The sequence below is a fragment of the Zonotrichia leucophrys genome, chromosome 18, assembly GCF_028769735.1.
Source record: "Zonotrichia leucophrys gambelii isolate GWCS_2022_RI chromosome 18, RI_Zleu_2.0, whole genome shotgun sequence".
NCBI classification, from domain to species: Eukaryota; Metazoa; Chordata; class Aves; order Passeriformes; family Passerellidae; genus Zonotrichia; species Zonotrichia leucophrys.
The window spans coordinates 7,581,630-7,869,934 of NC_088187.1; the positions used below are offsets into that span (position 1 = coordinate 7,581,630).

The 288,305-nt window shown below is 42.1% G+C and overlaps 7 protein-coding genes across 9 annotated transcripts; 4 read left to right on the forward strand and 3 right to left on the reverse strand.

The window, feature by feature from the left end:
• Positions 1 to 30,091: 30,091 nt before the first annotated feature.
• ANKFN1 (ankyrin repeat and fibronectin type III domain containing 1) lies at positions 30,092 to 138,265 on the forward strand. Its single transcript, XM_064728574.1, has 19 exons — positions 30,092 to 30,279; positions 68,177 to 68,311; positions 71,606 to 71,807; positions 78,589 to 78,799; positions 83,572 to 83,766; positions 85,790 to 85,903; positions 99,649 to 99,746; positions 100,343 to 100,433; positions 103,670 to 103,777; positions 109,870 to 109,969; positions 111,113 to 111,245; positions 111,857 to 111,973; positions 115,212 to 115,427; positions 117,482 to 117,648; positions 119,055 to 119,205; positions 120,966 to 121,134; positions 124,511 to 124,677; positions 127,835 to 128,054; positions 130,202 to 138,265. The coding sequence occupies exons 3-19, from the start codon at positions 71,622 to 71,624 to the stop codon at positions 130,993 to 130,995; spliced, it is 3,237 nt and encodes a 1,078-aa protein (XP_064584644.1). The 5' UTR covers positions 30,092 to 30,279; positions 68,177 to 68,311; positions 71,606 to 71,621; the 3' UTR covers positions 130,996 to 138,265.
• An 18,635-nt stretch (positions 138,266 to 156,900) lies between these two features.
• Positions 156,901 to 158,405, forward strand: NOG (noggin). Its single transcript, XM_064728487.1, has one exon. It carries the CDS (start codon positions 157,545 to 157,547, stop codon positions 158,214 to 158,216), a length of 672 nt encoding a protein of 223 aa, XP_064584557.1. The 5' UTR covers positions 156,901 to 157,544; the 3' UTR covers positions 158,217 to 158,405.
• Positions 158,406 to 227,049: 68,644 nt separating this feature from the next.
• Positions 227,050 to 232,320, reverse strand: C18H17orf67 (chromosome 18 C17orf67 homolog). The gene is made up of 4 exons (XM_064728588.1): positions 232,204 to 232,320; positions 231,429 to 231,529; positions 228,519 to 228,658; positions 227,050 to 227,537 (listed from the first exon to the last, which is right to left on the reverse strand). Exons 1-3 carry the CDS (start codon positions 232,256 to 232,258, stop codon positions 228,542 to 228,544), a joined length of 273 nt encoding a protein of 90 aa, XP_064584658.1. The 5' UTR covers positions 232,259 to 232,320; the 3' UTR covers positions 227,050 to 227,537; positions 228,519 to 228,541.
• A 1,720-nt stretch (positions 232,321 to 234,040) lies between these two features.
• On the forward strand, positions 234,041 to 249,748 carry DGKE (diacylglycerol kinase epsilon). The gene is made up of 11 exons (XM_064728304.1): positions 234,041 to 234,871; positions 236,457 to 236,616; positions 237,084 to 237,203; positions 238,193 to 238,336; positions 240,060 to 240,217; positions 240,504 to 240,555; positions 240,705 to 240,818; positions 241,332 to 241,403; positions 241,911 to 242,038; positions 242,938 to 243,049; positions 243,746 to 249,748. The coding sequence occupies exons 1-11, from the start codon at positions 234,426 to 234,428 to the stop codon at positions 243,902 to 243,904; spliced, it is 1,665 nt and encodes a 554-aa protein (XP_064584374.1). The 5' UTR covers positions 234,041 to 234,425; the 3' UTR covers positions 243,905 to 249,748.
• A 4,614-nt stretch (positions 249,749 to 254,362) lies between these two features.
• TRIM25 (tripartite motif containing 25) lies at positions 254,363 to 261,726 on the reverse strand. 2 transcript variants are annotated; one of them, XM_064728908.1, is made up of 9 exons: positions 261,045 to 261,726; positions 259,862 to 259,957; positions 259,209 to 259,442; positions 258,579 to 258,735; positions 258,011 to 258,088; positions 257,581 to 257,649; positions 256,953 to 256,979; positions 256,531 to 256,626; positions 254,363 to 255,894 (listed from the first exon to the last, which is right to left on the reverse strand). In XM_064728908.1, exons 1-9 carry the CDS (start codon positions 261,663 to 261,665, stop codon positions 255,362 to 255,364), a joined length of 1,911 nt encoding a protein of 636 aa, XP_064584978.1. In that variant the 5' UTR covers positions 261,666 to 261,726; the 3' UTR covers positions 254,363 to 255,361. The 2 variants fall into 2 exon arrangements, with proteins under 2 accessions (XP_064584978.1, XP_064584977.1); XM_064728907.1 differs by having other exon boundaries at positions 258,011 to 258,094; positions 261,045 to 261,725.
• A 2,723-nt stretch (positions 261,727 to 264,449) lies between these two features.
• COIL (coilin) lies at positions 264,450 to 270,856 on the reverse strand. The gene is made up of 7 exons (XM_064728909.1): positions 270,578 to 270,856; positions 268,393 to 269,563; positions 267,992 to 268,078; positions 267,449 to 267,496; positions 266,757 to 266,832; positions 265,984 to 266,072; positions 264,450 to 265,491 (listed from the first exon to the last, which is right to left on the reverse strand). Exons 1-7 carry the CDS (start codon positions 270,832 to 270,834, stop codon positions 265,396 to 265,398), a joined length of 1,824 nt encoding a protein of 607 aa, XP_064584979.1. The 5' UTR covers positions 270,835 to 270,856; the 3' UTR covers positions 264,450 to 265,395.
• On the forward strand, positions 270,833 to 281,182 carry SCPEP1 (serine carboxypeptidase 1). Of its 2 annotated transcripts, none has more exons than XM_064728910.1 (13): positions 270,833 to 270,986; positions 271,932 to 272,077; positions 272,954 to 273,043; positions 273,742 to 273,897; positions 274,355 to 274,429; positions 274,626 to 274,698; positions 275,623 to 275,660; positions 275,861 to 275,989; positions 277,423 to 277,510; positions 278,294 to 278,407; positions 279,020 to 279,157; positions 280,479 to 280,642; positions 280,754 to 281,182. In XM_064728910.1, the coding sequence occupies exons 1-13, from the start codon at positions 270,833 to 270,835 to the stop codon at positions 280,817 to 280,819; spliced, it is 1,431 nt and encodes a 476-aa protein (XP_064584980.1). In that variant the 3' UTR covers positions 280,820 to 281,182. The 2 variants fall into 2 exon arrangements, with proteins under 2 accessions (XP_064584980.1, XP_064584982.1); XM_064728912.1 differs by lacking the exon at positions 270,833 to 270,986 and adding an exon at positions 271,158 to 271,273.
• Positions 281,183 to 288,305: the final 7,123 nt, after the last annotated feature.

Consider the following 288,305-nt stretch of genomic DNA (forward strand, 5'->3'; position numbering starts at 1 on the left):
ATGGTGTGCAGGGAGCTGTGTCTGCTGCCAGCCCCTTTCTGTGACAGGGGCCCGTTTCTCTTACCTGCAGCGTGGGCTCGCTGTCACTCGCGCTGCCCCGATCGCACCCGGCTCAGCCGGCGTCTGAAACTCTGCTTTGTTTTCATCACATGTTTTTATTTCATGAAATAGACCTAAGTATCCTGAAACTAAAGGAGTGTTTTTTCATGCTGCTATAATTTGTGAAATAATGAGACATTTTGGTCTGTTAACTCCTCTTAAGTCTCACCACAATGTTATGCTTTGACTTCATTTGTGGTTGCAAAATATTTACTTTTCTCTTTAGCAGATTATATGAAGCTGTGTATTTTGTCTTGGGAGATATATACATATATTTATATATATTTAATCTCAGTAGAAGCTGTTAGTAAAGCTATTTTTGTGCTCTGATCTGGTTTTGCATCCTCTTTGAAAATATTTACCAGGATAATATGGATTTATTTGCTGATGTGATCTTTTCTCAAAAAAACCTAAAAGTTGACATACTAATAATGTGGATTTTTTTCACATTATACAAATAATTCCTTACTTGTATGGGGAACAAATTCCCCAAACAATTATTTAGTACTATTAAACCTTCTCTCACTGGAGATTATAAATGGAAGGTGGTATTTTTTAAATTGCCAGAGGTACTTAGGATCATAAGCCTTCTAAAAAGTCAGAGTGAGTTCTTACTAGGTCAAACTCCAGAATAAAGGAGGCAGTACTGTCTGCTTAGGATTTAAACAGCAAAACACCTGGACTTACTTCTTTTCCTTTTCCATCAACATCCAGTCATCAAAAACCTGATCATCATTCATGTACCAACTGAGCTGCTATCCAAGTAGAATTCAGACAGTGGAGATCCAATGCAAATCTGAAGAGGTCCAGCATTCAGGACACTTCTGATTCCTTATTTGAGCCAGCTGTAGTTACACTGCTGCTTCTGCAACGCAACTATGAAGTAATTAACAATTTAATTAAATGTTTGTAAGAGGTTATGGTCTCCTTTGAGAAAAGCAATTCCGTATATCTAGTCATAATTCTCTGCTCTGACACCTCCAGTGACAATTCCAATCTGACTTCCTCAGTGTCTGGGAATGCCCCTTTAGCCAGGTTTTCCATGGTAATTAGAAACCATCTCAGCCAGTTCCTGTCTCTCTTCATGCCCTATCAGCTCAGTGCCTTGATGTCTCCATCAGTGTCATTATCTTGGGGACTTCTCTGGTTTCCCTACAGAGTCCCTGCATTTTCACAGATAGCTTTTCCCATAGACGGTATTTTCTTGCTTATACTGAAATGCAGTTTTATGTTCTCACCATAGTGAATGTTGCAGACTCCTGGCAGGATCTTAATTTTTCATGGCTTGTCAGTCTGTAGGTGATCTGCAATTCCTGTCACTTAGCTTACATTTTCTTTCTGCCTGACCTGAAACTCTAGACTTAAGAAAAAGCAGATTTTCAGAAGTCTTTAGGCACCTAAAGAAAGGCACCTTTTTACATTAAAAAGGGACTTACAGGTATAAGATATCTAATTCCTGTTGACTACCAATGAAAAAGTACTTAAAATATTTAATAACTTCTAACAGCTTAATTAACTGCTACCAAGTGTTGTAAAATCCCTAAAACCACTCTTGGAGACAACCTTTCCTTTTAACCTGTGCATTTTTCCAATTGTGGAAGCACAGAAAGGACCCAGAAATAAACATGAATTATGTACACTTTAAAGTCTCTCTGTATTGGAGAAGCAGGATAAAGGAAGGGTTTATTGCACTTTCTGTTTGTGGACCTGGGCTGTTTTTGAACCCCAATTCCAGCTATCAACAATCTGCAACTGAGAATCCTTATGTTAAATATATTTATTAAGGAAGAGACTCCAAAAAAAAGATAATAAATTCAAACTGGGCCTAAACTCTACTTTTTTTGGTATTTTGGTTTGGGTTTTTCTTCCCCCAGCACTTAGAGAAAACATGAATGCCTGACCTTTGTTTTCATTCTTATATGGTTTTAAGGCAATTTGGGAAAGGGACGGAGAGGAGGGAGGAGTGAAAGGGAATTTTTAGTTTATCCAGAGACACATCTTGGACAAAGGTAAATTTAGGAAACAACAGATGCATATGCCTTCCAAACATCTTGGAGATTTTAGAGTTTTGTGAGACAAAATGTGTTATTGTTGTCTTTGATACCTACCACTTTCTCCTAGTAGAGTCCCAGGATTTCTGAGACTTATTTCACACAAGAGCCACAAAAGTTGGATTCAGTGGGACAATCTGACACTGCTCTTGCACCTCCAGATGACAAAAGTCAGTTTTGCAGAGAAACCTGAATGGTGATTCTAAAACAAAAACTAAAACCTACACTAAAGAACTTGAATACAAGCACTGAGGTGATGCTACAGCAATCACTTGCATTTTTATCAAAGCTTTGGGGTCTAGCCAGGGATGAAATCCTACATAGCAATACATATCTAGTGAAAACATGCCCAAAAAAGATTGTGAAGTGAAACACTGCATGTTCATCCTGCTTTTCAAAGAGTTTAGCCAAGGCTTCTTTTCCCAGGGATAATTTTCTTGGATGCAAAGAGGAACAGCAGATTCCTCCAAAACTTTTACCGTGCAGTGCTTTGTCAGTGTACTCCAGAGGGCAGCATGGTAATACTGCTGAAATGCTCTACCAACTCATACAAGATTCCTCTGATTTTTTCACATTAAAAATAAACCTTAAATTATTTACTAAGAATTTTACACAGAGAAGCCATTAAATATATGAAAGCTACAACAGAAGAAATGCTGTTCTGGCTTCTTAGGTAACTAAATAAAGGGATTTATAAGGAGATGAAGTTTAAATTAAAAATATTAAAATTGCATTAAATAAAAATGGCTTTCAATGTCTTTAAAAAGTGTTTATTTTTTGATTATTTTCCTGCTCAGCCTCAATTTTGGATGAGAAAAATGTTAATATACTAACTACAAGTATAATAAATTCTGTAATAAGTGCTTTCTTCAAATTCAAAGTTATAAATTAAACCTCTGCTTGATAGTAAATTCCATAATTTTTAATATCTAAGTAAGATAATTTTTTAAAAAAATCAAAATTCTTCAGATGTTTTACTTCACAAAATGTTCACTGTACTCTTGATGCTTCTAGATACTTCAGCCTAAGAAATTATTTGGTTTTGTTATATATACTTCAGATAGATCTTAATGGAAATAATAGTTCTTTACAGGAGGGAAAAAAAGGGTCAATTACAATATTTGACAAGGTCAAAGGGTCAATTACAATATTTGAAAAGGTCATATTATTGGAGTAAAATGTGTCTCCCTTATTATGGTCCTTAGTATGTTAATCTGACAGATAATTAAAAGTGTGCATGTGTATATCTGTAAGAAATATGCAAGTGCCAGAATGAACAACTGAGAATCAATTGCCAACAGCACAATACCATTAGAAAACTATTCCTTGAGAATAATATTGTATAAAATTACAACAAGACCATATTCCAATTGTCTTAAAGGGACTGCAATATGGGGCACTTTTCAGGATTGGCAGGATTGGCCATAAAATGCTGAAATAAAGACCTAATCTATCTGTAGCAGAAGGCCAGCAAGACAAATGGGACATAAATAATGCCAGCAAGACAGTAGGGAATCCCTATATATTCCAACAATATAAAAGGTTATGGTGTGTGATTGTCTTATTATGGATTTTATCAAGGTTTTGTTGGATGAAGTAGCAATTAAACTGAAGATGCTGTTGCAGAAACCATTTATTACCCCAGTGCCTACACAGAGCAGACTCTACTGAAAGAGACCATGACTTGCATTTCCAGACAGGGTTTAGGCTTTCCCTTCAGTGGTTGTAAGGAACCTGCTATGGGTCTCTCACAAGTGATCTAATGAAGCCAAAAAATCTACTTTTAGGTCAAATGCTTAGAATGTTGAGTCTTATGCCTCAGGGGGCCTGACGCAGCAGGGGTCCTTCCCAAGGAATTCTTAGGTCATTTATGATGACTTCAATAATCCAATGAAGTCTTAAAGTCAAAGGGAGTTCTTGGATTTGATGAGCTTTGAAACAAGCCTCAGAGTCCACAGGTATTATTATTATCTGTACGTTTTTTCCAGAGTAGTTTTGACACAAGAAACCTTCCCAAGGAATTTTGGGGACGTTACCTTCTCCTGTGTAAGTTTTAACTAATCAGGATCTTTGGAAGAAGAATATGCAGATCACTTTTGTGCCAAGGCCTTTCCAGTCCTAAGCAATTCCAGGGCTGTACCAACACAGAGCGCCCAAAGATGCTGCAACACTTTTACCCACAGTGTCCCCCAAAAGAAGGATGTATTTAAAGAGGGATTAGTCTGGGGAAATCAGTAATTACCATCTGTATTAAGCTTAGAGAAGGCTGGCTAAAGTGAGTATATTGCAGGGAAAAACACATTTTCTGCAGTCTGAAAAGACATAGAAGCTTCCACGGTATGCTTTCAACAATTTATTAACTTTTTCTGCTAGACCTGACCATAGGCATTGGGATTTTTGGCTGAGTTCTGCTTCAACGTTTATCTGTGTCCTGCAGGTTCAGCAATGCTGCTTTCATTTCCCTTTGTCCACTTGCTTGCTGTGAAAATAGATTTTAATAACCCAGCCAGGAATTGTAATTTATGTCACTCAAACTGCATACAACATTTGCTATCCATGTATAAATATGCATCAACCTGGGCACCTACAGCATCGCTTCTCTCTGTAATAATTCATGTCTTTCCTTTCCATGGGCATCTACAATAATCACAGAGGACATGTAGACATAAAAAACGTGTCAGAGACAAATTGTGAAAAAACAATATGGTAAATATGTGTTTAACTGACCCCTTCAGTTAAACAGCAATAAAAATATTCCATTATACAATAAAAGTAACAGTGTGGGTTGTCACAAAAAGTGTCAAGATAGAAGGCTCCTGAAGGCATAATATTCCGTTCAGACGTGAGATCTGTTTTCACCTCCTCTCATAAATATTTTTTATTTCACAGAGGACTAACCACTTTTTCTATGCTCTATTTCTCCATGTGTAAAACTCATCCTCTGCCTGTTACACTAAATGAAGATTGTTTGGGACAGAGGCTGTGTAATTGCACTCTTTGTAGAACCTTGTAGCAGTGTTGGCTGATAGCAGCTGGGGCTGCTAAGTGCTGTGTGTGAAACAAACATTCTTGGGTTTGGTTTGATTTCACTGCCAGCACTTCAGGTCAGCCCTTAAGCTGCTTTAATTTTTAATTAAAGTGCATCAATAATACCCTTTGAATGCTTGCTTCTCTGTTGTTTCCAGCTACATGCTAATTGGTTTTTGTCCCCGTTCACACAAAATTTAATTTTCTGGTTGTTATCTGGAGAATTTCCATAGTAATTTTAAGAGCTTTTTTTCCTTGCTGCTGTGAGTATGCTGACTTTTTCCAAAAGACACCTGCTCTGAAGTTAAATCAGATTCTTTGCCACCTTCTTATCCACTTCCCCCATGATTTCCATAGAATAAAAGCATTAGTCATTGACCTGTAATTATCTTTAATTCACTGGTACTTTCCTTGCACCAGCTGCAGGAGGGACTGAAAATGGTGCCATGAAAAGACTGAAGCAGGCACAGACAGCATCAGAAGAGTGAGCTACACACACTTATACACAACGGCATGTGCATCACTTAGCCACAACACAATTAACACTCTTGCCCCAAAGAAATTATGATCCAAGGCATTCTGCAAACTTTCAATAAGTGCTGTGTTGTCTCTCAGGTCCTACCAAGAATCCTTCAATGTATGACATCTGCCTAAAATCTCATCTCTGAAAGTCGTAAGTCTGCATGAGAACATCCAGATTCATTTTAGGAGAAAAAAAGGGTTTCTGTCATTGCAAAAAAAAAAAAAAGACTGGAAAACATGACACAAATGTTTCCTTAAGGCTCAGTAAACAGAAAGCGAAGTAAAAAATACCTTTTAAAAAAGTTCTTTCGTTTAAAAATCAATTTTTTAAAACTTAAGGGCCAGCCTGATGATGTTTTAGTACTTCAGGTTGACAGAATGATCAGTGGGACTATTCACAGAGTATAAAGATAAAAATGTGCAAAAGATCTTTGTCAGATCTGGGCCTACAGCCAGCCTCTCACTCCCCAAGAGCATGTCATATGGCACTACTTCTAAATTTGGCTCAACTTTGTTTTGGTGAGTGCAAAATTTGTCTAGATCCAAAGCTAGTTCTGCATCTACCATTTAAAGCTTTTTCATCCCATGTAGAAACTCCAAATAAATAAAATTTACAAAGAAGCTTTTATCTGGCTGTAGATGTGTTTATAAGTAAGAGTGAAAGCAAAACAACACTGGGCAGGGATCCAGAGGCTGATACCTGAGCTATAAACTACCACTGATCACAGTATTTAGTAAATTAAGTAAAAATACCTCAGTTTCACTGCCTGAAGTCAGATAGCATGCTCCCCTTCTTGCCTTGACTACAGTTTGTGCCCATAAAGCCCCAAGGGAATCAAATGCAATGGCAGAAATTGAAAGGGATCATTTCCTTCCTCTCCAACATTTTCCATCTAATGCTGGCGGCTCAATCTGCAAAGTTGCAGTTAGCAAAAGAAATCTTTGACAATGACCCTGTGTCTCATATTGCAGCCCCATCCTTCTCCTTTACAACTGTTTATGCCGAATCACTTTTTATTTGCCACCTGGAAAAAGCCAATGCCCAAGATAAGGATACGCTGTTCATGCAGTACTTCCCTTAAAGCCTTCCAAACTCCAGAAAACTCAGAAAAAAGGGTAGAGTTTGCATATCTCTCAATAAAAGCACAAAATGTAATGACCGAAAGAAAACTACTGCCAGGCAGAAAAGGTTCTTGTCTTGCTAAACCACAGGATATCAATAAACAATGCCCCTTCTCCATCCCTTCCTAAGGGATTCCTCCTTCTGTGAACATATTTTGCTCTGAACAGAGGGGGAATGTCACCTGAGGGAAAACTCTTGTCACCTGAAGGAAATCTGTCACCTAAGGGAAGGCTCCTCTTCTGTCGCCTGAGGGAAAACTGCCGTCACCTGACGGAAAAATCCTGTGCTATCACTTGAGGGAAAGCTCATGTTCTGTCACCTGAGGGAAAACTGCTGTGAGTGAGGCAAAACTGCTGTCACACAAGGGAAAGCTGCTGTCACTGAGGGAAAACTGCTGTCACACAAGGGAAAACTGCTGTCACACAAGGGAAAACTTGTCGCCTGAGGCATGTGGTGGAGGGCAGGGAGAGAAACACTCCTGGCAGGCCACATTCCCCGCAAGTTTCTGAAATATTTGTACGACTTGGTGTCACCTCTCCATGACGGAGTAAAACAGAGGCAGGGAGGATATAGAAAGGGGATGTATTGTCAAAAAGAAAATGGCATTCTGAAGCTCAGAAACCAGAGGTGGAGCTGCAAGGCCTTGGAATGCAGTATGATCTCCTGGACAATAATTAGCAGGGCCTCAGCAGCCCAAGGGACATTTTTGGGATAGCAGCGAGTCTTTTGAGGGGTTAATGGTGATAGAGCCAGATTTCAGACATCTTTCTTCTTTACTGCACAGTCCCCAGGGCTGGAGGGCAGCTGTGGGATGGGATCCAGGGCAGGGCTGGGGCTGTGGATGTTATGGAAGCTGTGTGGGCTCCTGGGTGAGCTGGGGCTGCTGAGGCTGCACAGACACTCCTCCAGCCTCCACAAAAATCTCTGCTTAAATTTTAAGATGCAGTTTTGAACTTCAGCCACGTGATGGCCACATTTAAAAATTCCATTCCTAACAATGCTGGTGGTGTAGTGGCCGAGATAATGAGACCGAAATGGATGTGGTCAGAAAACCCTCTAGGCAGCCCCACACATGAGGATGTTTGTTTGTGTAAATATTTTATACACAATACACAATTTTGATTGTGTAAATACTTACTTCAATACCTCTTTGAAACAATTGTATAATGAAACATGAAGAAGAGGCAAAGGTTTTATAATTGAGGTGGAATTGTGAGTTTAATGCTCTGGTCCCATGGCCTGGGCAGTGGTGGCACCTCTCACATCAGCTGGGCTGTGACCCCTCAGAGGCTTGGAATAAATGTAGCTTTTTCTATGTATACTTGTACACAACATAATAATATAAAAATAGAAATATTATAATGACATTATAGCAATATAAGAATAGAAACATTGTTTTACACAGTTTGTGGAAGAACTAGCCGTGGTGGGGGACAATGATTAGCCAACCCTCCTCCTAATTTCAATATTGAAAGAAAACTCACTAGCATATATTTTGAAGTTTGTAAAGTTTTTAGATTTTATAAAGAAATATGGAAGTCTAATGGTAGTTTCAAATAGAAAAAGGCAAGACACTCCATGTGGAAAGTGGGTGCAAAATCAGCATTCTGAAATTTTTCAGATGTAATTTCTTATTAAATAAAACATTAGATAAATCCAAACTATTTTCTTGGCTCTAGCAAATTTATGCTTTGAGCCTTTGATTGAACCCTAAACTATTCTGGCTGAATGGCTCACAGTCTGAGGCTTTTACCTGCAGACCTGCAGTGCTTTTGACCTTTTATTTATTTTGAAAGTATTAACCTTCAAATGATTCAAGAATATAATCTTAATAGATGCAATTTCCTCTTGCAAATTTCTTCTGACATGGCACATAAAAATGTTGTGGGACTGACTGTCATTGTTTGTACCAAAGTTCTTTTACTCCTACCATAACTTCAGGATTACAAGGGCTCATTAGCAGGATAATGGCAGTGTTACTTCAAACAGCATGGTTCCTTTTAATTGTCTTGAGACAATCTGACCTTCTTTTAAAAGGAAATCAAATAAGTTTATTGTTGCCAAAAGATCTTGGGAAATAAAAGGAAAAGAGCCTGCAATAGTACTGAATTTTAAAAAATTGAACAAAAAACCCCAAATATGTGACTGCTAAAATTTGATAAGATCTGGGAAATTTAAAAAAAAATCATTCCTCTTTGGATTACTTTAAAGTTTCTTGGTGGTATTTTTAGACCATGTAATATTTCTTTTAAACTTAAAACAGAAAGTCTGTTTAATAATTTTTTAATCAGAAAGTTGTTTATCAAAGACTTTGAGACAGTGTCCTGAAAATTCATGAGGATCTAAAAAATTAAAAACTTGGAGGAAAACTACAACTTAATTTGTAGTGTTTCAGAAGTGTGGGGCTGGAATTTGGATTTGTGAAAAGCTGGTTCATTTGGCTAACTTCTTCTGTTCAACTCCATGTGTATGTGAAATGATGGACAAGAAGAGCTATTTATTGTTCATTCCTAAATTTTAATCTCTTTGAATCTTTGATCAATATAATAAAAAATAACCTGTCTTCACTTTGGCCACTTTGAGTTCTAGTAGTTGCTCATACTTAATAATGAAGAAAAAGAAAACGTGCTGCAATTATTACTAACCTTTGCTTTCTTCTTTCACTCCTTTTTTCCCTTTCCTCACCCTCCAGTGTGACTGTGGCATTGAATACAGCTGAGACAGAGCTGGTTCCAAACTCTGGTACTTATTTTTGGTTCATTAATTTTTGGCAAAGAGGGGACTCTTAATAGGTCTGACATTCCCAGCTAGGTGGTGATTGATCAAAAGTCACCACAGTCAATGTTGTTATTTTTTCCAAATTTGTAAGTGTGTTATTCCCTAGGAGCCCACAAAAACAAAGCAATTAGTCTGGCTTGACAGGAATGATGGTGGCTCAACCAGCATCAGAAGTGAAGGCATTCCATGGGATTACCTTTTCCCTATCTAAAGTCTGCTGCAGCCTAATTTAAAAAATGACAAGGTAATGCGTGCTTTATTTAATGTGCATTATCTGCATTCTGCCAGCTGCACCCTTCAGGAATGTGACATTGTTAAATGAGATTTCCACACACCTACAGGAATGTGCCGACACTGTTAGCCTAGTAAACACACAATCTTTTATCAATAACACCCTGTCTCTCTCTCCATTTCTTCCTGTTTGTGCTGTGTGTCTGTGTCAGCCTTGTTCTGAGCCAGTGCTGTCAGGTGAACGCTGCAGGCTCTGCTCAGCTGGAGCTGGGAATACCAGAAATACCAGCCCTGCTCAGATGCCCCTGCAGTCAGTGAGTGCCTGTGGAAGGTGCACACAGCTATTGGCTGCTGGGACTGAGCTTCTCCACTGGAGATGAAGTTGTAACTGCTGTGGGACAGTGGGAGGCTGGCAGCTCTTGAGAGGCTGATTAGTGAGGATCGGGGTGGTAAATTCAAATATTCAGGTGCTAATCCAGCCTTAAGCTGCTGAGCTACTGGGTACCTTTATATAGCCAGTACCTTTCCTGTGACTTGATTTCCCCAACTCTGAAGTGGAATTATGCTGTTCCTGAATTGGAGAGATTAGATATTATAAACAAAAAACATTATTGCTGTTATCGACAGGGAAAACACCCCAGTTGGATTGATTAAGGATTTCATAATGTTGGTAATACACTCCTGAATAAAGTTATGTTGCACCTATTCAGTGGGTGACATTCACCTTGGCACAAACTGGGCTTATGTGGGACTGGTGAAATTGAAAATATAAATTTGCTTCATAGACATTTCAGTAATTCCACTTTGAGTCTGTGGAAGATTCTCTGTGGGTGTTGATTGGGTCCAGAATATTGGACACCTGCCAAAACTCTGGCAGAATTTATTTTCCTTCATTTGGACATGTCCAGCAACTCAGAAAATTGAGAATGTCCATTTTGGTCTTATCTCAGGAGGTTTAGTGTCTCCCTAATTCTGATAAGTGTATTTGGAGAATATGAGGATTTGAATGAGCCCTGAGAAACTGTGCCTCCAGGGTTAATGAAAGGAGTGTGGTCTGCTACCCAGCAAAGCACTTCTGGATTGCTTGCTGCAGCTGGTAGACTTCCAGGAGGTGCAAGAAAAAGGAAAACTCAACTTTGTTTAGGAATACAGTTGGATGTCAAAGGCATGAGAGCCTGGAATTTCTGTCTGAGTTTTCCTGCATAGTGATAACGCAGCAGGACATTGCTTTCTTGGGATGTCAACGTCTGACTCATTCTTGTCTGAGCCTTAGTAAAGCTGAATAATTGGTGCTTCAGAGAAGCAGGGAGCTGAAAGTTGTCTGCTGAGGTTTGATCTTGAAGGGAGTGAAAGACTGTATGTGTATTATTTGAACTTGAGGAAGAAATGAAAAAAATGTTATCTAACAGTAGTGTTGAGTCATCTTAGCCTGGCAAGTGTTAGGTCAGCTGAAAGATTGGGAAGGAAAATACTGACTCAAGAATTTTCCTGTACCAGCAGAGGGTCTCTGCTGCACTATGGGCTGGGATTTGGAAGTGGAGATCTAAAGGAGAACATTATAAACAGCAGCTGCTTTTAAAATAGCTTCATTCCTTTGGTTCTGACAATTGCATGAAGTCATGGGAAATCCTACCATAGCTATCCCTTCGAATTTTTCAACAAACCATATTCACACCTCTGTTATTTTCTAGCCTAGTTACATTATTTAGTGCTTGTTTAAGAAAAGCTTGGTTATATATTCTTTTCTTAAATTGGCTTTGTCTCAAACGCAAATTTCAGATGCATCCTAGTGATTTGTAAGCCTAATCTGACTGAATCACTCCTGAAAGTTAGACCTGACATTTTTACAAGTTTTATCTGTGGGCTATTGCTGAAAGGAATCTGAATATAGTTTTCAATTTCTTTGGCTGAAGGTCTCAAGAACTTTGTGGACTTCTTAACAAATAATTCTATTCTAAGTGTGAAAATATTAATTCACCCTCCCCTCATAGGATGACAGCAGTATGGCTTCCCCTTGGTGATGGGAAAAGTTTGGGAGTGCTTTGATAAAAAATTTGGAAAAGGCTTCAGCTGGGGCTCTCAAGGCTTCACCTGCTGCATGTTCTACTGTAATTCCTGTGAGGTCCACTGACCAACACCTTTACCCTGGGCCTTGAACACAATTTGGAGTGTGCCTGAACACTTTATTGCATTCTAAAAAAGTCTCCAAGTGGCAACTACTTCAGCGTCCTTTTTGCTTTTTGCCTTTCCCCTGAAATAGAAGACACACCATGTTCCATTGCTTCTTCCAGCTCTACATGCTGCATCTCCAGCATGCCAAGATCTGCTCTATTAAGGGTTGTAAATAGCTCAGCTGTGGGAGGCTTTTCTTTACCTATGCTATGAAATGGTTTGTCTTCTATCAGTTCTTTGCATGAAGTGAAAGAAATAAAGATTTACAGCAAAACAGGTTCTCTTTGAGTTGCACCAGAAAATCTTTCTTTCAAACAAGGGATACAATGAAATTTCTACCAGGTTCCTTCCTCCTCCCTTCTTCTTTAGCCTATTATGTATCCAGGGGATGAAAACAGCCTGTCACTGGCAAGACTTGTCCATAGAAGGTCACACTTAAAGCCTTGAGACTGTAATTATTTTGTCTCCTTGCTCTCCAACACTGCCATGTGAATGAGGTCATGGTATTAAGTGATTCTAGCTGCTTAATGTCTTCACTTTATGTCCTAAAGGATTTCTGGCACTTGAGCACTGTGTTTGGGGACTATTAGATAGGAATATTTTTTTGAGAATTTACTGACATTGTTGAATTTATATCCTATGTGTTTCCCATCTTTAAGTTATTGTTTCCTCCCAATAATACAAATGATGCAAATGTCAAGCTTCTGATTCTGTGTATTCTACAATGAGAGTGGGGGGCAGAAATCCCAACCCATTGATTTCAATTCAAAAAGGTAATACTCTCTTATAAAAGCTGTGTTATCTCAGTCAGATTCCATTGCAGAAAAATTAATCTAGGCACTTAAACTTTTCTTCTGCCACTGTGCTTAATATTTCTTTCTTTTTTCTCTAAAGTATCAGGAAGTGGTGCCGAGTTGGCAGCAGTATATACCATCCCAGAGGAGACTGTAAAGTAAGTGTTAGAAATGTTTAGTCCTGTCTATAAAAATGAGTTTTACTGAACTCTAAAAAAGTAGTAACAGAACTGCCTCTTCTAGCAGTTTTTGTGGTTATTAATAGATGTTAGTGCATTAATTATGTTCCAATGGAGATTTAAATTCTAATCCAAACTCTCCATCCAAATTGAATGCTTTCTTAACCTTAGCACTATCTGATAAAATTTCTGTGAACTCCTGTATGTAGAATGAAATTTACCACTGTAGAAATAAGTAGGCTTGTGGGAATGATTATTGATTCATATAACTGAATATTGAGGAAGAGACCTCTTTTTGATGGAGAGCTTGCCTTGAAGATTCAGGTTACAATCTGTTCACTTCTTTCACCACAGAAGTTATTGTAATTGAGGTATCTCATACACTAGAATGAATTTAAGAGACTGTATTAAAATATGGCCTTTGTCAGAATATCATAATTATTTCTTGTTATTCCTTCAAAACAGAAATTTTATTATTTCAATAGTTACACTGCTTCTAATCCTCATGCAACATAATTGTCAATGTGATGGTGCTAATATTAACAGAGGAATTTAACTTATTAAGGGAATATAGTATCTGTCAGGAGTATTTCAGCCTTTGCCACACTCCTGGTAAAGAGGAATTGAGAATTTTTCCTTTTAGGAAGACATAATTTCATTTTAAAGGAACATCTACTTTTTGAATATCATGATATTCATGAGAATGGTTGCTTTAAAATCCTTTTCCAGCATTGTTGTGCCCTCCCAAGCTTATAGTCAGTATTTTACAGCTTTTCTGAGGGTTCAAAATGCCACTGGAGGACAGATGACACATTTCAGTCTACCCTTACCATCTAATGTGTTACTTTGTGGTCTCAGGTTGCTTTTCCTTGAGCAGTTGGGCACTATCAGTTGTCGGTTTCCCCTCTATTGTTTCTTTGCTGCAGAAGCTCAGCAAGTGGGAGATGAGAGAACGACCGTGCTGCCTCTGCTTGGGGAGCAGGAGAACTCTGAGAGGGATATAAATTATTGGAAGAGTGTCCATCTCGGGAATTGCAGACAGACAGAGCAGCTCTGAGGAAACACAAACTGTCAAACACAATTTGCTTCAGTTGAGGCTTGAATAACAGCAGAAGTGAAAAGGGGCAAAGCACACTGGAGTCACTGTATGTAAGTATTCTCAAATAATTTCTTAGCTCACTTACCTGATGAGCAGATTACCACAAGCATTTCTACACACTACTTTTCATCTTTGAAGAATGAAAATTGCTTTTCATTTCATGTGATGCGTGAGCACAGTATTTCTTTGCTGTTCTCTAAATATGTAGAATATTTTATATGAAGAATGGAATTTGAAGTATTTGTTGAGGAGAAAACACTTTTGTTATGACTTCCAAGGAAATGCTACTGTTTTAAACTGAGTATATACTGATACTATGATGAGTGTCCAATACCTTTTAAAGGGACATACTTATTAACCAGTAACCATCATATTTAAGACTGGATGTCCATAATTTCTATTTATGGAACTGTTTATATTTCTACTGTTTTCTTCAAGAGCCAGTTTATGGGAGGGTGTTAATAGCAATAATTTTCCTGCATTTACACATGAGCAGACCCAGTGCAAAAAACTGGCAACCTGGAGTGAGTATGCATAGAGTTTATGACAGTCCAAGACAAACTGGGGTTTATTTCAAAGGAAAAGTTCTTATTTCCTTTGATTCTCTGCAGAAATGTAGGGGTTGGGTGTGTGAGCGTGTGTGTGTGTGTTTGTGATAACAAAAGAAAAGTAATTTTGAGAGTTATCAAAAACTTTAGGGGAGCAGTTTTGAATAGAACCAATCAACTCCAACCAACAGAAGATTAAGAAAGCTAATTAAGATTAGGTTGCACTGTACTGTACACTCAGACTGCTATGACACATGGAATAAAAGAGGATCCTTTGGAATTTCTGAAACCTGGTTATTAACCTGCAATCATTTCTCATTATGTTTTCCACGCACTGTCTATTAGCAGCAGATTCAAAGCTCATGTGCCTTCTATAGCAACAGCACTTCAGGTTTTTAGAACATTTATGTGGCACTGCAACAGGGTAGGTTTTTTCATGTTTTATAAACTGATTAAGAAGCCTTTTGGAAGTGAAAAAGAGGGATATGAGTTTGCATGGATCTGTCTTCTCTGAAACACTTTGATTTGACTGTCTATTGTCAGAGGCTCTAGATAAAGAGTGATTCATGTAACTAAACATTTTCCACAGAACTTACCTAAAACTCTGTCCTGAGCTCTGTATAAGCAATGACAGAAGGGTGGCCAGTAATTTACAGAGGAATCAATACACATTTCCTTTGTTTTCAATGTGATGGCATGTCCAATTACTCTGAGTCTTTACTGCTAATCTCAACAGGTCCTCTCTTGCACCTCTTGCCTTTAGTGTTCCTGCAGCTTTCCTAGTGTACACTTAGTGGATGATGCAATTAGATGTTGTAAATATAGGTTCTTACAACTACTTTCTACATTTATAGAATAAATTGAGGACTTCTTGTTCAGCCAAACTGAATGATGACAGAGAATTTTCCCTATTATTAGGACTGACTAGAAATCCTTTCCCCTAAAATCAAATCAGTTTTGGTATTTTTGCTGTGAAATCCAAAAACTACAGCTCTTTTTAGGTTTTAGGAGAAACCTGGTCACCCCCTAAAATAAGACAGATTTTTGTTTTAGTGACAACAACATTCACCACAGATTTATGACTGAAAAAGTTCCTATATAAAATAATATTAAACTTCACCTGTTAGCTATATTTAGGATACTTTGCAGAGTTTAGTCCATGCAAAATTCATGTCGAACTCTAAACTGTTTTTTAGTGTGTACCTATAGAACAAATCAATGCATTCAGCAAAACTATGGAATACATATAAAAAGCTTTTTAGAACAACTGTGTTAATTTTGTGTTAGTCATAAACTCAATAATGCTTGATGTAGAAAACTAATTACTCTCTAAGGTGAAGGGATTGGGAATTGCTAATGTTTTGATTGCAAGTTCTACTGTTAATTATCATTGCAATAGTGTTCTGGTGGACTCTGCATTTATCAAAACCAGAAAATATCAGTAATGATGGTCAGATAGGGTTAAACTCACAACTGAATAGATTAACCAAGCTCCAAAATTTAAACCAAGCTATCCAAAATTTAAATCCATTCTTCCTCTGTCATTTTCCTCTTTCCCATGTTTGTCAATGCCCTTTCAGTATCTCTGTTAAGGAGGGAAAGTTCTTCTAAAGGTGCCCAGTTTGGGGATGTGTTTACCTCCAATTCCAATGTTCCATGCAGTTGATTGTACCTTGTAGAAACACTTCAGGGACTTTAAAAATTTGTTTGTTACAGAACTGAACTATCCAAACTAGGAAACAATGTTTCATTTAATTTTCCCCTCACAGCTTTGGGGTTTGTTCTTTTTTTTAAGGTTTATTGTAATCTGAAGCTATCATATAATGCAGGACAAAAATCCTAATCCTCCATGAAAGCTAAGATTAGATTAGATTAGATATCTGCAGCAAAAAACCTTTGTGGAATATTTTTATTGGGAGGTCAGGTATTTTGAGCTAATTAATTTCTCCAAATTAATATTAAAATCTATGCACCTGGATTATGATGTCTCTCTAAGAAATAAGGGGGCCCAGGTTTCAATCTCTTTGAGAAGATCTATTTATTATGGAAAGTATTAAATCTCCCAGGCACTATTTATGAAAACAGGATTCAGGTGTGTGAAGTCATTCAAGCTGCCAGGATAATGATATTTCTAAATGTGCTCTAAAAGTGTGTGATTCCAGCATAAATTACAGACTTTCACTAAACTTGGAGAAATTTTCTTCTGTTTTAGCTGCCAGTGCTTGTGAGGCTCAGTACTAGCAAGCACTTGTTTGATATGTGGCAGGACAAAGGTGAGAAGAGGAAAAAGGCAACCAGAAAACACTGATTATAAATTTGTTCTTTTTCAGACAGTTAGAGCTACATTTTAGCTTAGTTTATTTTTAGGCAAAAAACATTTTATCAACTAGAAGCCATTGGTGAATCAGTGTGAAACTTCCCAACAGTTTATCAAAAAAACTAAGCAAAAGTGTTGTTGTACTATGCTCCCCACCCACTTATGCAGAATTTCTGCTTTGCAACCCAAATGTACTGCATAAATGGCCCAGCTGATTATATGATTTGTTGCAAATACTGTTAGACCTCTTTAAGTGGTATTGGAAAAATGCAGGAAATATTGGAAAAAATACAGGCAAGGTAGCTGTGTTGATGTTTAATAGACACAAGAAGGTTTTGTATTTAAAACATAGCTTTCAATACTGTTATGATATCTCTTATAGCAAGTCTCCAGCATTTGGATGTATTCATGAGTCCAGTACTGGATCCTCTGTTTTCAGCTTTGAAAAAACAGTGGAAACTCATCAGAAGGTCAGATGAAATCATTCTGCAGCCTACAGCAGATTCTGAGCTGCATGGCCTTTAAGCTGCCTGAAGAACAATTGGGAAGTGTGGGAATTGCTCTAGAGAAGTCATGAATTGTTTGGGGATTTACTCAACATATTCTCATTTTGGATGAAAGATGTGCTTATGGAAGCACATAATAAGCATTCTCTCCTACACTCACAAAGAGTTTGTTTTCAAATCATTCTCTGTTATACGTGCTCAGATTCTGTGGCATTTTATCAGCCCATGCACGTGCTTCAGCCTGGTTCCAGAATGGATTCCTAAAGATGCAGTGTTTTTTTCCTTCTAAATGAGTAAACAAACAGAATTCCTACCTGTCCTACAGGTAGCACTGTTCTTCACTGCTGTGCAGTGAAGCTGGATGTGTTTCAGGTGCCCTCCACCACTCCTTAGAGCACAGAAGAGGGGTGAAGAGCACAGTTTATTTATCAGGTGGAACTTGTGTCTCATGTTTTATGGAAGAATGAGCAGAGAAAACCTCATGGCAGCAGTAGGTGGGGATGTTTGGCCAACCTCCCACCCAAGCAAAATAACTGAATTAAGACCTTGGCTATGTTGAGTCCCCACTCCATAAAAAGGGAGTTGGTGGTACAACAAGATGGATCTAAATCAAAACATGGCAAAGATAAGAACATGTCTTACAAATCTCTGAGCCATGGTAAAACCCAGAGGCATTTTTTCTTAGCCTAAGGGAGCACTTAAAAAGTTTATTGCATTTGACAATTTTTTTAAGCACTTTTGCAACCATGAGGAAAACGCTTTATTAGTTGTCATTGCTCCTTTGTGTCCTTCATTAAGGGCAAGGAAGTAAAATAAAAGCACAGAATTAAGCTCAGCAATCCAGAGCACTGATTCATGTCCTTTATATGTAACAAATTATGCCTTCAGAAGTTCAAATTTATATTTCCTGAAAGCATAAGTGACTATTCTGCTTCTATCCTTATCCTTGTATTTTTCAGTGGCTATAAAATATGGTTATAAAATCTACAGTGTGTCTTCTGTGGTGGTTTCATTGTCCATATATAGATATCAAGACAGCTACTTAATGACAGCCTTTTGGTCCAATGAATGTGTCAGTAAAGGAAACCAAGCATTTCTCTTAATAAAATGGTTTTCAGCATCCTTGAGGACTCATGAAGTGATCTCTTTAGAAGTCATATTCACTGAGCTAATTAACATGATCAGAATGTGCATTCCTTCCTTATGATTAACTTCATAGCACTGAAAGGAAAACTCGAAGTAAAAGTCTTACAGTGACACTAAATACATAGATCCTTATATTCTGTATTGGAATGCATGACACACTGGCTACAGTTTGAATAACTGTTTAAAGTATTTTGAAAGCAGCAAGGACATAATTCAACTTAAGCTCTCACTTTCCCTCAACAGAAATACACAGGGCATTAAACAGCTTGGGCAAACAGTCTGGAAAGTTACATTGCGGTTCATCTTGTTACACTTGGTGCTTTATATGTAATGGTGGTTTTTACTCTGAGTTCCACTCAGTAAACCTGGGACTTCAGCTTTTTTATGGAGACATAAAAGTTTGCAATGCCTAATCTTCTTTATTGTGATAATTTGCTCACCATGAAGCAAAGATAAAAGAAATGTGAGGGATAAGGATTGCTTTCGTCACTCTTAAAAGCTTGGTATCTCAGAGATTAAGAATATTAAAATATTAACCACAGGAAAAATTGTTACTGATGGCTTTTTAAAATTTTAAAAACTGAAATATGAGTGACATGATTTATTCCTGAGGCACTTGCATTGAAGTTTATTGGCACAGTGACATTTTTATAGCATCCACATGAACACTGTTCTATGATATTGTCCTGTAGGGTTTAAAATCAGTAGTGACACTCAAGGATGCTGTTTTTCATGAACTAGTGTAATCTTGGTTTAGTTCACTGAACTATACTTGAATTATTGGAAGACAACAGCCTTTAGTGATACAATTTGATTGTAATAGGATGGAAAACTAAATGTTATATTCCATAGTCTGTGTCTGGAACAGATGAACAGGATGGAGTTATTTAATACTGCCCACACAATTTGGGCAATGAGTTTTTCAGAGAATTGCACACCTTAAATATTCTATTTTCCTCTGTGTCTGATGTGGTGCACTGACAGCCTGCCCTTCTTACTTTGCTTGAGCAGAGGTCTTGTTCCAGCTAGGATGAGATACATCAGTGTAGCTCCCACTAATACTCTCTGATTTCTATCCTATTGCTGGTTTATGTCAGTCTGTCAGTCTGCCTCCATTTGGAGATCTGTCCATGTTTGGAGAGCTGGCTGTTGAACCACTTCTAGTTGAAGCCATACTAATATATATTTATTTAGATTAAACTTTTTACTAGAATGAGAATGAATGGAATTTGGTAATTGAAAAACTTTAAAGGTATCATCCCTGGGAAATAAGTTTTGAAACAAAAATGTGCAGATTAATGCAATTAATTGTGCCTTATATAAAGATTAGTTTTCTAAAACTAGAAGAAGATGCAGGTCAAGTAACAGACTAACGATGTTAATTTGCAAATAATACTAATTATGAACTATTTTAAAGGACTAGCCTGCATTGTTTTCAGTAAGAAATCATTGGCATTATGGAACCATAATAATAAGGTTTTAATGCAAATACAGATGCCCATTCAGACTGCTGGTTATTGGGCATGTTCTGCCCATGGTCATGAACATCTCTTTAAAGGACTAATATACTTGATTAATGACCATGATTTAGGTGTCAAAGCTGACAATTAAAATAAAAAAGCCCAACCACTAGATCAGTACACCAAGGGTGAGTTTCCTATTAAATTAAATCTGAGATCAGAAGAACTGTCCTGATTGTTTTCAGCACTGAAGTAATTCCATTTCTTATTTAGCATGTTTCAGTCTCAGTGAATTTTATCAGAGAATGCTGCTTTATGGGACACTGTGGTTACAAATTACTGCCTCTAAAGTTTGTCCTACAGAGCAGGAGAAGGGGAGAATTCAGCTATATGTTCCTTCTTTACTACTGCATTCCTTGGAATGTTCCATATGTTTACCTTTATCTGACTTCAGATTTTGTGCCTTTGTGGTTGCTGGCAAGAGCAGTTGAATTCTTTCATGCCTGTTGCTTTAATAAGAAATGTGAAGCCACATACACAGTAACATGAGAACACAACAGCATGAAGCAGAAATAATCCCTGATGAGATGCATATCTTGAGTAGGGATTAGGAATGCTTTGCACCCAATTCTTTATTTGGACTGTTACTCTGAAAAATTCCAAAAGGGGGCAATCTTACCCTCTGCCTGGAGGTCTAAAAATATAATTCAACTGAGAAAATACAGCACACTACTTTCTAAGTTTTCATTTACCTTAGAGAGCTGAAGGTTAGTGCAATGGTAAAAAACATTGAAGGGTTTGACTTTCTTTTTGAAAAGCAAATTTTAAAAGTGACCCTGGATTTTCAAACTTCATTAACTGCAACAGTATGGATACATGTGGTCACTTTCAAATTGTAATGGTTAAAATTATCTAATGACCTTACTTAGAATGAAAAATCATGTTGTTGAGAGGGAGATATATTAAAAAGTAGTATATTTAAATTCCTTGTGAACATAAGGCAAACATGCTTATGCTGGAGATTGAGGGGAAAACAGAATCTCAAATTCATCCTTCTTTACCAGATGATTCACACTAACAAACTTGAGTCGAAATCTCTATACTAGCTTGGAGGAATGAAAATTTTGGTTTATAATTTCTTATCTTTCTGTAGTGAAGCAGAAGAAATAACTTGTAGCCAGCCACGTCCTTGCCATTAATTTGTAGTAACACTTTTACTTCATAGAGTGTTTTCTGTAAGAAGAATGCCTATTTTCATTCTACATGCTGCCTCAGCAATGTGTTCTTGACCCATCTTTTGTAATTTGATTGCAAAAATAGCTTAATTCTACAAATACAAAATATTTCATATATATGATATATCTGGATCTACTAGCCCCCCAAAATAGTTTAAACAGATATTAGAAAGCTAACATCAAGGCAAAATTCTTTGGCTGAACCCAATGGATGTGGAGAAGGAAGGCTGCACGAAGGTGGTGAGGAGCACTCCTGCTGGTGACTGTGTGGCACAGGATGCTGCAGTGGCTTTCACCAGGCAGTGTGAGTATCCCACCATGCTCCCAGCCTGGATGTCTGCTGCATGTTCAGGGCTCTGCTACCTCACTGAGAGCTCCCTGCTCAGAAATCAGGGAGTTCTTCCAGAGCTCTGGTACCTCACTGAGAGCTCCCTGCTCAGAAATCAGGGAGTTCTTCCAGAGCTCTGGTACCTCCCTGAGAGCTCCCTGCTCAGAAACCAGGGAGTTCTTCCAGAGCTCTGGTACCTCAATGAGAGCCCCCTGCTCAGAAATCCCAGAGTTCTTTCAGAGCTCTGGTACCTCACTGAGAGCTCCCTGCTCAGAAACCAGGGAGTTCTTCCAGAGCTCTGGTACCTCAATGAGAGCTCCCTGCTCAGAAACCAGGGAGCTCTTCCAGAGCTCTGGTACCTCACTGAGAGCTCCCTGCTCAGAAATCCTGGAGTTCTTCCAGAGCTCTGCTGAGGAGCCTGGTGTGCTGCAGGGACAGACCTGTGGGGTTTGTTATGGGGCAGGTGAAAGCTGCTTGGGGGAAGGAAATGGACCCAGCCAGCTCAGAGGGACAGCTGAGCTTGGCTTTGTCTTACATTTAAAGAACACTTCTGATGCTTGAAAGATACTCAATGTTTTGAGAGACTTCTGATTGCTGACCTTTATGAACTGTCCAATCAGTTCTCTTTTTTGCCTGCGGCTCATCCCCATGGCACTGGGGCTGGGTATCCAGCCATGATACAGCCAAATCCTATCATGAGTCATTACCACGTGGAGCCTGGCTAAAGCTGATAGATTACCTGTAGTTAAGTGAAATTCAGTTTGTGATGTTTGGAATCTTGGGCTCCAGTCCATACAGTATGAATAAAGAGGCACAGACTGTCAATCTGTGTCTGCTGCAGTGGCTCTGACCTCTGATTCACAGCCAACAGGGAGCTGGTACAGCCACAGCTCCATAAAGCATTATGGCTAAATATGTTTTCATAAGATGTATTTGAAGCTAAAAAAAATTATAGCACCACTTTATTTTTATTGTGTTAAGCAGTATACATAATTCTTTTTTTTTTTTTCTCCTTGCTTCACATTCATATGGTGTAGACTATTTTAAACTCAGCCACATTTTTCTCCCCTCTAGAGAAGATGACCATACCAATTGCCTCACTATCTGTTTACATTCTGGAAAGAGTCACTTGGGATTTTCTCTTTCTGAGATAAACGTTTGCTTATGGATTTTTTTTATTGTCACATCCATGGCATTTTTAAAGTAAATATGAGTACAAGGTTTATATTATTTTAAATGTATATTGTATTTGTCTTCCCAACACTGTGGTTTTTAGTACTGTGAATAACGTAGTATGGAGCCAGCCTATTAAACAGCCTGTTTTTGTAAGGAAACTGTTAGTCCACCTACAATATTCTATTGCTTACTGTGTTCTTCCAATATGCTTAGCATTCCACAACCTAAATGATCATTTGTTGAACAAATTCATGCTTTTATTAGTCAAAATACAGAGAAAACAGAGCCCCCCTGTTTCAAGATATTTGCTAATGCACGGTTAATTATCACATATAGCTTACTATAATTCATTTTACAGGGAGACCTCCTGCAGGTAACATACTAGCAGTTTATGAAGCAAAATAACCTCACTATAGATTAGAACTGTTTCACTACTGGTCAGACAGTTGCTGCTTCTAGGCCTTCTCACTTCACATTGCTAATTTGAACAAGGCTTTATTTTTATATTTGTCAGCAGCAAGACTGTAGCATGGTTGTTAAACCTCTCCCAGGCCTAATTAGAGTAGCAATGCTAGCATTCATAATGAATCTCGTGTCCTGGGCTGGAGGAGGTAGCCATGGTGCTGCAGTAGCTTCCTGGCAGACAGTTGCTGGCAGGTTTAAGGTAGCTTGTGGCTTGCAATATTAAGTGACTGTTGAAATTCATTGACTCCACTGCGGCTTATGTGTCTAGATGACAACAAGTTTACACGGTTCTTTTATAGTTACAGCAAATGGGTCCATTTAAATATTTATTAGGTGATTATGGTGATGTGAAATGGAAAAAAATTGCAAAGTACAGTATTGCATGTATAACTGTTTTAACTGTTTGTACAAAATAGGCCTGTGGTATCATTTGAAATTACAGCATCTTTTTTTCCTCATAAATATTTATAGCATATCAGTAGCTAGGAATGCTAATTTATTTGCATTTTGTTTCTTATTTAATTTGACAGCCTTTTGGGTAGCCATTAAAGGCACTCACTCTGATTTGAATGAAGGATATTTCAATCAGCACTTGAGTGGCATTTTGATTGGAGTGGATGAAGTTCAATTTTAGGAGTTCTTTTTGCTTTATGAGACACAGAAAGGAGTATTACCTGTTTGTGCTCGATGGTGGGAGCACCCCCAGAAGGCCTGCTTCTCTGAAACTCTTACTTCTGAGCAATTTGTCATAGCTGCTGCATTAAATGGAGTCAGTTTGGTTTATTGTGCTCTTTTTTCTGGCTTAATAAAGGTGAAAGTAACACAAGGGCCAGGTATAAATTTCTGCAAAAAATTGAGCAAGAGTCGTAAAATATGAATGTGACTTGGATGATAGAACAAGCAATTTCAGGTCTATAGATAAAAGGATTAAAAGCAGACAGAAGAAGAAATCCAATTCTTTGACAGCTTTGTAGCAACTGTTTATTTTTTCACAGCAACAGAAGAAATGGAAGTGAGTCAATATCACTCAAGGGCATGAGAAAGCATGATGATATCTAGAGGTGTCAGAGCAAATATATACATTGGAAATGCCTTCAGTGATGGCACAGAAAATAGTTACAGTGAAGAGAAATCAAGCATAGTACAGTAAATTTAATGTGAATGTATGTGTGTGTCTACCTCTATGTGTAAGCTTACACATAGTATGAGAGACTTGCTCTTTGTAAAGAGAATAATTATGCTTCAGCAGCTTCTCTCACAGCGCTATCACTGAACTTCACTCTTGTTTAGATATTTAAATTTGCTGCAAGTGGGTGGCAGAACTTTCTGAATCTGTATTTTCTAAAGAACAGAAATAAACAGCAGAGATAAATCTGAAGTCAGCTCTTGTCAGAGGAGGTGGAAAATGTGCATCATTGTCAAGTAGAGGCAGGGAACACCAGCTGGAGTTCTTTGACTGTTTTGAGATATCGAGCAAGATGTATCCCCAGGTCTGACTTTTGCTTTGCTAATTCTGTGCACATACTCTCTTTGATAGTTTCACATCAAATTCAGCAGGCTTGGAATACTTTCTATTTTCTTCTGCTGAAAAATTAATTGATTATTTGGGCCAATTTTGCCAATTTCACTTGAGGAAAGTGGTTACACAGCCTGGAAATATTGACAGCCACTTGAAATGGATATGAAGAATTTTCATACGTTTGAAAGTGAGGTGGATTACTCTTCCAAACAGAAGAAGAAATTCTGAAAAGCAAAATGGAGACATGGAGTTGAATTAACTCTGCCCTATGAAGCCACTGAGCACCCAGAAGCTTCCTTAAGACATGCTGTGCTATGTCTAGGATTGGGATACAGTCTCCTTATAGAGCATCACACTTTGTTACTGAATCCATGCTTATTTCATTACCAGTAGGAAAAAAACAAGGTAGAAGTCCTGTGTTTAATGCTGGGTTGAGCTCAAATTTGGTGCCCATATTCAAAACTGAGAGAGCTAGTGACCAAAGGATACTGTTACAGTACCAGTATTAACAATTATGTATTACAGCTCAGTTGAGAGTGGTTGTTCGGTTTCTTTTTTGCTATGAGAACTCAAAAGAGAGGGGATGAATTATAGTATGATTATTTATGATTATAAAGTTATTTATTCTCAGACTGAAGAATTCTGTGCTTATCTCTGCACCAGTTTTGGGTGAAGTCCTATGATGCCCAACATGGGAAGTTAAACACACATCTCAGAGTGAACATTCATTGATGTGAAATGAGGACAATGGAAATGTGTCCCTGTGTGTCCATGACAGCCCTGGTCCTTAGGGCTGTCTATCCAATTATTTTCACAAGGACTAAATTCATTTAAAAGAGGATGAAGTGACAGGGGGAGAAAGAACATTCCTTAGCTTTTTGAATCTGGAACTTCTGTCCTATGCTTTGCTCAGATTTTCCAGTGAGATCACTTCCTGAATGGGGTGCAATATGAATAAGTGTTCTGAGAGGCAGGTTCAAAAGCTGAGCACATGGAATTGGCCCATCGTATCCCATCGGTGACAAAGCTGAATTTTGGTCAAATTTTCCAAAAGCTCAGGATTGTCACCCATGCAGCTTGAATGAGATGAACTGAATTATATATATTGCATACACTTTTTTGTGTCAAAGAATCTGTGAAATCAAATGTTTGAAGGGTGCATTGCATTCAATATAGAGTTGACTGTTCATCCAGTGCTGTATTCTTCCCTACTTCAGTTTGCTGCCTCAACTTTGTGCCATCTGTACTCAATATACTGTTAAATACTTTACTTTCCTACAGTTTAGTAGTTGAAACTACTGTATTTTATACATTCCTTAGAACTGTTACAGGTTTATTGTTATAATCCATATTTATGAATTTCAACAACACTTCAAGGTCGGGATGTACTGGTTTTCCTACTGAACTAATATAGAAAGTAAGATGGAAATCTTGTTCAAGACATAGTTATTTAAATCTGTCTCTGAGTACAAAGTGGTGCTTTCACAACTGAGTCCCTCGCCTGCTGACATTCCTTCTTGTGATCCATTTAGATGAGATAAAGAGGGGTGGGGAGATGGCAAAAAATCACAGAGTCATGAGACAGCAGCACTCACTGCAGATGGCAAAGTAAAGTATCTTTTTACAGTGTCAGGAGAAATTATTTTAGACAATCAGTAGTACAGTAAACTACATTCTGTCTCTGTGCATGACACCAGGAAATAAAAATCTGTTTTTCAGTAGAATGAAATATACGAGGTCCAAGCATCAAGATCTTAGCACTGGGACAAACTGGAAACTTTCCAGTGGAACATTTTTCTCTCAGCTAATGCCGGTTCACCAAAACCTAACACGTTGCATGAAAATGTCTATTCCAATGAAATTTTTGATGGAAATGTTCTTGGTTTGCTGCCAGCTCACCCGCTTTTCCCAGCTCTCAGCTCCCCGGCATCTCACGTGGAACAGTGCCAGAAAGTCAAGTTTCTTCACGTTCCTGGCCTGTTTGGCAGACTGCCACGAGGGATGGGAGTCTGGGCTCTCGAAAGTGGACAAGAAACCTTATACATGCACATACAACTGTACACATACTCTCACAGGTCATTTAAATCCATGTCAGTTCATTCAAAGTAAAGGGCTTTTTTTATATAGAGGGTCTTTTAAATACGACCCTCCTATGGAAAATTTCTTATGTTGGAATTTTAATTCTAACTCGCGACTGAAAAAAAAAATTGGGGAATATGAAAAATTCTCCTTGTAGGGTGAATACTGGTTCCTGTGCAACTGCATGTTGCATTATTGTCACTGAGGCTATCCACAGCTCCATCTGCCTTCTCTCCTTCACTGCATAACAAGAGGTATATTTGTAACAGCTACAGTGCTTACACACTTAACCTTAACAAAACAAGATAATATTTTTAGAGCTTTGTAAATATTTGTTTTAAAAATTCCTCATAAGCCCTTTTATATAAGGCAGACAATCTTTTCTTGCTCACTAAGTGGACTGAGGGGATAGGATTTCAATGTTTTTGCCTGAATGATAAACAGAAAATACGCACATATACTAAAATTCTGCCTGAGAGGGCCCTGAAGCAGGAGCACTGTGATGTACTTTTCCATAGCCTCACTTTATGCACTGCAAGTTGCTTATTATATGTAAGTAAATAAATAAGCTTCAATCATACTGTGTAGGTAATTTCTGACTGCAGGGATGTGTTCATATTTGGGACAAAAAGCAGTTGATTCAAGTAGCCACTAATGAATTCCTTTTCTGACTATTCTTGATACCTTGAATTAGCATAACAAAGCTGGGCTCTTTAGGACACTAGTACTTACTGCAGTTTATTTTTCAGTTGAGAAGATGGGATTTATAGTAACAGATACAGTTCAAGATTTCACTGAAGAAGAGTTCCTGAGTAGAGTTTCACTTCTTGTAAATTCACATTGTTATCATCAAATCTGAGCCTCACTGCCAGTCTGACAAAAATGGATTGCTTTTGTAATAATGGGAAAATAGTAAATGTCCAGTATAGAATGCAAGAGTCTCTTAAACAGAGTAAATACCTGTCTTTGTTAAAATAAGGGTAAAAATATTGGTATTTTGTTTTATTTTGTTTTCTGGGGGCTAACATTGTGTAGTAATGCAGGAGGCTACATTGGTGCTGTCCCTGACTCTTTCACAAATGTGATCTGAATTTGCTCCCCGTGTCTTTTTGTCATGAACTGACAAAATGGGAATGATCAGCAGAATGCTCTTGTATTAATGATAGTATTATATACCCAAACACTTGCAAAAGGCTTAGATAAAGTGCACTGTTAGACTTGCTATGCATTGGTCTGTGGCATTGAAGAATTTTATTATGGTAGGAATTAACTTTGAATCTCTAAACATGCATGGGTCTGCTTTTGTCATTGTAATTACACTAAAGAAGGTTCCATGGGTTGCAAGCAGCAGAAGAAAGTGGGTAAAGTACTGGCAGAAACTTCAGTTCAGTCATAAAATCCATTGTTTCCCTTGCTGAGGCTGCAGAGAATCCCAGGATCTTTTATTTGCATTTGCCTTGATATCAGTCTATCCATGAGCAGGAGAAAATGGGATGAGTGTATTTGTGTGTACACATACACAGCAGGATTGAGGCATTCCAATTAATCCTCTGAAAGGAAAATAATACATAAAATCACAAACTTTTAAATTGGTTTCCAATTAAATGTTCCTTGATAAAAATGATGCAATAGAAACCCATTAACAGTTGCTTTCTAATGTCCCTAAACTGAAGCCTGGGTTGCACTCTCTAATCTCTTAATCTTTTGAAAGGAAGAGCAGAAAGGCCTCTCTACAAAGCAATTCTGACTGCTTTATTTGACTCACTGGGGTGAGAGGAAGATGGGAGGGTGTTGCAACTCATATGCTGCAAATACAATTCAACATGTGCAATGGAGTGACAACTGAATTCTTCATGTCAGAGTCAGTGCTGGACTGGGGTGTGTGAGCAAAGACATCCTATTACTCTCATCTGACTAGTGTTCACTAAGAGCATCTCTGCTGTTCTCTAAGATTATACTCTAATCTGGCTGAGGGGAAAAATCTCAGCTCCCTGGAAAACAGAACACTGGCACTGATTTTCCTCAGCAGCTACCTTGCATTAAGTGAAGCTCAGCTCTTTACTGCAAGACTGAACTGACCCCCTCCACTGTTGCAGGTACTCACAGCTGCTCTCTGGTGGAAAAAGAAAATTCTGCTTTCCATACAGAAGCCCATCATCTAAGATTTTGAACTAAGATTTTGTAACTCTTTTCTCTGACTGTTCTCTGGATATGTTAAGAACCTTAAAGAAGTCTGCGCTTGAAAATTTGTATCGGGATCTAAGTCTTTGACCATTTCTACCCCGTAATACTACAGTATTAAAACAGGTAAATTCACAGATAAAAAATTGCAATTGTATTTTGGGATGCTGGCTTTGGCATCAGCTGAGAGAGAGCAGGATATGAGTGTGCTGTGCAATGCATTTTGTGCTGTAAATTGTCAGAAAGAGGCTGACATTTTGCAAACAAAATGTTTAGACTCAGGGGATTTCTGATGTTCCCATGTACCAACCTTCCTGACAATTTCTATCAGCTCTTCATGTTTTAGGGCCTCAGACTCACAGTGAAATCACATTTGTACCAAAGTACACATCCTACTGTATGCCTTAATAGCACAGAGGGTAAGGTAAGAAGCAAGGATTCCTAACTCCATGTGCTGAACTGGACTGAGCCCAATGGGCCTGTATAGAAGGCTGATTCTCAAATATTTGGGGGTTCAGAAATATGGCCAGTGCTGGGTCTGGGGACAGAGCAGGGCAGAGCAGCTACAGAAATCAGAGTCAAGGATTTGGGCTTGGATTTTTATAGGAGCCCATGTAAGTAAAGGCACCTCTCTTCTATAGCCCATCATGAATACCTGTTAAATGCTTATATTCATTACTGCTGATCTCTCTCCATTTGTTGTAGTAAACTGGCCCTGATTTCTTGATCAATCTCTCTATAATCAGCTATCCTCATCCACAAAAGCTGATTACAATAACTAAATTAAACTGTGTGCAGCAGGGTATTGTCCCATCAGATGGCACAGAGGAGTTCTACAGTCTCCTTGGAGTCACCCAGATCAACTATTAATAGATGCTTTTAATGTTAGAATTCCTAGGTGGTTCCATTTCTCAGGTTGCAAGACATTCTGGACTTTTTATTTTCTGTCTGAAATTGTTGTGCTGTTTTCAGTACTTAAGAGACAGACTCCAAATGAAGCAGCCATTCCTAACCTATGCAGACAAAGGGAGTGGTTCCCTTAGCAACAGGAACCATGTGGAGGTTCTCAGAGAGCTCTCTTTTCCCCCTACTCGTGTTTTCTTTTAACTCAACATTTTGCACAGCATCTTGCATGGAGACTCCGACAGCTGGGCTGGAGGCAAGCAGCTCTTCCGGCTCCGGCTAACCCGTGCTCGAGGGGCAATTGTTCCACACTCATCAGACAGAAAAAATGATAATCATGGGTAAGTGAACTGGCAGACAATCAGAGTTCACGCTGAGGAGGGGGAAAGTTTACTGGCTGGCAACCAGAAGTGTCCAGCACTTCCCAGTAGGCATGTATGCTTGAAGCAGGGGCACTAGTGTGGTGCTTGCCTGTTTTTCTGGTGGGATTGCATGTCTGCATTTAACATTTCAGGGGTTGGAATAATTAGTACAACTGGGCTCTATCCTTAGCATGCTACTGACTTCCTTTACAGTCCTGAACATCTCATCTCACCGCTCGGTTTTCCTTCCTCATCCATTAAAAAGAGATTATATGCCATGAGGATCTTGAAAGGAGTGTAAAGTACTGGATTCTATTGCTTGTCAAAATTGTATTTGATTTTGAAGTTGATGATAAGGTGTGCAGAACCTGAGATAAAGTATTGATCTTTTATTGTGAATTTAGCTAGATAGATCTAGTTGCTTTTCTTCCCAGTACAGAAGAAGAGATGTGTGCTTGTAGTGCTTTTACATATATGTGCCTGGTAAAAGAATTTTTGTATGCTGTATAAGTGTATAAGTAACAGAAATAGAGATGTTTATTTCCCTCAAAATAGCTACAGCATGGACAAGGTAGTAGCTGTGATTCAGTGAAATTCAGCATACTATAAAATAATGAAATTTAAGCTTTGTATGTATTAAAGTTAACTGCTGTCCCTAAAGTGTTATGCATTACCAGCACTCTAGCCAATCTCTGTAGGAAAAGCCTAATGCATAAACTCCCTAAGTTTGTACTCATTTTACCTAAAAAGAGACATCTGAATTATTCCAATGTTAAACCAGTTTATTTTGTGGGGGACTTGCATAAGGGATGAATTTGTCTCTGTTTTCCTACTTGGATGTAGAAAGTTCCTCTGGTCACAATTTTTCATCACATTTGAATTAAAATTCAAGCATCCAAGTTCATATTTCGACAAATTGTGCAGCACGCTGATCATCTGGATGCAGGCTCCCTTTGATCCCACCCTCGCAGAGTCTCAGTGTCGCAGTGAATGCGTTCCCACTACAGCAACTTAGTTCTTGTGTTTCAGATGTGATTGGATTACTGCAGGCAGAAGCAGTGGCTGTCCCTGTATGCGCAGAGCAGCTGCAGGAGTGTCACGCACCAGCTCCCCACAGTCCTGTCAGCCAGGAGCTGTCATTTCCCTTCCTATTCCTCGCCCAGCACAAACCCACTGATGCCCTGCTCTGCGCTGGTCCAGCAGCCAGCCCCTCTGAGCTCTGCCTGGGGATCACGGGTGACAACAGGCACAACACTCCCCTGTGCCTGGGAACTGATGATTTGTCTCTCAGCTCCAATTTAAATGAAGAAAAATTGCCATGTTTGCACCTTTATGAATAATATTAGGCTATGTGTCTGAATAAAGAGGAAGGCAATAATGAGTCACTGAAATTAATTGTTTCCTTTTTCTGTCTAGGGTTATATTTCTATCCTTTTATACCCTACTTCAAACAGTATTACTGCTTGAATCAGTGATACCAGCTACGGTACAGGATTAAAATACTGCATGTTTGGTGTGAAGTGTTTGAGTTTCTAATAACAATTTGCCTTGTATGTTTTGCAATATGTGAAGAAAATCCTGGGTTTAGGATGTGGGGGTTTTTTCAGCAAAAAATTTAAGTCGTTGCATATTGATCTTCTTAATTACTTTCCCCATCCCCATTTGATATCTAGTTCTGCAGTTTTTCCTTGTTCAGTGTTTTCATTTAGAATTTATTTTCAATTTTCATTCAGATAAACAAAAACATCAGTCCTTTTGCCAGGTCTATGGTTAGAGATTTTGTACGAATAAGCCACTGAGAACGCATTTAGTAACTTTACATTTACTAAGTTTGCCCTGTTATTAGCAATTGTTATGCTGTGGCTTTTATCCCAGCATTTGAAGTGCACTGGATAAATGAAGCCTACCCAGAAATGTGAAGACAAGGAAGTAACACCAAGGGATCACTTTATCCAGAAACTAAGTAAATAATAAGAATTCTAATGTTCTACAGAAGTGCTATATGTCTTAGAAAATGAAGCAAAGATAAAGCAGAACAGATTGATAACAACACCTATTTCAGCTGATGCTTTACATATAGGACTAAGCTGAAACAGGAGAAAAAGTGGATGTTAATCTTAAAGACGTGTATGGTGAGTGACCTATAGGAAGAGGTATGAGAAACTGATTTATGTGGCTGGCAACCAAGGAGTTGGCAAAGTTTCATGGTTTTAGCAAGAGGAATAATCTCACACAGATCAAATATCAGGATCTCACCATTTTTATATACTATATGATTTTTCAACACCAAGTAAAAGCCAAGGTTTATAACATAATTCTTTGTTCAATCTGATTTACTCATTAAAAGATCAGCAGGTTAACTCCTCCAAGATACCTCTGGATACAAAGCAGATAATATATTAGGTTGTGTATGGTTTATGGCTTTTTATGTTGTAGTCCTGGAAAAAGGACTGGTGTGGTGGTCTGGGGTGGTGCTGCCCATTGCAACCTGTTATCACTTGTCTGATCCTCACTGAAATACATCACTTCTGCATCAAGGTGGGCAGGGGGCATCCTCTTCTGTAAAAGCTTTTCAGTATCTTTTGTGGGAAGAGCCAGAAAACCTGGGGATTGTGAATGGTTCCTGTGCAGGTGTTTCCAATCCTGGAACTGATCTGGCTTTCTCAGAGAGCCTCAAAGGATTTCAGAAGCCAGGACCAGTGACCATGTACAGTCTGTGGCTGTAGCTACACTCTGAACACTTGGGTCATGTAAGTCCTGACTCTGGGTATTGTCTAATTTGCAGACTTTGTATTGTGGCTAGAGAGATGCATGTGGATCAAATGCCAGTTAGTCCATGGGACTAATGGCCCAGCTACTTACTCAAACAGATGGAAGGTTTCAAAAAGGACAAGTCACCCCAAATCTTTCACTGCCCCGTTCCCCACCTCCCATTTGGTAATGTTGTATTGCTGAGCCATGCACAGTTCTTGCTGTAGCATTAGGTAAGAGCAGTGTGCTCTTACTGACAGAGGTAACAGCAGCTGGAAAAACACTGCAACAATGGGCTTAGCTTGTTCCAGGCTGATGAGAGGGCAAACTCCTCAAAGACCATGAGAACACTCTTGTTTCTCAGGTATAATAAATCCAGTGTTTTCAGTTCTTCATTCCTAGTGTTGCCATTGTTAACTCATTAATGACAAAATTTGCTATAATCCCGTTACGTTAATTTGATATATAGGCTTATTGGACATTGTATAAACTGTACTGAATAAACAAGTAGAAAATTTTAGAGCCCAAAGATTTATTTCACTGAAACATACATATTCCCCAGCAATTAAGGTGTAAAACTAACAATGTGATGTGCCGAAAATATAATGTCAATGAGTAGCACACATACATTTTCTAAAGTGCAAGAGTAGGTGGGACATCTGAAAGTGTTCAAGCAAGGAGTTTGGATAAACAAAACTCATCTTAAAGTCTTTTCAGATTCATAAACATTATGCATATGAGAAGATTTAGATTAATGTTTGATATCTCCTCTTAAATGTTATCAAGAGGATAACAAATGGACAGCTCTTTGGAGAACCTTATGTCCTGTTACATTTCATTCTTTAGCCATGGGATTTGAGGAGCTGTTTTCTTCTCTTCCTATGTCCTGTCAGTTTTCTCTTTTTGTTTTTTTTTTTTTTCTTTAGTTTTTGTTTGTTTGTTTGTTTTTTTACCAGAAGAAAGCCCATCACTGATTTTGCAGCCTCCTCTTGTGTCAAATTCAAGCCTGTGTTAAGGATCATCTCATGTGTGATTCAGATTGGGTTTGTTCTGTGCTAATAAACCTTGAGAGTTTGGAGTGCATTTTAGAAGAGTTCAAGATGAGCTTGAAGCTGTTGTCTAAACTTGCTTTTTCCAGAAGCATGTCAAGAGTGCACACAGAACAGCTCCAAGGTCAGTGTTTGTGTCCTGCCTTACAGCAGAGGCTGAGCTAGGGAAGATGGAAATCTGCAGAGGGATCCTAAAGCACTCCTTTCTAAGTCTTTTAAGGCTAATGTCTCCTTTTCCTTTTGTATCCTGACTATATTGAAATTAATGATTTACGGATTTAAATTTCACATGGAGTCAAGCTGAGAAGATGTACCTGACTCCAAGTTTCTTCTAAATGCAAAGTTGCTGCAGCTTTTGTTCCAAGCTAATCTTTGTGTGACTCATATGGCAACGCTCAGCAGGCCTGGGCTCCTGAAGATGTTCCTTTGAGGTCAGCAATTGTCTCAAGCAAATATTTGCCACTTCATAAATCTCTGCTTGTATAGGCTGGATTCTACAGCCTCTCTTTTGGCCAGTACAAGATTATACAACAGCCATCGTGCATCACCAGGGGAGGAACAAATTCTTTTAGAAAAGGAGAGTAGATGCTCAGACTGAAACACAATGTTTTTTGTAGCTAAACTAAGTTTTAGATCAGTCAGATTGTCACTTGAAACAGATAGAAATTTCAGGTCCAACATTTTAATGACTAAAGTAACACGTTGTGGAAGGTGAAATATGCAACCAGCACACATTTAAAAACTGAAGGAGAATTTTGAAATATTTCACTGAATGCATGATTAGAGTTGTTGGGGAAGTTTATGTAAGAATATTTAAAATTATGACCATGTTTCAAAAATTGTTATAATGAAGTTCATCAAATTGGTTCAGAAGTCAATGCTGAGTTAGAATTCCCATTTAGCCATTTATACCTCTTAAATATATCTATATATATCTATAAATATATATATATCACTAGGCATTTTGTATATGGAAAATTTGATCTATGATCATTGCAAAAGAATATGGAAAAGAACTGGCCATGTTTATTGGATTCTGTCCAGTGTGACAATTGACAATACTTTTTGGCTCAAAAGTGAAAATAATCATTCAATTTTTATTTCATACATAGCCAGAAAGTCACTATTTAAAAATAATCAACATAGCACTTTACTTTGAGTTGGAATTTCAAGCAGATGATGATTTTTAGGGGCTTTTGGAAACTGAATGGGCTGACATGGTATGAAATATGCCACATCTAGCTAGTTAATGTTGATAATTTTAGAAGTGGCCTCCATTGTCTATTACCTCCTGATTGCTTTTCATTGCTGTACTGTGTATAAAGAAACCCTGCGGCATCACTGGGCAGTTGAATGTCTCAGTGTAGTTTATTTAAAATGTTCTTCAGTTTTCTGGCATAAATTTGTATTGGCTTAGACTGATGCTGCCTAAACTTGACCATGGTGGCCAATTTGGGATTGAAAGTGAATGCCATAATAATGGTATGTTCTTATATAAATTACACTTTGTGTGATTATCTGTATCTATTTTGAGCATTTAGGACAGCAAGTGGCTGTCTGAGTGCTCGCAGGGGTAAGGACTGAGCCTCAGCTGTAACAAGTTTCAGCACTACCAAATTTAATTGAACTACTACAGGTGATATTAGCTAAAGAATGGTTTCTTGCAGCAGTACATGAACAATAACTCGATTTCATTCACATGATAAGAAACTGAGAGTTGCAAGACAAAGTCTTATAGCGAGGCATGTTGTTTTACATCATGACATGCTACAGGCATTTTTAAATTCCGTAAGTTGAGGGGAAGGTGAAGTTTCAGAGAACATACCAGATTCTGAGCAATGGAAGTGAAAAACAGGATGAAAGGAAAGAATGGTGCGAGGAGTTGAAAGAAATTTCTTTTATTTTGTCACTGCTTTTCTGCAGTTTAGGGAGAACTATTGCTCTGGACAGCTCCCATCCCATCTCATTATTGTCCCTATCAAACAACACTAACTCCTTGCTATTTTCTATTTAAGGGAATGGAACAGAATGGTAAAAGCTTTCCTCACTTGATATTTGCTGTCGTGTTCATAGGGCTCTTTCTTTAAACCCCCAGGATGCCACATTTAAGCTGTGAAAGTGGTGTTATTTACACTGAGCATGGTCAGTCCTCACAGCCTGATTACAGTGCCAGTTAGGATCAGATTTAGATTCGTCATTCAAGAGACAAGGAAAACATTGGGGTAGAGACAGGAGAGATGCTATAGGAGGATGGTAATGGGAAAAGTAAAATATTTTAGCCTGCTACCCCCAGCCTCCCTGGCTGTCCAGTCAGCATACAGGATGCCTTTCCAGGTGAGGTGGCCAACTAAGAGATAAATGTATGTGATTTTGTACAAACTTCATAACTTGCAGCTGAACGTTATTTATAGATATTAATTAGTTCTCTGTCTTTGCTGTGTTGTTATGAACCTCTGTTCAGTTTCTGACATGTTTTTCATTAGGTTGATTAATAGTGAATTTTTTAATTATTTAAAAACTAACTGCCCTGCAGGAATATGTAGGGAGCAGAAAGGTGGTAGTAATGCTCAGCTTTAGTGCTGGACAAACTGCACATTGAGAATAACTGTGGCCATTGTTTCAGGGGACTTTCTTTCCTTTGAAAAGTTTTCCTGAGCTTAATATTAATGTTGAAAAAGGTGATGCTTCAGACTTCATATTTCAGCTGTTGACATAAAGTGTGTTTTATTGTAAGCTAAACTGAGCAAACTCTCTGTAAACCGTATGTCTCAGACCTTACTCTTGCAAACACCTTCTCATGGGTCTTACCTCACCAAATTCAGCTCTTTATACATATAAGTGTGTTGATTTGCTTTCTTGCCTTAAATCAATGAGCTAGAAAGACGACTGCCTTCAGGACACTGATAGGTTTGTGCATGTGAGCAATAAAATCTGTAATGTACCAGCGTTCTTTCAAAGTGCCCAGCCAGCTTTATTGGCACTTTTATCCTGCTCACAAAGTTTGCCTTACAGGCCCAGGTTTCAACACTGACAGACTTCCCAAAAAGTGGCTGGATTGTTTATTGCAAGTTAGCAAAACCCCTACATTTCTTAAAGAGGGTATTTAGATTTATCTTGGAATTTCAAATTAATTTTATAAAGGGCTTTTGTTAGGACAGAAAGAGAACATAATGCAAAAGCCTCTGAATTTTATAGAAGTTTTTAGCTGATTTCAATGAGCTTTGAGTTGAACTTGCAAGGGATGTTTTAGAGAATTATTGTACTTAATTACAGACCACATTTATGAAACTGATAATAATTTTTCTGTCATGCTAAAAACTCCATGGTCTTTAGGATCAGAATCCTGAAATTTTTGGTGCCCAGTAACAGAGATTAATTAGTAGCTCATATTAATTTTACATTTGTTGTTGTTGTTGCTCTTAAAGATCAAAATTACATGTAAAACCCAAGACACCCAAGTGGTGAGACAAGGGAATGGAACTAAGCAGGATCAGCTGGTAATCATGTCTCCATATAGATAACCAAACCCACAGATAACCAAACCCACAGATAACTCATCTCTTCCCCTGGCTGATTCCTCTGTGTCTTATTTATACTGAATGCTTGAAAGGCAAAGTATTCTCTCTTGCCAGCTGTTTGTAGAGGGTATAGACCCAGTTTCAGCAGGGTCTCTTGATACTGTAGCAATAAAAAGAAACCATTAAAGCCTAGAATAATTGCTTTAATTAGATGCTTTAGAGCTGACCAACTTCCGATTGCAGTAGAAATGTGCCATGCTGGCTGCTGTACTAAGGACAGAATAACTGGTTTGTGTCCTTGAGCTTGCCAACAATAGTCTTTTCAACTGCAGTTACCTTTATTTTCCCCAAACTGAAATGCAACACCAGTATAGTAACAAACAGAACAAAAATGCAAGCCATGTGTCCATGTATTACTAAATTGTTTTATTTAAAAAAAACCCCTAAAATTACTCTCATTCTCATAGTGAATGGTTTGTGGGGAGGGCTTATACTTGGCCAGACATGTTAGGAAAAAGTGGCAAAAATAAATTATTTGCTAACTATGAAAATGAAATGCAGCCCCTTTTATGAGATAGGTGGAGATTTTTGCATATAATTCTGTTTTAGTGAACTGCAGCCTCACAAAATGCTGATGGTGTAGGAGTAGGACCATCATTTCTGCCTTGATTCAAAAAGATTAGAAATGGCTCACATAAGCCAGGCACCTGAGCATGTCTTCATTTTAACTGTTGCAGTCTGATCTTCTAAATTGTTTTCCAAAGGAATTCCATAGGGACATGACTTTAACTGGAGAAGGGAAACGGTTCACAGGTGGGCTCACTGTCCCTTCCTCATTACATCTCCCAACAGAGCTGTCATCAGCATTTTGATTACAGGATTGATTACATCAGCATTTTGATTACAGGATTTTTCTGCCTCTCAAGTAAGTATTTATTGCACTTTAAACTTTTATGTCACTAACAAGACTGCATCTATTTTTACATAAGTGCATAATTTAGTATTTTACTGCTTGGGAGAAAAAGTATTTTCCCATACTGATTGAAGGAATGCTAGAAAAGAGACTAAAGCAATAGGAGATTCCAGTCTTTTCTTACTGACTGCTCTAGTGATGCTTGCCTAATTGTTCCATGGAATCAGGATCTGAGCCAAATTTTGTCAATGTTTTAAAGCGTAGATTTTCACAGTTTGCAAATGGTAGAAATCTGTTGCTCTGAAACTTCTAAGTTGTTGTCAGGCTGTCAAAGATCAGAGAGAAACTAAAAACTAAAAAGCCAAAAACTAGCTGAGAACCCAAACCTTGAAATATTCACCAAACTGGAAAATGGGTTGAGGTTCACTTGTCACAGTGTAGAACACTGAGACTGACACCTATAGCAGAAAATACTCTTTTCTCCTTTCCTGTTTAGAATTGTAAAGCTTTTAAAGTAAGGTTCTTCAGCTTAATTATGGTGACTTCTGTGAACTTCTTCCAGTTTTCAGTTGCAAAATCATTGGGTCTCTGGAAATAAGCGATACAAGCTTCTAAATAAACCACTTTAGGTTTTCAGAAATGACCATCTTCCCAGCAAAGGTTTCTTCAACTGGCAGAGTAAATTCCCTTTATATTTAGGCTTTCTCTAAACACCAATTTTGTTGACATCAGTGGATTCTGTATATGAAACCAGATGAATGTACAGTGGAGAAATGTCCTGAACAGCAAGAACATCTTTTCAGTAATTGAGTTTGCATACAGAGCAGTGAAGAATTTGCATGGTTACAGATGTTGCAGAAGATTAAATATAAAGGCACTGCTACCTGCAGGAATGAAATCCATCTTGTCAGCTAGTTGGGAGACTCATGAGCAGGAATTTCCTGTTGTGGCCAATTTCATCCCTCCTTCCTCCGCCCCCATTACGTCTTTGCTGTGCCTCCCTCTCCGGCTCTATCCGAATATATTTTCACTACGGCACATTTAGGTATCAATCAACAGGAATCTCAGCTGCTGTTGTGCTTAGGGGACAAACTGTTCTTTCTTCATACTAACAAGGAATGCCTGAAATAGCCAGACACACAGCACTGATTGATGCAGCTACAGTTTATACACCTAGATTCAGACAGTCTGAAACTGCCAGAATTAATGGCTTATTATTAGAAAAATACTTCTGCTAGACTTATAATTTAGAACCATTTAAATGCCTCAGGCATAATCACTGAAGTTAAAGTTTTAGCTAGTAAAGTGCTTGATGGTGCAAATTAGACACATCTGCCTGTCTCAGGTGCATTTGCTCTTAGTGTTTTTGCTGTTTGAATAGGGTTTTTTTGTATTTCTCTGATGTGATATCTGGGATTATGAAGATCGATGCACATCTTTTTATAGATTAAGGTATGTCTCCATATTAATAGTTTAATTCGGGGGAACTTAGAAGAAAGAATATGGGACCCCAAAAGTTTAGGACTCTTATTAAAGTTTCTGCATGAACAGAAAACAACCAAACATTTTCACTTGACTGTCTTGAGCTGTGTGGTTTGCTTAGCTTGTGGGTGCCACTGCTCAGGGAAAACACCAGGAGGATCCTGAAGGAATCCTGCATTTGCTGTAGTGCTGGCAAAAGCAGCAACCGCTGCTTCTCCTGGATTTATTCCATGACATATACCAGAATTAAGGGCTCCAAAGAGAACCTGTTGGCAGTGAAGGGAAAGTACCAAGTGAGGTGTGACAGGAGTAAGATACTGCACAAACAGGCTCTATGGAACAAGCAGCTCAGTTTTGCCACACACACACGCTTTTTGCCTCTGCCTGGGACTCTTAACCTAATGGTGAGCCTTTCTAGTTTATACAGGGGAGTTTAGGTTTGTGGCTGGCTTTCATCACAAAAATGAAGCATGATTTAAAAGCTATGGCAACACAAAACACAGAATATTGAGCTATGGGAAGCCTGCCCAAAGGCTGCATTAGCCTGAGCGCTCAGAAATAGGCCATGGGCTGCCCAGGAGGGGAAATCAGAAAACATGAGGGACTAAAGGGGGTTTGTGACTCCAGCTGAGATTCAAGGCCATGAGCTGCCAAAGCAACAGTCTGCACTCTGAAAAAGCTGTCAAATGTTCAGAGTACCAGGACATTTAAACAAGGACTGTCCCTTCATGTTGAGCTGTGGGTGGCTGCACCTTTGCCACCTGTGCTAATGCAGGGCTCTGAGTTTGTGTTACCGTGCAAAATTGTCAGAGAAAATTATCACTGCAGTTAAGGAAGCTTTTATCTGATGGATTCTATTAACTAAAAGAACTTTTCTGGGAATACAGAACACCTCAAAATAGATTTATGAAGGCTGATGGAAATACTTATTTATTTATCACCTGATGGATATATTATTATCATCCCTATTGTGTTGTGGCCTTGTCAGTGAGAACAACTGCTTGAATCGTGTAGAACTTGTGAATTGATAAACTAGAAAAGGTGCTGTATGCTAAGCAGCAGATTTCTTTCATAAAAAGTTTACGCTTTAAAACCCCCTGGTTCTGTTATTTTAGCAGTCTTCTTTTAAAAGAGGATGTTTTCCATTTTTCCTGGCCCCACTATCCTATTCTCTCTGTCATCATAAAAAAAAAAAAAAACCAAAAAAAGAAAGGTCTCTTCACTATTTCACTATTGTATTCTATTTTTGAACTGTGCTATTCACCAACTTTGAAAGAGAGAGGAAGAACTTAGAGTTGATCCAGGGGAAATCAGAGCCCCCTGTGCAAGCCTGAGGCTGTGTGGGGCTGCCCCCAGGGCTGGCTGTGTACTGGGGGACACAATGGCAGAATTCCAAACCAGATTCTTTTCCTGCTCTGGCAAAGGGCATATTTTTTTCCCTGTTTTTACTCCTGGTAGCTGAGCTCAGTGTGTTGGTCTGTAGAGCCCAACAATCCCCACGGTGGTGGCAGTGGCAGGCCATTGTCCCCTGAGTCACCCTGTAAGCCAACGTTGGGTGTTCAGCACATCCCTGCTCTCTTTCTACAAGAACTGCTTCTGAAAAGGTCCTTTGAACTCAAGCACTGCTAGGAAAAACACAGTACTGATTTCACAGGTTATCTGAGGCAAAATCTTGTTTGCATTCTCTAGATAATTTGAGGTATCCTTTATAACGAAGACTTTCAGACACCCCTCAGAAAAGAAAGCATTTCAGAGCCTTTTTTACAAGTTAATTCTGGTAAAAGTCCTTTATATTTAGCGTGTCTTGGCGAATCTCAATACACGTGCTGTATTTAAATGAAACATAACTTTTTTCTCTATTTATTTACATTTCATTTGTTTCAGAAATAAATTCCTACTATAGTCACAATATACAAGTGTTTGTGGTTTTTTTTTAAATCTGGCTCTGAATAGCTAATATACTTTTATATAAATTAGGGCTAAATTAATGACATGTTTACACTAGGAACATTAGGACTGTTTGCACTCTCAAAGCACTAGGAAGTTCATGCAAGGACATATTTCTTATTTTTATTTAACATCCCAATTTTTTTTGACTCAGAGTCTTAAGGTTAATAGGCATATTTATAAATATAACCACATCAATCTATATTGTGGCTCTCAGTAAGTGCTAGAGAAGAGTTGTTTGCACAGGAAGTTAAGACAAATTAACTAAAGATATGATTTTAAAGTATATTAGTTAAAGTGCATTAAAGCTTGGTGTGAATGTTCTCATTCAGAATAAAGTGACTGTAGTTCACTTTACCTTAATGCACTTTAAATTCACACCTTTCAGCTAATTTAGCTTAACTTCCTGTGTGGACAAGCCTTAAGATTGTTCCCATTAAATGGCTCTGCTGAGCTTTATTTTCTACTTCTTAAATCCAAACATGTAAAATAGCCTTACATTCTAAAGAGACTATGTTTTAAAAAGAGAATTTGTTTTAAGTTTTCCAGTCATGAAATTTGTTTGAATGGAGTTATAAGTGGTAACTTTTAGTGAAAACTATATTTTGTCATTTTTATTTTTAATTTCAGGTACGACATTAGGGAGAGCTAGGATATATTTATCAAGCAAAAACCATAAGACCTTATGGGCAACACACAAAACATTGACAAATCATACTTAACGAGTCTGGATTATTTTTACTTAGGAAACCTATTGGAGTAGAATAAAGAGTGTTTGAACTATTTTTTTCAGGATTTCTGAACTTTTAAAGCTCTGGAGAAAAGATGCTGCCCATGAACAGATTGACTCACACACACACTGTGATTTCAGTGCTGTGAGGATGTGAAACTTGGAGTGAAATCTGCACACAGAGCTCTGCCCATGACCCCTGGTCCCTGACATGGCAGTGCACAGATATTTTCTGTTTAGAAAATCTCCTTCCTTTCACTGTTGCTTAGCAGTAATTTTGGTAGAGGTACTCCATCTTAAAGATAGAGGTTTGATGACTATTTACTGCAGTACCTTTGTGTATTTTAGGGTGCCTAAAGTATAGAAACTACTCATCATATTACTCAGAATAGATTTTTCATTAGTTTAGGTTTAGGTTTGTACCCTTTTGTTCTCATGTTTATTATCAGATAATAAACTGCTTCTGCAGTTCCCTGTAAGTTCTTGTCCCAAGCACTGCACAAGGCTTGGTGATTGAAATGGAACCAAAAACAAGGATGTGAATTAGTGGTTGGATCTACAGGAGTGTTGGTCCCAATCCAGCAGCCTACCTGAGCTTCCACTTAACTTTCAAGTATTTAAGTGGTCTCATTTTCAGTGGAATACTGAGACTTTTGAGGTGTTAAAGAAAATCATGTGCTTAATGGTTTCCAGGGTTAGGGCCAGAATGCTGAACACATTTTAGGGTTTAGCACGTTGCGTTTGACTCTGCTGATGACATGAACTGGAACCAGGGAGTTTTGATCAGAGCTGACACGTGGCTCAGGAGACTGTGTGGCAGCTGATAGCTAAATATGTGTGTAATAAACACTGTCATTCTGGTCTTCAGACAAGGGTGACAGAGCTCCAGTTATCTTTTGCTATTTCTCTTACCCTTCACATTCTTAGGAAGCTGTGTTACAATTCTAAGAGCAGTCTTTATTAGCTTTGAACATAACTTCTGTTCCCTCTTTGCATTGTTGATAAAAGTTAGAAATGTTTGAGACAATGAATCTATGAAATACCAGTAATTCCTGATGGCCTTTTCCATAAAAATCGACCTCTATGTGAAATAGAAGAACAATAGATGAAATTGTGGGTTTAAAATATGGGTAAACAATAGTAAGCAGATATGGTAGTGACCAAAGACCAACTTTTTCACCCACTTCAATAAGATAAAATACATTAATTGGTGCTCAGAAATGGATTGCTATCTGATATGTGGTAGATTTACAGACTATAAAGGAAACAACAACTCTTTAGCATCATTAATGGTTCATGTATTTGTAAGACTATTTTGCCACTGGCAGTTAGGATTATTGTAATATTTTCTGTGAGTCTGACAGTAATGTGCTGCCATTTCTTGAACCAACCATAGAATATCATGGAGGCAACATGTCTTAATAAACACAGGCAAGAAGCCTTGTACAGATATTATTGGTGTAACAGGATCACCTACAGACCCTATCTCACTGGGTGTTGCCTGTGAGAGGGCAGGCTTGCTGTGCAGGCAGATGATGGATGAGGGTGGAAGGGGTCAGAGAAACAGGAAGCAACTTGGTCACAGTCATGTAACAGGAATAGGGATGGAGCCTCCTGGCTCCCAAGCCCAGTGTGTTATCCAGTATCCCACACTGCTGCCCCACCTCTCTGCTCACTTGTTTCTTCAGCACAGCCACTGAAATTGGACCCCCTGTACCCTGCATGTGACAAGGAGCACCACCAAAATTTTCAGAACGTTGAATGGGCTGGTTTGCCATATTAGTTAGTGAGTGTAATATCAGGTTTCTAATTTTGTGTGCAAAGACCATCATTCCAATTGTATTTTAACACCAAAATAGCACATCAGGCAAAATGAATTTGGCACAAACAGTGAGTTTATCATGTCTTTATTTCCTCTGTGCATATGATAGGAACAAAGTTGCATTTCTAGTTGCTTCCAGACAAAAGTGTAGTGTGTGGGAAGGACTGTAAATTTCTTAGGTTTCTGCAGCCAAGTGTTTAGATAAAAGGATGACTGTCAAAGGAAACCTTTTTTCAAGCTATTTTAGCTTCAAGATGAATAATTAACTTGTACCAGCTTTTAAGCTTAAGTCATAAACTCTGTGGACTCTTTTCCCTGGTACAACCTTTTAATCTTACAGTAAGTTATTTTGTTTAAAAAAGGAAGAAAGCTAATTCAATAATTCTGAATCAAACATTCAATATTGCATCAAGCTGTAGTGAGAGGAGGAGCAGTGAGATTTCTTCCTTTGTGCTGCACTGTGAGAGTAGCAAAGGATACAGGGAGAGAAATGAACTGTCCCACAGCTACAGGAAACATTGTCCATGCTGTACACATGGACATCAGCTCACAATTCCAGTATGGGAGGGTTCAGCTGTTGAACTTGGGTCACAACATGCTTTAATATTATCGTCACTACAGTAACTGAAGAATTTCTATTTGGAAACAATTCTTCATGCTGGCGTTTACTGTGAAGAAATGTGGGATACTACAGCTCCAGATTTTCATTTCTAGGTGAAAAGCCTCCAATATTTTGAAAGCTCTCGCTTCAAACTTTTACCTTCCAATATTTTGACACATTCAAACATTTATCCAGGTACCATGAGAGGCCAACTGGAGCATCAGCAGCTGCATCCATTGGCAGCTTCAGGTTAATCCAGGCTCAGGCTTGCACAGGGCAGAGCTCAGGATGAACAGGCTGAACACCAAACAGCCCTGCTCTGCAAACACTGAGTACCTCAGTGTGAGCTGCAGCTTGTGCTTCACTTGCACTGTTATTTAAGGATCGTTTTTCTTCTGAAATACAGAAGAAAATTGTTTCCTGAATCTCCATAGAAAAAGAAAGTTGACCTTTTTAAGTATGGTAGACGATTTAATTGCTGATGGAAATTAATTGCATTGTGTAGCCACTCCTATACATGGTTTATTTACACTGCATGTCCTATAAACATCTCATAACCTCACTAAATTCTCTGTTCACTAAAAGAATGTGGCCAGTATGTTCAGATGTGCTTCGTTTTTACTTTTTACCATCTTCTTTGTCTGCTCTTAAGAAAATTAATTTGCTTTAGAAATTACACTTGCATGCAAATTGTTGTCAGATAATAAATACAGCCTAAGTGTCAGCCAAAATACACCAAGGTTATGGCTCTCATATTTGCATTCTGTATTCCTTCACTGTCCACTAAGGCAAATTAATTACCCTGTGTTTCTTTTGCAAGCCAGCAGGAGGTAAATTGGTATTGTAGAAATGAAAGGGAAGAGTCTAAAAGAAAATTGTCAATCAATTTGTTAAGTTTTAATTTCTCTTTACTGCATTGTTTTGCAACATCAAAGCCTGAAAATTAAATGCCTGTCATTGCTCTGAGCATTGTCCTAGTGCTGCTGGCACAGGAACTGTGAGCAGTGAGAGAAAATGTCAGATGGCTTTTTGAATGGCAGCGAAAGGGCATCATGAGAACTTGAAAAATCTGTTTCCTCTAAGTTCTAAAAAATCCTTCATTATTTGTAGAGCTATTGAATAATTTTTTTGTTTTTTGAGAATTCTGGTATCTTGTTCTTTCCATGTGGAAGAGATTCCATCTCAATTATTTCATGAAGATGATGTTGTGTCTTCTGCCAGTCTAGGTCATCTTCCATTATATTCACTGGCCTTTAAATTGGGTTTATCAATAAAAAAAGTGCAGTGTTTTAAAGTGTGTGCCTTGCTCCTACTCTTTACACCTGAGTTTAAAGAACTGAAGGATGAGGCACAAGCACAATGTGTGTATATAAAAGGGAGAGACATGGGGGTTGAAAGGAGCTGAAAATATTAGTAAAGCCTATTTTTTTTAACTTTGTATTTATATTTACAGGTAAGTCTGGTGAGTTCACAAAAGTCAAGTGGGTTGGTTCCCTCATTGAAAGGGTTGAAGATCTGACTGATCTGAACCTTCAACACTACTGCAAATTGAAAGATGTAAATCTGATCTCACCAGTCTAAACATAACTGTCAGCTACTTTTAGGCATAGTTCTGTATTGATTTTTATGTTCTTATTTTTATTTAATGAACAGGTTATTTTTCTCTTCGTCTGTAATTCTGACCTCATTCAGTAGAATCTCAATCTGCAGCTCCCCTTTAACTTTCAAAAAAATCTCTTCCAAAACAGGTTCAGAAAGCAGTTTCCTGTGAATTTTTATGAGGATGTTATGAAAATTAGGGTTGCATTTTTGACCCCATTTAATCTCCAAGCATCTGGCTTACACTGTTCTGCTTGGTGATGTTTCTTTCCCCCAATATGACTTTGATAAATACTTTTGGTAGGCTGCTTACCCTTTGCAATTCAAAGCATTAGAGTTATTTACTACACTCCTGCAAACTTTCCTATTGTTTCCACTGTCCTTTGTATCAAATAAGTTGGAGACCAGCACCCGCTTTGCAGGAGATTGATTATGTGGCTGTTGATGGCTGCTTCTTTGGTAGTTTTGAATTTCAGTGCAGAGTAAGAAGAACTGTGCAAGTACTATAAAATTATATCTTTCTTGCTTTTATTTTCCCTTTGCACATGATGCTTTTATTAAGATGATATACTATTTTTATTTGCCATGAAATCTTAGTTCTACAAAACTAATTTAGTTCAGATGGAAATACTTGACATATGAATTTTTAAGAACTTTGATGTCCTACAGGACAAAATTCTTTTCCCGCACCTTTGGTCGATGAGCTGTATTTTTACCATCAGTAATATTTGCTTTTTTTTTGTAGCATAGTAGTACCCCACTGTGAGAAGATACCCACTGTAGTAGGCACTAAACCAGCATTGATCAGCAGAATTCTTGCTCAGAAGAAGTTACAGTCTGAAAATGAACATAGAGAGGAGAGGAGAGGAAAGGAAGGATATTTTATCCTCCTTTTACAGAGGAAAAACTTGAATGGCATAAAAACATTTCACTGCTCTTAAAATCAACTAATTGATTCAAAGCCCACAGTCACTCTCTGTATAAGTAACAGCAGTGAAGACACCTAAGTTAAATATACATGTCTAAACAAACACACTGGGAAAAAATTATCATGATATAAGCTACCCCCAAATACATAGGTTTACATAAGGTAAATGAGGATATGACCATCTGCTGGTGGAAAAGACTCTTCCAGTGGGAGTATTGGCAGCAAAAAACCAAATTATATTCATGGACATGTATAGTTCAGTGCCCTGATGATCAAAGAAAATTAAGAGGCATCTCAGGTCTTGTGTTCATCCTTAAAAATTTATTGTAGAGCCTTAAAGTTTGTTGACCCAGACACATAGTTGTGTGGTGGTTCTGTTTGTTCTACAGCAGGGTTATAAATAAATAGTCTATAATGCTTTGGTTTACTGGGAAATAGTCTTTGGAAGCACAGAAAATGTGACATATGCAGTGTTTGCCTGCAACAAAATCTCTGATTTACCTGTGGGAAATCTTGGTCTTTGGATCTGTCCTCTCTGGATATCCCTCACCAGGAGATATCCTCATGAAAATAGAATCCTGATTTTTTTTAGTATAAAAAGCCCTTTCGATTGAATAATCTTAGAAGAAAATGGAGAGAAGACTCACTAAAATTAAGCACTTGAAATGAGAGGAATGTTTGGGAACCTTGTAATGTGTGTGGTTATGTCTGCCAAAGTAAAAGCAATGCTTGAAAACCAAAAATTATATCTAATCTTTGGTTTTTGCTTCACCACTTTTAGCAGCCAAACCAAGGCAAGCCAGTTCATTCTTTGTAAAACAACAAAACTCCAGATGGCATCCTTTCATTGAGCTATCTAAATGAATTTTGTATTTTTGAGAAAATCAAATGTCGCATAATTTGAAGAAGCTTCACCTTGGTTATTCTCTTGGCGCAGATTATGACATAAAATAATAATCATTTGAAGATCTGTGTAAAATCTCAGAAGTTAATTTTCCCTGAAATCACTTCACTTAAGCTGTATCTCTGTATTTAACTCACAGATCACTCTCTTTCAAGCTCAGTGAGGAACTGCTTTTACATTATCTCACTGGATAACAGAGAATCCCCAGTAATTAATGCCAGATCCTCAGCTCTGATACTTTCATGGAAACCATTAGGCCAATGCCAGTTTACATCATTTGAAGATCTGATCCAGCAGGTATAAAAATGAAAATGGCAAGGCAAAAAAATATGAGCAATTTGATATCAATAAAAATGTGCATGAGGTCAGGGAGGAGAGAGCCTTTTCAAGTTTTCCTTTGACTTTTTATCCTAAAGAAGAACGTTGGTTTTTTCCAGTCATTGAGCAAGATAATGCACAGCAAATGATAAATTACAAAAGAAAATAATCTGTTGCAATAAAACCTGGGCAGAGCCCCAAGTATTTGTTCCCAAAGTATTTATTTTTCCCCAGCTGTATTTATGTGTGAATTCAATGATGTTTGTAAAACAAGTATTGAAAATTGTAACATTTGGAGTTATGCGCATTTCCAAAAAAAGTTTCTCCTCTTTCAAAATTCAAACTTTGACCTTTCTGAAATTTCACTATCACAACTAACAAGGTCCAACTGGTTTTTATTTTGCAATGTTTTCAGAAAAAGAAATTTCAATTCAGAAGGTGGGATCAAATTTCTAATACAGAAAGTTACTCAATTGCCCAGAGAAGAAGCTGTAATAGATCAGAGAACAGAGCACGAGTTATTGTCTCACTTTGAGTAGCAAATACATTTTGGCTTGTATTGAAATTATTGTTGCCATAACTTATGCCCAGAAAATATATATTAATAATTATTTACAAAGCAAAAATTGAGTCAGTGACAAATACAGAATTAACTCAATGAGGGGATGATTTCTTTTTGTAGCACTCATAGAAAGCCTCAAATGCAAATTCTTTTGAGGAAAATTGCAGCTTCAATAATGAAGTGAGTGAAAAAAAAGAAAAAGAAAAAAAAGAAGCTCAGATGTGAGACCTTTCAGTGGTTTTGGTTTGTTAATTAAAGATTTTTTTAATTATAAGATTTTTTGGTTTAATGTATTAGAGAGTGTGATAGGTTTTGGCGTTGATTAATTATTAATGTATTTATTTTTTGTTGTGAGATAGGATTAGGAGAAAGGTAAAGTAGGTTTAAAATTTTAAAAGGGTATAAAGAAAATTTATTAATAATAATTTAAAGGAGGAATTAAAATAAACTTTTTTTTAATACTTTTTTTTTTTGTTTTGTAACATTTCTGAATGTAGAAAATGGAAAGTTACAATTGGGTCCACCTGCTGTGGGGACAAAGGTACAAAGGTAACCCTGCCTGGTGGGAGCTGCACAGGGAATGGGAACAGAGGCTAAAACACATTCTCCTTCCCAGTGGATCCCACAGAGGAGCAGTTCCCTGTCTGGAGTGGTTTGGGTGTGTGCTGGGGCCTGGCCTCGTTATAAGGAATGGAATATATGGAATCAAATGAAATTCTATATGGGACAAGAAATGGGGTGGTCTTTATAGCAGGGTGGTCTTAAACTGAGGTTTAATGTATGTACAATATACAAACATTTTTGACAGACCATTAACACCTATAATCTTGTAAATATTTGCAATTTTCTAGATCATAAATATAGCTGCATAAGCAGTTCTTTCAGGACATCATTTATACTCCATTAAAGGTTAATTTACAAGTTAGTACCTTATAGAAAGAAGATATGTGTACTTTTATGTTAACTTTCTGTAAAGGGAGACTGGTGTCTCCAGCAGCAATTTGTAATTCTCCTGTGACACTCCCAGTGGCACTATTCAAAGCACTATTTGAATTCTTTTCATCAGCTCATGTTCACAGCAAACTTAATCTTCTGTTTGGAAGGTGGAGGGAGAAAGAAAAGAGAGGGGAAAAAAAAAAACCAAAAAAAAAGCAAGCTAGATCTTAGCTCTTGTGTCTGTGTTCCCAAGCATCCAAGTGTTTGTTTGCACAGCCTCCCCTGACACACATTCTCATTTGTCACAGTGTGATGATACCTGCTGCTGTCTCTGAGCCCTGCCTGCGCTGGGCTGGCTCGGGGGGGAGGTAAATAGTCGGGGATTGACTCTGTGGGCTATGACTTTATTCACTGTAATGGCATTTGTGCTTTCTAAAGATCAAAGGCCAGGGGAAAAAAAAAAAAAAAAAAGGTGGGGGCAGGGGAAGAGAAAGGGAGAAAGAAAATTGTTCACTGTAGACCCAGTCAGGAGCTTTCAGAAGTGCCTGTGAGAAATTAGGTGCCTCTCTTGCACATTTGATCATCTAACATTGAAATCCTGGTGAGGGAGCTTAGAGAAGGATCTGAAGAGAAAGGAGAATAACCACTCGTAAGTCAGGACTGGTGGGGAAGAATGAACAAGGAAGGTGCCAAATTTAACTGGATTTTGATTTATTTGCTTTTTCTAAATGCCAACTTTGCTTGTTCAGCCTGGTAGTTAAACAAATGAGAGGCTTTAAAACTGCAGTTAGCTACAGATTAAAAGGAAAAAAAAGAAATCTGTTGTAAATGCATATATTTTGTTGCCAGCTATTGGGATAAAAGAAAGCTTTCTCAGATGGTATGGTATGGGTTCCACAATGGTCTCTGTGGGTTTATTTGCCTTCCATAGGATTTCCCACGAAGAAAGATGAAAGCTTTATGCTCATTAGTCACCAGGTACTACATGTTTATGTTCCTTATTCATATCTTAATACTGTAAAGACTTCAGCAGCTTTTTTTTTTCCTGTTTCAAACCACTGAGCACACTGCAGAATGTTCCAAGCTTCTGTATTTCATATATGGAGTTTCTTTCAGCTGGTTTCATGCACAAAACAGAGGGTGGTCATTATGGTGCATTCACATCACACTAAGTAGGAGTTAATGATGTATTCTCACTGTACTGTTTTCACTGAAAGATCTTTATAAAAATTGAGGCTTTTATCAAAACACAATGATATCAACACTTGAGTAATTTTCTTGGGCTTAGGGATGAATTTCTCACTAAGGGATGTGAGAACTGGAAACTTTGACCACTGTATATTGCTTTTGTAATTTTCCAATCCATACTTACATTTCTTCTCTGAAAAAGGCAGATCAAGGAGTAATTAGAAACTCACAGGCTGCAGGCTGGGGTGGAGAGGAAGGACTGGGGTAACACCTGTAACCTCAAACTAGTTGTTCCCAATATTTTTAAAAACACATCCTATAAATCCAGCGGCACCAGCAGTGTTGAATGAAGTGACTGCCTTCTTGAGTCCTGAAGAAATGGGGGTGTATTTTGGTATGAAATTCAGTGAAAAGCTGCAGTGAAAAGCTGCTGCTATGAATGTAGCTGGAGTTGTACAGGACAGCCCTGTGACTCCTGGTGTCACACCCCTGCTTGGAAATCTCAGTATTTTTTCCATGACCAAGGGGGCATCTTTGATTATTTTGACAGGCTCATTGATCTTGATACCAAAGAGCAGCTGTGTGGATGCTTTTGCTTTTTAATGCCACGTGCTGTGTGCCTCAAAAATCACAAAAAAAGGTTGAAGAGGGACACATTAAAATGGCAGAACTGCACTTCTCAGTCACACATCAGGCAGTGCCCTCCTGAGGCACAAAGGTTTGTGCTCTGTTAAGTGCAGCACTGGGTTTGTGTATGCGAATCACAAATGTGGGTTTAATTTATCTTGTAGTAGTTACCATAAATAGCCTCATTATAGCTGATGTTGTAAGTGGGTGGGCAAAACAAGAGTAATCATAAAGGAAAATCTAAAATTATTCATTCACAAGGGAGGTCATCAAAGAACAGTTTCTTCCTGCAGTCACTGCTGCAGCAGCTCTGGGGAAGGAACGTGAGGTTTAATGGCTGTGTAGGTGCTTTAATATAATTTAGAAACCATGAGCCTCCGTGTGTGCAAAGCCTCACACTATTTGGGGGAACTGGGCCTGTAAGTCTCTTTGCTGTTGCAGGCTGAAGACAGCTGAAAGAAATATTAAAACCACAACTTTAATAAAAGCCTGAAAATGCAGATTAAAGCAGGATTCATTCTATTAATTTTTTTCCTTGGATGGAAGTTATTTCAGCTACATTAGAAACTTAGAGTGCCTGTTAACTATTAAAGTTACTGTGTAATAATCTAGCAGAGTTGCTTGGAGTTGCATTAAAAACTGTTTCATGTAAATTGGCTCAAAAATACATTCAGTTGCCTCATTTTTGAAGCAGTTCTGTGTCACACAGTTATTCAAGCTCCACCAAAGGTTATTTGAGGACATCATTTATGTGGGACATCTTTCTGCTGATAATTTTATATATTTTATCATGAATGTGTCTCACATTTATCAAGCAACTGTCTTTTCCCTTTTAATTTACAGAGGAAGGAATATATGTAAGAAAACAGTATTTCTTTGCTGCTGTGAGGGAAGGAAATGTACCAGTGCTTATGAAATTACTGTGTCATGGTTTGTTTAGGACATAATTAAGACATCAATCAGAAAGGGTTGATTCCTTCACTAGCAAAGTTAATGAGATATTAACCAGCACTTTGAAGCTTGATCTAAGCTATCATTCTACTATTTCACAAATCCCCCAAATTCCTACCTTTATGGTCAGTGGTAGTGTGAAAGAGGACTTTTAAATTTTTCCCTATAATTTAAAAAAAAATGCTTTATTTTAAATTCCAAATGCAAGAAAGCAATTTTGATCATTGCAATAAATTTCTGGGTAATAGTTATCGCTAAACTGTTTTGCTTTGACCTGCTTGCAGTGTCTTTCTGGGTGGCAACCAGCTCTGCTGAACAGGAGCTCGCACGTTTTAAAGGCACTGACAACCCTTGCTGGGTGAATGCGCCACACTTGTGATCATTCAATAGAAAGCATAAACAAAAGGAAGAGCTCCCAGAGCAGTTTGTCCCAACCCCTCTCTGAAGGACTGTATTTCACAGGAATATTGTCACCAAGGTGACCATCAAAGCAGGGAGAAAATCAATCCTGATTTTCTGAGAGAATGACACAATCTCTAACAGGTATCTAAGTATTTTCCTTAGGAAACTTGATGCGACTTTTTAAAAGGAATCTTTAATGACCTTGTAACCAGGCAGCACAGAGGTGATAACTGAAGCATCTTCAGACTGTAATGAACAGCTGCTGAATTGCAGCAGAAAACTGCAAGTTGAACACTTGCACAGATTTCTTATCATAAAATACCTTTTTGTTACTTAAAATCTCCTGGACAGCTCTTTATCCATCCCTTCAATAAGTTGGTATCATTTGTATTTCCCTATATAATTGTTCATCCAAATGACTGAGATTGAGGAGGCTTTCCAGAAAGACAAAAAGCTTGAGATAAATACATGTTTACCCATTCTCAAGCAGAGATCCTTGTTTGCTTATATTTTCAAGATACAATAAATTAGTGTTGCTTTCATTGTTACACAGAGTCCATGTAGTTTTGCTTCATTTAGCTTTTGAAAAAGCAGATTCCTATTTCCTCTGGCACAGAATACACTTAACAGAGAGGGTGTCCTATTTTTTCAGCTGTGTATGAACTGCTGCTGTAATTGAAGAATTATGATCAGAAGTTGCTTTTAGAATTTCCCTCCACGTTTTCCTTATCCTGACACAAATCCATTCTAAAGATAAATCTGAACACATCCTGCACCATTTCTTTTAAAGTTTTCTCATTGCATGATCCAGATACACATCTATAGGAACTTACACAATTATTTACTAAAACACCACCTCACTTTCCTCGACTGACTGAAATTGTATCAGTTTGAACTGGTGAGAATTATTTATCTAAGAATATGGCTATTCCTAAGACAAGGAATTATTCCATCTTTGAACTTAAACCTCCATCTCTCTTGGTTTCTCTATAATCTATCCTGTCTGTCTTTTGGTACTGATTCAATTTTCGGCATCTCTTCCTGGCTTGAACTTTATCTTGAAGAAACTGTGGACACAAGAGTGATTTCCCTTATGAAATCACTATTGCTAAGCCTTTGGAATTTTTAAAGAAAATGTGTTCCAAGATTTTTTTTTAAAAAAATCTATCTCCAAACAAGTGATAGATGGATGCTGCACATTTGGATTCGCTGACAGCCGCTGTGATGGTATCAGTGGACGTTAAAGAGACTTTCTGCCTGGCTGTTCAGATTTCATACAAGTTTCCAATAAGGAGCAAAGGCACTTGAGTAGTGGGTATCAGCAAAAAGTCGCAGAATGTTCAGCCTGTGGCTAAGAAAAGTCTTCTGCATCTTCTGTGCTGTCCAGCAAAAGAATCAAACCAATCAAAATGTGCTCCTGGAGCAACTGAGTGGCTCAGGGCCTGTTGGAGTTTACAGTGCTCAATAGCTTTGGATGGGAATTTCTGATCCTTGACTGATGATATTCATTCCTCATTTGTTAAGGGTTTTTGATTATAATTTTTATATCATTTATTCTTGATACAGTGCCATTTTCAGGACAAGACAGATAATGCAAATGTCATTTTCTGACCTTTTTTAATCATGACTCATCAATTGTAAAGAAACACAATTTGCGTTTTTTTATTTCCTTATCCATTTGTTCCTGGATTTTAAAAAAAGTGTAAAATCTGGTGGTATTCCAAAAAGATGATATTGTGTAACAGTTTCCTGCTTGTTTTGTCAGAGACAGAGGTGAAAATGAGTTAATATTGAACTAATATAACATACTCTCTATAGAGAGAAAATGGGGGAAAATCCATTGTAATTACTTTCAGATTTCCATTCCTTTCATACTTCACTCATAAGCTTAATTTTCTCACCCATCTGTGTATGCTAATTGGCTGTATTAATTATTTCATGTTGAAAGAGACTACTTCATAATTAGTTGGTTGTATAATTTGAAGCAAATGCTACAGTGAATTGTACCTTTTTTTATTTAGAAATCATCTGCAAGCAGTTTTCTCAAAAGTGCTGTTTACAGCAAATTATTTACCTGGTAGTTATTCTTCAGGAATTGCTCTCTAATAATATCTGAAAACTGATTTGGGGTATCTAATATTTCATTTTTTAATGTATTCTAACTGTCAGTCACTTTTTTTTAGATAGACACCTATGTATGTATTAATTTTCACTACACTAATTCCTTAATTTTCCTGATTGCTTTTCAAGGGAAGGAAAACTTTTCTGAGAAGACACCTGGTTTTATATAATTGTTTGCTTGGAAATACAGTTCAGATGCTGCTTTGTGTACACAGATAGATGAAGGAAATTAAAAGGAACTGACTGTGCTTTGCAGCATGCACTGGAAAACCATATTTTGCAGGGAGACAGCTTTCACTGCAAATTCAAAGCTTGCCACTGCAATCCTATTGGATTTTCTTGTGTCCTCGTGATCACTCCTTTATTTCCCACCTCACGTTTCAGAAGTATTTCTGGCATGCAAGTGACATTCTATTCTTGCACTGTCATCTCCTGTGAGCACCATGTGCACATTTGGAAATACTCTCTGAATGTAGAAAGAGTTTTCTTTTCCATCTTGACAGCTGATGGACAGCACAGAACAGCAGCAGCTCAGTGCTGCCAAGGTTTGTAGGGCTGGAGTTTGTGCTGTGATTTTCTGTTTTGAATAGCTGAATCTAGGCTTGAAGAAGGAGATGAAAGTAAGTATTTCTCATGCGCAGTGAGGTTTCATATCTGTAACCCACTGGGAGGCTGTCCCTATCCAAACCTACGATCTGAGCCATCAGATCTGTGGGAGATATGCAAAAGGCAGTAATTTAGAGAGGTTGTTATTTTTTGCTAACTAAATAGGAGCCCCCATTATGGAATGAAGATCATATTACATGGCGCTGTGGAATTTCACATAAAATTAGAGAAGATTCATTTCACTTTTAAGCCTGAACTCCTTATTTTTCATGAGGGCTCTATGAATGATTCTGGCTGAAAATACCAGTTGTATTCTCCATATTATTTTCAAAAGCCTACTGAACAAAATGCTGCTTATTAAAATGCCCTTCAATGGTTCATAGATAGGTTTGTGGGGAAAACTCTGACCAAAATTTCTGGTTTCAATGGTGTATAACTATTTCCTTAAACTCATATTAAAATTATTTGTAATTCTTTTCATCAGGTTTTCCTACTACTTATATTTAAAAGTTAAATTCTGGTATAAGTAAAGGGAATTCTATGCAATCTTTGTGGTGGTAGACTGGTACTGTTAAGCTTGAATCTGTGCTTCTTTGAGTGTTAAAAAACCACAACTGCTTCACTTGTCTTTTTGTGTGTCTCACAAAGTCACATTCTCCCAGCACAGCTTGTGTGCTGATATATCAGAGCATTCAATTTTTAGATTGCCTATTTTCAGGAGAGGCTGGTAGTTAGGCTGGGATTTCTCACCCTTCTAAAAAATCATTCTTTAGCTACTGCACCTCTTTGAACAAATTTTTTTGAGTGTCTGGGTATTCTCCAGAAAATCCAAAGAACTACATTATGACAATATGATATCACAGTCTCACAGTTGTATTTTAACTGTGAGACTGTGGCATAATAATGGGCTCAATAATCAAATTTTCATATGATATCAAAATATTAATACTCTAGCTTTTGCTGAAGTGCAAGTTCATTTCTTAGTGTTAAGCTGGTTTTTAACATAGACTCATTGAAAGAAAAATGATGGAATCATCTATTAGCCATCAGATTTATTCTGTTGTAACTTCATGTAATCTAATCTGTGGGCTTTTCAAACACAAGTACCAATGTGGCATGTCAGTAATTTGAAAATTCAGTTCCATGGTAACTTCTTGAAGGGAGGCGGGTGTAAAATAGAAGTTAAATGTAAAATAAAATTCCGACATTTCTGTTAAGCCATATGAGGAAGGGTAAATAGGCACTGGAACAACATAAATGTCCAATTCCAGCTCTCTCACAGGCCCACTGAGTAACCATTTAGATAAACTCTCCCTTCACTCTCCCTGCTTTCATTTTCCTGTTCCATCTGTTTGTGATCCATGAAACTTTTCAGTGTTTGTACTTAGAGCAGTAATTCCAGTGCAAAACACCATTCTCACAGAAGTCAGTGAGAAAATGTATCTCGGTCTTCTGGTAGAATATTGTAAAATAAATTACTCTGTCATTGAAAGCTGCTTTGCTAAAAATTTTAAATGGATTTTAATATTTTTTGTGGCTCCTCTTCATCTACGATTCAAAGTTGTTCATACCAGCTTGGCTTTTTTCCCCCTTCTCTGTAGTTCAATATTTCTCTCAAGAAAGGTCACCTTATTTGCATTGAACATCAGGCAACAGAAATTCTTAGAGCAAACCCAGTGATTCATGTTGAACTCTGTTTCTTCCAAGTACAGCTGGAATAACCAAATCAACCTTCTGGTTTTAATCCAGTTTAGATAAAAGACAAAGCCAGAAAACAAATTCACCCTGCATACTGACAGTGGCTAATTTTCAAATTCCTAATAATTATGGCCTCTAATTAAAACCAAACTACACGGTTTTATTAGACTGTACAGGAAAGAGAACAGATCAGGTGCTTCCAAACTGCTGGAGCACAAGATTGTCTGTATATATTAAATTGTTATTCACTTCATTGCAAATCCATGCCTCTATTTCCAGCTGAGTAGCAACACTGGATGTTGCATGGAATTTTTTGCATTTGGAAAAGTGGATGGAGGACCAGAATGAATTCTCCCAGAATGGTGTCTGCAAAGATGCAAAACATATTCTCAATTGCAATCATTCAAAAGACCTGCATTGAATGAAATGCTGCAAAATGTGACCTAAATAATATTATTTACCAATTTAAAAAATGTCACAAAACAGGTATCAAAATTGGTGTGATAAATGTGGACATTTCTGTGTTTGTGCTTTGTGTGTGTGTGAGGAAGGTTGAAGCTGTAACCAAGAAGAGCATCTGAAGTAAAGCCCTCAGCATTTCTTTCTGTCCCAAGGCTCAGGTGTCACGCTGATCAGGGCTGCTTGCAGGGTAATTCTCTTGCCAGCACTGAATATCTGTAAGATTTCACTTGGGCTCAGTGTTGCCTATAGCTGAGACTGGCTGCATCACCGTGTGAGCATTCAGTGCAGGTTTGTGGGGAGCTCATTACCAGTTTTCAATGACACACATTCACACAGACCATGCCCCTTAAAAAAACAATGCAGAGCAAATGTACCCAGTGAGAGGTTGCACATTGTGTGAATTCAGTTAATTTTTCCTTATAGCACCTCATAATTTTCCAGAACAGAGATCATTAATCATCCCAAAGTGTGTAGAAGTTTGGGCAATAGCTGTAAGACCACCAAATGCTGACCCTGAAGGAAATTAATTACTAAAGGTGAAAAGCAAGTGTTTTCTTAAATAAGCCACCTAAGCTGCCTGGTTTTGCAAATATTTATTAACACAATTCAGATGAAATCAGATCAGCACTTCTGGCTGGAGAGAGTGTTGTTTCATTGGACCAAGAGTCCCCGTTTCCAAATCCATATTCAATCTTTTAACACAGCAGCAAATTATATTCCCCATCTGTCTCCTGTGACAGCCCTAATGAATGTAATAACTGGATGGTGATGTACAAACACTTTTGAAGTACCTCATTTATAAAATATAGGAAGTAGTTATTTATAATAAGCTGTTGGGGAGCTGGGGTTTTATAGTTTTTGAAGTTTTTAATATTTTCAATTTTCTGCATGTAAGTGAAACATAAGTGAGCATGTGATAACCAAACATTTTTGATACACAAAACTCTCAGGACAGGGTGAGCCTGATATCTCAAAGGTTTTCCCAGCCAATGTCTCTGTTCTAGGACTAACAAGTGCTTTACCATGATTTGAAGAACAAAAGGTGCTGAGACTGAACCAGTGACTCTGGGCATTGCCAGAGCCCTGCTGGGTGCTCCAAGCACCTCCTGCCCTGAGGTTCACCAGCATTGTTCTTTCTGATTTGAGGGTGAGTGAGAAGGAGTAAAACACATCCCAGAGGGTCTATGAACAGCATGGAAGTTCATATAGACTTTTGCCAACTCGTCAGGACTTGGCCTATACCACAACCCCTCCTTGAAGAATTGGCCTGATAGCTGTTTTCCAAGGACTTTGCTAAGTCAGAGTTTGAATGTGGAGATAAAGCCCAAATTTTATAGTCTGAATCAGATTCTCTTTGACCTGATGGAAAACAGAGGAAGCCATGCTGCAATGAAGCAGCATGAATGAACATTTCAGCCATGAAAAGCAGGAGTTTATTTCAGATTAATTTCTCGCCTTTGGATTTGGTTGATGCATTAGTTCAATGTAATGAAGAGAGAGAAATGGGAAGAGGGGCTAAATTCATCCAAACTAGTATGTGCTCATTAGGGAGCAATTATCACTTTGTATTCTATCTTGTTTGTGACATGGAGATGGGACTTGTGGCAAGGCCAAGCACTGATGTTTATTGCTCAGTGAGAGGCTGGAATGGTTAATTGAGAGGGAACAGATTCATCAGGTTCAGAGATAAAGAAAAGTGATGGCGAGATATTTTCATGAGCTGCTGTTCTCACTACTAGTTTTTAAAAGCCTTCACTACAGTAAAAAAAGAAATATTTTTGTTAAAGAAGTATATAGACCTGCTATATTCCAAACAGACAAGATTTGATTGCACTTCTTACCTTTTAATTTCACTTTTATTGAAATGTTGCACTTGAGGTAAGAACAATTCCATCTTTTGAATTTTGCCACTGATTTTGCTGTGTGTCATGGTTTGAGCCTGGCACAGAGCCAGTGCCCCCATGAAAATGCCTCACCCTGGTGTCTGCTGTGAGATGTGACCAGGAATAAGCAAAACAGGCTCCAACTTAAACATAAGGAACACTTTATTACCTAAAACTACAGGAAAAATAGGGAAAGACTATAAGGAAAAGAAAAAAAATTGAAAACCTTACAAAAACCACTTTTCCTCCTCCCCACTCCCTGACTTTCCCAATCCAATACATTCTCTCAAAAAACACCAACTGCCCAGCCCGGCACGACACTTTAGTATACTCAAACTGCAGTTTATGAAGAGGAACGGAGTCCTTCTTGTTCCATAGGCTTCTGGAAACACACTGAAACCTCGGATGCTTCCTTGTCACTTCGGCACCGCCCGGGGAAAAAAAGTCCTTTTGCCGCTTGTGACATGTTCCTTCCATGCTCAGTGCTCTCACCACCGAGACATGGCCAGAGCTGCTTTTAGGGTGGTCTTTCAAGGATGCCTTGTCTCACTCCAAAAAGGCACAGTCTCTGCTTTTGGGACAACTGTCCCCCCATATTTTTCCAACCCCCTGGGGCCGGGGGGTCCTCACGAATGAACCCTCCTGGTTTTGAGGCACTGCCTCCCCTAAATGCAGTCTGTGTCACAGGAACAACTGAGTCCATGGCTACAAGAAAAAGTCCAGCCAAAAGGCCACTCCAAATCATCTCTCCCCATCCAATCATCTCCACAATCTCCGGGCCAAAAGTCCTTATCTCATCTCATCTCTCATCTCCCTTCTTATTCAGCTTCGAGGAGGATTAGCATTTTTGCAAGGCCCCAATCATGCAAGAAAGGGTTAAAAGTTTTCAGTCTCTGCTGTCGGTCCCGGAGCGACTCCCACGCACGCTGCCCACACGCTGCCGCTCCGGCCGGGCAGTCTCCCTCCTTCTCCTCCTGGCTGGCTGCTCTCCTGGGGGGAGGGGGGGGGGGCTGGCTGCCCGATGTCTCGATGTCTCTTGGGGCTCCGCCACCCTTCCATCCTTGAAAGCCCCCTCAACCCCCACCTCTGTCCAGGCCCCAGGCCTCCCGCATGGCGGCCCCTCCCCCGCCCAGCAGCAGCGGGCCGGGCGGGGGGAAGAGATCTGACCTCTTCGCCCGACGATGTCCAAAAGAGGAAGTGCCAGGGCAGTGCCTTGCTTTTAACCCCTGTGTATTCTCGGAGGTGTGTCCAAACCCCACTGGCTACACCAGGTGTCAGTATGAAACCCAAAACCTTCATTGGTTTGACCACAGCTTCCCAGAATTCTCACTCTTTCCTGGTCAAACCATGACACTGTGCCCCAGACCTCTTGTAAAGGATAAACAATCATATGTCCTTGTCTCTCTAAAGTATAAAAAGGTTTCAACAAAAACTGTTATGTCCATGTGCATTGCCTCTGCAATAAACCTTGGATCTTCATGATTCAAAGCTATTATAATTTCTCAGAAAAAATGAATGTTTAAATTTGCACATTGTGAAAAAGAATGGCAGTGGCAAATCTATAATTACTTCACAGCAATCTTTTCTATTCTGTTTGGGAATTCTGTTTGGGTTTTTTCACTGCTTCTGTGATGCACTGGTTTGGAATTCCTCAGAGTTATTTTCATTTAAACTCAAACGTACATGAACAGCCACATCAGACCAAATGACAGCAGTATGAATTCCACTTGTGGAAGATTCCCTATTGCAAAGATAACCTACAGAGCTGTTCACAAAAGCTGATCCAGGGAGACAGATCTCCTTGTGGTTCTTCCTCTGATAATGCAGACAAATAGGCTCTTGGTTTGAATTGTTGTCTCCATCAGGATCTGGCCAAATTATTCACCCCAGGTAAATGTTACCCTTTGAAAATAGCCCCTCTTCCTACTCTTTGCCCTCAGTAGCAAAGTTTTCCTGATATGGTACCTTACTCTGGGTTTTTTTGTGGTTTGGTTTGCTGCTGGTTTTGTGTATGTGTTTCTTTCTAAATGTCTGATTTTAATATGTTAAAGTCACTAAATGCCATAAATAGACTTCTGCTTTAATCAGGGCAAACAAGCTGCTCTTTAAGGAGTATCTGCTTAGTGAAATAAACAGTGCTTGGGGTTCACAGAACAGCAGGAAGTTGTTCTTCTGTTATCAAAGTTCTTTCTTTATTCAGTATGAAAAATAATGGCACTTGTGTAGTATTTTATAATGAATGCTCTTATACAAGTATTGAAGAAAAGTTAATCAATCTTCAGAAACAGGCCTTATATTAATAAGTATACTGCTAATTACTACAATCATATAAAAGTTGCAATGACACCTATCTATATATTTGTATGATCTTTTTGGTCTTTTAAAAGACTGTGTCACAAGCCTAAAGATGCCTTCAGTCTAAAAAAAGAAGGTGCTTCTCTGGGATGTTGTGTGTCTGCCTCTGTTCAGCTTTGTTCCATGCTCAATTTTGCTAAATTCTGTTTTTTTCTTTATTCTTTCCTAATCTAGAAATTGCCAGCTATGAAAAGCTTGTTAATTTCTGTTTGTAAAATGTTCTGGTGTAACTTGAATTAAATGTAGTGCAGCTGGGAGCAGTCATGGCTGAACAATACATGGCATAAATGATCTCTATGTGGAGTGTCTGACTAGATAACACAACCAACAGGAGGCTGACAAAACTTCACAGCTGCCTGTTGCTGCTGACAACTTCATTATTTCCATGATGTTCAGATGGGTAATTTGTTTCTGAGGGCCAGCAATATCTTCAGACATGTCCACTGGCCTCATGTACTTTTATAGGCTTCCTGAAACTGCATGTGTTTGCACAGATTTAGGGGGTTTTCCTAATCTGGGGAATAATTGCAAGAACCAGCAAAGAGCTCTGCTCTGCATTGGTTTTGCAATAGAGCAGCACTTCCATGTATCAGGATTGGTGCACACCTCCTGATAGGTAACAGCAGCTGCCCTTTGATTCCTTGGTTCAGACAGGGAGGACTTTGATGCACTGATGGACTTCTTATACTATTTTATTTCTGTTTACCTTAACTTACACTCCAAAAGATCCCAAATGACTCAGTAGTTTTGTAGCTCTGACAGCCCAGGCCTGATTCTATTCCACTGCAGCCAGGAATTATTATTCTCAGGAATTTTCCAAGTAAAAAGACTAGCAGGGTAAACAAGCCACTGGGACTGTATGAAAAATATGCCATCTTTAAAGAATTCTGACCAAACAGTTCTGAGTTTCTGCTAGTTCATTTAAAATCACATTCTGAAGTACAAGCAGCAAATCCACAGCTGCCACCAAGCTGAGAATTCCTCCCATCTGCATCTTTCCTCTGGGAATCTGCAGGCCCCAGGGTGCATCTGCCACATCCAGCCCTGCAGAGCCTGGATGTGCCAGTTCCAGGTGGGGCTGACAGGACCCTGGGCTGGGAGCTGTGGCTACAGAGGAAACCTGGGGGAGCCAGGGCTGCCAAGCCCAGTTCCACTCATCACTGACATCACATTGCCTCACACATTTCAGAATACTTGGGGAAATTATTTCTAAGCTTAGTCCAAACACAATTATTTTTTCTTTACTCACAATTTCAGAATTTTTCAAGTTTGATCATGTCTGTGACTGATCAACTGGGAAATATTTGGCTTTTTCATAAGCATACTGAATACTTCTGTGTCTTTGTGGATAATAGGTTATTTGCTATGGATTTGGATCAAGAACACTGGCTAAAGTAACTAGTGAAACGGTAAGACTCCAATCAATGTCCTTGAAGAAACCCAAGAAACCAGGGAACAGGACAGAGAATAAACAAATTGGCAAAGGAGTGTGTGTGAAAGATGATAGGTAAACAAGGCGCCAGAGGGGCAGGAATTGCCAAAACCAGAGTTGGAATTTACTACAGTATGTTTTATGTATAAAAATGTGCAAGAAAGAATGAGTACGGGGACAAAGAAACATACACTTTTATGTGTTTGGGGATTTGGTTTGCTTTTTATTTTACCTTTCTCACTGAATATTTTTGACTGTATGAAAAAAACTACCCCACTATCTTGTTTCAGGGAGAAGAGTCACTTTAACTACATTTCAAGTAATGGAATTTTAAAATAAGAGTGCCTACAGGTGTCAGAGTTAGCCATGTTGTCTTGTTACTTTGGGAGGGGGTGGAGATCCCAGTCCCAGGTATCCAATCTGCCTGGATCCATTGCTGTGATAGTGGATGGAGATCTGATATTTGAGCAATATTTGTTCCTTTTTTGGGACTGTGAACAGCCTAAAACGCAGCTTTGTCTCTTATGCTGGAACAGCTTTGCCATCGCTGCAAGTAAAGCCAGGCTCCAAGTGGCCATTTCTCCACTCCAAACTTCCCACCAGTTTCTAGTGGGGAAAACCCAAATGTTTTTCACAGCCACGGCAGGCGATGTAAAGCAGGGACAGGCTGGGGTCCAGGGATGGGGGAGATGCCCTGCTGTGGATGGGGGGGATGCCCTGATGGGGATGGGGGGGGTGCCCTATTGGGGATGGGGGATGTCCTCTGGGAATGGGGGATGCCCTGCTGGGGATACCCTGTTGGGGATGGGGATGCCCTGCTGGGGATACCCTGCTGGAGATGTGGGGATGCCCTGCTGGGGATACCCTGGTGGGGATGGGGGATGCCCTGGTGGGGATGCCCTGGTGGGGAAGGGGGTGCCCTGCTGGGGATACCCTGTTGGGGATGAGGATGCCCTGATGGGGATGCCCTGCTGGGGATACCCTGTTGGGGATGGGGATGCCCTGATGGGGATGGGGATGCCCTGATGGAGATGGGGATGCCCTGCTGGGGATGCCCTGTTGGGGATGGGGATGCCCTGCTGGGCACCGCGTCCCGGGGCAGGGATCTCGGCGTGGCCGCCGCTCCGGGTCCTGCCCGGGCTGGGGAGAGCTGGGTGAACGCTGCCACCTATCGATGGATGGAGGAGCGAAACCCCAGCCCAAACACGGAGCTCCTCGTCCCACAAACCTCCCAAGGTCGGGGAGGAACGAGCAGAATTTGCTACGTGGAGTTAATGGCCAGCACAACGCTAAAAACTCCTGCCCGGTGTGTAAAGCTGAGAACAGCACAGGGTGAAGGTCTGGGGGACTGTGGCACTGAATCAGCCAACTTGGGCAGCCTCCTTAAACAAAATGTACCACTAAATGTGCATCTTCACAAAAACATGCAGCTTTAGCAGCAGTGAGAGCAAGAGCAGCTTGTGGGATCAGCGCTCCTTGTGTGCTGCAGGCAGGGAACCTCTGACTCACCAGTCATGGAAGGAAAACCTGTGGCAGGAGGTTAAGGCAGCAGTGTGAGTGCAGCCAGCAAAATGCTCTGTGCAGCTCAGGAGAGAGGAACGCAAGGGCAATGAGAACTGGATGGCTTCTCTGTCCTCTGATGGAAGCATCAAAGGCTGAGGATGGGCAGGTTTCTGCAGGAGATCAGACTAAAGGATCTTCTTCCACGTGTTTCATCATAAACCCAGGGTCTATTTCTTCTGTAGGTCTTTTAGTCTTCTTCATTTCTAGAACTAGATGTAGGTGTCTCTCACAGTTATTTACAAGCATTCAATAATAATGTTTAATAATTGCATTTTTATCATTTGCTAAATGTATGGTTACTTCTTTTACATTACTGGGAATTGCTTTGTTTCTTCTGGATTTTGAACAGGCTAATTATGAATTTATATTCGTAGGTCAAGAAGATTATAAATATATTAACTTGGGACAAAAAACCTAATTGTATTTCACAAGGACTAGGCTTGGGCAAGAAAATATCTTGACTTTTACTATTCTACTAAATACTGTTTGGGTAGAAAAAGAACTAAGCATTTTAAAAAATCAAAATGGCAATGAAAAAGGGCTGCTTTCCACCAAGCTCAAGGGAGAAAGCAGAAGATAGAATTATTGAACCACAATGAGAAGGTGCTAGAAATGTTTAAGAATAGACTGATTTCTAGAAATTCACTCTATGTTTTCCTCCTCAACACAGCTGGAAATGGAGAATTCCTTTACAAGTGAGCTCCATAGGTGAGGTCTATATAGGCAAAAAAAAGTTATTTGGAGACTTTGCCTTAGAAAAATCATCCCTATTTAGCACAGCACTGAAAATGGAGTTCCTAGGCCTACATTTATTTTTAACTGATTTAGACATTTCAGATTTTCAGCATGTTTTTTTCCAGATAGTATCTCAGTGTTAGAGAGGTATTTGGTGGTTTTTGAAAGATTTCCAATTCCCTCCTGTTGGCAAGGAGTAGTGACCTCAGTCAGCTCTCTGACTAATGATCCTTGGAAAGAGCAGAACAAAAGAGGGAATCCTGTAAATGGAGGGCCTGTGATTTTCAAGGTACAGGAGAAGGAATGCTGTGCATAGAATATTGTAACAGCATTTTGCAATTCTCTGCTGCAGCAGAGCAAGTAACTATTTGTATTTGATATTCTCATTATGCCCCATAACTATATGCATTTGATATTCTCATTATTTGCATTTGATATTCTCATATGCCCATGTCTGTGTGCATGTTTGCACACACATGTACATGCAGGCCCGTCTGTTGATAGAAAACCCCCAAAGAATGGTTTGATCCATATCCAGATTGGTTTAAAAAATACAGCTTAGCTTCTATTTCCAAGGCATACAAGCATCAGGCCCAGGACTACATCTGAGCTTCAGCTACTTGGGCGAAAGGATGCCCTTGGGTATGAGGCACAGCACCTTGGCTGAGGTTTGAACTGTGGGAGAATCAGGCTGATCAACAGATTTTGGGAGGTTTCCAACATTTTCCAAAATCATGTCTGAATAAAACCAGGGAAGAAAACTCCGCAGATTCTGAGAGTAGCTCTGGTATCTCCTTAAAAATAATCCAAAATACTTTTCTGTAGATATTAATGGTCACTGGCTAGGACCAGGAATTGCTGTGTTTTGGTTCTTTTCTATTATCTGATGTTGCACTGTAGTTTTCTGATTGCATGAATTTAACCCAGTGGACTGTCTAGAAGGATAACAATTTCCTAGGTTGTTGTTTATCTTTGATAGTCACCTTCATTGTTTTTAGAATTCTGTATATGGGTATTTGAAATACTCCACATTTGACTTTGTAATATTTTTGTGGGTTTCTGTGGGTTCCCGCATTTGCAATTTTTTTGCCCAATAGTAAAAAAATGAGATTTTGAAATATCATTATTTTCCTATATTGGAAGCTCCTAATGCAGACATTACAGGATCTGCTTTCGTGTCCATAGAGTGTGCTTTTGTTATCCGTTTAATAATCTTTTTGAGGCGTAACCTGTTCAGGCTGGGAGCTTTCCAATGATGTTGCAGATGTCCCACAGCTATGGCTATGCCTGCTGCTTTTGTTGCTATGATTGCAGACAGCTGGAGTGGTAGCTTGCTTGGAGAAAGAAGAAACAATACATCACATGCAACAAGCACTACTGCACTGTGATTTTTACCCCTTCCTCTCACTGTTTTAGCATAAAACCAGCTGCTTGAGGATGGCTGCATTAATGTCCTTTTGCTCATACTGCATGTCAAATTAATTACAATCACAGTTTTGTTTACTCTGGCAGTAATTATTTTTTCTACTTGCACGCTGTGCTGCTGATCAGTTTTAAAGGCTACAACAAGCTAAAAGCACACAGAAGTCATGGCATCTCTCACATGGAGGCTTCACATATTGGTCACTTCTACAGCTGCACAGGTAACTGGGACAGAGTTTAGGCACCAAACATTCTACCTGTGATACAACACTACTTGCTTTAAATACTGTTCTGCTCTGAGGTTTTAGCAGCAATCTTGGACTGCAGTAATCACTAGTAACAGGCTTTTTCATATCTGATCATTCATGCAGTGTAAGGAAGAGATTTACTCATTCTGCCCAGAGGCTGAGCCAGCAGAGACAGCAGAGCTAATGTGATTCATTGAAGGAAGAGTGGGGACAATTAACAGCAACTTGTTCACCTTTTGCCTTGGATAGCCTAAGCTGGTAAGTCAAATTTAACTCTTTAATGCACATATGCCTAATTATTAGTTTCAAGTATGATTGATTCATAAACATACAGTGCTGAGGGGTTTCTCAGCTGTTGTGTTTTCCTAAAATCCTAAGAGAATGTTTTTACAGTTATGCTGTGCCCTACCAATGCACCTGTCTTTAGACTGTAGCATGTATGTGCCACATACAACAGTGATCTATAATTTAGGTATTTCTATTTCTTTCTCTGCAACATGTATTTGAGGGACATGAATATTAGGTCAGTATTAGACAATTAAAAAGGAAAAAAATCACACAAATCTTTTGTAAAGGTAAGTATTTTATATTCATTTGAATTTGAATTTGACTTTTAAAGGACCCTGGTGATGGGAAATAATATGGTTCAGTGCTTAGGTGCAATAGAAATCTGATCACAAAGATGAAACTGTAGGATGTGCAGAATGAAATATGAAATATGACCAGGGAGACCTTCGTCCCTGGTTTGGTTCCTAGCTATAGCACAGTGACAGTCACACTGGTTTGATGGGTATTTCCAGGGCAGGGCAGTAACTGTTTCCCCAGAGATCTGCTGCAAGACTTTTATGCTCTGTAATTCTTGGAAATGAAAACTGCTGTTAATTATGTCTGGTTATAAGGGGAGCTGCTGTTGTTATTTTTTCTAGTTCTGCCTTTCCCAGTAAAACCTGGTGCTGTGCTGCCTGTTGCCGTGCTCATCTTGCTGTGGGGGTGCAAATTGGATCACACAGGGCTACCCCAAACCATATGGAGAGGTCCTTATGTCATCCTGACCCATGTCAGATTTGTGCAGAGGCTTCCAGATGTGAAAATCTCAAAAGGGGCTGTTCTGCACATCTTCTTTTTCCAAATTATTAGTCTTCCAGGTGCTGCAAAAATTAGTTCTGACAATGACACATCCTCAGGCTAAGTGCATTTCAACTGGGGTGTTTGTTGTTTCAATCAAGACAATGCATATTTAGGTCTTCACCTGATTGTTGAGGCAAGGATGTGGTTGTAAAAGAAATAAAATTAATGACTTTTAAAGGAGCCTAAAAATACTCTGATGAAATCGTTGATTTCTGTAAAAAAATAACAGCACCAAAAAAACCCTGTGCTTTCCATCACAGAATCGTGTGGATCGAGCTGTCTCTTTTCCTTATTTCTTATTACGCTTTTCACCCACAATTCTGCCCAATCTCATTCCTATTGCTCTACTGTGAGTCATTTCCAGCCTAATAAGATACCACTTCCAGAAAGTTTTACAGAATATTCAACTTGCCTTGATTTTTTTTTCATTTCATACCTTGTATGTGACTAGGAAGAATGCTAAGTATGATAATCTGCAGTAGCATTTTTGTACTTTTTCAGTGTACTGGTGTTTCAGTACACTGATGAAAAAATGCAGCTTGTTCACATCATGTCATTCCAGCTATTGCTTTATTGTTCCACAGTTATCCCCTGCACTTCTTTGGGATATTGATGGTGAGTATTCAGGGAACACATCTATGTTTCAAGTCATTTGTGAATCACCAATTCTGTGTGGATAGCAAGGATGCCATCTGTTTTATTGTTAGCTGCTATTTCAAGGATGTTTACTTAGCTTCTCTATAGATTCACCCGCTCTTGACTTCACAGAAACATTGATGAGCTTATAAAAGATTCTGTTCTCTTCTTCCATCAGTGTCAGACCATGGATCTGCTCTGGGTTTTTACTGACAAAGCTTCAACATGTGGCAAGGGCACGCTGTGGTTACTGTCCTCAGAAGTTGTTTAGGTGGTTACTAACACACTGTTGTTAGTGTGTTACTATAAATCCTGGTTCATTGACCAGATCAAGGTGGGAAGGACTCCAGCTACCCCAAGGAATGGTAATATCTGGAGTCAAATTATGTTTAGCCACAGTCCATAAGAACAGTAACCCATGGCATGGGAAACAGGCTTGGTAGTTAACTGCTCTGAACCTTTTCTGCCTTGGTGACACAGATTAGCACCTCAGTGATGCCTAAGTTTGCTTTGGTTCAAAGCTTACACCAGCATTCTAGAATGCTGTAACAGAGACTCCAGTTTCTTTCTACAGTGTAGACATTGAAAAAGAGAAAACAGCCCTGCCAACTGTCTGGGTCTTGAATGTGTATTGGGACAGGTGTCACTAGAGCACCTCTCCCAAAGACTCTCATTTCCTGGAAAACTCTCCAAGAACTGACAGGTGCTTCTCCTTTACTTGCTCAGGTTAGTATTTTCTCATAAAAGAAAATGCAGCTGTCAAGCTGTTCTCTGTAGAAATTTGAGATTCTGGAAACAACTTCTCCCTTCTCAAGAAAAGCTTGAACTTGATGACTTTCAGGAGATTCTGTGAAAAATATCTGGGCAACTGAGTTGAAGAAGATGGAGACAAATACACTCCCTGCATTAGTGAAGGCTGGAGAAGAGATAGGGCTTTCTTTGGAGTCAGGCTGGCAAAAATCCATTTTTTGGTAATTATTTAAATCCTTGAGAGTATTAAAGTCAGCAAGCAGGTAGTTTGGTCTAGTGAGACAGGGGGAGGACTTCATCAGCCTAGAAAAAACTGACAGAGGTATAAGCCTTGTTAGCTTTAATACCAGGCATTCTTGGTATTAAATTCTAATTTTACCTTTTCAGAAAGGTAAAATTATTTCCATATTACATACTTCCAGAGTTAAATATTAATTCAATTTTTCTTAATACATAAATATTACTGTAATGACAGAGCATAGAGAGTATTGTTTAATTATGAGATAATATGTAAATCCAATTAGGTGAGGGGATCAGAGAGAGGCAGCAGCCCCTCTTGGATGGGTTTGTACTCTAAATGGACAGGGCAAACACAGAGCAGGATAAAGTAAAACAACAAATAGACACAACCAGTGCCTGCCCACTACATGAGGAAAAAGCCACTCGTTATGAAACTGTCTATGGCAACATTTACTTTTGGGTGTCACTTTTTCTGACACCTGTATTACCAGAACTCACTCTGCAAAAACATTGTTTCCTTCATTAATTGAAACTCCTTCTCCCTATATGAATTAGCAAATAATTCTGGGGTGATCTGTTTTCTTTTTCCATCTTTAATTGTCTGTCTCCATAGATATCCATGGGTGTAATTCCATAAAGAGCAATTTGCCATTGAAAAAGCCCCAAACATGTGCAGAAGCTGTGTGTGAAGGTGATTTTAGGCCCAGCAGCCTCGCACTGTGTGTTTCAGTGACACACTTCTGATCAACGACGTTGGTCTAGCAAAACCTCACTAAACAGCTGCTGCTTTCCCTCTAGAAAACCCTGGCTGAGAATGACCCAGCAAATGCACAACTTGAGCCTGCTGCAGAGCAAAAAGCACAGCATGCCCTCGTCGCCCAGCGCGGCCAAGCGGCTCTACCGGAACCTGTCGGAGAAGCTGAAGGGCAGCCACACGTCCTTCGACGAGGCCTACTTCCGATCCCGCTGCGACCGCCTCAGCCTCCGCAAGGCCTCCATGGTAACACCACCCTCTGCCCTCTCCCATCTCCCTCCTCAGCTGCCTTTTCACCTCTGCATCCTCATCATCTCGCTTTGTTCCCTCACGAGAGCGTTACCAGCCTTACCTTCCCAGCCTTACCATTAATGACCCTTTGTCAAAACAGAGTTTGACCTTCTCGAAGTGTAAAGACAGGCTACCTACTCAAGTGGTGATGCTTTGTTTTAGGAGTAAGGTTGTAACTTGGTACTCACATGACAAAACATGAATTAAATCTATAGAGGCAAGTGTTTCTCTTACAAGAAAAGAACAAAACATGTTTTGAGAAAAGTGAAGATGGATTTTAATAGAAGTTCCCATTTTTCCACATGACAGAGCGAAGGGAACTTTCAGGCATAACAGATAAATGTAAGGCTGCTACCAGACTGTGGTGATAGTCTGTAGATAACTGATGCTTTATTTTAGGAGTAAGGTTGGTGATGCTTTATTTAGGAGTAAGATTGTAACTTGTGGTGATGCTTTATTTTAGGAGTAAGGTTGTAACTTGGCACTTACATGACAAAACGTGAATTAAATCTATAGAGGCAAGTGTTTCACTTAAAAGAGAAGAATAAAACATGTTTTGAGAAAAGTGATGATGGCTTTCAATAGAAGTTCCCATTTTTCCAAACAACAGAGCAAATGGAACTTTCAGGCATGACAGATAAATGTAAGGCTACTACCAGACTGTGGTGATGGTCAGTAGATAACTGATGCTTTATTTTAGGAGTAAGGTTGTAACTTGGCACTTACATGATAAAACATGAATTAAATCTATAAATGCAAGTGCTTCTCTTACAAGAAAAGAATAAAACATGTTTTCAGAAAAGTGAAGATGGCTTTTAATAGAAGTTCCCATTTTTCCACATGACAGAGCAAATGGAACTCAGTATGGCTGGGCCAGATAACAAAAATATCACGTTTTGTCACAAGGAGAAAGGACACTCTAGACTCCTTTAATACTTACAAGTTATGTAAGAGACGTATTATATAAATCAGTGCAAGAATTGGAAATTATTTTTAATTCAATTAGCTGATGCTGACCCCTAGGATTGCTTTCCCAAAGTCAGAAGACCCTTGCATGACCTGTGGAGACTGTTGTCTCTCTCTGTGGAGAAAGACCATGACCTGAAGGAAGCAGGGGACCATGGCTGATTCCTCTCAGCTCTTCCAGAGCCAATAGATTCTTGTTTCATAAGAGAAGCTTGAAATTCAAACAAGGCTTGTGAGCTGGAGAACAGCCTTTTCATGGTAGCCAGCTGTCGTGTTGGCTGTAGCGGCTCTGCTTCTGAGGCTTTGGGTTTCCAAATGCTTTTCAGTTTGTACGGATGATTTGAATTGAGGTCTCAAAGCATGAACTGTGGGGAAAGATTCTTTAGATGAATTTTTTTAGCTACTATCTTATCTTGTCTTCTTTTTTTTTTCAACTTCAATTTCAAGCGTGACTGACGGAGTGAAGGAGGAGGATAAACCAGTGCTGGGGACAAGCCAGAGCAGACTGACATGTAGGCTGAATCAATGCCAGCCTGTGAGCGTATCTTCTGACCAGTGTTTATCTAAATACACCTTTCAGATTACATTTTCCTTCAAACATGGGCTCTTCCGTCATACTTTACTAATAAGAGAAATTGGCAGTGAGCTGAGCCAAAGGACTGAGGAGCAGGGCACTGCTGCTGGGGGCCAAGTCCTCTGCTAGCCCTGAGCCAGTAACTCAGAACCTCAGATCTGTCCCTTTTCACTCTGATCTGCCAGCAGTGGGAGTGCCTATTCCACCAGTTATCATCATTGGGAGACCTGATTTTATGTTGTGTGGTTGGGGATTTAATGGGACACAGACATATCTGTGCTAACTTTGTTCCCCCAGCCCACTACACTGTCATGGGAGTGTCACAGCCTTTGTCACTGACAAAAACCCAGCAGAGGAACCTCCAGGTATCACAGTCTGGGGTCTGAGTTGGTGTCCACAACAGGCAGTGAATAGACTCCCACTGAACTTGAGAGGCTTTGGATCCCATTCTATCCATCCTGCTTGTTGTTTTCCCAGTTTTCCCTAGAAATAAACAGCAAGAAAACTATTAGTGAAGGGGTGGAAATATTCCAGGTCAAGTTGCTAGCTCATGTATTTTCAAATCATTGAGTTTCTGTGCTGCTGAGCTAAGTCAAGGAGTAAAATCATGTCTCCAGACAAGTGAACAACATTTGTTAGAATTTGTTTTCTTTCAGCTTTGGCTTGTGAAGAGTTTTCTTTCCACTCTCTCTTGATGTGCAACACTTTCCATTCAGTAAATTGTTGTCTTGCTGCAGACATAGCAATGTCCCAAAATAGCTTTATTCTTGAACTCATGTTTATCAAAACAAGTCTTTGCAGAAACTACTTTACCACTTTTTCCAACTCCAGTAGTACATAGTGGACTTTTTCAGTCAAACTCAGAGCAAATAGCTTGAAAGGGGCACTTCATTTTAATTAAGCTACATAAGATTGCATTTCTAAATACTCTGGCACTGAATCACTTACTGGAACATGGTTATTACTTACTGCAAAGCAATACTGTAGTTCTTTTCAGTATATACATTTGTGCATCACAGCAACACCTAAATAAATTAATCACATAGCACAGCTGTCCAGCTAATGATTAGAGGCTGCAGGACTGAGTCAAGGAAAAAGCAATGTAAAAACTGCTCCTAAACTTCAACCAATCACTTTTAAACGTGATTAAGTTTTCCCTTGAATTTAATGCTTTTGTCCTTTCAGAGCAGAAGAGAGTTTTCTAGTAAAGGTAAATGATTGCTCTTGTTGGTATTTGTGACAATATCAGCTGGACTAAAATAGAGCACTGGGGTTTAAAGATATACTCCTTATACCTGTTTGGATTTCTTATCCCAAGGCTGCAGATGCCTGAGACATGCTGCAATACTAGAAAGTCTTCTACATGGAATGTGATAAGCTTTTTGCAGCAAACTATATTATTTTCAAATATATTTCTGTTTTCTGTGTGAAAGCAAATAGAGAAAAGTTGGTCAGGTGTGTAGAATGTTCTTCTGGACTTGGAGAGCTGGGCTGGATGCAGATTTCCAAATGGAGCAGTTCAGTAGCATGGGTGAAGATGTAATAGATACTTTGCTGCCTCTCCAGGATGATTTTGAGTGTCTAGCAGAGTTTGATGTGCTCTTCTATGGATGAGGGATGCACACGCGACCATTTAGAAAGGCCACATCACAGCTGCCATGATTTTACACTCTGAAATTACAAAACTTGCCAATGTATTTCAGCCTATTGCCTGTGTCTGAATTGCTCATTTGGAAAACCTGATATTTGCAATTTGATCTTGTAATGGTTTGGATTGGATGAAGCAGCTTGTAATAGTCATTCTCTGTTTCTCATTTAAATCAGTGCAGCTTTTTCAATCAGATTTCTAATGAAATGAAAAAATAGAAATTTGCTTTTATTTTTTCCCTTTTGGTGAAACGTCCTTGCCAGCAGGTCAGTTGGCAATAGCGTTTACGACAAATTTAACTTAAACATGTGCTTAGATTCTGTTCAGCAACTTACTTTGGGCCAAAATTTCACAAATACTTCAGGTATTTCATTTGGCAAGCAGAAGTCTGAAGATGCATTTTCAAAGCACACCAGCAGGTCTAAATCATGATAATAAAAAAAAAAAAACAGTTTAAATCAAAATTTTAAAAATAATTCTACAGCAATCTGACAGGTAGGTAAAATCTGCTAAGGGGTGTGTATGTGTGTATATTTTAAAAGGACAAAATGCTTTTGTCAGCCATAATTTGGGTTAATTTCAGCTATAATAGTGAAGTTAGCCATCTCTCTTTTAATATCATGTAATAGTGAATTTTTGGTTTGTACAGTGGAAGAAACTTACAAGATGTAGTACAAGATTTCCTGAGTTTCTCACAAAATTTGAATTAAAGCCAAATAATGATATTGAGCACTTAGAGTAGCACTCTACAAATGCTAGGTCGTTTAACTTTTGTGCACATATGTAAAGCAAATCAAAAGATAATTACTTATTCTGGTTTTTAAAAAAGGGACAACCATGTGTGTGCACAGTGCCACAGAAGGGAGAATGTGAAGAGAGAAATAACCACCTTCCTGTCCTGAGTGAGCACCACATTACAGCGTTTCACTCAGTAATATCATCAGCTTTACCTTTTTGTTCTGCCCCCAAACTGTTTCCAAAAATGAACTTAACTAAAAGAAATGCAGACCAATGCAGTCATTCAGTTTCCTTTATGCCCTTGATTAATTCACTGCTAAATAAGTAGATTTTCATAGCTGTGATCAGTTACAAAAGTAATATGCTTTAAAAGTCTATCTGTTCACAATTCTGCATCATAATAATAAAGTCTCATGGAGTGAAGAGCAAGCTTTCTTTTTCCTCTGTACTTCACACATCAGTGCTCTCTGTATATTAATTTTGAATGCACAATACAGTGACATACAGCTGTTAAATCAATATCACTGCTGAGTGAAGCTGAAGACGTACAGAAGTATCAGAATCATACCAATAATTAAAATGTTTTGTAATTATAATTACTTAAAATTCTTTTGATTTCTAGCAAGAGCACTTCATTCTTTCAGGGTATGGGCAAAACACCAGAATAAACATAATGTTTCTGATATCAAGATTGGAAAGGTGTTACATAAGCAAGACAGGTGTGTGGAACTACTGGAATGATAAGAAGTATTCTTGCATTGCAGTAAAAATTTCTGACATTTTTTAAGTTTTCCCTTATAATACGAGAAATATGTGCCGTCTTCTTTTTTAAAATTTTCTGGACATGTGCTCTACCTAATGACAATGTATATCCTTACAAACTATTTTTATTTTGATCAGAGGGGTTAAAAAAGAATGACAAATAGAGCTGCTTACCATTCCATTGTCCCTTTTTCTGAGATTTTTTCTATCTTATACCAACCCTGGAATGTGGCCTAAGTATCTAATTATAAAATTAAGCCTGAATCTTATCATTTGGAGAAGAGTCTAAACCCAAGAATGTGACAGAACCCCATGAAGAGCACTGATATTTAAGTCATATCTTTTATTCTGCATGGAAACCTACAGAAAAAATATTTCTCCAGCATGAGCTGTTCAGTACTTCAGTGTCTACAAGGTGATTCCCAACTCAGCACTACTGTCCCAGATTTGCATCATTGCTGAATAGCTCATCTCACCCTTAGATTGTCATCTTAACATAAGTATCTCATTTCTTTACATTGCCAGTTTGGGGTACAGGGCACCTTCTGCACTCTCATCCTCCTGTTCTGCTGATCCCCAATACTCAGCACTGATGGGGTCCCTACTAAAACTTTTAGCTAACATCACCTTTGCAATTTCTTAGTGTGGTACCAATAATTCACATGCAAAGAGTAGACCAGAAGACCCCTGTCAGGCCTGAGGATTTCAGAAGACACTTTTAACATCAAGCCCACTGAAAAAGATCTCCTGTAGAATGGATGAAAATCCAAGGTGGAGCTGGGGACTGCAGTTTCCAGAACTGTTTGTAATCCCTTAATTCATGTGTTTTACAAGGAGACACACAGATGTTCCAGCAGGTCAATGTTGTTTCACTGAGAGCAAACTTGGACACGGATATGCCCAATAAAACTATTGATAAACTGATATTTTAAAAAGAAAATGAAGTTTTAGTGTGGTTGAAGTGTTAACTTCCAATCACAGTAGAAGATGGTTTCAGTTCAATGGAATAAAGAGTGCATTCTGTGATGAGGATTTTCTCCGTGGTTTTGGGGTTTACACTGTGTATCTGAATCTGTGCTCTGAGCCCTCCTTGCCTTGCTGGGCCTCTTGCTCCTGCTAATTCATTCCAAAGAGGGAAAAACTCTATCAGGTAATTATGGCAATGGGACACTGGGAGAGAATTTAAAGAATCTTGGCAAATAACTTGTCATTACTGCAGGCTCCAGAAGGATGTTCTCATAAAAGAAACCTGCAGGCCCTGCTACTCTCCTGCACCTGCTTCTCCCCAGCTCAATTAGGAAACAACAGGGGCCTTTGTATTGTGCCATTCCTTTATCTCCTTGACATTGCTAAGGAAAAGGTTCAGTGGTTCTCCCTGCCTGAGAGTTGGTGCTGTGGAAGTTCTCATGTTTGGCTGCTTGTGCTCTCTGCTGCTCAGACATGCACACTGGACAATCCAGTTTTTCAGTCCCATTTCTACATCTGCTTATAAGGCCTACAAATTTCAAAGTTTTCTCTAGTTACAACTTAAAGGCAATAATACAAGCACCTAGAAATAACTAAGGTGGTAGAATGAACACACTGGGTCACACTGGAACTGGGAAGGTTTTTCTGCAGAACTGCTTGTTTGATCTGGATTTTCATCATCTGATTGTAGTTTTCTACTTGAAATTTTTAGTTGGAAAAACTCAGTAGTCCAAGGCTCTGCCAAAATTGTAGTGTGTCATCCAGTTTCACACTGCAAACATAATGTTGCTCATACAGTTTGATTACAGGACAGATGTCTAAATCAAAATGTGTTTGTTTCATATGGGCTTGAATGTCACTTGAATTTTCCCACAGACCTGAAGCAATTTCAAGCACTCCAGGGGTAGACCAAGCTCAGTTCTGCTGCAAACATTTGCCTTGCCTCAAGCTGAGCCTAAGTTGGGGCTGGAGGCGCAATATTTTATTTTCAGGAGCAAACTCACAAAACACAAATTTTCTCTATTTTTAAAGCACTAACATATGAAAAGTTCTACTGAATTTCTGTCTTTATTGAAACACAGAACTTCCAGTGCAATGAAGCTATGTTTGAGGCTGTAGAGCAGCAGGACCTGGATGCTGTTCAGATTCTTCTTTATCAATACACCCTGGAGGAGCTGGACCTGAACACACCAAACAGCGAGGGACTCACTCCTTTGGATATTGCCATCCTGACCAACAACGTGCCCATTGCCAGGACCCTTCTGCACGTTGGGGCAAAGGAAAGCCCACACTGTAAGTAAAGAACACAAACTGACTTAGATAATTGCTTGTATGAGATCAGTTCTGATGTTAGTGAAAATCAATTACACCACACAAAAAAATTGCCTGGTTTTATCATAAAAATGATTATAACAAGAGTGCTGGAGGATATTTGCAGCAATATCTGCTCGTTGAATACGTGCTCAGTAGATTTGTTTTCTCTCTCTCTCAGATACAGCAACTAATCAATCATGTTGAGCTTCTAATGTGATTAACACTGGGGCAGCTGGGTTAATAGCAACCTTGAGAAAAAAATCTTTAAAAATATGGCAACAGGAACTCAGTGATTCAAAGATTGTGGTCTGAAATGCAGAGTTTGTCATCAAAAGTGAAAGGATGATGGGTTGTCTAGACTTTGCTTTATTTTTATTATCCTTTTGATTTTGGCTATGCTGCCTTCAGGAGACTGGTTATATTGAAATCTATCACTTCCATTCTCCACAGACCCCTCACTACTGGTCTTCAAATGGCCTAAAATCCCACTTAAATGAGAATTTCAAAGTTCTACAGAACCAGAGAAGACCTGTACACAAAACAGACCTTCTCACTTTACTGGAATACCAATATTGCTTATAACTACATATTGTAGTTATAAAACTTCTTTGTATTCCTTCATGGGGCTTTTTATGCCCAGTTTGTGGGTTGGAGGGTGACTTACCAACCCAATTAATCAACCATATACCATGACACAAACTCTGACGCCTTATGTGGGTCTAAAAATACCCCGATGTAAGAGAATTTGTTTTAAACTGTCAATGCCTATATTTAGGACATTCCCAGCAAGGCTATAATGAGACTGTGTTTGAGGGGTTCGGTCACTGCAGACTCTGCCATTAATTTGAAGTTAGTTAAATTAACAACATTTAGTGCTGGCATGTCAATCTCAGTGCTCCAGGAAATTGCACCTTGAGGCTACTAACATTGCCAGTTTTTTCACTGGAGAGTGTGTGTGCATGTGCATGTTGAGTTTTTTTGCCAGACCCTCAGTGTTGGTACACCTTTATTGCTTTTCTATATCCACAGCACTTATATTATCATTTATTCTGGCCTCCTTTAACCTTCCCTGGAGATTTTTGCATAGTGTAGCTGCTCAGTGAAAAGAGTTTTTTAGTTTTATATTTATTTGTTTATTTTTCTGTCATGGTTCATGACTGAGGCTTTAAAAAAAAGTGTGACAGCATTTAGAGTACATGATTGACTGCTGAAGCAACATTCATTAACCATGACAAATCTAGAGGAAAACACAGTCTTGAGTGTTCTAAACAGCAGTAAAAAAGACTAAACTAATTTTTCATTGACCTCATCTGTAAATAAATGCAGTCTGATGGCGAGCAGGGGCAATCATAAATTAGTATTCATTTCCTGTAATTAATGCAAACATGCCTATGAACACAGAGAATATGAATATATAACCACCTCATTTCCATTTCAAAATATACCCACCAAATTTCCACTTCACTTATCTTGATTTTTAGTTTTTCTGATTAAAATAATGGATGAAACATTCCCAGTAAAAAGCAAACGATCATTTTGTTTGGATTTCTTACCTGAAGGGTTTGCAGTGGCTGTTTGAGAGTGAAATGCAAAAACTTATTTTCAGCCCTCAGAACAAAGGTTCAGAGCATCTTTGTGCATGGCTTCACTCTTGTGGAACTGATGGCAGTCACCTTCTATTTTGTCCAGATTTTCTGCTTTGTTTTTCGTACTCAACCAACCCTGTTCAAATTAAATCCTGTTTGTATCATCTCAGGGCTGCAGGAACATGATCCAGCACCCAGCAGGAGCATTTTCATTCCTCTGTGGTGGGCAATTGAGCAAGACTTCTGCAGGCTGAATGGGAGGGTAAAATCCTGTCTCATCCAGTTTTGGGACTGGACACAGCATCTCTTAATGTGATTAGAAGTGTACAAGACAGATGCACAGAGCTGGGAAAAGGTGAAATGGAAGAATTCCTCATTCCAAGTGCAAACAAAAAGCTTCCTTCATAGAAAACCTCTGTTCTTTCACTGTATATATTAGCTGTAGTGATTCAGCTGAAATTTCATTATAGCCTCTAACCTAACTCTGTAGAAAAGAGAATCTGGAGGACAGATAGTTTCCATCTGTATCACCTGGATTTCTGCCTGGAACAGCAGCAGATAAAGCAATAGAAAGTAAAACTATGATCTTCATCTCCACATGGAACTCAGATTATATAAATCTCAACAGGAACCCAACATCTTTTATAAACAAAGTAACTAAGATCAGAGAGTAGAGCGTTTAAAATATTTATTTAGTTGGGGAGAAGACAAAGTGTTATCTTTTCAGTTACTATCACTTATCATATACTCAAGGTTTGGCTTGTTCATGTGAACCCAAATAAAAATAAGATTAAAATTCCCACTGGCTGATTGGACATCAGAGGCTCAACAAATGTGGATCTGAGCCTTGATTAAACAGATAGAGCCAGATCCTTAGTGAGAACTTGAACCAATGCCAATGCTCAACCACCTGAAGCTTTGGCACATAAAATCTCCTTCCTCAGTCCTGTTGTGCTATCAGATGTGTTGCATGTTTATTGTGGGCATGGATCCAGGAAACCCTATCACCTCTGGCCTCCCAGTAAACAACAGTTCTGAGGATACCAGCAGGTTCCAGGGAGCCTGGCCATATGTCCCTGATGTCCATATGAAGAATGATCAAACTTAAGAAGGCTGGCTTCAAGCCAGCTTCTGAAAGCAAAGTCTGAGAGACAAACATTCTTCAAAAACAACTCTTTGGATGTCAGAGGTGTTGAGTAATTCTTTGCTCTCCCGTGGCTGTAAAGATCCCAGGCCACTTTTCACATCAGTAGGGTTATTCTTAGACTCTGCTAAACTCTGGCTGTCATCCTGTTATGAGAGACAGAGACAAAAGTTAAAATGAGAGGTTCAGGCTGGATAAAACAAACACCTTTTTCACTATAAGGACAATGAAGCAGTGGAACAATCTCCATCCATCCTGGGAAGTTTTCAAGACCAGACTGGATAATATCTGCAGTAACTCAGCATGACCTCTTGGCTGAGCCTGTTTTGAAGAGAATTGGTCTAGAAAAGTTCCTTTCCAATCTAATTTGTCCCATACAATCCCAGTTTAGAAATAATGCGTTCAGATCCACATACATATTTGCTCCTGTCGTGTTTTGGTGTCAAAAACCTATGAGAGTCTTGGTGCTTTATATGGTACAGTTTGATGTTTTCAGAAATGTCTGCTGCTCCTGACTTGGGCAAGTGAATGATGGGTTCAGTCTGTGTGAGACTCCTGCTGTTCCTGTGAAAGACTTGGGGCAACCAAGAGCCTGCCTGTCTCTACTTAGCAATTCCTCACTATTGCTAAGAGAAGCCACATGTGCCAGGGCACTGATTATAGAAAAAAGAGGCCCTTTAAATTAATGCTATCTCAGAGCTCTTCTGCAAAAACACCAAACACAAAAGTGATTTTCTGTGATTTCAGAATTCCTTCTCCAGTGCAGTCTTTCCTGCATATTAAAAACCAAATCAATACCTGCATTTATTTTCAAAATGAACATCTTTACAAGTCCTGCTTTCTAAACTGCAGATTGAACAATTTTAAGCTGAGAGCAACTCTGAAAATAGGACTTGATTCACCACATTTCGCTGTACAATCAAGGGGCTTGTTTGGGAACTTGGGCTAAAATCAAACCTATTCTAGCTTGTAACCTATGTGATCTTAATTTTCACCTTGATGTAGCCCACAATACTTCACACAGAAAATCTGAACAGCTAAACATCAAATTAATATTATTCTGAGCATGGGAGGAAAAAATCTCCATATGGCAAGCTGCTCACTGCCTATCAAAGGACTAATTAAATTCTCTGGACAAAACTGTGGAAAGAGATCAATTCTCTACCAGCCATGGATCTTAGGCACAAAAAATTCTTAATTTTGCCTATCATTCTTGTTTGGTGAAGTTTATATATTGTTTTTGTAATCAGTACAATCTCCTTTTTTTAAATGTAAGTTTGCAATATTGTACCGAAGCAGAGGTTAGAGAGCAAGGTTATTATTTTAGCTTGGTTTTCATATTTGATTTACAACAGATATGCAATTTCAGTCTAATTAAGACAATTCTAAGCATAGCAGAAATACCTGAGGAAAAAATTTGGCAAATTAATTCATGTTGCTAATGACATTTAAGTGGCCTGATCTTTAAGGAAAATCAAAATAAATACAATAATACAGAAACACTGTCAGAATACAACCTGACATCCTGTTGTTCAGGGTGCAGGTAGCAGTCAGATTAAATGGTGGCTGCAATTCTCCTGGAGCGACAAATGTGGTTCTGTTGAAGTGGTGATCCTGTAGAAGGGCTCAATTTTCCTCTGGAGGTCCAGTGGTGGTTTTGGAGGCCTTGTCCTCTGAGAATCCAGTGGAGAAAAGGCTGCTGGGGTGTTCCAAACCTCAGATCATATCCAGGTAGGAATGCTTGGTTCCTCCCCCTGGGCGGAGCATCTCCCAAGGGGATGATGTAATTTTATCAGCCATGCAGGGACACTCAATGGCCCATGAACAGAAGGGATCCCTCAGAGTTACCAGGGATGAGTCATGAAGGAAATAAGGAACTCTGCCCCGCCTGGTTTTAACAGCTTATGAAGATGGTGATGGAATACACACTTTTGAGTACATCTTACATTGTAACCTAAGATGTGTTCTGAGCACGGCCAACATTTTGCCAAGCACTTCCTATTTCCCTCTTTTCCTGTCAGTTGTGACCGTGGAGAGCAGGTCTGTGCACCTGAGCACGCTGGTGCAGGAGGCCCAGCAGAGAGTGACGGAGCTATCGGCACAGGCAGCGAGCGAAGGGCTGGGCACAGACAGCGCCGAGCGGGAGAAGCAGCTCAAGGGCTGGGAGTGGAGGGCCAGGCTCTACCAGCGCATGAAGGCCGGCTACGAGCATGCCCGTGAGTATGTTGCCTTTTTCTCAACTTGGAAATGAAACTAGAGGTAATTTTAGTAAGGACGTAATAAAAATAAAGGACCTTTATTTGAAGGCCTTCAGGGGCAGTTATAGAAAGATGTCCACAAAAGTCCACCCCTACAGGGATGAGTACATTTTTATAGGTTTTAGGAAATTAGCATAATGGATAAAAAGCACCAATTAGGAGGATGAGTGGTGATGCAATTCCCCCCCCCCCAGGTTAAGCCCCTTCTCTGGAGTTCCCCCCTTGGCACTGGCTGTGCTCTGTCCATGAAATGGATCTCAAGGAGTTGTTCTCAGCCTTGGTTCCCAGGAAGAACCAAGACAGCACTGGGACCCTGCACCTCCCAGGGCTCAGAGCTCTGGAATTTGTTTTTTCTTTCTGCTTGAGGAAAGGCTATGGAAAAGCACTGGGCAAACTAGCTACTAATACAACAGGCTACAGAGCTCCAAATATAGGTGTGGAGAATACAGGGAACATACAAAATGAAAAAAGGCAAAAATGACATCAAGTAAAGGGAAACACCAAAATTCCAGGCAGGAATCTGCAGCTGAGAACCCTCTCCAAAGATGATGATCCTCACAGCACTGCTGTGAGTGGGAGCTGGAGGAGGTTGGGATGGGGAAACTGAGGCACAAAGGTGAAATGGCCTTTCCAAGAGGGAGAAGGAAATCACTGTTAGAACAACAAAAGGACCAAATATCTGAGAGAAACAAGCACATGGCTCCTGATGTTGCATAAAATTAATACAACATCCAACATACCAACTCTTCATTCAGGATGCAATGATTCTGCCCTGCTTATCTCTTTTCATATTTTCTCCTGGATCTCATTTAACATGTTCAGAATTTAAAACAGGATGCTATAAAACAACATATGAATAGGCAGGAAGAGGGATGGAGATGTTGGCCTTTTCTCTGTTGTAATTTGATTATTTTTCAAAAGAACTTACTATTTTGGAATGGGATTGTTCTAAATATTTGATCAAGCAGTGAAATTTCATTTGGCACACAAATATTGTGAAAATTTAACCTTAATTTTGGTAAGCACTAATCTTAATTTTGGTATCCATTTCATCACCACAGTCACAAATTGAGTCACTTTAAACAGTTGTACAAGTGAGTCTGTATCCAAATTGAATGGAATTTGGGCCCAAATGAAGGAGTAAACAGGCCTGAATTGTTTCTAGACATGTGGATCTTTTAGCTGTATCCTGTGATGAAATACAATCATTGTCATTAACATTTTTAAAACCATCTTTATATAAATGTACTCACAAATAATTTTTGCAAATTTATTGTATGTTAAGGTTATTTCTTCAAGACAGATATAGTGCTCCTTTTCTTAATACTAAATACAGGAAATACAGAAATAGTGAAAGTTAATATACTGACATTTTAAAACAATCCCAGCAGTAAGTCATGACATTTTTGTGTTTGATTTATGAATTGAGTCTATTGATATTCTGCAAATTAAGCTTTTTTTTTCCCTTTCCTTTTTTTAAACAAAAATGTTAGACCCCAATTGACAACTGTATTTTGGAACTATTACACCAAAACAGTTGTGGAATTTGCAATTTTTGAATCCCAATAACATTAACATGTTTTCTGGTTTTTGATAAATTTGAGTTTGTTAGTGAAACCATCAAGGTTTCATTAGCTCTTTGTGGTTTTGTCCTTTCCCTCTCCCCTTATCCACCCCAAGAGATTTATAGGGGCTTTTCATTGACATAATTAGCATGGATCTGTTTTATTGGGTTACATATATGCAGGAAGATATTTTTAACCAAAAAGGAGCCAAAAACCATGATAGAAACAAATGGTGTCTGCAGGATATTGTTAGTAGGGTCACTAATTAAAATGCTCAAAAGGCAGAAAACACAAACACCTACAACCCAAAGCTCACAATTGCAGGGTGATTTTCAGTGGGTTCTTTGAAGACTCAGGAACATTGTTTGAATAGGATTTGTTGTGCTGAAGAGCTGATGTTTTCTCTTCTCTCCCAGGAGCCCCCGAGGCGCCAACCAATGTCTGTCTCATGGTAACGAGCAGCACATCACTCACTGTCACCTTCCAAGAACCCCTCAGTGTCAACTCAGCTGTGGTGACCAAGTATAAAGGTACTGGATTTTGACATCTCTCATTCCCCTTAACAATGTACAAAAATTTGAGGGCTAAGTGGCAAAGGTATCTATATGCAAGAGGTTATATTATGATGCAAGTAGTGTTTAAATGGAATTATATTCCCAGTAAACAGACATAGAAGTGGAATTTTCTTGAAAGATTACCCAAGGACAAAATTTTTATTAAAAAAAAAAGAAAAATAAATTAACCAAAAGCTTTCTCCATGAGTGCTTTGAAGAAGTTTGCTTGACTCACTGTGGTTAAGACATCAGCTCAATGACTGGGTTGAGATGAGCAGTTACAAAACACAAACTAACTTTTGGTGCCTGTGGGCTCCTGAAACCATGTGTATCCTTGTAAAAGCCAAACCCACACCACCATTCCTTAAAGGAATGCCTCTGGAAGCTGAAACTTCTGGCACAGGCATCATACAGCCCAATTAATTAGCTATTCCAGGGCTGCCACATCATTCTTGGAAGAGTGATACATTTGGGGTGGCACCAGTTAGTTGCAAAGTGGAATGAATAAGAAAATGCTTCCATCTGAATAGCCCTGTTGAATAGAGATGGTTTTAAAACAGAATTTCCGTTCCACAGGAAATTCCAACATTAAGAAAAAAAGCAAGTTCTATTGAAGATTAGAACAAAAATTAGAACTTTTTAAATTTCCTGTTTAAAGGAACTTTCAGGTTTTCTACAATCTTTGGAACAGTAAGTTCTTCAGTGTTCAGCACCGCAATCCACAGCCTCCAGCTTGCAGTGGGAGCAGGAATCCTCCCACAGGTCAAGGGATCTGCAGCCTCCTTGGCCCTGCCCAGGGGAGTCAGGGAGTGGGAGCCTCAAAGTCCCCTTAGTTATTTCCCCCAGTTTCTCCCTTCACGCTTCCTGCTGTGTTTGTTTCTTTGTGTTAATCATTGAAAACTCCGTTCAGAGGTGCCTAAACCCAAAGTTCCCATTCTCACAGGCAGCACTGTCCTGGCTGTGTGGTGGGGAGTGTTTCGTGTTTCCATGGGGGTGTCCCAGGGATGGTTTCAAGAGGAGAAATTCAGAAAGATCCCATCCCTCAAGGGTCCAGCAGCTCAGGGAGTGTTTCCAAAGGTGGGACAGGCAGCGCACAGGCTCCACTGGCACCAGCACAAGCTCCCAAAGCACTACAGGAGTTTATTTTGGAAAAGGTACATTGTCTCTTTCCTTCCTCCTCCTGCTTCTGGTCACAGATTCCACTCATCACTGGCTAGGCCCAGCAAAATAATTTTTTGCATTCTATGAAAAAAAAAACCACCAAAACCCAGCCTCCCAGACACTACTGAGGGCATCAAAGTGATAATGCCCTGATAGCCTCAGTAGAAGGCAAATTAATGTATTACACCTAGTCAGCTGTGCAGTGCTGCAGGAAGTGTGATTTTCAAAAACATCAAAGCCCTTTAGAAGCCTAAATCTAATTTTCAGCAATGGGTTGTGTTGCCAGGAAACTAAATTTCATTTAAGAGCTTCCCACTGCCTGATTTACTTGTGAAAACAATACCTGGGCTCCTAAAACACCAAAGTTCTCTAGAAAATATCAGACTGTTCTTCATAATAGTTGTATTTTAAATAATCCTGAAACATTGTCCACCCTCTAATTATAATGATTCTTGGTATTTTCCCAGAAAATCACATTCCCAAACAGAGCTAATTTTTAAAAATAATTTTGTGAAGGTTGCAGTACTTTTCTCTTGGGTATATGTTTGGGTTGAGTCTGGTTTGTACCATGTCAGTGGTGTCCTGTTTTTGATAAACACAGCATTCAGAGAAATTTAATCCAACCTGACCTAACTTTCTGATCAGACCAGGTAGCACTGCCCTGTATTTTGAATTACCCTCACTCATTTTATGCTTTATCAAGTTGACAGTTAGTCTTGCCAGAATATTCTTTTTAAATCCTTTGTCCCAGGAGACTTGTATATTTATGGTTAGATAAAAAGAAAGATCATTAATAGCTCCTTTTGGTGACTTTCAGGAATTAATTAAGCACTGGTTGTAGAATTGTTTATTACATTATGGAGTGAGATTCTTTGTGCTACTTTGAGGGGTCATAAAATGAACCTTTCAAATGATCACTTGCAAGAATGATTAGAACCAGCTAACAATTACTAGCCCTGAAAGGAGAGCTTGATAACAAAGTGTGAGGATCTTTTTAGTCAGATATATAAACCTCCCGTCCAGAAAACCACCGAAGCATTTTGCTAATTCAGGAACAAAAAAAACCAAAAAAAAACAACAACAAAAAAGAAGCTATTAATGTGGGGATTTTCACTCAATACTTTACCATTTCTTTTTCTAAGCAAATTAAAATTCAGGAGCATTTGCACCAGTGTTTAGGGAATACCTGCTCATTAACAGAAACTAATAATGTTCTTTTCTCTGGACCCGAACTGTAGGGAATAAAAACTGACATCAATTCTGTTTGGCTTAGTTTAGTTCCCTAAAAACAGTGAAAAACTGCCAATTCAATTTATCCTGTGTCATCTTTCTTTTTCCTTTTCTTCTTTCTTTTTTCTTTTTTTTTTTTTTTCCCCAAAGCTTTATTTGCCCAAATGTTTTTTAGAAACTGGGCTTGGAACATTATCTAACTGTCTGCTGTTTTCCTGTGTGTGATCTTTTCCCTTGTTAGCTGTATAACTTACAAATAATCATAGAGGAGAATAATACTTTGCACTCACTCTCTAACCACTAAAACCATCTCACTTCATTAGGAGATTTAATTTTAACCACACACGGCGAATGGGTATTGACTTTGGTGTCCCAGCTGGATGGCAGCTCAGTGACTGCATTCTGTTCAGCCATTGCTTTAAGGAGCCAGAGTATTCTTTACTTCCTCTCCTGGATTGTTGTTTAATGTTGCAGGCACCATCCTAATGGCTCCCTTCAGTTTCCCTCTGGAGAAGGCTGCAGCGTGGTGGTGGCTGACGTGAAATGATTCCTAAGTATATTGTAACTTAGTAAAGTGTTTTGAGGCTGGAAGCAGACAGCCATGGCATAAATCAATAATAAAAGTAATAATCTACTCCATGCTAAGAAAGACTCCAAGCCAGAGACACCTCACCCCAGCCAGTTTTAGGAAGGATGTGAAGCATCACTGTAATACTGAGGGGAAAAAAATCCGGCCCTTGGCTAATTGTGCCCTAGAGCCAAACTTCACATCCCACCATGGAAGTACTTAGGACCTGCTTTAGTTTTACATCTTTGAAAACACAATCAAAACGTTCCAGTTAACATACAAAACATCTTGCCACAGTTTGAAGCCAGGGAGAGCTTTCTGTTTACACCAGCACACTGGTACTGCAGGATGTTTTGTTATCCCAGAGCTGCAGCACTGCAACCATCTCCTAAAACCACCCCACAGCAGCACCATCAGCGCTCAGACAGCACTCAGCTCCCAGGAACACCCACCAGAGACAGCAGCAAGGGCTTGCTGGGCTTTAAGAAACGTTGTCTTTCACTAACCAGCTTTTTTGGGTTTGCATATTCCACATAGCACATACACATAAAGAAAGAAGGATTTTTCAAAGAAAAAAAAGTAAAAGTAATGTTAAGTAATTTTGTCGCATTTGTTTTCTGTGGATTTTAAACCTGATAATTATTTTACTTTTACAGTGAATAAGTACAGATAAACCTCTTCTTACTGCATGATTTTTTTTTCATCCATTTCCCATGAGAAGTAGTCATAATAATGCTGTGATACCAAAGTATAGGATAAGGAAGGAAAATGGACACAGTGTTGATCACTACCTACTGGAAAGAATCACCATGCAATGAAAAATCTCTGTTTATATTTTATTTACAATTTTTAAACAAACATCTATATTCCCTTTTGAAGAAAAAAAAATGAAACAGCTTGTATAACCCAAGTTGAGCTAATTTATTTTAGAGCCTGGAACTATTTATGTTTGAAGAGAAAGGAAGAAAGACATGTTTGATGTAGCAAACAAAGCTAATCTTCTCTGTTTGGTTGTAGCTGTGAATGCCAAGTTATTTTCCAGATAGTGATACTGAGCTGTCTGGGCCACTTTAGCCCTTGTTACCTTTTTGTTTAGTTTGGTCTTTTAGCAGAGTATTTCATGTTTGTTAGAACTTCCCAGCTGCCTTCCAGGATTTCTTTTGGATGGAGAGAAGATTTTTATTTTCAGTCAGTGTAGCTCTTTAAAACACAAAACAAAACAAAACAGGTTGGCTTAGATCAAGAAAGAAGGAGTCATGTTTTGCTTAAGTTTTGAGAAGAGGTCGTTCCCTGCCTCCTTTCTTCCAAAGCATTTTGTGATCTATTTCAGATTTATTTTTTGAATGAGAATAATTGTCTTTGAGTCAGTGTTTCAGTCCTGGCTTGATATGCAGCAGCCCCAGGATGTTGCTGTCACAGGGCTGCATGAAAAGGGTCAATGCCAGTCCAGAACAGAGCAGTACAATTTACTGTTGTCACTGGGAGTCTCAGCAAGGGATGGGGGAGCTGCCTTTGCACTCAGGGTCAGCGCCTGTGCTCAGGAATGAGGAGCCTGGGCCTGTGTGAGAGCTGCCCTGGAGCTCCTAAGAAACCTGGATCTGGGATTCTCAGCTGGCTTCTCACCAAGTCAATGGAAAATTTACATTAAAGATTTCAGTGTGAAAAACCTCCAAGACTTTACAGGAGTGATCAATAAATTTTGTATGATTCTGCATGTTTTATTCCTGGGGGTCATCCTTTCACAACCAAATAATCTCATCATTTTGTGTGGGCTTCTGCTTGTCCCCATGAACACATACAAACAGCAGATACCACATTTTTTAATTATGTGTTTGATATGTTTATCAAAAGTTGGCCTTCCACATTTGACCAAGTTTGGATTTGTTCCATAGCAGGCTCCCTGCAGTGATCCTCAAAGACCTAAATATACAGATATATTGCTATATCTCTATATCCATAATTACATATATCTTTCTCCACTTTGGTGGCAACTATCTGCTCCCACAGCAGTGTCAGAGTGGAAAGCAGCAAGCCTGTGCTTTCTTTGACTTCTAGAAGAACCCTGGTTATGGAAATGAATGCTTGTGGAAGCGAGTCTTATGAAAACAAAGTGCTTTAATAATAATACCTCTGTCTCGCTAAAGTAGATGCTGTGTCACTGCTTGATTCTGGTCCAGTCCATAGCGGAATTGAGCCGCATTCTGCACTTGGTCTTGAACCCTTTCCACTTATTATTCAAAGTTTCTTTGTGTATTTTGAAATTCATTCTCTCTTTTTTCAAAACAGTTCTTGCTCCATAAAAAGAAAAGAGAATACATTTCTTTGTAAGACATTTGAATTTATCCTGCTGAATAGGTGTGGTCTGATATTTTTTACAGTAGTTCATTTATGGCATTTTATTAGGTCTCCCGGGCACTTTATTTGCACGTTACATTTTGGTAGCTAACAGGACTGTGCAATTTGACTTCTATTTTTATGCCTAGCCAGTACAGAAATGTATAAAAGTTAAAACAAACCTTTCTATTTCTAGCTCCTGTCAATGTCTGTAGTATGTGCTGGACTTTACATAAAATTTAAGACCTTCTATTATTTAAGTTTGTTATGTATTTAAAATCACCTTTGAACATGAATCACATATTAAGCGATGGTGTAATTAACTAATGTAGCTAATCAAACACCATTTACTCAGCTGAATCATTCTTTCCTCCTGCTTTTTGTTTTATAAGGATCTTGAACAGCAGCTCAGGATGAATAGCTATGAGAAAACCCAGACATACAGTCTCTACTTTTGTCTGCCTTCATTTCTGAGGAAAAAGGCTCCTATCATGATGTTGAATTTTAGACAGTGCTTTGCCTTTTACATTTGCTTTGACTTACCAAAACTACTGAGTTTTGGGGTTTTTTTAATTGTTTGTATGTGGCTGTTACAGCTCCCATTTCATAGGTATGGCACAGAAGAGGTGAATTCCTTGTAGTCAGTGGCAGGACTGGGACTCAAGACCTTCAGCTTCTGTCTTGAAGGAGATCAATGATTTAGCAGATATTTTGATTAATGGATTTGGGAATAAAGAATTTCTGAAGACTTAAACAAAAGCAGAATGTCTTCAAAGGATTTATGGCAAAGTTTCCCTGCTCACAGCTTCATCTTAAGTCTTCTCTGGCCCATCATGGACTTTCTTGGACCATTGACAAGCATCAAAGGTCTGGATCTTATTTGCCTTCCCTGATCCTGTTCTAGTAATCAGATCTGACCCCCAGAACTGATGCCTGTCTGTAAATTTGGAACCAGGTCTTGGGATCTGCTGGAAGCTCCTACCTCGTGTATTGAGCATAAACTGCAGGGTTTCCTGCTGCATGAGTGCCCAGTTAGTTCAGGCATGAACACCCCATCGGTTTGTGCACAAGCACCCAGTTAATTTACTAATGAGCACCCAGCTGGCTCCCCCATGAGCTCCTTCTTAACCCAGTTCACACCTGAGCACCCACTGGGCTCACTCCTGAGCACAGTGATGGGCATGGATGGCAGTTTCCAGTAGCCAGGGGCAACTGAAGGAGTGGGAGGAGGTCAGGAGAAGCCATGTGATGCTCACAGCTGGCCTGGCCATGTCTCAGTGTGATGGAAAACCCAGCCATGAGTGAAAGTCACAGCAGAGAGAAGGGAAGCTGACCATAGGAGAGCAGGAGGACAAGCATATTAAATTCAGTCTAGGAAAGATGATGGGAAGGTATTCACTTAGATGTTTTTCTAATTATATTTACTTTCTTCTACTTTGAATGAATTATTAGAAATTTTGGTTAATTTTCAATAAATTAAATTAAGTAAAATCTCCCCAAATCAAGGATGGTTTGCCTGCCACACCTGTCTGCACCGCTAGGGAAGGTGAAAGCTCTTTAAGTTACTGCAGGGCATATTTTATAGAGAAATAAAAGCCTTAAATATGTTTAATCAACATCTATGCAGCAAAGTCCCCCTACATATCACAGAGGAACTAGAGAACAAGGAGTGGAGTATCACAGAGGAACTAGAGAACAAGGAGTGGAGTCCCATTAAACAGATTCCTTGAATTACCCTCTGAGTACTTCCTTTGTTCCCCACACTGTGCAGTGCTCTGCTTTGCCTCCTACCTTGTGATAGATTACTTTTTTGTGTGCATTTTCCCAGCTGCTGATTATTAATTCTATTTCAATGCTGTGTTTTGGGCCGAAGCTGAGCCTGCCCGTGCGCGTTGTGCCGACGCTCAGAGCACAGCAGAGCAACGCTCCCACTGCCAGGGGAAGCTTGCACAATCCCAGCCAAGCTTTTCTAGCATGTGAAGCCTCTGCATAAGAACCCCATTTATTCTTCAATCCCCTCTCACAGTTCTAACACATGTTCTCTCCCACTTTTCCTTCCACGGCCACAGTGGGGTATGTTTGTAATTTCAGGGCTGAGAAACAAATCTTGGCTGTTATTATAATCCATTGTGGCTTTCTAACCACTGGCCCACATTGGAAGGCTGCATGTGCACCCACATGGCACATTTTCTTAGTTATTTATAAAATGTTAGTAAGAAATGTCATTTCACTAAGAGAGGAAAAAATTTCCTTCTTGTACTGGGATAGCTGGCCTTATTGCAAACAGATAGAGAATTGCTGGGATTTAGAAAACGCTAATCAAATACTTGAGAAAAAAGATCAATTTTCTTTTTATATTCTCTTGGTGAGAATTTTATTAAAATTCAGTAAAAATAGTATCTTATAAATCATTTATATAATGCAGATTTGCTTTAAGATGAACTAGTCATGAAACCATGATCAAGCAAAGATGTGTCTTTGGCACCCAGCCTGCTGTCATAATGGTTCCCATAAATGTCAAGACATAAAATAGAGTATTCTGGCCTGGGTCAAAGGAACATCCAGAAACAGGGCCACAAGAAAGGTTATTTAACATCATTGGTTATTATTAGCAGGCGTAAAACGCAAAGGAGCCCAGAGCTGTTGGGAAGAAGATTTACTGCAAATAAAGTATTTGATTATTAAAAGAAAAAATATCTGAAATAAATAATGTGAAGATTTATAGCCGTGGAAGTTCCAAATGAAGATGTGCTCTCTAGGAATAGTCTAGATATGCTTTTTTTGGTACTGTCTTGCACTGCTCTGTCTTGTTCTGCTGAGAGGCCCTTAAATCCCCCTCCAGCTCTTTCCTACCACACCACAGCAGTGCTCTGTTTGCCTCAGGTGGGCACAGAGCTGTTTGTTGCATCTTTTTTCATTCCTCTTCAGCTTTACTGATGCTTCTCTTTGTACTAGCCCAGTACAACAAGCCTTGCTTAAGTTTACAGAAATAACTGAAATGATAGATAAGATCCAAAATAATGAACACCAGTATTTAGAGAAGTTTGGAGCACAGGTTTTAATTTGAGCTGTACCTAGAAATCCAAGTCCCAGGCCATGAATGTGTTTTAACTTCTGTGTTTGCACAAACTGCTCCGTGCCAAACATTTGTTTTTTCCTAATGGAAGCATTATGCTGTCAGTAGTCCCTACAGCTGGTATGGCTTGTCTTTCTCTTATCACTTCTTGGAGGATTTCCAAACATGAGAGAGGCATGAACACAGCCTGAGATAAATCTGAAAAAATGGGGTTCCTTTCCTAAATCAGGCTGGAGACAACAGTTGAAAACAGCAAGGAGGAGCTGACCAAATACTGCAAACAGTGTTCTCTATCAAAGCTGGTCTCTACACCAACAGACTCCTGCTTTTCACTAATGTTCAGGTCTCTTCACTTGTGTGATAAATATTTGTTTAGGGTCTTTCATCCTGATTTTTTTCATATGAATGGCAGAGTTTAATGCCCTTAAATCCATCTGCTAAGACTTTATGAGAGTAAATCATTAAAATTTTTTAAAGATCAGCAAGCAGAAAAAGATGGCGTGGTTTCTGGTGGTGCTTTCTGTTATGTTTTCTATTTCAAAGGAAGCTAATAAATAACACAATTATTTGTTTGGAGGCCCTTGGAAACACAAGATGAGACCACCATCAGCCCAGGCCCTGGACATGGGAGGAGGGGAAGGAGACAGAACCTTTGCTGTTCAAGCCTTTCTTAGAAGCTTGAGGGACAGAATGACTGCCCAAGGTCACTCAGCAAGTCAGTGGCAAAGGCAGGAATAAAATCCAGAATTCCAGCTCCATGCACTACTCTGCAGACCCCAACAAGCAGCAACAGAACTCCTGTCCTTCAATCTAATTAATCTACTCAGCAATTCAATAATATAAGTGCAAGGAAAAACAAATTTCAAGACAAGAAATAAATTCTACTGTGGCTCAGGCTATTTACTTGACTCAGGAGAAGGTGCTTTCCTGAATGAATCTACAATAGGGTCAGGAGGTGTTTTATGTCTTCCCTTTGCCCTTTATCTGCCTCTCTGTCTCTCTGAGAAGCTGTTAAAGGCATGCTCAGTATAACAGAAGGATTGTGAGTGGAAAAGAAACAGGTGAAAATAAACCTCTCCCTTTATTTTAAAGTGCGTGAATTGAGTATTTAAAAAAAAAAAAACAGGAAAAAAAAAACTTGGCCACAAGTAAGTTACATAACTTAAGCCAGTCTAAAATTATGTGCCAGCAATTTACATGAGTTTTATGTAACTGTTTATACTGCTGTTTATTTAAAAATTACTACTTATCTTGGCGACCGCAGCAACACATCGTGCATTTGCTAGCTCTGGAATACAGGGCACCTTCATTAAAACACATAGTCACCAATATATTAAACACACAAAAAAGCCCTGCTCTGACATAACATGAAGTGTCAGATGGAAAGCCGCAACAGCAAAGACATTCAGCGTTCACAACAAAGCAGCCCTTTGGGGTGTTCAGAACAGGACTGGAACATGCTCCATCCTTAATTCACCCAACAGCTTTCAGGTCCTTTACAGCACAGTTGGTGCAGTCTACAAGACCAGCTCCTGTTCCTGGGCTCTTATAAAGGACCCTCTTCATCCTCAGCTTTCTATACTTGAGCATGTTTATAATTCAGCATTTACATGCTGAGGTGAGGCTGCCTTTTGTTCCCTCTTAAAGTCCCAAGGACTTCAGCGTGACACAAATGGTTGGTAATTTCTGTTTGCTCTCTCTTAGCACTCTCCCTCTCACAAAGGAGGCAAAGATTTAGCTAAATCTTCATGATGGGTTGCTCATGCAAAATTAGATAATTTTTAGGTCCAGATGCTTCACCAGGGTAAGACCATGAGTGAGTGGCTTTGTATTGGTACCAGGAACAGCTGCAGACATCCCACAAGGCCAGGCAGTGGGAGCAACACTGGCCTGATACATGGATTTTGCCCTTGTTTTGGGGCCTGTTGACTGAAACAGGTTCTCTACCCCTCTTTACTTCATTTTTACTTCTATAAAATAGGAAAACTGGTATCCATGTCCTCCTGGGAGGTTTCTAGCCCAATGAATCAGTATAGCAGAATATTCTGTATTATTTTTAGATGACCATTACAGTAGAGAGCTAAAAACTGGCAATGCGGAGCAGGAGATATAAACCTAAGTGATAAATTATTTCCATTGATTTGCATTTCTTTAAAGCTGTATCATGTAATCTTCTCACTTGAGTCAGTAAAATCACGGGAGGAAAAAAGATTGTTAAAATTATAAGTAAGCAAGAAAATTCCAAAACTTGTTATGAGTTTCTTTATGACAGATATACTTTGAAATGAGGGGAAAAAGAAGGCACTATTCCAACACAGCTGTTGAAAAAATATTTATTTTTCAGTTATGGAAATTTTTATTGAAACTGGGGAACGGGGTTTTTTTCCAAAAGTGAGGTTTCAAAATAAATATATTTGAAAATTAAGTTTTGAGCAACTTTGGATACACCATCTTGTTAGGTAAATACCTTTTAAAAGGAGGGTTCTCAACCATGATAACCATAACCTGATCCACAGGCAAATATCATATTCCTGTGTTTCAGTTCCATGGGGCTCAGCCACCACTGGCTAAGCTAAAAAGAAAGCAAAATGCTGGCATTGCTGGCTGCATAAGGAGAGGCACAGCTGAGCCTCAGCTGGCAGCCAGTGAAGGATGGGATGGGATGGTGGGGGGACCATGGGGCATCCAGGGTGCAGCTGATGGCAGGACAAGCCCTGGGACTCTGGGACACCCTCCCAAGGCAGCTGCTATCCCTCGAGGGGCTGGGACATCCCAGTGGCACCCAGCATCACTCAGGGCCTCACTGACACCAGCTGGGGCAGCAGCACAGCCCTGTGATTTACTATCACAGAACCTCTCGAACTTCCCTGCTGCTCCTGACATGGCTGTGAGGATCATGTCAGCCCATTCTCTCCTTGGAAACTCAGTGTCTCTCCCTGAACTGAGCAGCCTTTGGTTATTTCTGAAAACAAGCTGCCATGCTGTTGCTAGTCACAACACCAGAACTGTGGTGTTCCTGCTGGTCCCAGGCTTGCAGACAGCTAGGATTGCAATCCTGCTCAGATTAAGGCATTAAATCCTCTTCAGACAGTATGCCAGCATCTCTAAATGTTGGGAGCACTCCTCTAAATGCCAAATGCAAGTAGAAGGGGACCCACATCAAGGACAGGGCTGCAGTTTGTTTGTGTAAGCTACCCAAATTTAAATATGCCTCTCAAAGTACCAGGTTATGACTGGGGAGCCTCCAGTCCATGGAACAGTTAAAAATTTGGGAGGATCAAAAGCTGCTTAGAGCTACTTCTCTCATCCTTGGCTTCTGCTTTGTGCTGCCCAAAGTGTGGCCCAAGCACTGCCCCTCTCTTGGAGCAGGACCCTGGGGCACGCCTGGGGATTCCAATGAAGGCAGGATTTGCAGGCAGGAGCTGTCCTGAGTGACACTGTCTTGCTTGACATGAATCCTTGAAAAGAAAAAGGGAGTCTGAAGTGGCTGCAAGCCTGTTGACAATGCATTCAGCAGCTTGAGCAGGGTTTTTCCTTCTGGTTTCTCCTTCTGGAAAACAGAAAACATGTCTGCAGCATGTGTACAGTGTCTGCAGCAATTTAATACGAGTGGAGTTAGAAACCTTGAAAATCACGGTTTACAATGGAAACTCTGACAGGCCATCAAGTTCAATGTTGCTTTTAAGTATTCCTATAATTAAACTGTCAACAAAACCCTACAATACGGTACTGCAACAGTCTCTACATTTTCCTACTAATGTGCAGAGATAGCTTCCACTAAAGGTGGCAGTAATTAGGTATTTAAAACCCGTGGAAAACTAGAAAAATACACAGTGAAAAAATTCAATGAGAATATAAAAAACCAATCTTCTTTTCATTGCAGCAAACACAAAAATGTTGCAGAGCATGCTGTGCAATCATAGAAACAAAGTGCAATCATAGAAAAGGAGCGATTAGGGGAGAAGGGAAAAATGAGTTGTGCTATTGATACTTGGCTGTTTCAGAAAAATGTGTTGGCAGTTAAATGTTATATATGCTGAACAAGAAATTCTCTGAAGCCATTTTCTTTTAACGTGAAAATACTGGTCTGACCCTGCCAGAAGATGAAAATTCCACATGTTGAAATTAGAATACCTATATCCTCTGATCTATTCTAAATTATCAACTCCAGTACTAATGAATATACAAATAAAATGTCTAAAAACTATTTTGTGAATAGATTTTAGGAAATAAAGAAAAGCTTTATATTGAATTCTTTGGTGTAAATCCAGGAAATTCATGAGATTTCCCAGTTTCTACCGTAGAATATTTCAAGAGATTAATTTCACTATGATTTTGATAGGTTTTCCTGGAAGTTTGAATCTGAAGGTACAGGTCACTAAATCCCAGAGGTATGACTCCAGGAATAACCAGGATGGCACCTCTCATTAATAAGGAATAATTTAAGAAAAAAGGCTGGTTTCCTGCCTGCAGCCATCTGTTCCTCACTTGCACGTATTCTTTTTTCAAAATCATCCAGTAGTATTTCTTGGTCTGCTCAATACTATTTTATGTGCAGAGTAAGTTTTTCAAGTACTGAGGAAGAGTATGGACAGCACTACTGCTGATTGCATAACCCTGAGCTCAGCAGGAACCGGAGTGACAGGAGCACTTTGGTGAAGGTGTCCATGACAATTTGGGCTGAAGGAAAGATGGGAGGGGTCTGTCAGCCCAAATCCCTCTGAAGGTGGATTCAGCTTACCAGGTCCTGGTGGAGCTCTGTAATTGCAGTGCCCAGAGCAGCAGCAGGCCTGGCCAGGAGAGCCAGAACCTCTGAAACCAACCAGGAGGCTCCAGTGAGTGTCTGGTCCAAGGAGAATATTTCTATCCCAATTAGCCAAGGGAAGTCTGTGGGCCTGAGGAGCCAAAAGGACTCTCTGCCCATGCCCACCTGGGAAAATCCAATGCAAGTCATTGCAAATCCAATGGTTTTTGTTGGTTAGGATGTATAAATGCCAAATGGCATTAACAGGTCCAATTCCTTCACCTTCTCTTTTCCACTGCTTCTCTGTCTTTAAAAAGAAACTGCTTAAATGAGCACAATGGTAACTCAAAGTAATTTGTACTGCAGTCTGTTTTTAAGCATTCTTGCCTGAAAAGCTTTTGAACAATATTTTGGGTTTATCTCCCATACACAGAGATATAATTTAATCACTGTGTATTTGCTATACATTACTATTGAACATGACTTTTAGTACCCACATGGACTGGGAAACTGCTAGGAGAAAACTTAACCTGTGAGTGATTTAAGGTCTTTGGCTTCTTTGCTTGGACTGGTACCTGACTTGATTTTCTCCTGCTATTTGTTTCTAGTGGAATGGAGCTCTTCAGAAGACTTTTCTCCTTTGGCTGGTGAGATAATTATGGATAATCTTCACTCTTTGAGGTGCTTCATCACAGGTCTCAGGACGGTGAGTTCCAGACGACTCATTTAGACCTTCATGGTCTGGTCCCCACAGTGATACAAAGAGAATTTGCACCACCACCCTTGGAAATCACTGCAGAGCCTTTCTTGTAGCAACATGTTCCAGTGATTGAGCACAGTATGTCTAGTAGCCATAACCCAAAAGTCACAAAGGAATAGAACCAGTTTTGAGTCATCATTCTCAGGAGAAATTGGGAAAGACTGAAGCAAAAGCTGCTGTTTTCTGGATCATGGGATAATCAGTGCAGAGCAAAGGCTCTTGAGAAATCTAGACCTGACTCTGATCACCAATACCTGAAATAAACACTCTTTCTCTTCCCCTTCTTCCAGAAATGCACATGTTGATGGCAGTCATTCTCATTTTCATTATTTGTCTTTGTATATCTATTTTACACCAAACAGAATTGGGTCTCAAACCTTGTCCTCAAATCTTTGTAGCATGTTTCAATTGATCATGGTGCATTTAAATTATTAAAACTATTTAAGCTGGAAAAAAATCTTTGCGAGGCACTGCTTTGCAGTTGTTACAGCCAAGGTTTTGAATCCAGTGATAGTTTTGACTTCAGTTGTTTCCATTTGCAGGGCCAGAGATATTATGTCCGTGTCTCAGCATACAACATGAGAGGATGGGGACCTCCATGCAAATCTACTCCTGAATATGCTTCTCCTTCAAGTAGGTGGGGTTGGTCTGGCCTGCAGTTTGCTTAGTGATGTTGGAGTACACAATTTAATTGCCATGCCATCTAGGAGTGAAATAAATAATAAAACTCAATTCTTTCCAACCCTCAAAAATTAAGCAAAATAATAATTGATGTATATTTATGTCTCAGCTTTTATTCTTCTCCAGTCCTTTGACAGAAAATTGTTTTCTAGTCATTAACACTTTAAAAAGTTAGAAATATTTTAATCTTCTTTTCTCTTAGTAGAGTTCTGATATATGGAACTTCATTTTTCAGTACATTAATAGATCAAAACCTGATTCTGAGCTGCTAGAAGCAAAACACAAGTATCTCATGTAGTTTTATGCTTTACCTTGTAGCATTACAGATCCCATTCACTGGACCACTCTTACAGCATCCTGTACATAAAATACTCCAGTGTGGACACACATGGTGGTAGGATGTAGCCTGTAAATGTTGCAGAAATGTCAAAAAGAAAATGTTCCTTATCCAACCTCTGGCAGTCTTCTCAAACTTCATTAGGGCTATGAGTTGTCATTTGTAATTTTTAATCTACTGTAATCACATTGTATTGTTAGTTGCTTTTCCAGACTTAGTGTTCCCTGCCAAACTGGCTCAGTGTATTACAGCTCCCCTTGTGTTGATTAATGCAGTAAAGTGGGACTTCTCTTTTCTATTGCATTAACACTAGTTTTTATTAGGCTAATGTAGCAATTTAATAACCTTGCATGCTAATGCGAAAAAATATAACAAGCTGTACCTACTCTCAGCAGTCATAATGGAGAGGGTTGGATAAATAAGGCTTTTGCATTACCATTGTCCCATTTTGCTTTTTTTTTTTCTTGTGTTTTCTCCAGAACAATACCAGAACTAGGCTAAAGAAATATTCTGCTTGAGAACAAAAATGGGCTGCAATAATGGGGAAAAAAATCTACTGAGGATAACTGAATAACTTGGTAATGTGCAATTACCTTGACTATAGCCAGGTGTAACTACACAGGACTTGGCCCCAGAAACCCAAAATTTACATCAGCTGGGGGACAGATTCTTTCACAGTAGCTGCCAGTTATTCAGCCAAATATCCCCAAAGAAAGAGCACTCCTGGCAAGACAGGTGGTATTTAAGACTGCAACTTTGTATGATGTGAATTTTGCTTTCAGCATATTGCATTCTCTTCCCTTTTTATAGTCCCCTGCTATTAACCTTCTGAAATCTGACATTATGTGCCAGCTCCAAAGTCTTGGGGTGTGAAGGAAATCTTCCTGCAGATTTCAGTGGATCAGCACAAAAGCCATGGAGAGAATTCTGTTCATTCCCCTTGTACAGTATCTCAGGGTGCTAAGAGTACAGAAAGGTCTGTAATTGCTGGGTTTAGGGCCACATGCTCAAGCTTTACAGTAAGACCAGCAGAGCCTAAATGCAAATCTTTTCATTAAGTAATACTCACATTAGAGAGACAAGATGTAATTTACCATTGCAGTTACTGGGGGCAGAATTTCCCTATTCACGTGACTGCCTTCACCACTGGTTTTGCAAAGCAGAAGATTTGTGCTTGGCAAGGAGGCAGCAAGCTGACATTACACCAGTGCTGCATAATAAAATATGGCCCTGAGCTAAAATTTCAATGGGAATACATTAATGCTCTACAAAGTTGTCTGTATCAGCAGCCATGAGAATATGCAGGGAAAGGAAAGCTTCAGGGCCTGATGCTGATCCAATCCCAGAGCATCAGGCTGGTGACACTCTTGGACATGTGTCTGTGCCACTTCCCCCACACACAGCAGCAGCCTGGAAAGTGGAGGCCAGCATTGTGCAGCTTCTCTGTGAAATCCCAGTAGACAGAAATATTTCTAAGTTTATTCATGATCAGGTGAGTGATGGACAATGACAGAAGCTGGTCTGGTTTCTGTGTCATTTTTAAGGTAGTCAGCAATCTGGAGGCTCAAAAAGTTTGGAAACCACTGGGACAGAGAAATCACAAGGTTGTTTGAAGCTCTACCAGTCTGATAACACCAAACACTTTGATACTGGTGAGTTCCAGCTGGTCCCTCCGGGCTGCTCACAGGAGCTCTGAGGACATTTTCCCCAGACTGAGCAGTAAATGCAGCTGGCCCTGATGTCTGCAGCAGCACAGAGCACACAGGACAGCCCCTCTGCGGCTGTCACACTGCCCACAGGCTATCAGGATACCAAATGTCTTCTCTTTCCAGCCTTTCATGGGGCTTACTCTGGCTGCTACACTAAATGTAAACAAACAGGTATTTATATCCCTGGCATAGTGAGCCCATTGGAAGGAATGCTTGACTCCAAACTTGCACTAGAAACTGGATCTGTATATTTAGTGAGTGAGCAAACTGCTGGTGGCTATGAGTACGTCCCCGGCCTCTGTGCCAGCAAGATGGGAGCATGTCTCCTGTGCAGACAGATCTCTTAATACCTTGATCCACCATTCCTTTGGGCCAGGAAACTGGTGCAATGAGCTTTTCTCATTATAATCAAAGTATTAAAATAGCCAAGTCAGGAATTAAAGAGCTCCTTTCTGATACACGCAGTTTCTTCCTATTTGTGATGAGTTTGTTTTTTAAAATGAAGACTGAGATTCTCATTAGCAGCAAGTGAGTGAAAACAAAGTCTGTTGGAGGTTGAATGTGTGTGGGACAAATGCATCAGGTTTTTGCCTCAGGAGTGCAGTGCTGAGCAGCCCATGGCTCCAGGGCAGGAGCTGCCAGCGTTTGCTCAGGCCTCTGCTGGGAGCAGATCTCCAGAAGTGATTTTACTCCAAGCATGTTTCTCTGGCTACAGGGCAAGCTCTAGGCGTAGGAAGATGTTCATTCTCTGCTTTGCAGGTGAGCTGTGGAGCCTCCTGGTGTCAGCAGGAGTGGCAGAAGGAGCATTTGTGTGACCTTAGTGAGGGGCTGAGTGCCAGGACAGGCTGAGAGCAGCACCAGAGCCCATTCATGGAGAGAAACACCCATGGTCAAGTCAGACACTACAGGAGCTTCTCAGAGCTGCTTGTGAGCTCTTTGTTAATAATCATTATGATTAATCACCCAGCTGGCACGAGGCAAAGAAACCTCAGTGTACAAGTAACAACAGACTTAGAAACGACTCCTGCCTGCCGAGATGTAAAACTCCTCTGGAGACGAGAAGTACCAGAGGCAACAAAATATTTTTAGAGCCTCTCCTGCACCTTTGTGTTTCATTTCTGTTTATTTCCTTTGTTCACCAGACTGGAAAGACTGCAGTGGGAGAGAGCCTCAGCACAGGAGACACACGGAGGCCCTGGAAGGGCTCCTGCAGCAGGTCCGAGCCGCGCACCAGCACCACAGCTGCCGAGGTGAGCAGGAACGGCTCTGCTGGGCTTGAGCCTCGCTGGTGCCCTCATTTTTAGCAGTTTTCTAACTAGGTCATACCTTCTCATTCATCAGGAAAAGAAAGATATTAATATTGGCCCATCTGGAATCACTTTAGCACACTATCTCGCTCTTAACCCTTGAAATTAGTTGGATGAAAACGTCTGAAGGCTGCAATGTGCGCACACACAGGCACAGGCTTTCTCTCTCCATACCCCACACACCTACTGATTTGTTTTTCCCCACAAATTAGTTTTACACGGGATTCCACCAAAATGTTTCAAGGAAGGCTCTTTTATTTTTTCATATAAAGAAATACTTTAGACAGTTAACAACTGGTTTGGATCAAAAGGGAGGAACTGGCTGCCTCCAAATAGAAGATACTAAGTGGATGGCATGCCAATCCATAATGAAAAATACTTGCACAATGCAATGGGAAGATAAGATTGCTACATTTCAAAACAGAACGGATCAAAACTAGGAGAGAGTTCAAATCTCAGCCAATCTTCATTCATGAGAAACAGACTGTGCCTTTAATAGCTCAAGAGCCAAGGCAACATCTTGGCATTCTTTTTAGAGCCTATATAAAAACTCCTGTTCTATATGGGTTGTTGAAAAGTACTATTTATTTTCTTAAAATAAACTTCTAACTGGAATAAAAATTGCAAAGGGACTTACTTTAAACAGAAAAGTTAAACTATCATGAAGTTTTCATTTTTCTTCACCTAGTATGACTGATATGTCAAGTTGCATCAACTGATTTAAAATCACAGAAATATTTTGAGCTAAAATCATCTGGTTGAAATGAAAAGATGCAGCCTTTGTTCTTTACATGCAAATTTGTAACCATCACACTGATCCACAGTCTGACACAACCCATTGTAACCATAGCAACTTAAACTATTCATCTATGATGCTTGGAAAGGAGATATTGCAAGAAAATGTTGTTTCTCTAATTAAAATTCATGCAAACATTATCACTTGCAGGTGGTCTTGGTACTGAAAATACAGATGATGTATTCTATCCCTTACATGGTTTTTTGTGCTATTAAAGAAGGTATTTTTTGTGGTACAGTTTTTCCTTTTTGGAGTTAGTGCCATTCTCAGCTCTTTCAGGCCACCTTTCAAGTCAACAGGGACTAAGTGATGGAACATCTGAAAATATTCTTAGTATAAATTGTTTTACTGACATAGCAGCCCAGAACAAAAGCAGTTATAAACATCATGCAGAAAATACCTCCTTTTGACATTCTGACACCAGTGCCTGCTTCTTATAAAATTTCACTGCTCCTGAAATTAACCCTAGTGCCAAAACTGAGCAAAGATCACTTCATTGTTGATTTCTTAACACCTTTTCCTTGAATAATGAATTACAATGCAGAAAATGTGTTCAGCTCAGGACATTTTCTTCTGTGCCTGAAAGGCTGTGGGACCCCACATGGGGCAGTACCACACTGGAGTCAGCTTGAGCAACACCCTTGCTTCCTACCAGATAAAAATCTCATAATTTCTTGTAATGCTAGCATTACACAGTAGTATATTTTGGATAAATCAGCATGGTGTCATCATAGGAGAACCTCTGGAACTTTCCTTAAATATATGATGATGAAAATCCCTTTTATTTCACTAATTTGATAAGAAATCAAAACAAAGTTTGCAGGAAAAGTAAGAATTATGACATCACTTTGACTCAGTAATTTTATTCTGATATTTATCAGCCTCAGTGGAATCTGAGGAGTTTGATCAAGGATATGAGATAAGCTTCTCAGAATACCCCAAATAACAGCTTTTACTTAATGTAATACAGAGGCTTGATTTCTATTCTTAATTCATGTATATTAGCATGATTGACAGGGTGGGAGTCAGCCTGGCCCTGCTGTTTACACACAGGCTGAGGAGCTGCCAGGGCATTTTTCTGTTCTTTGCCATGATTCCCTTTACCACATTCCAGTAAATGCCAGCCTTGGGATCTCTGTTTGCCCCATCTGGTGTAGAGCTGTCAGTAAACAGCTGGACATTGTTTGAGGAAGATCCTTGACTCTGCCTCCAGTGCTGATGAGCTGTGAGAGCAGAGCCAGGCTCTGCAGGAACCAGAGCTCAGTGGGAACAGAGCTGGGATCAGTCCTGGTGCCCCACAGTGATTCAGTGGGAACAGAGCTGGATCCATCCTGGTACCCCACAGTGATTCCTGTGGATTCAGTGGAGCAGAGCTGGGATCAGTCCTGGTGCCCCACAGTGATTCCTGTGGATTCGGTGGGAACAGAGCTGGATCCATCCTGGTGCCCCACAGTGATTCCTGTGGATTCAGTGGGAACAGAGCTGGGATCAGTCCTGGTGCCCCACAGTGATTCCTGTGGATTCAGTGGAGCAGAGCTGGGATCAGTCCTGGTGCCCCACAGTGATTCCTGTGGATTCAGTGGGAACAGAGCTGGGATCAGTCCTGGTGCCCAGGCACCTCCAGTGCCCCACAGTGATTCCTGCCCCACTCGTGCTCCAAGGGCAGGACAAGTGACAGGAAGGTGGAAAAACCTGAGAGCCATCAATCTGAATGGTCTGAGATTATCTGAGCAATGCAGGCAAAATCCTCAGAAGCCAGAGGAGCTGGAGGACGAGGCTGTGTGCTGCTGCCCCTGTGGGATCTGGGAGGGGACATTGCCCACATTCCAGGCAGATCTTTGCCCAAGTCTGTTCATTCAGGCTCTGCTTTCTGCCCTGTGCTCTGCATTGCAGGCGCTGGAGAAAACAAGCTTACAAAAATACCAGGAAGAATACACTGGAATGTACAGTGAGTTTAAGAGCTTTTGGAATTAGATCAGCTGTTGCTTTTGAACCTGCTCTGTGATATGATGAAATCTCCTAGGGAATTACTTAGGAAGCTTTGCTTTCATATGTTTAATCTTCTGGAAAACCCTGATGATTACAAACAACAGTCATCCATTTGTCTTCATAATTCCATGTAACAGACTATCATAACTGACTTAGAACAATTGTATGTCCTGGCAACACTTCAAATATATTTTTAAGTATTTTTTTTTCTTTTAGATCTTTCTTTCTAAACAATTCAGAGTGGATTAAGTAATTGTGTGACGCTTCATTAAGAAAGGAACCCAACTCTTCAGTAGAATTTTTACCAGATATTTTCCTTCTGAAATTCAGTTGAAATGTATTTTACTAGACAAGTCAGAGGTGAAATAAAAATGTTCTCATTTTAACTTGATTCACAAGCAAAGTACATAGTTTTAATTGCATTTAGCAAAGAGAAGGATCTCTGATTCCATAAGGCATTTAAGATGTTTAAATTATATTTCTTTGTGAGAATATACAAAAGTAGACTTGAAAACCAAGCTATAGACTGAGAAGTTCAGGTTGAGAATTTAAGAAGAGACCCCAGATGCACACAAGTTTGAAGGGATGGTTCTTATTCTTCCAATAGGTTGCTTGTAAGTATGGGTTGTAGTTACGTAAAAAACTGCAAAGAAATCTTTATACACCCTCTGCCTTCAAAGAGAAAGACTGCCAATGTCATAAATACACTTTCTTATTTAATTATTTAATTTAAATTGTTGCCTATTTCAGACCAGGTTTGAATGCTTCTGATCTAAATCTAATCATTGGAAATTCTCCCATCTTGGCTGCTATGTGCTCACTCCCAGGCTTCTATTAAAAGAGCTCACAGCTCAGTTTCTGCATCATTTGTTAATATAAACTTACTGTGTTGCTACTGGTGCTTTTCTATGAAGGTTACTCTATGTTATTTATTAGTTAATTAAGTAACAGACAAAGTTCCATTTCCTGCAGATCCAAATTATCCTCTAATTTCAGCTCCATGTTTTCTGGCTTCTAGACACACAATACTGTAAAATAAAAGCAAACAGCAATATAGGACAGTTTACCATCGCCATCTAGTTTTACAATAATTCTTTTGCTGTTGGCTTCTGCAAAGCTGTGGACTAAACCCAAACCACTAAATAGACCAATAACATATATTTCACTTGTAATGTGCCCTCTTATTTTAATGCTGCAGTCTCTTGGTGTTTTATACAAAATTATGTTGATTTGCCTTCAGTAATTTCCTCCTTCATTCCCTCTGTATAGATGGAGGGAATACAGAAGAAAATAATTAGAATGAAATTTATATTCCTAAATTGATCTTAACCTTGGAAGAATGAAACAGTAAGAAAGGAGTTTTTATGTAGCATTTGGTTTACATTACTGCAATACAGTGAAAAAAGTTCACAGTAAAACAACCATTATCTGAGGAGATATGGATGGAAATACAAATGAATATTTTTGAAAGAGAAGAAAACAAAGGAGTAGTCATGGATTTGGATGAGTCTGTTTAAGCTGAAGAGTGAATTGGAGAATATGCCACGGAGAACAAGTTTGCACTGGAAAGACAATGGATGTGATGATCTAATAAGTCTCACACATCTGAACTGTATGATTTCACCCCCAACAGAACCTTGTTCTCTTTGTACTCGCTGTTCCACAGAGCAGTAATTACTGCTAACAATGTGTCTGCTTGCTGGGCCTTTCAATGTGCCAATCATGGTGCAAATTTATTCAGCATTTTAAATATGCTGAGCACTTCCACAGATGGGCTTGTGAAAACAGCAAATTTAGATGTTCTTCAAATGCTCAAAATTAGAACTCACCAGGGAAACACAGGCAGGCCCCTCCTATTCTGCACCAGAGGTAAGTGGGAAATACTCTGAGAACACCTGAGCAGATGAACTGCAGCTTTCAGCAAGAGGCTCTTCATGAGTCATGGGGTTTTCCCACTGGAGAAGGGGGTCCCTCAAAAAGGGTGTCCCTCAAAAAGTTTCACACTTCAGTCTGGATGGGGATCCATGCTTCATCCAAATAAACACTCAGGTCCTGGAAAAGGGAGATGCACTTTCACAGTGACATTTTTTGTTTTGTCTATCTTTTCATATCACAGCAAATATCTGAATAATTAACTCAATTTTTAAAAAGTATTTCTGCTGTTTCTCTTGCAACAACATTAAACTGCACAGACACTGCAAAAACCAAAACCAAACCCAAACAGTGTTAAATGCCCATTGCTTTCAAATCCAGGTATGAACAGCAACTGCTGTATATATAAATATAAAGTGCTGCTTGTCCCTGATTGCCACCTCTTGCTGTCCCCTCCAAACCTGCTCAGGCACACAGGGGTTCTCAGTTGTTATACACAACTCAGGGCTTTCAATGCTCATGGGAAGATATTTCCTTGGCTTACAAGGCCATGCATGAGAAAAGACATTTAGTCAAATTCATCAAAGTGAAAAAATGCAATGTATGAAAATTTAACAATATTTTTCTTAGAACATTGGGACAATTCTATAAAATTCTTCTATTGGAGAGCTGGCTCAGAGATGCTGGCAGGCACACAACAGGTCTCAGCTTTGACATGAAGTGAACAAAAGAATTTAACACCTCTTCCTTGGACTCAGATTACTAGGGAGCAAAGGTAACTGTGGAAGCTCTGAGGCAATAATGAGAGGAAGTTGCTGTGATGGAGAAAAAAATCCAAGCAACAGTAGATGTATTTAATGTGATATAGAGAAAGATGAGGGTCAATGTGGTCTCCTCAAAGCTTTTCCTTAGGTTTCACTGGTGGTGCTGGGATGTCAGTGTCAGCCAGTGCACCAGTTATTCACCTCTTAGAGGCTTAAACTACATGTGGTAAGAAATTTAGAAATTACAACACCCTAAAATGGTGACTGATGATTCAAATCCCTTCTTGGGTTTTTGAGACCACTTGTAAAATTCCCATCCTCTCTGAGCATTAAGAGTGTGTAGGGCTGGTTCAAGCTTGCCTCAGAGCCAAACAGCTTTATCTTGTCTGAGTTTGCAGCAAGTAAGGAAATTGTCTGCTGCTGTGTATCACTAAGTTAATGAAAACACCATCAAAGGGTTGCATTTGAGCATCTTTCTAAATATTGTCTTTTGAAAGGAATGTAATGGGCACTGACTGAAATTTAGTACTGTGGTTCAAGAAACAAAGGTTTTTTATGAGACACTAACTGAAATTTAAGAGCTGGGTTGGGTTTGCTTCTTTTTCCCATTTCAGAAAGTTCTAAATTACAAAATGCTGGTCGCAAGCAATCGGTTTCCAGAAGCCTGAAGCACCTTTTCCATTCATCAAACAAGTTTGTGAAGACTCTGAAACGGTTTGTCATTCCTTCTCTGTTCCAGGCATTCTGAATTTTGGCAGTTGTTGTTGTGTATTAGAGAAAAGAACCTTAGAAATATGTGTGAATATGCCACTACTGATGAGACAGCAACTGGTCAGAATGAACTGATAAAATCACAGATGTGTAAGACTGGTGCAGCTGACAGGAAAATAATGCTCCAGCTTCTACTGAAATCAATAGAATGTTTTCCTTGTTACTTTTGGAAGTGGATTCAAATTGTTACAGAGTGAAATATTCTGTGTAAACCCAAAGTGCAGCTACTGAGCTGTTTGAAAGCATTGCCTCTGTTGCTGCTCGTTAATGAAACTACAACATTTATTCATTCATAATACAAAGCACAGAGCTCAGATAACACTTGAATAGTCCACTGGCAACAAGCTACACACATAGAACTCTGACATCCTCAGCTGGGTTTGCAGCTCACTGTGAGCCAACTCTCAGCCCTAATTATTTGTTTTAGCAAAAGGAAGTTGCTTATTCTGGATTATTTCTTCTTCCATTGCCAGGAGTGTTCAATTTGCATTTTCTTCTTTGTATTTTGATAAGGTTTTGATTCTTTCAGAAGAGCTCTCCAGAGTCTTTAAATTCCCTGCAGTAACTACTTAACATAGGTAACTAATTGTGAGGGTAAATATTGAAAGGAATGATCTCTATAAACAGGTTTGCAGATATGTTGGCCAAATTACACTCAATTATACCAATGTAAATCCATGATAACCCACCTGATTTCAATTGAGTTACTTCAGATTTGCTCTGAAGTAAAGGAGTGCAGAACTAAGCACATTAATGATAAAGTAAAATTTCTGATTTCTAAAGGGCATAAAGTCTCCATTGTGTGCTGTGTACTCTGGCAAAATTCTCACTGAGACTGATGTCAGTGGCTTGCACAGATCCATAATCTCTTATATTCATGTATATTCATCATCTAAAGTGATAAACTTCCCAAATATTTTTCAGAATTCACTGACTGAAGATGCATGACCCTATATTACACAGAAGTTTAGACCAGATGACTCACTTTGTCTCATCAGAACTTGACATCTATGATTCTTTGACTAAATTTGGCATGGATGTGAATAGACATGAAAGGTGTTTGATAGTGTTTCCTTCTCTCTTTAGGGGACTCTACTTATCTGTTATACTTTTTTACAAAGACAATTTGTTAGTAACCAATGAAGATCAAATCCCAATTGTGGAAATCGATGACTCTCACAGTAGTTCAGTTATGCAGGATTTCCTGTGGTTCACAAAGGTAACGGGAGTCTCATTTCATCTATTGCTTCTGCAAATGTGTTGCTAGCAATGCATAGGCCTCAGCTCATCACTCTGAATGTATGGAATGATGTCAGTAAAAAGCTGAATGATGAAATGCTCTATCACTCATGTTAAAGGCAATTTTCACAAACCAGTCATGTGGATTAAATCCTGACTGGGCTACTGACAGTGATACAATTAATTCTTAAGGTATGATCCTAGATGAGTGATTGCTATGTGGGAACTTACAGTTTTTATGGACATTTAGAGCAAGAGCCTAAAGAAATAACCAGGGATTTTAAATTTGGTATTGTGGTTGTGCCATCACTCAAGTTGTCTCACACTACTTTTTTTATACCACAAAGAACAGTAAATCAGTTTTGCACAGCAATCCAAAATCAACTGAAACAGGTTTGTGATGCTTACAGAATACCTCCTGTGTGAGTCAGTATCTGTGCCATGTTTATCCAGTCAACTGAATTGTCGTTTGCAGAAACACAAAATGTGCAATATTTACTGATTTTTCAAGTCCAAATTGCATTTTAGTATCTCTTCTGCTTTTGCAAATGCTGAGAACAAGAGCTGGTTGAAGTGGATGTGTTTTTGCAGCTGTCGTGCATGTGGGATGACATCAGGTGGCTGAGGCAGAACATGGCAGTGTCTGTGTCCTCCTCCACTGCACTCCAGGCCAGGCAGAAGATGCTTTCAGCAGCAGCACAGCTACAGGTGGGTCCCATGGCACATTTCTGGCTGTTAGCCCAGTGACCTTCTGATCTGCAAGGGACAGAGCTGCCAGCTGTCCCTAGGACTGATCTTTAGAGCAACAACCTCATCTCCAGAGAAATGAGGCACTGAGTCTCTCCTGCCAGAAAGGAAGGAGTTATAATAGAAGTAAAGAGCAGGAATAACAAAGGAAAGAAACAATAGGAAAAAAGAACAAAAGAAATAGACAAAGAAACAAACAGATATGAACCAGTAAATAATGACCAGGCAGAGAAGCCTGTGAGTTTGCAGATTGAGAATTCAAAGTTATAATCCTAATATTTGCTCTTGACAGCCTCTTATAGGCCTATTCATTATTAATTATTAGTCTCTTAATGAAGTACTTAAAGTCTGTTCCATTCCAGCCCCTGCAACAGATGCAACCTGAATGTTACTGAACAGGTCACTTAAATCCTTCTGTGTCTCAGTTCACTACATATTATGCAAATAGAAATTACACTTCTCCAGCAGAACATTTCTACCTTTATTGCAAAGCTTTGAAGTTGGGTTAAGTTGGGTTTCACAACAACACAAAATCTCTAGATGGCAGGCAGACACTTTCATTAAAATAGTTGCTTTTGTGGGAAAATACATTTTCAAAAAGCTATGTGCTTTTTGTTATAGAAAAAGTATATCAGGCCTCACTGTTGTTGAAGCCAACAGAACTTTCCAGAAAATCAGTGGTGCCCTGCTGGCATTGCTGCAGATGCTCAGTGCTGGCCACTGCTGGCCACTGCTGGACACTGCTGGTCACTGCTGGTCACTCTGGCCACACGTCCCCCAGGCTGGGTCACAGTGGCCTGGTGTGCAGCCCCACACACACTGTGGGGCCATTGCTGATAATATGCATAGGGGGCTTGTTTTGCACCTTTTGGTGGATGCTGGGCAGCCTTCCTGGGCAGCCACCTGTCTGGACTGATTTCCCCAGTGTGCCCCAAAACCCAGCCTGCTGCACATTACTGGGGAACACCTGTGTAAGGCAGCAGCTGCTTGTCATCCTTGGAGCTGTCACTAGCGGAAGTTTTAACTGGATCTGCTGAATGTTCCCCCCCTGGGGCTGGCTCAGCTCAGGTGGCACAGGCTTGGTTAGCTCAGCTCCATCCCCGCTGTGCAGATCCCCTTGAACAAAAATCTGCCCTGGGAGACACACAACATCCCCAGGGCATCGTGGTCTTATTGGCTACCAGAGAGGCAAAGTGCAGAGCTTGAAACACAGAGACACAGCAAATATGCCCATGTGGTGTATTCCCTGCTGAAGTTTTGCCAAATTTATTGCCCCAAATGTCTGTTGTGTTTGCTTGGTCCCTGAGGAGCACGGGGATTGTCACCCAGCTGCCAACGGTGTGTGGCCTCATGGGACCCACCAGTGGAAGGATCTCAATAAAGTTTATATGGTTGAATACTTTTTATTGAGGCAGTTAATAGACTGACTCTGCAGGAATTCAGGACAGAATGGAAAAGATCAGTGATGACACAGCTGCTCAGGGACTAGAACAGTAGAGTGAGAGACAACAGGGACTGCAACTTTGCCTGTTGTTACCACCAGACAACTAAAGCAAACAAAGCACAAGTGGTGGTGTAACAAGCTAAGCAGACACAAAACTTTTTTAGGGCACGAATCAGTCCCATATTGATATTAGTGGATCCCCCATTCCCTGTGCTGGAATGTCATTCACAACATAGTGACAATAAAGAACTGTTTGTTTTCTTCTGGGCACATTCATGTGCTGCAGTAATTAATATGACAATTAGATGGCTAAGGACTACTGCCAGGATCTGCCCCAGCTGGAGACACAGGGATTAGCACAAAATGTACACTCAAGACAGCCAGAGTCAGCCAGAGAAGGAGACAAACCCCAAAAGGCAGAGCAGTTAAACAAGGCACAGGAGATGGGCTGTATAGACCCCAACAGTCTGCCCTGGAAAGAGATGCACAAAGCTGAAATAAACAACCTAAACTGCCCAAACCCAGGCACTGTGCTGACCTCTGAGAGTTTACAAACAATTTAATAATATTAAAGTTGATAAGTAAATATTGTCTGCTAACTGCAGATAATTAATTTCAGTATAATCTATCAGTTTACAACGTCATTAAATTAATGTACAGCACTTCCCCAAAGATACAATGTGCTTCATTGTGAATTCAGTTTTCCTTTTACACTACCCTTCTCCCTATCCAGCTTACTGTAGATCTCTTGAAAAATCACAAAGTAATGAGCATATTTTAAATGTTATGCATTTTTCTTTACAACATCTGGGAATCTCTTCAGTGGCTGGTCACTGGATTGAGTGTGTTTGCACCTATAAGCAGATGCCTTACTGTGTGAGGAAAGGGATTTTAACCAAAATATGTATTTTATGTGGAGTCTTTTTAAATTACTTTTCTTTAATCCTCACATATTTTCCTGGAGAGCTTTGCCTTGGTAGTTTTGTGAGTTTCTGCCTGTTTTGTCTAGCACATTCTTGGTATCTGAAGTAAAAGGACTTGTGTCTCTTCAAATCCTGTGCTTCACAAACACACTGCACAGTTTAGCTCCAGAATTATTTACATTCAGCACAGACCTGAGGGTCTCTTGTTTTTGTTGCTGAAAATAATCTGAGTAATTTTAAAATGGAGAACAGAGAATGGAGATTACAGTTAATGAACATAGCAAAAAAATATTTAAAGTGTCTGTTAGGAGTGATTTGGGGGAAAAGGAAGAATTTTATATGATCTCTGACATTTGGTTGTGGGAAGGTTCAGATAAGCACCCAACTCTTAAGCAAGTTCAAATCGAAGGAATCACCAGCAGACCAACAAGTGCTTTCAAAAATAGCATCCTTCATCTTTACATGAATGGGCAAAACTAGGAAGTTTGGCCCAAATAAGTGAATTTCTTTGCAGCAAATAGGTGAATTAATTTGCCTTTTACAAAGGCATTGGCTCACAATAGTCTTTCTGAGGTTCTCCATTAAGCATTGGAGTAAACACTGCTGGACCAAATGCATCAGAGGATCCACAACTCAATCCACAAACAAAGCCTAAGGGAAAACATTTCCTTTTGTCACTAAATGCTATGACTGTAAGGCAAGGGTTTGAGAAACACAGTGTCTCATTCTTAGTGAAGCCAATAGGAGTGATGTCAATGAGCACGAAATTAAGTTTCAAATGATACTCTCCTGATATGAGATAAATAACTTTCATTTTGTATTTGTTTTCTAGAATTTGCTGGGAACTCACAATTTAGGCAGAGTTTTTTACGAGCCCATCAAGGATCGCCATGGCAATATGCTGATAGTTACTGTGAGAGAAGTGGAGAGCCTGTACTCATTTTTTAATGGCAAATGGATGCAGGTATCCAAACTACAAAGCCAGAGGAAATCCCTCTCAACTCCAGAGGAGCCAACAGCATTAGACATCTTGCTCATAACAATCCAGGTAGTGCTTTGCTTCTCTTACTGTGTGTTATTTGCTTTTGTAAAGCCTGTGCCAGAGCCCCCATTTTTGGAAGCCTCTTGTAGAATTTTAGGCCTTAGTCCAGTGCCCAATAAAATTAATGGCAAGGCTCCCATTGAGAGCAAAGACTTATATTACTTCCAGTGGATCTGGGATCAGATCCTTAATATGCAAAATATCCATGAGATTCTAAAGAAATTACTTCAAAATCCTAGCAGAGAATAGTAGTTTCTATCAATTTCGGGAAACCAGGCTATGGAATTTTGTAGCAAGGGATATAAAAAAGCTTTAAAATTCTCTGGGATGTTCTTAAGCACCTATACAGACACTTAGAATTTCTGCACTCTGTACGATTTTTCCATCCAACCTTGAAAACTAAATCTAGGTTTTAAACTTTACTGTTCTACTTAATAAGCTTGTTCTGGGGGGTTCAGGGTTCCTTGGAGCCTGGTATAGCCACTAAGGAATCCTTAACTGACCATAACCCTCCTTTAATTTCTGCATCACATGCTCCTAGACTTGCAATTAGAGAAATGCCAAGGTCAGGACTGATCTCAGAAGCTGCTTGGCACACTCAGCTCAGTTCCCATCCCTGAGTGGGGGTTCAGAATTATCTTTGAACACACATTAAACAGGGACAGTCCATGTTAAGATTAATACATGTTTTCTGCAGGTAACAGCAGCCAATCTCCCTAAACGTGTTGCATAATTACCCAAAATACAAGAGAAATCATTGTCTAAGTCCCTTCAGCACTGTCCATGAGATGATGGCTACTGTGGTTAATTTTTGAATTAGAGGCACTTTCTGGGGCACAGACTCTGCTTTTCATACCGGGAAGTGACAGGCCATCAAAATATATGTTACCAGGTTTTAGGAATGTTAAAAAATTTCCAAAAGACAATAAAACTTACCTGATCTATGCTAGATTTAATGTATTACAATGTGTTAAAGGTGCAGAAAATTGTCAGTCTGGGCAAAAGTTTTATATTAGGAAAAGCAAACTACAGTCCTGATCAGATTTCCACAGAGATCCTAGTGGAAAAAATGTTCCCCTAATGGTTTACACATTCCTATCTAATGCCCACCCTTTCTTCTATTACTTGTTTAATCATCGAGTGGGTATTTTGTTCATGAAGTGCTTGTGAAAATGAGGGTCTAATTGCACTGGTCAGAGCCAAGCATAGCACTGGCAGATAATTTGATGGTTCCAAGAGTAAAGGCACAGGGCCAGGTGTCTTAATCCTCACCCACTGCAGAAGCACACATTTCTCAGGATGGATGGCAGCAGACATCATTTTTCAGGTAGTTTTAGTGAACTGCTATACATAGCTCTAAAAATGTCTCCTGGCCTCAGCAAATTCACCATCAATACTAATTTCCTCTAAGCTGTATTTGTTGATAAAGATATTTGTTCAGAAAACGCTGCCACTTGTCCAGTTTTGCAAACCACCAACCCCCATGCTGACAGAGATCTTCCTGTTGACAGCAGGTGACACAGAGCAGGTTTAGGAGAGATGTGGGCTGGCATCCCCTTGGGGACAGCCCTGGCTCCTGCAGCCCCTCTCTCCCAGCTCTGCCCCAGCGCTGCTCTGCTCCCTCTGTGCAGCCACCAACCAAACCCAAACCAGGGAACTGCTCAGCTGAAAAACAACTGCTCCTTTTCCCAAGTTGTTTTCCAGAGGAATCAGTTCCCTGAGCTGGCTCACCACTGAAATGATCAGACAGGAGGCAGAGGTGGGGGTTATTTAAGCCAGTTTAAACACCACAGTTGCAGAAGATTGAAACCTCAGGTTGTCAGAGCCAATTCCTGCATGACACAGAGACCTTAGAGATCCTGTGTATGGCTTCAAGTGAGAAGTTGTCCAAGTGCACCCCAGCTACCAGAGATTATTCATATGCTTAAGCATGTGCTTAAATGCTTTTTGAATTGGGAACGGCGGCTGTAAAAACATTTGTTGCTTTTTGCTCCCAAACTCTTCTGCTTGTGTGGAAAAAGAGAGGAGATTTTTATGTAGGACTGTTTCCCTTACACCAGGACATACTTTCCTATCACAAACGAAGTCAGCAGCGCCTCCCTCCCGGCCTGTACCTGGGCTACCTGAAGCTCTGCAGCTCTGTGGACCAGATCAAAGTGCTCGTGCTGCAGAAGCTGCCCAATGTCCTGTGCCACGTCAAAATCCGAGACAACAGCAATGTCTCCAAGTAAGTGAATACAGAGATTTACTCACACAGAGAGAGAGAGAACAGTTGTTTTAAGTTTGAAACAATTGATCAAATGCTAATGCCAAGGCAGTTCTGCCATTGCAAAATTGTAGGCGCAGCATGGTTTGGCTCTGGAGTGGGGCAGAAGGGTTTGGCTCCAGGCTGTGCCATCCCAGAGAGCCCTGCTGGGCTGAACAGGTGCACCTGAGCTTCCCCAGCACTCTGAGAACCTTCCCAGAGCACATGGATGGGGCCCATTGGCTGCTAAGGATGCTGTTCCATGGTTATTCCAGCCCTGCACAGGGGTAAGGACCTGTTCAGAAGATCATAGCCTGCAGCCCTGACTCAGCCTTCAGTGGATTCAGTGCCACCCTTTCCATGGATTTTCACTGACTGTGGAGTGTTGCTGCGGGGAATTTTGCTGTTTATTCTCTTGTGTGATATCTGGTTTTTTTCACCCTAAACCACAGCAAACCCACAGCAATTGAAAACCATATTTATAAATGCAACCAGCCAGCAAACTTCTGTGCTTTGGAAAAGCCATTTTCCCCTTGTCCACTGCTTCCCTTATCCATTGGCAAGGGCCCTGTTTGTACTGCCTGGTCCTTGCCCAGTGGAAAACACATTTTATTGATCTTTTTCTGGAGCTTTTTATTCTTGTAGCATTTCAGCAACCAGCTGAGAATTTTGCACAAGGAAAAAGGACCTGGATATTTATATAGACAATGAGGATATCCAGAATGTAGTAGTGAATAGTAACAACAATGTTGGAAGGAATAGAAAGGCAAAGGCTTCAGAGTTTATAGCAATCCCTGACTTGAAGTTTCAGATCAGATCTTTATTTAGGAACAGATTATACCACAACTATTACTTGTCTTGTAGTGGGGTTTCCTGTACATTTTTTTTTTTTTAATGTTTGATGCTGGCTGCTATTCAAGACTGAATACTAGGCAGGGTGAATTAGGGACTGGATCCAGAACTATGACTCCCACGTTTATCAGATCTCAGAGACACATGGAGGAAAGCAGGAAGTTCTTTGGCTGCAGTCAGTAGAAGATAGTCCTTCACAGAGATCAAACCTCCTGCTAATTGCAGCCATTTCAAATGCATGGTTTTTAAAATATTGTGGTAGATAGGGAATGCAGAATGTGAAAGAGAAAACCTGGAGTGAGAAGCCTTACTGAAATATTTCAAAGGCAGTTGGACTTCCAGAGGAATGTTCAGCCTGATGTACATGTGCTAGAAAAATAAAACTTTTCAAAGTTCAATCAAGATAGCACAAGTTTAGAATGTTTTGGTATATGAGGATTAAACTATCAACAGATCCCAAATGCACATACACTGAATTCCTGCTTGTGCATTGAACTGTTGTTATATTTCTAATTTTAACTTGACTCAACATACAGAGATGAGTGGGAATGGATCCAAACACTTTCTGGCTCAGAATCTGTGGAAAGTATGGATCATACTTCAGACTGCCCTACTCAATTGTTCTTGTATGAGCTCCAGACAGCAGTGAAAGCTCTCCTCAAACAGATCAATCTACCTCTGCATCAGGTATTTGCCTTTGTGGGATTTATCACCTTTTTAAAACCCCATTCTTAAGAACACAACGAAAAGCTACAAAACTGTGCCACTGAAAAGTAGAGATTCAATGTCAGGGTTGCAGGAAAAGCAAAGCAGAGAAGTTTTGTACTCCATTGTTCTGAGGGGGAACATCTTCAGTAAAACAGTTCTTGTCCTGTGAACACTCAAGGATTGAGAGGCAAATTTCAACTCCCTGCTATTTTTTTTTCATCTTTTAGCTTATTTGTGCAACTTCAGGCAGGTCCGAATAGGCACTTTTGCATGAAAGTTGTAGCTTTGAGAACAGTTACAAAGCTGACAAAGAGTCATTTTTGCAGGCAAGCCCAGCAAGTGACAGTTTTCTGGGAGGCTCTGAGTGAGGCTGTAGGAAAGGCCCAGCAAAGACACAGCATTTTGCTGGTTTTTGCACACAGATGAATGTGCCCCTTCTAAAACACAAAGTCCCAGACCTCCAGATTTCTGTGAGTGAGGAGAGGCGTCTGGCTTTACATTTAGGTACAAGAAATGCTTATGTGAATAAATAAATTCAGGGAGAATAATCTATGATGTGAAAGATCCATGAAAAAATAAGCTAAGAAGTTTGTTTCTTGTTTACATGAATTCCATTTTATTTTGGTCTGCAAAGGTAAAGAGGTCTTAAAGTAGAAGTAAATCATCTTTATATCACTTCAAGGTCTGTTTGTCCAGCTAGAAAGATGTGGTCTTAAAATAAATTAACCTGGTTCTACATTTCTTGATTTTGAAAGGTTTAGGCTTTGCTTTTAAAAAGGAATCCATCAGTGTTTCACTTTCTAGCTAGGGAAGAGCCAAGTAAGACTCAAGTAAATCCAAAATTAAGACAGATGGTGTGCTGTCTTGTGGTCAGTCACTCTAATTCAATAGGGCTCTGTACAGGTCTCTATATTACTGCATTTGCTTGGAGGTTATACCTTTTGTGCAACTTTTTTTTCTTCTTTTACAGTTAGGGACTAAAATATTGAAATCACTGTGCAATATGTTCCTCAGCCAAGCATCTGAGCTCATGTATTGTGCCTGAGAGATGGATATCAACATGACCTTGCAATCCAACACAGATGCAAATGGTCTGATGGCTCAGCACCAAACTTTTATGTTAATGAATTGCATTTTTAATTCCACGGATTTATTTATGTATTTTTATTATTTTTGTGGTAACTAGGAGCAGGGACAGTGGCACTGGGGCACAGCCAGGGCAGAAGGCAGTGCTGCACACAGCAGCTCTGAGCAGCCTCAGGCCACTTCTGCCTGGGCCATTTTCTCTTGCTGCAGCACTTGTTAAACCTTTTCAGTGCTGTGTTGAGGGAGAGCTGCATATTTCTCTTAACCAACCTTAAATTGAATCTTAAAGGTTTTTAATTGAATCCATTTTCATGTTTTCACATAATTATGCAATCATAATCTTGAAAAGCACATGGCATGTGATCATTTTCTGCCTAATAAGAAACATAAATGTTGTTTTCAGGGGGGTTGTGCCTGTGTGTGTTGTTTTAATGTGGAACATTGCAGCTTTAAATCTTTATTTTATGTAGTGACATGAACCCACATTTAGCCACCACCCCCCCCCCCGCCCCAAATATTTACATTTTATAAAAATTCCGAGCTTGATGTTGTGCAAATTTTCTTTAATGTTTTATATCATTTGGGGTGTTGTTTATATAAGTGCCATGTTGTAATTCTCTCCTATTCCTTCCCCCGCGCGTGTCCCCGTACAGGCTAAGCACTTCCGTCTGTACACACAGGAGGTGTTGGAACTGGGTCACAATGTCTCCTTTCTTCTCCTGCTCCCCGCCTCAGACGACGTCTGCACTGCCCCAGGACAGAATAATCCTTACACCCCACACTCAGGATTTCTTAACCTCCCTCTTCAGATGTTTGAACTTGGTATAGTAGCTTGCTTCACCTAGAAATATTAACCCAGTCTCCTTATAATAAAATCACAAAGTTGTATCTGTTTTCCCCCTTGTCCCAGTGGAGAGTCAATAAATCACATGATGGCTTTGGCAACAACACTCCCTAGAACGGTGTACAAGTTACAGAGGGAGCAGGGCAGTTAAAGCATGCACTGTAGCCATCGTTATTGAAATGCAGAGCAGACAGCAAGGCCCACAGTCATCCACTATGGGTCTATAAGCTGCTTTGCAAGATGATGTTCTTTAAAAATCAGAACCAAGAGATATTGAACATGACACAGCAAGGCTGGAGTGTGACAGGAGATGCAAAAAGCATCTCTCTGAGTTGTCACAAGGATAATTGCTGGTTCTGTAATGGGGATTTATGCAGATCCTGATTACAGATGGTCCTACTCAAGGTCTGACTCCTTCACAGCTTTGTGAAAGGTCTGAATAGATTTTCCCACATGAGGGGCATCTTTTTCCCTTTGATACCTGGAAAAATGCAGGAGACTGTACTATTGCTGTGGTGCAGCAAAAGCCTGTTGTGAAAAATGCCCAAGCACTGGATTTGAATCTCTTTCTTTGGAGAGCACATCTTCTGCTGTAGCAGATTCAGCTCTCTTCTTCCACTGCATTGCTGACTGGGCAAGAATTCCCCAAAACAGAGTTTTCCAGCTGTTTCACAGAAGACATAAGATGCTTTAGCTTCAAGGTCCTCTATTTCTCATTTCTTCTTCTTTGGTCTACAGAGAAAAGAAAAAGTTCCACATAAAAGCAGCTCATAAAGACTTAACAGTTCTTTTTAGAAAGAATATTAAAATGTGGGGGCTGCTGAGCCTTACATATCAGTCTGCTCTGTTTCCTTCTGGCCTGTAAAACTGGGATCTTTCTTTCCTCTGCCTTGAAGAAGAGCGAAAGATATGAGCCAAAACTGATGGAGTCAGTGCACCAGGAGCCACTGCAGGGAAGGCTTCAGTGGCAGCTGTGTCCCAGTGATGTCCCTCTCAGATGTTTATGTGACACCATTACCTTCCTATCAGAGCCCAGTGCTGCTCAAATCATTTATGCAGGAGGTTAGATATTCATGGAGTGTCTTGCCTTGCCTGTGTTTCTGCAGTCACTACTCATCCATGACCTACCATCACCCAGCAACACAAATTTCATTTGGATCAGGGATTTGCAACAGCACTGGATTTATGGCACATGAGCCACAGCCCACTGTGGTGCTGTGACAGCTCTGGGGGTTTCTGCTGCCTGTGGGAGGACAGATGCCAGCTGAGCTGCCACACAATTATGAGTGGAACAGCCACACAATACATGGTGTACTCTGCCAAGGAAAAGTTACCCCTTCAAAGGACAGCTAATGTAAGAGTTAGCTCAGTGCTTTGGGTCACATGGCCGTGGCTGCAGTGCCCTAGAGCCAGACTTTTATCTTCTGATGTGCCACCCTGAAGCCTGTTGGCCTCTGAGTATGGAGCACATCATTTCTCCTGGTGAGAGGGGCCTGCTGCCCTGCTATGCAAATTAATGCACAGAGCATATTAATCTCTGATGCACTTAATCTCCTCACTAGAGGTTGTGCAGGCTATTGGATTCTCCTTAGGTGGAACACAGGCCAGGGGCAGGAGTGCCTCTCATTTCAGGGACACAGCCTGCATGGGATGGTGTGGTGCCACCAAACATGCAACAGAGCCACCTCCCAAAAGGCATTCCTGGTGCAACCCTCTCTGTTCTGCAATGTTGCTGCAGTGGGAAAACAGTTCATAGTAGAGAAAACAGTATGGAAAGCTGAATTTTACTTTTGAGTATTTTTTTAAGTAAGCAATCCTGAGGCCAAAGGCAGATGACATTTCAATATGACTTATTATATATGTATCCCTGATGTTCTATAAAGTGACTGTGATTCACATCTCAAATATTAGAAGCTTCCATTCCCCATTAGCTGGTGGCTACCAACTATATAATTGCATAACCACAAAAGACTACGTTGAAGTAACATTTGTTAAAGTAACATTAAAGGGTCTGACTTAAAACCACAAAGGCTCGAAACTTCAGCACTGGAGCCGAAACCGCAGCTGTAATTCACTCAAGAGTCCACCACATATGGCATATGTACTGGAAGACCACACACTATTCACACTGGATCCCTGCAATATCTAGGCATTGCTGAAACCAGAAGGTAGAATTCATTCTTTCACTCTTTTTTTGTGAGATGTCTGTGTTAAGATTAGGCCTTTATTGTTAATGCTAAAAATGTTTCTGTGATTGGATCTCTCAGCTGAACAAACTCTTCTCAATTATTCTAATCATGTTTGTAAGGGATAAGTAGACATGGGACACTGTTTTCATTTCTTTTTTAAAATATTTTTTAAGAGAAGAATATATGCATTTTACACCTGAAACACCCTGAAAAATGCCCTGTCCCAGTCCAGGGGAGCAGCAGCAGTAAATCCCACTGGCACTCGCTGCTCTAACAGGATCATGCTGTATGTTTGCATTTACTGCAGCACCAATGAATGGGGAAGTATTTCTGAAAACTTGCTCTCCCTCAGCAAGTCTGCACTGCCATTTGGAGAGGTAACTGCTCAGTTTTGCCTGAGCAGTGGCAGGTCCTGGAATAATGTATCTTTAACACGCTGGATAAATTGACATTTGCAAAGCTCCATGGCACTGTAGCTATGCGGTCTCTGTTACCTCTGGTAAAGAGGATAGTTCTGTGCTGCTCCAAAGTCAAATTACACAAAGCAAGAGGTCATGTCTCAACTTTCTGTGTTACCCTTCTGCAGGAGAGTTCAGAGGGTGATGTGTGGTAACACCTAAAAGAGTTTTAATTATTTCTCCAAAATTGTGATAACAGTGCAATGCCTTCCTGCTGAGTCATTTACATTAAAGTTTCTGATTTAAGAAGTCAGCACAGCCCAGGAGAAAGTTATCAGCCTTCAAATTTTTTTAATTGTTTCATTCTGAAACACTCAATTTAAGAAAAAAATTAAATATGAGTTTCATTTTCCAGCCATGTCACTACTTTCTTGATAAAAGAAATGATGAGCTATAAAAACCTCAGAAATAGCCTTTCTGATTAAAGCTATCAAAGGCAAGATAGCCTCTGGAGCTGCATACTAAGGACCTGATTATCCCTTCACTTAGATGTAATTAGAAATGACTCTTTTGAAATCAGTGAAGCTACTGAGTAAATCCAGTGTAAATGAGAGGAGAACTGAAGCCTGTATTATTCATTTCTAGCTTAAAGAAACCCATCCAGAGTTAGTTACTATATTTAATAAAATTTGTGTTCTGAAAGCTAAGGATTTCATATTTCATAACCAGAATGTAACAATTTTCCTTTGCACTTGGTCTTTTCACAGCTCATTTTTGCTGTTACAAGGAAAAATTTATAAGCCTGTATTGCCGCCTTTCTGCTGTCATAGAGCTGGACTCTCTGAAAACCCAGCAGTCCCTGAGGGAAGCAATTTCAGACAGTGAAGTCGCTGCAGCCAAACAAAGACACCAGCAAGTTATAGACTACATACAGGTAATAGTCTGTTTCTGACTATTCCAAGGAGATTTTAAGGTGGCTTTCTTAAAAATTGCATGGGGCTGTAATTTGAAATCTAAATGGAGAATTATTCACAGACATCATAAAAAGAGCAGTTGTATCAAAAGTGCAATTCTGTTTTTATGAAATTCAAACCCAGAACATGCTTTCCTTAGTTGTTGCTTTTATAGAAGGATTTTTATGGGTAAAATCAAATGACAGTTATACTAGACTGTTATAAAGAAATGTGTCAGTCTGCTTGTAAAACTCCCTCCCATCTAACGTGAGGTAAGCTAGCACCATGTCTGGGCATTCATTTGTGTAAGAGTTTTTCTTTGTCTGTATGAACTGGGGACATTTTTCACCACAATAATTTGGCAATTAAAAAAATTAAAATGAAAATTCAGACTAGGTTGTGGAGACAATCTCCACCAACAATATCACACTCAGGAACACAGCTCTGCATTTCAGATGTCAAGCTAGTCCCAAAAGCAGTTGTGAGCCTGGCCAGCACCATGCAGTGGCCCTGCTTCAGTCCTCCAGTGCAGGAGGATCCCCACTGTTACCACACTTGTCCAATTTGCTTATTCTCTGTCCTTCATCCTGATTTTCCTCTACTGCTCCCAAATCAAGACTTTACCTACTCAACTCAGGGCTCTTTGAACTACACTCCATTGCACAGCACAGTAAATCTTGTCCTTTTGCAAATGATTTTGATAATTGGTTATTTATAGATAAAGCTCGTTACTTTTGCAGAGTATATCTATGGGCATGGTTGATCTGAGAGATGCAAATAACTTTACAGCTCTATATTCTTAATATTCAAGTTATCTTCTGTTGGAATAGGGGCCAAGACACTATCCCACTGACAAGATGTTTAGCCCTCCATAGAACAAAAGGATCATATTTCTATTTCTATTTCTATTTCTCTTTGTTCTGCATGCAGACCCCCTTTGCCTTGTCCACTTGGAGCTTTGGGCAACCTGCAGCAGGGCAGAGAGGGAAGATCCATTGTACTCCCACTCTCAGACACCCCATTCTCACACTCAGAAAATCTAGCTTTCTTGCAGTCTGCAGGAGAATTTGGAAAATTTTTACCCTTCACATAAAACCCAAGCATTTTTATATTAATATGCAGGTACTGTATAGACAGTTCTGTGTTCCTCTTCTCCAAAGTGTCTGAGTCACATATCTATGCTGGGAAAATATGGGAGAACATTTTAAACTTCAGTGTTTTGTGCTGAATTATTGTGACAGTGTATTAGGCTTGTCAGGTTTCCTCTCAAATGAAAACCAGCTGCATTCCACCTATTGGCAAAAATATCTCTGCCTACCACATACCACAATCTTCAGTGGTGACCACGAAACCACAAGAGCATTTGTGTGATCCCAGATCTAAGACAGTGTTGAAGTCACTACACAAACCAAACATTGTAAAGAGCAAGGGAGTCTATATAAATGCAGTTATGAAAAGGAGTCAGAGGGCAACTGAAAAGTAAAAATTATTGAAAAAAACCCCAGCCAGAATGTAAGGTACTTGGGAGTCTTTACCAGAATGTTACAGAGAAAGGAAAGAAATCTACAGACACTGAAACTAAAACTGAAGTTAAGCTGTAATTCATATCATGTAATGCTTCAAATGTTCCTAAATTTTAAAAGAACCACCGTTCATTACAATGTCCTGGGAGAAACCCAACAGGATTTGCATTTTAATAAACTGCATGCAGGATGGTTCTTGTTGGGGGTTGAGGGAGGATCACAGAAAGGATGTATAAAATCTCTAAAATCAAATAGGTGAGATGTTTGCTAACTGGAATTCTCTTCATGGAGCTACACTGAAGTCTTGAAATTATGCAGGATTATGAATTAATCTCTGAACCATTTGCTATTCTTATTGATGTATATTCTTAGCTCATATTAACTCAGTGGCAAGGCTTGCACTGACATCATTGGAGTCGGGATTTCACCTTTACATAAAAATGGCCATACTAGGTCAAAACCAAGATCCAGCTGCCCAGCTATCCTGCCTCCAACACAGCTCATCAGGAACTACCCCAGCAAATCTGGCATCTACAGCATCCCTGGGGAGAAACTTTCACACTTTGAATATGCATTTTGTGAAGCATCTCCAGCTAAGAGAAGTTGCCTTCAAATATCAGTCAGCAGGCTCTCTGATCCCTCTGGCTCTCTGATCCCTCTGGCACTCCCCAGCAGACAATTGTCACTGCACAGAGCACCCCTCACTTTTGCCTCTCCATTACTGACTGAACTCTCACTGCATTCTTGCAGAATGTAGCTTGTGTAACTGCAAAGCAGCTTCCCTCAAACATTGCAGTATTAATAGCAAGGCTCACTTGACATTCACTGTAGGAAAAGTGCAAGGGAAATTCTAGAAAGGACATTGCAGCAGGAGGGCATTTACTCACAGCTACTCTCATTTGATGGTTGCAACATTTGCTCAGCCATCAAGGATCTTGAATGGCTTGAAGATGATGTTGAAAGATGTTGAAAGTGTTCCATTATCAAAACACTCTTCAGACCCACACTAAACAGCATCTTTCCTCTCTGCAGAGATACTTAACCTACATCCTGCTATTGAATTAGGCACTTGTCTCTTATTGCCATCAAAAGGCATGTCTTACAACTGCTTCTGGGTAGATTTATACTTTTAAAATGTATGGAGACTAAAATGGTAAGGGAAAACTGCAGTTTGGCTCATAGCTGTGCTTCTGTTCTCCATTTATGTATCTGCACATGTGTATGTTCTTTGATAAACACTAGGTCTGACCTGAGCAATTGCTTTGACCTGGGTTTGCAAAGATGCTCCAGATCTCTCACTTTTTCTCCAGTGCAGAATCAAACCAACTTCCAGGTGTGCTATAAACTGATCATATTTTTACTCCATCAAAATACAATTTTCATTTTCTCTCCATGTCAGATTTTAGGTCTGGATTCACCCCTCCTAACTACACATTCTTAACTGAGGTACCTCTTAACCAAAATCAGTTCAGACCTCCTCAATCTGAATGTTCTTCTGGGGGATCATGCTGCTCTCTCTTAGCAGTGACTACAGACTTGCACTTGAAAAAGTAACACTTAAGTAGAATTAATACTCATACTTAACTGTATTTTGTCACTATTGTTTTCCTCACAGCAAATTGATGAGATCTGGAGGGACATGAGATGGATCACAGAAGCACTGCAGTATGCAAGATACAAGCAGCCAGCAGCAGGCCTGCCCATAAAGAAGCTTGTGGATCTTTCAGAAGAACACTCTCAAAAGAAAATGAGCTCCACCTCTTCACATCTAGATTGTCTTCCTTCACCTCCCCCTTCTCCTGAGCCTAGAATCCAGAGGAGAAAAGCTGTGAGTGGTAAGAGAACTTTTCTTTTTTTACCAAGCACTCTTTGAACTCACTTTTAATTATAACAGTTTTTGTATGTCCTTTCATAAAAGGAGTAAAATTTTCCCATACCTGTCAAGGTATTTTAACAATCATTTTACCAATCATTTGCCACTCAGTATACTGAGATCCTTCTGTAATCTTTACAATCATTTTTTACTTTCAGCTACTCAGAATAACTGCTCATCATCAGCCAACTTTGTCACCTCACTGTTCCAGATCATTTAATGCACAGGTTGGAAGGGACAAGTGCTATCACTGGCTTCTCCATGATGTCCAGAATTCCAGTAAAATCCATCCATGGTGGAAGCTGACTGCTTCATTTTTTTGCCTACACCAACAATCTGCTCTTTCATATGGAGGGAGCTTTCTCTCTGTCCCAATTTCAGCTGCAGAGCCCATGCTAAAGAACATTATCACAAGCCCTGCAGAGCTCTGACAATGGCTGTGCATTTATTGTGCACACATTCAGAGTTTTGTTTGACTCATGAGACGAGTTCTTAGCAAAAGCTGCTGACCCATTCTAATCACTCATGTATCTATTATTCTTCCCCACAGTTTTCATTAATTTGCCAGAATCTAACTCAATTTTTCCAGATTTTCCATTTGCCACCTTCTGTATCTCAGGTATTACAGCCATTTTCTTTCCAGGCTTTCAGTTTTCCTCTGTTTTGCCGCAATTATTTCTCATGCCCCTCTTGCTTTGTTTTGATAGAGCAAATTTTAGTGCCAATTGTCCAGTTTAACAGCTGTTTTCACACACCTCTCAGAGTTTTCAGTGTTTTAGAGAAGCATTTTGAATTACACAAATCACACAAATAAGTACCCGCCTCACTGACCATTATTACTTCACTGCATAGCCAGAAAATTAAACTGATGAAAGAAATGGATCACAGGAAATAAGGATGCAGCAAATGAAACAGCAACACCCATTTTGCTAACAGAATAAGGACTTTGGAGGAAAAAATAAACCATCATTCTGCTGAGATGTCTTTAAGCAACAAGTAAGTGAAACAGCAGAAACAAAAGCAACAGATGCTGCATTAAACAACTGCCATGACCATTATAGTAATAATAATTTGGGTTTTTTTTCAAATTGGCAGTTTTATACAGTTAAGGAAAATTAATAAATCTATTCTGATTAGATTTCATGAGGTTAAAAGAAAAGAAGCCTGAAGAGGCTGGTGCTTTGCTTCACTCCATGATACAGTGGTGTTCTTTCTCAGCACCCCTCCCTGAGCTGTTTTTCCCCTGTATCACAGACCATGAATACAGAATAATCCTTGGCTCTGGTACAGTGCAAGCTGCAGTTTTATCTTGTCCTGCACACCCTGGATTCATTAATATTGGGCTCTGTGGCAATTTACACAAGCTCCAAGTGAGCAGTCAGCACTGTATAAAATCGATGTTTAATTCCTGGAATCTAAGATAAACTGTCCATGGCAATGGAGCATCAATCTATTCTATCACACATGCCACTATTTATTATCTTATTGATCCTTCTCAAGCCCAAAGACAGCAGCAATTTCAGTGTCAGTGTGAGATTTGGTCCACAAATTCGCATTTGAATTCTGTGTGTCTGTTTTGGATTTGAACACATAATGCACCTGATGGCCAAAAGGGCAGGTTTTATTTATCAACATCCATGTTGTGCCTTGAGCCTCTTACCACACTTATAGTTGCACACTGCTCACCATTACAGAGATACAAGTCTAGAGTAACTTAACTGACATCTTTAATAAAAACAGAAACTGGATTAGAGATTTTCTCTCTCACAAATCTCCATGTCTATGAAATTTAGTGAAAGCAAGATAAAAGAAAACAGATCCTCTCAGAACTTAATCCCAATTCAAATTCAATTTTTTCCCCATCTTTAACATAATAAATTAATTCTTTCTGGTTTTCCTAATTCTGCCACCACCTGTCTAACACATCTCTGACTCCTCCCTGACAAATCCTCCCTGACTGCCTTTGCTGTCACCTCAGCCTGTGGCAATTTCACAGAGGAAACACACATACATTTCCAGCACTGGAGATTTAAAATTAGGACAAAACCCACATAAATGACATGTCTCTGCTGAGCTTGTCCTGTGAGTGTTAACCAGCTCTCCTTGCAGACTCCCAGCCCTGCTCGGATGAAGAAGGCTGCTCCGAGGTGTTCCTCCCCACCGACAGCGACTACGACTCCAGCGATGCCTTGAGCCCAAGGGAATTGGACCTGATTTACTCCTCGTCCCAGGACATCTCCCAGCAGGCTGGCAGTGGCCTGGGTGGCAGCGCACCCAACGTGCTCCAAGCCCACGACCTGAAGCCCTGCCTGGCGCTGAGGGAAGGCCTGACAGAGTGTGGTGCCCCGGACACCAGTGCTGACTGTTGCACGGAGCAGATGAGCAGTCTGACAATATCAGGGCTTACACCGAAAAGCACGGACAAGTCCTCCAGCTCCAAGCAGCCACTGGGCTTTTTAGGGAAAAAAAAGTTGGGGAAACACCAGCATTACAACTACTTCAGCCGGCAGCACCGCTGGCTGCGCGTGCACAGCGAGACGCAGGCGGGCTCTCTGTCAGAGGGTGTCTACACCCAGCACCTGATGAGATCCCCAGACCTGGCTCAAGAACCTACCTCCAGCGAGCAGGTGACCATCCCCATCGATGGGTCTCGGGGCACCTTTGTACCTCATGCATCCAGCCTTCCAGAGGATGGCAAAGGCAGGTATGAGGAGCCAAGGCCCGATGTCCATAGGATACATGTGGAGCCTTATGAAACATTTCTGGATGGAGAGGGCAGGTCCTGGGCGATGAGCACGGAGGCTGTAGAACACACAGATGTGCACAGTGCTATGCAACAGATCACGGGGCCAGAGGAGCAGTCGAGTTCTGCTGTCCCAGAAGTTTTCAGCAGCACCCTTTAACCCCAGAATCCTGCACTGCTTCCCCTCACTCCACACGAGATATGAGCATTGTGATCACAAGGCCATACTTTCAAAACCACTGGTGAAAATCCAACTCCTGAAATGGCAGCTTGTGCCACTCTAAGGAATCCTAATCTTTTGACTTCATCACCAGATTTCTGGTCTCACAGAGGTATCATCTGTCATGAAGTGAGCATTATTGTCACTGGCCTCTGCAGCTTTGCAGGTAGACTCATAACAGTCACCACATAACAATGTGCAATTGAGTATCAGGTTTTGCAGGTCTCTTCATTTCCATGTTTCTCTGAGCATGCAAAATTTTAAGCATGAGTTGTTCTGCCTGCAAGTTATCAGAAGTTGTAACATCCTCGGTGACCTTATGTTAGGGCTGTGTCCTAAAGGTCTATTAACTTGTCTCCCACCACCTCCTGCAATTTTTTTTACTTTTCAGCTTCTCTTGAATGAATTTAGGTTGGATATAGCTGAAATACTAACGGGTCTAGTAAAACAGATAACCCAGAGTTTCTAGCCACTTAAAGAAATGAAAATTCTTTCAATGTATAGAAAATGTAATCAACACCATCTCTGAATGCTGTCAGAGCCTGACATAATTATCACAATTGTTTTTTCAGGAGCTTAGATTTCAAATTATTTAAGTAGCAAGTTATTTTAAAAGCTCAGGAGATGAACCTTTGAGGTCAAGAACAGGCAGAACGAGGCCAGGTTCTAGACAAATAATATGCAGGGTATTTGTGAGACTGAAGCAAAGTTTTTCTTTTCCCCACCAAACAAGAGCACATTTTGTTGTGTTGGCATCACTGTCACACACCCATTGGAAAGAAACACCCCTATTTTTATTCCTGAATATTCACCATAAACTCCAGGGGTATTTGATCACCATGTCTGAAGCTGGGATATTCTGCAATTCAGATTAGGAAAGTTTGGGATGAAGTTTCAGTGTAAGATTTTTTTTTTCTTTGGGCCCCAAATAAATCCTAATGTGATAAGGAGGTTGGGATCTTACTGTATTGTGTAAAGGCAAATTACAGTGAGTCAGGATTTTGTCCTTTGCAACCACAATAAGCACTACAGAAGATGATCTCAAAAATGAAATCTATATTAATAAGAACCCTAACACTGAAGTTACTAAGAAATGAACTAATGTGTAGAGAAACCCCAGCTGTTGCACAAGCTTTAATTTTCTTAAACAGTTCTTGAAGTTTAATTTTATAGGCCACATTCCTGCTGGTTAAATTCCCTCACTCGGTGTTTGTGTAGCCTTCTACCTTTCAGTTTTCCAGCCTCCAGGTGGATACATTCTAAGGCCCCCAATAAAGAGATTTGAGTTAAATAGTTGAGTTTACAAGTCCTTGAGGTAAAGGTAAGGATTTGGGCCCATGATCTGTGGTCCTTATTAAAATAGCACTTCCATAACCCCAGTGCTATTAAAATCACTGCGAACTCAATCCATAAATTCAAAAATAAATGTTATTCACTATTTTATGCTTGGTCAGTATGTGGAAGCCAAGAAGAGTCTTTGCAGTGATAGGAAGGGCAAAAATTTTCTACAAGGGATTTACATTTGCAACTTCTCTTTTTGGGAGCAGGAAGTTAACTTCTTGGACAAAAAATACTCATTCATTCCCTGATCCACAGTGAGGATGGAAAGACTTCCATTCACTCCCACAAGGTTTGGATGAGACCCACACCAAAAATTCCTGTGGGTGAGAAGATGCAGGGGAGGCAGCAGTGGCAGTGCCCATTTGCAGCTAGAAGGGCACACATTGTATGGAAGTGGGGATGGGGAATGCCTGACTCACCACAGAGCCAAGCAGGACAGCCTGACTGTCACTGAGGCCACTCACAGCCGGGTACTTCAGATTCTGTTTATTAGCAGAAAGCTTTTCACCAGAGAGAGACAAACAATGTAATGCTCCTGTGCAGAACCAAAAGAATTGACACTGTTTTCCAGTATTCAGGACCTTGCCAGGGCTCCCCTAATCTGTTTTGCCTCTAAAGGAATCTGCCATAAAACTATTAAAGAACAAAATAACCATACACTGGAGCCCTATGTTTTTGCAGGAAGTGATGAGATAAAACAAGATGTTCCTAAATGAAACCCATCTCACTTTTCTTTGGCTCATCAGGGACAATGAGGGCAAGAAGTAGCAAAACGTCCAGCAGAGGAGGCACACACTGCTGCTGAGATATGAATGTAACAATCTCTTGTCTGCTCCTGCTGCTGGACCTTTCCAGAAGCAGTCATGTAGTTCATAAAGGACTGGATTCTCTACCTGAAGGAAGGCCTTGACTTCATCATAATCTTCTGTGCTGAGATGAAATTTGACTCTGGGGGTGCAAATACCAGCCAAAATCTATCCTGTCCTAGTTTTAACCTTGCTATGGAAGTAGTTTTTAGGTGATGGCCAATGGGATGTGCTTCCTTGATCTATTACCTCCAGACTGAGGTTCTTCCACAAACTTTATTAGTCAAATTACTAACTGATAGTTCTGCGTTTAAATACTTCTGGCTATAAAGCACTGACTCATCTTCAGGTAAAAATACATGTTCTTTGTTCAAAAGTGCTATCCCTACCAATTTTGGGTGTCCTTGAAAGAACAGTAGTGAACACCCAGAGATAAATAAATAGTAGAAAGCAGTGCCTTTCAAGTACTGCCATAATACAAATCACAATTCTTCTGCATTTCTCTTAGGAACATCACACACACATTTCACAAGCAACTTCAGCAATTGAAAATAATCCTGGAAAATGCACAGCACAGTATTTTTAGTCCCACCCCACAGAGTGGCTCCACCAGTGACTCTTCTGAGTAGAGCTGAATAAAGGCTCACAGTCCAGAATCAAATTAAAATTAGGAATCAAGGCCTTTAATTACTGGGAGCCCTTTCTCCAGGCTGAGCTCGAGTGCCCCTCCAAGAGTTCTTGCAGAGAGCTGGGCAGTGCCAGGGCTCAGAGCCTGCACCACACCAGCTCCAGTGGCCAGCAGACATTCATTCAAAGGTGCCTGTGCTCTCTTTGCATCACTTGAAGCTCTCCTCTCTAAAGGGTACTTGGGCTTTGCAACTTCTGGGTCTCTCTTACTCATCCATCTGGCACCAGAACTTTTGTCCTGCATTTTTCAGGGATTATATTTTCTCCTGGTCTGAACCCAGTCCCTCCTATTTCTAGCCATGACTTGGACTGGCTAGAAAAGAATACAGTGCTTTAATATTAATGACTCCACAGGAAGAAGAAAAAATGTGGACCACATCTCCCTGTTTAGTGGTCTCAAATTTACCTGTTTCTGCTGGTAGGAAGTGAGATAGGTAAACTGCAAGGTTTATATTCAAAATTTCTTGCATCCACAGAAAGGCAGTCAGCAAATGGACAGTTTGTCTAAAGGCACTTGTGGCTAAAGCATTTATTTCCTTAAATACTCTTGTATTTTTTACTTTGTTTTAGAGACTAATTAAAAATTTGGTTTTTTTTTTTTACATACTAAGACAAAGAAATCTTTAAAATAATGCTTTTAAATATAGACATTAAAGGGGGAGAGGGGAGATGGAATATTTTATCCTGATCATTCATGTGTTTTGGAAAGAGACAGTGCATCTTTAAATTCTCAATTGTATAAAGAAATGCATTAAGTTGCTGGTCAACTCTTTTAAGGTGTTTAAATGCATGGCTCGTGACTGTTATGTAAAATTTCAATACAGCCTTACAAACAACAAAGGTATAGTGTATTTGAAAATAGGGTACACAGTTTGGGAACTTACTCTGAATTTCTCTAAGGTGTTGAACTTTGCCATCAGCAAAACCTATTTTCAGTAAACAGGCCCTGAATTTTCAGACAATGGAGATTTCATCATTTGGGTCTCTGATTTTTCCACAACAAAAAAAACCCATAAGTAACTAGAATGCTTTATTTGTAAGTATAACTTATCTTTTGATCACATGAAGTGGAATTCATGAGGCTGAATCATGCCCAGAAGTGAGAAGGGGGCTGTTGGCCCCATATGTTCTTTGCAGAAAGGCAGGGCAGCATTCCCCAAGGGGGACCCTGGCACACTGGAGCTGGCAGCAGGGACTGGCCAGCAGGGCACCCATCCTAGAGCAGCCCCCAGAGCCCTCCTTTGGCTCAGACATTTCTGCAGAGCCAGGAGGTGTCACCTTGATCTGATCAGGCTCTGGAGGTGCCCATCCATCATTGCTGATGCTGGAGAGATCCCACCAGCTCAGAGTCACCTCTGCTCAGTGCTGGTGTGTGTCAGCTCTGAGCCAGGAGCTGGTTCTCAGCCTGGGTTTTGGGGTCAATAGAGCCAGGCTGGAATGCCTTCCTCAGTCTTTTCACAGCACAGCATCCTGGGCAAGATTCAGCCCTTACACCAGTCAGCCCATAACAGGGGAAGTGTTACTAAGCTTGGCTGTCACTAGGCTACAGAAAAACACCCGTAGCTTTTCAAAAAACTAGGAACAAACTTTTTATGTTTATTGTTATTTTCATTTTCTTTCTTGGAAAAGCAATGTGAAACTGGTCAGTTTCTGATCTGACATTGGAGAAGTTTCTGATCTGACACTGGAGAAGTTGGTGTGGCACTAATCCACCTTATTACTGTGAACTGTAGTAATTATTGAGCAGATTTGAAGCTGAATGCACAGAGTTTTGTGTTTACTTTATGTAAAGGTCCATTTGGGCACAGTCGTGTCCTTGGGCCTCACTCCAGGTTCTTTTGCAGCAGTGTAAATCAGTAGTTTCACTAAAGCTGGGTCAGGTACAGACCATGCACAGACCAGCACACCCTGAGGCACAGTTCCATGTCACCTGAGACCTGGACCAGTGGAGTCATCATGAAAACAACATTTATGTTGGTGTGAAAAATGATGTGTGCAAGGAAGACAAAAGGCATTTGATCCCAGAATATTCCCCTGGAGGTGACAGGGATGGCTGGAGCCGGGCTCAGAGAGTGAGCACAGCACACTGTGTGACACCAGCTGTGCTGGGGAAGTCCTCACTGCAGAATTCACTATTGCCCCTTCTAACAGGGACCACATTTCTCTCCCATGTTATGCAAATGAATCCCCTTCTGAATGCAATGGGAGTTCCAGTCATTTTGCTGATAAACACAAAGACTTAATAGGGTTATTGGGGACCTGGGGGAGGGGAAGAGGGGTTGTTTGTTTTTTCCCCTCCGAGAAAAAGTAATTTAAGTGAAATGTGCGAGGCAGTGTTTAATTGCTTCCTGCCTTGTTTGTACATAGCAATTTGGCTGTTTACTGGTTGTCTTTGTTGAGATTTTTATTGTAACTTGTTTCTATATATGCAACCAAGCGTATGTTAACGTTTAAATTTTGGTACAAAATAATGCACAATTTTATGTGCTCTAAAACTTTGTAAATATCTCAATGAACAATGTATGCTGTGCTAACTGTGAGCTTGGGACTTGACACAATATTTTCACGTGTATGTACCTGTGAATGGCTTGAAAAAAATCAAAATATATATTGAGGATGGCCACAAGCCAAGAGTAAATGAGTGCCGTATGACTCATGCTTCTTTATAAATTCCTGAAAGAGGCATGAATAGTACATAAAATAGACAATAAAAATAATTTTCAGGACTACAAATATTTTTTATAACTTCAGATATTAAATACTATTTTAGAAAAAAAAAAGATCGGTCGGTAAAAGAAATCTTAAGTTTATTTGAGTGAATCATTGTGATAAAAATGTTCTTAACATAGATTTTTCTGTTTGATCTAATATCATAGAAACTCAGCTCTTTCAAGATTGAGAAGACTTGAATTGCTCTTGCATTCTTACCACTCCTGTGATCTTCTAAAATTATGCACTTCAAGTCTTCATTAACAAAGAAATGCTGGTGTGTACACTCACATGATCCTAAATACCACATGCACTTGTGCATAATCTTTAAACAGTATTTCTTGAAATCAAACTGTGTTTGACCATCATCAAATACCCCCATATGTGAACTTTACAAACCCTGGAAATCTGAACATAGTTTGTGTTTCTCCCTGAATTCCTTTATTTTTATTGGAAAGTGACTTTTTCTAAGGCCAAGTTTTCAAATCTGGTCTCCAAATCTTTATTTTAATTCAGAAACCTGAATGAAATAGGCATGGCTCCCAGGTTTGTGGGTGAAAATACCCTCCCATAAAAGACAACAGAAACTGAACTTTTTTCACATATTCTTGTACACAAAAAAGCAAAGCAAGACACTTCTAATGCAGTGTGGAGCTGTGTTACTGCATGTAAGCAAGGGAAAAAAGAAAAACTCTGTTCTGAATGCTGAAGTCAAACTGGAAGAGCTCTGCTCTGGGTCACAGCTTACCTGCTTTCACAGAGGGACAGGTTGCTAAATGTGTTTTACAGTCAGATGATGCCATAACTGGAGTAGGTGTCATGGCCAAGGTCACACAGCTCGTGGCAGAGCTGGGACACAATTTCCTGGTCAGCATCCTCCCAGCATCAGCCTCCTGTGCACATGTGACAATGTCCATGGTGACCATGGGCTGTATTTCAGCTGTGACATCCCAACTCAATGCAAGCTTCAAAAATAACAGCATGCCACTGGATTAATATTGGATATTTTCACCCATAGAAAATATTTTAACCAAAACACAGCCAAAGTGGAGCTAAGTGGCAGAGCAAAATAATTCTCAAAATGTAAGGTAAAACATGTCTGTTATTTCCACCACCTTGATTTTTTTATTCCAAAACATTAAGATTGGTACCATGTTTACTAAGTTAGTAAAAGGCAAAAAAAACCCCACACAAATGCAAGTAATTATTCATGTACAGCGACCTAAGAAATTAACTGGGGATTAGAGTGCAGGACAAAGCAGGATTTTTGTGTGCATGTGCTTCAGTTCCTCTCTCTGGTGCATTCTGCATTTACCATGCATTTTTGGAGCCTGGTTGTTTGTATGTTTTGCTTGCCCTGAGCTGAGATTCTCCTTTCTCCCAGAAGATCAGTGAGTGAGCAGTGCTGCTCCCCCAGACGTTTCCAACCCGTCTGCCATGAAGGACAGTGCTGTTCTGTACCTGCCTCTGTGTTCTCTGCTGTTTTACTGAAAAGCTTTTAAACCAACTGGGAAGAAGTTACAAACTCTTCTGGGCATGTTTGTGACTCGCTCTTCTGACAGCAAAAGATCCCCATTTCACTGTTCACTCCAGTGTATTGACCTATATAAACTTTCATCTCTCTGAACAAACTATTAACTTATTTTTTCATTCTGTCTTTAAATAAAAGCTTTGGGTTTTATTTGGGGTTTTTGTTTGTTTTGAAAACACACAAAAAATCTTCATTTATAAGCTTCACTGTTCTCTTCCCCGGGCTGCTCTTCTCCTCCTCACACTGCTTTTTTCAATCTCTCTCTTCAAATATATCCTTTAGCAAAAGGCAAAAAAAATGTTTCTATTTTCTTAAAGTTTTTTACTAATAAATATTAATTAATTGGTGCTAATTAATCAGTAGGACTTTTTTTTCTTACCTGTGAGAGCAACATCTTTTTATTCTGACTGTCCAATTCATCTTTATTATACCAAAAAGAGTCAGGTAGAATTATCCACTCTCTGCTCACACAGACACTCATTACAGAAGTAATAAATGGAGCAGCAACTTTTAAGCCTTATAAACTAATATTAAAGAAATTTAAAGACAAACAGCCTTTAATAGCAGTAAATATATATGCTTCTTCTTGAAATATCAAAATCACTGAATTTGGTGATGTCAGCATTTTTTTACTGAATCTGTGTGATATTTTCAAAATAGATTCTTCCAAAATTTCAAGCAAATATTATTTCACAGGGGGGAAAAAGGCAGTGCCAAAATGTTTTGTCTGGCACTCTTTGTTATCACTTCCTTATAACCCTGAAGCAAAATATTTCAAGTATGGATGCCTTAAATGGTGATAAATAATTCTGTAAGAGTTGAACCACCAACATCTGCCACTTCTGCTGATTTTAGTGGGAGGGCCCCTCACTTCTGAAAATTGGGCATTTTGTTGAAGCCCTTCATCACAGGAACATGGCCCCTGTTGCCACAGCTGTGATCATTTCTAGACCACAGAAGATTTTTCCATCTATGTGGGGGTTCTTCACAAGAACCTGCATGGCCTTTGTCTTTTCCCATACTGCTTTTTAAAGTATTTGAAAAAGGAAAATATTGTTTTGGTTTTTTCACTTATCTTCTCTTTTCCTGAAATGGTCACAGAAAGGAGCTAAATTGGAACTCGAGCTCGAACAGTGGAATGCCCAACTCGCATGCTTTGAACCCAGCTACAGCAGAACAAGGATATTTTTTTTTTCAGCCTTCTTCTGGGGCACACTTGCTTCTTTCCCCCTTCTGTGCCTTGTAGTTCGGTCCTGATCCCCTGCTCTCTCGTGGCTCCATCCTGATCCCTCTCTTCCTCGAGTCTGAGTCACAAGAGCAACAACCCTGCCTGCTCCGACCTACTCAGTGCCTCAGCTGTTAAGGTAAAGCCCACGCTCCCAAGGGACTCACGTTTGAGTACAACCCCAGGATTGTCAGGGCTCTGGCTGGCAGTGCTGCCGAGGGGACAGTCTAAGGCTCTATTTTAATCTTCTGGACCCCAGCCAAACACTGGAACGGAGCTGCCAGCACGAGGGGGGCCCTCCTGCTCACTGTGCCTGACCTCCCATCAGGAGAGGTGCTGGTGTGTTCCTTCTCAAACTACTAGGGCTCTTTCATTGCGCCTGACCTCCCATCACGAGTGCTACCAGGGATCCAGCTCCGACTACTGGGGCTTAACCCTGGCCCGGCTCCAGCACACGAGCCGCACGCCGCTTGTCTCCAGATGCGCTGAGCGTAAATCCAGACCCGGCTGCAAGCGCTGCCTCGGGTACGCTGCAGAGCAGCCACGGAGCGACGCCGACTGCTCGTCCTGCCTTAGAGAGCTGGGTGCATCCCCGCACGCTTTTTCAGCTTCAGTTTGGGAGGATGCAAACCAGCATTTCCCTGTGTCTGTGGTCCCAGCCTGAGCCTGTGCCCTGCAGCTGGTTCTGCAGCTTGGCTTCAGATGCACAGTTCTGTCCTGAGTCATACTGGCTCCACAGCCCATCCCCACAGGCAATGACAGAGACCCGGCTGTGCCATAGGCCAAAACCCACACACAGCTGCAAAGCCGAGCATGCCTTCCCCTCTCCTGGATACCCAGAGAAGGGAATTTTACAAAAACCCTGGCAGGGCGATGCCCAGTTTTGATGCTTAGCACTGCAGACCTCTCCTCCAACTTGGGCAGCAAAGCACAGCAGCGCTGTCCGCCTGACTTACTCCTGGTTTGCCCGGCGTGCAGGACACCAGCCCATTCTGGCTTATCATAAATCACCACATCACCCTCTGTGCCACCGTGACACCCCTTGCCACGCTTACTTTTCACTAAAAGATAAATATATTTTTACCAGCCTAAGTCAGTGTGTCCTAATTAACTTCAAGTGACGCCCGCCGGGTCAGTTCTAGAGCTGCACAGCTTTACACCAGATTTACACCTCGGCAGCCCAGAGCCTCTGGTGCCGCTGCGGTGACAGGGGGACAAAGCTTTGTCCTGAGAAGGCTCGGCTGGGGCTCGGTACCGGGCACGGGCTGAGCCCGCCCTTCGCAGCCTGTGTCCGGTGTGGCACAGCCCGGAGTGTGCGTGGGACACCCCGGGGCTCACTGCCTGTGCCATGCCCGGTGAGGGGACATCTCGAGGGTCGCTGCCCGAATGTCCCCGGTACCGCCGGCCCGTCCCCCCGCAGTCCCCCCACGCGTGCCCAACATGGCGTCCCGCGGGCGCCGCGGCGCCCCCTCCTGGCCAGCGCGGGGCAGTGGCGGTCCCGCGGGAGAGGTGCCGTCCTCAGGGGAGCGCCTGAGGGGGATCCCGCAGCGGCCCCACAGGAGGGGGATCCGAACCCCTGCCCGTACTGCCCGTACTGCCCGCAGCCCTGCCCCAGGCCCGGCGGGTCCCTCCCCAGTCATGCTGAGGCTCATCCCGCTGGATCGCGGCCTCTCTTTGGCCACCGCTGTCGCAGGCGTTGGCACTCGGGACTCAGGTGAGCGGCACCAGCGGGATGGGACAGCGGCCTTGGCTCCACACTCAGCGCCAAACGCAGGCTGAGCCCCCAGAACGCGCAGCCATCACCGCCCTCTCCAGCTCGCTGTACAGGACTCTGTGCGCTGCCCTGGGCTGAAAAAGTATTTCTGATAAAAAGCGGTCAGGAAGCACCACTCCAAGTCACTGGGAAACAACTGATGTGCGAAACTTGCAGGTGGTGGTGGTGGTGGATGAGTTTTTGGCAGCTGTGTGTCACCCGGGCTCGGGAAGATGGTTAGCATGGGGATTCCTGGCAAAGCTGAGCTCATAAGGATCACTGTGTTTGAGTGATTGCATCACCACAGGTTCCTGAGTGACTTCAAACCCAAGATGCATATTTTAAATCTCCCCTGCTGTTGCTGGTAATTTGTTCCATATTTGCCATATTACTTAGGACTTGCAAATGGGGCAGGGATTTTTAGAACGTAAATGTTAATTGAATTAGGTGGCCATAGCCACAGCAGGCCGAGCTCATCCCTGGTCCCTAATGCCATGGCAATCCATGGGTTTAACCTTCAGGGCGAATTTAGCATTATTGACTTTCCCTCAGCATTAATCCAAAGTACTTGAAAAGAGATGGAGCTGTGTAAACTCAGATGGTAACAATTTCTGATTGAGCTTTGTGCTGGCTTTGGATCCCAAGGTTTTCAAAGGATGAGGCTGCTGAAACTGTATTGCTTGTTCAAATTTATGGCATTGATACATACAGTTCTGGACCCACCCAAAGACCACAGTATCTACATCTGTCAAGGTAGGAATTGGGTAACAGTGTTGGTAAAATAAAAGGCTGAATGCAACAAACTTTTAAAAGCACATTTCCTCAGCTGGGGTTTTTATGGTAATGTTCTTCCTTAAAACCAATCTGCAAACTCCCCATAACCTCAGAAAAGGGGGCAGCTCAAAAGGCAATAATCTCATGCTCTGGTGTTCTACATCCTGCAGAGATTGCATCCAATGTCCAGCATTGCATTATTAAAATAATTTCATAAAATGACATTTAAAGTGCCATAGATACCATTTATGGATAGAATATACTTTATCATGTGATCATGGCTTTTACTTTGGAGCAAGTATGGAGTAAATAATATCTGTGCTCTTGGCATGTGCAAGCTGATGGGAGAGCCACTATTTCTGGGACAGCTTTTAATTTCACTTTCAACCTGCTCTACATGATTTGCTAAATCAATTTACAGAAAAAAATCAGTTCAATCAATGTTTATGTTTTAGTTTTGGCAATTAATTTTAAAAACAAACTGAAGATCCATTTCAGTGAGAGAGTACAGCTGTCATGAGCCTCAGCAACCTGTGGCTGTCCAAGTAGACAATAATACAGTCTTCAGCTTTCATGTTGAAAATCTCATTTGAAGTGTGAAATTAATGTCTTTCCCTGGTATTTTTCTTGCTAGATGTCTCCTCCATTTGTGGTTTACCCAATTATTTTAACTTTAATTCTTTGCCAAATGAGCAGATTTACCACATACAGATCCGTCTTAATGCAAGTAATAAAGTATTTCATCCTGTTCTGGAAGTTAAGACTTCAGAAAGGTTCAGAAGGATCAGTAAGAATGATTCAGGAGTTGGAAACCAGACCTTAGAGCAAGATACTTAGGCAACTCTTTCTAGTTCACTTAAACAAAAGGTGACTAAGAGCTATTAGTTCAGATCCTGTTCAGTTTATGAGGAGGGTTTGGATCATAGAGGTGTCCTAACACAGACAAGAAATTCCCTTCTCAACCCCAGTGTCATCCCTTTGGAGTGAAATTAGGAGTACAGTTAAATTTTGGAGACACTTGCTGAATATTGACTTGCCCTTTGCACTCTTCAGTGTGAAATTTGTGTGGAAAGAACCAAGTGTCCCCATCCCACACTGGTGGACGTGTTTTCAGCACAATCCAGCCAGTGCTGCTGGTGTGACAGTATCTCCTGTGCTTTAATCCAAACAGGAATTATTTTGGTCTGCATTGTTAACCAGTCTGAATATCCAGCATGTTAGCAACCACCAAAGTGAGGCATAGTTTTAGCCTCCATGTGATCCTCTGCAATTTATTATTAGCTTCATGTTCTGTGGACTTTCATAACACACAGTCTCTGCCTTTTTGTAATGAAAATTGACAGCTGTGGAAAAAATGGCTCAGCCAGGCTGCAGCTCTTCCTGTGTGGCCTCGGTGTCCCTGTGGCCTCGGTGTCCCTGTCCTGGTGACCAGAGGCCTCTGGAGGGTGCAGAGAGCCTGGAGCTGCAGTGCACCAACACCGTGCTGCTGCTGCCCCAGTTTGGGACACGAGGGGCCTCTCTGCTGGGTCAGGTTGTCATCACTCAGCAGGGACAGCTGCCCAGATGGTGACCTTGCTGTCTGTGCCGTGCCCACCCAGGTGTGGGAGCATCTCATCCAGCTCTCCATGCTAACTTTTCCCCAATTTTTTGATTTGTCAATCCACTGAGATATCTGGAAAGGACATTGGAAAACTATTGGAAGTGTGGTAGTGACTTCAGTCTTCCAGCCTGATGAATACATGGCTCTGGTTCTACCCTGTGCCCTCGAGGCTGGCAAGAAGGCACAGATTGGAAGTGCAACTTAATACACTGTGAAGGTTCTTTTGGTTTAAATTGATGGGAGCAGGCAAAAACACACGTAGGAACACTGAGGCTACAAAATAAATAAATTGGGACTTTCTGCATCCAGTTCTATTAAAAACTGGGATAGAATTTCACTAACTGGAAGTAGTGACAGATACTGAGAGTCAAGTGGCTCCAATAGGAGTGTTGGTTCTGGGAGATGAGCAAAGGTAAGACCTGCATTTTTGGATGAAGATTGGCAGGAGTGAAAGTTGGCAGAGCTGAGCCAACAGTGAGCTCTTTAAAAATCCCATCCTTGCCCTTGGAGTTCTCTGGGCACTGTGTTCCCTTGGGCTGTGTGACTGTACACAGCAAAACACCTTTAAGTACTTCCGTGCTGGGTTGGAGTATTGGCTCGTGCTCTTCTTCAGTCGCCTGTGGGCAGGTTTATAAATTATGTGCTGAGGCTTATTTCGTTTATGTGGTTTCTTGAAATATGCTTAAACTTAGGAGATATTTAGTCAGTATCTTTGCCTCTTTAAAAACCTTCTGCTGTGTTACTCATATATTAGCTTTTGGGTTTTACAGAACCTCTTAAAAACCTCTTGACCAGAAGATCTGCAGTGAAGGTGTGCTGGCCACAAAGCCCACCATCCTGGTGCCACCATGTGCTGCTTGTCAAGGTGCCCCTTCTTCCCTGCTTCATCAACTGAACATTGTTGGCAGCAGTGAGCAGTTAAGTAGCTAAATGTCTATTCAAAGAGTGGCCTGCCAAGTTATCAGTGCAGGCATATTTTTGTAAAGAAATATGCAGCTCAGCTTGTGGTGACCATTGAGAAGCTGAGCTGCAAAAACATCAACACCACAAGGACACAATATTTTTCTCCTGCTTACAACACGGTCGTTTATTTTGGAATTCTTATGCCAGCTGAGGACTCCAGGGTGGTGACAGTAGAAGACTTGTCCAGATGCCAGGGAAAAGAGAGAACTGTATATTGCTCCTGTCCTGAAATGGTAGAGGGCAGGGAGAAAGGCTGGGTAATGATTTGAAAGAATACATTCCCATAAGCTTTCCAAGGGAATCCACAGATTGCTCCCACCACAGATTCCTGCAATACTTTGAAAATATGTATAAAATGAGATTGCTAAATGATGATTGCTGAATTTTCTGGTCTTCCTGTACCCTTTGCAGAGATCTGCAGATTCAGAACAACCTTTCTATTAAGATAAATGACTGGCTTTCAAATTAGCTGGGAAAGCAACCACATAATAAAGTGATTGTGATGGGAGCAATCTCTGTGCCTATGGCCAGAGAGGTGGTGGGCTCTGACATCTGACCAGGGTGGCCAAGCAGCAGACAAAGAGTAAACATTAACTATAATAGAGACTTTATTTGGAGTTATGTGGAAAACTCAAATCACTGTGTCTTTCTATAGTATGTAGAGACAGGTTTTTTTACCTCTTACTGTGGTACCATTTCTGTGTGGAGACAGCCCCTCCAGCTCTCAGCATTATTTAAAACTTTTAAATTCTCTGGCAGTTCACAGCACTAACTTTTTGAAAGAGACTGTGTTCATCAAAATGTGGGGAGCACAGTATGTATAGCATTGTGCAGAGGCTGTGCAGAAGTTTCTCCTGGGTCATATCACAGAATCTGATGTTTTTAAGCCTTCTTTTAAAAGGCTTTTTTCTGTTTTATCTGGAAACAAAAATTGAGCATAGGTGCTGAGGTACAGGTGTGCTGAGGAAAACCAGAAAATAGTTCTGTTTCATTCTCTAACTTCTGTCCTACCATCTGTTACCTCAAAGGTTTAACTTATGCTATAAATTTTTGAGGGAGCAAGAATGCCTTCTTCTTACACATTTGCACAGCACCAGACATGGCTGGTCCATGTCCAAGCTTTTAGGTACAATGATAAAATAAAAATTAAATCCTTCAAAGGATATATTTTTTTTATACTCCCGTGATTGTCATGGGTGTGATGTTGTTTTATGGCTAGAGAACCAAGACATAGATGGTCTCCAGTCAAAGTTATCAAGTATCCCCTAATTATGGCTGTGCTTATTGAAACCACCTAAGAGCTGGTATTTCATCCCAGGACTTTGTGTTCAAAGCCCAGTTCCAGTTGGTTTGCACTGCAGCTGTTGTGACTGCACGCCCTGCTATGAATGGAGCCCAAGCAAGGCTGCATAGCTTAAGTGTTGTTGAAAATGAGACATAGACATTAAGTGGCCATCTGTGGAAAGTTTTCAGTTGCTTTCATGCTACTGCACTGGGATTCGTGGCAGAACCCAGGGAGACAATTCATGTTTCTGTGATGATGTTCATTTCCTGCAAGTGCTGCCTTTATCTTCCTGCAGTCTTCTGCTTGGGTCAGATCATCTAATTACTGTAACAAATCAGGGAGTCCTGTTTCTGCAACAGTTTCCTTTCACTGTATATCCTTTGTCAGGTGCACCCACACTAGCACAGAGGTGAAAAAGGAATGCACACACTGACTGGAGAAAGAAGTGTGGGCAACAAATGGCACTTGCTCAAAAAATGAAAAGCTGTAGCATGAAGTGTGAGTACAATTCAGGGCTGCTTCTCAAACAATAATGGCACATGGCAGAACACCGTCCAGTATCAAAAATGTGCTTCCTCCACACCAAGACAGTTCAGCTTCATTCCTCTGTATATCACACTTCTGACTAAAGGTAGTTGAAGGTCCTCTATCCCCAGGGTGGGTATTTGCAAAGCAGAGATAAAATAGTGAGAAGTATTACAAAGGCAGCAATATATTTCTAATTGATGAGTAACTTCCACTGTAATTAAATCAGAACATGCTGTAAAATCCATGAGGCCCTGTGGATATCCATATTCCTGCCAATATGATACTCTACAAAAGATAGGAACTGGTCCTCTTCTTGGTTTTGCTGTTTTGTGACCCTGGGCAAGGTGATTTTCTACTTTACTTAATTTTATGTTCTCAAGTTTTGTCTGTGCTGTCTGTTGAGAGGATCAAGAATGCACACCCTGACCTGCTGTTCAACACATGCCCAGCACCCACTGCAGAGGGATCCTGGTTACACTCACTGACATTCACCTGATACATTTCACTGGAACAGCCTGGTGGCAGAAGGACCTGGAGGGGCTGAACTCAACAAAATAATCACTGAGCAAACACTGAGTACCCATAGCATGGTGCAGAAAACAGACTGGCTTGTATGAAATCTGTTGGATTATCTTCTGATAATAAATCTCTTTACAAGACTACAGCTATCCTTGTCTACTCCTGTATACATGTTCTTGGTGTTTTGAAAATTTTCAAAGCAGCCTTTTCTAACATTCTCAGCCCGTATTACAATAGCCTTATCTCCTTGTACAAAATGGCTTCTTTGCCTAGTGAATGATTTAATTTAAACCAATCAAATCAAAGTCAACCTTCATTATGAGCAGCAGCACATGGCACTGCAGGATTTTAAAGCACTGACAGGGATGTCAGAGCTCAGTTTTCAGTTCTATCACAGATTTGTGCAACCATCTCTTCAATTCAGGGGGTGACTGGCTGCACCTCTCTCAGCAATGAGCCATGCAGCCCAGGTGGAGAACAGTCAGGTTGTCCTGGGCCTTGGGAGAGGGGGTGAGATGGGCTCCTTTAGCCAACCAAATCTGCCTCTTCCCACTGTAGTTTTGCCACTGGTTTGAGCACATCAGGGTTCCACTAACTTGATAAACAGGACTTGTGCCAGGACAGTGGTTCAGTGACAGGAAGCTGTTCTGAGGGGTTTGTTCCCCTTGAACATTAATTGGCAGCACCCCTGCTGAGGATACCTGTGTGTACAAGCATGCACACTCCCGTCTGCTGCTTTTCCATCAGCTGGGCAAACAGGATCACACGGACTCAGAGGCTCGATTGCTCTTTGTTGCTGTCTTTTGGAAGGTTCTGTTGCCCATTAAAATGCATGTGAGGTTTTTCTGTCACTTCACAGGCTTCTTGAATTAAACCCCTTCCAACGTCAGGATCTAAGCTGCAGGCTCAGGCTCTTACCTTTAAAATCTGTGATTTAAGTGCCTTGTATCTACCTGGTATAGCTGTTGAATTAATTAATGAACATTCTACTATTTACATTTATCCTTCCAAGCTGAGAGATCATGCACCACTGGCATTGAAAAGGCTGAATGATTTGCCCCGGTTCATGCTTCTGAATAAAATTGACAGCTATGAGATGGAAATGTTCAGCTCGTGTTTTAATTTGCTGCAAGAAAGATTTATCAGACAGAGGTGAAGTCTTTGACCCAGTTTTGTCCTACTGGGGTCTCTATGTACAAGCTACAGAGGGAAAGGAGGAGTCCCAAGCACTGACATTTTCAGGTGTCTCTTGCTCTCCCAGTTACAGCCGGTGGGATTTTAGGATCACTCAGCACGGTGCAGCAGCCTGAGCAGGGGTGTGCAGGGCTGCTCAGGGATTGCTGCAGAGCAGGCTCGGGGCAGGGGAAGGCCGGGCACTCGAGGTGCCACATCCACGCTCAGGGAGCGCAGGGACTAAAGGATCCCTCAGGATGCCCCCGGCTGCAGCCCGAGAGGCTCCGCCGGCTCCAGGAGCCGCTCAGAGGGAGCGCGGCCGGGAAGCGCAGGGCGGGCCGGGGATGGCAGCGCCGGGGATGGCAGGGCCGGGCATGGCAGGGCAGGGGATGGCAGGACAGGGGATGGCAGGGCCGGAGATGGCAGGGCCAGGAGATGGCAGGGCCAGGAGATGGCAGGGCCGGGGATGGCAGGGCTGGGGATGGCAGGGCCAGGAGATGGCAGGGCCAGGAGATGGCAGGGCAGGGGATGGCAGGGCCGGAGATGGCAGGGCTGGGGATGGCAGCAAGCCAGGGAGGAGATGGCAGGGCTGGGGGATGGCAGGGCCCGGGGGAAGGAGTGGCAGGGACGGAGATGGCAGGGCTGGGGGATGGCAGGAATCCCGTGGCAGGGCCGGGAGATGGCACGACCGGGGATGGCAGCGGTAGGGGATGGCAGGGCAGGGCTGGCAGGGCCGGGGGATGGCAGCGCCAGGGGATGGCACGGCCGGAGATGGCAGGGCAGGGTGGGATGGCAGGCCGGGATGCAGGGGCCGGGGGATGGCACGGCCGGAGATGGCAGGGCCGGGGATGGCAGGGCAGGGCTGGCAGCGCCGGGGGCCGGCGGGGCTGAGCCGGGCCCGGCCCAGGGCTGTTCTCTCTCCACGCAGGGAGCCGGCGGTCCGCGGGCCTGGGGGCAGGGCGGCTGTCTATTTTTAGTGAGGGTTTTATAGAGTGGATCCCTGCGGTCTGGCTCCACACTGAAATATTGTCCTAGTCTCAATGACATAAACACAGGGCCAGCCTGTGATCCTGGCGCCAGCTTCAGCTTAGGGAATGTGAATGAAAGTACCAGTGGGGTCCAGGCAAGGAGAAGAAAAAAATCCTGACTGTAATTACAAATAAATCCCAAACCCTTTCGCTCTCATGGCTCACTTAGTGCAGCAAATAGCCTCTGATTCTCTACAAATAAGTCCCAGCTTAGTTACTGACAGATCTACCAAGAGGCAGTTAATGGAATAATGACTAAGGGAAGCTTAGGGTAATTCACAAACAGTTCCCGGTGTTGGAGGGTGATTGCCCCCACCTCGCCCCCCTCCCTGCTCCCTCCAGGTCCTGCAGCGGTAGCACCAGGCAGGACCGAAACCTAAGCACACCAGGGCTCTCTTCATCTCCTCAGGGAAGGCTGCTATTTATTTGTTTGTTTGTTTATTTATTTCTTTATTCAAGAGATCTCACACAAGAATGATGATTGGCAAACTCCAATATCTGTCTCCCCAGGGAGAGCAGATTAGATTATGGTCTGCTGAGCAAGGTTATTCCCACCTTCTTTTCTGACGAGAAAAGTGGGGAAATCTTAAGTGAAAGTGGCATAAAAAGCCATCCCTGCCATGAGATGTTTTAAATGCAGCATTCTTCCTTTTGCTTCTTTTTCTGTTGCAAAGGCATCTCTCTTCTTTGAATCCCTTGTCTGAGCCTGTTTCAATACCTCATATGTGAGTTGAAATGCTCACTTTGCTGACCAAGTTAACCCTCATGTTCAAAGTAGAGAGAACTCTTGTGGCACTTCCAGAGTGATCAGTGCAATGCTCTTTTTTGTTTGATTTTGCTCTTTTTGTAAATGAGAACAGGATCATGTGTCTTTGGAACACTACTCTGTCAAGAATGGGAGAAGTGTGAAAGCCGTTCCTGCATGGGAACAATTGAACACATAAAGAGAACAAATAATAGTCAAAATATATGTCATTGTGTCTGGCAGTTACTGAACTGCTGATGTGTTTATTATGAGAACAAGTACTTCAAAAGGTGATGTGGCTTCAGGACACATGCTAGGCAGCAAAGATACTCAGTTGAAGTGTTATTTCAGTGATGCTTGAAAGAAAATCATCCTGACCCACGTCTATGCAGGAAAGCCTAGCTGGTTGTTAGTCCTGGGATGTGTTGTTTTCTAATTCCTGTGCCATCCTGGTCTTTCAGAGTATCTGTGTTCAAAGGAGGAGGATCACAGTCACTTGGTAATTTTCTGTTTGAAAAAATAACACCAAGTCCTTATTCAGGTTTATCAGAGGAACTTCACTGTACATAAGCAAAGTTGAGCTCTGAGCAAAACAGTAATTTGTGACATCTCTGTGTGCTGTGGTGCTTTTTGTCTCATTTCCTGCTGTACCCTCCTATACCCCTGTCAATTCTCTTTTAGAGACTGTGGTGTTGTGGGATGTTGCTCAATATCCAAAAGCTTTTAACTCTATCCTGTAGTTGATGTTTTGTGTAAACTGCAGTAAAGGAAGGATATTAAGAAAAAGGGGGGAGTCAGGGGACAACGAACGACCAACATATTTAATGAGGATGAGTAAACACACCCAAGATGTAACTGTAGATATAAGAAAAATAAAAGCAGCTGGGGGGCTTCTGAGACATTGTTTGTCTTGAAAGTGATGAGAAGAGTCACCATCAAAAGACTTGTTTTACTACAGTCATGCTTCATTATGGGCAAGGAGAGTGTGGGGAAGGGGAGGGGTGGGGGTTCCCTACGTGACCAGGTTGCCAGAAGAGAGAACCTAACTCGTTTGCATGGCCTAATTAATCCCTGAACCCAGTCAAAGCCTGAGTCAGAGGGAGAGAGCAAATGTCAGATCTGTGTCTGGGAAGCCTAGATTCATTATTTTACTCGCCTGGGTCCCTTTGCCTTTAGACGCAAAGACTTGAAACTCCCAAGCCAAAGAAACACACCCGAGATTGCTACTGAACATCAGCAGGTTTGCAATCACTCTCAGACACAAATGTCTGTTTCTGTATTTGAATTAATCCCATAACCCCATGAGTGTGCCTGTTACATCATTTGTGAGAGAAAGGGGAAATCATTCCATGTGCCACTAAAGGTAAAGGTTTCTTTGAGAAGCCTCCTATTGAACACAGAGCTTTTCACAGCCAGCCCAGCCACTGTGGGGTTGTGTCTTGGGACATTCTGTAGAGGCTGCAGAGATAATGCTATGCACACAACTCTGGCTGATCACTGTCATCCACTTCTTTCTTAAGAGATCAGATTCCCTGAAGGGATAAAGCATAAGAAGTTGGAAAGGAGTGATAATACAAAATGCTGGGGAATGGCGTGCAGTTTAATCTTTTTCTAGTTACTCAAGCTCCTTCATCCTCGTACATTTTCTAGCTGGAGCAAATTTAAAGAATTTCTAATAAAGCAGTGGTTCTGAATTTGTGGGACCTTCTGCTGTTGCACTGATTCTTGAGGCAAAACCCTAGTCAGAAGTTGTTTTATATACAGGCTAAATTCTGCTCTTTCATTACACCGTAGCCAGGATACTTCTTGTGAGCATAAAGTGCAGCCATCCTACACTTAGTCCAGGATTTCTGAGTCAGTTATTTTTGGGATCCTGTTCCCTCTGGCTCTCTGATCAGGATTAAACCCTGCCTCTTGGACTTTGTACTTCCACAAAACCCGTGAGTCTCTTGGAACCTTTTACACCAGAGTCTGAGGCAACATTTACTGAGTGCAGGGGACCTGGGGGCTCAGGACTGAGTTGACAGAAGTACTTTTAAAATAAGTTTCAGTTTTCCTTCGTTCATAACCAATGGGGTAAATATGATGTAATTGGATTTATTTTCCTCTTCACCCCCACTGGAGCCAGGAAAATGAAGTAGTTGAGAGAAAAGGGGTTGTCATTTTCAGTCAAGCAGTCATTCATCACATAGCATTAGACAATTAGCAATAAAACATTTGAAGGGCTCCATTGGTGCTAAAAGGGCGAGGGGGTCTTTTTAAATATCAGAGGTGAGAAATGTTATGTATCAGGGTTATTCAGTAGCTGGCATCAATGAATCACTCCCATGCACACAGGCCTTGACTGGGGGAGGTTGCTGTATTTTTCGCTTCATTGAATCTTTGTCCCTCAGTTGTCTTTAGCATTTTATAAAAAGGAATAGTAAAAACTTGGTTTATCTCACTAGATGTTTCTCTTAATGACCAGGCTGGCTACAATGAATAAATACATTCCTACTTGCCATGTATGTATAAATGTAATATATGCTGCCACAGGGAGTTTGTTTGGATAAACAGTATTGCCTGTGTGGAGATTCAGATCCCCTTCAGGAGCCATTGCTTGTAAATATAAGTGTCATTTTTTAACATAAAAAATGCCTTGGTTTCTGTTTCATCTTTTCCAATTCTCTCTCTGGCTTCCCTGCCTGTAATGAATTGCTCTGCACACTGTGAGATGCTGGTCTCTTCTCTTGCTTCTGAGATATTAGGATTTGGCACAAAAAGTAGCATGTTTAGGTGGGGTAGAGGAGGGGGAGGATTTAGAAGAACTATGGGCTTCCTCTGTTGCAAACCTTTTGCGTAAATAAATAAATAAATAACTAAAACTAATTCCTCCAAGTGGGGTTGTAGCCAAGAAAACTCTGTTCTGAGAGATTCAGATTTATGGCAGAAGACACTGCTGAGAGAAAAAGCAAGAAACAGAGACAGTGGAGTTCCACCTCCCATGATATATAGAGCCAAGGGAGGTATAAATACCCGTCACTTCCCGGACCCTCTTCAAAAAAAAGACAAACACCCAGGATCCTGTCTCTGGCTGGCTTGCAGCAAGGCGCCCTCATAAAAGCTAAGATAAACAGTTTATCAGCAGATGAATGCACAAGCTCTGGTCTAAAGACAAAAGTCTATACCTTAGGAAAAATGCAGAAGCAAGAAGAGAGTGGGCTGAGAATCAAGGAGGCACAGTATTTTAGGAGAAAGAATGACATGTAATCAGAAAAATACAGCAATTCTTTAAGGACACTTTTTCTTAAGGCAGTGGATACATCTATGTATAGTTGTACTCAAAAGACTAAGAAATAGCTGCTTTTTTATTTGTGGGGTATCCTTTTTTTGGGGTGTTTTTTTCTTCATTGTTTTAATGCATTAGTCATCTTAGGATTTACTCCACTATAAAACACTCATCCCAGAGCTTAGTTTCAATATATTATTTATATATTATTTATCACTGTAGATACATGTTCTTGGCCAAATGTATCCTTCCCTGTCTCCATTCTGTTGGGATTTCAAGGTAGAACTTTTCTCTCTCCAAGTATGTTTTACCTTCCCAAGTTTTTGATTCAAAACTGTTTTCCTTCAGAGCAGCTGATCACCTGCTAACATTGTCATCCTCAGCACAATCCTTATTCTGTGTATCAGGAAAGGGGCAGGGAAACTGATGAGGTACCTTCCTCATGAGGGAAGAGGGACAGAGCACCACATTTCAAAGATCCAGAAGGATCTCCCTGAATCTTTCCACACTAAAGAATGTAGCTTCAAAGTAGCAGAATGGTGATTCTCTACCTGTGGTAGATGGATTCCAGGGAAGGTCATACATGACCCTTGATAGCCATAATGTAGATTTGTCATCTGATATATTTGGACTATGTAAAATGGCTGCAAGCTGTGCATCTCCCTTAGAATTTCTTTAGGGATTCAGTTTTTAAAGAAAAGGTAGAGAAGAAGTTCCTTATAAAATTTATACAGGTGTATAAAGGAAGAGAAAACTAGCAGCTTGCTAGGACCTAAGACTAAAATTGAAATTGTTTTAATTCAGTTGTCTGCTCTTTCAAACACAGGTTTCCTCTACAATTTTAGTAGAACAGGAGACTCTTCCCTCTGCATTGTTCCATTGATACTGGTAGCATCTCATCAAACTCTCCAACACTTCCATGAAGGAGGCAAGGATTAGCATTCCTGCTCTACAGATAAGGAAAGGCAGAGCTATGAAATGTGCTGCCCAAAGCCATATGAGAAATTTGCATGACAGCAGAGCAGAGGACTCATTTGGTTATGCTGTTGCTTTTCCCTTCCTTTCCTTAACAATCATTTCATGCCAACGGATTTTTTAAAATGAGAAGAAAAAGGCAATGAGAGCATGACTTAAATATTCTTTAAGTATAAAGGGAAGCAAGAATAGTTCTAAGGAAACCTCCACTCCTAAGGAAGGCACAGCTTTGCCAATCACACCTGGCATCCTTCTTCTTCATCTCAGTTTTCCAGTGTTTTATTACCTTCTGCGATTCCCTCTGCAGTTTGGAGTGGTGCATGAGACCACTGCTTGCAGACCAGACTGATTTGAAACCATGGGTTGAATTCAGAGGGATGTCCCTGAGATCTGGGTTGGGTGAAGTAGGTCAGGCCATTTGCTGTTAGTAGATTTAACAGGAAACAAATCTATTTTGAATTGTTCCTGTGCATCCTCGCTGCTGTGGACTGAAGTCAGCTGCTTACATAATGTGTTTGCAGAGCTGTGCCTGCAGAGCCGTGCAGGCTGCATTCCTCTTCTCTCCTCATCAGCGATGTCACCCTGAAGAAGTGGCATCTTGCTCTTGGCCACACTGGCTTCCTGTGTGCCTTGAAGGTTGTATTTGCTTTGTCTACTGAAAAAACACATTTTTAGTACTGACAGCACTCCAGAACCAATAAAACTGAGGCAAAGGGAGTTGTTCTACTCTGCTTCATGCATCACTGCCAGTAGAATGACCAGCTAAGGCCTCTATGAGCTGCTGGCCTCTCTCCCTATCCCAGGAAGGGCTGGCATCATACACACACCCTGGATCATGCCCTTTACCTCCAGGTTTCATTTACTGCTGTTCTCAGCAAGCCTTGGAATAAACCAGTTTCTTTTCCCTCTGACCCAGAGGCCTCTGGCAGAGTTACTGGCAGCTCTTTCCCAGTCCTGCTGTCAGCCACGCCACCAAGAAATTCTTGGGCCACGAGTGACTTCTGTCACTTCTACATTCCTCAAGCTTTCATGGCCTCTCCAGGAGCTCAGTGCACCTGAGGCAAGGCAGACATCCGTGCTTGAGGAATTACTGAGCCCCAGCCTGCTCTGCTCAGAACATATCAGGGGCTTAAAGAGGGACAGAGAGGCTTAAAGAGACTCATTCCAGAAACATTTCATTGTGCAGGTAACTCACTTGAGGAGGAAGAGTTCTTGTCTTCCAGTCCTTGTTTAGAGTCCCAATTCTGAATGTGGAATCTTAAACATCTGGCATGGAATAGATGATACAAAGGTCTTATTAGCTTTGCTTTTTAGACTCAAGATTAAATAACTGGTTTCAAATACCAGCTGATTTATTATTAAAAAAATTATACGCAATAGAATGAAACTTCTGAATTTTTGCTTCTGTTCTGTTTCTGAGGTGTGGCTTCTCACTTATATGGAGGGACAACTTTTATGCCAAATTTCAGCAATTAAAGTTTACCAGGGTCTGGGTGAAGGGAGAGACCTCAACTTGCAGGTGAAAAAAATTGTAATAAAACTCCAGCAGATCTTTGACTGACATTGTAGCAGCAAGTGTCATTCTGAGACTCTTTCACAATGTTGACCTTAGATTAGTTTTCCATCTTTTTCATGTAATCTTTTTTCACTTATTTATTATTTATAAAATGCCCTACATGTTCTGGAATAAAGCAAAGTTAAGAGTTCTTTTAAATTGAACACTGGGAATGAAACTAGTTGAAAAAATATCATTTTTATAAAAACCACCCAATATTGGTAATATGATCTATGTACTACTTTCAAAATGAACCTAATTTTGAAGGTTAGATTTAAACAAATGCATAAATAATTTAGGTGAAATGGCTTAGCTTCAGTCCCATTAAACTTAGGCTCCTAAGTGCCTAAATAGCCTGCAGGAATGGGATTCAAGCACTTCAGGAAATTTTACTCAAACCATAATAGAGCCTTACAGCCATACAGCCATACTGCCCGCCACGCCGTGTAAGTGCTCTTTGCAAGACAGCAATTCTGCCAAGGAAGTGGCATTTAGTATCAAATTTTAAATTGTTTTATGTATTTCAATTGAGGCACTTTCCATTTTTCCTGTATGGATTGCGGGCATAACTGGAAATTGCGTTTCTGATGAAGAAGTCTTAGCGAGCTCCCTAGAAAATCGCTAAGCAAGTGCTCCGGAGAGAGCGGCGGGGCCGGGCAGTCTCCCGGAGCATCCGCCATGGGAGCCGAGCACCGGGCTCGTCTCGGGGGGCCGCAGGTTCGTTCGCGGGGTCCCACCCGGCCGCAGCCCCCGAGTCCGCGGGAGCCGCCTCCCCCCGCCCGCGGCGCCCCCGGGGCTCTGCCCGCGCTCACCCGCGGGGCGCGGGAGCCGCTTCCCGAGTTTCCCCGGCGCCGAGGGCATCCCGCCGCTCCGCGCCGTCCCGGTGCCCCCCGGCCGCCCGCGGGCAGCCCCCGGCCCGGCGCGGCGCCGCCAGCAGAGGGCTCGCTCCGCCCGGGAAGGCGCCCGGCGGCCCCGGCGCCGCGGGCAGAGCGTCCGCAGCGGCCCGGGGCGGGCAGCGCGCCCCGCGCCCATGTGCGCGCCCGGGCAGGGCCCCCGGCGGCCGCGCAGCGCGGGCCGGGCCGGGAGGGCGCGGGCAGCCCGCGCAGCACCGGGACAGCCCGCGGAGCACCGGGCCGCGCTCCTGCGCGGGGCGGGCGGGAGAGGCCGCGCTCCGCGCCCACGAGGAGAGCGGCGGGGCGAGGCCGAGCCCGGAGCCGGCGGCCCCGGCCCCACGAGCGGGCGCCCGGCCGGGCGGAGCTGCCGGCGGCTGCCCCGGGCAGGGCAGCATCTCCCGGGGCGCGGCGGCTCGCGTGAGCGGCGGCGTGCGGAGGGCGGGGGGAGGCGGCGGCTCCCGCCTCAGCCTTCCCCAGCAGAGGGTGCCTGCCGGTGGGAAGGGGGAAGCCGCGCTCTCCTGGACTTTTGTGGGAGTGGGGGTTGTGTTGTGTGTGTGGGTTTTAAGGGGGGTGGGGTGGGTTAGGAGAGAGTCTGTGGTTTCCATGGAGATGAAGCTGAAAGTGCAGGAAATTTAAAGGCTTTGGGTCCTTGCAAAGCAGACAAACTGGTGCCAACGTGCGTGGCTGCTGTTGCTGCTGAGGAGGCTGCTTTGCAAACGGCGGAGAGGAGCGGGGAGGAAGAACCGGCAGCTACTTCTTCCACACGCACGGGCAGACAACGAGGAGCGGCAGCAACAAGCAGAATTCGCAACAAAAAGAGGCATCTCCCGTTCCCGGGAAGGGCGAGAAGAAGCAGCAGCAGCAGCAGAATTTTGGAGCGGCTTCACCAGGAGAAATTTTATAGAGAAGCCTGCAAGAGAAGAGTGTTTGCAGGGGGCTTGTTCTCCGCGCTTATCAGGGGGCTGTCTTTGCTGGTGGTGCGGCGAGTGGAGATCGTGATCCCCTTCAAAGACGAGCTATTTTGGATATCCCCGTACAAGTTTTCTGATGTATTTGCTTGCACCTTCTTGCCTTGCTGCTTGGTGAATCCAGCCCCCCTTTCCCCCTCCCCCCCCCACCGGTCTCCCAAGGATGGATCATTCCCAGTGCCTTGTGACTATATACGCCTTGGTGGTTCTGCTGGGTCTCCGGCTAGAGCAGGGCGCCTGCCAGCACTATCTGCACATCCGACCGGCTCCCAGCGACAACTTGCCCTTGGTGGATCTAATCGAGCACCCGGACCCTATCTTTGACCCCAAGGAGAAGGATCTTAACGAGACCTTGCTAAGGAACCTCATGGGCGGACACTTCGACCCCAACTTTATGGCTGTTTCTTTGCCCGAGGACCGGCTCGGAGTGGACGATCTAGCTGAGCTGGACTTGCTGCTCAGGCAAAGACCCTCGGGAGCGATGCCCAGCGAAATCAAAGGGCTGGAGTTCTACGACGGGCTGCAGCCGGGCAAGAAGCACAGGCTGAGCAAGAAGCTGCGCAGGAAGCTGCAGATGTGGCTTTGGTCCCAGACCTTCTGCCCGGTCCTATACACGTGGAACGATCTCGGCAGCCGCTTTTGGCCCCGGTATGTCAAAGTGGGCAGCTGCTACAGTAAAAGGTCTTGTTCAGTCCCCGAAGGCATGGTTTGCAAACCTGCCAAGTCCGTGCATTTAACGATCCTGAGGTGGAGGTGCCAGCGCCGGGGCGGGCAGAGATGCACATGGATACCCATCCAGTACCCCATCATTTCGGAGTGTAAGTGCTCTTGCTAGGGCTGGCACTTCCTTCGCGCCCCTTCTCCAGCGGACTCACGTGGACCTTTGCTGCAACAGAAATAAAAGACATTTGCTTTCTGGTTAACGTTGTAATGCACTGTAACGTGTAGGAGAATGTATATTGTGTGTGTATATATGGCACCGGTTTAATATACTATTAAAAGGTCAGTATTATACGTGAAATAATCAGCGTCTACTGTATTTTCAAGACTATTACCCTGATCGTTGCTAATGTATTCCTTTTTTTCTTTTTTTTTCTTTTTTTTTTTTTTTTTGTATTTATATTCCAGAGAGAAGTTGCTTCGCTTTGGCGAAGTAGGTTTTTTGTTGGGTGTTTTTTTAATAAAAGGATTAAAAAATACAAACCAAACTTTTTGATAAGAAAACTTTGATAATATTTTCCATTATTCGGAAAGCGTGTGTGTGAGGGTTTTTTTCTTTTTCCTTACGGACTTCAGATTTAAAATAAAAATGAATAAACGCCTAGAGCACAATGTTATTGTAAATAGAGAGAACAGTTCGAATGACTTAATCCTATGTAAATGAAGAGTATCTGCTATTTATTCTTTATATCCTTGTAGTAAAAGTGCAGTGCAGAATTAAAGTCAACCACTAAAACACGAGCCGTTTGGATTCTGTTTGCTTTTTGGTTTGGCCGCCGTCGGGGGGGCTTTCTTCTCTCTCCTCCTCGTTCTCCACGCTCAGCAGGACGTTTCGTGGTGGCAGGGGGAGGTGGGAACCTGCTCACGACTCTGTTAGAGGGGCTCTGCGGCACCCACACGGCCGGAGCGCCGCGGGCTGCGGCCCCGCGGGATGGGGGCGGCCGGCGGGGGGGTCCCTGCGCTCCGCTCCGCGCTGTCCCCGCGGAGCCGCTCCCGCGGCCGCGCAGCCCCGGCGAGCTCGGTGGCAGCTGCTCGGGGATTTTTCTTTTAACCGCTTGACATTTCATTTACAACGGGACACGTGTCTTTCACACCTACCATTGTGGTGGGACACTGCTGAAACTTGACCCCTGGGCTTTGGGGGGTTTCAGCGCAGACACGTTATTAGCCTGATCCTGTGACAGCCCCGCACACCGCCCGGACCGGCCCGGTTAACTCTTTGGGCTCCCGCCAGCGCCGGGCCATCGCCCCCGTGCCGGGCTGCCCGGGACTGCGGGGCTCGGGGACTGCACCCCGTCCCTCGAGCCTCCTCTCTATAGGCAGCCGGGCAGCACCGTGCCCGCAGCCGCGGGACAGCGAGCTCTGCCGCCGGGGAGCAGCGCCCCGTGCCGCCCGTGCTGCCGCGGGGTGCCCGCTCCCGCCGCCGCCCGCTCCCGGCCCGCCCCCCGGGGCCGCCCCCGCCCGTTCCCCGCTGCCCGGTGCCCGCTGCCCGGTGCCCTCGGCGCTGCGGAACGGCCTGGCCCGTCCGCAGCTGTCCCGCGGCTCCTCGGGACCCGGCCCAATTAGGGACGTGTTTGACTTTTACGTGCTGGGAGAGCCGGCGGTTCGTATCTCATAGATACCAACTGCGAAAACAAACTCTCCACGTGTTCTTCAAAGGCTCCCTGACAGTGCAGAAAGCCTTTTCCTTATTTATCTTGGAGCCAAAAAACCTCTTCTTCTTCTTTTTTTTTTTTTAATTTCTCCTTCAAAACTCGGAGGGAATCTATGCTAATCATTTAAAACCCATGGGTCTTTCATTGAGACGAGCCAGCCCTGCTTTCTCTAACGCTTAGTTCGGTATCTCCGAATGCATATTCATTCCCTCGCTCAGTCTCTCGGTGCGTTTTACCGCCCGTCTCTTTGCTCTAATTTCAATAGTTTTGGGAGGGGGGAAGAAAATCAGATCTTGGGACATTTAGGGTATTCATTAACCTAGTGAAGAGGAACAGAGGCATTATTACTCACATAGAAGGCACCCTGCCCCCATGTCTATCTAAGGGTTCATTGTAAAAGGATTAAAAGTTAAAGACCTTCATCTTATGATTCTTTCATTTAATCTTCGTGGCGCCTGAAAGACATGCTGGATGGATGATCACATTTAAAATATTCCTAATGTCGGCTACCTTAGGACTCCAGGCAGGGCAAACAAACGTAATTTATTTCCAGAAGAAAGGGTATATTGAGATGTTTAAGTTTATGAACCACCATTACCATGTATATTTGTTAGGTTCTGACAAATACCCAAATAACATTAAAATCAGCCATTCATCACATATGAATTTATGCAAAACCTTGTATGCCTGGGGCCAATATTTTTTTAGACAGAGTTTCACTTGCAAAAAAAAAAGTTTATTTAAAAAAAAAAGCAAGAGTTTTTCATGACTGGTAAACACGAGAATTATGTGAACAGAAACTATTTCATGCTGGGATGGCAGCCAGGGACTCGGGAATGTCAACAAAAGTTCTCCGAAGGTTGAAAATGTCACTGGATTACAATACAAGGTCCTTTGCCCCATTAGCAAACTTTGCTAAAGTAATATTCCCACTACTTAGCGAGGGGGCTCACCCAGTGATTTATCTGTCTGTGATCCCAGCAATGGGGCAGACAGGGACTTCATCTGGAAACCACCTCTGACTGCTGGCTTCAAGATTTAAAATTTTATATGCATGCAGAGCTGAGTGTGTACTGGTGACTGTTATGTGAGTGTGAAAGAAGTGTGCTGTTAATGTAGTCTAAATATTTATCACCAGATCTGTCTTAATATTAATCCAAGGGTCATTGTCATCAGAGACTCATGTGTTACATACATGCCTTCTCAACCAGTAACACCCTGTTAATAAATTTATGAGAATATTTTGGGTTTTAAAAAATGAAGTTTCACCATTCATAAGGCCCATGATTTTTTTTTTTTTTTAATAAATAGCTAAATTTTGTCAGCTGGTAGATCAAAAGTAAACTAGTAGTCTTCGCTGTTGTTTCTGGTCAGGTCCACTTTCTGGTCCTCCTGCCCTAGTGTTGAAATGTTTGGCTTGTAGTGGAAGTGTTTCAAGCCAAACAAATAAAATATCTTTCTGATGAATGTTTCTATGCAAATCTATTTAATATTAGATTTTGTAATATGTTTTTATAGCAAAATTGAATTATAGCTCTTTTAAATAAAAATCAGTTCATAACATAGCCAGTTTTTCTTTGCTGATCTTTGTAGTGGCATCATAAGACTGCACAAAGACCACTGTGGGGAAGGATTAAGGGAAAAGTTTAAAGTTTGCTTTTAGATACTCTGCAGTTTCTTATTTTGCAATTTTAGTGTCTTAAAGCATAATAATGGGAATTTTAATTCATTTCTGTGTCTGCCATAGGCCCAGCTGAGTCATTTAACTTGTGTGCTGCAGTTGCTTGTGAGGAGCACAGGACTTCATCTTCTTTGCCACTGTAGCCAGTCGTTATCAGAATAATCTGTTCTCTCGCACCTCGTGTTTATTCAAAATCTAATAAAGTTTAGGCATGGTGGTCAAGGGAGGTTCCTCTATAACATTGCATTTAGTATCCAGGCCATTGTCTTTGTCAGTCCAGAGCAGTATTTTATGTATCATTCTCCAATGCTTTCTACTTCTGATTATCAGGGGAAAACCTGACTGTTAACCAAAGTCGTGATGATGGCTAATTTAAAAGTGCTAAGACGAACACAGTCAATAAAAGCAGAAAAAAGTATACTAGAGTAACTTGTCCAAATTAACTAATGCAAAATTAGTTCAGATCGTGTGAAGAAAATGAACCAATTAGGAAACATTACACATTAAAGTGTTGACTTCTCACATACATACTTAATGGAAAAATCTATTTGATTCCTTTTGTCATTTTCAAAATACCACCACAAAGATGAATTTTTGAGATTGCATGAGGGCACCGTGGAGTCATCACCAAAATAACCACAGCTAGAAATTAGAGCAGTAGTATTTGGGTAAATACTGGACAAGTTTTTCTTTTTCCATAGTTTTAATAGAGAAATAATCTTAATTTAGTTACATCAACATCTTGAAAAAAATTCCCAGCAGTTAAATGTAATCTGCACCACATTGGCTGGATCTTGGACGCATTAAAGAGAAGATATTCCAGCCTGGAGATTTGCCAGGAATCTTCCTTGAAAGCTGAAATAAATATAATGACGTCATCATATAATGTAACATCATAGCTTTCAAGGTGAGCCAAACCAAAGGTATGCTGGCAGGGGAATGTTGCCACCTGGTAGACCCATGCTAGGAATAGATATGACACTCTCATCCAGCGGGGAGGAGAGCAGCCACACTCCCCTGGAGTGCCCACAAGGATCCTGCAGTCTCTCTGTGCCTGCAGGTCCCGTGGGAGCCTTGCTGCACGTGGGAGCTGCAGGATCTGTGTCAATGCTCCCTTTTAAGAGAGCAGCTCCAGCAAATTTGAAGAGACCTTTTCATTCCCTCTTCCCTGCTCCCAGACCAAGCAAGAAGCTCCAATGGTTAAAAGGAAGGGAATGAATACGTTCACTTGAAACAACTGTTGGAATGGTTCAGACGGGAACAGAAATATTCAGCAATCAACATTAAAGACTCTAAATCCTTGGAGGTGTTATTGCAGGATCAGCAGCTTACAGCCCTCTTTGTGAATCCTGGGTACCAGTGTATTACTGCTAAGTCCCCTGCAGCCTGTTCCCTGAGGGGAAAGCAGCTGCCCTGTGTGATGTGCTTCCGAAGAGTCTGGGAGAAAAGCTGCTGCAGAAAAATCTGCACGGGTGTAACGTCACAGTGAGTCACTTTCCCTGCTGAACTGTGGGACAGGAGTGCAGAGATGCCACAATTTGGCCTCTGACTCTCTCGGTGAATGGCATAGATGGAAACTAGCTGAGAGCTGATGCTGTGGGAGCTCACTAATTGTAGTTCTGCCCTCTTTGGGTTATATTCATGGGCCTTCGAGCATCCTTCTGAGTCAGCACTCAATGCCAGACCAACCTGTGCATGCTCTGAGCTCCTGTCAGCCTGGCGATGTCCTGGAAAGCTTTGGAGCCATCCCTGTGGGGGCCTCTGGCTCTGTGTGGGTGCTCCCGTCCCAGAGCCCAGCTGAAGGCAGTGGCACCCACTGAAGGTGCACAGATCCTGGCACTGACTGGTCTGGGTCTGCTCTTCACCCAGGACAGACATCACCCAGCACTCAGGTCTCCCGTGGAGAATCCCAGAGTAGTCACTGCATCAGATAATCATAACAAGAGTTTGAAAATAGGTTTCACACTCCCTCCTCGTTGTTTTCTTTCCCTCATGAGAGGGGGAGTGGCAAGGCTCCCATCACAAAGAACGTTACTCAGAACCAGAACAGATCTTAGGCACAACACTAAAAACCTGTATGCAATGGAGAAGGACTGGGTGGCTCGAGGGATTGGTAATGGTATAAAGAGCTTTTCACCACTAGGCTTCTGGCTCTGCTCCAGAGGTAGTAACTGAAAGCCACAGTCATCTGATGCCTGCAGAGTGGGCTCTGTAGAATGAGTTGTTGGTCTCTGCATAGATCCTACCAAGCAGGATCCAGATCACAAAGCCACCACCAGAACTGTCATGCTTGCAGGGATTCTCAATCCAAAGTGCAAAATGAAACAGGAATGAGGATGTTTGATCTGTGTTTGTGGTTAGTATCTTAGCAGTGTGATTGTGATTGTGAGGAGTATATTGTTGTTGGGTACTTTTATTTTGTGGGGGAGCGATTAAATTAGGAGAAGGTAACCAATATAGCCCCTTGTATTGATACAATCCTAATAACATTTTCCTTCTGGCATAGTAATGCCTTTATTTTTGGCCGACATCTGGCAACTTCCTACCTGGCTTGGATGCAAACACATGGTCCAGAGGAAGATAGAGCAAACAGAAGGGCCAGGCACTGCTGTCTTAATTGGAGTGCCTCCTGCACTGGCTGGTGTAAATAACTTCATAATAAGTGCATCTTACACCTACTGGTGCAAATATCTTATTTACAGCAATGCCACTTTCCAGGGCTCAGGGTAGAGGTTACCCTTCCATAGGATTCCCAGTCACACAGCTCTGAGCACACACTTCTCTGAACAATTTCAGAATATCCTTACCAGGCTGCTGTGTTGTACCTGTGCAATAAAAAAAAAATCCAGTACCTTTCTCAGCAATAAATAAACTGAGTTTAACTTGAGGTATTAGAGAAAACAAGTACATAAACCCAATATATATTTGTATAAGGGCCAGTGTAAATATCAGTCCTCTGTTTTAAAATGAACCTTCTGGTATTCCAGGCACTTCATAATATTGTCTGGGAGTGAAAAATGGACAGAAAATAATTTTCCCTCACTCCCTCTCCTAGTTTGCTTTGGCTGTTTAGGCACTGCATATCTAGCCAGGTTTATTTTGCTTTTTGCGTGGATTTGTTCTCTAAGGGCATTCCATTTTTCACACAGCAACAGCATGTTGAATAATATTGCACAGATATTATTGTAAACATGCATAAATTACTAGAGAGATTTCATAGCCTGGTGAGAGGAGCTGAAATACTATCTCTTAAAATCAGGTGGACTTCCAAGTTCATCATGTCCTTTTCGAATAAGTGGGAAAATTTCTGTTTTGTAGGTAATACTTGCACAATAAATGAGGTCAATGACCTGAACCTTGAAGCATTTGTAAATAAGCCTCAGTTAGAGGCAATGCCTAAATTAAGTCTCAGTGCTACATCGCCTGGCCTTGGAAACACCCAGGTATCTCCTGTCTGTCATTGTATCTGCTCCTGCCCTCATGAGGGTGTGAAGAGCCCTTTCCACCCGGCATTCACTGGGTCTGTGGGCCTTCACCCTGGCAGGACTCCAGGTGCCCACCAACGCTGCTCTATCGCTCCTCATCTGGATGGCAGGGGGAGAAAATACAACAGGAGGTTCTCGGGTCAAAATAAAGGCAGGGAAAATCCCTCACCAATTACCATAACAGGCAAAACAGACTTAGCTCGGGGAAATTCATTTATTACCAATCAAATCAGAGTACTGAGAAACAAAACCAAACCTTAAAACACCTCCCCTCCACCCCTCCCTTCTTTCCAGGCTTAAATGCACTCCTGATTTTCTGTGCTTCCTCCTCACCAGCAGCACAGAGGCTTGGAAATGGGGGCTGGGGTCAGATCATCCCGTGTCGTTCTGTTGTTCCTCCCTGCAGAGCGAGAGAATTCCTCACACTCTTCCCTGCTCCAGGGTGGGCTCCTCTCTCCATGGGCTGCAGGTCCTGCCGGCTCCACCATGGGCTTCCCATAGGGCAGCTTGGTGTGGGCTCCTGCAGGTGGGTGTGTGCTCCACGGGGAGCCAGGGACAGCCTTCCCGACCATGGTGCTCACCAGGGGCTCCTGGAGGAGCCTGGAGCACCTCCTTTCCCTCCTTCTGCACTGACTGGGCGGCTGCTGAGTTGTTTCTCTCCAGTGCCCTCACTCCTCTCTCTGGATGAAGCAGCTGGATTTTTTGTTTCCATTTGTAAATACCTTTGCCCAGAGGCTCTCCCATCAGGGCTGGTGGGCTCAGCCTTGGTGCGCCTTGGAGCCAGCTGGAACTGGCTCTGTGGGACATGGGGGAAGCTTTGCAGTGAAGGCGTCCCTGCAGCCCCCCCAGCTGCCCAAACCCGGCCACACAGAGCCAGCACCGTTGTGTGTGTGCACAGTGGAGTTTCTGCAGAGCTGGGAACTCTAATAAAGCTCCCTGAGCACTCCATGTAGAAGGCATTAAAGCTGGACCACCAGGTTGGGAATAGTTACACTGCACTTCAGCTGTCTCCAGAAGCGCACAGCATTCTGCCCTGAGCCAGCAAACCCTGGAGCACAACTCAGCCAAGGCCTCACAAGGACTCCCTGCTCACCCCAGAGCCCAAACGTTCTCACTTGGAGCAGCTGAAACCCCAGCACCCTGCAGGGGAGTCCCGAGGGAACCGGGAGCAGCTTGGGTGTTCAGGGGAGGGCGGCTCTACCTAACCAGGAACAGCTGAGTGTTGTGGTTTGTATAAACTGTTTGCCATGTATGTGTGGCATGTGGCAGTAAATGAAACACTTACTTTAAAACTTATTGAAGTTCTTTCAGCAAAAAAATTAATGTGGGGTTGGCTTTTATGCGTTGTTTCAAATGAAGCAGAGATTTATACACCTTATTATCCTAATTTTTTTCCAGACACTGCCCTGAATATCTCTCATATCTTATGGGAAATCAAATATCAGAGATCACTCCTAATTTCCCATCTATGGTAAGAACAAAAAAATGAGTAGGTCTAATGAAGTGGCATGTACTCAAATGTTCAGACTGTAATCATCCACGAAATATTTCAGGCAATCTGAAAGAAACTTTTCCGACTAGGCAGACTAGGTTCCTCTTACTCCTAAGCTTCTGAGAGATGCCAACAAAGTTTAAAGTTAACATTTTCAGTCCTGGGTGCCTGAGATTAGGCATCTTGTTCAACAAGATGACATCTGTGGCAGGAAAAAACCTTTGGTTTGAATTTTTGGATGCAGAAATTCACAGCTCTCGGTAGGAGACAATGATAATACACCACACTGTGAAAAACAGCAGATGTAGCTTTACTGCTATGTACAGGACTCCATCTGATATGGTGAATTTTGTAATTGTCTATGGTAAGGTGTTTTGTTTTGTTTTGTTTTCAAAAGAGCTAATAGATGCACATGTTTTAAAATGGGGCATTTAGGAATATAACATTCCTAGGAGCTGCAGAAAACCCCATTTCCAAATCTCCCTCTAAAGTAATGAGAAAAAGAGGTGGAGTTGGAGTTTCTCACAGACAAGAGAAATCCTAAAGCAAAACAGTTGGATTCTAAGCCATATCTTCAGCCAGGGTGGATTTACAGGGGCAAAGGGAGGATGGGGGAAGAAGAGCTAAGGCAGCATTACCTCTTTTCACTCTTTTCCTTCGTCCTGCCTTCCATCAGCATGGCTGATGTGTCATATGCTGAAAGAGTGGTTGAGTCCCCTCCCTCCTTCATTTCAGCTCTACAACAGCCCCTGCAGATGTGATGGGTAAACATACTGCCTTCAATGCAGTTATTTTATGCCAATCAAAGATCTTAGTCTGCTTTTAAAAAATACAAAGTATTTTCAGAGATCTCTTTTTCTATTTCTTATTGCCTACAATCTTTCTGTCTTTGGTACAGTAATTACTTGTCAATGAAGTTTCTCTTTGCCTGTTATATTTTCCCTGAAGGTTGTCCTAATATTGTGATTAAAATATTTTTTTTACCAAATAGTAGGTGTTCTGTGAAATGGCACATTTTGTCTTGCAAGTTTAGCTTTGTGGAATTTCTTTCACTTTCTGGAAAACCAGAGCAAAAGATGGATTTTAATGTTCATAACTGGGAGAACATAGAGATTAGTACAGTCTACCATACAGAGAGCATGGTCCAACCACCCTAATTTCAGTTGAAAACAAAATGTGTTTAAAAAATTGCTGTAGCACTGAATGATAGATCTGAATCATGAGTAGCTCTACTGTGAGTGTTAAATTGCCCCATTACAAATCATCCCCAAATCTCCTCCTTCCCCAGATGCTCTTGAGCATCATTTCTGCAATGCCACTTGAAATGTGTGAGTCAAATATGTTATTTATTTCTAAGTGTGCCTTCCAACCTTACTGAGGAATTCTGTAGTTTATTCTGTAACCCTTTTCCCTCATAGTATTTTGAATTCATATGAGTGTTTCTGCTGTAAATTGCTCAAAATACTTTAGGTTCTGTAAGACAGTAAATGCTCCTGGCCCTACATGTCCAAATTGTCTTACTAAGGTAAATAAATTTCTCTACTGGTACAGTCTGAGGAAAATATTTTAGCAGTTTTTCTGGGGCAAAAATGGTGACTCATTGGCAGCATAACATTTTATAGATTCCTATCAGCTGAAAAATCTGGCCACTTTGAGCTTTGAAAATAATAAACTATTTTTTTTTTAACAAAAGATTTTGTTCTGATCTTTTCAGCGTAATACCTGTTGATTTTTTAACTTGGTGTGTTTTTTCATTTTAGAAGTCCTCGTTCAATTCTGTTACAAAAGTCCATTCCTTTTTAGCCTGCATAAACTGAAATCCCATTTCAATCAAAACTATACTCAGTAAGATGGAACATGGGGTGAAGATGGAACAGATCATTCCATGTGATTCTGAGACAGTATTTCTTATTTTTCAGCTCACCAAAAAATTTGAAAATGTATTATTTTTGAGCTCAAAGCATGTATTTAAATTATTCACCAGAGCTGTGAGGAATGGAAAATTTAGATTGTCTCAGAGCTCAAAGCAGATGCCAGAGGCATGGCTGCAGTAAATCAGCATAGCTGTGCTGATGTCGGGTGAGCTGGTGGTTTGATGCCAGCAAGGAATCCATCTCCATTTAAATATTTGGCTCCGTAGGAATGTGTGGATGGACTCTTCAGGTGGCTATGGCTTGGAGCTGAGATCTTGAGAGGAAAGACTTGCAAGACAAAAGTACTGTCTGACTCAACTGTGGCACTAATGTGTGATGTTTGAGTACTGAGTGTGTGCATGGCCAGTATTACATGAATTCCCTTCCACACTCCTTCACTAGCAATATTAAAAGTTGCAAAACTTCCAAGTCTTTCTATGAGCTGTTGATTAGCATTCCAGCAGGATCACTAACCTATTGGAGTGTCTGTCAGTAGTGGTGGAAAAGAGTCTTTTATTTCCTTCTCAAATGATTTTGCTTTTCTTCAGTGGTGTCCATAGCAACCCATACTGGTAGTGATGAGTCCCTGATTCTGTTGCAGGCTTTCCACAGCCGTGTCCTGCCAGGAACAGCAGCTGACCTGGTGTTGTGAGGCTGCTGGAGGACACAAAGCCACACTGGTTCTCCTGAGCAATGGGAGGGGTCTTTCCACATGTGGCAGGTCAGTTCCAGTAAGTGGCATGGCTCATTTCTGACATCTTCCCTTTTCCTGAACACAGTGATGGGAATCTTACCCTGGAAGGTCTTTTGCCCAAAATGCCTTTTCTGAATGTGTCAGTGCACAGATGTTTCTCTGCATGTCTATAACTATTTCCATGAGTATGAGTTTGCTGCTCCAAGCTGAAAGTTAGTTCTGGTAGCAAATAGTCTGTGGAAGAGATTGCCCAGAATATGGCCAGGGGACCAGGAAAGCAGTTTGTCCCTTAATCTTCTCAGTCATCTCTTCTCATTTTAACCTTTTTGTCTAAGTAAAAGACATCTCAAGAAATGAGTAATCTGCAATACAGAATATCTCTGCTGCAGACTTCAAATCAGAACCAAGAATCAATCCAATGTCCTGCTCAAATAAGAATTACTTCATTACCTAGACTGAAACTGGCAAGGAAGACAAAATGCTCTGTTGTGGTCTCTTGTGCCTTAACCTAACAAGTCTTGGACATAGTAAGAATTGGCTTTATACCACAGCATGCATAAAGCAGGGACTAGATCCAGTGACCTCTCTTCATGTGAGCAATTCCTGCTCACATCTGTAATCAGTGGGGTGGTTTGCTTAGGTAAAGTTTCTCTGCATGTGTAAAAGTGGAAAGGACCTGGACAAAATTCCACAGTTTTTCTTTCTCTGACTCATACTTGTCTCTGGATTTGCTTTGTGTGTGTATTGGCACTGCCATTGCATCCAAGCCCCAAGTACATCTCTGCAGCTCTTTAGGTTGGATTTTGAGTGCCAAACAGACATCCTGCATTTCTCATGCACCCACAGAAGGATCTGCCTTTTGGAAGCAAGAAGTCTTGACCAAACGTCTGTTGCATGAAAGGAAAATTATTTGTGCTGTCTGAAACACCCCTGGCATCTTCATTTGTGCTGGTGGTGTGTCAGTTCTGGTGTTCAGTGTCATTTCTTCCAGGCCAGCTTTGCCCTGAAGCCCTGGAGTGAGGGTCCCAGCTGAGCAGGGGCCGAGCACAAGGAAGGTTGTGTGAACAGATGGACAGGCCAGCGCTCAATAGAGCGTGCCTGAGTGTGAGAGCAGAACTCACAGGTGGGAATGGCCAAATGTCTGTCTGTGCTGTGGTTAGGGGGACATACCATCGCTAATTCTGCTCTGGGCTGACTTAACTGAAAAAAGGAATTTTCCCTCACCACATAAGGAGAGGTTTTGGCCTGTTGGAATTGCCTGGGTGGTGCAAAGGAAGGTGGGGTGTAGAGAGACATTCTAATTAAGTCTCTATCCCCTTTTGTTCATATCTTTTTAGGAAAGCCCCCGTGGAATAGACCAAAATAAGCTCCTACCCCTAGCTGAATAAGTTGTCAGGGTGCAGAACTATATTCTGCAGACTTATGCATGTGTAAGGGGTGTGTAACATTTTTGTCTGAATGGAGCCCTATGTTCTCATAATTTATAGTAAGTAATCTTATTTGCAAAGCATGCCCTTACAGTTTTAAAAAACAGGTTAATTGACTTGCATAAAAATCAAACATGTCAAAGTTTTCCATCTCGACACAAACACCACATTGAGCAGCACATTGCTACAATAGCCATGATGCAGTCTGAGCTACCTATTGAGATATTTCATAAACCAAAATGGAATCTTAAAAAGTTTGTCAGTTTTGCATACCTCTGAGTTTCTGAATTTAGGAGTCCATTACTCGACTAATTATACAATGTTTTATTTTTTTCCTTGTGTAAATAAACAAACTTGTGTCTGAATTTTGGCAAGGGGCACTAGAAGCCAATTAGAAGGTGTTCCCAATGTATTACAGTATTACAAACAAGATGCCTTTTCTTAGAAAGGCGAACACACCATGTTTCTTTTAATGAGTGTGAAAATATACCAGTTGCTTAATCACTAGCAACTTATAGTTATAAGCATAAGTGAGTCCTTTCTCAGGAATGAAAAACATAGCTTAGTTTCTTTACTAACAGATGACATTTTAATTTAAGACTCCAGTTTTTGTCTGGAAGGGCTAAAATATCTGAATCATTTGAGAGAGAAATAGGGGGTAGAGGGGAGGTATGGGAGAGCAGGCAGGATTTTCTTTGGGTAGACTTCACCCCATGCTCCTTTGAGTGGTGAGAGGAGTGTGTGTCCCCTCAGGCTGTGTCTGCAATGCCATCTGAGGTGCTGTGCCATGTCTAGCCTGAAACTGGATCCCAAACTAAAGCACCGTGACTTACTTAAGAGTAAAATATTCTTTCTGCATGTTTTAGGTCTGGGTTGGAGCAGCATCCCCGGCAGAGCAAGCCCAAGGAAGGATGGTGGCTCAGCTGTAGTTTCTTCCCATGGTCCTCTTCTGGGTGAAAACAGGAACACAGCCTGGAGTTACTTTGAAAGGATAAAGCATCCTCCTGTGCAGCCCAGGCAAGTCACAATATGCTCGTTGTGAAGCAACAAAAATATTAAGCTGGATAAGAGGCTGGATAGAACAAATAGCTCCATATAGAGACCCTTTATCCTTGTTTTCCTTGAAATGTTTGTCTAGAAACATAAAGATTGCTTGATTTATGACTTGTTCAACAAGCTCCAAATCAGATGGTGTTGCATTCAGAGCAGTGAATCTGTCAGCCTGGCACTGCTCCACTGCAGCCAGTGGAGTGCTGAAAATTCCACACAACACATCCCCAGCTGCTGCTCACTGGGGTTGTGGCAGGAGTGTGGTGCTTGTCAGCAGAGAGAAGTGTGGAAGGATCTGGACCTTCACAATTTTTAATCCTTCTCAGAAAAATAAAATAAGCCTTGGGAAAGCTCTCCAGTGTTACTTAAAAATAGAAGAAAGAGTGTTAGTGGTTTTACATGGATTATATAAATTACTAGTTTATTAGAAAAAGGGATCACTTTAAAAAGAAAAAAATTCCCTTGAAGCAAATGTTTAACTTCTTTGCGCTACTTTATGGATATTTAATTTTACATTTAAAAATAATTAAATCTTTTAAAGCAGAAATTTTCTCTTTCCTTTTTTGTTCTTTTTTTTTTTTTTTCTTTTTCTCAAATAATGCTGTCCCTGCTTCACAGCACCCCAGCTTCTTGTGTGCCATCCTCAGTGCTGCTCGGCCCTGAGGCATGAGCTGGAGCTCAGTGAGTTACTGTGCCTGGCTTTGGCCAGGATCCGTGCAGGTAATTCAGGGCAGGGCAATGCTGACTTAGCCAGAAAACCAAGCACAGGAGGTTTAATCCAAAGCCAGCTCCACTGCCCAGCTTTAGTTGTGCCAGGTACATGAGTTAGATTCCTAAGTTGGCAATTTGTGTCCCGGGTTCCACTGGGACAGAGCACAGTTCTCAGCCTATTTACTGCCTTATTTGCTCTAAAGCACCATCAGAATTTTCACACAGGCATTATAATAACAGCAAAAGCAGCTCAGGAGTCCCTGAAAGATAAGGAAGAAGAAGAGGAAGAAAATGTAGAAAATTGCCCCTTGTGCTGTGATTTATTTAGTGGAACGTCGGTCTTGTCAAAAAATTGGGTTATTTTTTACTTTTGCTAATGCATGTCAAAATGTTCAGGTTCTGAAAAAATTGTGAGGCTTTGATTGGGTAGAAAACCTTCTGTTAAAACCAGGAAAAAAATCAGGTTTGCTTGTAAAAATTCTTTGGATTTCAGTACCCAAAAGCGGAGGGGAAGAACTTCGTTCAAAACTAAAACATTTCAGCTTTCTGTCACTGAAAACCAAAAAGTTGTCATTGGATTTTTTGTGGTGAAAGTAATAGTTTCTAATCTAGTTCTGAGATTTTCCAGGACATTTAGGGAATAGCAAGCTATGCTCTGGATGGGGACACAGAAAGCCAGTTCTCAGCTTTGTCAGAGCTTTCTGACAATCTCTTTGGGTATGTCCACATGCCCTGACAGAGGTGACTCAGGGCTCTGCTGGAGTCAGTTATGTCTAGTTTGCTACAAAATAGTCACTTTATGCTTTTCTGCCTCCGTTTTTCTTCTGTAAAATGGGAATAATATTCCTGACCTCTTTTCTCTCCTCACTTGGTGCTCTCTGACAGGGTCTGTGTCTCTTGGCAGATCAGGTCCCATTTGGAGCTGCAGACACATGACTGTTAAAGGCTCCTGGTAGTACTGCTAAGGAAAGAATATGTGTCTAAATACTCCCTTTTATTCAGATTTTTATAAGCATTTTGCTTTACTAGGAAAGATCCTCAACCATTTTAAATTTGGAAGGTGTCCACCAAAGTGAGAGCAGCTCTACCAACTTACACCAACTGAAGAGCTTGGCCCCTAAGTGTGCTTGGGGGGAAAAAGTAAACTTTTGGTGTAGGAATCCTTTTGTTAATACAATTAACACATATTTTGTGTTTACAACATTTTTAAAAGTTCTGTTAAAAATAAATTCTAGAAGTCCTGGATAAATAAATACGGTACAGAAGAGTCCTCTGTAGCCACAAAGGTGCCAAAAATTATCAGTAATCCTCAGTCAGATGGAATGTACAGTTGGCAAGGGGATGGCAGGAAAAAGCCCTCACCAGTTCTGCCTCATATTCCCATACAATGAGAGATGCCAAGTTTTTCTGTTAGTGTCTGTGATGCAGTTGAAGATGGGAATGTTTGTCATTACAGAGACCTTGTTTTGGTTAAATAACCAGTGAAAGGCTCAGTTCAGTTGCATATTTTTCCATCACTAGACGTCAATTTCACGAGCTGCTTTATTTTGTTAATGAAATTTGACCTTCATTTCTTCTCCCTCTGCATTTAACTCAGTTTAGGTCAAAACATATACTATGCAAATGAAGAACCACAAGTCCAGCCCACTAGTGATGTGGTTTTAAAGTCATGAATAAAAATAAAAATTATTTACAGGCTAGTCTGGGGCAATATACGCCTTGAAAACTGTCATGCAGGATCCTGGCAGCTGACGTATGTATTTATTTAGGCTTTTACACTGCCAGGATTTATAACTGGGGGGTGGGGGGTGGTTTTTTGGAAAGTAACTGGTGATTTTAAAGGCCTTTATTCTGAGTGACGAAATTCAGACAAATGAAACTGGCATGTGCTCCTTGCTGTCTGAAATACAGCTTTGTTTGAGCCCTGTATAGTAAAGCTTCAAGCTCTTGAGGAACCCCCAATCCCTTGTCAATGCTGTGTATCTTGGCCCCTGGGCACAGTGCATGTAAGTGGATAATGGGCCAAGAGCTGTTTTTATTTAAAACTGTGGAATTCCCACTTGGTCCAACAGGAATTACACCTGTTCAGGCAAAGGCAAACTTTGGCCCAGGCACTGAAATGTGAAGATGCTGCTCCATCAGGGCACAGCCACCCCAAGCAATCACAGTCTCAACAACTGTCTTGTCTCACAAGTACTGCACCAACACCAGGCACACCACGAAGGTGGAATCACAGAGAGTAAGAAAACGGGAAATCTGCTCAATCTGAGGTTCCCCAGTCAGCTTGACTGGCTCCAGCCCTAATAAATACCCTCCCTAAATGTTCCACCATTAGATCTCTGTGATGGCATCGCTCTGTGCCAACAGAAAAATTAGAAACACTTTGCTGCTTAGAAAAAACATCTGCTGAAAAGTTTAGTAGCTTAATTGCAAAGTGTGTAGAAATGTTTAATAGCCAGAAGAGTAGAGCTGTAGGAGTGACTGTGCCTGCATAGCACTTGAATCTTTTCAATTAGCCCTGAAGGTAGACGTCTGAGAACAGAAAAATTAAGAGACTGAAAAGATTTGCCATCAATGCCGTGATTAAGCCCCATTCATACTCAATTTCTCAGTGTTTTCCAGACCCCAAAAACATAAAGGCAAAGTCTGAACTATTTAAGGTCTGATGCAGCTCCAGATTAAATTAATATCTACATTATAGCAGCTACTACTGTGACTGTCAAAAATTAGTTTTACCCCAGAGAGAAGGTACAAAGGAAACAATGGAAGGTCTTCTGCATGAAACCCTGAAACCAGATCCTAACAGGCACACAGAGCTGTGCAGATGTAACACAATCTAACCTTTTCATGTTTAGACTAAAGCACTTTCATTTAACATTACACTTAACGGAACAGCTTTAAACCGGCCACAAAGAAGTGACCTGGCATGTTTTGACTATAATAAGCATTGATTCCATGCCTATAAATTTTATAGTTGAATCAATTATACTCTTTCTTTATAGGATTAAGGAAAATGTTCCATTTCAAATGGAATTTTTCTTTTTTATTCTCATGACAGAGAGGAATTGAAGAGAGAAAAAAGAAAAACGAGTGAGCAATGCTAAAATTATTAAGAAAATGCCTAGAGTATTTTCTGCTAGAATAAAAGCTGTCTAGATAGACTATGTCAGCCTGTGGAAAGATCCACAAGCACTGAAAATATTTCTTATTTCCCATAAAAAGAGAAAATCATCAGCTGTGGTCTGTCAGTTCCCAGAGCAGTTAGGAGCTGACACTCAGATCCCAGATAGCTGTGCTATCAGACTCAGCACTGATGACAAGGGACACACTTTTCCATCAGAAATAGGATCTGGGCTTTGGGGAGAGCCCAGTTAAATTTTCATCTCTGCCACAAACTTCCCTGGGCAACTCTTCTTTCATTGGAATGGTCAGGCCTGGTTCTGTGTTTTCATGAAGTGCCCAGTCAAATGGGACTCTGAGTCTTTGGTGGGACGGAACACAGAGCCTATTGATCACCAACTGATACAATTAAATTATCTATGGAATGCAGTGTTCCCAATACTTGTGGCATGTTGAGTGGCAAAGTTGCAAAGTCAAGTAGTAGGGAAAAGCTCTGAAAATCTTTGGTTGAACTTGTATGGAGGTTTTGAAGTACTTTTCAAACTCCTGATCATGTTACTATTATAAAGCAGACATAATTCTGGACATTTGCAGAAGAATCAATGAGACACCAAAGCCTGTTGTTAGTCAGAGATCACAGAGCAAGGAAAGGCCAGACTAGAAACTCTTCCCATTGAGCCACATCCCACTCTGGAATGGAAATATCCACTTCACCATGCTGAAGAGAGATTATGAAACAGCTTGTGACAGATATCAACAACACAAACCAGAACTCTTCCGTGTCTCCAAAAGTCAGACAAACTTGTGTACTGCAAGTCTTTATTTACAAGGGCTCTGAGTGAGGTGCCAGTCCAGAACTGCTAAAGACTGCCTCATATGTAAGGATTGAAATCATATCTTTCATTTTTAAAAAAGCAACTAGGATACAATTTATGCCCAAAAGTTTGGGGTACATGTTACAATGTGTGTTCCTGTGTATCCACACAGAACTTTGCTGCAAGCCAGTAAAATCTAACGTGTGACCCAAAAACAGCACAGTGAGCTGGAAATTTTCTGGGTAAATCCTGGCCTGGGGAGACGCCTCAGAAAAGCTGTACCAAGAGCAGAGAAAGCCTTGGCTTTGCCCTGTAGGATGCAGTGCAACATTTTCACAGTGAAAACAGGAGTGGCACAGACCCTGCTGTCAGAGCATCCCGGCCCAGAGCACATCCCTCCACCATGGGAGGGATCCCCTGGATCAACAGTGATCACACAGCAAAAGAGAAAAGGAGCCTCTGGCTGTTCCTTTGCACTTCCTGAAGGTCAAAGCCTGAGCAAACACACTCTGTTTAAGTGATGAAATGCAGATCAAGGTGTACTAATTTATGATGTTTGATTTTTATAGCTCTAAATTGCACCTTTTTTCTCATCACAATTACACTAAGTACCTGACAAAACAGTGCCTAAGCAAATTTCCATAAAATGGGGATGGGGGGGGGTAGCCAGCTTCCCTTGAAGGATACACCAGGACTTCTACATCAGAAGCAGTAAAATATCCTTGAGGCTTCTACAAACACTGCCAATGTCTTTTCAGTCAGCTGGACTGTGGTTTAAAATAGATGAGATTTTTAATAATCTTCTGGCCTAAAAATCTGAAAAAAAATTACTGATCTCTCTTTGCTTCCTTTGTTGGAGTGCAGACATTCCTTTGTATAGTGCATACATTACTGTAAAAAAGCAGATATCCCATTTAGTCAGTGATTTTTGCAAATATATCACCTTAAAGACCTGTTGATGCAACCAGCATGTATTTAAAGATGCCCTTCAAAGATTTCCTATACTCAGGGAGGTAGTTCTGAGCAGGTAAGGATGGGTTCTTTTTGTAAAAGAGGATTATTTCACCCATGAATAGCCTGCCCTGGTTTGCCATCATTAGTAGCCTGATATGGGGAGTGATAATGTAACATTTCCCTGATTATTTGGGGGGTTATTTTTAGAATAGTACCATTTATATAACAGTCTTGGTAGAGATTTAGGGTACAAAAACCCCCTAACCCAGGCTACAGATATTAACCTCATGTGTTGTGTTTCTAAAAAGCCACTTTAATACAGTGCTGTATAAAGTACGTATAAAGAGAAAAATCCATTACAACCAAGGGGATTTTCAATTAAGTATTAGGCTGGTAAGAGGGTTAACAAGTTTGGTGCTTTGCTTCCCTTCCTTTCTTTTTTTTTAATCATGGCACAGGTTGTTATAAGCAGTTAATGTGCAATTTTGGTGCTGCACAGATTAAATTGTGCAGGCAAAAGTACTATGGGTTTTGTAAAGACATATATTCAGTACATTGATACATATAAATAAGATTATACTCTTTCCCCTGTATTTGCATTAGCCAAGACAAGTATTAAACATCATAATACAGAATGGTTATTCAGAGTTCACTAATTATTGCTTCGTATCTTTAAATGAGATTATAATATGGCCAGCTCTGGATCCTGGTACAGCCTGCCTGAGTTATGCTGTGACATTTAGAGGCAGCAGAAAAACAGCCTGAAAAAAAAAAAAACTTCACAAAATATTTCATATCAAGTTGGTAAAAGTGTGTGTGTGTGTGTCTGTGTGTGTGTGTGTGTGTGTGTGCAGGGCAGGGAAGAACATGGACCTTCCCCTCCAGGTTACAAAGGCTGTTCCAGAGCTGGGCTCTCTGATACTCAGGCTGGCTCTGCAGGTGCTCAGGGGAAATCTCAGCAGGCTGCACCAAACCTGTGGTGACCATCAGGGGTGGCTGCTCCCAGACACTCCCACGCTGCTCCCATAACAAGGAGCTCTCAAGGACTATCCCAGAGATTCCTGATCCAGCTGAAGATGGGGCTGTGCAGTTGTGTTAATTGGCTCTGGGGTCAGTAAACTGTTCTCTGTTCTGACCTTCAGATGTTTGAGAAAGAGGATGCAGGCTGGGTGAATTTTTATTTTCTTTAGTACTTTTATGACACTGATATCTATGTTCCATCCTTTTTTTCTTAGGAGCCTGTTGAGTCACTGCTGCTCTCCCCTTCTTCCACTTCTTACAGTTTTTAACACAGTCACACCCTTGGCTCTCAGGATGGCAAAGGGGCTTTTGTGGCTGAGTTTTCTTTCTGTTCTCTGTTGAGCTACAGCCTAGAATGCTTAACATCATGTGTAAATCACAAACAACCACATGGAATTCCCAGTAACTACAGCAAGATAGGGAGGAGGAGAATCAGGCTCTGCATGCTCCCTACTGGAAGCTGCTCTGTGCTGTTGCTCTGGGCTGCTGCTGCTGCTGGACACACTTCACCCCAGGGCTGGCCACATTTCCATGATGAATGAAGCCACCCTGTGTCCAACATGTCTGTTTTGTTTTAATTCTGCAGAGCTCTTTGGAATCTTCTAGGAAGAAAGGCACAATATAAGTGTGAGATTGTTGTTTTTATTTGAATTGGGAAATAGCCTTTCTGAAAATAGTAAGTTGTAGACTAAATGCCAAACCAGGATGAGGCAATACAGCTTTGTACACAGAGAGGATTATTAGAAATATTTCTTTAGAATGATACCCAGAATGTGAATTACTCAACTTGCCAGGTTACTTATGAAACAGAAAAAGTTACAGAAGTGCTTATGTAACATTGTTTTTCCAGAAAAAATAGGTGATTTTTCTCAGCAGTTCCATCTGCTAAATGGACTAACATCTTGCAAAACCCCCTCACTGCTTTCCCTCCCAGAACTCCTGCAAGGGGACACACACAAAAGCAGATCTATGCGTTACAAAGACCAATCTCAGATGGTTTAAGTAGGCAATCGGATACAAGAACAAGCTTGGACTATTTGATGGGTGAGAAAGGTCAGTTTGTTTTTAGCTTCTCTGCATATAAATCATCTATGAAAAAGTTTATTTTGCAAACGTCTTGAGCAGTACAAACAAGCAATACAAAGTTCAGTGATTTGGGGGTGGGTGGCAAGTTGGCCAAAAAGGTCTCTTAATGTGCTTCATCCTTGTCACAGCAGCACTCCCTTACACCCCTGTGACACAATCCCAAATTATTCCCTCTCTGCCAGCAGGGGTTTGCAGAGGGTTGGCATCAACGCAGAGTGACTCTTGCAGGGCTCACCTCTGCTGAGTGCAGCAGTATTCATATATTAACAACTGCCCCCTCTGCTTTTGGAATGACTGGCAGGAATGCTTAATATTTGGGGCTGAATCCTTCTAGAAATTTAATTTTTGTTTAGCACAGAAGGAAAAAGGCTTAGTCAACACAGAGTATTCCCTTCTAGGCAAATGTATGGGAGGTCTCCAGTGATACAAAGTTATGTTGTGCTACTGTTTTATCTGCTAATAGCATGTGCAATTTTGGGTACTGAGCTGACAGAGATCTCTTTCAGAGGGTGTATAATGCACCCCTTCAAAACAATGCTGCTTGATGCTTTTTTTTAATTGTATCTTAAAACTTACTACAGAACAAAAACAACAACAAACTCTCCTCCGTGGCTCCCCAGTAAAGCACCGAGTGTCCATGTCACTCCTTTAATGGGCATTTCTATTTTATGCCATATTTTAAAAATGCATCTGCAGATTTCTTTCTAATTCAATTTTGTGGATTAATTTACTGCTCATGAAAGTGAATGATTAATAATAGTGGCTCAAGCCAGACATGGTGGGGTAGGCATTGTGCAAACTCCCCTGCATGGCTCTGCCAGAGCATCTCTGGACCACTTTTACCCTGGAGAATGGGGCTGGCCAGTTGTGTGATAGTTGGGGCACGTGGCCTGGCTCTTTCATCACGTGCCACCAAGGAAGAATTTCCCTCTGGAGAATCAGTGGCTGGCATGGTCCTGTGGTTTCTGCTGCTGCCATCCATGGTGCTGGCACTGGTAACTACAGAACTGGCTGGGAGCTTTGAGCTTGGCTCCCATGGGAGCACAGAGGAGACCAAAATCCCTGTCCCTCACAGAGGGGCTGAAACTTCAGGACCTGAATAATGCCAAGGATGCAAATATTTAGTGTCTTTAGGAGAAGAGTCATCTTTCTGAAGTCAAGCATATGCTGAAGTCATTTCTTGCCTGTGAAGGTCTAAAAGCAGCAGAAGCCGTAAGACAGGCGGGTAAGAACGACAAAGGCTTGAGTTCAAGTCATTACAAATCAGAAATCAGCATATTACTAATCTGTCTGTATTAAAGCATAACTGAGAAAGACAGTTAATAAACAAGATTCCCTTATTAGTCCTTACCTGCTGTTCCTTGAAAATCCCATATTTTTTGTGTGTTCAGAGCAACTCAGGCAAGTACTAGGCATTTATGGCCACACAACCTGAACTAGCTACAGGAATAGCTCCATCTCCAAAAGCTTGTAGTGCCCAGTGGGTTTCCCAGAGAATCCTTCCCAGTCCTGAAATGCACATTGATTTTCACAGCTGTAATACAATTCTGAGCCCTCACTTGGGCATCTTCACAGGTCCTGTTGATACTGAAAACATGAAGCTATACCAGCTCTGAAAGGTGCAGGTCTGAGCTTTACTCAGCAGGATTCTTGAGAACACAGTCTTCAGTAAAACTTGTGCTTTGACACTTGCTGTCTCACAGAAATCCCTTTTATTCCTTGGAAAGGAATCTTATCTTTACAATGATTGTCACAACAGAGCAATTCTAGAAAGCAGAATTCCCTGTGACAGCTGTTCCAGGCTTTCTCTTCCTATTTTTAGACAGTGGGCACATCACTCATCTAATATAATCCCAAGTAGCACTGTGAGTTAAATGTAAATTTTCAGTAGCAAGAGTTTAGTCCCAAAGCTTTAAACATGTCTTTCAAATACATTTTAACTCTGACAGTCTTTACCATATTCTCTTTACATTTTTATAGAATAGACCCTCTCTTCACCACATATTTTCTATTAACGGTATTCCCAGCCCACTTGAAACTTAGAATAACAGAAGACATTAGAATAACAATTTTCAAGTTTTATACTTAAAAATATATCTCTCACTGCTGTGGGTATGAAGCTTGGACACTTTTTTTAGGACAAGAAGGCAAACAGAGGCCAATAAATATTTACAAACTGTCATAAGAGGTTATTTGTTTTCTAAAAAAAAAAAAATATAATTCTGAGTCTGCTACATCATTTCTTCAAACATTTTGTAATGTTGTAATAGATATGAATTACCTTCTGGAGGCAAAAAGGGCTCTGGACAGAATGAAATGATGCCACAGTTATCTGAAGAGTAATTAACTGCAGTGTGTAAATAATATGTGTGCTGCTTGACCAGAATTAGCCAAGCCTCACACAACTCATCTGATAATGCTATTTGTGGTTTTAATTTTTCTCCCAGAGAGAGTTCTGGCAGTCCAGAAGAGTCCAATGAAAAGTCAGATGTAAGACAAATGAGAGTCAGTGGAGATTTAAAGTAACGCTGGTTCATACTGTGGGGTGAGACCAAGGATGGTTGCTGAGAAGTTTTTAGAAAACAGCAGTTATTTCTAGGACCTTATATAAATGATTTTCATATACTTGAAATAACCTATCTCATTATGATGAAACTCTATAGCACATTGTCTTTAATTTATTCACACCAAGTTTTGCAAGGCTGTCATTATGGAAATTGCTTATGAAGAATGTTCTACTAGGCAAATAAAATGCCAGCTGAATATATTATGCAAAAATCTGATTAAATTTTTAAAAAATCAAAATCAAATCAAATTTTGATTGATCCTAGAATGGGGTTTTTCCTGGTTAAAATCATGCTGTCTGCACTGAATTGTAGGTACACTTTTTGCAGAGCTCCAAAAAGAACTTTCCATCTCTCCTCCTCCTGGCTTTCACTGCTGTAAATCCAATCTAAAACCTGGTAAACGAAGAAGGATCTTCACAAAAGAATTTAACACTTGTTCCTTGGGAAAGTGTAAAGAGTGACCATCAGATAGGACTTTGCAGAGAAAATATTTACCTGCACTGATGTCTCAGTAACTTTGAAGAGCATTTTCCAATGAATGTCAATGTTTGGCTTCAACTCAAGTGGCCCAACACCTCATTCAAGCCGGCAGGTTTTGTTGACCCGCAGACCTAATTATTTACACTCTCCAGGTATTGTGACCTTTAAGAAGCACATTTTAGATTGAAGTGAATGGATTTATGCCAATTTACACCAGCTGTGGAACCAGTCCTTAGTTTTACACCCTGTTCTTAAACATTCTGAGTCAGAACCAAAGTGCAAGGGTTCATGGAATTTAAGTAATTTCTGGATGTGCTTCTGGATCCATATCGAAGATATCCTTGTTTTAGCCTTGCCTTCCATCATTATGAGCTCCAGAAGATGTGTTCAGTCAATGCTTCATGCATCAGAAAGGATTCATTGCTGTTTCAGTAATTCCTGTTTACGTACAGAATTTTTTGTCAAGGCCCAGTCTGCTGCTGGGTAACACCAGGGAAAATCACGAGCAATGCCACCCACCTGGCTACAAAAAAATGAGAATCTTTGCTGAAGACCACGCCTAAGGAAGAAAGAGGAGAGAGTAAGGAATACACCAGCACAGAGCAAGCAAACTCTAAAGCCAGAAATAGCAGCTACATTTTCCAGTATGTTCTCTCAGTGTCACTGGTTTAAATGGGTGTGTAATTCTGAGGCTGAATTCAGTTGTAAACTAAATCCATGGAAACACAGCAGAGGAGAGTTAGCCAGAATATCAGGAGCAAAACTTTGTTGTTGGAATTGGAAGGGCTCTTTCACAAAGTTCACAGAGCAGTTCTGGAGTCCTTGGCATGTAGAGCACCTAACTTTGTAGTGAACAGGCTCCAGCCTCCAGATACAAACCCAGAATTCCTTTTTATCCCTTGAACAATTGTGCACCTGCAGAGATAAACTCTAGACAAATACACAGCTATTCGTGCAAAGAACTGCAGCTGTCCAACACACAGCAGCTGGAGGTATTCGAGAGTTGTGGTGACTTTGTTGGTGACTTTGTTGCTGAACATCACTGGATTCTGGTCAGGAGAATTTAATCCATCTTCTTACAAGTAATTGCAGTGGGGCAGATGAGAGCATTCCAAATCTGCTTATTTTAAAACCAAATTTTGAGTTCAATTCTCAATTTTGCCCAAGCATTGCTGTGATAAGGATCTCTATCTGCACTTAAGGTGTTTTTAGCCCATGGAAAGGGGCACAACCAAGTGAGCTACAGTCAGTGGAAAGATTTCAGGGGTTCCTGACTCAGTGTGTGGCACTGGTGCTTTGAAAAATAGGCAATGATGAGCACTAACTGCAACTGTCCTATTATTTTTCCACAGAAAAATACCAGCTTATCAAAACAGATTTTGAATTTTAATTCAACATTCTGATATTAAGGAAGAAATTTGGATCAAAATCAGAGAAAAATAAAGAGTGAAAGGAGCTGCTACTTCCACCCATTTCAAAATAGAGAAGAAGGTGGTAACTGGGACAGTTACTTAGAACATGAGTTCACTGGCTTCTAGTCCCTCTGATTCAGAAATTTAAAGCTTATACAGCAGCTGTACACTAATTATTACTATGAAATTTTTACCTTTTTGGCTTCTTCTCTGATTTTTGGGCATGAGAATTCAGACAAAGTTTTTTTTGTTCTTTGGGAAAGGCTTGAGAGTAAGTGCTAAAATGTAGCAATTCCTACAAAGTACAGTTCTTATTTCATAGCCTGGATTTATCTCTGAAGCTCTCACAAAGCTGTCAAGAAGGATTTCTGCACTCTTCCATCTCAGTTTCAGCTTCGAGTCTGTGTTGGGCCAGGGAGCTCTACTCTATGGACTGAGATTTCTTAGCAAACACAGACATTACACTGTACAGGAAAGACTAGACAATATATAAACGTTCTTATTCTTTCAAAGTCTTATTTTATCTGTTGGCTTAAAACTCACAACCATGTGTATGAAGAATTGGGTGTGCCAATCCCATTAAGAATAATGGGAGCAGAGGGCTTAATTCTCCACTGACTATGCTGAAAATGTGCCCCCTAAAGAATGCTGAGTGTGTAATTGATTTGGGCTATTTGTTTGAACTTGCCAAATGGATTTCTTGAATATTTGTAGCTAGTTTTGAAAGCACTCCCATCCTCAACCAGACACACAGGTTATTAAAGGATTTGATTTGACATTTAACAATTTTGTATATTAATATTCCCCACTTTTTCCTAGATCAACATAATCCTTCTAAATCCCAGCATCAACAGTCATTACACCAAAAGAACAAGATGTGGCTGCTGTCGCTGTGTTCCAGTATTGAATACTTGGTTAATTTGGACAGATTTATATTCTGCCATTTCCTGAACTGTGAGCAGGACCTTGCAGGTTCAGCTCTTTGAAAACATTCACATAAACAATCTCACTTCATTACTTTGAAGGAAATAGATTCAGTGGCATCTGTAAAGTGGTGATATTCTGTGACATAGAAAGATGTCATTTTGCTCTCAGTCCTGGCTAAATAAGACTAAATCCTAGGTACCAAGACTGGTACTTGATGGAGATCTGATCTCAGATCTGGTGAGAATTCCTGTCATTCTGAGCTACTCTGGATTTCAGCTGTTTCAGAGCAAGAAGCTTATTTTCAATTGATGTAATGATTGATAGTATTTTCTATAGACAATGTGAATTGCAAACCAAAGGATTCAATGTGTGTTTTTACCCAACTTTTCCTAGGCCCTCATTCTGTCTGGCAACACTGAAGTGTTTTCCTGTCATCTCATTCCAATGATCTCAAGCTATAAACTGTGTTTTGCCAACCTGCCTCAGACTGGGTATTGCATCACTCAACAGATAATTCCATTGCAGTGAATTGGGCTACTCACAAAATTTACCCTTCAGCTTCTGACCTGGGTGTGATGGGATGAAGAGTCACTCATCAAGTGACTTCCCTATTCCAGTAGGTAGAGCAAGGAAGGAATGTTGGCTCTGTGTGAAGAGTCAGGAGCCAAAACAGCAAGGTCGGCATAGCAGGGAGATGTAGTTTGCTGCTGGTGTAAACCAGCAGTAACTCTCTACCCCCAAATGAGAGTAGTGACTCAGAGGTGTGTCTGTGAGTCACAAACAGCCTGGGGTTTATCTTCAAGATGCTGTGATTAACACTCAACCCCTTGTTGGGGGCTGTGCCTAAAGGTATAACATTCCCTACAGGATGAACATGGATCTGAGCTGGGATTGGTGCTGGATTGAGTAACATCAGTGTTGATCCCAGAGTCTGGGTGGTGATTGTGAGCACTACAAGTCAGCCTTTAGCAGAGGACACTTTTGAGAAATAAGGAGACCTGAAACTTTTGGCAGAAGATGCCTAACTTTTTATTTAAACTCTTGTCAGACATGCTTCCAACCCAGGCTAAGGAGCTTGATAAGGTTAATTTAGGTACAGCTGAGGGTTAGTTATGGCAGAAACTCCCAGTGAGTGAATGAAGAACTATGTTTAGTGCCATCCATTTATCAGCAGATGTTTGTTCCCATGTACCAGCCTAACGCTGACACTGCTGTGTTCTCCAGGCATCTCTCTGGGTTGTATCTATGGCAAAAGGGAGAGAACAGCTCTCAGTCTAGAGAAAGGCCTGTCTGACAGCCCCTTCCCCTGGTCCTACTGCTCCATACACCACACTGAGCACCTCAGGAAATCTTTCTGACCCCTTTTGCCTTTAGGTGTTAGTTCTGGATTGAAACATTGGGACCTTCTAAAGTTTATTCATCATATAAACCAGCAGTAACTAAAAATATACCTCTTCTTTTATATACCTCTTCTCTTTTTTTTTTTTTTTTTTTGTTCTAATGTGCTATCTCACTCTTCATATTTCTGTTGTGATTCATGGAAAGACCTTGAGTCTATGATTCACGTATTTTAAAAATCACCAGTGTTATGACCTTTATTTCCTAATGTGCTGACAGAAGTTGTGGTCTTGGTTGTATTTTGTAGTTTCCCCCTGGTAAAACATGTTGATAGAAGTTGTGGTTGATGTTGTTATGCAAAAGAGGACTCTCACAGTGAGGATGATGAGGTGTAGCTTATTTGCTGGGCTCAGCAGGACTGAAGGGCATTGGCTTTTCTAAGCCTGCTTAGGACACACAATCCAAGTCTCAGTAGCATCTCCTTAACCTTTTCTGCTTTCAAAGCAAATTAATTAAGTAGCAGAGAGAAATGGGGTGAGAGCTTAAAATCTTCTCTAGCTTTTCAACAACGCATTACACTTTGGTCAACAACACGTACTTTTAACAAAACAGAGATATTTTGTTAGTAAAAATACTGTGCTCTTGCTCATAGTGTTGGCTGCTTGCTGTTAGTGTTGGAACCTCACGGATCCCTAAAAGAATGAGAGTGGCAATGTAGCCATTGCCTGTGAGCCCTGTGGGCATTGCCTTGCCCATGGTCGAGGGGAAATGGTGAGTGCCTCCAGCCTTCATCTTCATGGCACAGTTACCTAATCCATTTTCTGCCCTCAGCAGCTACAGCTCAGCATAAAAGTCACATTACCAACTTCAGGAGGAATCCAGAGAATGGCTCCAGTGTTGTTCTTAGGTCCCTGCCCCTGTTTCTGTCAGCTGCAGCTGGCTCAGCCACTGCTGTGGAGAAAAGGGATTTGCCCTGAGAGCTGCTTCTCCCGAGGCCAAAGCATTTTTGTGACACTGCTGGACTGTGAAAGACTGATACACAGCAAATGGTATTTGTGCCTTGCTGAGAAGACCATTTGGGGGTTCCTGTACTGTAAATGTTGAAGAAGCAGAACTTCTGGGGAGGTGATCTTGCCATATTCCACTCCACCCTCTCCAGGTTAAGATGCAGAATTGCAGTCTCAAAGGAAATTATTTCCCCTCCACAATCTTAAACTTTTCATCTGGGTTTACATGTTTGACTTACAAAAATCTTGAATTAGGCAGGAAAAGAAAAAACTCTGAAACAAGGGAGCCCATAGCTCATCTTTATTTTAACTAAGTTATTTACTCTGATAACAGCCAGCAGCACTAAGGACCTGTCCCAGCTGCTGGGAGAACAGGCATTCACCCAAACCCACCTCATGTCCAGCACTTGCTGTGCAGTCCTGCAGCAACACATCCAGCCTGGACTCACCTCCTGGAGCAGGAGCTGTGCTCAGGGACGGGGTCCAGCCCTCATTCCTCTGCCTCCTGGCCCCACAGGGCTGCTCCTGGTGCCCCAAAACCTGATACAATCCACCCCAGGAAGGAGAGACACCTTGCTCAGAGAGCAGGAAGAGCAGCTGCCACGGTCAGGACCACTGAGTGAAAAGGGGTGAGTAGAGCAGCAACATTGATGTTTGTGCTTTTGATCAGTGGGGTTATTTTAACATTTTCATGTCCCTAAAAACCAGTATATATGTTCTACAATAAATGGCACAACAACTCACAACTTAGGTCTGTCAGCTCCACTGAGTTCCATGCATGTTCCATAAATATGAATCATATAGTGAACTAAAAAAAAAAAAGGAGGGGGTGCTGATTTATGCTTATTTCCTCTGTACAACTACAAACATCTGTGTAGAAAACAAATACGGACACTGAAGGGAAAAAAAAAATAATTCCACCCTTTTCCTTTCCCCCCCTTATTTTGAAGCCTTACAAAGACAAGCCATGTGGTCAACATCTGGAATGTATGTGGAATTATTCAAATGAGCCTTAGTGGTAGTTGCCTTGTGCCAGGCTCCTGAAGTGGCAAGGAGGAGTGACAGCCACCACAGTGTGTACATGCCACAGTCTTGTGGCACCACATCCACATTCCAGTCATCTTCTGGCTGGGTTTGCCAGTGGTGGCCAACAGGGCTGGTGGAACATGACCCCACCTACTTCATCTCAAGTATATTTTGCATGTGTCTGGCCATGTCTGTTCCAGGATCTGTGTTTCACAGTGCCTTTCTTTGGGAGGGAGGGAATGGATGTTAGTGGCTTTAGTTTGGCAGGATAACCTTGAGCCACCTGAGCAGGCAGAGGACAGTCAGTCACATTCAATGAATTGAATGCTCATGAATTGAATTTGGGATCAGCACCAGGAGAGGCCATGGGCCACAACAGAGACACAGTCCAGTCACTGCTGCAGCTCCCCAGGCCGTGCCTGTGAGACCCTGGCACTGCATGGCCACCAGGTGAAGTCTGGGGCCCTTGTGCTTTGGCTCAGGCTCTGCTTGCTGAAGTGCACAGCCCAGGCTCCAGTTTGCCCTCAGCCTGTGCAGCCAAGTTTGTAACAGCCATGCTCTGACTGGCTTCAATGAACTTGAATATGTATTCGTGAATATATGGATGTAAAGTACTGCATTTAGTATCAGGTAGTCTGGGGTTTATTTTTCTTTCCCCTTGACTATTAGCTAAAAGTCACTGTCCATGCAGTAGGGAATACTTCAGCAAAATCTTTGTCTTCTTTGCTACTCTGTGAAGAATGGCAGAAAACACCCTGTAACTAAGCACACTTTCTCTCCTGACCAGACAAATCTTGCTCCTTTTCTTCCCAAGTAGCCAAGCATCTTCTAATTCGACGCTGGATCGTGAATGCGTTATTCACATCAGCGGCTCAGTGCATCAGTCATCCGGCACTTACGCGGGTTCCGGGCTAATTCTCTCCGAGTTAACTTCGATGGGACAGGCGTGCGTAAGCAGCCAGGAGCCGGCGGGAGCGCAGCGATTCCTTGGTGAGATCAGCGGTGACCGGAGCTCTGCGCTTTCACCGGCAGAGCTCGGGGAGCGGAAAGAGGCGCTGAGCCCGCATCGCCACCGGGAGCGCTCGGGACTCGCTGCCGCCGCCGCATCCCCGGCGCGGGCGGGCGAGGAACGGGCAGCGGAACCCTCGGGCCGCCCCAGGGGCTGCAGCTGCCCGGGACCGGCACCGCTCCGCGGCAGCCCGGGGCTGAGCCGGGCCGTGCCGAGCCGAGCCGACGAGCCGAAAGCCACCGGCCGGCCGAGCCGAAAGCCGCGAGCGGCCCGACGGCCGGGCTGAGCCGACCGAGCCGAGCCGCGCGTGCGCTCGCCGTGCCTCTACGGTGCGGCCCGCCGCCGCTCCCCGGCCCGGGGTCCCCGGGGGTGCTCGGGTCGGGCCCCGCCGCACCGGCCCCGCCGCACCGACCCCGCGGGTTCGGGGATCTCTCCCGAGCGCTGTCCGTGGGCATCGCCGCTAGCGCAGCACCTTGGAAAGGCAAGATGTCTCACTGTCGGTAGGCCTGGCCAGCAATATTTTGCCAAGGCTGTTTTTCAGTGGAAAATGGAATTAAAACAAACAAAAACCAAAAGAAAAACAAAATAAAACAAAAAACAAACAACAACATCACAACAAAGAATACAAAACAAAAAGCCCAGAAACATCTTTTTCACAATGGAGGTCTGCTTTTGCAGAAGAAATATGTTTCCCTCGAGAAGAATTCAGCCTGAATTTTCAACTTCTGATTGCTCTTAAGTTTCTGTTGAAATTACTCGTATTTAATTTTTTTTTCTAACACAAAGTTTGCATTTCTACAGCAGAGGAGGAGTCATTTTCCATACAGGTCTATGAATTAACTCTCATAAAACCCCAGCCAGCAGCATGAGCATAGTTTTCTTTTTATGGATGAGAAGCCGAGAAGCAAAGAGGTTAAGTGATTTGGCTTCAATTCCTACAGGCACAATTAAAAGTTCCTGGCTCCCAGTTCTGTGCTCAGAATGTTAGATCGCATGACATATCTTTGAGAGGCTGTTAAATGCTTTCAGGCTCCCTTGGATTTCAGCGGGAGGATCAGCCAATGGACGAGAACAGGAGCAGGAATGGATGGTGCAGCCTCAGCTCACACAGCGCGTCCTCTGCGGGCTGGAGCCAGGCCTGGGGACTCTCAGTCGTGGCTTATCAGACAGAACTGGCACTTTCTTCTGGCCTGCCCAGGCAAATCTTGTGTCTTAAGATGGAAGAGTGGTGGCTGTTCCATGGACAGTGGTGTTTGGCATTGGTTTGAAATCTGGTTGAGACCCAGAATTGAAAACTGGAACCATTGGATCTTCGTGAGTGGTGACAGTGCGGCATTACACCATCGGCCCCAAGAGGTGATGGTCCAAAATAAAAGATTAAGTAGCTGAAAGGGGACTGGAGGGCTCATCTGAGCCTTTCTTTGGTTAGAGCCAAAGAGCAGAAGTGCCTAACCTCTATTTCCAGTTTGGGTAGTTTCATAATGTCTAAAAATGGTTAAATCATAGCATTCCAACTCAAACCGTTCTACCAACTCAGTTTTCCTCATATCTCAGTTTTCATATATGCTTATAAAGTGTTTTCTGGCCTTGTGAGGGAGCAAGGTCTTACTAAAAGGAATGGTATTTAGCTGGGCAGGATCTTCAGTCAGCCATGCTGGGGGTTTTGTGTATTCTCCATAGCTGCAAGAGGCAAGATAACCTCCCACTCATGCTCTGAGTGTGCACATGGAGCTCCAGGGGCACACCCAAAGCGAGGTTCCCACTGTGGTGAGGCAGCAGAGTCCGCAGTGATGCCTTTTTAGTGATTTCCACTGACATGTCTCTTCTCAGATGTTTGGGATACTGAATCACTTTGTATATTGACTATCTCACTGAGAGCAGCCAAGATGGAAAATGTTACTTGGATTCTTTTGCACACTGGAAAACCCAACATTTGCTCTGAGTGGTTCAGATCTTCTCATTCTTCATACTCTGTGTGTGTTGATGTTTTTACATTGAAGTTTTATTATCTTCATTCACAATTTCTCTATTTTGGGGGGTTTATTCCTTTGCTTGATGTTCTTCTCTTATTCTCAGCCAGTTTCTTGATGAAGCAGGTTGAGGAGCTGAACTGTAAGTTCAGAACAATTCCCAGTCTTGCAGGAGCTACACAAGAAGCCCCACACCGAGTTCAGAGGCCACTGACCAAAGCATGCCTTTTATCACAGGAGCCAGTACAATGCTTCTCCTTCCCCACTTCAGAAAGAGATTGTTTAAAAAATACAGTTTCAGGGATGTTAGCGATTTATTTTTAATTCTGAATAATTGATTATGGAGTCCTTACCACTTTAATACCAGGAGGTTTTTTAATGAGCAACTTGAGATATTTTTTTGCTGTTCCTTGGCCACTTGTGTAGTTGAAAAGTATCAGTAAATTTTAAGGGAAAAAAAACCCATACTTTTTTTTTTTTTGCCAACACAAAACTTCTAATTTCGCTTTTCTTTGATCTCTAATTTCTGTTTCTTCCCACAGCAAAAAAATGACAGATGTTCCCTGTTTCACGGCCCGGTGGGCACTAATGGCCTTTACTGCCCTTCACGTGTGGCCTCCCCACGCTGTGCCCATGGGTCCAGGAGCTCTGTTTAAGCTCAGCTCTGGGCTCTGAGCTCTTGTTTGGTCAAAGCTGTTGATGTGCCCAAAAATTACAATCACTCCTTAAAATAGTGATCTGCTACCCAGTGAACCAAATTAAAACTTTTTAAATGCATATTTCCTTCATGGGGAAAAGGCAGCTTTTAGTAATTCAGTTTTTATGTCCTTCCTCTACTCTGTTAAGGAATAGCCAGATAAATTGACTCCTCCTAGTCCCTGGTGCTTATGCTGGTTTGAATCACAGAGTTTATGTTGGTGCCACCTACTTTGCCCCTCATATGAGAGATTGTGAGATTTTATTGTACTGAAATCACTTTTATTACCAAGTCAGTTCAAATTCAGTAATTTCCAGTTCAAATTTTTCTATTTTGCAACTCAGACAGCAGGTGAACATCTTGGTCCAGATACACCTGTAGATGAACCTGAGACTGGTATCTAACCATCCACTTTAGTGATGTTTAGGCAGTGTAATATGTATCCTATGCATTATGTAACAATTCCTAGAAAAGCCCATGACATTCCTTTCATTGATTGTTAAAAATTAACATAATCAGCCATAAAACATAGGGTTCCTGCCTGAAACTGAGGAAACACAGGTGCCTGGAGTCACAGCAGTGTGGAGTTGGTGGCTGTTAGTGGAAAGTCACACATCACGTCCTGGTGTCCATCACTGAAATACTCCACGAACATTAGCCCTCATAATCCCTCTTTCAAAGGCACACAGAGACAGAGCTGCCTTAAAATAGCCTGTGCTGTGCCTTGTCCAGGAGCCTGCATTAAGCCACTGGCAGATGCAGCATGAGGCTCTTCAGTCCTGTCACTGTGCACCCATTCCCCCTCTGGCATGGTGACCCTCCTTGTCCTGGGCAGGTCTGCCAGCTTGAGCTGGAAATCTCCATACTGGGAGGAACTGGAAAAAAAAAAAAAAACTAAATTGGGAATTGGTGACCTGGATTGTTCCCGTTCTTTGACATATGATTTCTTCAATCCCTGATAAAATGAGTCTTGCTATCTCACACCAACACAAATAGAAGGAAAATTATGTTCAGTGCATTTGAGGGAGAGGGCAATGAGGAGCACTTTCCCAAAATATTGCTTCAGAAGTTTTATGTGAGTTCAAGCTTTGGAGTCAGGAAAGGGCAATTCAGCTAGGCCTTCAATTTCCCTTTTTTTTTTTTTAGCATGCTTTATCATAATTTATTATTGCTGAGGTCTATAAAGAAGTTATGTAAATGGCCAGGACTTTCTCTGGTGAAAGCTGCTAAAATTCCCTGTAATTTGAGCAGGGCCACATCGATTGGCATGGACTGGGCATGGTCTGTCTGGAATTCAGTGGACTTCTACTAGTATCCAAAGCAATTTTGGTTGGAGATGCACTCTGATTTGTGTATGAGGTGCCTGGCAACGCGGTAATGAGCAGCTTTATAAATAACTCTGTATTATTATCTTTATGTCTTAGTACTAGTATTGTTATTTTTATGGTACTGTAATGTTTATTATGGCTATTTTATGGTGTAATTTGATTAGTATGTTACCATAATATCACATAGAAAAGGGGAGGGCATTCCTGTCATACTTCTGAACACTACCCCTTCTGTTTCCATCTGAGGAACCCAGAGCCCTTTGGTGATCATTAATTGTCCCACACCATAAGTGAACTCAAGCACAGAGAACTTAAATAATTCCCCCAAGCCCACACAACAAGTCCTGGCAAAGCTGAGAGTTAGACCTCAAGAATCCCAACTCCCTGATGTCTGTGTTAACCACTGGGAAACAATCCCATCCCAGGAACAGCAGGTATAATAGAAATGAATATTGCCATGATGCAGGCTTTTTAGGTTAGTTGTAATTAGAACACTCAATGTTTTACAAACCCTTTAGGTTTCCTGTTTAGGACTTGATCAAACCATAAACTGCTCGTTTAAATAAGCTCCAAAAACAAAACGTACTAGGAAGCTGAGGAGCAAGGAGACAACATTTAACAGCAAACCTATGTTTATTGCTCATTTGCTTTCCTTGCTGGGATGATGCCGTGTACTCAGATTAAATATGCAGAGCCAAATTTATCCCTTGGGTGTAGTTTTTTTGGACTCTGAATGACACCAGGGTGAATTTGGCACATTTACACTTAAAATTATTATGGGTTTTACGAATATTTGGAATGGTGTCAAAATGTTGTGGGTTAAATTCTGTTCTCAGTTCCACCAGTGCTAACACAGGTTAACACCGTTCTGATCTGACGCTGGATTTACAGCAATGTAATTCCACTGGCCCAGCCTTCAGCTGGTGTGAATTAGTTTATCTGCACTGGAATGCAGGCAGCTCAGCTGCTTTACACCAGCTAAGAATCTGACCCACATTTAAATAGAATTGCTCCTAAAATACACAATAGCAAATGCAATGTGAATTGAGTGCCCCTGATTTGCTGTGGGGAAACACAGCTGAAGCTGGTTGTGCTGCTCTGATGTGCAACAAGCCAAGCTGGTGTCACAAACCTGAACCTGACCCCCACTCGCTCTTGTGATGCTTTGTAAGTTTTAAAATAACACTGGAGCGTTGCACATGCTGTGTGTGTGTAAATCATCTCAAACTGCTGCAAATCATCGCCTGTTCTCCTGTTTCAAAGCAGAGATTGGGAAGTGCTTGGTGATATTTGGGCTCAGTTCAGATATTCCAAAGCTTGGATGGATGGATTGTTTTGATTCTTTCTTTGAACTCCTTTCCCACCCCTGCTAAAAGAAACAGATCCACTCAGTTTAGCGACAGACAAGTTGGAGACAACGCGCCGGTGCCCTCGCAGTACCACCCCCCACATGCCAAATTTGCAGACATCTGCGAGCGGGAGCGCGGCGCTGCAGCAGGAAAGAAGGGCTGGTATTCCCGGGATGTGCTGCCTTTAGCAGGCACAAATGACTGAAATTAACCTCTCTTCTATGGGCCTTAACTCGCTTTATGACTGGGGGTCTTTGGTTTTATACCACTCTGCAGAGGTGCCTTTGCCATGCTAAAGATTTAGCTAAATTATAATGAATGATCCTCACCAGCACTGTGCCCCTAATTAGAACAAGTCGCACAGACATATTGTCTCCTTGATTTCCTCTGTTACATTTCTCTCACTCTCTTTCTCTGCCTGAGACACATGGGTCCCATTAAACATTTAGTATTTAATGTGGTTCCCTTAAATGACTTCTCAAGTTTTCAAGTTCCATTTAGAATTGTATGTTACTCTCCTGACTGTGGTTTTGATTTTGTTATGTTTCATGCATTTAGCCAAAGCAACTGCTCTTCTCTCCCCTCTAGTGGGGAGCAGCTTGGGTCAGTGGAAGCTTGTGTTTTAGTAATTTTGTAGTCATCCATACAAATCTTTACATTTATATATAAAATAAGGAGATTGGGGAAAATAGCTCCTCATGATTGGTAAACACAAGTGTGGTGATTTTGTGATGCTCTTTCAGTGCAGTGCAGTTGATTTGTCAATGAAAACAAAGCATCTTTTATGTCAGTTCATTGTCATATTTCCATCAAGCTCTCTTTGTAAGTGGTTCTGTAATACACAGAGTTTCTTATCAATCCTTATAAATTTCCAATCTAAATAGGAACTATTGACAAAAAGTTTTTATAACACTTGGTGAGATGTACAATGTGTCTTATCCTCACTGACTATCCCTGTTATACATCTGAAGTGCTGAAGGACAGAGATTTTGTTGTAGACTGCATTGTCTCTAATATATTTCCTCAGTAGCTGCTACAATGAGAATTCCAAATTGTCCTTCCCAAGAATATTGAGTCAAGTTCAAGGTCTGGACCCTAATCCTCAAGGTATTTTGTGGCCTGTGCCCAAGGTGTTTCATAAATCTTGTCTGTGTTTGACTTACAGCTTGTCTGTACCACTGTAGTTATCCCATTTCAGATCTATGCCTGGATAATTATTTTGGAATATGAATTCCTTATTTCCCCCACTCTTTCTCCATTTAGCTTAGCTCCTCTGAAAATGGGACATACTTATTTGAAGGAAAAGGGCAAGATAATCCAAGATAAGCATCTCTTTCCAAATAGTGTCATTAACAGTAAAGAATACTATAATAGCCTAACTTTGCACTGGATTTCTGTGCTTCTGGTTACACAAGTGGTGCTGTATGAGGGACCCATGTCTGTAAAGATGTTGACTTCCTCAGCACCAGATTAACCCTGGCTGCTGTTAGGATTGTGAATCCAGAAGCATATTCCTTCTTGTTAAAGGCCTTGATACCCTAGTCCTGATCCCATTGTTGCAGTATTTTAATGGTGAACTGTGACAAGCAGAAACAAAAACACAAGATGTCATTTCAATGTCTTGCTGCTTAGGGACCTCAAATGTGAAATCAGCTAAGATTTAATTATGTTGATTTACCAACACTGCTTGTTCTTTAGGTAATTCTTAAAAGTTTCTGTGATGGGTTGGGTTCCAGGGTTAAGCCACAAGAAATTGAAATGCATCTCTGGTGCTGAGGTTTCGGTTTCATTAACAGTTGAGCCTCCGTCTGGAGTGCTGATAGGGGACGGGGCCTTGGCTTGTTAGCAACATTAGCACATTTGTGAGTCCTCCAACATGCCCATGGATAATTGTGTTTCAGCCCTGTGTTCTTCACTATAATCTGCTGTCTGATAATGGGTGACAGGGGAGATAAGAGGAGGAAACATGCCAGGAAGATTTCATTCAGTTTTGTGCACTCCACCTGCAGCTGCTGCTTCCTCTGGGGTGGTGGCTGGCTTGGCATCTTCTGCTTTAAAGCAGAGAAAGCCAGGACTGATGACAGGCTTTTTAAGGCCTTTCTCACCAGCCCCTCGTGGAGACTTTGCTGCAAAGAGATATCCCAGGTCTAGGGGCTGTTTCTGGAATCATCCTTCTTGCCATAATGCAAATGGGCAGCTTTTGTTTCTATTGCAGCAATGATCATTGTTTATATTAAATAGAGCTCTTTGAAATTCTTTTTGACAGAGAAGTTTTCTATTGATAAATGCAGTTCAACTAAAATTGAAGTGTTTCTCCAGGGAGAGCATCAGTTTTGGAAAAATTTTCCATGGGAAAGTTAAAATGAAGCATCTTGGCTTTTTTGAGAGGAATGTCATGAAGCTGAAGTATTTTGGTTTAACTCCATAATTTTAATTGCTGTCTAGATTTTCATTTTTATACTATGCTTACAAAGATAGGTATTTAATACCATAAAGTTGAATTGGTAGATTTCATAATTTCTACATTATTGTAATAAAAAGGTTTAGCTAATTCTGAAACTTGGAAAGTCTTAGAAATGCTGGGTTGTGGGGGAAAACGGAAATTTCAATTGAGAATGAAAGCAGATTCTAAATGCTGAAATTTCCTATTAGAAGAAATACTGGTTTCTGCATAGTTTGTGTAGCAAATGCAGACATTAATTTCTCTAACTGTTCTTTTAATTCTTCATAGCTCTGCAGCCTCTGAAAAAACTTGTATTGCATGAGAGCAGTTCATCAGAAAATATTATGATAAATATTTGCCTTTCTAAAATTTAGAGTTGCATTTCTTCATCTTCCCAGGAAGGTAGCCCTGTTTCCTACAGGCCTTTTCTCACAATACTGATCCCTTAATTTATATCAATACCTCATGATTGCTGCTACTGTCTTTGCAATATATTACAATCCCAGCTGTGATTATAAGCACTGATGGTGGGGTAGAGATCAATTTTCTTCTATGAATTAAAAAAGCTGGCATTTTAATTTATTAATTTAAAAAGGTGAGAAGCCAATATCCAGGCTCTCAAAGACTCTCACACTGTTTTGGTTCTGACTTGCTCTATCGTGGTACTCCTGTAAGATCTCTGGTGAGGAATTAACAGTCCTAATTTCCCTGAGCTCTTTGTGGTGGCTTTCTAGCAGAAGCTCTGTGCCTCTCACCAACAACAGCCAGTGCTGAAACATCCTGACACATCTGATTTAAAGGGTTAAAAATCAAGGAGGCAAAGCACAACCAACAAAATGCCATGCCTTTGATTTAATAAAGAGATAATCCTCTTTCTATTAGCTACGATAATAATGACTCACCAGTAGTAAATGAAGGAATATACACAGAATGACATCATGTGAACAGCACAGTGTCTGTGGGACTTAAAACGAAGAGGATTATTCCAATATATCAGTTCTGAGCCTAAAACTGGCAAGGATGGATCTGGAGTAAAATTTAACATAAGAAATGTTTATTGAAGCACTAACATGAGAAAGGAATTACATAACTGAAGTTATTAAAAACAATAAGCTCCTATTTCAAAAGCTTTAATTTCAGTAGAATAATATACACCCAGCTCGACATAAGGCTGTAATTCTATTGAGTCATTCCAATGACATCAGGAACCACAAGAGGGGTTGTGCTGTGGCTCATTGATGTCTGCAAACCACACCCCATCCCCGGATGGAATTACAACCTCCATCTTTCCATCTTATGCTGGAGACCAGAGTCTCATCTGGCTCTTCATGCAGAAGAAATTGCCCTGAAGGCCATGGAGTTGTTCTGGACTGGCACTGGTGGAAGAAAGAGGAGTTACAGCCCTGGTGGCTCACAGTTCTCAATTTCCAGGCCTCCTGCCTCTAGGCATTCCATCAATGTGCTTTATCACACAATAGTTCCCAAGTCCTTTACACAGATCACAGATTATTCAAAACAAATTACAAACTGGAGCAAAACAGTATTTTGTTTATAAGGCCTTCATCTGATTTTTACAGACAAATATCTTGTTTAACTTGATTTTTTTGGTCTGGATTGTCCTTGATCACCCCAAAGATTGCCTTGCTTGCACGGGGAGTGGCTGGAAGTTGCCACTTGGTCTAACCTAGGACTAAAATGGTTCTTTAACTGTACTCTGAGCAGAGAGAGGTTTCTAAAGACAACAGTATAGAACAAAAACTGAGTAAAGTGCAGATGAGATGGTCAAGCTCTGAGTTGCATACCAGGAACAGGTGACACAATTGACTCCTGTGCCCCTGGTGCAGCCTTGGGGAGGTTTCTCTGGAGCTCTGGTGGCCCCCATGGGGATACAACTATGTAGGATGCACACCTGAACCTGGGCCCACAAAATGCTTCTGAAGAATCTTGTAGCCCACCTATTTCTCTGTCAGAAAGTGCAGGTGGGTTCACTTGTGTGTTCCCCAGATAACTGCACTGGATACCAGTTAAGGTTTACTCATACTGGGCTTTGTTTACAATCTTTTATTATAACAAGTAAGGAAACACCATTAAGACCTAACAGGCCAAAGCTCCTTCTATTTATTATTCCTGTATTTGGATATTAAATCCTGAATATCAGTTTCTGGTAAACTGGATTGCAGTGGGGAGCAGAGGAATCACTGGGAGGTCCGTGGGATTCACGGTGGTGCCCCCAAGGACGTGTCTGGTGAGCCCTGCTGCTGTCACAGCAGTGCTGGGGAGCACCTGCCCTGCTCCATGACACAGAGGTGCTGCTAGGGTGTCTTTTATGAGGCATTGGAAATATTCTGGAATCTGCTTCCCACCCAACTCCAAAGGAGCCCAGATCTGGTGACTTTCCAGGCAGGTTGCAGAAGACATCCATTGTCAGAGAGGGCAAGGACATGGCTCTGCTCCGCTGCCCTGGAGTGGGGTTAAAATGCTGGGGAGTTGATTTCTGGTTCAACTTCATTACCTGAGAACTAAATAGCAAATGTATTCAGACCCATTAGGGAAACTACAGTAAGGACTTCTACCTATGGTTTGGGATAGGAACAATTTTTACACTTGGGACAGAAGGAATTGTTTATAAAATCTTTTGTAAAATATAAGAGCCTGTATTTTCCCTGTGTTTCTCTTGTCTTCCCCATCCACCTCTTCTCAATGACTACAGAAATATTTTATTACCATTCAAAGAGCTGATTTTTTGGTTTGGATGTTGGTCTTTGATAACAAGTTTCTAAATGCCCACTTAAATTTGCTCTGCTGCAGATTGCAGGAGAAAGGCAGTTACTAGATGAAGGCACATCAGTGAAAAGGTGGATAAATAAATGGACAGGGAAGACGATGTTTTGGAGCAGAGCTGTAAAACTTCTAAGTAGGGTCATTTTTCTAATTATAGAATGGTGAGGCCAAAGACTCCAGTGCCCAGGCAAAGGATGAAAAAAACTATCCAACTGAATAAATAAATCTCTTAAAGAAAAAGATAGTTGTCTGCCAAGAAACCTAATATGAAATGTTGAGAGTGCAGTTCTGAAAAAGATTTAATTGGAAATATACTCCTAAGAATATGTAAATAGTCTTTCCATTTCTTAACTAAAAGGAGAAACAGATGCCAGTTCTAAGATCTGAGATCAAATATGAAAAGTACTGAGGCCTCTAAATGTCACTTTAAAAGTATATAATTAGATTCTTATCTTGCTAAGAGGTGGGCCAGTAGTTTTTCAGTGAAAGGTATAAACTCTTTGGATATATTTTACAGCAAATGGTTCAGTTGTCTGCTCTAAGTGCAGTGAAATTCAAACATCTAGATTTTAAAATGTAATTTAAAATTTAAGTGGCCTTATGACAAACCAGTGATGTGTCAGTTTTGACTAGCCAGTGTTGTGATGCTCTTTAGTTGGGACCTGCTGACTGGGGATCCAGTGTCTGTTTAGTGTGCGGGTGCCCCAACACTAAAAATTTCAGTGATGGTTTGTGGATTTGATTATGATGTCAGTTGCAGATAGATCAGTGAATTTGGGCAAAATAAGTAAACCCATTTTTATTCATTCAAGGGACTGCTACTCAACAGAATGTTAGCCGTACAAACAATGGACAACAGTTCCATAGGATTGGGGGTCAGCCATTCAATTCCATCTGGTTTCCCCTCCCTGACTTTGGTAGGGCCCACCCAGGAAAACAAGGAACCACAGAGAAGGAGTTAATATAGACAGAAGGGATGGCTCAGTCACTGCCTGACATGGCAATTTTCCATTTGCATGAGTATATTATATAATGTTTTTTAAAAATAATATAGTGTGCACTATGCCTTCCTCAGCCACCAACAGACTGAGACACAGGGGTTTGTTTTGTTTGTCTGGGGCAACCACTCTGATTGCAATTCTACTGAAAGCCAAGACATAAAATGATCGTGACATTTCTGATCCAGCAGGAATTTGTAAGTACCAGAAAATTCAAGCCACTTTCATTCCACAAGTCACAGGTTCAGGTAGGAGACTTGGTCCTGGGCTGATTTTGTTCAGTTTTGATTACTGCAATAAATCTGAAATTAAACTGAGCTTTCCAACACTGAGTTTCCAGTGATGCCAGGCTAGATTTATGGTTCTGGGAACAAACCATACAGTTTTGCAGAGATTGTGGTGTTGCCATAGAATCATAGACCTAAAGAGTCTGGTTCAGTCCCTCTGCTTGCTCTAAACAAAATGAACTCCACCTAAATCCCTTCTAATCAGATGCTTGTCTGGCCTGTTTTAGAGACCAGAAATGGTGATTTTTCCCTCAACGTTCATAGAAAAATACCTAGAAAATGGAAACTACTCAGACCAGCTCCTTTGGTACACCCAGATGTACCTCATGTGTACACCACAGTGTCTGTGGCCTGTGCACAATGAAACCAGATCTTTCTTGGATTAAATGTTTCCATTTTCCTGTTCAAAAAAAGCTTAAATGAAAGAGTTTATACAAAATGATGGAGATAAAAAATGGTTTCAATAAGCTTCTTTCCCTTATCTTGGGGAAAATCTTGGTTTAAAGCTTGGAAAAGTCAGTACTTTCTAGTTTTTCCAAAGAAATGTCCTACAGTTATGAAATTGTGACAAAATGCAGAATTCCTCAAAACTGGAGCTGTCCAAGCATTCCTAGCAGGAGGTCAGCATAGTGCTGGAAGGGGAATTTTATACAGTTTCCTCTGCCCATCCCTGTTCTACTGGATGTGCTTCTCTTTCAAAGCTGCTTCAGAAGGACAAGAAAAGAAATGGTGAGCGAATATCGCTGTCAGTAATGCCAGCAGGAAACCTTCCCATTGCCTTCTGTTCACTCTGTAGCAGACATGAGCAGACACTGAGGAGGATTAGGGGTGCCTCATTCTCCTGGGCTCTCCTTTGTGGCCTTGTTACCCCCAAAGCCACACTGAAGCCTTGCCCTGAACTGCTCCTGCCTCCACTCACCCCCTTCTGTGCTAAACTTCTGTAAATCCTCACCATCATCCCAGCGTGGTGCTCCACTGCAAACTTTGCAATTAACAATGAATGTTCAGCCTGGCTAGGAGAATTTCTGGGAGGGGTTTTTGTTTCTCTGGGGACAGTAGCCCTGGCCCTGGTTTGGCAGTGCCAGGGCCAGCACAGGCGGGTTGGCATCCCTGCAAAAGCATCACCTCTTCCTTTGCTGTCTGCCCCACACTCACATCTCCCACACGGGCCTGGAATGTGCCTCTTGTCTGCTGCTAGGCTGGCTTGAGAGGTTTTGAAAAGGTTTAATTTAGCTCTCATTTGAGTCTCTTCGCACTGCCAAAAAATCTGAACTTTGGTTCCAAACAGAGTTTAGGAATCCTGATTCCCAGGAGAAAAGAGGAGGGGAGGACGGGGAGAAGCTGAGCATTTTGAAGGAGCGAGAAAGAGATGATACCACATTGATTTTTTTTTTTTCCCCCTCCTGTTTAAAGGGACAGGTTTTTGTGTGCCCATCCTCATCGCGCTGTGACCGAAGGTGCGTGAGCAGTTCCAAAGTTTGGGTAACAGCGACACGCCGTGGTCAGCGGGAGCGGCCGGGCTGCCCTGGCCTCGCTGCCTTCTGTAGGTGACAATGTTCTGGCTTGTACCGTGTAGGTGACACTGCTCTGGCTTGTCCCTTGTAGGTGACAATGCTCTGGCTTGTACCTTGCAGGTGACATTGTTCTGGCTTGTACTTTGTAGGTGACAATGTTCTGGCTTGTACCGTGTTGGTGACAATGTTCTGGCTTGTCCCTTGTAGGTGACAATGCTCTGGCTTGTACCGTGTTGGTGACAATGCTCTGACTTGTACCTTGCAGGTGACATTGTTCTGGCTTGTATCGTGTTGGTGACAGTGTTCTGGCTTGTACCATGCAGGTGACAATGCTCTGACTTGTCCCTCCCTGCCATGCAGGGATGTGCCAGGCTGAGCTCTGGGCAGCCCCTGTGTGAGGCTCAGAGCAGCCTCTGCTTCACGGTGTCCCTAAAAGCTCTGGCTGTGGCTGGGCATGGAGGATTCCCAGGTTATTCCCAGGTTATTCCCAGGTTATTCCCAGTGCTGGATGTCTCTGGCACACTGCAGCCCTGCCCCGGAGCACAGGCTGTGATGTGTGAGAGAGAGCTGGCACAGATGGGCAGTGAGGACATCAGGAGTGTGAGTGTCATTCCACCGTGCCACAACCGCTGTGAGCACATTCGTACAGAGCAATTTACAGGGTCAGGCCCACACAACTGCAGAGCAGAACCAAAGTTGCAGCTTCATGACCAAAGCAGGGCTGGCCTGGTGTAAATCACCATCACTCAGCTGAAATCAGTGCAGTGCTGGCGTATCTTGTGGTGTTTTGGAAGTCTGGCAACATTTGGTGTGTTGCTTAGAGCCCCAAGTCTTATCTGACATGGATGCATAAAAATCTCAGTTTTTGTTTCCAGAAAGCTTTGTACTTGTGGGGGAAAGCTTGATAATGTGACCTAGCACTCTGTGAGGACTTAAATATCTGGAGGCAGATGGAACAAAAAAAGAATATAAAAAGGGGAAGAAATCCACATGAGTTCTCTGCTACACTTTCAGACTTTGAAAATAGCCTCATTATTCTGGAGGCCCTGGTGGCTTCTCTATTAGCTGGGTTGAAATGAAATTTAACCATCTTCAGTGTCTTAGGATTTGACCTAAATTTCCTTAATACAATAGCATGGGTATGGCAATAAATTCTTCCATTTCCTATTAATCATCCCTTTTTAGACCCTTTTTCCCCCTTTTCACTGATGTTAGTGTATTTCCAACTAAAACAGAGCAGCTATGATCTCACTAGCTCAGAAAGAGTCGTGGTTTCTAAGTTTGTAGCTATTGATAGTATTTCATGCCATCCCAATAATTAGACAAACAAGATATTTCATGTGCATGTGTAAGGAACAATTACACAAAGTAGCAGTCACAGGAACCACATTTTTGGGAAGATATTTATTTCCTGTCTGTTTATGGCATCTGTGGCAGGCAGTTCAGCAGCTGTCAGAGACAACTCTGAGGATCCTCAGAAGATCAGCAATGGGACATTTCCTATGATCTTGTTGACCTCACATGTCAAACATAATCAGCTAACACAGCAAGCAGTGAGCTGCATGGAGCTGTCAGCTTGCTCCAAACCAGCAGCCCCAGGGTGAGTTCTGCAGCCAGTGGGGCTCCTGGACAGGAGTGGCTGCTGGGGAGGATGCACAGGAGGATTTCTCCTAAAAGAGTTCTGTGTTGCTGCTCATGGGTCTGCTCAGCTGCAGGCCAAGTTATGATGGAAAGAGCAAGGATAAAGGCATTTGTGTTCTAGAGAGAAGTGGTTTCACTTTGAAGTTATTCATGCACTGTGGCCAAGGACTGTCAAATTTTCAAGCTGACTGCACTGGAGGATGTGGAGGTGTCATTCATGCTCACCCTGGAGATGTCAAAAGATCTTGGGCAGCTGGGGACCCAAGTGCCAGGCACAGCTGAATGGTGGTTGAGTAGAAAATGCAAAAATCCCAACTTGCCCCAGAGAGGTGTTAATCATCATGAAGATCTCTCCAACCATGGAATGTAGATTGCAAGGATCCAATTTACAGATGAATATTTGAACCGTACTTCAAACTTTTAGACTATCTGATATAAACCATGCTATGCAAAATTTAAGTTTATGCTTTGCTGAGAATTGTATCCCTGTCACTGACCACTTCCAGATGTGAGAAATGTTACTGATCTTTTGCAAGTGGTATAAACTCAGACTATTGACATATACTGTAGGAAGGTGAAGTGCTGCAACAATCTGGATGAAAAAGGGAGCAGAGCAAATATCTGGGGAGGAAGGGAAAATGAGTGGAATAACCAGCCAAAGAAACACCCTGTGTGTTTAAGCTAAAATTGAACTATCCTCAAAGATCTTTACTTGGTTCTGAAATGAGGATATCTCAAAATGAATCTGTTCTATTACAACAATGTAAATAATTACTTTGGAGACTTGTAGTGATATAAAGTGGAAGTAATTAAAAGGAGAATTGGACCTGCGTGATGGATAATGAAGAGCCCCAAAGTTTCAAAGGAACAGGCAACAATACTTTGTATTTCCATGTCACTCTTCAATTGAAATTCTGGTGAGCTTACAAATAGTAATGAAGGTTCAGAATTGCTCCTTTACCAGAATAAGGTGTGAGGAGATTAAACAATTTTTCTAGGTTGACAGAGTGAGTGAAAGAAGAAGGAAAAGCAAGAAAATATCCTGCAGGAATGCAGTGACCAAAGTGCTGCCCAACACTGAAAATCCATGACTTGTTGAAGCAGCATCCCACAGGATAGACAGACTGGTACTATTTCTGCATATATCTTAGGCATTACATTAGTTATGGATTTCATCTTCAAGGACTTTATTAAAATTGGCAAATAGGCCATCAGAGACTTGAAATGCTTGTATTGGTACCCTCAGCTATTGCACATTGCTCAGTGCCTTCAGCTGGGTGACCTCAATTCATGTTTTATGAAGAGGAGAGTAGGAAAAGAGTATTCTGAGAAGGGGGCCAAGCTACCACAGTTTTAGCTCCATAGCCCAGATGCTGCATAAATACCACTCACAACTCATGCTTCATTAACTTCTTTTGTAGATGAATCCATTTTTGTGTGGAATGCTTTAAACCTGTTTGCACTGATCCCATGGATTCCCCAACACTGTGCAGCTGAGGTCTGCATCATCCCATCCCATCTGCATTTTTGGGACCCACAGGATGGGAGCTGGCCAGCAGACACATGCACATGGATGTGGAAAAGGCACAGACGTGACTTCCCTGTTGCCTTATTCATGAGAGATCAATTTCTGCACAGTCACTGTAAATCACCATCATTCTGCTCTGCTCTGATATCCCACTTCATTCCTGCTGCCCTGAACACCCTGACCTGGAGTGCTGTCACACCTAATTAAAGCTGGGTGGGTACAAAAAGATTTGGCTTCAAGTGTGGCTAAACATCTTAAATGCATGCTGGGGCCAGATCTTGAGCTGCTGTATTTCAGCAAGGATGTTATTCTATATCTGCTGAAGACATAGCTTCTGGTTTCTGATTAGCCAGAAAATAGCTTCCAAAAAAGCCTGGGAATATAATATGCTGGGAATTCTTCACAGACTGTTTTTCCATTAGAACTGGCTGCCAGCCTGCTTAAGAGACTGTCTGACATCAGGTATATCTTTCCTAGGAAGTCTCTATTATCTGATACTGGTATTATTTTTGTGCCAATTAAACTATTCTGTTCTTATTTCAAAATGAAACCGTTCTAATGTAAAAGCCCTGGATGGATAATATCCTTTAATTCCGCTGGCCCAAGACACTTCTTTTGTTTTAAACAAATTAACCTAAAATGGAAATAAAAGTTTTGACAGTCAAGAAAGCATAGTCCAAAATAGCTCACAAGTTACAGAGAGCTAATCAGGCAGATGACTGAGACAGTGGAAGTAAATACTGATCTAATTCACACAGCTCTGAACTGAGAGCTACATGATGAAAGTCCTAGGAACCCCTTCTATCAGCTCCAGGCTGAGCTCATAATCACCAGCTATGGAACAGCAGCATTTGGCTGCAAATTAAATCTCACATCTTCTCTGCAAGCAAGCACCCTGTCCAGCTGCAGCAGGGACTTCAGCAGCAAGGAGTATTTGGGGATTGTTTTTTGTCACTGACCAAAGTTGAGGGGAGACTGATGAGGTGTTAGGCTGAGACACCTCAAAGGAACTGATTTTTGGAAATCCTCAAGCTATCAGGCTGTTCTCAGGGCTGGCTCAAGTCAGGCACCCCAGAACAGGCATGCAAAATCACTAGCCCCTTTTAAAAACCATCAGTCTTCATCTGCCTAGCAGGCAGATTGGAAAATCAGGCTAATGTAGAAATATTAACTGTGAAAAGCCTTGAAAGTTCTACAAATCTGAAAAAAAGTACTTATTAGTGCTTGTAAAATCTGTGTGCATAGTGCAGGATTTCTTCTTCCACTGAGCAGTAGAACATGCTGTCCTTACTCCCATGCCCATGAAACTGTTAATATGCTGTATTTATGAATAGCCATTAGAAAAAGCAAGCTGTCTTTGCAGTTTTGGTGCTCAGCCAGCCTGCCCACTTGCCCTTATTCTCCCAGAACTGCTGCTGACTGTGCTGTGTTGCTCTTGAGGATGAATTAAGGCAGAGAGGGAAATATTTCTGATAATGATGCAAACTGAAAAGGGCTTGGTTTGCTTTAGAACTCCAGTCTAGGTTGTTTGGGAATCAGCCCAAATGGGCTAGAGCCACTCACACAGATCAGTTTACACACTTTGCTCTCAGTGGCACCTCCTAACAGGCCTAATTAACATCAGAGAGATAATTTATTAGATATTTGACTTCACTTTGCAGTTACAGACCGTGTAAATAAGAGTTACCCTGGAAACATGTGAAGAATGACTGTGGCACGTTAATACAACCCCACTGTACTTTCAGATGGATTCTAGGAACGTGTAAAAAGGTGTTGGAAACTGCACTGCTGGAACTGAATACACTGTGATACATTTATGCAGGAGTTGGATTTTGTTCATTTTGGGCCCTTTTACCTCCTCCCACTCGCTCTACCTGTGACTCTCATCCTGGCATTCTGGTGAGCACTGTAAAAATTCATGTGTTGGCTTTGTAAAGCAAAATGATTCTAACCATCAGTGATGATATTAACATCTACTAAAAGCTAATGAAATGGGTGGCATTATGATGTCAGGAGGAGCAGAGCCAAAGGTGGTTTTCTGAACGGAGACTCTGCATGAATCTCCCCAGACTGCCCAGCAGTCAAGGAGATTATATTCTCAACTGTTAAAGCTGTTTACACATACCAACCAGCACTGACTGCCTCTTTGTGGCAAGTTGTTTACATGAATTTATTTTGGGAAAATTCCATTAGACGGGACCAAGATTTCTTCATAAATCATTGAATTTAGCTTGTGTACTGATAAAATCTGGTTAGTCATTTATTCTTCTGAGCAGAGTTTAGTTAGGAGTGTTCATTATTTGTAAGGAGCAGCTTACATGGGTAATATAAAAATAATGGATTGCCTATGGCTGTTTTCACTGGTGGATATTTTACTCTGCTGGGAAAGATGTATTAGAAAATCACCCTCCTTACCAATTCAGCTAATAAAACAAAGGACTCATTAACTGGAGTCACAGGCCTAATGTATGCTCTGAATTTTGCAAATTTAGCCAGCAAAAATCTCCCAGCGAGACGCTGGAACTGCTTTGAAAGTGTCCTGCAGATCTGTTTGCTGTAGTCTGTGGCTGTGTCCTCTGGAGCAGGGGGGATCTGGCTGGGATATTCCTGCAGCTCCTGCTGCTGCTGCAGTGCTTGGAGTCAAAGGAGTCGGTGCTGATGGATGGGGCTGCAGCACCCCAATTTCATGCACCAGCACAGAGTTTGCACAAAGTACCATTTACCACATTGCAGGCATATACAGAGTTTGGGAGGACACAAAATTCATTCCTTAGTTTTGAACAGAAAGTTACTCTTACTCTGCAATTTCAGGTGAATCCGCAAAACGTCAGAAAAAAACAACTCTCTTAAAATTTTGTAATTTATAAAGCATCTTTTCTGCTGATTTAAAACTTCTTTACTGTCATTTGCTGCTTATATAGCCATAGATAATCACTATGTATTTTTAAAAGGCCCAAAAAGCAAAGCCAGGATCTAGACATCAGTTTTCATACAAACTTCTGGCAGGACCTGCCAGAATTCTGATTTCTTCATTTCAAGCAAAGGGACCAAGGTCAGATTCTTTGTCAGTACAACTGGAATAACTTCTTTATAACTGTCTGCATCAGTTTACACTAACGTGGAATTTGACACATTGCCATCAAATGGAAGGTGACTTTTCATCCTCTAAATTCACACAGACATATTAATCCAACACTGAGGTTTGGCATAATCTTTGATTTTATATAGCACATTTCTTCTCCAAGTGCCTGACAAATATCACCCAAACACAGCCATGTCTGGTAGGGAAGTTAGAAACATTCCTCACTGCTCACCAAAGAAGGCAACTTAACGCCTCCTTTTATTAAAAATAACATTAATTCACAGAACCACGGTTTCAATTGTGTTGGAAATATTCAGTCACTCAGACTGAAGGCATGAAGCTCAGTTAATGAGGTGTTTAGCTGCTCCTTCCAGAGCAGCTCCTTCTTTACCTTTGCTTCAGGCAGTCTCTGTGTCTCTTGGATGATTCTAGATCTTTACCTTGAGTTAATAATTTGCAGGTCATCTCCAGCAGTTTGCCTATGGTAATGTCCAGTTTCCATAAGGACAAATGGATTACAGCTCCTGCAAACAGGGCTGCTGCCACTAAATGAGAGTGAACTGTTGGCAGTAATGCTCAAGGGCAAGCAGTATTTTGTTATGGAAGAAATATTTCTGTGAATATTAGATATTTTCTATTTCATCCAGTGAACGGCTTCTTCCACAAGTTTGTATCTTCACCTTCACCAGGAAACCTAATAGGCAAATTATTGTGTCTGCTTGTATGTCTGAGTCCTAAAGCAGGAGCTCTGAGATCTTTCTGTGTGCAAATAACTCAGATGGAGATTCATCCTCCTGAGACAAAGGAATAAACACAAGATCTTGCTTCCTAGACAAAAGGAAAAGTTAGGACAGCACAGGTGGTTTATAAGTTAGTCTTGGATTACTTCAGCCAAATAAGGGGATTTAAGTCAGACTAGCAGAACTGGAGTCTGGATGTTTGCTACCTGTGCAGGTGAGGGAAAAATGCACTAACAACCCTTGAGTTCCCATAAGCTCCTTCCTCACATGTTAGGCTGTGGGTGCTGATTTTAGGGCTGCACTTTACCTTTGCAGAGGCAGTGGCATCAGTGGATGTTAGGAAATGGAACATGAGTTCCACATGTGCAGGTCCAAGTGGAGATATTCCCCTGCTGGACTGCAAGCTGCTGATATTCAGGACTTCCCTTTGCAAACAACAGCTTTATTTACCAGCTTGGGGTCCTGAAGGACTCTCTTAACAACGTTTCCCTAAGAAATGCACAGGATCAGCACATCTCCCAGCCAGCTCAGCCCTAAACTCTGCTTGTTTGGCCCAACCAACTTCTGGAGCTCACCAGTCACACGTTGGAGCATCCCGGGAAAAACAGATGTGGCTGAGGCTGAGCTTGGGTGTGAATTGGACTCCAGATGAGAAACTTCTCACTTAGCACAGTGTGGGAAGTCCTTCAGCAGCAGCAAGCTTGAGGCCAAGCAGTTATTTAATTTTTTTTTAATCTCCTTATTGATTCTTTGCTTTTGAAAAGAGATTCTCAGACCCAGTCCTCCTGAAAGCAGTGGAGGGATCCAGGGCAGTGTGGGCAGGATTTACAGGAGTGCCTCCACACAGCTTTGCCAATGCACTTTTGTCCTGGCCAATGCCTTCTCTTCCAAGCCTTGGCCTCCCCAAGGCAGACAGTACCAAGTCAGGAGGAACTGAGCCCTGTTATTAGGTGGTTTGGAGCTGTGGATCCTGCCCTGCAGAAAATGCTGTGCTTGCCTTCTCCCTGACCTGAGGCAGCACTTCCTGCTGGGCTTCCAAGGCAGAAGGTGGAGTGAGGCTGAGTGTGACCAACAGGGAAAGGAAATGGTGAGGAAGGGCCCTGTTCACACCCCTGCCCAAAATCCACCCTGTGGCAAAGATCCTGCCTGGGACTTCCAAGGGAGGTTCTGCTTTCTGCAGTGTTAGGAAATTCTGTGGCTCCAGCCTGTCCTGGGTATAAGGATTCCCCTTGCTTGCTGAATGTGGGGACCTGTGTCTCTATTTCAGTTGTTGTGCTGTGCTCCACAGTGCCCAAACCCATCCCAAAGAGCAAAGAGGAGCACTGGGACCCTCCCTGGGGCTGGGGGGTCCTGGCTGCTCTTCCCCTTGTGCAGGGGCTGCTCTCTCTCAGAGGCAGCACATCCAGATACAGACCCAAATACAGAGAACTCTGGGTTCTGCCTGATTTTCTCTGTGGCTTTGGGAAAACTCCTTGGCATGTCCACTTCTCTTCACCTTTTTTGCCTTTTACACAATCTTTAGGGATATAATTTCTTTTTCTAGAGAGGGGCTACAGTGTTAGGAATGCTGAGGCATTAAAAGTCATGTTCTTCAAGCTGGAAAATCTCACACTGAAATGAGTAAATCCAGAAACTGGCACAGTTTGATGTTTCACCCAATAGATCACTTTTAACTGATTAAAATTACAAGATTAGGGAAAGCAGATTAGGAAAAACTTCAGCTTCCTATAAAACAACCAGAGTAAAGATAAGTAACTAGAGAAAGGCCATCTAAAAAACAAACCAAACAAACCAGAACTCACAGAAAACAGTTTCCCCTATGGGTAAAGGCACAAGCTATAAAATAGATTTTTTTTTTCCCCCTTCACAAATCATTTAAACATAAGTAAGAAATCAGTAGCTCCCTCTTCAGAGGCACCCTAAGGAATAAAAGTGCAGTGAATCATGGGTATTTTATTACTAGTCTGTGTGTCTATCTGATGGCAAGCATCAATGGCTTCCCTTACACAGGGTGCCCAGGGGGATAGAAGAATGCAGGGAATAGCTTACTAGTTTCTGTGTCTGTCTGGTGGCAGAAATCCATGTTTTCTTATAGAAGACACTGTGGTAATGCAGGGGCAGCCTTTCAGTGTGTGTGTGTGTGTGTGCCTGGATTTCTGGTGGCCAGGCACAGAGTGGGATTGAGATGTTGCCACTCAGTCACGGCTGCTGTGCCAGCCAGGCACGGTTTGGGCTCAGCCCCTCGCAGCAGAGCAGAAATGTTTGCCAGGCAGGTCCGTGAGGGGAGCCAAGGACAAGATTAGGAGAGTGCTGGGGGGAATATCCAGAGTTTAGTAATAGAAACAGATACTGGTACAGGAGTTTGTTCTGAGGCGTGGGGTGGGAATTCAGGTAGAAGGAATCTTCTCAGGCACTGGTGGATGCTCTGGGTTTGCCTGGCAGTGCAATAAAGCACCAAACACTGGTGTTGGTGCAGCTCACTGGTTTCTGAGCTGCTTCTGGGTGAGTGTAGACAGCATTGCAAACCAGCAGGTCCCAGTATTTGACTCCCCATGTAGCCTGAACCTCAGAGACAAGAACAGGGGGTCAGACAGGGCGAGAGCCAGCCAATCCCAGAGGAAAACATTTTTTATCCATAATGCTGAGTGATCTGTTACAGGGCTTATCTCAGAAAATGGGTTTATTTTACCTGCACGTGCTTTCAAGAGGGGCTCTCTGGAAGGACATGAGCATCATCCAGGGACCTCTCCATAAATTCTATATGAGCTTTAATACTTTGTACAGAAAGTTAACCATGTTATATCCACACTGAGGTGTAGATATACACACCTGAGTATCTGCACAGGGAAGAGTAAAGATACACAGGGTAATTTTAAATAGCTGGGGAGGACAGAGATCAGTCCAGCTACACTCAACACAGGATTATTTGCCCTACCAGCACTACTCTGCCTTTTCCTGCTGGACTCCTGTGAGCTCAGTGATTTCCAAAGGGGGCTCCTGTCTCTGCTTTACATCTCAGTGCAACACCCAGACATGCACCAAGTCTTGATTTAAAGACTGAAAGCAACAGGAATCTTGTTCAATCCTAGATAAGACACCACAGTGATGAACTGCCCTCATTGTTAAACTTGTGCCTGTTATTTCTTGGTATATACACTGTCCCTAATATTGACATTCTGATCTGACCATGGCTGGTGCTCTTAAACCTCTTGGCTGCTCTGCCAAAGACTGGTGATCTTTTCTGATAATAGCAGCACTCCAAGGTCTGGGCAAGATATTTTTTCTCCTTACTTTGGTGCATGCTTCTATTCATCATTTCTTTATAATTAAAAAAAACAAGCCGTATACAATTTTGTTCCTCTGATGATTTATTTTATTTTCATGGTGTCTGGAGACATGATGTACTCCCATCCTCTCAGAGTTGTTATTAGCATCTGGCCTGGCTATTTCTTATGGAAAATTATAAAAATGTTTGGTGAGCAAAAGAGACAGGCTAAGTGCTTTGGTGGTCTGATCAGGGAGGGTAATTAGGGAAACTGCATATTTGGTTTTGAATGACTGAGCTGTAGCCTTTTCTGGTGGCAGAGACACACAAACTGCAGCAGAGTTTTGTATTTTTCTTTTCAATCATTCTTTTCACTTCTAATGTCTGAATGTTTTGCCTGAAACTCCTCACTGGAATGTTTTCAGTTTAGAACAACTTGTGTTTTGGTGAAGGGTAAATAAGCATCCTGACAAAGCAGCCATTGGAGCAGCCAAGGGCAGCTGAAATTTCACAAGAGTTGGAGGGTGAGTGATTTCCAGTATCACAGAAGATCAGGAGACATGGATAGTGGGTCTGAGTCAAAGGACTGGAAATCAACCTCAGCAGGCTCTGGATCAGGCAAGAAAGAGAAGAACTGGCCAGCTGGGAGAGGACAGCTTTCCAGAGGACACTGTAATGCTTCACTTGTAATTTCTTGGGCAAAAAACAGCTGTAATCAAACCCTGTCTGTAGTACCAGAAATGTCCTTTTTTCCCAGTGTAATAATAAACATTGAGCTTATAGGGAATTAGAGGTACCACTTCAATGAAAACATGCTTCATTAATTCTGTTTTAACATGAAAACCACATTTTTCTCATTTTTTAGTGGTTTTTGTCTATGCAATTTTTGAAAGAAAAACAGCTCAGAATTTTCATGAATGCATTGGAATTAGTAAATGTGAAAAAACAAACCCAAGAAGTTACCACTGAAATTATACTAATGTAAGACAACTGAAGCCTAAAGTATTCAGTTGCTCAATATCAAACTAACACCTACAAGATTAAACCCAGGAATTATAAAAGATTGTTAGAAAAACTGAATAATTTCATTGAACCTGCAGATGAACTATACAAATTTTAAGAAAATATTTAAGAACATGGCAAAAAATAATGCTCACTGTGAACATTCTGGGGCATGATTACTTTCATGGTTGTGTATGGAGAGGAGTTTTACAAATAGCCATAAATCACTTGTGGACCAGACATGGAATTACTATCACCAGCACTGGGATTGGTGTTGTTATTGCAGTGACCTAAAATAACATGGTGCTGCTCTTGGACACCCTGTAAGAGACCTTGGATCTCAACGTACCCTGATTTCTTCTGCTTCTGTAATTTCTGCAACCATATTGGCTGAAGAGCTCAATTCTTCCCTTGGGCCTTGAACTGCAGGCTTCCAGCTGCTTCAGGGTAGCACTGGCCCACAATTTTGTGACTCTTTCCATAGCTCTGTGCAGGGAATTGCTAAGGGAAGATGAAATTCCATGGTGGAGGCTCAGACCTTCCTGTATCTTCCAGCTGCAACCCAAAGAGAAGATACCTGAGGCAGAGTACAAAACTTGCAACACACAGTCAATGTTTTGTGCATATTCTGTATCAGACAATATTTTTTCCATATTCTGTGTTTGTCCATAATCTGTGTCAGTCAATGTTCCACATCAGCCCCTTTCCCCTGCAGTCCCCATTTTCTATCTGTAACTAATGTATATGCATACACATGCATGTTTTGATTTGCCACTTCATTTAACTCCTCTGTGCTAAGAGAAACACTAATATTTATTTCAGAGCACTGTAAAGCTTTTTTTTCCTACAGTGTCTGCTCTCTGATTCCAGGAGAACACTGTCATGTGAAAGAACCTATTCAAAATCCATTGCATTCCCGTCCTTTTAATTTATGCAGTCAGATTTATACTCTGACTTCACATATCAGTTCTTGTCTGCTCTTGAGTTCATTTGCTTTCCCAGCAGACAGAGCTGCTAAAGTAGCTGCACACATACCAGCCTTCTTACACTGGAATGATATTGTCCCTAGGTGGGTTTCCCTATAATTGCCACAGATCGTCCCAGAAATTCTGGCAGAGCACATCACAAGTTCAGCAAATGTGAGAGGATTGGATGATAAAAGCCTGTTTGTGCTGCTCTTAACCCAGTAGGAGTAAAAGCTGATTCTTCACGTGCCCAAAATGAAATTAAGGGGGCTCTCAAAGAGGTCGTGGTTGCACGGTCACTTTAATCTGGCATAAATCTGGCTGCTGCTGAAAGGGGCTGCTCCAGCCCTCTCCCCTTCCCCTGCACCCAGGCACTTCTTTCACCCACTCCTGTCTGGCACCAGTGTCTGCCTGGCTGTGCAATGTGTTGGACCACTGGATCCAGCTGAGTTCAACTCAATTACTTGAATATTTTTTTTTTAAATCAGTTTCTTGGGGTAGCAGAGGCACATGAATGCTTGTGCTGGGGTATGAGTGTGCAGAGATGGGTGTCTGGGGGAACAGGGAATGGTTCTCCAGTTGATGCCTCAGGTTTAGCTTTTATATTTTTCAGACTCTGTGCTGCTTTAGTGTGTCAGTCTGGGCTTCATATTAGAGGATGGTGAGCTCTCTGCACAGAGCAGGGAGACAAAACAATTCCTGCTCCAGCTGGGGACCAAGGCCAAATGATCCAGATCTCAGGCCCAAGAGCACAAACAACCTGGACTGAAGAGAGAAAAACAAGAAGGATGGGACCTCATGGGCTGGAGCTGTAATTGAACAATTAGCTCCAATATGCAAATGGAGCAGAACTTATAAAAGTGTGAGATCCCATCTCTGGTCATCCATTTTGGGTTGTGCTGCCCAAGGTGGATCCATTGAGGCCTCTTAATAAATCCCTACTTTATTCTTCAGCTCCATCTAGTCTCTGTTCTAGGCCAGCCTTCCCAAGGCATCACAGTAGCAGCCCAAAAGGCCATTGAATGATGGCCTGATTACCCCAGCAGCATCCAACCCACAAAAATGAAATACCCAGGCAAGGCTGCGAACTTCTCACATTTCTTGGCAACTCCTCTTCTCTTTTCTCATAAACACCTTCCCATTTCTCAGTAGCCATTGGGCACTGAGGTTTGCAAGCACTTTTTGTCCCAGGAATCTCTTTAGCAGTAAACACAGTTATCTGTGCTGCCTTCTTTTTTCCATTTGTAATGTCTACTATCCCCCACCAGCACTACTCCCAGCATGTCAAATTTATTCAAATTTCTTGTTGTTCTCTTTTTTATTTTCCTTTTACCACAATGTGCATGCCATCCTAAACTTTTCCAGAGACCAGTCAACCAAAGAAAAACAAGGTATTTTTCCAAATTATCCAGACAATGAGCATTTCATTTCTGAGACACATCCCAAAGCCCATTTCCCAGTTCTGTTGGGCTCAGGGGCAGCACGCAGTTGAGTTGTCCCAAGAGCAAAGCAGTGCTTTGGTTGTGGCTCCTGGGTTTCCTCCTTTCCAAAAGCAGCAATCCATGTTGGCATTGTGCTCGTTCCCCTCCTGGCTGCTGAGCCACGCAAGGGGAGCCAAACCAGAATTCCTGAGCTCCCCTGCCCAGCCCACCCTGCCCCACCCGGCTGTGCTGGGACCTCCACACCAGCAGCCAAAATTCCCACTGCCAAACTCAGCCACAAGAGAGAAATTCCTGTGTCCACTGCTGGGGCTGGGCAGGTTCAAACCCACAGCAACGGGAGCTTTTGTGGCATCTGTGGCTTTTTCTTTACCGTGATGGAAAAAGCCCCTGTGTGGGGCACATTTGCACAAGACTTGACACCAGAATGTGCTGGAAAAGGGAAGCATAAAACCTAGTGACAGAACAAGAAAAAATCCAGGATCATTCTGGAAAGAGAGAAATCTTCCAGGTCAGTGCTTTGCATTTCTCCATCCTCATTTCAGTTTAATCACAAAGCTGGTGGTAATTAGTGCTGGTTGCACTTCTGAATCAAATTGTCTGGTGCAAAACCACCCTAAACTCCACAAGCTTCATCCTGTGCCACTGTTTCAGTTGTACTGGGGAGAGTCTGGGGCTTGTATCCCACAAAATCTGCCCATTCCAAAGCATAGCAGGATTTGGGAGTGAATTGTTACACTGGTGTGTCACAGTTTTCCACCACAGTGCAGGGTGCCATGTGGTGATGTCCTTGGAGTCAGTGATCTGTCCAGCTTACAACAAATGAGGGTCTGCCCACTAAAATCCCCTGTTGGAGGAAAAAAGCTATGCTGAAACAAGGTTTTATTTTTAGGTGGAACCTCCAAAGTCAGCTTGCCATGAGGAGTTCTGCCATTCTGCTACTGGTTTGAAATGCTTGCACTGTGAGGATAAAACTGAACATGACAGTAAGGCTTAAAGCTTTATGTAATTATCCTCTGAGATGAATTATACACAATTTAACAAGAGGTTCTGTGAAACAAACTGGAGTTTTCTGCAGAGAATTGTCTTTGTGGTTTTAGTCAAAACACAAGGGAAATGTTCTTAGCTTCTTTTTTATTTTACAAATTTTTAGAAGAAATGTTCTCTTTCTTGCCCTTTTTTTTTTCTTTTCCTTTTTTTTTTCTTTTTTGGTAGCTTGATTGAAATGATTTCTTATTTTTTGAATTGCTCTGGTCTGCTGTTTTTCCTCCCTGCTCTTGGAGCTAATTTCTCTTTCTTTGTCTCAAGAACTGATTGCATTTGTATCATCTCCAGACAGGTCACAGGATGTACACTGGATGCACATCTGGTTTATATCCTCCTCCCCTGAGCCACTTCCCATCCCACAATGCAGTAATTCTGTACCATTGCCATATATCAAAGCACAAAGGACACACAGACAGTGGAGCTAAGTGGACACAGTACATGAAACAACTAAAATCTCAATTAGTTTAAAACAGCCACTTTTCTTTTAAGCACAGTTCCCAGTTTGTGCAGTGGAGCAGTACCAAACTGAAGAACTTCAACACAATGTAGTTTTCCACAAGGCAAAATGGGCCAACAAACTCAGTGTTCTAGGTTTCCTTTGCAACAGCCTCCTGGCAGTTGTATGTAATCCTGAGACTCATTTCAGGGACAGAAAAAAAGAAGTTTCTATTTAGACAGAACTTGCATTGACTCTCATTTTTCATTATCTGGACTAAAGCAGGGGTTGCTACAATACCTGTTATTTGTAGGTCATTTCTCAGGGACCCTTGAGCCTGGGATTTCAGCACAGGGGCACTGTCCTGTAGGTGACAGAGGCAGTGGAGGTGCCTTCAGAGCAGCATCCACTGCCCCTTCTCTGGCAGCTCATCTCTTGGGAGGTGGGAGATTCTTTCTTGGTCAGCACAGGAAAGAGCTGTGGGTCAGAGTGAAAGGACTGAGCCAACAACCATCCCTGAGGCACCACCACTGCAGGCCAGGAGATGCTCAGAGCAAGGCAGAAAGAAGCACTCTGTGCTGCCTTGGGCTGCTCTGCCTCTGGCAGAGTCTCACTGCAGAAGGTGTTGGTCCCATGGGCAGGTTTGGTTTGGCTGGCAGCAGCTGCAGCTCTCTAGGGGCTCATCTGTAAGTTTGAACAGATCTGCTCAGACCTGCTTGGTGTTTCAGACTTCTGCAGCAGCACAAGCCAGGCAGGGCTGCAGCCACGGCTGGGTGAGAGGAGCTGCCACAAATCTGGGGCAGGCAATGCTGGGGGACTGACAGACTGACTGACAGACAGACTGACAGCCTGAGGGATGGGCTGCCTGGCTGACAGCCTGCAGACAGGGCTGCTGGGCAGCTCCAGAGCCAGCAGCTTCCTGAGGGAACGGAGTGTGCTGCCTCTTGAGAGTCTGCGACCTCACAAGGCAATCTGGCAGCCCAAAGATCAGCTCTCATAACTGAAATCTCTGCTTCTATAAACTCTTGGGTTTATGGAAAAAAACAAAAATAAAAGGCCCTCTGAGTGTCAGAGCTGAGCTCTGGAAAGGGGTGACAGGAATGGGAGCTCGTCTAGGTGCTGCAGGGATGGTACAAGCTGGGAAGGGCAGCACCAACTGCCCATTGTCTCCATCCCCCAAAGCTACGTGCACACCTGCACCTCCACACACCCAGCTCTGCTCTGATCTGCCCTGGATTGAATTAAGCTGCAGGATCAAAGAGCAAAGCTGGGACAGTTTCCACACAGAGCCTACACTGGGGCTCCCTGCTGTGGGAGACCAGCCCTGTGTTTGTCCCTGCTGGCCTCACCTGATTCAATCAAAGCACAGCCCAAGATCTGCTGTCCCAGCCCCAGAGCGCTCCCATCACAGCCCCCATCAGCTTTCTTCCCACTCAGACTTCTTCCAACTTCGCACAAAATGCTCCAAAATGCCAGGAAAGTCAATTTCTTTCTTTTTTCCCCTCTGGAGTTGGCATTAAAGCTGCAAGGAAAGCCATTTCTGTCTGGTCAGAGAGCAAGAATATCTGTTCCAAATGCTTTTAATATAGGCACATCAAACTTTATGATACTGCTTCTGAAACAGTGGATTCTATTTTCCTTATATAAAATTTGGAGCAGTTTTCCATGCCCACATCCATGCAGCCTTTCTTGTTCCTGGCTTTGGGGAGGCTGTCTCTCCTTTAACCAAGCAATGCACAGTTTCTTAAGGTAATCTTGTATTTTTGCAACCATTAAATCTTCAATTTTAGAGTGAGCTTCTATTGAAAGTGTGGGTCTTAGTAAGTAATAATACACATTTACAGAGTTAAATGCAAACTCTTTAGCAGAATTAAATTACTTTATTTAAAGATTTCCTCAGAGCATGCAGTCCATTATACCACCCTAAAAATTGTGGGACAGTCAATGTGATGAATTTATTGTTCTTAAGAGCCCCACCCTAATACCAATCAATTTGGGCAATGGCTGCATTGTCCATGTGATACAGACCAGGAGATGAAGTTTGCAGGCAGTAAACTCTGCTCATGAGGCAAATGAAGGGAACAATGTCTGAGTGATAACATTATGCTAAATGCTGATCTCTGATTTTCTGTAACCACCACAGCTCCTTTCAACATCAATCAGCTCTGTCACCACAGGGAGGACACAAACATTGCAGCCCAACCCTAGTGAGTTTGTCTACACAATATCCACAGCTCTGCATGGGGAGGTGTTTGCACTCTGTGTGCCATGGGAGCTGAGTTTTGACAGGGAACACTTGGTACTTCAGTAACTGGATTCTAGAAATAAAAGGAAGCTACTAAAAGTGCATAGGCCAATAAAAACTTGGCATCTTTTGTAGTCCTTCTTGACTGATAATGCCTGTGTCCATCCCCTGCAGGATAGAGATAGCAGATGAGCACAGCTGAAAACAGATGAGACTCGTGTGTGGGAATGAATTGGGGCAACAGTTAAGGGAAAGGTGACCTTGCTGTCTTTTCATATATTTTCTTGTCTTGTTTAATTTAAGGAGTTATGTTCTAAAAAAGCACGTTTTGGTGTTTCTGTTGTCCCTGAGCTTCTCTCTGTGTGCTGCTGATTTATTGTGTACAGCCCAGAGCTGGAATCCACTTTTCCCTCTGCTCAGGCAAATCCTTCTGGGCACACATGTGTCCATCAGAGCTGCTTGTGTGGGAGTGTGGCTTGTGATTCAGCAGCCAAGATGTTGATGCACATGGAGCAGAATTTAAAGTTTGAGAATAAATTAGCTAGGTGGCTTGAACATTTGTCATCCCTGGTAATCAGGAAATAGATGGGCAAGTGAATTGATGGGAGTAGCATCCTGCTAGCCCTTGGCAGCCATGAATTTCAGACTGTGCAGGATGATTCCTTTCCCAAGCAGGGCTGAAGATGTTTCAGCAGTCTCAGGGTGTAAATAATGCTGCAGACCTGTTAGCCCAGTGAGTTCATCATCCATGCTCCTGGGGATGGATCCCAGCCAGAGTTACAGCAATGCCCTCTGTTCAGGGCACTCTGAAATCCACCACCAGAGCAGCTGGTTTGAGGGAAGTTCCTCTTTGTTCCTGGGTGGATGAGCTGCCCTGAGTTCCTCTGGGGTGAGCCAGCCCTGGGTGCTGCTGGAATGATGAATTCAGAGGCTGGTCAGGGGCAGAGCTAAATGAGACAAGCACAACATTCACCCTCAGACACAGCAGTAGCAGTGGGTAGGAAAGCTTTAACCTCCCTGGGCAGTTTGGGCACAGCTGCTGAGGAGGATGTGCAGCTGATAAAAGCAGCCTAAAACTGCACAGAATTATGCTCAGTTCACCAAAGCTGGTGAGGAGACCTGAGCAGGTCCAATTCCCACTGAACCCTGGGGTGAGAAAAGGAAAACTTGTCACTCCAGAGGTCATGGTCTCATCCATGAGCAATTCTTCCCTGAGTCTGGGCTGGAAAGCTGTAGCTGGGGCAATCACACAGATGAGTCTTGTAAGCATACACCAATAAATAAATAAACTGGCTTCTTATCAGCTGGAGGGGTTTTGGTCTTTGACTCTATTTTTGTGATTGTTCACTTGGCTGAAACTCATTGCATCAAAGTGTCTCTTAAGAAAAGCTTTTAGCCCCAAAGTCATATTAATATTTAAACTGTTGTTCTCGAGCAGTGCAACAGCTGTGTGATGTGAAATAAAGACATTTTTCTGTCTTTCCCTGAGCAGCTCTAAAGTATCAAAAAGTAAATGAAGAAGGGGATTTTTTTTTTTCTGCTATGACTCTTATACAAAATACCAAATACTAACAACTCACCCCAAACCCTCCTCTGGTGCTATAGATTTGATCTTAGCAAAACTTTGTGTATCACTGAAATGCACTCAAATATTGAGGACTTAAAAATAAATTACTCTGGGCAGAAAATGTTCCTGAAAACCTTAATTTCTGCAGTTGGAATGCTGAAATGAAGTTTAGATCCATCCACTGTTGAAACCTAAGCTACAGTTCTATAATTTAGAGCACATTAAAATATTCATAAATATATATATGCATGTAAAAATAAATATAGACACAGATCCACTTCATGTATTTGTTTTGCTTTTGCATATAAATGAGCCTGAAAACATGGTTTTCACAAGTGGGAAATGAATAAATGTATTTGCATAGTGGGCAGGGCTGAGTGAAGGCACAGCTATGGCTCTACCATGAGGCTCCTGCTCAGATTTGAACCTGGCCCATCTGAGAATGGCCAATAAATGTCACAATTGGGAAGAACAAGATGTCACATGCCTTGGAACTGCTCCCTCCCTAAAGGCACAGAATCTGCTGTACATAATTTGTATTTCAAGTTTTTCTTCATACCCAGCAGAGTAGAACCACATTTTCCAAGTGATAAATGAAATTCTGGTTCCTTCATGGGACTCCAGGAGGTGACCAGCAGCAGTTCAGCCTTGATCCATCCCTGCTTCCAGCAAGAATTTGCTCTGTGACCATAACATTTGGAAAATATGTATTTTATCTCTTTTAAGTCATTGTAGTTGCATTATTAGCAAGGTGAAAATCAACACACCCTGCTCTGAGTAGGGCTCTGACAGGTTGGGGTGGTCCATGGATGCTGACTCCATCTGCAGCCTCAGAGTAATGTTCAGCAGCAGGGAACCAAGAAATGGAGGAGTAAATTTTACATAGGTTGGCCTCAGATGCATTGTCATTTCCCAGTAAATTAGAGAGTCTTCCACTGGACCTTTAAATTTACTGTCCCAGCATAATTCTATGATTGCAGAAACAGCCTGGCCCTGTTTTGCTGGAGTGTTCCATTCCCTACAGGGAGAGCCCAGTGCTGCTCCTGTGTGGACCATGGCACCAATAAATTGAGCACAAACCCCTTTCTGTGGCTTTTCCTGGGGCTGCCACTCAGTGATGCTCTTTCTTTTTTCACTGTTTTTGGGGCTTTTTTTTTCCCAGAATATTAATCAAAGTATTTGCCAGGGAAGAAAAAAAAGAAAAGTGCTCTGCTCTGCTAATTACTTGTGTTCTTATAAGCCATATTTTGGTAATAGAAGCACAGGAGTTTATTACTGATACTGGAACTAATCCTATTCAGGGCATGGGAAGTAGATAGAAGTATATCCTGCAGTGATGGAATATTGAGCTCTGTTGATATCTGACAGAAGTGCTGTGAATCAGATATTCCAGTCCATTTTGAGGGCTGATCTCAGTTTTATGGACACTACAGGCACATCTTCAGAGTCACACCAAAGGTTCTTAGCAAATCTCTAAGCCAGGTACATTCTGAACATCTGAAGCACTTTGCTGAATTCATTTCTTGAAATCATCCAGTAGTTGCTGTTTATTCTGACAAATTCAAAATACAAAATGAAGCAATGTTCTGCCTCACTTTGGTCTAAGATCTCCTGTGTTTAAGGTTTGCTCACTCAATTTAATAAATGTATGTGCATGATGCTTGTGTTATATAGAAAGATGCCCAGATGGATCTTTAGATCCAAATCTCCCCAAATGTGGAAAAAACAAATGCACTTCAACTGATCATCTCTTACTGAAAAAAAACAAATTATGAAGATGAACTTGAGATTTGGAATAACATTAGTGCTCCAAACTTTTGGTTTCATGTTGAGCTGACACTGGCCCTGCTGCTTTGATAGAATAAGGAGAACTTCATTAACTCAGAGTTCATCGAACATTGTCTGCTTTTTACTGTTTTTCATTTTAGTGCACATCTCTACCCCCAGACCTGAAAAAGGATTAAAATGCCAGATAGGAGACAGATCACTCAGCATTTCTAATCACACATCAGAAATCTCAAGATACATAGTTCTCACAAGATTTTCTACTCTTTGTAGACCATAAAAGGCTCAGATAACCTTCTAAAATCCACTCTGATCTCTTTAGTCATTAAAAAATAAGTTCTCACTGAGAATCTAAAGTAGTCTCCTACTGCAGTGATCACATTCAATCAACCCAATTTCACTCCACTGCTTCAGAAATTATTTATGCATTCATTCACTGGGAGAAACAGAAGTCTTCATTCAAAACAATATTCTGACAATTGAAACAGAAAAAAAAAAGAAAAAGAAAAAAAAAAGCCCTGGAGTACTGCAGGGAAACATTTCCACACACATTATATCATCATTTCAGATGGTTATAGGCATTTTCTTTGTAACTCTTTTTCATATTCATGTTTCAGTAATGTTCCAGAGCAGCTGTCCTGTCATTGTGAGTGGGAGAACGTGCTCACCTGCTCAGCCTCCCTGAGAAGCAGACAAAGACTGAATCATCTAATTGGTAAGTTTAGTTTTGCATTTTTCATTACCTTCACCATTGTGAAAGTGAATTTCAAATAAAGCAAGTGACTGACTTGCTTTCAGGGAGCTTTCTGGAAATTCCTGTCTTGGTAAATAAGAACTTCTGGTGCATGTTTTCCTGCAAGGTAAGTCTGGTAGAAAGAGCCAATTAGTTGAACTGCCAAAGTGCTTAGTGGCATTAGTGTAACTACTTCATGTCCTATTTATCTGTCTGTGATAAAATCTTTTGGCCTTGCTGAAAAAGTTGATGCTTTCAAAAATCCCAGCCTTTGCCTTTTTTCAATGAATTCTTGTGTATTTAAAATTAGAGCAGATATTATGTATCTGCTCTTTATAGAGAGACACTACATTTCTGGCCCTGGGCACAGTCTGCCTTTTCAGTACACTTTGTACAGCACCTAACACACAGCTCCCTGTGCTGCTGAAGATAATAAATGTAGGAAGATAATGTAAGGGCTTGAAGAGTGATGCTTTTACCAATTGATCAGTCTGCAGCTTAATCTGGGGAAAGCGAACATGGATGAAATTATCTACTCTGAGAGGGAACAGCTTCTGCAAACACACAAAATCTTCTGTTAGCAAAAATCTTCTGTGTGTGGATGGCAGGCAGTAAAAAGCCACAAGCCACTACAATGTGCTTGTAGGAACTTTCAACAATTTCTTTCTGGCATAATGAAGCAGAACCACACCTACACCCACACTCAGAGCAGTCTGCAACCCAGAGGGGGAAAATCAGCCCTGTGCTGAAGGTCTTTATTTTATGGGATAGACGTGACTTTTGATTTTGATCCACTGAGCTGAACGTTTTAAGAAAAGGAGTGAAAAACGAGCAGCAGGAGGAGGGATGTGGTGATTTCAGTCCTGTGGGCTGGGTCCTGGTTGAGTGCAGAAACAGTGGCATCTAGTGGGCAGCTGCTCAGCTCGGGAAAAGCACTGGCTGTGAAACAGCTCAGTGATTGGAGCTTGTCATCATGTTTATCATGGATGGAAGGTTTTCCCAGGTCTGTTTTAATCCTTCTCTTTAAAAGCATTTGGAAAACAACTATTTTTCCAGCTTTCTCACCTTCAGTATTCACCTTTCAGAAGGCTTATTCTTCTGGTTTGCAGGCATGTAGGAAAGTCCAGCATTTTCCCCCAAGATTTTAGACATGGAGAAAAACAAACCTGCAACTAATCCTTGAACACACTCGGTCTAGTTCAACTATAGAGGAATTCAAGCACAGCAGAGCTTCGAAGGAAAGATCTGTGTAGAGGAAGAGAATAAAAAAAAATCTGAAGGATAAAAAGAGAATTAAAAAAAGCTTAATTACATAATTCTGTAGCTATAACTAAGTAAAAATTTATGCAGTGTTTACTTCTTATTCTAATTATCTATCAGTTTTTTCACTGCTGAGTCATAATAAGTGCTTGAGCTAATTTATTTATACCCTAAGATCCTTGTTAGTTCACTGGATTCTGTGTAAAACACTGGGTATATGTTATGGGCGTGCAAAAATACACAATAAGCAGGCTGAGGGGCTCTGCATCCATGGCAATAGTCTAAAGCAGTCTAAAGCAGTCAGATGCCTTCACTCTCTCTTCAGCTTTCAGAGTTTGCCAGTGATGAGCAAACTTATGGAAATCTGCTGTGCTGTGCTGGCCTCCCCTTCTCTGGCTGCCTCTCCCATAGGCTGGAGGCTGTTTCTGTGTTTACCTCCAAAATTAATTCCTATAAAGGGATGACTTGGCTTCTTAAATCTGACAGAAGAGCTGCATGTCTTAAAAAGCAGTAACTTGGCTATGTTCTTCATGATCACAGGATTCCTGAGGCACTCATAGGCTTTAGTCTAGGTTTCTTTTATTAACTTCAACATTTTTAGTTCATTCTCCTTTCCTTCATACTTTTTTTTTCTCCCTTTATTCCCTATGTTTCAAACTTTCCTCTGTGGTGTCTGCTGCTTTTCTTGCCTTGAGGGACCAGGATGTTCTTCAGTGGTCAGTTCCAGCCCAGAACAGAGGTGCAGATCTTTATAAGAGAGATGGGTTTGGTTTGAACATGAGTGCAAATATGAGTTGGCTCCTTTTCCCATCAGCCTGACACCAATGTGGGCTGAAGGCTCTCAGCACCACAATTCCTTCCCTTGTGAAGTGGGAGAGAATGTGGATCAGTGATCAGGAAGTACTTCACTTTTCTGTTTCTAGTTTTCTCCTTGTTAATTAGACTTAATAATACTTCACTTTTGGTTGGAGATCCCTACATGAGATCTTTTGGCCCTCGTGTGGAAAAGCAAACTGCAAAGCAATGAACAATATTCCACATTTGCCTTAGGATTAGCTCAGTGTTACTGAGAAGAACTGAGCAGAACCTTCTGCTTAACCTTCCTGGTTACCTTCAAAATGACTGAGTATAACTAGGTGGGAGTTCTTTCATTTCAAAGAAGTACTTGAAAAACGACTTTCACAGGGTGACAGTTGACATAATTGTCATTAAATGAATTTTTCACTGTGCAAATAAAAACAGAGCCAGGATTTCACCTAGTGACTTTAACTCAAAGAGATATGCAAATTTAGATCTCTGTATTGAGACACTTATGAATGAAGCACACAATAGCAGCCTGATTATACTTTTTCACACTCCCAGATTTAATCTATGATTTATCTTGGCAGTAGGGGAAAGCAAGCCTTTGATGCTTTGAGATTTAAATTATTTCCTTGGAGTAATCTAGGAGAGCTGTTTTACTGGAAGAAAAGTATACCAGAAAAACTGTTGATCTAGTTCAGCCTGTCAAGAGCTGTGTAGCACTAATTACCTTGTAGATATTAATTAAATTGTGTTTTATTTTGCTCCCAGTCCTCAGGCTTCAAGTATGACTGCAGTGAGGAGCTCTGAAAGTTACTTTGCTCCATTCATAACTAATTCTGTTGCCATTACAGATCACAGCAGTCATTTAAGACCCATCAAGCAATTTTTTATGTTGTTTTGCAGGTATCATATGTTTCCCATCTGACTGTAGAAGATACTCTTTTCCAAGAAAAAAGACTTTTATATGACTTATAAGTTGTAAAGGCACACAGGCAGGAAAGGGTTGTGCAGAGAAACTACACAATTATTAGTCTGCACCATTGGGCTTCCCAGCTGCTGTTCCTACAAAGTCCTCTGATGTTGCCTTAGTGCTTCACAAAACTGAGCCTCACTTCCAGTGAGTTTTGTCAGAATATACTATGGGAGACTAAGAGAACAAAAGCATCTGCAAATGAAATTGAGTCAAGCTTTTATTATGAAACAATACATGAAATACTCATCAAGCAGTAGGAAATAGTGTTACATAAATGATGTGTCTTCATGAAATATTGTTATTTAACCTAGGAAAATGTAATTAAGGATTCCTCCAAAGCCCAGAAAGCTGGCCTTCTCTTCATGTTGCTATTCTGCAATTTTCTATTGACCTCTCCCTCCAAGTTCCTCTTGCTTCAGACAGTCTAACCCTGTGCCCTTGAAAGGACACTCTAGGACTAATAAGTTGCCCAAACCTCAGAAACTGTGGAAACCCTCAATTCAGTTATTCATGCATGCAATCATTGCTGGCAGAAAATAAATGGTGATCTAGAGCTCATCAGGGCACTCAGAGCTGGAAGTTCTGCTGTACCATGAGGATTGCAGAGAGGTTCTGCTCTACAGTGAGCACGTAGCCAATGCAGGAATAAACTTGTCCTCCTTAATCATGTATAAATCCATGTGGAGATCTGCAGAAAAAGGAACCCAGAATATCAAAATCCATGCTGACATTGGCCATACCAATGACATCTTAAGGGCTTCAAATAATTTAAACACTTTTCTAACATTAATTCTTCACAGTGGCCTGGGAGCAGCTGTTGGGAAGAATTCCTGTAGCTAAGTGAGCCAGCTTTCAACTGTGTCTCAGCTGGAAGATTATTTTGAAAATTGCCAACTTACCTCCTAAGGCTGAAGTTTGGGAATGTTATGTTTTTGTTTTTAAATGAGTTTCAGACCTTTGTTTTATTGTGGATTAATAGAGCCCCACTGAAGTCTACCACAACATCCCAATTTTTAAAGGTATTCAAAGAAGTACAAATAGATAAAAGAATTTTAAGCAGATGAACTTTCCATTTTTTGAAAGAGATCAGCTGTGACAGATACCATCTCTGCATTCTACTGCTTAAAACTTTTGAAATATGAAGCTAAATCTGCAACTTTTATATTAAAAATTAACTGGGAGTGATATAGCTTCACTTTTATGGTGATGATTCAAACTTATCTCAGTTGACAAATTTCATGTCTGTTTAAAAAACCTCCTTGCAAGTCAGACTGCATCCTGAATATCTCCAGGATGACAACTGAGTTTAATCCTGCCCCGGTCCCTCTGAGAGCTAAGTGAACAAGTACAAGATTTGAGCAGAAAAGTTGGAAAAAGAATACAGGGAAACAGGAGCAATCTGAAGCCACATTAATAAGAATGTTCTGCAATCACCTTACACCCACAAAGGCATAACCAGAGTTTTATTAACAGAACAGAGTGACAGAGTTGGTGCCTGGGACATTTCTGTTCCCTGCCCTGCTCAGCAGCCCAACACCTTCCAGCACAAGGTGCTTCCCCCTTGGTTATTCCCCTCTCTCCCAGTGTGTGACTCGACCTTTTATTATGAAGAAAAAAAGATGCACTGTAGAAGATATATATAAAAATATAAATATATATGTATATATACCAGTTGGAGGGTGGGCAATCCCATTAGATTGGGTGCACCAGGTCCCTGTTGCAGTGTGGGAGGCAATGAGGATTCAGCCAATGTTCAAGGAATTGCTCTTCTGATCTCTGCTCCAAGCGCTGGAGGTGAAGCATGTACTCCTGTTTAAAGCAAAGCAAAAGAACTTTAATTGTGTCATCACTCAATTCTAATGTCAGGCCAGGGACCCAGGATAATTTCACAGCTGATGGAAGAGCCAGTAATTTATCCATTAAAATAATCAAATATAGTGAAATATGTTGCTGGTCAGCTTGCCCCAGCCTAGCAATATTTAGTGAATGATTTCCTCTCCAGACCAGCAAAGGTGTTGAGCAAGAATTATACAACAATATTCATAAATTAGGAATTCTGTATACACATTTCTTATTTGCATATCAACACAGAAGCCTTTGTTGGGCCTGAGGGTACAAAGGATTCTCACAAACAGATTTGTTATAGCCCCTTTTGAAAACTGGTTCCTGCTGCTTAAAGAACATTAACCCCTTGCAGGATCATGTGGCAGGACTGAAGGGTTCTGGTAAGAAACACACACTACCTACACATTTCCCAAGCCACAAGCTGTTCTAGTGCTGCAGCCAGTTTATTTCCATTTCTCTAAACATTTATAAGTCCAAAAATACTTGCAGCAACCAAATTTAAGCTCTTATCTCTGCCAAATCTATATCTTATAAAATTGAAATGGCTTTATTAAACCCCATTTGTAATTCCTTCAACAAAATCATTCTGGTTTTATTTTAAGCATAAGTTGTTCGAATTGTCAATACCTTTTGTGCTCATAATATCAAAATAAGTTAAAACTGTGGGGCTGAGAGGATGACACATTGTCAAAGCAGGATCTAAGTCAAATTAACTTTAAAGCATGCTGATAATATAAATTACATTTTCTTTTAATAATCCAATGGGGCTGATCTTTCTGTCTGTAACTGAACAGGTTTCTGTCTCAAGCAGCACTGTGGAAGTCAAAGAGTGTCACAACGAATTGCAAATTACATTCCCCAGCTCAGCATGATCTGGCCCAGTACAAACAGCTTTTGCTTAAAACAGATGAACAGAGGTGGGTTCATCCCAGCATTCATTTCATTCTGCTACAAAGCATCCATACAAAATCAGTTTTTCTCCTTGAGTCCATGTGCACAAGCTGTGCCCAGGGATGCAGCAGCCATGCACCTTCATTCACATGGAAAATCTCCACGTTCCACAGGGCAATGAGGGTTGCTTTTTTATCTGAAGATTCTTCCTTTTCTACTAAAAACCTTGACATTTATGGAGCAAAACAAATACTCATGTTTGGATTTTCTTACAGAGGGTCAGCTTTGCTTTCTAGATGAAAAACAAAAGAAAATAAATAAAAGAAGGTTGAAATTTCTCAAAAAGTGGTAGGACAGAAAGTGTCAAGGACAGAGCAGCAGAGTCAGAAATCCATTTCTTTAATGGTCATGAAAAACATTTCTTTAGCCCTGAATCCCTCCTCTCCCCACACTGAGTCATAGAATTCATAAGGATCACCACATCCAACTCCCTGCTCCTCACAGGACCAGCTAAAACTAAACCATAGATTAAATGTTGCATGCATGCATGTAGAGCTTCTTGCAATACAGGAATGACCTCAATCCAACTGTTCTGCTGCTTCATTTATTCTGTATTCAATATTTGTTATATTTACCACATAACCTTAATTGTGGTTATACAGCAGATGGGAGCTGTATTCCTGCTATTTTGCAAAAACTACAAGGCTTATTTAACATCTTAGAAACCAACCCAGTCCTGAGTGTTGTGGGCAGCAGTGCAGCCTTCTGGTTTTTGGCTGTGTTGTGCAATTTTCAGTGTACAGGGTTGTCAACAAGCACGGAGCAATATCTGGGACAGCTTTGGTTTGTTGTGTGCTCACCCAGTGTTGGGCAGGTGGATTCTGTCTGTCTGGTGCACATTACCCACTGGAAAGGGGAAAAACCAGAAGCTGTTTCTGCAACCCTGCAAGGAATTTCATGTCTTCATGGTGCTCTTCATGTCCTGTGGAGTCCAGAAGTGTCCAGCACCTCGCTAAACTGAGCCCCCTGTGCTCCTCACGTGCACAATCCCCTGTGTGCTCCTGGCTTCTGTGCCTTTGCCTCTTCAGAACCATGTGATTTTAGCTCAGTTTATTTACTTTGGAAAGAAATAGGCAGTAGTTTTAAAATACCTTAAGTATACCCTTGATGAGTGCAGGATTATGTGTTAGGTCTTGTCAAAGCAAGGAAAACAGAAGGCTCTTTAATTCTTTTTCTTTTGTTGTAATAGGGTTTAAAAAGAAATAAATGTAGATATTGCATGCAAGCCCAAAACAGTTGCATTAAGCCAGCAATGAAAAACTCTTACAATATCATAAAAAACCATCCTATCTGTAGCATCCATAAATAAGTCAATGAAAGAAAGAGATTTTTAAAGCTGGTTGAGAACTACCTCAGCCTCCACACTGACCACTGGCACCTCCATCTCCTCTCTGCCTGCAGTGCAGAATGTACTGCAAGCAGAAGACCTTTCCTGTTACTTACTTCAGGCACGAGCTCATGAAATCCACATCTCTATAAATTAAAAGCCATTTTCTTCTCAAAAATGTGATTGGTATTTTTGAACCATGACAAATGATCTCTTCATTCTGCACGTGAACATTTCCTGAGCCGTACTCAGCACTTGCAGAATGTTTTTAACTGTAATTGAAAGAATTTAAAGGTTTTTTAATATTTTATGGAAGAACTCAGCTGCTTTAAAGGGTGATATTCATAACATAATGCCTGGAAGCAATAGAAATTTAATACTAAGCTCAAATGGTTTGGGGGATTTGGTGTTGGGTTTTTCAGTTAATGCAATTTAAGAGTAAATAACATAAATCACCCTCATTGGTTCATCAGGGAAACCAGCTTTTCTTGGTCTCTCCTCACGACGAGTCCTCAGCATCTGTTTGGCATCTTTTTCAGACAAAATTGGTGAAGTTTCTAAAGACAGAACAGCAGAAATTAATTCTGAAATTACAAAAAATATAGTATTTTATCTATCAGTTGTGAAATGAAATGTCCCCAAACCGGATTTTTTTTCTATAAACAAAGTGTTCTTTCATTACAGCCCCTTCCCAGGGGATATTCCATTCCAAGAGATAGGAGTGGAATTTTAAACCATTTTGATACTTGTGTTTTCTCTTGTCCTACTAGTATGAAGCAAAGCCCACATATTCCTGGTACTATAAAATGAGCAAATACAACAGCACCATCAAACCACTGGCATTAATTGCTCTTCCAACTCTTTGTTCTTTTCTGTGTTGCTTTATAGGATTTTTTTCAAAGTAATGAGTTAGATACATTGCATTGAACATTCCACTTGCAGGACCTTGGTAAAATAATATTAAAATAGTAAGCAAGTAAAACTAAAACTTTGTGGTTTACAACAAATGACTACAGTGTGGTAATGGAGAGAGTTAAATATCAAATACAACATCATGATTGCTAAAAATCAAATCATGGAAAGCCTGCAATATAAAAGTGGTTGAGTGTTAAAAATAAAATATATGAAAATATATGAAAAATTAATACTAGAATAGAAGGTTGACAAACTAATACTACTTATATGCTCTGCAGCTCTACACATATGCAGGTTTGTTGATATAAACTCCTACCTGTAACAGTAGTCAGCAGGACCAAAAAGGAGACCAACAGAAGAAACTTCTTCATTTTGATTCTGCTTTCTCTCAGTCTGTTCCAAAATGAGCAACCCTGACCGAGGCATTCTCCTATTTGAAGGAGCTACGTCAGTCCCAAATGTTTGTTTGTGCTTTAATTTCAGTGATAGTATGATTCTGAAGACATCTGGTCGGAAGGTTTGAATTAGTCTATTATCTGCTCACACATTCTCTGCATAACTCTTTTCCTGAGGGAAAGAAAATAGAAGGCCTTTTTTTCCACCTCAGGCTTCAGAGCTGCACTGAGTATTTTAAATAAACTTGTGAAAATAAAGTCTATCCCTTATATTTAGCATGGCAAGCAAAGGTTTTTGGTGCCCAAGGTAAACTATTGTTTTTTAAAAGAAACAACTGCCCAGTACTGTTAATCTCAGAGGCAGCTGCAAAGGGGCCCCTTTTTCAAAGGTTGTCTCTAACTTTGCTCCAGCAGAGAAGTATTTACTAATGGGGTTTAACTCTAGCAAAGCCAAATTGTGACTGCTAAGAAACACAGCAGAGTTTTCTATCAAATTAATAGAATCAACAGAAATGAAAACCTACATAATTCTCCTCCTTTCAGGACAAGTTAGCAGAAAACAGGATTATAAAGCATAATAAGCATAGTGTTGAGTAAGGATGTAGGTTAGCAAATGTCACTGCAAACAGGTAGTTTTGGCTTTGAGAAATGTCTAGAGCTCTTCTGGGCAGTGCCATGCTCAACACGTGGTACCAGCATCACCAATTTGTAGGGCATGAAATGCATCCCTTCAACTATAAGATATAAAATCATCATTGGCTCTTACATGAGGGAAGTGAGGAATTTCCCTGGAAATCTGAGTGTTGCCCAGCTGTGCAGTATGTGCATTTTTCAGTGTTTTTTTAAAGATACCAAGACCTAGAATCCAATCAATTTTGTATATGCTGTATGAATTTACATCATTGCTCACTATACTGTTTTGAAAGTGCAAAATCCTGTAGGTTCTAATGGCAGCCACTATTATTAGAACTGCTTCAGGGAAACAATCAAACACGTAACGACAACGAAATTATGAGGGGAAGGCATTTATGGTTGGGCAATAAAGCACAACCATGGGGAGGAAAAATACAGCACAAAGGCACAACTTTGGGGGACCTCACTGCTGAACCTGAAATGTTGTAGTGAGGTGGGATTGGGTTTATCTGCTGGGCCAACAGAGGACATGGGGAAACGGCCTCAAGCTGAGACGGGGGAGATTCAGATTGAAGATTATCATGGTTTGGTGTGTCAGGCTTTGGGAAGGGATGCCCATGGTGGAGTCCCCATGGCTGGAGCTGCTCACGAGGAGCTGGACCTGGCGTGGGTGCTGTGGTTTGGTGTTATGGTGGCAGTGCCGGTCGGACCGGGTGATCGGAAAGGCCTCTTCCAACTCTGATGACTCCATCATTCTAGGGCAGAACGAAATTATGGGGGAAAACATTTATGGTTGGGCAATAAAGGCACAAACACGGCGGTCACTCGGCCCCAAGCCAGCGCGGCCTTAGCCTCGAGTCTGGGCCCGGCGGAGCCGGAGCTGGAGCTGGAGCTGGAGCGGAGCCGGAGCCGGAGCCGGAGCCGGAGCCGGAGCCGGAGCCGGAGCCGGAGCCGGAGCCGGAGCCGGAGCGGAGCCAGGCGCTCCGCCAGGCACTGTCGCGGTCGCTGAGCTCCGCTGGCGACATCCCCGCTATCGCGACAGGCGGGGGACGGGCGGCGCCCGTGTCCTGGCAACGGCCCCGGGCCGCTTCCGCTTCCGCCGCCCCGCGCATCCCGCGGCGCCGCTCCGAGCCCGCCGAGCGCCCCGGCCCCGGCTCCGCCGGCAGCTCCCGGGCGGGCCGAGGGCCGGAGCTCGCTGTCCGCTCCGCCCCGTGTGCCCCGCGGCGAGGCGCAGCCGGGGCCGTGCGTTCGCGCCCTCCCGGCGCCGGAGACAGCGGCAGGAGGAGCCCGGGCACGGCCGCCGCCGCGCAAGGCCCGGGCGGGCGGCGGAGGAGCCCCAGCGGAACGCTGCCGTCGGCCCGATGCGGCGCAGGTCGGTGCCGAGCCCTGAGGAGGGATTGGAAGATGGTGCGTGAAGCTGCGCCTTGGCTCCCTGAGCGAAGGGGCCGTTGCGGGGCTCGCCCCGCCGCCTGCCCGGGAGGTGCGAGGGGTTAGGCCGGGGAGCGCAGGGATGGAGGGCTCGGGCGATGCCTCCCCCGCCGGGGCCGACTGGCGCCTGGTGCTGTGGACCCTGTGCTCCGTGCTGCTGCCCGTGCTCATCACGGCCTGGTGCAGCTTCCAGCGGTCGCGGCGGCAGCTGCTGATCCGGGACATCTTCCGCAAGAGCAAGCACGACTGGCACTACACGGACCTGTTCGGGTCGCCCTCGTACTGCTGCGTGTGCGCCCAGCACATCCTGCGCGGCGCCTTCTGCAGCTGCTGCGGGCTGCGCGTCTGCGAGCCCTGCCTGAAGAAGGCGGACCGGCGCTTCCTCTGCAAGGAGATCATGATGAGGGGCAGCGCCGGAGCCCCCAGCTCCATGCCGCACCACTGGATCAGGGGCAATGTCCCTCTCTGCAGCTGCTGCATGGTCTGCAAACAACAGTGCGGCACGCAGCCCAAGCTCTGCGACTACAGGTACTGCAAGGCGGTCTGACGGTGTGGGAGCACTGCAGTGCCATGTCAGTGTTGTGTTTTCTGCAGGGTTGTTGGGAGACCACACCCCAAAAGAGATCCTGCAGTAGTCAGATAAGATACTATTAAAAAAATAAAAACCAGCTTCAAAGAACCTAAAATTAAAATGGGTGCTTGTGAGTCATAGATTAAGAGTGTGGCATTGCATCTCACGTCCACTCGCTCTCTTAATTGCATTACTCCAGCATGATGTGCAGGCTGCTGTATAATTACATACTAGAGACTCTCAGTGTCCAAGGGAGTTTGTATTTTAGGGAATGATATTAGGAATAAATTTGTTGGTTGTACAGTGGATAGCCTGAGCAGTTTGACTGGCGCAGCTCACAGTTCAGAGAACCAAAGTGTGCATCTCAAAATTGGCATCTGCTCAGTGTAAATAGAGCAAACAATGTTCTCTAGAGGTTTCAGGTTCATTTTTAAGGATGCTCAAAACAGCTAAAGAGTATTGTAAGCTACTGCAATATATTGATAAAGATTGTGTTAAGAGTGTTTTTAAAATATAATGGACCATTAAATGGACTTGCACTGTCATTAGTAAGGTTGCTTGCAAAGTTTTCAGTGCCAAAATGCAATGACAGGTGCCCCGGTGTGTTACCTCAGCCTACTCAGAGGATCTTTCCAGCCCAGATTCTGCCAGCTTTTGCTTTGCTTCTATACTGATAGGTGATACTGTCAAACTGCTTGGGAAGTAAGCAGAATTACAGAGAAAAAGAGCAGATTATCAGAAACAAAACCTTGAGAGTGGGTGTAGGAGAGGGAAGGGCAGGAATTTGGAGGCAAATGGGAAAGGAAGGAAGAAGAGGAAAAGAGAGTCAGAGTATAGGCCAAGTGTCATTGATACTCTAGATGTGCGTTGGATTAGTCAGGAGCACTCCAAAAATAGCTTTCCCAGCTGCTTAAATCAAGGCTTTGGATGTAGTAAATGAGGATTAACATTCTGCAGAGGCTGGAAGTGGATATTGCAGTATTTCCTCTTGTTCTAGTCTTGTTTTCCAGGACAGCTTTTAGAATAGGTCATAAAGGAAAGCAGTTTTGCATAACTAAATCCCATCAGCCTTGTACACTTCTTTGTAACCTTTTAGGTTTCAGGTTTGAAGGGGTATTATCAATCTTAAGGAATGCATTCATTCATTACTTGTCTCACTGTATTGAATTGAGCTCTAGTATTTTATCTGTGCTCTCTAAGATGGACAGGGGTTGAGGTTCTTTTACAGGCTTTCAGTGTAACTGAAATATTATTAATATTACAAAGAGGAGCATATTTATAGCACCTATTTTTTTTAATTTAAAAGAACTGAATTAATCTAAAACTGTTGGATTTTTTTCCCAGCAGAATTCAAATGCTTTCCCAGACCTGCAAGCACATGACCAATTTATGTAATTTTCTATATCCAATACATAAGCTTCCAGGGAATGAAAATATAATGGTGCATGTGAACATAAATATTTTGACAAAAGTCTAAAATAAATGAGCAAAATCACTGTGCCTGTTTGAAGATTGTTTTCAGGTGTTTTGGTCTTTTTTCAGGTGTGTGTGGTGTCAGTACACTGTGCATGATGAATGCATGGTGGATAGTTTGAGGACTGAGGATTGTACATTTGGAGAATTCAAAGACTTAATTATTCCACCCTACTATTTGTCTGCAATCAACCAGATGCGTAAAGAGAAAAGAACCAACTGTGAGAAGGTAATGGCCTGCTGCTTCTTGGGTTTAGAATATACCAAAACAACAATCAAATAAACCCACAGACAGACCTTGAAATTTGAACTCAACACATTGTGACAGTAGCAACTGTCAGGTAAATGTTTCAAGATCTGTTAAGTTAGCACAACACTTGCTGTGTTAATTCAGAGGTGTTTGTCATTTTACTAAGGTGGTTGTTGAAATATAAGCAGATGTGGATTTGTCTACCTTACTTCCTTGAGTTTTTGTGAGTTTTTTACTGCTTTGTTCATAGCATTGTAGTATTCATTGTCCTGAGCACGGCAGAATCTTCAGCCTTGATGTGTCAGAAGTATTTGTGTTTTGTCTACTTCAGACTAACTGGTGACTTTCTCATTTCAGCCCTTGCAGGGGATGGGGCTCAGAGCAAGGTTGTAAACATTTTCAGACGTGCAGTATTTGTGTGACTGACTGGTTTTTACCTTTTGCAGGTGGTCCCTTACTGCAGTAAACACTGGATGCCAGTAATGGTGCTGGCCAATACTCGCAGTGGAACCAACATGGGTGAAATATTTCTAGGAGAATTTAAAATGCTGCTGAACCCTGTTCAGGTATTCACAGTGCAAAGCCACCATAACAAAACCAAGGTTTAGATCAGAATAGATATCATCTTGTTTTCACAATGGCTATAGGGTCTTGTGGAAGATCAGTAAAGGAAACAAATTCATGCAGTTGGTTCTTTTAGCAAGGAAGAGCTTCACAGAGAGCAACAAAATGTGCAGAGGCTTCTCCCAGCCCTAAGTTTGTTAGGATTCTAATACCAGTCCATTTTTTTGCTTATGGTAATACATGCAGTAATTCAGTCAGAATTACTGAATGTATTACCATATTACCAGTATTACCAATTTACTGCATGTATTACCATATTACCAATTCAGTGGTACCAAAAGTGTACCACTTTTGAAACAGTGTACACTTTTTAGAAAATGAACCATTTAAATCTTCTTCATAGGAAACCTGTATTTGAATCCTCACTTTATATGTGGAAATGTCAGCCTTGACAGTTTTGCTTTGTATAGTTGCTTTCCCCTTAAAATCCCCTGGGATGGCTCAGGATGTTGCGTAAGGCAGGCAGTTGTTCTTGGATTTCCTGGCTGCACCTTAATACTCTTCCTTTGAAGTTCAAAACCCAGCTGTAAAATACAGCCCAAGAGAAATCACTGTGTTTTTGTTTCAAATGCATCCCAATAAGGCTTTAAAGAATAAACCTCTTTGTGTGCTGAGTATTTTAAAATTACTTTTATCTGAAGTCTTTCATCTTTACAGAATTCATGCTTCTAGATACAGACTTTTCCAAGGGTTCTGTCAGCTCAGTTTATCAATGCCATTTAATCCTAGGGAGGCAGCTGGTGCTCTGTTGTGAATTTGGGAAACAAATCCTGCTCATGAAAGTCAAGACAACTCATTTGCTAATGTAATATTGCAAATGGAGAATCTTTGTTTTGCATTAGAGTTAACTTCTTGAAGTCGTTTATCTGTGAGGCAAATCCTGAGTCCTGTTCTGTGAACTTACAGAATTCCTTATTTTCCTTTTTTCTAGGTTTTTGATCTCAGCAAAATTGCACCTGCTAAAGCTCTCCAGCTCTGCACTTGGCTGCCTTGCAGTGCTGTCAGAGTTCTGGTCTGTGGTGGGGATGGCACAGTGGGCTGGGTCCTGGATGCAATTGATGAAATGAAGATAAAGGTATTGTGTTTTAAATTAAAAGGTGAAATGAGTTTTGATGTTGCCAAAGTTTTACCTCTCATCTCTTACCTGCATTTATTGCCTTCATCTTCCTGAATAGGCTTACAGAGGAATATTTGCATAATTGTTTATTCATATTGGAAAAGGGTGTGGGAAATGCCTCTTATTATTCCTTGTAGTTCAGGGAACATATGAACACTTTAGATTTTAATTTATATTAATAGTAGTTCTTTTCTGCAAAGCAAGGAGAGAACAAACTGCTGGATATTTTCTGCATTGTTTTTTCCTTTTGTCTGAACAGATTTATATTGTCATAGATGGTATTGCTGATATTGGCTGGTGTGCTCTGACTGCTCCCTTCTCCCAGCACTCTCAATCTTTTATAATAACCTCATCATTTTGCCAGCTATTCTGGTTATGTTGCCTGTGCATAAATGAGTGCAGTCATTTGCTTCTGCTTCTTGTCATATGTTCTGAAGAGTCTGTCTGTCTGCAGCCTTGCCTATTAGCTGCAAGTAGAGGAGAAAAAAACAAACTCTGTTTACTGTGGATTTGAAATGGAAGACGTTCTCATTTATGGGATGCTCCTAAGACCTCCTGAGAAAATTAAGAATGGAAAATAATTTTAATAAACTTTATTGCTTAACCTAATAAACTTTTTCTCTAGTGCTGAAAGAAAAAAAGTTTTTATATCAAAGTTTTTTTTACTGCAGCTTTCTTGTTAATACATAAAATGTTGTTATTACAACTTCATGCATAGTCCAACAACCTCTTTGAGAATTATTGTGTGCTGATGAAGTAGAAATAAAGTAACTATTAAGGTTAATGAATATGAGTATATGGTTGTGTGGTCCTGGGCACTTGATACATTGTCCCTCAGTGCTGATATAGTTGATGAAATCTGGGTTTTTCTTTGTCCTGTTCAAATTGAGTCATTGGTATTAGGTAAACTGTAGAGATTTATCAGCAAAACCTTTTTCTTATCAGCAGTAGGTTATTTGCTCCCTTCATTTATCTTGGCTCTCAAATACATGTTGATACCTGGCTGATAACCTTTCTGGATAAAACAGTAACCAAAGTGCCAGTTTACTGCAAGTGCTTTTCACAGCTGAGTTGCAAAGGCCATAGTACAGCTGAAATAATTGTTGACCCTTCTGTGGTCAGGAGAGCCAAGGTTTGCTGAGGGTCTGTTCTGAGCAGCTCCTGTCACTGTGCTCTGCAGAGCTGCTCTTCAGCTGCTCCGTGTGTGGGTGACAGCCTGAAACTGAGACACTGCCTGTGCTCCTTGGAGTGTCTGTGTTTCTGTGTGTGGTTGAGCACTGGTACTCTGTGCCTCTGTTGTTTAGACCTAACCTCACTCAGTCTTGCAGGAGCATTTTGGTGTCTTGTTGCAGTTCACAGCCACGTGTGTTACATCTCTCAGTGTTCCTGTCACTTCCCAGATCCAAAGCATCATTCCTGGGAAGGAATACTCTGCTCAGTATTCAGAATGTGTTGTTCCCATATTGTGTTTGTATCTCTTTCCTTCTCACAATGATTTAACATTTCCTTCCTTTACCTTATGTCTGGGTAAGTAGCTCAATGTGCTGCCTGCTCTGGCAGCCCAGAGCTCTGCTCTGTGGAACTGCTGGGAAGGTGAATTGATCTAACCTGAGCATTGGGGATGGAAGGGAGGCAATGAGTGCTGGAGCAGGAGCTAATCTGCAGTGGTTTTGTGTCCTAGGGGCAAGAACGATTTATCCCACAAGTGGCAGTTTTACCTCTGGGAACAGGGAATGACCTGTCTAATACTCTGGGCTGGGGTGCAGGTTATGCTGGAGAAGTCCCTGTAGAGCAGATCTTACGAAATGTCATGGAGGCAGATGGAATCAAACTAGACAGGTAAGGAACAGTGAAAAGATAAAATGTACAGAACCAAACACTGCTGTAGCTCTACTGATAGTCCATTGCAGCAGTTTATTGACATAAACACAAGTATTGCCAGGAGCTACAACCTAACTGAGGTCTGAATTTGGTCTTTTAGTTGTTCTACAGGGCTTAACTCTTTCATAATTTAACTAAATTTGAGTGTTTTGCCTTAATCCCAGTATAGATAAGAGATTCCTAACTACAGCTTTGATACTGAGGACTGTCTGTCTCAATCTAAGTACCAACTGTTGTTTTTCAGATGGAAGGTTCAAGTAACAAACAAAGGATACTACAACTTAAGGAAACCAAAGGTATTGTTTGCAAGTATAATATGAATTCTGTGAAATACTGTATGTTTGTCTTTTTTTTGTTGTTGTTATCAACTTCCCATTAAACACTCTGAATTTTAAACCCTAATAATGATTTTTAGCAAGGCATAATTGGAAGTTCTGTCTTACAGGTATTCACAATGAACAACTACTTCTCTGTAGGACCTGATGCTCTTATGGCTCTGAATTTCCATGCCCATCGTGAGAAAACTCCCTCTCTGTTTTCCAGCAGAATCATCAATAAGGTGTGTTTGCTAAAGGGGCATTTCCTCCTTGGAGTTGTTGATTTGACTTCAGGCTATTTTAGGTTCACATTCCTTCACCAGTACATCCTTCTTGCCATTTTAAGAGTTTGAATTAACTTTTCTTAGGGAAAGGCTATGGGTTAAACATGTTGGCAAGCCCACTCATGAGTGTTCTGCCTTGCCTCTGCTTGCTTACAAAATTTGCAGTTTTTGCTCAGAGTTTCTCATTTGCTTTGAAACCTCATGAGTTAAGTGCTTATTTCCTTTTCAAGTGGAAATCTAGTTTCTTATGCAAGCTGTAGCTCTTCTCATGAGGAAGGTTTAGTTCAAGGATGTGCAAATATATTATGTTTTAGATAAGGTTTGCACAGCCATAACTATACATAAATTTTTCAAATAGTCTTCCTATGTATTATCTTTTTCTAACAATATTTTCTTTTCTCCCTGTTTTGTTTGGTTTTTTGGTGTTTTTTTTTTGTTATTTGTTTGTTTGTTTGTTTGGGTTTTTTGTAGGCTGTTTATTTTTTTTATGGAACCAAAGACTGCCTAGTACAAGAATGTAAAGATCTTAACAAAAAGATTGAGGTAAGTTTTTTAACTTGCTTATTGTCTGGACAGTCAGTGAAGTGTAAAACCTTATCTTGTGAAAGAAAAGGAGAGAAGCTTTGCTCTTTACCATATTTGCACTTAATGATATTTGTGTGAGGGTGGCTGTGGCCTTGGAGTATTTTTGTGTTCCTTTGCTGTCTGCAGCTTACTTCATGGAATTCGTGTCTTTGGGCTTACTGCAAATTCCTGACTTTTTTCCTGGCCTTGACCCAGTTCTATGAGTGCAAGCTCTGATATTCAGCTATAGTTTGCCATAGTACTAGAGGCTTACATAAGTGAGAGTTCCTTTTTTCTTTTCTCTACTAATAGAAATTTACTATCTGATTTCTTAAAGATTTTTTTAAATATGGAAAGAAAACACATTTTCTTGGTGCAGGGCCAATTTTTCTTTAACTAGAAACCTATTAAATGCATAAAGTGAGTAAGTTCTATTGAAGTACTGAGTTTGATCCACAGTAATTAACTTCTGCTTGTCTTTTAAAGCTAGAGTTGGATGGTGAGAGGATTGAGTTGCCCAATTTGGAAGGCATCATTGTGCTGAATATTGGATACTGGGGAGGTGGCTGCAGGCTCTGGGAAGGAATGGGGGATGAACCTTATCCTTTGGCAAGGTACAGAGGGCGTTTTTTGCTTTGTGTTTTCCTTTAACAGTTCTTGCAGTGTAAGGAATTCCCTCAGCAGATTGTGCTTTTGCAGCCAGGCTTGTCTGCAGGCTGGAAGGATTCCTTGGGACAGGCTATCTCACATTTGTGTATTTTCCTTGGAGTAAAGCCATCCTATACATCAAGGGGGTTTTAAGACTATCTCAAAATGTCTGGCATGACAGACAGCAGAAGCATTGGAGAGAGAGGCTATTAACAATAAAGTGAGCCTCCAAAAAGTACAAGATACATCTATTTCAGAATCTAAAATACCACATCTCATTAGAGGTTAAAATGGAAGTAAAAAACAAAACATGTCCAAAATTTTGATTCCCATATTGGGAGCAATACCAAAGAGAAAAATAACTTCAAACCTTAATTATTCCCTGTTGTGACTTCCTTCTTCAGAAGGCATCTATATAAATACACCCATAGTTTTGTTACAAGGCTTACAATCCAGAATTTATAAAAAATCCTTGGGCAAGGTCCTTTACCCAGATCCAAAAAATTAAGCCATTAAAAGATTTTCCTTTTGATGAATATTTGAGTAAAAAATGCAGAAAATTGTACAAGTTTATGGAAGAGGAATCAACTGGGAGCCTTAAATGTGCACAATAAGCCTTGGAAAGTCATACATCCCTGATTTCAGAGGCCAGCTCGGGTGTGCTGACTGGTGAATTGCTCCATAGCTGTTTGATGGCTTTCTTTGCTGCTCTGTGGGGTTTGTGCTCCAGCACAAAAACGTAAATGTATTATTGGTGGCACAACATTTGTCTTCTCTCTGAAATAGCAGTAAGAGGATAATATTTGGGGATATGTGCTGGAGCTCATCAGCTCACTGAAAGAAGTCTCATTTTTTCATTTCATAGACATGATGATGGACTTCTAGAGGTTGTTGGTGTTCATGGTTCTTTCCACTGTGCCCAGATCCAGGTGAAACTGGCAAATCCTGTTCGCCTAGGGCAGGCACACACAGTGAGGGTAAGTGCTGCTTAGGCACCTGTTCTCCTAAATTTTTTTAATACACAATAGAAAATGTCAAGCACTCAACTGCTTGAGTCAGAACTGCAGTTTGCAGTTGAGATGGATATTTCTCTTGCTTAGTAAAATTTTATTAATGTCATAATACACAGACCTGTGTTGCTGTGGTTGGTGGCCTGTGAGTGCCACTCTCAGTTTCTCCCTGGCCAGGCTGTGAATGTGTATTGCAGTTGTAAAAGGTGATTTCAGCCCCTTTGAACTGCTGTGGTTGTGTTGTTGTGTTTGGTACACTGTTGATGTTGCTGGTTTGGTAGATGTTGATTCCTTGGTTAGTAATTTTGATTTGCTCAGCTGTTTTTTGCTGTGTTGTGGTAGCAGCTGTTTCCTGATTGCTGTGTTGTGTTTGCGTTGTAAAGTGTTTTGTTTGCTGTGGTTGTGTTGTTGTTTGGTACAGCTGTTTTGATTGCTGTGGTTGTATTGTTGTTTGGTACAGATATTTTGATTGCTGGGTTGTGTTGTTGTTGGTACAGCTGTTTTGATTGCTGTGGTTGTGTTGTGTTTGGTACAGCTGTTTGATTGCTGTGTTTGGTACAGCTGTTCTGATTGCTGTAGTTGTGTTGTGTTTGGTACAGCTGTTTGATTGCTGTGTTTGGTACAGCTGTTCTGATTGCTGGGTTGTGTTGTGTTTGGTACCAGCTGATCCTGAAGAGCTCCAAGATGCCGATGCAGGTGGATGGGGAGCCCTGGGCACAGGGGCCTTGCACTGTCACCATCACTCACAAGACCCATGCTCTGATGCTGTACCACTCTGGGGAGCAGACAGATGATGATGATGCCTCCAGCCTGTCAGAGTGACACCAGGGCAGGGAGCAGCTGCATCAAGACCTGGAGATTTTGTGGAGTTGGGATTTGACGTGCGGCAGCGAGGAATTTCAGCTCGTTAGAACACCAATGTCTGATCTGGACTGAGGTTTATCAACTAAGGTTCATACTTGTGAATGAACTAGAGCTGAGGAAAAAGCCATGCTTCTGCACTCATGGAAACTTTCACAGCTGAATTACCACAACTGGTTTGCTTTAGCTTGGTGGGGATGCCCTCCAGCCTTTCCAGCTGGAACATGTTCCTCTCATGGCTGGAAAGGGACGGATGCAGCAGCCCTTCCCTGCTGTGCAATCAGGTCTCTGCATGTACACAGCACAGTGTTTCAGAGAGATGTTTCATACCGTTGCAAAGGGGAACAGCTGGGGTTTGACCTGCTTCCACTTGCCCCAGAGCAGTTCCAGAGCTGAAAACCAGACCAAGCAGAATATTGGGTTGGTGTTGTGACAGCAGCCTGCTCCTGGCTGCCATCTCTGCCTGGGAGCAAGAGCAGTAGCTCTGTGCACCTGCTCATGCAGTGCATTTCTGATAAGCTTCACTGGGAAAGTAGAGGATCCGGGAGCTCTGGGGAAGGTACTCAACAAGAAAATTGATTTTGGACCAAAGGTTTCTGGAAATGTTATTTAGGAAATGTCCTTTTTCAGTGGCTTTGTAAGCCAAAGAGTACCCTGAGGTCTTGAGTCCCCAACATACAATTCAAAATAATTGTACCATGAATTGCACTGAATGATCCTGTGACTTGACTTCGCTTCAGTTCAGTGAGAGACTAATTCCAGTTCTTGTAAGTAGCAACATCATAGTTTTTGGGCAGGCTTTTTGGAGGAAATCTTGGACAAAGGAGCATCTTCTTTAGCTGTTTAGAGAGAAGGGTTTTAAAGAAATTATGATGATTGGCAAATGTGGGGTATTTTTTAAAAACTTGTTGAAGAACGTGGCTCATAATTACCTGAGAATGATCAGTACTAAGTCAGTCTGTTAACTTTTAATTGTAAGTGTGGAGGTTGAGAGCTAAGTTTGCAGAGGTGCCGTTCATGTGTAGGATTTGATTGTGGAAAAAGGCATGGAAGCATTTGTTTTCTGACTGGCTCTTAGGTGGAAAGAGATGCCTTGTTGGTTACCCTCATTTCCCTTATGGATAGAAAGGGGGAAAAAGATGAGTGGTTGATCCTGGTTGTGGAGGTTCAGAACACCCACAAGAGCCCACAGGGACTGTCAGACATGTCTGAAGCTTCTCAGGTTAAAAGCTTCTCAGGTGAAAACATCTTCATGGTTAACAGAAGTAAAAGCTCTTATTCCTGTATTTTGTTGTAAGAATTTTAAGCCTGCAGCAGGTGAGAACTGAGCTGAAGTTTAAAATATCTCACTGAGTAAATTCAGTTTAGTTACTGAAGGTGCTCTTCCAAGTAGGAAGAGAATTTATGCTGTGTAAGCCAAGATTATAAGAAGGTGAGGGCTTTGGTCTGATGCTTTTGTCATGATCCCCCAGTTTTAAAATTTTCTTTATGCTGACTGAAAATGAGACCATTGGGTAAAGTAGGCTGTGTTTCTAGGTTTTTTTAAATGAAACCATTTTTCAAAAACCTGTAAAATGATGTTTGCATTAGCACTGAATGATCTATTTATATTTTAAAATAATTTATTGAAACTTGGCAAAGTCAGTATTTTTAAAACCTTCAACTGTAATCCTCTTTGGAAAGCATTTTTAACTTGATGGTATTCCTTGTAGAAAGTGTATGTACTAGAACTTCAATACTACTGATTCTCAGTGAATTTATAGCAGTCTGAAAATGTGATTAGAGTGTAATGAACTGTAAAGCAGAAGCCATTTGTAAATTCCATATTCATTAGCTTTATATGCATAACTTTAATTATTTTATTGTATGTAAATAGAGATGAAAAATAATAGTAAAATATATGTAAAAAGTGTTTAAAATACCCTAGGTATGCTATGCTAGATGAATCCATTACCTTTTTTCTTTTAGTTATGAGCTTCAATTTGTATTAGCTTCAAAAATCTTACCAGTTATTATTTTTTTAATGACTTGTAACCATCAGCACCCTAAAAGTATTTAAGTTCTATGCTGTAGTTTTTATGTAACTGTGGTTTACAAACAAATGAGGAATCTGTGGGAAAGCAGGGTATGTGCTCTGAAAAGCAGTATTTGAAATGACACCACTGGCTACTTTAAACTGTACATAATGCAGTTCAGACTTCCCTGAAGTTGATCCGATGATTATTCAAATTGGTTTGAATAATCAGTTTGAATAATATATGTTTATAGCCCAAGAACCTTGAGCTGTTGAAAAACTTCACTCTTTTGACTCCTGACATCTAGAAAAAAATAATTGATGCCAAGGCTGGAAGTGTCCCTGTGTTCCCACAGGTGAGTGGGGCTGTTTGTGCTCCCTCCCACCGCAGCTTTTCATGGCTCCAGTCCAACGTGTGTGACATCCCCTGGGAAGGGTAAATCCATCATTCCTGCTGGAGGAACAAAGTGAAAGTAGCATTTAACTGGGTGCTTGTTTGGGAAAACCCCTGCTCTGTGGTCTTGGTTTTGGAGGCGAAGTTTGTGTCTCACCAATGGACTGTGAGTGATGGCAGCAAATGTGGCCCTGGGGAAGCCTCTTGTGAAACTGCACTTATGGTTTAGAGAACATTCTGTAAGGCTGAAGTGTCCATTGTGACTCTGGAGCTGTCATTTGTGTGGCAAAAAAAGGTCTTGTAAAACAGAGTCAGCCCTGGCGTCTGTGGGAAGCCTTGCTGTTTCCAGCTGTTCTTTGCTTTCAATGTTTCCTCCTTTCTGGTGTGTTGCAAATTGGGTTAAAGCCTGTTTGGAATGGCTTTGAGGGAGCTGTTTCCTGTTTTAGCCCAGTTTGCCCTCAGCAATGAGCTCCCAGACTGTCTGGCAGCAGGAATGGACTTGGCTGATTGTTCCAGAGCTGGAGCTGCCCAGTGTGCATTGTGAATATAAACTGCTCCGTGCTTTTTCAGTGCTGTAGGTGCAGAGAGCACCATTGCAAACAGCTCCTCCATCCAAGGAGTTGCTCCTTGTAGGTTGGAGCCCTGGAAATCCCCACACTAAATTCTCCCTTTGGGAGAGGGGACTCTGCAGCTGGAGCTCCTGTCCTGCACTGAGGAGTTTTCCCTTATCCTATTAATCATAAACATTGGGAAAATTGAGAAAACAATATTTCAAAAAGCCAAATAACAAACTGTTTCTTCTGCCAGTCTGTATATTATAGATTTGTGTAAAATGTGCAGGGTAAACAATTACACTGATTGTCAAGCACTTCAAAGTGAGTTCATGAAGTTTATTTTTAAGTTATATTGTTGCATCTAGTAGCAAGTTTGGTCAGTTTCTGACAACTTTCTTTAATGTAGGTTCTCAGTCCTGTGACAGGCAATAGAAAAAGCATAAATCTGCTTGGAGAGCCTTTCTGTGGGTCGGCTCCTTGCCTGGCTCACAGTGCACTGTTCACTCACGTAGAGGATGTGCTGGGTATTTTTATGTGCACAGAACCTCCTGTCAAAGGCTTTGTCAGACAAGAAAATTGGAATGGCTTCACACAGCTGTTCTTGGCCCAGTGACCCACCTGGTTGGCTTTTCCAGTCACCATCACCACCAGGACTCCAAAGGTTCCCCAATACCCCTGGCCTGTATTGAATATAATCTTTGTTCTCATTGCTGCTGGGGAGGAACATTTATCCCTTTTCTCCACAGGTTCTGAGAACTGATCCTTGAAGGGTTTGGTTTCAATTGGCCAATTCCTTCTGGTTCTCTGCTACATTGCACTGAAGCTTTTACAGTGTGTGCTGCTGTATCTCACTGGTTAAATAAAAAGCTCTGCACCTTTAGCTGTGATCAGCACAATAGCATCAGTGTTAGATTAGGTACTGGTTTTTACTTGGCAACAAATGCTTTTGGTAGAGCAGCACTGTAACCTGGTTAGTCTCTGGGGGAGAGCAGGACACTTAAAAATCTTTATGTGTTCTAACTGTACTGACTACTAGCAGTTTTCTTCCTTTTGGAAAATAAAATAATTAAGTCTTCAGTTGGAATTAAATTAGACTGTCTTCAAAAATACTAGGATGTAACTGATTCTTCTGAATGTCAACCACTTAATTTAAAATGCTGGTTTCTTCTGAGAAATGAGAGGTGCTTCTTGGACACAGGGTGAGGCAGCAGAGATGACTTCTTCCTGTGGTAATTAGGTAAATTGAGATAATTTACACATTCTTTATTTCAGCAGTGTTGAGGCCACAGTTGTAAAGCACGATTTTATCATCTAAGAGTGCTGAATACCCAATTCAGGCTTTGGGCATCTCAGGGAGATACTTCAGGCTGGAATAAAGCCACACGCCTTGACTAAACCTAGTTGTGTTGTGCAGACTGACCTTGGCTGAGGATCTGGCCCTCAACTGTTCAAAAGTATGAATGTGCTCAAAACTGTACTTTTTAATGCTGCCCTGTGTCCTGTGTTGTGTCCCCCTACTGCTGTATGTAATTAATTCTTTGCATTGTTTAATTTGCAACTTGTTTGTAGATTTCAGCATAAAAATTGTGAGTTTATTGCATTCTGTACCTTCAAGGTTTACATCCCTCAAAAGCCATTTTGTCTGCTACAAACTGCTGTAATTCTTTGAATACCTCCAGCCATCTTCTCTTTCTAGGATTTTTGTAGTTAAACAGAATGGATTTTTATTTTTGTAGCTTATAACTTCAGTATGTATAGTAGTTGTTTAGTAAGTAGTGATCAGAATACTGTAAAATGTTGATTTTAAGAGCTGTAACTTTTAATTAGTAATTACTCCTTACAGGAAAATGTCAGCATGTTAACAGTTTAAAAAAATATATTCTTTAGCTACACATGCTGTGATGCTGCCACGTGGGATTTATATTGAATGTTTGTCTATATGTTCTAAAGTAGCACTAAACAAGGAAAATATGAGCCTCAAGTGCAAGAAATAGCTCACAAAATGGGCAGTTTTCAGTTGAGTAAGGTGACATTTGGGATTCAGTATTTTTTATTCCCCACGGAGCAGTAAGGAGTGATCAGTGGACTCTTGGCAGATCAGTTGTTTCCTTGTGGTGTAGTTTGAGATCTGATTTTAGTGCCCAAACGTGAGCAGACACTGCAGCATTCCTGCCCCTCCGAGAGCAGAACCCCAGAGCAGCCCCACAGCTCCCAGCTGTGCAGGATGTGAGGTCTTGCTTGCCATGAAAAACCACTTAGCATGAGCTTGGACCTCCAGGATAAATGTTTAAATCCAGATTTGCAATTTTTTCCTTGCCATCAAGCCACGCTTTCAAACCTCAAACTGGTTTTCCTTTGGTTTTGGAGAGAGGGCAGGCTGAAATGGAGGGGTAAGGAGGTAACCCTGTAAAAGTGATTGTTAGAAAAGCAGAGATGTCTGGTTTTATCTGCTGCAGAGACACCGTGAGTGTGCTTCTGTCTCACACAAATTGTGATGGTTGGTGCAGGGGTTACGTGGGCACAGTGTGTGATTTGGGCCAGGTTCTGCCTGAGGAGCTGCAGCTTCAGTGGAGCCACAGAGCTGCCCCCTCTGTGGTTACTGCACATTAACACAGGGAAACTGAAAACTTCAGTTGTTGTCCCATGGCCTCTCTCTGTGACTTACACTCCCTAAAATTCTCTATGCAGAAACATCTGCTCCATATTCTTCATAGAAATTTGTAAATACAGATTTTTCCCAGCACTGGCTCTGTTACTGAATTTCCTAATGCATCTGTTTGTCTCGTTATTTGTTCTGTATTTCTCTGTAGATTTAAGGGCGTGGATTAAAGTATTCAAACTCAGCTTTTCCTTTTCCTTGCTATGCATAAAAACAAATGTGAGTCTTCAGCTCTGCAACAGCCCCGGGATGAGGATGGCTGCCTGCTCTGGGAGGGCTGCAGCTGGATGGGCTTAGGCATTTTGAGAACAAAGTTTTGTTTTGTTGAACTCTGTGGCTGTGCTACTGCCTGAAATTCCTGCTGCAAAATCTGAGCATCTCAAACCTCAGCAAATTCTAGACAGCAGAGTAATGTCATCTGGAGGTAAAACTAACACTGGTAACATGCAAAGGTCTCTCAGCAGCTGTTTGCCTGCTCCTGGTTCATTCTTCTCCTTGGGGAGGAGCTGAGGTTGTGTGGATTTTCAATAGGTGTGGTTTAAATGGTTTGAATTCCCAGGCTTCAACAGTTAATGTGAAATGTCCATGCTCTTATTTCTCACCTGTGATGCCACTGATTTGGGGATCTTAAAACAGCTTCTGATGCTGCACATTATTTACTCAAAGAGGGGAAGGAGCCCTGCAAGTGCCTTGGCTGTGATGAGCAGTTTCAAGTAAGAGATTTAACAGGAGATGTTTTGGTATCAGTAGAAACTGAGGCAGGAGGTGCTGCTGAGAGCAAACCAGCAAAACTCCCACGGGGCTTTCCCCAGCGAGGGGAAATGAGATGTTCAGGGATCGAGTGGCTCAAGGCTTTCCCCTGGTGGCAGCAGATGGGTTCGTTTGGGCCTTTGGAAGTGAATAAATCCTGTGGGGCCACTTTATCATAGTGTCAGCTCCCTCCCCAAGTCCTCTCCTCTGTTCCCTGCTGTCATTTGCACAAAAGAGAGAAGGGCTCTGGCCTCTCAGCTCCTGTATAATCCACAATCAAACCTTTTAGAGACTATTTTTGTGTTGTTTCCCATTCAGGATGGGGTCAGAGCGTAGATATTCAGCAGGTTTTTCTTAGATGGATAAGACAATAGTTTCACAGAATTAGGGAGTTTAATACCAGCACAAACAAAATGCAACTAAGTTGCCTCCTTAAAGTTCTGTTGAACTAATTTAGGATCAAGAATTGCTCATGATGGTATTTTCACCTAAATTATCTTCTCTTTTCAATTAGCTTTTATTATTTGATTGGTGGCTCCTCCCACCCTCCCTTAGTGCTTTGGCCAGACTCACATAATTGCCTGTATTTTATGTAAATGGAATTGCTACACCGTAAAATGATATACAAATGTGTCTACCACACAGAAGCTAATAAATGTGTGAAGAAACCCATTATTCTCATGTAATGGCAGCTGATTGCAGCCTGGGCAACACGGGGATGTGAGCCCATGGAATGAGGAGAACTCTGACAGGCCACAATTAATTGACTTTTGGAATGACTTCTCTTTTCCACAGTTCTACTTGGCTGAGCAAGATTCACAAATTGCTGTCTTGAACTTTTTTATGGGACAAAATAGCTGCCAATGAAAGTCTAAATTTGAGTCTGCAAACTTTAGACTTTGAGTCTGCAAACTCCAGAGATTTCCTTCCCCAAAGCTTTCCTCAGCCCAACCCACATGGAGAACTTGAGGTGGAAATGTTCAATTGGCTCCATGGATGCTTTGTTTGGGCTGATTTTTGAATCTGTTGAGGCACCAGAGCAGCTCCCTGCTGAATTGTTTTCCACTGGCCATGTGGGGAGGCAGCAGCTCCCAATTTCACTGGGTGAAATCATCAGGAATCATCACCTATGGCTGCTGCCAGGTGTAACTTAGGCTGGCAGATGCTGGATCTCACCCAAGGCTTTTTAGAGCAATCCCACACTGTGTCCTTAATTGTCCACCCATGGTTGTGAATGGTTGTCTCCTGTCACAGATATTTTATGAAAAATCCTTTTGCCAGGATCTTTTCTCCTGAGAAGCTGGGAAGCTTCAGCTTCTCCCATGTTTTGCTGCTTTGGAATGTGATTTGGAGAATTGTTTACCCAGCATGTGAAATTGTTTTTACTTGATGACCAATGACAGCTGCCTGTGTCAAGGCTGGGAGCAGCCACTCGATTTTATTATCTTTCCTTTCCTTTCCCTTTCCTTTCCTTTTTCCTTTCCTTTCCTGCCTTCTGATGAAATCCTTTCTTCTATTCCTTAGTATAGTTTTAATATATAATTTTCTTTTCATATAATATATATCATAAAATAATAAATCAGCCTTCTGAAACATAGAGTGAAGATTCTCATCTCTTCCCTCATCCTGGTACCCCTGTGAACACCGTCACAGTGTCCAGTTTTGTTTCCTGGGCAGGATGATCTCCTCATCCCCAGTGAGGAAGCAGCACCACTGATCATGGGTGTGGGACAGCTCAGGACCAGTCCAGAGCTCTGCCTTTCCCTTCCCCAGCTCCCACAGCCCCTCTTGAGGGAGTGATGCCCTCAAGAGCCTTTGTTGTCTTCATTCTGCCTCCCTCCCTGCTTCCGCCCTGAGCAGAGAACAAAACATTCAGAGTTAGGGTTCACTGTGAGTTTTTATTGAATTCAAGCCACCAGCCAGCCCTGGAGAGGGCACAGGGACCAGGGGGCACAAAATCCATGGAGGGGGCCCTGCCTGTGTGTGGCTGGCACAGCTACAAACAACAACTCACCTTATACAGACTGAAGTACAGGGCTGATATATCAGTACAATCAACAGGTTTATAACTGCATATCTTTTTCTAAATACACTGTTTTACTGATGTCTTTAATTGAAGAAAAGATTAAACATTAATTTCATTCAGCAATTGGTTTTTTGATTTACTCTAATTTGTATATTAAAATGCAAATCAATGCACGTTCTCATGGTGCTAACATCAGAATTAGTTCTTTTTCTAGATTAGTTGCTTTCATTTTAATACTAAAAAGAGAATTACAATTTAAATATATGCTCCTATATATGCCTTGTTTAAAACCAGTGCAGCTCTTACAGGTAGTGCCCGAGTAAAACCACTTCAGTTGTGTTGGAAAGGCTTTAAAATTATCATTTATCATGCAGTAACTGGTATTTCTCCTAAACACACTAATATTTATTACTAGTTATTAAAGTTATATCACACTAATGTTCCAAAATATGCAAGAGACCTGAAGCTAACCAAAAGATTTCCCAGACGCCCAGAGATTGGTCCCAGTAATGCCAAGGTCCCCAATTCCATCCCCATATGGATCATTCACTCAAGAGCTGGACTCAGGGATCCTTGTGAATCCCTTCCAACTCAGAACATTCTGTGATTCTGTGAATTCCAAATTAACAGAACTTCACTCTATGACTTCTACTCATTGATAGCACAAAAGAAAGCAGAGCAGAGGATCAGGGGCCCAGTGAAGGTTTGTTTCACTGCCTGGTCATGCAGGACCCTCGTGTGTTCCACATGCTCGGTCCTACACCAGTGTGCCAAGCCAAGGATCCCACTCTGTCCAACGAGGCAGAACAGAAGCTGCTGCTCTTTGCTTTGGCTGGGTGTCCCTCCAGACATGGCCACAGACTCAGGCCAGCACTGACACCCCTGTAAAGCCAAGCAGCAGGGAACAGAGGATGGGGACTTTCTCCACTGCACAGGCTGCTGGAGCCGTGTTTGCCCCCAGCCAAGGGGGCAGAGCTCCCTCAGCACCTGCTGGGTGCATCTGCAGCCCTGTGCACAGCCCAGGAGCAAAAGGGTTTCTCAGAGGGAGCTGCTCTCATCTTTCGCTGCTGAAAAACTGGAAGGGCAGAAAACCCAGTCTGTCACCCATTCCTGGCTCCCAGCAGGACACAGCTTCCTTCTGCACCTTTTGCAGCACTCTGCTCAGGCTGGGAGTTTCAGTGCTGACTGTGCTTTGGAAAGGGGAGACCCTTCAGAGGGCAGAACTGCTCCAAAGACAGCCATGGCACTTTCAGATCCACCATCCATTCCATATCCTATCCTGGCCAAAAAATTGGAAGAAATGAGACTTGTGCTATCCTTGACAAAGTACTAAGAGTTTACAAACCAGGTAAAAATAGACACCAAGCCTGAATTCCTGAAAGCCTCTCTCCAAAGCACTTTGGCTAATGTGGAGTGTAGTCACAGAGGCTCTTTTAAGCCTTCTAACAATTCCCTGCCAAACTGCCAGCAGTGGCTTTGTGTTCTATTTCACCAAGTCCTGTACGGGCAGCTTTAGAAATCCAAGTCCAGGAAGGCTCTCATGTGAGCTTCCCATGGGCCACAAGAAATAAAAGCTGGCACGAAAGTCCAGAGGCACCAACAAGGTACAGGCCCTATAACAGTGAGTTCCAAATACCTTGATTGCCTACAGACTGTTTTAAAGTTGTAAGGAAGAAGTACAGATTTCTCTGTACCTGGTGAGAACTTCTGAAGACATACCACAACCCAAAGAACACCAGGAGAATTAAAAATCCATCCCAGGAAGAATGCAATATTCTCCTTTGTTCTAATTCCCTTTATGTCAAAAGACTCACCCTGTCTGCCCACAGCTTCATGCAGAGGAACCAGCAGAGAGGAACCAGCATTTTCCAAGTATTGCACTCTGTCTTGAGACTCCTCAAACTGGAGTCCCAGAAACGTGCAAGAAATTCAGTTTCTACCACCTGGACAACAAAAGATACACCAGCACCTTCACCTCCACAAATGAGGAAAAAGAATTCAGTTTCAACCCTGCACAAAGATACACCAGCAGAGAATACCTCACCTCACAAAGAGGAAAAGCTTTATGACAGGAGACCCTGCTTTGAGCTAAAGATAACCAGCAGAGAATATCCCACCTCATAAAGAGGAAAAGCTTTATGACAGGAGACCCTGCTTTGAGCTAAAGATATCCAGCAGAGAATATCCCACCTCATAAAGAGGAAAACCATTAGAACAGGAGAGCCTGAGAGCAGGAATGCACCCCCTGAACTCCTCAGCACGCACACAAAGCCAGCACTGAAGAGCCTTCAGGGAAGATGTGAAGCATGTTCTGGGTCAGAAGATGACACAGAATGCTTCATCCCGCAATCTTCACCACAGGATGCACACCAGTGCTCTGCAGGATGTCTTCCTGTCAACTCTCTGCTGTATTCCCAGTGTCTGGGCTGATGTCATTTGTTGCCTGGTGATTCTAATACCATTTATTTCCCATCAATTCTAGAAGTCTCTGCAGTTCCATTCTGATGAGATTTGTCATAGTGGCTTTTATAACTTACAGCCTGAACTTAGGGATTTCAACAGCTCTTTCTGTAGCATCTGGTGGAGTCCTACACTGAGAACACCTGTATGGGCAACAGTGTGCACAGGCCAAAAGGCAACAGTGAGACCTCCCTGAAAGCCTGAATTTGTCAAGGAATTCTTCCTGTTTCTTTCTCAAAGGGGCCATTGTTACCCATGAACACATTAATGCTGTTGCTCCTTTACAGGAAACCACAGAAGCCACAGGCGCCACTGAAGACATTTAACAAGGATTTGCATCATAACTTTGATTTCAGGGCAATCAAGACCTTTGCAAACCCTTGTAGTTTGTACCATCACCAACATTTTGCTAAATCACTATCTAAAGGCTTTAGCAATTCAGACCAAAGAACTGGCAGATTCTCTAAACTGCTTAAAAGAGATGATAATTTCTGCATCAAACAATCAATCTTCGAAACAGATTATCTGTGCTGTAAATGAACTAAACTGAGATACCAGGCCTTACTCTTTCATGTGACAGAGAGAGAGAACAGCATCACTGGAGAACAGCCAGAAGGCTGGGTACAGAGCTTCAGTGAACTGGGCTTTGAATTTATAGATCAGGTTATTCTTCTCCCCCACGGCCATGAAAATGAGGAAGCCGCCATCGCAGTGGAGCAGCACCCCGATCTTGGTGGCCTTTGTGGTGGGCAGGCACTTCTCCACGTCGTTGTGCCAGGAGGAGAGCTTGGAGTTGAGCCACTCGATGCACCAGGAGCGGCAGTTCCTGCCCAGGCGGCTCTGGGGGCCCTGGCGCTCCATGCTGCCGTAGCACACGCCCAGCCCGCAGAAGCTGCTGCGCTGCAGCTCCACCTCCCAGTAGTGGACTCCCCTCTTGAAGCACTGGAAGCCCAGCACCTGGCGGTAGTCGGTGAAGCGCTGCGGGTGCTGCCTGTGCCCTGGGAAGGTGTCTGAGATGGACATCCTGGTGTAGTTGTCAGCCAGAACCACCGTGTTGTGGGCCGTGTTGTAATCCAGGGTGATGTTGGCAGCGTCTGCAATGACAAGAGTCACTCGGAGGGGCTGAAGAACAAAGCACTGCTGTTTATCCTGTCCCACCTCTGCACTTGCTGCCTGTTTATCTGCCAGCTCTGCTCTCCTCCCCAGTGCAGCCAGCTCTTAGGCCACAGTATAAGCTATGTCACACAACATATGGAGGCAAAAGGAGGGAGAGTTTTCTTCCTTCCTGCAGCCTCACAGGATCCCTTCATCACCCAAACACCCCAACAGAAGGCAATGGCTGATCTGGCAGCAAAAGGTATGCCATGTTGTATAGCATCTTAACAAGCCATCACAGGCTCACATTAAAGCCTGCATTTCATTTTTAAACAATCCAGCACCTTACAGTGGGTTTCTAGGCTTTCCTAATACTGTCTTTTTTGGGGAAACCAAAATCCTTACTTAAAAAACTTCATTAATCCTCATAAAGATTCATGGATACTGAAGATTAATTTCATTCATCCAGCAAAAGAACCACTTAGAAACCTCCTGCCTCCCTTTTTCTCCAGAAATTTCCTTCATTTGAAACAACCTATTAAGCTAACAAAACCCCCTCAGATGTCACTACAGAGGACACATAGCTCCAGTACAACAAGGTCCATCTTTAAGGAGTGCAATGCTGGGTGTCTTACACTGCAGGAGCTCCTCTCTGGGTTTCTTCAGGAAGCTGTCCATCAGCTCTTTGGCAGCAGCAGCAGCAGCTGGGGCACTTGGTGTGGCAGGCAGTGCTGTGTCAACAGAAGAACAGAGAGTTTGGCCAGCTGGGAAGAGACCTCACATGTTTAACACCCCATCAGACACACTCAGGCTGGAGCTGATCTGGTTTAGCCTCCTGCTCCATGCGGGTTATGTTCAATATTAGCTCAGGCTGTTCACTGTCATGTCAAGTTTTGAAACTCCCACTCTCTGCACAGCTTCTCTCAGTGTCTGATTGCTCCCACAGTGGCCAGCAAGAGCTGAACTTTTGTTCAGTACACCAACACCAAAGACCATCTTATCATTTTAAGAGCAGTCAATGAAAATTAGAATACACATGATGAAAGTTTGGACTCACCAACTTTAGCAGCTTTCTTTTTCTCTTCTGAAGGGGGGAAAAGAAAGAAGTAAACTGTGAGTTCTACTGGGAGGCAAAAGCCACTGGTAAGACTGTGTCAGCTGGAATCCCATCAGCAGCCCAGCAGGCTGAAGCCATGCACAAACACCCTCCCACTGGAAAGCTGCACATCAAGCACAACCTTCCATTTGCTTCCTATTGCACAGGGTCATGAGCCTGCAAGGAGCTTGGTCTCCCCTCAGGAGCAGTGTGTCCAGGCACATGGAATGCTCCTGTTCCTGTGAGGAACACTGACTATTCCTTTCCTCTTTACTGCAGAGCTCTCAGTGCAGCAACAGGAGCTGCAGCTCCATTGCAGTCCTGCTTCCCCAGCACACCCCTGACTGCCCCACAGCCAGCACTTGCATCATGTGCCAAGAGCTCCCTGGAAGTAACAGAAGCTGCTTCTTAACACATTTATTTCAAAAAGAAAACATGGAAGATCATCCAAACAGGCTACAGTGCCCATTAATTCTGGTATCTGGACAAAACAGAACTGAAAGGTCCCAGTAGAACCTGCCACAAAGACCCCAGCCCTAGACTGGAGGCAGCAAAATGTTTGAGTAAGGCTCCTTTAATCCCCACTTACTGGTGGTATCTGTCTCCCCCTGTGAAGGGACTTGAGGCTGGGGAACAGTTTTGTCTTTGCGGGTCTGGTCTGTGAGGGAGGAAGAAGAAAACCAGAACATGAACAGATCCTAAGCAGAACTCAATACATACAAATCTGTCAAAACCAAAAGGTGTTTGGCACAAATTAAAAATAACCTGCACCAACAAGAGGGTGGGGAGGCTCTGCTTTGCTTTAGAGCCCACAGTGACACCACTAGAGGCTGATGCAGCCGTGTCCCTGTGCAGCTCACAAGGCAGGCATCCCCAAACACCCAAAGCACCCTCCCTTCCCTGAGCCAAGGTGTCATCACTGCATCACCACCACAGCAAACAGCCCTTGGGGAACTCCCTCAACTCCTGTTTAACAGCAAGGCCATAGCTGGGACAGGATGGTGCTCTGTTGTACTTACGTGGTCCGGGAGGCTTTTTTCCAACAGTGGCTTTGTTTGGATGAGCTGCTGGAAGGACCGGAATTTTCACAGGTTTGGCTGCAACTGTGATAATTTACATTATGGTTTGTATGGTCAGGAACAGACATGCATTAATGAGGACATTTTTCCATCTTATCCATCTTTCCTGCCTTTTGGCAGGCGGAGTCCTGCCACTCTAAAGCCATTCCAATCTCCTCAAATCCACATCCCAACCACATCCAGCCCTGCTCCATAGTTACACCATAAATTACTCCAAGGAAGAAAGGCTGAGTGTGCCAGAAGGGTGTAATATCATGATACTCATCAGCTTATCCAAGTATAGATAACAGTGAAGAAACACTGGCACGTTTTGTCTCCCATTTTAGCCAAGACTGTAATATTTTTGTGTGGAAATGGAGCACTGCAGAGATTGGAAGACACAATTTACATTAACCAACTGTATTTGTTACACTTTAAAAAAAAATTGTATTTGGATTGAAGAGGAAAGATCCCTCATTTCAGCTCAAAGCAAAAGTAGAAAATGCCAATTTCCCCAGTGACACAGTACCTTCTTCTTTTTTCTCCCGACTCTGAATTACTGAAAGTTTCACTATGTCTTTGAGGGTAATGGCAGACTGGTAAGTGGAATGCACAACATTTTGGTCCATTTCAACTACAGGAACAAAAGCCTCTTTTGTTGATGTTCTTTGCAGTGCTGTTGCTCTCTGAAATGACAAATAAGAGACCACCTTGTGTAGCACACAGAGAAAAATACAACCAACTCACTTTAAATGGGATGCAGTTTGTGCATTCGTCTCAAATTCGAAGGAACAAAGGCCACAGTCAGACACAGCTCATGGCAAAACTCCAGCAGCAGCTCAGACCTTAATTCCCACAGGTAACCAGTGACCAGCCAGGTCCCAGCACAGAGCAGCCACACCTCACACAGGTGACTCCTGCCCAGTGACCCCTGTGCCTGTGGCAGAGGCTGTGGCTGAACTGGGACAGTCACCAGACACCCTTCAGCATTCTTTCACTGGTATTTGTGTACTTTTCAGGACATCCTTTGATAGCAGGTTCTTGCACACCACTGCATTTCCATTTGACTGGAAGTTTCTGGAAAGCAGGACCATAGCAGGTTTTTGTCATTCTGCATTCTAGAATGAAGAATTGGATTCACACTTAAATGACACATTACCTTCAAAAAGAGAATATCATCACTTTCAGTCAGTGCCATCTCAATCTGATCTTTGAGAGACTGAATTTCGTTCTTCTTATTTCCCAGAACACTGTAAATATAATCAAACTTATTCCAGACTCTCTTTTCTTCCTCTGTAATTGCTTTCATGATCTCATTTTCTCTTTCTTCAATTACAGCTTTAACTTCTGAAAACTCCTTTCTGATCAATTCCTTCTTTCTTGAAGCTGTCTCCTGGGGCAGACAAGAGCAGATAGGCACTGATTTCAAAAGAACAGTTTATAAACAAAATACTCTAAAGTGCTACTGAATGAAAGCCTCTGAGAAACGTGGGCTTCTCTTCCTTGAAACAAGCAAGAGAAGAGCTGTCGATTTCTATGTGGTTTGGAAAGAAAATTCCTCAACCCACAAGGAATGGAGCCCATTCTCAGTGTCACCCTCACGTGAAGGTGTAAAACCTTGCACAGTGCTGGGCTCACTCCCATCTCCCACAGAGCCAAAACTCCTCTTTTCTGTTCCCTCCCAGTGACACCTTCTCCTGCCAATGCAGCCTCAGCACCGCAGCCCTTGTGACAAGGGCACAATCCCCAGCACCATGCAGTGGCAGCGGGTGCCAGGCAAGCTGAGAGCACTCTGAGCAGCTCCCCACTTACAGCAGATTGGTTCTGCTTTGTTTTCACCGTGCTCATTGCCCGGGCAGTTCTTTCACTCTGGTTATGCAGCTCCACAAGTTTTTTCTTCAGCAGCGACTGCAACAGGAGAGACCAGAAAGCATTTCAGAGAGGCAGCTGTCATGTCTGCTCTCAGTTTTAAATACTCTTGTAAGCATTTATTACTCTCAGCTTAAAACCTGCCTTCCCTTGAGCCTCAGGGGGTGTAAAAGTACCATCCTGTACATTGTGGCACCCACACCCTCCCCACCTCTCCCAAGAGCAGGCTGCCATTGCTGACACTCCCTTCACAAAGGACCCGCTGCTTTCATCAGCACAGCAGTTCCCGTGCTAAGAATAAATGTTACATTAGCTCTCAGGTTGCACTTCCAGCACTAAGCTGATGCTACTGCTCACCCCACTCCTTTTGAGAACGTTCTCCCTCAGATGAGATTTACCTGCTCCTTTAGTTCAAGATTCTGCTAAGCTCAATCAGGGCCAAGTTCTGCAGCTAAGCTGCGTACACACCCACTGAACAGATGGGAGTTTGACCACCTAAACCTGTTCAGCACACTTTACTCATCCACACTGATTTTCAGCTGTGCTGGAAAATATAAAGGCCAGGTTTCCTTCCCTTCTACTCCGTGAGCCTCCTTCTGTCTTTCATCTACACACTTGAGATCCAGGATACCTTTATAATTCTTCTCAAGAACATCTGCAGCGGGCTGTCGGCCCCTCAGGCAGTGCCAAGCCCCGGCAGGGAGCAGAGCAGCCGAGGAGGCTCAGAGCTCTGGGTGACGCCACGGAATTTGGGAGGCTCAGAGCTCTGGGTGACGCCACGGAATTTGGGAGGCTCAGAGCTCTGGGCGACGCCACGGAATTTGGGAGGCCTCGCTGCTGAGCGCAGCCCAGGACAGCCCAGCCCCGTCAATCCCCTGTCAGCGCCTTCCCAGACCCCCGCTCTTGAGCAACATCTTGGAGAGACGAGGAAAACGCGAGGAATGGCTCTGCGGACGTGCCAGAGCACTGTTGGAGGGCAGATAACAGCTCACCAATGCCAGACACGAGATTTACATCGACGGCTTGTTCGGGCCTCCTCCCCGCACTCCAGAGCGGCTCTCCCGGCACCCAGGGAGCCCTTGGGAGGGGGTTCCACCGGCCACCCCCGCCCAGCCCGGCTGCTCACCTGGGCAGAGGCTTTTGCCTGCTCCAAGGGGCTGGTGGGGCACAGCTTGTGCCCGAGCAGGCAGAGGGAGCAGATGCAGACGCCGTGCTTGCCGCAGAAGAACTCGAAGAGCCGGTTGTGCTGGGGGCACTTGCGCTGCTGCAGGTCGCGCACGGTGGGGCAGAGCTGGTGGTCGCGGAAGGCGGGGCTGTCGCGGTGCGGCCGCAGGTGCTCGGCGCAGAAGGACGCGGTGCACGTCAGGCAGGTCTGCACGGCCGCCGCCTCCCGGCAGCTGTCGCAGAGCACGGGGGGCTCCTCGGCCCAGCACCCCCCCACCTCCCCATCCCCATCCTCATTCTCCTCCTCTTCCTCGCCCTTGGCCCCGGAGCGGCCCTGCAGCTGCTCCACCACCCGGCACAGCACCGTGTTCTTCTGCAGCTGCGGGCGGCCCGCGAAGGTGGCCCGGCACTGCGGGCAGCTGAAGCCCCCCGAGAGCCCGGCCCAGGTGAGCTCCAGGCAGGCGGCGCAAAAGTTGTGCCCGCAGGGCACCGTCACGGGGCTGCTGAAGATGCAGAGGCAGATGGAGCAGGTGAGCTCCTCCTCCAGCCCCGACAGGCCCGGCTCCGACTCCAGCGCCGCCATCGCCCCGTCCGCAGCTGCCCCAAGAACTCGAAACTAACCTCGGCTCGGAGAAACGAAACTATGGCTGGGGCTTTCCGGAAAATTACGTGTCCGATCCCGCCCCGACGGGAGGGGCGGCAGCCGGGGGACGAACCCTGAGGCGCACGCCCATGTGGGAGCCGGGCAGCCCCGGGATGGGGGGCTCTGCCCTGCGGAACGGGACCCCGGGGCGGGGACGGGACCCCGGGGCGGGAACGGGACCCCGGTGTGGGGACGGGCGAGCCGGGCCGGGGGCTCCGAGCCGGGGTTGGGGCAGCGTCACCCGGCGGTGCCCGCAGGGATCGGGGTCGGTGCCGCCCGCCCGCGCTGCCCGCCCCGCTCCCGGCCCGGCCCGAGGGAGCCCGGCACAGCCCAGGGTGTCCGGCCGGGGCTCAGGCAGGTGTGAACCCCAAATCCCCCCCAGCACCGCCCCAGCTGCTCCGAGCCGAGGGTAACCGGGATGCTGGAGATCCTACGGACTCATAGGTTTGGGTTGGAAAGGACTTTAAAAATAATCTGTTTGCAACAGCTGATGTCAGCGCAATGTTTTTAAAACACACAGGTACTGCTTTGTGATTATGGAAACCATTTTAACAGAAGATGCTTCCTCAAATTTCTTTTTCTCAGTCTAACTGTTCAATAATCCTGTTCCTAACAGAACATCGATGCTGAATAGCAACATGGCAAGGGCTCCTGTCTTAACTAACTTGACTGCAAATCGTTCCACTGATCTCTTCCTCTTCTGCCCTGTCTGCTGGGGTCCCAGGGACTTCCTTGGCACCCTCTGTATTTCTCCACCCATGCAGCCAGCAGGCATAAAAGGAGCAGCCTGGCACCAAGTCTGTCACCCCGCATTAATTTAAACAGAACCTGATGGACTGCAGCAGAAGGAGCTGTGTGCTCTCAACTCTTGTCCAGTGGGAAAAGAACACTTTGTATGGAGAACTGCTGAGGTTCCCTTCAAAGTCATTTAAAAGTATTAGCAGGCAATCTTGTTGGTGTTAATCCTTGGGGACTTCCAAGAAGGTTCAGGAGTTACACAGAATCACAGAATGAACTTGGTTGAACTTTCAGTGAAGATTTTCTTTCTAACATCGAACTAAAACTTGCCTTGGCACAGCTTAGGATTGTGTCCTCTCATTCTGTCAGTGCTGTGTGGGAGCCCAGCCCCAGCTGAGCACAGGCACCTTTCAGGGGGTTGTGCAGAGTGAAAAGATCTCCCCTGAGTCTCCTTTTCTCCAGGCTGAACACCCCCAGCTCCCTCAGTGCTTCCTCACAGGGTTTTTGTGTTCCCAGCCCCTCTCCAGCCTCGCTGCCCCCTCTGGATGTGTCTGAGCATCTCAACATCCTCCCCAAACTGAGGGGCCAGAACTGGACATAGCACTCAAGGTGTGCCAAGTACAGGGAAAGGGAAAAATTACTTCCCTTCTCCTGCTGGCCACTGTTCCTGATCCAGGCCAGGGGCTGTTGGCCTTTTTGGCCATCTGGGCACACTGCTGGCTCATGTTCATGCTCACTGTATAAAGCACTCAAAGGAAGCAGTGTTGGGTGGTTTGTTACAAGGGAAATCTGCTCCTAGCCAGTTCTTTTGGACTATTAAATTAAATCTGGAGAATCATTGTAAGCAATGTTGCACAGACAACATGAACTTGTACCTCCACCAGTTATCCCTGCAGCCTTTTAACACTCCCTGAGGATAAGCTGCAGAGGGTTGTGTGTCACAGGGCTCTGAGTCACTGCTCAGTAACAGATACAGGTGCAGGAAGGACCATGCAGGCATTTGGGGCTGCAGGGCTGTGACAGGAGCAAAAGTTCAGGGATCAGCTCTGTCATGTGCTGGAGGGTGGAGGAGTTTCTAGGAGATGGGCACGGTGCCACAGGTTTACAGTGGGTTGGGATGTGCTGACCAGGACTTTGTAACTGCTGTCAGAGGAAAGGCAAACACCTGGCAGGGGGTGGCTGACACTGACTGCAAGGGAATGCACCTGGAGAGCTGTGCTGTGCACGAGATGGGACACAAGAGCAGCTCTTAGTGTCTCCATTTTTTATTTTTCCATAGGTGAACGAACACCCTGGGCTTATCCAGACTAAGTCATCTTTCAAAGACTCAGCACCTTCACTGCATTTTCTGTGGCACTCAAGCGGTATCAACTGATATAGACAAAGGTAAGCAAATAAAAAGGGTAAATATAAACCCTCACAATTGCAGCTTCTGCTTCTGGAGCATAGCACAGGATGTTTAGAGCTCAGATGAGCAATTTAAGTTCCACGTTGTCAAAGAGGGCTTGAAAATCTGGTTTGGAGGAAACCCAACACTCCTGTTGTCTATCAGACAATAAAGTTTTAACATAAAAAAATTTTACCTTCAAACACCCTCTCTCAGGGGTGTATTTGTTTTCCAGCATTGCCTGTTTGGCACAGCCAGAGTGACTCTGCATCCATTTAATTAATGCCAAAAATGCACAGTAGGCAATGGAACAAGAGGTACTGAGAAACACTTGCATTTAGCTTTTGCAACTTCCTAAGAATTAACAAGTAACAATTTCCCTTAGGAAAACAATCCTTCCATTAATCCCCACTGTCTGAGCATGACTGTGTTCCTGTCTGGCATCTTCTTTTCATCCAGACTGCAAGAACAGCCACACAAATCTAACTGAACATTTCTCTAAAAAAACAAATCCTAGCATGAAATAATGGTATCTGAAGTGAACCACAAAACACAAATTCCTTTTACTTGTATAAAACAATTCCTTCACAAACAAGACATTTTAGTAGGGCTGATGCAAAAATGCACAGTACTTTAATGGATTCATGCACTAGGTCCGAGTACATGACAGCTAAACCTTAATGTACAAATTTTCAGGTGTTTGTTTGTATCTAGGGTTTGTTTTCTCCCATGTCTCCTCTGTAGGAGTCAAGTACCTAGCACAGGGATTATCTGGAAGTGTAAGACTTGCCAAGGCTCCAGAGGAACACGGTGCCCCCTCAATGCTAATAATTATTAGAGCTGCCAGTGCAGTGCCTTGCCAGCACCTGCTGACCCACTCTGCTGCTGGAAAGGGAAGAAGAAAGGCAACACAGAAACTTCAGCACTTAAAGGACAAGAGGGTTTGCTCTAAAACCAACAACAAAGGCTTTCAGAGCCTACATGGATTAACACAGGGGGACACAATTGTGCCATGGGTTCACGTCATATTCCACTGGTTCTAAGCAAAGTTGACACTTACCAGTGCTATTTATCTGCCTCAAAATTACAGAAGCTTGAAATCCACTGGCTTTTCTGGATGTGTTTAGGTGCACTCTTTAAGTAACTGCAAAGTCACAGCATTTGTATCCTGTGGCAGCAGCAACAATATTTATAATAATTTTCTAAATGAAAGTGACCTCTGGCAGTTACACAGCTCTAGCCAAACCCAGACATTTAAACAGTTACTCACAGTACAGGGTTGTGTTTTATCTTTTAATCAAACCATTCCAGTTCTGCAGCTTGCTACAGTAGGATATAAATATTCAAACCCAACAGAACTATATTAGACTTCCTATAATAAACAAAGTTTTCATGTATTACATAAAAACATAGCCTAAGGGAAAAAACTGTTTTTCTTTTGGCCTACTTCTTTTTAAGACAGTAACATCCACCAGTGCACCTGCCACCCTCAGAACCTGAAGGCAGCATTTCACAGAACAGATCTGTACAATTGTTCACATCTTTTCACATCCTAGATGTTCCATTTTCAAGGCTGGATCCGTTAACTGGAGGCTCCACAATCAGTCTTGGCTCTATCAGTGCATCCCAGCTTTCAGTTATCTGAAAACAAACCACAGGCAACACTTGGCAGGTGCCAGCAGCACCAGCAGGTGCAGTTTCTGTGCTGTTATGCTTCTGCCTAGAGCTGAGCAGCAGCACCACTGAACTGAGATCACAGCTCCTCCTGTGAGTCACTGATCCCCCTGGTGAACCTCAACCTGCCTGATGCCCTGGGTGAGGAAAGGTGCAGGTCAGAACAACAGTGATGAAAGGAAAAGCTGGTGAGAAAGGATCTCTGTGAGACATGATGTTGTTTATTAGCCAAAACAAGAACTCCCATGAGTGGCTGTGACCCCAGGTAACTGAGTACCACATTATTATGATGTAAACACGCACGTACTCGCTAGAAAGAAACAATTGGTTTTGCTTCCATTGGTTCAAATGAGATGCATGGTTACAAAGGGAATGTCCCTGAGGGGAGGAGAGGCAGGAAGCAGGGCAGGTGGCAGCCCTGCAGAGCTGGGGGCAGCACCCAGAGCAGCCCCCACGTACCTTGGTGTCCTGGGGCACGGCGTACTCGATCAGCTCCTCTCCGTCCGCAGACTGGTACACCAGGTCAAACTTGCCTGGCTCCTTAGCAGCTGAAAACCAAACAAACAGCTCAACCACCTACAAACCAAAGAAACTTTAAATGTTTACCACAAAAGCCAATGAAAATCAGTTTGGTTTTGGGGTTTTTTTGTGTTCAGTGTCTGGGTTCATAATTGTAACCAAAAATCTCCAGGGAAAATTGAGTACTACACACCAAAATTAAGGTAATTATCTGACTACTCACTAGGGAAAATCAACCATACATTGCTGAAATTTGACAAAAATGCTCATATGACAATTCATTAATTCTGGCTTACATGGTGACTGCAGGATGCAGAGTTTGAGAAACATTAATCATTGCAGGGACTCACTTCCACACCCACCAAAGATACACCATTATGATCTCACACTTTCTCTAAAATAATAATATATTTTCTTCCTTTCTGAAATAATTTCTTTCAGAAAATGAAACCATACTAGAAGTGAGTTACTGACCACTCCAACTGACTGAAAAAAATTATTTTGTAAACACCCATGAGCATCTTTCAGCTCAACTAGCAAGGGTTAGAACTTCTCAATGTAAATAGACATTTTGGGGAAGGAATGAGGACGGGAGGGGTGTGTTGAGAATGATCCCAAGGAAATTTGGAATACTCCTGAAAGATGAAGTGTTCCTTGGACTTCTGGTTTTCCAGGCACACGACAACAAGCCCTTGGTGTCCCCAGGTACCTACACTGTCCTGCTGATGTTGAAAGGATCTCCAGTTCAATCTGCTTTTTTTCATCATTCCAACTGATTATTTTTGCCTCCTTCACAAAGGAACGAGAAAAGAATCAGGTAAGACACACTTCAGCACTGGATTCCATATTTACAAGCAGAGCACTACTTGATTGCTGCCAGAGGAAATAAGTATATTTGGCTATCAAATTTTCTAGTCTCCATGTATAAAATCTGCAAAGAATTAAATGCTCATCAATCTGTAACTACTGGCATCAATAAAACAAAGTTACTCTTGTCACTAACTTTGCAGTTTAAATCAGTTGTTACCCAGAAACCAAGTTATTTGAAGTAGCAACAAAATTTCACTTGCAACAGTTTTAAGAACTTGCCTTAACTTCAAATAGCACTAGACTCAAATACAACTACATTTTCCTACTTGAGGGTCTGCATTTTTTGTCATCTCTAAAATATTAATAATCCTTGTAGTTGGTGGTTGTTTGTTTTTGTTGGTTTTTTTAATAACAGCTACACTTATAAAATTTTCAATTAGTTTTGGCTTCTAGAGTTTTGATTTTTACTGCTGCACCAGGAATAGCCTGTGGAGTGAACTGAATGCAAGGAAAAACACTGCACAGCATCAAAATATTTAAGCCATACCTCACCTATCATAGTTCTGTGAGTGAAGAGAGGAAAGAAAACCAGTACCTTATAGTCTGAAATTTCAGGACTGTAATTTTCAGTTAGTTCCAGCCGCTGTTGAAAGAAATACAAGTAACAAATTGTAACTTTTCCCAATCTTTGATGGCTCCACCTACATCCAGACACAGTTTCCTCAGCCACAGAAAGGTGCAAGAGCCCAGTCTGCTATTCCTGGAACCCAGTGCCAGTCATGGTCCCAGGTACACATCCAGGACTTGCTGCTCCAAAGGGTTTGGGTTCAGGTCAGGATGTGTGAGGAGATCAGGGAGATGGATCCCACTCTCCTCAGCTGCAGGGATTTAATTTTCATTTACTTTTTTATTTTGCAATGTAATTATTTGTATGGTAAGATTTGCAATAACATTTACATGGAAAATTACACTGCAATGACAGCAGAGACAGCCTTTCTTGTGTTCTACAAATACAGAAAGTCCTAAGAAATGCACTTAACTTCTGTATTTGCTCCAAACTTTGTCAAAAATCAAAGCCAGGCTTTACAACAAGTGAATTTTTTAGAGAAACTCTTATGTCAGCATTTCCAGAGTTTACCTTAAAGGCAATTCTTTCTCCCACTTGGGGTGGAGCAGCTAGAAGAGGTAACACACTATAGTCTCTCTTGGGAAACTCCACGGGATTCTGTGAAACAAAGAGCAACCCACTGATTAAATTATTTCATCACTGAAAACAGAAGACAATGTTCATGCTGTATGGATTGCAAGAATCACTGAGAAGAGCAAGGTACATGCTTTGTTTTTAGATATAGAATACAATCACTTTATTGTTGTTTCACAAACACATCCTCAGGCTGACAAACAGAATTACAGTCAGTAAAAAATCAGCCTTTATCCCACTAATCTATTTCTGCTGTTATGAATTACTCTCATCCTGCAGGTTCTTTGTACAGCTCAAGCTGCCAGAGAAAGGTGACCCCTGCCTGTGTCAGCACTCACCTGGACAAGGACAGAAGTGTTTGTCGCAGCTTCATTTAACTGCCTCTGCTTGTGGCCTTCACTGCTGTAGTTATAGAAGCAGCCAGGGTTTGCTCCTCTCCCATGGCCCCTCATCATCCCACGAAACCCACGGCCCCTGGGGCCTCTCCAGAAGGGATCCTCTCCCGTTCCACGCCCCCTTCCACGGCTGGGGCTGCCAAAGGATCCTTGCACACTGGCTGGCAACTGTCTAGTGCAGTTCCTTACTATGGAATTACCCAGTCCAGCACCTGCTGCAGACTTTTTAATGACCAGTGTCTCTGAATCTGAGCTATCAGAGTCTGAAGAGGAGCTCTGTGCTTTGGGAGGCTTGGTGCTGGCTTTTACAGCCGCCACATGGTTTGGCACTGATTTTTCCTTTGCAGTGCTGTCTTGTGCTGGTGTCACCTTCTCATCCTCTGTACTCGAGTCAGAATCTGAACTAGAAGACTGGGGTTTTTTAGCATTTTTACTAATTGTAGTCTTAGTCTTTTCAGTGTTAGACTTTACAGTCACTTTATCAGTTTTCACATCAGAATCTGAAGCAGCTTGGGATTTGTCTTTGGGAAGTGTCACCACTACAGGTTTATGGGAAGATTTATTTTCCTTCGCATTTAATTCACTGCTGTCACTGTCAGACGATGTGCTGGAGGAATCTGAAGCTCCCACCCTCTTTTTCCTGGACTGTGTTGTGATCTTTTTGGTGCTATTTTTACCAGAATTTAGAGAAAAGTTCTCATTTGCCTGTTCTAAAGCCATCTTTGCTGCAGCAACCTTTGTCTGCTTCTCATCCTTCTTTTTTGTTGCCAACTCCTTCTCCCTCTCTGTTTTTTTCATCTTTTTAGAATGCGAAGTAGAGCTCTCTTCCTTACCTTCTGCGAGTTTATTTCTTCCCCTGACTTCTTCCTTTCTTTTTCTTTTCGTGTACCTTTTCTGAGAGTCCCAAGTATCTACAGAGGTCTCTTCCCTACAAGAGGAATACTCAGGGTTGTGTTTCTCCTTTTTCTTTTTCCTTTTATGCTTGCCTTCATTCCTAGACAATTCTTCCTCATCCTCCTTGTGTCTGTGCCTTTTTTTGTCTTCTTTTGTTGTGTAAATAAAGCCATCATCTATCTCTTCATAATCATCAGCAACTATCTCTTCCAATTTTACTCTGTTAAAAAAAAACAAACAAAAGCCACCGTTCAGCATAATGAAGAATGAAGCTGCTTAGGTAGCTCAGGCAAGTTCCCCTAGAGTGAAGATGCTCCAGCTCTTCCCTGGGCAGCCCAGAACCCTCCCCTGCAGGCACAGGCTCCCCTTCCATCTTCGGGAACATTTCCAACTGCTCGGCTCCCTCCATCCTGCTGGGCATGCTCAGGTGCTGGCAGTCAGCGCCCGTGGGCACCCGGCTCCTGCTCCTGCCCAGGGAAGGAACAGCTCAGACCCCGGGGAAGCCCCATCCCCGTCCCACCAAAACCACGTGGAGATTCACAGAATACCAGAACGGGTCAGGCTGGAAGGGACCACAGTGGGGTCATCTGGTCCCACCTCACTGCCCAAGCAGGGTCATCCCAGAGCACAGGACACAGGATTGTGTCCGGGGGGCTCTGGAATATCCCAAGTGAGGGAAACTCCACATCCCCTCTGTCCCAGCGTGCGGGCCCTGCACCTCATGGTCAGGTGGAACTTCTGGGCATCAGTTCCTGCCCGCTGCCCTTTGTCCCACGGCTCGGCAGCACCGGGCAGAACCCGCTCCGGCCTCGGCACCGCCTTTAGCTACTGACGGACACTGACGGTGCGCGTGTGCGGGACTGACCCCCGAGCCCGCTGGCCCGCTCCTGCTGTCCTGATCCCCATCCCGCTGTCCCGCTGTCTCGGTCCCGGCGTCCCTGTCCCTATCCCGCTGTTCCTACACCGGTTCCACTGTTCCTATCCTGGTCCCTGTCCCGGTTCCCATCCCGCCGTCCCGGTCCCTCTGTCCCGGTCCCGCTGTCCCGAACTCGCTGTCCCGGTTTCCATCCGGCCGTCCCAGTCCCGATCCCGCTGTCCTGGTCCCGCAGTCCCAGTCCCGCTGTCCCGGTCCCCATCTCACTGTCCCGGTCCCGCAGTCCCTGTCCCGCTGTCCCGGTCCCCATCCCGGTGTCCCTGTCCCGCTGTCCCACTGTCCCTCTGTCCCGGTCCGTACCGCAGTGAGTCGTTGTCCCGCACGAGGCGCGCGCTCTCGGCGGGCGGCAGCAGCGCCCCCTCGAGGAAGAGGCTGAGGCGGGCGCGGCGGCTGAAGCCGAAGCGATGGCGGATGAGGCTGAGCAGGTCGGTGACGAGCCGCGCCTGGCCCGGCTCCAGCAGCAGCCAGCACAGCGCGCAGCCCGGGCTGGCCGGCGGAGGGTGGTCGAACACCAGCCGCAGCCGCACCGGGCCGCCGCCGCTGCTGGCCGCCATCATGGAGGAGGAGGAGGAAGGGGCGGAGGAGGCGGGCACGGGGGGTGGCGCCTCAGGGCGGGCCGGGCTGGCCGGTCCCGTGACCGCGGGAGCTGAGGGAGCGATGGGGCCGCTCCGGGCTGTGACCGCGCTCTCCGTGCTGCTGCTGGCGGCAGGTACGGGCCAGGCGGGACGGGACGGGACCGGGAGCGGGGCCTCAGGGCACGGGGCCTCCGGGCAAAGCGCTCCTGTGTCCCGCAGCCGGGCCGGGCAGGGCCCGGGCTGAGCCGCGCGAAATTCCCGCTTGCTGGGGTGGCGATCGGGAGGGGCGGAGAGGGTAGCGGCAGTCCCGGGGGAGCAGCGAAGCCTGGCCACCATGGCTTGGAAAAGCCTCATTGCTCCCGCTCCAGTGCGCTGCTGCCTTCTGCCCTGATCCCTGAGATTAAGGGACGGAGTGTCAAAGGTCTGTTCCGTGTCCGAGATCGACAGTAGACTGACTGCGTTAAGTGACCAGACTTTACTGAGTTGAATTATATTTTAGATTCCTTTAGAAGTGATCCTGTCTGCATCGGCTCTCCCTGGGGGCTGTGGAGCGGAGCGGTCCCCGCGGACCCCCGGCTCGCAGTGCTGGGATGAGTGCGGGCGCTCGGGTCATGGCGCCAATAACTCAAAGGGTGCGGGTTCGATCCCCGCCCGGGCCGATCACTAAACGGTTGGACTCGGTCTTTTTAGCTCCATTTCAACTCAGAATATTCTGTGGTCCTTGTCAATATTGCTGCTGGTTATGGGAGTTATTTCACTGGGGCTGTGCTTTCAGCCCAGGCCTTCAAAACACTTCAAGAACAAATTATTCCAGAGATTGGGCTGTAATTCCGGCGGCAGCTCTAAGGCCAGGCTCGCATAAGGCAGCGCTTAATTACACACTTCATTCATTGACAATAACTCAGCCGTGGGTGGGGGTGTAGGTATAGGCAGGTTTCTTACAGTAATTTCTTTTCACAGTAGTAGCATTTCTAATTATCACACCCAAGATTGAAATGTAATGTTTTGGAGCAATTCTGGTGGAAAGTCCGAAGCTGAGCCTTGTTACCTAGCTGATTGTTATTGTTATTTCCCTCAAGGTGTAGTTCTGAGGCAGCCCCGAGAGCCCAAAGAGGTGTGGGGATATGTGGAGGTCCGGAGCAAGGCCCACATGTTCTGGTGGCTCTACTATGCAAACAACCCAACCAAAGACTTCACAGAGTTACCTCTTGTCTTGTGGCTTCAGGTAAGGTTTGGTGAGGGACACCTAAGCAATAATTCTTTCCATCTGTGCCTGGTTCAGTCTGATATCTGATATTGTGCAGTTCTACAGAAACAGAATTCAAAACTTCCTGGTTCTAAATGCCTCACCTTGTGAATGAGGAGTTGGGGTTGAAAAAAATAAGGGTGATTTTATTCTGCAGTTGTGGGGTGTCCTCAAGTGCCCACCTTCCATCAAGTTGGATTGCAATAACAGAGGTTGTTCTTATCTTTCATACAACAGTAGTGATTTTTGTGCATTGTAATTTCACAGCTCCTTTTCTGGAGAGTTTGAAGTCTAAATAATGCTCAGAGAGAGAGACTAAAAAAAAATAATCAGAGATTGAGGATGATTTCTAAATGGAAACAATCCCAGTTTGATAAAAGTAATGGTGTGTTCTCCACAGTACATTTCAGAAGTTAATGCTGAATAGAATCTCTTGAGGACTTGTTCTTATTCTTTCTGGGCTATTTAATCAATGTGAAACCCACAAGCTGTACATGCTGGTTAAATTAATGACTTGCAAAGCTCTCCAGTTAGCAGATAGTTAACTTTTGCACTCCATATTTGGGGAATAAGGTTTTCAAACTGTGCTCACATAGCAGGCAGCTCACCAGAAGCTCTCACAAGTGGGTGACTGCTTCTCTGTTGAATTCTTGCTTTCAGAAATGGTGTGTGTGTGCATAGCCCAAGAACATGAGGAACAGAGCCTGCTCTGCAAATTAACATGTAGTGCAAAAGCCATTTCTAAAATTTACAATCTGTCATTCTACTTACTGGCTGCCTTGTATTTTTCTTCCATCTGTCATATCTATGCCATGCTGCCTTTTAACATCTGTGTAATTTGATATTTCCCTGCAGGGAGGTCCAGGATCTTCAGGCTGTGGGTATGGGAACTTTGAAGAGATTGGTCCATTAGACAAAGAACTGAAACCAAGAAATACAACCTGGGTACAGTAGAGTTCAGCTTCTAACTACTAATTACAAATGTTTGTTTGTGTAAGCAGATGATCACTACACAAAAAAAAAAAGAACAATTTTTCATTTAAAGTTCAGTAGAACTATAATATTTCAAGTTAAAATATTGTGGTTATTAAATTAGCTTATAGGAGTAGCCTTGTTTAGAACTGAGGGGTAGACATTAATTTAATTTAATTTAATGAAGTATGTCTATTCCATGGAACTGTGAAATGCACATGCCTGGGAACCAGAGAGAAGGGAAATTGTAGAAAGTGTTCTTTCAATTCACAGCTTCATTGTGTGCAGTCCCAGAGCTTTTTCTGGGTGGCTGGCAGTGTAAAACCTATGGCTTATAATTACAGATCCAGTGTGGCCTTCAAGGGAAAACAAATTACAGCTGCCTGTGAAGGTGGAAGTTTAATTAGAGCAATGTATTTGTGCTCTGAGTTAGCAATAGTCTGAAGTACTCTGGAGTTCCCCTAGGTGACCTGGATCACTGGGAGTTTCTGGGAGTATTTCTCGTTACAGATTGGGCAAATTGAAGGACTTTCTGTTGCACCTAATTTTTCTGCAGGTTTTTTCAGGTCCAGGGATTTGCTGGCTCAGTTAATCATTTGTGCCATCAAAACTAAGTTATTTTGCTGGTGCTGAACTGAGGTTTAATACAAACCTTCTTTCTTCTTCTACAGTTGCAGGCAGCCAGTGTCTTGTTTGTGGATAATCCTGTGGGCACTGGATTCAGTTATGTGGATGACTGTAGCTTGTTTGCCCAAAACCTTACCACAGTAGTTTCTGATATGATGGTTTTTCTTGGAGAATTCTTCAAGTGTAGACCTGAATTCCAGGTAAGTGAATTGAATTCTTGCTTACTTTTGTATTTTTCTCTGCTTTTCAATAGAATTCAAAAAGAATTATAGAACAGACTTCCAGATGAGCAGTTTGCTGTTAGCTAGTGTGTGGTGCAGGTATAACCACTGTCTCTTATTTTCCACATTGCAGAGTTGTATCTTGATTTTGGGGTTGGTTAGATAAGCACTGGGGAGGATCATTGTCTGTTGAGTGATCTGAGCAGCATATCCAGATCACAGCTGCTTACAGTTCCAAAATGCTTCAGAACCAACCCCAGCAAATCACCAGGATGTTATAGAAACCTAACGTACAGCTTAAAATAAGGAAAACATTAAATGTTTGATGGTGAGAGGTGAACAACCAGTGCCTGGGTCCTGTGGGATGTGGGAGATGGTTGGAGGCATCTTCTGCCCTCCATGCAATGAGTTCCTTGTGTGGTTTTTCTCTCCCCAGACCATCCCATTCTACATATTTTCTGAATCTTATGGAGGTAAAATGGCTGCTGGGGTTGCTTTAGAGCTGCACAAGGTAAGTACTTGGAGGATACAGTTCACTTTTCACTTTAAAACAGGTTCTACAAGTACTTTTATTTTCTGGATTACGCTGTCCCTATTGCCTAATTCACAGTACTACTTACTTTTTTCACTTCATGAAAACTGATTCTAGAGTTATGAATAGCTAAAATTCTTGGTGTTTTGTTTTGTTTTTCCTCTTACTCATGAAGGCTGTTCAAAAAGGGACTATAAAGTGCAATTTTATGGGGACTGCTCTTGGAGACTCATGGATTTCTCCTTTGGGTATGTTTAAATTTCTCACTCTGTGGATGATTTATTGTTGTTATTTTGTTTTTGTTGGGTGTTGGAATCATTGCATGAGTGCCTGAAGTCAAAAAGGCCATCCCTGCCTTAAGTGAATTGACTCTCCAGTGAGTCTGGTAAATCAAAAATAAATACTGCAGCCTTGCAAGTCTTCTTGTGACTGAAGAATCTCTCTTTAGAATGTATCTAGATTAGGAAAAGTCAGAGAGCAGGATTAGTGAGGAGGACACTTGCATCTGAAGTGGAGGGATGGTAAAATGTCCCTACACATCTCCTCAGCCTCTGAGGTGTTTTGTGAGAGTCCTGTGCTGAAATGTGACCACCAAGTGATTCACAAGGCTGCAAGTGAGATTTGAGTCTGGTGGAGGATAAAAAAGCAAATGAAAGGGCTCTTGGTGCTTCAGCACTATTGGCAGGGGCAGCCTTCACAGATTCTCTGCAGCACAGAACAACCAAGCAAACTCTTATCTGTCTGCCATCAGCTGATCCTTCAGAATTTACAAACAAAGTTGTCATAAAACAGATCTGGTTTATAACTCAGTTTTTCTCTTGTGACTTTTCAAACAGATCAGTTTAGATAATTCCCATCCTCTTGTTAGAGCTCTGGCAATGTGCTGCAGTGCTGAGGGGGAACATTTTGGTAGAAACATGTTGGTTGCTTGAAATAAATTTCACTGGTTAACTCATAGGGGTTAAATGATGTTGCAGGATTTGTAAAGAACCTGCTCTGTGGTACATAACCTCAGGGTTAAACAGAGCTTACTGATTAATTTTTACTGATTAATTCATCTCCATTTATTTTTCTCATAAATATTGTTGCCCCAGTAAAGAGAGAAGTAAGTTACATCTTACATCAATGCTTGATTGTCAGTTTGATGTTTGAAATCTGTTCTGTTTGTTTAGACTCTGTGCTGTCCTGGGGGCCTTACCTTTACAGCACTGTAAGTACTTTAAACTCTTGGTCCTCACCTGATCCCTTGTGCTGCCATACAATACAAATGGATGTTGAATTTTAAGATTGGATGTTGAATTTTAAGATTACCTCTTGGCCTGAATAAAACCTTGAAAGCCTGGAGGCTGTTAGCAATAAATGGATGTGGAGTTGTAATTGAAGCTCTCCTTCTTTGTGTTTGTCTTCCAGTCTCTCCTGGATGATAATGGTCTGGCAGAGGTGACTGCTGTTGCCAAAGAAATAATGGATGCAATAAATAAAAATCAGTATGGGCTGGCTACTGAGCTCTGGGGCAAGGCTGAAGGTGTCATTGAAGAGGTGAGATCTCTGACTAACATTAAGAACTAACTGCTGCCTGGGCAGGCACAGGATTTCAACTTATCCTTTCTATGAGTGCTGAGCTGGCATGAATTCTTCCACTCTCTGCCCAGTCATTTTTGCCAGGATTTGTTGTATCCCAGTGCTGATACAAAGGAGGGTTTGCTATGCCCTGCTGGGAGAGTGACAGAGGGCAGGACAGCCCTTGTGGTCTTCCAGAATTGCACTGAGGTTTCAGCAGACAACCAGTCCTCTTGATTCCACAGTTTCAATTTAAATAAATTAGATCTCCTGGAAAGCTTTGAATGTTGAAAACTGCATCCACCAAGACACGAAGTTAAGCACACATCTCTATTTGAAGAACTACAACAGTGGACAGGGTGGAAAGGAACCTCAAGGTCTGGTACTGTGGGTCACTGCATCTCATTACTTAAAAAAATTCCAGCATAGAAGACTGGTAAAGTTTTGCTTTGGTTTCTCCTTAAAAGGTTGCTCAAAAATCTCATTCTTTGTTGCATCTCATTCTTTAGTACAGGTAAGGCTCTGGCTTCCTTGGACAGAAAGGTTAATCTGGGGCCACTTTCTGGTGTTTTGGTTTGTATTTTCTTTTCTGTGATTCATAACTGACAGTGCCTTGCACATAGTTGGTTTCACTTCTTGCTGTTCAGAATGAACTTTTGGTTCCTGTTTTACTTTTCAAATCCGCTTGGCTTCCCCTCTCAGCTGTGATGGTGCTGGCAGGTGAAGGCACTGCAGTTCTTGTGCAGTTGTTGTTGTGAGCTGATTTCTGACCTAAGCACCAGAACTTTAAAAACTCAAAAATCAATGAAGCAGGATTTTAATAATCTGGAGTAACTTCTGTAATGGCAGCACTGCTCACGTTTGTCCTTGGGTGCAGGCAGCCTCTGTCAGTGCATCAGAGCTGCCAGTCTGCAGTGCCTGGGCACATGCAGCTGTCACAGCTCCAGAGCTGGGGGGGCTCATACCCAGCACCACGTGTTCCAGGAAGCATTTTGGGTTTTGGAGGATTGCAGGATGGAAGGATGTTGAGCAAGAGCAGCACCAGACCAGACCTGGCAGAAGGGGCTGTCTAAGAGCATCACCTGGCACTGCAGCTCTGTGCCATGAGTAATGCAGGGCAAGACTTCCTGTAGCTTCACATCTGCTTCAGAGGGTAAATAGCATCTCTGGCACAACCCATGTGTGAACAACACAGCCTTGAGGAATCTCCTTCCCACCTCTCAAAGCAAATGTAGAACTGAAATTTTTCCACAAATATCTTCCTGGTGTGCAGGTAAAGTGACAGGTCACAGGGTCCTTTATTTAGGATTCACTTTTTTTTTTTTTTTTTTTTTTTTCTTTTCAGGAAAGGCTGTTCCACATCTCTGAGAGATGTTTTTATTAGTGTTACTGAAATTATCTTGTGTTTTCAGAACACAGACAATGTGAACTTTTATAACATCTTGACAAAGGAGGTTCCAGAAGTGAAATCAGATGAACAACAAGAAAATCTCCATCTCAGTAAGTTGTATTTAAATACTTGAACTTCTGAGGCCCTGTGTTTCCATCCACATACCTTCAGCTCTGACAGTGGAAAGTCTCAGTGTAGCACATCCTTAAAATGGATGTTGATATTCTCTCGAGCAGAACTTGTTTGCTGTTGCATAAGTAGGGACAGATAGGAATGTGGAACAACCCTATGGATGACACCTCCACCTATACATCCTGCACAAATTACAGCAAGGAAGAAGGCAATATAATTGCAACATTATTTCATGACCTTTTAAGTTACTTCCTCTTACTGTCTTTCATTTCTGTCTTTAAGACAGGACACCAGAGTGTCTCATCAGTAGAAACAGGCGGATTAAATTCTTGCTCTGTGATTTTTGTGCATCAGTGTGAAAAACACATCAATGTGAAAAACACATCAATGTGAAAAACACACATGTAGAACTTCTTTCAAACTCTTTCTGTTGGCTTCATAAGGGAAGGTGAAATGAACTTCTGAAAGTAAAACATTGCAGCTCAAAAATAACTGGTCTGTTGAGAAGAGCCAAGTGGTTAAAGCAGAAACTGATGCCCAGAAAAAGGTGAAGTGTTAGCTAAAAGTAGGAATGGATGGGCTCTTCCTGTCCTAAGTAAGGGTTGACTTCAGTGATTTCTAGTAAAAGTAAGCAAATCTTTCTCTGTGTTGTATTTTCATTAGGAGAGGGTTTGTTGGCCATGATTGACACTGCAGGTGGTTATCTGTGCAGGATGGTGTGCTGAGTGTGCCACTGATCAAAGCGTGTTCCCTTTTTGCAGTGCGGCTTTACCAGCGCCATGTCAGGAAAATGCACCAGAGCAGCCTGGATGAGCTGATGAATGGGCCCATCAGAAAGAAGCTGATGATCATTCCTGACTGTGTGAAGTGGGGAGGTACTGTCCTGTCTGCTCACCTGATGAGTTCATCACCACTGTTACCCAGTATTGCATCCTGTAGGGGAATACTCTGGCACTGGTCACATTCAGTTGTCCATGGGGCTAAGGAGGGGATTTGCTCTCAGAAATGAAGATGTTGTGGGACAGGCCTGTGGGAGCAGATGTGGTTCTGATTCTGCTGCTCGTATCTATCTTTAGCCAAGTAACTAAAAATACAGGGGGAAGGAGGAAGATCCTCTGCATTTCAGGAACTGGTTTCTGTCTCTCATGCAGTCTTGCTGAAACTCCTGACAGTTTTTCTGTGCCAGAAGTCTGGTATCTTACAATGATGGATCTTATGGAGGAGGGGGTGTAAAACAGCCTTAAAGGGCTGATGTCAGCACTCTGTGTGTGTAAATAGGAGCCAGAAGCTACAGCACTGTCTGTGAGCTCCAGTGGGAGCACAGCTGCTCCTCCTGTTCCTCAGACTGATAAATCACTGCCACTTTTGGCTAGGATTGTTTTTTGTGCAGCTGTGAACTCCATTTTAAAGCCTTTAGCCCATGCTTCTGTCACTGCTTGGGGATACATCCCTTCGTCACTAAAATTTGTTTTTCTGGTTCCAACCAGGTCAGTCCAAACAGGTCTTTGACAACATGGCTGAGGACTTCATGAGACCTGTCATCGATATTGTTGATCAGCTTTTGGCAGCCAATGTCAATGTTACAGTCTATAATGGGCAGCTGGACCTCATTGTTGACACCATGGGTGAGGAACCTTTTCACTGGGGGTGGAAACAGAACAAGGGATGAGTAGAATGTGGAGCTGTCAGTATATTGGTACCCAGGTTTCTCCAATCTCCTGTGCAAACCTCTTATATGACTAGCAGTGTTTAAATACTACAGTCATAAATGAGCAGCACTTAGGATGTTTTGCTTATATCCCTCTGAGAGAGGCAAATCCTTTACCTCCATTATACTGTTGAGAAATGGATCTGCCACATCAGTAATTGCTTGTTTCAGTGAAGCCAATAATTCACTTAATCCTCCTGGATAAGCACATAGATGTGTATGTGTGTATGCTCATTCATAGGCAAAGAATGCTGGCAATTAATGAGGGAGGGTGCAGCGGAAGGGTGATCACACCTGCTCTCAGTGCAGGCTCCTGCACACCTTGGGCTTTGCTTGCTGCTTGCAAGATGCTGGTTTGCTCCAGGGGCAGTTTGGGAGCCAGGCCAAGTGCTGCTGAAATGCCTCACAAGGCTGCTGTGCTCCCTTCTGCTGGTCTTTTCTCACTGAGTTAGAGAATCTGCAGTCACAGACTCCACAAACACCTTCCTATGCTGTGAAAGGCTTTATTCCTTGTATGTCTCTGTCCACTTAGGTATTCAAGTGCCCTTCATGAACAGCACAGCAATCAATAAATCCAGGAAGCATGGTATTTAGGTTGTCAAAACAGATTAGCAGTTAGTGATGCTCCAGTTTATCACATTTTCATCTAAAATTGAGCTGTTGTTAACATGTAAATTCTTACAGCAGTTCACAAGTAGGATAAAGCTTTGTCCCCTTTGGAGTCCTAGAATTGATCTTGTTGCTCTCTTGACCTCCACCTTCTCTAGCAGCAGCTGAAACAAAAAGCCTTTTCAGTCTGCTCTCAATGAGTGTCCAGGAACAGAGAAACAGTGCCTCTTCTGATTTCCAGGAGGGGAGCTTGGTATGGCTGGTCCCTCTCCATGGCAGGACATTCAAGTTGTTTGAGGTGCAAAGTGAAATATGTTGGAATTTCTAGGGCTGCAGAGCCTCCAAGAAGCACATGTTCAACTTGCACAATCCTAAATCCATTTCATACACACCTTCACTGTTGACTTATTCCCTTCTCCCCTGCATTGGTTTGTTTCAGTTTGGCCTGAATTTTCCTAGGCATAAGAAAATTGGTTTTAGGATCTGAACACACAGACTCTGTGCTAACTCTGCTGTACTGGTATCCAGTTCAGGGGTGTCCAGCTGAACTGGACTCCCAAGCTGCTGTGGAACCAAGTATTGGTAATTTCCAAGTTTTGGTAATCAATGCTGTCTCTTATTCCCACCAGGCCAGGAGGCATGGATCCGGAAACTGAAGTGGCCTGACTTGGAGCAGTTCAGCCAGAAAAGGTGGAAGGCACTGTATGTGTCTCCAGAATCCACTGAGACTGCTGCTTTCCACAAGGCCTATAAGAACTTTGCTTTCTTCTGGATTCTCAAGGCTGGGCACATGGTAAATCATAAAGTCCTTGGGGTGGAATCAGCAAGAAGGCTGAAGATGTGTGTGTGGCTGCTGTCTGCTTCCTCATAGCAGCTGCTTATCCTGTGCTGTTCTCTGTGCTAGGTACCAGCTGACCAAGGAGAGATGGCACTCAAAATGCTCAGGATGGTGACTCAGCAGCAGCACTAAGGAGAGGAGCTCATCTGGTCTGGCTTCCTGTCCAGCAGCAGGGCTCTGCAGGAGTGTGAATCTGGATCCTAAGCCAAAGGAGGCACAGTGGCTGTTTGGGCACACAGCCTCCCTCATCTTGCTGATACTGTGCACAAGTGCTTGTGGAAAGGTGTTTTTTTCCATGAATGAGTTATTGCTTTTGAATTTTTAAGCTGTGATTTGCTGCCTTAACATTGTCCATAAATGACTCTTCCAGAAGGAAGTCCCCTGCCATAAAGAACAAGCCCTGAACCTTTGCCTGGGAAGGATTTTGTGCTCTTGCCCTTCCCTGAATGCTCCCTAGTCTGTTTGCACACCAAGAGTAAAACTGATTTGACTTGATTTGCTTTGTGTTCCTGTGGGAGAGCTGACCTGAGGCTGTGGAATGTTCCTTCCTATGTCCTCAGGCTTGAGTCACCTGGCTGGATTCAAGATGAAGCCATGGAAATGCCAGGACAGAGGACCTGCCCTAGAGGAATCACAGTCCATCTCATCTTGCTGAGGTGCCTGAATTAGGATCCAGGATTCTTCAGTTTTTCTGTGCTCTGGAGAGAGAAAAACATCCCACAGAGGAGGATTTGTCCCTTTTCATCTGACCATGTGTTTCTTGTTTCCATTCTTCTTTATGCCCACTGCTCAAACTTTGCCTTTATCCTCAACACCTGAAGCACATCCAGCAGGAATTCCTGCTTTTCTGTATCCTGGAGCAGAAGGCCTTTAATACCCTCTTGTACCAAAGAGTCCCAACAGACAGAAGCTTCTTAAAACCTTCTGGGTTTAGCCAGAAGGAAAGGACCATTATTTGAGCAATAACAGCATAGTCCTGAAATACTATAGGAGTGTTTAAAGAAGGATATACAAAATCTTGATCCATGTATTTTGGATATTTTTTTTAAGTCTTGCAGAGACCTATTATTTCAAAACTTTTTTTTTAATATAATACATAATCAAGAAGAGACTGGTCAGACATTTGGCTTTTGCTATGGAGCATGAAGTAGTTGTTTTTTATTGGTGTCTGATAGGAGGCACAACTGTCAGCAACTCACTCCAGCCACTGAAACTGTCATGAAATACCTGATAGCATTGTCTTAGCAAGAACTGAGGCACTGTCTTGGTTTAGGGCAAATTTGTGAGGAAACTCCAAAAGGGGTCCCTCTAGAAAGCAGATTCAAGCCCTTCCCTCTGCTGGTTTGGGAAAAGATTTCCTTGGAGAAGAGTGGGGGAAAAACTTTATTTAACAAGCAAAGTATTCACAAGCATGAAAAAATGAGTAATATTAAACAATAAAACCTCTCTCTGTTCTGAAGGGATGGCAAATTCAGGAAGTCCTTGTTGTGGGGTGTAGCTTGACTTGCTCTCTTATCAGTCCCTGTGGTGCTGGAAAAGGGGGTGACCAGGCCCAGGTGGGCCACAGGTGTGAGCTCCCAGGGTTTCCTGGGTTTCCAGTCCAGTTTGAAAAGTTCCAAGAAAAACAAAAAAGAACACACAGTCCAGGGAACCTCACTGCCTCAGCTAGCTAAAAAATAAAACTAACTGAAAAGGAAAGGAGAGCTCTCTCCTGCTGTCTGTGCTGCAGACAACAGAGTTCAGGAGAGAAAAATGCTGAAGCTCTCTGTCTCTGTGTTTTGAAAACAACCACCTCAGACATTTTCCTGCTTCTCCTTCTCCCCCCACTTTACTCTCAGATCTAGTTTTAAAGGTGCAAAACTTATTTCTGGGCTGAATAGACAAATGGGGATACAATTCAGCATCATAAAGTAACCCTAGGACCGGCCCAAGGCTGTGTGAGCACACGTGCAGTCACCCAGCAGCTGCACTGTTGGTACCTAATAATTGCTTTCCTTTTTCATGTTCCCTTCCTGTATTCTTGAGACCTTTAGCAATGTAGATCCAGATTTGTTTTTTGAAATACTTTTTTCAATAAATAGGTCTAATTCATTTCTCTTCAGCATCACATTGATTTCACTGCTTGAAAAGGACATTATTTTCTGCTTTGGCTTTTAGGTGAACAAGAGGAGGTTGCTACCAGTGTGTAAATTTGCATATATGCATTCTTTGAATATTTAAAAAAATAATTTCCCTAGCAAATCAGTATGTTTTTGCCTGGGTAATGTGCTGATGTGGGCTGGGATAGAGTTAATTTTCTTCCTAGTAGATAGTATGGGCTGTGTTTTGGATTTGTGCTGGAGGTTGTTGATAACACAGCTGTGTTCTAGTTGTGGCTGAGCAGTTCTGAGCAGGCCTTTTCTGCCCTCACCAGACCCCACCAGTGAGGGGCCTTTTGGGAGCCCAAGGATTGGAGGGGACACAGCCAGGACAGCTGAGCCCAAGGGCTGTCCCAGGCCAGGGGTGTCACCTCAGCTGGGGGAGAAGAAGGAAGGGGGGACACTGGGGTGATGCTGTCTTCCCAAATAACTGCTGTGTGTGATGGAGCCCTGCTTCCCTGGAGACAGCTGCACACCTGCCTGCCCATGGAATGGTGAATTCAGTGGTGAATGAACTCCTCCTTTTGATTTGCTTGTTGCTTATTAAACTGTCCTGATTTCAGCACATGAGTTTTCTCCCTTTTACCCTTCAGTCTCTCCCCCATCTGTCTCAGAGGGAAAGTAAGTGTGCAGCTCTGTGGTGTTTGTTTGCTGCCTGGGGTTAGACCATGACAGCAGTTTGAGTTGGTCCTCAGTCCTGTTATATACAACATTCTGCATCAATCCTAAATTAATACTGTAGGGCCTGAGAGAGGAAAATAACTGAGAAGGTGATCTCTTCAGAAAGCAGCATTTAGTGCTGTTCTCACCTCTCTTTATCAAATGGGACATTGATTCATTTGCCACGGGCTGGTGCTCAGTCACAGGCTTGAGGCATCTGTTCCTTCTCCTGCTTTGTTTTAGCTTCAGCAGGTTTTCTGTTGGCAGAGACAGCTTGTGATGAAAAAAGATGGTGTCAAGAAGGCTGGTGGTAACAATTTGTTGGTTTTAGGGGCTATGCCAAATCTAAATGTGCTAGAATGAAAACCTATGGAGACAGGCTTTTAACTAGGGTTCATTTAAATGCAAACAACAAAGCAGCAATCCATTACCATCAAGGAAAATTTGTTTTACTCCAGTAAAGGCTTTGTCACGGGTGTGTCACAGCTCTAGATCCTCACAAAGGTAGGTCACCTGCCCAGCAGATGCTGTAAGAAATCAGTTGCTTTGAAAGGAGTTCAGGTCCTGCTGTGTATCTGATTGGCAGTGACATCATTTGTCCACTTTGATTTCATGCACTGTGCCTTTTCCAGATAAGGGCAGTCACTTGGCAAATCCATTAGAGTGATTCATTCTAAATATTAATAAGATATTTTACAGATGCTGGATCACTCTGAAGAAAACAGCCCAGTGTTTGTATTTCATCCTCTGCAGCTGCAGGCTCTGATTGCATAGGTAGCCTGACAGCCACTGACTTATTTTGCTCACCATAAGTTTAAGTTAATTTTCACAGGAACAGATCTCTGTTAAAAATCAGTAATTCAGCATGCTGCTTCAGCATGAACAGTTTTGGCTTTCTATAACAATCTACCTTCTCCAAGCCAGAGAAAGAAATTTAGGGCTGCTCAGAGACAAGCGGGCAGGCGCTGTCCTTTCCTGAGGCACAGGGAGGTTTCTGGGATGCACCAAGAGCAGAGGCTTGGCCCCAGGGCATCTGGAGGACTCTGGGATGTGGAGGGGGAGAAATCTCGTCCATTCAGCTCGGCTTTAGGTTGATTCTTGCCAGCCTGGGCAGGTGCATGCCTTGGCTGGGGACAGAGGTGCAGTGGAGTGAGCGGCCACTCGGTGGAGTCAGGAGACCTCGGAATGCCGGGGGGACACGCTGCCCTTGGCACCTGCAGCCCTGCTGCTGTCCCTGGAACACCGGGAATATTCCTGTGATCCTGGGAATTCCCACTGGAATCGGCTTTATGGGAACCTCCACAGAGATTGTTTATTTTAGCTGTAACTTCGGGAGAACGGGTAGTTTGGTCTTTGGGTAGTATGTGTGCTGCAAGAAGAAGCAAATAAGGCATTAATGTGTTTGAATTTAGTGCAGTTGCTCTCTAGCTGGACTCATCTGACAGAGTTTTGCTCATGCCTAATTCATAATCTAGCAAGAATGCTGTTGAAATCAAGCAAGAGCATCACACTGTGTAAAATCAAACCAGTAAAACTTTTACAAGGTGAGGCCCTATAGCATTAAGAAAATTTCAAAGGAAGATCCTTGCCTATAGAAACATTTCTCCAAAAATTTTTAAGTTTTGTTCTTGTTGTTTAACTTTTTATAATTAAAAAAATAGATAAGAGGAAATGCAGTAAAAAAAAATCAAGTATCTTGCTTCTGTTCCAAACTTAATTAAGCTAGTCTGAGAAAACTCCATTACCTCTTAAGTATTTTTAAGTTCTCAGGGGCAAGGCTGTTAATAAGCTGATTATTTCTGCCTGTTACCTGTTGTTTGTGATATTTAAAGAGAATGTCCAGTTGATAAAGTACATCTGTTATCTGTGGTTAGCCAGAGCAGTCAATGGGAACAGGATTTGATTCAAAATACAGTAAGACTATGAGAAGCCAAATATTCAAGGAGGGATGTATTGTGTGTACTATGAAGAGAAATTGTACTGTGAAGCTGTTCTTAGGGGCTGGTCTCTGGGTGTGGCTGGAACACAACCAGAATTATAGATAGGGCCATCAGCCCTGGGGAGTGCCCTCCTCAGACAGTGTTTCTGACACCAGATTACAATTTGCTATGTGAGTGGAACTGACATTGATGGAAAAGCAGCTGATTGTAAAGAAATCCTGCAAATGACAGCCATGACCTGTGGTATGCAATGAAATATTTCCTCTTGAACTATTTATTCTTAGCATGCAAATATGGTAGCACCACCACTTGTCATATTTCAAGTTCTAGAAGGAAACTAGAGTGGCAGTGTGTCAAATATTTATTTCACATAGTTCATGAGTCAAATGGAGAAGTTGCCAATTATCTCTGATTAAACAGGTAGGTAGATATACCACTAAGGGAAAATAGCCCAGTGGTGCATGTCCTACCTAGAAATGGAGAATCAGGGATGAGCAAGGAGCAATGCCAGCTCCACCACTGGAAATAAAAAACAACATCCTGGATTCAGTCCTGAAAACTCCACCTTGGCAGAGCAGCTGCCCAGCAAGTGGATGGCAAGTGTTTGCTTCACTGTCCTGATTTCAGTCCCCATGGGACACCCCCAGCTTTAGGATCACAGACCCTTACTGACAGCATCTCTCATCCCAATTCTCTGGTGTTCAGTGCTATCAGATCATCTCCCAGCTGTCAGATATTTGCTCCACATGTTCAGCTGTCTGCAATGACAGCTTCTACAACCTTTCCAGATCTCTTATCAGCTTCATTCCAATGCTTGCTGTCACTCAGGCTGTCTGTGGCAGTCTTTGGACTTCAGCACTAATTCCCCAAACCACAGTGTCTAAACCCAAATCTTCGTCCCCTGAATCCACCCATTCCAAGTTAGTGCAAGATTGACACAGATTTTAATGATGACAGTTTTGATCTAAATCCCTGTTGCCCCTTACTTGGGTATCTAGACCAAGTTCCTTCATCTTCCAGCAGAAGGTAAAGGAGAGTCAGTGGAAATTAATTGGATTTCATGAAATTGAGCACAACCCCTCTGAGGTGTGGGAACTCTTCCTCTGGTCATGACAGACAGGAATATTCCTTTTTTTAAAAAATTTTTCTACCACAATATTTATTGTGACTCCACTTCCCAGTGTGGGCACAGCTGCCCACCTGCACTCAGAGAGGGGAGTCAGAGCAAGGAGTCACTGAGACAAGCTCAGCAAACGAGGTGGGACAGTGACACTGATGTGTTCTGAGCCTTGAGGAGGTTGGACTGACTTCAGAGCTGTTAGACTAATAGGAACTGATTCCTGGCATCTTCCCACAACTCCAAGGGCTACCAGCTCACACATTTTGAATAGGTGTCCCCAAGGGTGTGCTGAGCTCAGTTCCCATATAACCTGAGAGTTCAAGGGTCTCAAGATAAAAGTTAAACATCCCCACATCTCAAGAATCCTGCTCTAACTAGACAGCTCCAGAGAAGACTGCTGATCAAATATTCTGCTTCCCTTTTTCCTTTCACATCTCCTCATACCTCTTCAGAAATTCTTTGCTTCCCAAGGTTCACATGTGATCTCTGCACTTTGATTTATTTTTTTTCCCCAGACTGGAAAGACCATTTAGTACATCAGTGAGGGAAAGGAGAACTCTTCTGTGATTTTTTTTTTTTTTTAAATAAAGGAAGATCAAAGTGGCAGAGGCTCTGGAATCAGCTCCTTATCTCTCTGAGGGTGGATATGTGGGGAATTGTATTGCTGTCACTGTGGTGTTGATTGACAACTGACTTGCAGGCTACAGGGCTGTCAAGCCAGCTTCTTTCCAAACCTTGAATTTGCACATAAAAGTGATGAGAGACTCATGCTCAAAGAAATAAAACTTCCTGAGAACACACTGGTTTCTTACAAAAGAGATAAATTTGAGCAGATTGCTCTAATCGTGGAATTTTCAGGGTTGTTAAGGGCCATATGGACCTCTCCTACTGCAAGAAGCAAATGAATGGATCCTGTCTCGATTCAAAACCTGCTGCACTTACATGGTCATTTCAGTTGGACAGCTTTATCAATCACCTACACGACGTCACTCGGTGATTGATGGTCACCTGCACTCAGCATCTACAGCAGGAAAGGAGTGCTGGCAGAGGCACTGAGTACCTGAGCCTGATCTCCTGAGCTCCTTCCTCCCCTAGAGCTGCACTCATCGTGCCTGCTCTGAGTGCAGGAACCAGAGCCATCCCATCTGCCCTCTGGCAGCTCATAGCTGTGGGCTTCAAACGCAGCCCAGAACACTCCTGAGTGAAAGAAAAGGGGCAGAGCAGAGAGATCAAATTAAAACCCAGCCATGGAGCACAGCAGTTGCAGGCGGCTTTAATGAGGAATCCTGCAAAGGCAGGGACCTCCCTTCGTTCCGCTCTGCCTGATTAAAGCGGGGGTGGGCAGTGGCAGTGCCCGGCCAAGCGGGGATCCCTCCCCGGCTCTGCCTGCTCGCTTGAGCGCGGGGAGCTGCGCTTGTCCTGCCCTGCCTTAATTGCCCCTTAACTCTCTACACTCGGCTTCTCCCCTCTACCCTGGGACTATTCAGACCAGGCTTTTTCTAAGAAAAAATATTGCAGTGTGACAGGTGTTTTATTTGGGGTGTCGGACTGAGGCATGGAGCAGTGAAGGGTCCGTGCGCTGCCGCAGGGCCCGGGGGATACCAGGCCAGCTCCGTCCCGGGCCGCTGCTGCTGCTGTCCTGCTGTGCACCCTGCTTGCTCCCTGCCCGTTCTCCGCTCCTCGGGCGGCTTCCCGGCCATCGCTGCTGTTCCCACATCCCGTCCCGCTGTCCCCGGTCCGTCTCCCCGGTCCCGCTGTCC

Excerpts from the sequence above, each read along its gene's own strand:
- ANKFN1 (XM_064728574.1), top strand. The coding sequence starts at position 71,622 with ATGACCCAGCAAATGCACAACTTGAGCCTGCTGCAGAGCAAAAAGCAC. Across the intron at positions 83,767-85,789 it reads GGCCGGCTACGAGCATGCCC|GAGCCCCCGAGGCGCCAACC; the intron begins GTGAGTATGTTG and ends CTTCTCTCCCAG. Across the intron at positions 117,649-119,054 it reads GACAACAGCAATGTCTCCAA|AGATGAGTGGGAATGGATCC; the intron begins GTAAGTGAATAC and ends CTCAACATACAG.
- NOG (XM_064728487.1), top strand. The coding sequence starts at position 157,545 with ATGGATCATTCCCAGTGCCTTGTGACTATATACGCCTTGGTGGTTCTG.
- C18H17orf67 (XM_064728588.1), bottom strand. The coding sequence starts at position 232,258 with ATGAAGAAGTTTCTTCTGTTGGTCTCCTTTTTGGTCCTGCTGACTACT. Across the intron at positions 231,530-232,203 it reads CCTGCTGACTACTGTTACAG|AAACTTCACCAATTTTGTCT; the intron begins GTAGGAGTTTAT and ends TTCTGTCTTTAG. Across the intron at positions 228,659-231,428 it reads TCCCTGATGAACCAATGAGG|GAGTACATGCTTCACCTCCA; the intron begins GTGATTTATGTT and ends TGCTTTAAACAG.
- DGKE (XM_064728304.1), top strand. The coding sequence starts at position 234,426 with ATGGAGGGCTCGGGCGATGCCTCCCCCGCCGGGGCCGACTGGCGCCTG. Across the intron at positions 240,218-240,503 it reads GATGGAATCAAACTAGACAG|ATGGAAGGTTCAAGTAACAA; the intron begins GTAAGGAACAGT and ends GTTGTTTTTCAG. Across the intron at positions 240,819-241,331 it reads CCAGCAGAATCATCAATAAG|GCTGTTTATTTTTTTTATGG; the intron begins GTGTGTTTGCTA and ends GGTTTTTTGTAG.
- TRIM25 (XM_064728907.1), bottom strand. The coding sequence starts at position 261,665 with ATGGCGGCGCTGGAGTCGGAGCCGGGCCTGTCGGGGCTGGAGGAGGAG. Across the intron at positions 258,095-258,578 it reads TCGGGAGAAAAAAGAAGAAG|TTGCAGCCAAACCTGTGAAA; the intron begins GTACTGTGTCAC and ends AAATTATCACAG. Across the intron at positions 256,627-256,952 it reads AAAGAAAGCTGCTAAAGTTG|CACTGCCTGCCACACCAAGT; the intron begins GTGAGTCCAAAC and ends CTGTTGACACAG.
- SCPEP1 (XM_064728910.1), top strand. The coding sequence starts at position 270,833 with ATGGAGGAGGAGGAGGAAGGGGCGGAGGAGGCGGGCACGGGGGGTGGC. Across the intron at positions 272,078-272,953 it reads CTCTTGTCTTGTGGCTTCAG|GGAGGTCCAGGATCTTCAGG; the intron begins GTAAGGTTTGGT and ends ATTTCCCTGCAG. Across the intron at positions 274,699-275,622 it reads CTCATGGATTTCTCCTTTGG|ACTCTGTGCTGTCCTGGGGG; the intron begins GTATGTTTAAAT and ends CTGTTTGTTTAG.
- COIL (XM_064728909.1), bottom strand. The coding sequence starts at position 270,834 with ATGATGGCGGCCAGCAGCGGCGGCGGCCCGGTGCGGCTGCGGCTGGTG. Across the intron at positions 268,079-268,392 it reads ACACTTCTGTCCTTGTCCAG|AATCCCGTGGAGTTTCCCAA; the intron begins GTGAGTGCTGAC and ends TTTGTTTCACAG. Across the intron at positions 266,833-267,448 it reads CTGAAATTTCAGACTATAAG|GAGGCAAAAATAATCAGTTG; the intron begins GTACTGGTTTTC and ends TCCTTTGTGAAG.